Raw genomic sequence first — 246869 nt, 5'->3', positions numbered from 1 at the left:
CTTTTCTCATGAAGCCACCAAACTCACAGGATGCTGGGAGTCCTTCCTCCAGCTTCTTCCCTCCCCTTCTCCTCCTCTCAGGCTTTGGATATTTTCTGTGAGTCAAATATTTATTTGTTTATCTTAGAGTGCTTTAGACATCCTGGCTCAGAGGCTTCATCTGCCAAGTGTCTGTGGCACACTTCTAACCTCCAACCAAGGCCTTGCTTTCTTAAAATGTAATGTAAGATGTGGACCCTGGCCAATGTTCCTCACATGGAACATAATTAATGCTGCCGTGCCAATCAGAGAGATTCAAGAGATATCCATGTTATGTCTTGAATAAGGGATGGCACGTGTGAGTTGTGGGTCAGTGTGCCTTGCCTGCCAGTCCAGCCTGCCACCTTGCTGGACACAGGTCTCTGTTGCTTTCCTCCTCTTGTATCACAGTGTCTGGCCCTCCAGCTTCTGGGGACTCTCACATCGTCCCTCTTGTGGTGATTTCAGATGTGTGCCCCTGCGCCTGCATTTACACAGGTTCTGAGGACCTGAGCCCATGATCTCACGTTTGAGCAGTAACTGTCTCACTCACTGATCCATCTCCCAAGTCCAGTGAAAACAATGAAAAAATCCATTTGTTCTTCTAAGTCTTGGTTCAAAGGCCACATCTTCCAAAAAGCCTTTACCCATCCCACTCAGGGTCCCAACAGACCCGGTACCTTCCTGTCTCACTCAATTGAACCAGCAAAGACATTTTGTGGGTTTCATTTTTTCTTTTATAGGGAAAAAACCCTAAATAACCATTCATTAATTCTTTGTTCCTGTTTGTATATGAACTGCCACCCCAAATCCAACACTCGTGTACTGAGGGCCTGGTCCCCGCTGGTGCAGCCAGTCTGACAAGTGACTGGATCACAAAGGTTCTGACTTAATCAGTGGATTAGCACCCTCTTTCCCGGTCATAACACAATGGCGTTCTTGGGAGGTGGTGGAAAGGAAGAGGAGGGGCCTCCTTGGAGGAAATGGGTCCAAGGGCACTGATATACACACCTTGTCCTGGTCTCCTTCCTTGTCTCTCTCTGCTTCACAGGTGCAACAAGGTCAGTGGCTCTACCCCAGCCACCCTTCAGCTCTGACACTTCACTGACACAATGGAGCCAGCCACATGGACTGTCATCCCCAAAACCACGAGTCAAAGAAGTCTTTCCTCCTTTTAATTGTTTCCTTGGGTGTTTGTCAAACTAGCATTTTCATCCAATAGTGTGATTGGAGTATGTGCTGGGAGCCATGTTAAACACAGTGGCTGGGGGTGGGGAGGGGTGGGAGGGAGTGGCCCAGAGAGATGCCTCAGCGCTTAAAAGTGCCTGCTGCTCCTGCAGACCCCCAGCACTGTGCCAGGGGGCTCACAACAGCCTGTAACTCCAGCTTCAGGGGATCTGAGCCCTTCCTCTGGCCTCCAGTGGACATGAACACACATAAACACATAAATAAAAGGGTAAAATAGTTTTTTAAAATGTGGGAGGGTGTACAGTAAGCAGGGTCAGCCTTCTTGAAAGGACCATAGAGGAGGACGGGGCTGAGCAGAGAGTGAGCACAGAGACGCAGGGACTCCTCAGAAAGGGGGGGATTTTAAATGTTTCATTTTAATCCTTTTAAGTTATGTGTACGGTTGCTTTGCCTACATGTATATCTGTGCACCATGTGCATGCAGTGTCTGCAGAAGCCAGAAGAGGGTGTCAGATCCCCTACAGTTGGAGTTACAGAGGCTTGTGAGCTGCCATGTGGGTACTGGGAATTGAACCTGGCACTCTGAAGGGGCAGTTAGGGCTCTGAATTGCTGAGCCATCTCTCGAGCCCCAAGAGGGGTGGCTTTCTGAGCTGCTGCAAAAGGAGGAGTAGAGATGAAGTGAAGAACAAGGACAGTGACAAGTCGTGGCTGTGACGCAGCCTCTGACCGCGGCAAGTTACTGACATCTACACGAAAACAGAGAGGAAGGAATGTGTGCCTCTGGGGTTTTTGTGCACATACCGAGGATAAGGTTTATAAAGCAATACCTTCCACTGGACACATCCTCCTGGGTCCCTCAGCTGGAGAAGCCCCTCTGTGGTTTGAAAAAATTACTCTTAGCTGTGTATGGTGGTATAGCACTTGAGAGGCAAAGGCAAAAGGATCAGGAGTTAAGGCTATCCTTGGCTACATGGTAAGTACAAGGCCAGCCTGGTTCCCTGAGACTCTGTCTCAAACACAAGATAACAACACATCTCTGCTGCTAATATGGCTTAGGACGTACCACAGTACTCCCTCACTTGTGGTCTCGTTTCTAACAGTTTTATTTTTCTCCTGTCCATTGGGATCTAAAAATGGTACATGAATAATTCTAGAAATATATAATTCACAGTTTTGAAACATCAGGCCTTTCTGAGTAGTATGATGAATTCTTGTGGTGAGACTGTCCCATTCAGCACCTGAATTGATTTTCTTTTCTTTTCCTAGTGTGTCCATGGAGAATATGCTACCCTCTACAGCTGGCTTGGTTAGCACACAGAATACCAGTAGTGCTTGATATAGGGTGCAGGCTGATCTTGGTTTCAGGTGTCTGACAGAAACTCACTGACTTTCCCTTTGTGGAAGTGCCAAGGGTGGAGATTAAACTGTGCCCAGGCGAGCACAAGGAGGAACTGCCTGAAATTCCTGCTGCTGATTCCTGCCTTTTCAGTTTTGTTCTGGAACACGGTTGTGAATTACAGTTTTAGTTCAACTTGAACTACATTTCCAACTCTCTCTCTCTCTCTCTCTCTCTCTCTCTCTCTCTCTCTCTCTCTGTGTGTGTGTGTGTGTGTGTGTGTGTGTGTGTGTGTGTGTGTGTATATGCAGAATTAGGGGAAGAAATAACCAGTTTAGAGATGAGCTGGGGTTAAGAATGAGGAAGCTTTGCTGTCCTGGAAATGGGAACCATGCTTTCTTGAAAGGCAGAAAGAGACAGTATCAGGATTTACTGGGGACAACACTGTCCAGTTGATGTCACAGGAAAGCCTGAACTAAAGAGAATGAGGAGAACGAGATTTGGAATCAGGAAACGTGGGTTTTGCTTGGTTTGTGTCTTAGGTCTGAAGGACTCTGGGCAAGTCTCCTCACTTCTTCCTGCTCTCATTTGTAGAGAGGAGACCCTTTAACCCTAGGGATATCAGCCCACGCCAGATCTTCGTCACCCTCCCATGAGGAGGTTAGTTTAATAGGCCCTGCCATTGAGTCTGGACCTGCTCACCTGATTTCAGCAGGCAGGTCAGAGGTTTGGCCAAAAGTGACCAGTGACCACAGACTTGAGGCTTCAAAGAAAACCCAGGGCTCCCCTGAGAATGGTCTCCAGCCACTATAGAAAAGAGGGTGTGTGGCATGCTGGGCCGTTTGCAAGTGTGAGAAAAGGAAGGAGGATAATACCAAGGGCCAGGACACCCTCCGCTTGACCCTGTTCAAGGCCCACTGTGCAGGCCAGCTGAACACCATTTCCTGCCCAGATTCCCTGGGACACCACCATTCTTACTACCAACTCCGTGTGTGTGTGTGTGTGTGTGTGTGTGTGTGTGTGTGTGTGTGTGTGTGTGTTCGTGTGCATGTGGCATGTGTAGATCTTGGACCTACACACATAAAACTTGGAAGTAGGCAGCCCTGGCGTTCCTCCCTTTGTAGCACTTTTCAAGCCTCAAGTCGTGTGACTTCGGGCTAGCACTCCACCCCCACCCCACCTCCTTAAAACTTGTTTCTTCTCCTACTGGAGGGAGACAGTGACCTGTTATCACAGGGTGAGTGGGCAAACTGAAAGGCTGAGGCTTTGCAGCCATGAGCAAGGCTCCAGGCTGGCGAGGTGGGCTCTGCCCACGTGAGCTGCCGCTATAACTGAGACAAGTTATTTGTGCAGATGGCTGGGACAAGCAGTCTGCCGCTCCAAGGAAGCATGAAGTCCCTCAGAAAACAACAACAACCCTTCCCCCGAGTGTTTCTTCCAGGAAGTTGGGGAATTTGTCAAAAAAACCAAGCATCCGGCACGTTGCACGTTTTAAAAAACGAAAACCTAAACGTTTAAAGGAGAGCATAGATCTTTTGGGAGGATTTAGGAGTGTGGAAGGACTGGAGAACGGAAATGGCTCCTTGGTGAAGGCGATGCAGAGCCGAGAATCAGACTCATGTACCTCAGGACAGGTGCCATCTTTTCAGGAAGTCCAAGCTTGTTGAGGAGGCTCCAAACACTCTTGTCCTCCCCAGGAAAGCTTCGGCTACAGGCGTCCCCAAACCTGGGAACAAGGAGCAAGCGCGATCCACAGGTGCCAGGCCAGGAGTACCGAGATCAGGCGCCGGTGAGGGCTCCGCTTCTGTGCTCAAGTGGCGCGTCCTGGAGGGAGCGGGACGTGAACGCACTGGCTGAGCGGTCAAGCAGGAGGCGCTCTACGTCCGTCTCCACCTCCTCGCTGGCCCTCAGTCTCCTCCTCCCAGCATTGGGTTCGCAGTCCCGGCACTTGAGAAAACAGATCTCGTTGGAGACCTACCGGAGCTCTCAGCTCCCAGAGCCTCCTCCAAGTTTTGAGGACGTCCCAGTCTCTCTCCTTGGCGCCACCGCCCTCAGGCCAACTTGGAGGAAGTGATCTGCGGCCGGGGCGGGGAGCCCAGTGCCGGGTGCGCGAGGACGCGAGCGCCAACTGTCCAGACCGGCTGCGGAGACCCCTGGCGCGGTCGAGTAGGGGGACGCGCCCGGGTGGAGACCCGATCGGAGGGCTGGGGGCGCGGCGGCCACTCCAGGAGGTCGGGCGGCGAGCGTGACCTCACTGGGAGGGGCCAGCGCGCAGCCGGGGCTGGGAACCCAGCGCCGAGAGCGCCGCGCGGAGCCGATCGTCGCACAGAGAGCGCACGCCCTGGCAGGGATGGAGCGCTACAAAGGTGAGGGCGCCGGGCGGGCGCACCTACTTGTTGCGGGGAAAGAGGGCGGGGGCTTGTCGCCTGGATTCAGGTGACCAGAATGGGCTGTCTACGCCGAAAGGACCGCAGCCCAAGAGGGGGTGACCGAGGCTACATGGGCCGGGCGGTGGGCTCCTAGGCTTAGAACGCGGCCCTTTGATCTTCCTGGGCGCCTGGGGTCTCTACTTGGAGATCAAGGTGAGGCTTCTCACCTGTTGGAGAATCGAGGGTGTGTCCGGAGTCATCCCGTCACCCCCCTAGTTTGCCTCGAGGGAAAGATGTCTACAGTCGAGGGGGCCCAAATAAGGTCTCTACAGTGAGGAGCTGCTGGGGGCAGAAGGGCGAGTTGTGGGGTCCTTTCGATGGTACTACCTTGCTGAGGGGGCTTCTTGCAGATTCCTGGATAAGCCTTGTCGGGTGGTAAAGAAGGCTCCTGATGCGGTGGGGTGGCCTGCTATTCTGTTCTTGGCTAGGTCCGACTCTCCACCACTTCGGTAACCGTGCCTCTCCGAGCCCCTTGCGGACCCCTCACCCCCAAGCTGCATGAGGTGTGGGTTAGGAGCCCAGGGGGCTGCCCAGCAGGTGGAGCGCCTGTAGGCGTCCTGGCAGCTGAGCGGGCTTGGATTTGGCTGTGGCCAGGGATCTTGGCCAAACCCGAGTGGGCGGGCCGGCCCGGATATGCCCGAAGGGTTTTGGAGCCCCAGGGCTGGAGTCCAGAACCCTTGGACAGTCCTTTGAAAAGGGGGCTCAAGGTGCTGTCCCTGAAGCGGATATTTCGGTGCGCCCCCACATGCCTTCCTCTGGGAAAAGTTTCTTGCAATGACCCCCCCCCGGGGGGGGGCGGTGGTTGTTAAAGCTAAACCTGTGAAAGGAAATTCGGCTTCTATATTTGTTTTCCCCTTGGAGGGTAATAAGGCGAACGCTCAGATTTCCAAGGAATCTCGCCCTTTATCGTTTATTTATGGAAATTACATTAGGGGACCTACTCGGACTGGACGTTTTCCTAAACAAGTAACGTCTTTTGACTTTTCTTTGCGTTTTCTCATCAGAATCATTAGTGACGAGTGATATCCGCCAGACTCACCTGTAAATAGGGCGGGGGAGGGGCGCCACAGGAAATCACTTAGCAAACTTCAGTTTCTTTCTGTGACCTCTTCACTGGAACCTCTCTCCCATGTCTAACTCGGTGGTCTTATCTAAGTTCTGATGGAATCTAGTCAGTTTTGTTCGGGAAGGGTTGAGATTGCCCTCATGCAGTCTCAAACACTGGCAGCAACAGCCCCTCTCCTGGTAAAAATGCTGTTCCTGCCTCCGCCCTGGGCCTCCGCCCTTAAGGAGGGAACCTTGTGGGGGAATTGAGGCCTTGGGTGTCTTCCTTCAGCTCCCCGGGGGATTATGAAGCTGACGCGGATGTTGGCCCCAAAAGGAGGATCCAAGTTGCAAGCTACTTTGCCCAATCTTCAAACTGGTTCAAGTTAGTTAACAGGCAATAGGTGGGCGTCTGTTGGCCTAGGGTTCATCTGCAGGGTTTTGTGTAAATAGTTTCTGAATAGGCAAGGCCTTGGCAGGATAAAATCTGCTTAGTTTATCTTTCCCTCCTGGGGGCTGAAAAATCATATCCTCCACTAGGCTTAGTTAGGGGCTTCCTGCTAACTGAAGAGAACTTGGTTTCAGGTCAGTGTTTATGTTTTGGAAACAGATGTATGCACTAGAGATCGATAAGTTGATAGACTTGAGGATTACCTGGGTTGCAAAGGAGAAGCCAACCACCCGGCTTTGGTTGACTCTCCGGAGAAATGATTTCAGATCTCACTGATGTCATGCTGCTAATATCTGCTAATTTTCTGGGAAGAATGTGGGGATCTTCTAACCCCAGGCGTGTTACATTCTCTGTTCTCAGGAGAGGCAGATGAGTCCTACTCTGGGAACTCAATGAATGCAAATTCTTGTCTGCAAAGTTTATGCTAAGTGCCATGGCTGGTAAACCAGGAACCTGGCTGGAACCAGGTTACTCTTGCTTGTCAGGTACTGGGTACGCGCGCGCGCGCACACACACACACACACACACACACACACACACACACACCCACCCATATTTTTAAGGAAAGACTGAATAGTCACAGAATAAATAGGTATAATGGTTTGAATGATAAAGTTAAATAGGAAAGACAAGATTTATCTGGGCTCTTGGAACTTTTGTAAAATTGTTCAAAATATTCTGATGGTATCTGACTTTTTTTAATTTAAATGCTTTCATATTTCAAAACTTCCAATTTTGAGCTCTTTTCCACACAGGTAGAATTGCTCATTATTGTCTTCAGAATCCAAAAGTGTTTTCTCCAATTTGAAAGGCTTAGAAAGCCGTCGTGGTAGGAGGAATGCGTTTTCCGTGTCCACAGCCTTACTGTCATCCATTGCAAACCTCCCAAAGTAGCTTGTACTTTTAGGCTCTGGGCTACCTTTCAATTGTCTTGAGGGAGCTTAAGGATGGCTGAAATATCTCCCAGTATTTAATACTATAAAAAGTTTCAGACCTTTCTCCCAGTTCTTTCCAACCCCTTCTACTAGATCTCCATGGCTTTCTTGAGCAAAGACAAAGGGGTGTGGAGTAAGTATGGGTCCCCTCCCAGAGGAATAAAGCTTTTCTGAAAATTGCTATAAAGTGTTGGTAAAGCTGCTGTGCCTTGCATGGGAATCTCTTTGGCACTGTATAAGCAGTAAGACCCCTACAAGTGTCCAAGATTCAGTGCCAAGTCTGACAGGGTGCCTTGAAAAGGCTCCCATCCTTGAGTGTTTATATATTTATGACTCTCCTAAGAGCATCCTGTATCACTGTGTGTGAGCCCATTGGCTGACCTCACCCCATGCAGTCAAGGATCCTGGTTCCTATTGCTCTCCCAGCTGGTGAGTGGGTTCAGGGCCAAATGTGACTGACCTACTATCTGTGGATTGGAACATCATGCAGAAGCTTCCTGAAGTTGCATCACACTTGGATCCTAACTGGCCTGGCTGAGATGTACAGGCTTCCTTCATTTTAGATGGGAGTGATCCCATCTAAAAACGGTTGTGGCCATGAATCTTCCTGCCTTTGGTTTTTCAGTCTGACTACTGCTTCCTTAGGTGACTTTATGGCACAGGAGTTAGGAGAGAGCTGTGAACTATTGTTCAGAAAACATGTTTAGAGCTTGCTGGGAAATCTTGAGAGCTGTGGTCAGGGAAGGTCTTAAAAGAAAAAAATAAATAAATAAGGGAAATAAAGCAGACTGATAATTTATAGTTCCCTTTCAGGAGTTATCTTTCCTCTGTGCTTAAGAACTCTGCTTTTTCCTTGTCGATGTCTGACCTAGACGCAGGTTCTTAGCCTCAGCTGTATATGGAACCATGTATTTGTAGGGCATGGGAAGGTAGGGCTGTAAAGGCCCCAATAGACAGTTGGATTTCAATGTCTAGAGTGTGGTTTGGGCACTGCAGTTTTCAAAGATCTTCAGGTGATTCTAATGTGACCTGAAGTTAAGAATCATATTTACTTAAGAAAAAAAGGAAACACCAAATAGGAAAACGGAGCAGTAGGTTGGGGAGATGGTTTCCATGCAAGCATGAGGACCTGTGTTCATAACCCTAGCACCCATATAAAAAGCCAGATATCGTGGTGTGTGCTGGCAAGCCAGGGTAGCTGAATTGGCAAGCTCAAAGTCCCCATGAGACTAATTTCTAATTTCCAAAAAACAAGGTGGAGAGCAATTGAGAAAGATAACCTGACAGCCCTTAGTGTGTGCGCAACACACAGACACACACACACAGACACACACACACACACACACACACACACACACACACACACACACACAGTCTGTTTGCTCCTCAGAACTGCTTTTAGGGGTACCCAGATCTGATGATGCTTAAGTCCTTGAAGTGGTGTAGGACTTGCACATGAGGCACCATACCCTCTCAACTGCTTTACTTCATCTCTCGGTTACAGTGTATGTAGTTGCTATATTGTAGCATTTAGGAAAGGATGACAAGGAAATCAATACACATTTAATATAGTTGCAACTGTTGTAGGCTGAAATACACAGTACACATCATCAACAGTAGTGTTTCCCTACCCTACCCCAGTGTGGTGGATCTTGGGTTGGCTGACTCTAAGGCCACAGAACCTATAGCTGTGGAGGGCCCACTAGAATTCAGTACACACCCTCCACCTGAAAAATGAAAGCAAGCATGGAGCGGATAGTGTAGATGTGCCCTGGTGTATCTTCTCATGTCTGCAGAAATGTGGTTCACTTTCAGCCTGTGTCAGCTTTGAACAGAGGTATGTGATCACTGTTTAAAAACAATGTCCAAGTCTCCATGCTTTGCAGGCCTCAGCTCCGAGTCTGCTCACTGTACTCGACCCTGGGCACTCCTGACTTTGAAGCTCTTTGTGTGGGAGCCTGGCAGCAAAATGGTCTAAAACAGAAAGTGGGAGAGGTCATGTTGGTGCTGAAGAGCCAGGAGCCAGGAATTCAGCTTTGGGCCCTTCCCCTCTCCTGATGGGGTAGAAGCCCTGGGAACTGGGCTGCTTCCAGCACAATTAAAGGGCCAAAATGGGCCAGGGAGCTTCAAAGCTGAGAAAGCTGTGCGGGTTTCCCTCCAGACCCCTTTAACGACAGGAAATGCTCCTCTAAAGGCATCCCTCCTTCGGGGGAGGGAGACTCCTCCTAAGCTAGGGAGAAGGGCACTGAGGCTGCCACCAGAGGGGCCGGCATGGTGACAGAGTGGAGAGCATAGCAGCCCAGAGACCCAGTGACCTACATGCTGTATTCTTCCTTGGGCCAGGCACTGATCTTTCCACGCCTCAGTTTCCCCATCTGGAGAGCAGCTGTCATGTGTCCCTTATGTGGCTTTTCAAGCACTGGTCCAGGCTCACTGCTCTGTGGCCAGCGAGGACCCAGAGGGAGAATGTGAGAAGTCAGGGAAGTGAGGGAGGAAGGGAATGGAGCTGCCAGCAAAGGTCAGTTTAGGATTGTGCTTCTTATAAATAAAACTGATTTCCTGTTGAGAGACGGGGAGTCGCAGACTTAGTGGGAAAGAGAACGCTGTCAAGTATGGAAGGAATTCATTTTTGAAGGACTTGCATGTCACTGTGTCTCCAAAGATAGTTAAGGCCAGTGCTAGGGTTTGAAACAGGAGATGAGTCAGTCCCATTTGAGAGGCAGGGCTACTGAGTCCATAGAGGGTAAGCAACAGTTCATAGGGTCAGTGACAGGCTACGGACAGTTGAGTTTGTAAAAGGAGAATTCCTGCTGAAGAATTTATCTACCAGAAAGTTCTGGAAGCAATGTCACAATCTCGTCAGTGTCTTCATGCCAGGAAGGGGTTAGCTGCTGAGTTAAACTCCCTCCATCTTTAGGACCCAGTCCCATGTCTGTCTTCCACAAAGCCATCATGGCTTTCCAGGTCTCCTTGCCAATTTAGGTAGGGCCTCAGTAATATATGACATGTGCTAGACATGCAACAAGTGTCCGAAATTGATGTTACTTGGTCTTATAATTATATACAGATCTATTTTCCCTGATAAGCTGAACTCTGTCAAGATAGGGACTTGATTTCTGGCCCCTCATCAGGCAAATAGTAAGGATAAATGGGTGGATACATGAGTGTCATGTACAGAGCACATACTGTCTAGTGTCTTGCTTCTCAAGAGCAGACCTGGTTCAGAAAAAGAAATGAAGCAGAATCTTTGAGCCAAATTCTGGAAGTGGGGAAGGAAGTGCCTGGGCTGCCCTCAGCACAGCAACTTGAGTCTTCTCTCTGTCTGTTCCAGCACAGGGGTGTTGCTGTCTGATGGTGCAGAGAAGGATCCTGCAGGTCTCTGCTTGTGAGTATGAGCCTGTCTGTGCCCTCTGCAGTCGCTCATCTGCAGCCGCTCAGCTGGCCTCCAGGCTTCTGTGGGTGTAGACCTGGCTCCACCCATGCTGTGGATGGAGGGCTGGGGGACCCCATGGAGCCAGGCTCTGGTCCAGGGACACAGGGGCTGGAGCTTCTAATCTGCCTTCTGCCACTAACATACTGTGCAACCTTGGGCAAGTCAATTAATCTTTCTGGGCCTCATTTCTGTATGAGTAAGCTACTGATCCCTAACCCACTTCCAGGCAGCATGGAGGAATAACCCAAGAACCATTTGGTAAATACTTTGCCGAGGATGATGTTGTGTTCAGTCAGAAGAATAGATAGTGGTATCTGTGGGAACTTCTGTGATGTGGTTCTGCCCTTGAGGTGTGTGCTGATCCTCAGTAAATTTAGACTCCAGCTGTGTGTATTCTTGGTAAAGTTTGGTGGAGCTTAGAGTTAGGAGTATCGGGCAAAGCATCCTTGTTTTCCAAAGGCACCATCTGCTCCTTTCTATGTAGGCCAGCTGGAAAGACAGACAGGACTTGCTATCTCCTGAGCCTTGCATCCTGGTCCTGCCTGATTTGCTCTGATTACTTGGTGAGTTTATGTAGGGAGACCTCTAAATTCCAGTAGGAGCCATGAGCTCTTTGCTAATGTTCTCTCAATTGATTCTCATTTTCTCTCTACTTAATCTCCAAGTAAACTAAGCTCAAACTTGGCCAAGTGGAGGGTATGGAGAATAATGCTCAGATATGTGGGTGGAGCCAGCATAGCTCTGGCCTGGGGTGGATGGATAGAGGCAGGGCACTGACGTCAGGGGTCTCGCTGGGACCTAAGTGAGGGCAAGATGACAGAAGCTCAGTTCCTCTTACCTCCTAAGGCCTCCTGGGGACTCCAGGCCAGCTGTGGGCCTGGTGGAGGGCCTTGCGCTTGCTTGAAATTTCAGCACTAGCAGACTGCAAAGGAACCTTCTGCTTAGTGTTAAACCAAGGAAATAGAGCCAGCTGCTAGCGGGAGAGAGTAGTCAGCTGTGCACCAAAAGGATTCCCATGGAGCCGTGGAGCAGTCTACCCTTGGAGGTGGCTTCCCCAAGTCAAGTGACCAGCTATTCTGGTTTGCCTGGGATTTCTTGGTCTTGCCCCCTGGAACCCACCCCCTAGGAAACTCCTAAGCCCCGGAGAAACTGAGGTGGGGGCTAACCCTATTCCCAAACCTCAGCTGTTGAATCTCTCTGAATCTCCACAGCAAAGACAAGCCAGAGCCCAGAGTTTCATCTCTCTAATAAGAAAGTGAAAGTCTGAAACTAAAAGTGGGTGTAACATTCTCTGATGGTTTGCAGGATGCTAAGTGAAAGGAGGCAGGATCTGGAGCCTGCACGATTCAGTTTGCTTATACAGCTTTCTAGAAAAAGCCAGACTACCTATCGAGAATGTGAATCAGTTCTGTAGGTACCAGGGCTGCCCTGGGGGATGGGGTAGTCCACAACAGGACTTAACCCAATAAGTACTATGAATGATAGAAACGTCCAACCTCCTTATTGTGGTGGACAGCTATGTGTACTGTCCAGCTAATAGGGCAGGTTTGTTTGCCTCTGCGTGTAAACTATACCTTGGTCAAACTGCCTCTTACAAACGCATGCAGGCTCTTGGCCTGGCCTGCTCACTCGTGGCCCGCTGTCCATCTCAACAGTGTGCCCTCTTTGATGTTTTCTATCACTTTGCTCCATATCAAGTTGCTGCTTTTGTAAACAAAATCACACACAGCCCATGATGCTGCCTACCTTGTGAGATGGAGGATGGGCTCAATACACTGAGTCGTTACAGGAATTCAGGAGAAACTGAGTCTTGGTGCTGATGGTGGTGTTGGAGGTAGTGCAGATTTCTAGTTTGATGCATAGACTCAGCTTTGACTGAATCCTGAGCAGTGGAGACTTCTAGAGAACATAATGATGGAAGCATTCCTTTCATTACAAATCAGTTCTCTACATGCCAGAGAGCAGGTGAGCCCAAGAGGACCCTGGGTAAGGAAGCCCTGGACAGCAACCTGGATGTTCTGCTGCTAGCTACATGTGGCTCCACCACAGTGACTGTGGCAATATTTTTTGGTCTTTTCACCAAGAAGGCTACTGAGCTGGAATGGAGTGTCCAGACTGCACCACCGTCCATTCTCTGTTGACTTTCTGGCACTGGCCATTCTACTAGCAAGTATTAGGTCAGGGCTTATTTGGAGGGGAAGAAGCCAGGGTGCAGCAAGATAACACAACTTAGTCCCAGGTGATGGAAGGATGTCTCCAGGCAGGGCTGAGCCTTGTGACACAGGGGATACATTATTAGGCTTCACCACACTGGAGGTTTCCTTTTCTAAACCAAGCATTGAATTGGTCTGTTCTTTGGGTGAATTTCATTGGTTCTGTGCCCATGCTGTCTGGGGCCAGTCTTTGCATCTTTATTAAGTATAATGTGTTGGATATCCATGGAACATGTAGCCACGAGGATCATGTGGACGAGATCATGTTCAAATGTGAATTACACTGGAGAATTTCACACAGACATTTCTTTTTAAACACTGATGTGTTCAAACCACTAAGTCATCCCTAACAGCAGCTCTGTTCCACCTCCTGGGCATCCCAGCAGAATGAACAGGCAATAGCTGGTGAGTCCTGCTTTAGTTCGTTGGCAGGCTGGGTGGTGCAGTGACAGAGCAACACTTTTGAACCTCTTCCTGGAGACACAGCCCTTGACATGGGTCAGGTCTGGCTGTGGCTGGTTCCCCCGAGAAAGACCAAGTCTGGGGAAGCCCTGGGTCTGCTTCTGGTTTGAGCACAAAACCTGGAGGGCTAGCTTATCTAACAGGGTGTCTGGGATACACGGAGGCTACAGGTGCTGCTTCCCTGTCAGCAGGTTAGAACCGCCCTCTCAGGGTCAGCCGTCACACGGCATCCCTTGGGTTTGGGGAACTGTCTGCCATCCTGTTAGACTTGCAAGCTGGAAGTTTGCCATTTCCTCCCCTCTTCCTCCCTCTTTTGCCCCACCCCACCCCCATCCCCAGTTCTTATACAACAGGATTTATTCATGTTAACTGTATTCAAGTCCCAGATGGGGGCAGAAAAAGAGATTGTGTTGAATGAGCTTATTGTTCGAAGGTTTCACTGGCTTCTTTTATTTGATACCCACAGTGCTAGAACATATTGAGCTGATTTACTGAATTTCAAATGTGGTCTTTTGGAAGGGACTCTGCTAGGGTGCTTGGTGTCCCTGGCTGCAGGGCCAGGAACTGTTGGGTGGCAAGCTTGCCTGGGGCATCTCAGCTTCATCTTTATAGTCTGGGTTCTCCTGTGGTAAATATTCTGTCCTAATCCCAGACTCATCTATGCACTGGAGACAGTGCTACCCTACCCTGTGGTTCTTTGCATTGTGAATACTTCTGTGGCATTCCCAAATGGCATGTTTTTGAAAAACTAGAGGCGATGTAGTGAATAGTGCCTTCTGCAAATGTGGCTTACAATACCTTCTGCTTGGCTGTTGTACTGGTAGGTTTTTATTGACAATGTGACATCATCTAGAGTCACCTGGGAAGAGGGAGCCTCAGTTGAGTGTTGTGGGATGTTCAGGTATGTCAAATGTGTTGCTCTGATTGGTTAAAATAAAACACTGATTGGCATTAGCTCAGGCCTACCATTGTCTAGCTCTTACTCTTATATTTAGCCCATTTCTATTAATCTATACTTTGCCATGTGGCTCGTGGCTTACTGGTACCTTATGTCTCCCTTGTCATGGTGGCAGCTGGCAAGTCTCTCCTTCTCCGCCTTCCACTTCGCAGAATTCTCTTCTCTGCTTGTCCCACCTATACTTTCTGCCCGGCTACTGACCAGTCCGTGTTTTATTTTAACCAATCAGAGCAACACATTTGACATACTTGAACATTTCTGACTGACCTGCGGCCATGTCTGTGTCTTTGTTGATGATTGATGTGCAAGGGCCCAGCCAATGGTGGATGGTACCATCCCTAGGCTGGTGAGCCTGGGCTGTGTAAGAAATGTAGCTGAGGAGGGACAGGTGAGGGAGACAGTAATTAGTGTTCCTCCATGGCTCCTGCCCTGACATCCCTCAATGATGAGCTATGACCTGGAAATGTAAGATGAAATAAACCCTTTCCTTTCCAAGTTGTTTTTGGTCAGTATTTTTTTTAAATTTTATTTATTTATATATATTTTTAGGTATGAATATTAGATATGCCTACATGCCAGAAGAGGGCATCAGACCCCATTACAGATGGCTGTGAGTCACTGTGTGGTTGCTGGGAATTGAACTCAGGACCGCTGGAAGAGTAGCCAGTGCTCTTAACTGCTGAGCCATCTCTCCAGCTCTTGGTCAGTGTTTTATCTTAGCAACAAAAAGTAACTAATACAGTTACTTATATTTTGCACAAGTGGAAGGAATTAAGGAGATGGAGTGGAAGGTATCTCACAGAAGCACTAAATATCAGACAGCAGCTCATGCCTTCTGCTTGGATGCCCGATGTAGGGCCTCTGGTCCTTGAGACATGGCAGGGTGGTCATTAGCAACTTCACTCTGTGCCCTACCATACTAGGCTCTGTGTAGCTGCTGACCTCAGGCTCTGCAAGTTCTGATCCACTCTGGACTGCCTGGAAAGCTTATTTGACACCTTGACCTGGACATGTTTAAAGATAAGGCCTTCTATCATGGTCATTATTGGACTTGTGGCTGAAGGTCATGGTAGATAAGGCAGTTAAGTGCAGTTGCAGCATAGACCTATGACAGTCCCAGATTTCTAGAGCTCTTGGTGGCCTTCTGAGGGAATCACCATAGGCACTTCAGCTGGGTAAGACTTGTGTCTCTCTGGAGTCCATGGAAATCTGTCTGTGGTTCACATGACTACCACCCTAGATGTCTTGAGACCTGGTGCTGGGGATGCAGGAAGGACACATCCTAAAACAATCTGCACATGTATGGCTGTGGGTTCGAGGGTCCTATTAGGAGAATGTAAGCCCGTATCTTCTTTGACAGTCACCCCTCCCCCTCTCTTCCTCTCAACTTACATTTTCTCATTCTTCCCTCTTTATTTGACACACAGAGAGAAATACAGAGGGAGGGAAGGAGGGAGGGGGAGGGGAGAGAGAGAGAGAGAGAGAGAGAGAGAGAGAGAGAGAGAGAGAGAAAGAGAGAGAGAGAGAGAAAGATACATGGGGGGACGGGGTGCACACACAGCATGATGCACATATGGGGGTCAGAGGACAACTTCTTGGATTTGGGTCTCTGCTCCCACCTCCATGTGTGTTCTAGGGACACTTGCCTGGGCCCCACCCACTCTCCTTCATGCCAGCTTTGTTCAGAGATGGAGCCTGAGTTCAGAAAGGGCATTTCCCTCTGAGCAACTGGGCTTACCTCAGCATTCCCTCTGGGGAAAGAGAGGACCAGTATAAACAATGCCAACCTCTCTCTTTCTCAGAAATTTGTACTTACTAACCTGAAACCCCATCTAGTTTAATGCAGGCTAGTGCATCATGACTAGAAGTGTCCTCTCCCTGTCCCTTCCTGTCTTTAGCAGCAGTGTGACCTGCAGGCCGTAGGGGAGGGTGGGATTGCAGTCTCAGCCTGTGCTCAGCCCCTCCTACCACCATCCAGAGGAGGGAATGGGCACGGTGTGGGGGGGGAGAGCATGGGAACTCTGCATTGTTTGGATAAAAGTTCCAAACATGAAGGCTCAACACAGACTAAAATAATTTTTCCCATTGACCTTCTGACTTCCCAGTGGGCAAGCACCCATCTCTATCACATGATGCTGATTTGGTGTGTGTAACTGTAAACACTTCCGACCAGGATCAGCTCTCTTAGAGTTATGGGATCCAGGTGTCGCCTGGCTACTGTCTAGCTGCTTCCCTCAAGGGAGGGGAGGCGCTTTGTTCTCAGAGGGAGAATTTCAGTGGCTGTCTTTGAGATGGGGCCCTCCAGAAGCACCTCCTCTCTCCGCAGTGCCTGTCCTTACTTGCTGCTTTCACTGACACAGGAAAGGGAACTAATACTAAGTCCTGAGCACGTGGGCTTTGCTCTGATGTCAGGCAGGGCTGTGGAATGCTTGGACTCCAAGTGTGGAGGGAGACAGAAGAGGAAAGCAGAAGCCCACTTTCTCTGCTGGAGCACATGGGGCCACCTAACCAGAGAAAGGGGTGGGTCAGTCCTGGTCACCCTGACGTGGACTTTGGTATTATATCAGTGTGAGCCTTTTGTCCCCAATGTAGGCAGCCTTGGAGACAGGCGATGACTTTTTTGTCCTTGGCACTAGGGACTGGGAGTCATCTCAGAGGGAAATGATGTAGGGATAATGCTGAGAATAGCTTTGGTAGGATAGAAAGACATGGGGAGTCTGTCTTGGGGAGGTCTAGCTGCCCTCTTCTCTCTCTGCGGACCTAAGCATTTCCAGATATCAGGTATGATGTGTGTATGTGGGGAGATGACTGATGGCAGCCTGGACTTGAGCATCTGTCTAATACCCTGAAAGCATAAGATGCTGACCAGAAGAAGATGATTTTCCTGGGGAGGGCAAGGCTGAAGCAGAATGAAGGGGAGAGCGAGGGAGAGACTGCCAGGAGGTCTGGCTCCGATGGGTTGGAAGGACTTCACTTCTCCCACAGCCTCTTGTGTGTCTTTGTGACTGCTGCTGGATGTCTACCTATGCATTTCCTCCCTAGTTGGAGAACAAAAGCAAGGGCAGTCAATAGCTTAGAGCAAACATTCTCTACAAATGGCTTCTAAAAAATATTGCCATTATAGAGTATGAAAATAATTAAGATTGAGGAGGGAAGAGCTGGCTGGCCAGGGTCCTGGTCGGGACTTGCGTGAGATTCCAGTGTGTCACTGATGACTGTACTCCATACATTTTCAACACAGGTACACTCGGCAGTGGGGAGTGTTGTGGCCGGGAACCGACGTGCAAAGGGAATTCACAGTTTCTTTCTGGGTGGTGTGGACTGTTCAGTGAATGTCTCTTCCCTCACTGATACTCTGAACTTTGATGCACAGGAACCCCTGTCTTTCTCGTATTTTCTGTCTGTGGGTTTCGCATAGAGGTGAACATATTGTTACCATAACTAGACCAGTCCAGATTCTTCAGGCCCCTTACCAGGCCTTCTTCCTGTGTATACAGAGTGCCAACAGTAATTTTCCAGTGGAAAGCAAGGGGATAGATTGGCTTCTGGTCTGTACTGAGGACAAACATGGCCCACTTCCTGGATGCCCGGCTTCTGCAATGATCCTGGATCCACCCTTTTTGGTGGACATACTAGACTCCTTGTAGACATCCGTGGTAGACTTCTGCAGGTGCTTGACCATGGGCTAGAATGCCCTACCCTCAGTACTGCCTGGCAAGCGTATTTGTTAAAGTTTACTCAGTCTGGATGTCTTGACCATCATTCTTCCTAACACACGTGTGCACACGCATGGCTTTTAGCCCTCCTTAGTGTAACTTGCTCAATTCTCAATGGCCATAGCCATTGTGTCGATGCTATAATTAATGGGCAATCTATATATAACTCATTGAGGGTTACATAGCACCTAAGTCTGTGTGTGATGTATTTTGAGTGCTTACAAACAGAACTTGGATGATTGAGAAACTCTTGATGACCTAGTTTTCCTTCAAGTTGAATTTTTCAAAGTTAAAGTCTCCATTCACCTGTGGATACATACCCTGAGATGTTTAATAGGCAGCTGGCAGAATGGAGGAGCATGGTTATAACATCTAAAAACTTCAAGGGATTGCCATTTTGGATTTACAAGGGGTTCCCACAAGTCAACTGATAATAAGCAGAATTCTCAAAATGAGACAAAGTATATTAATAGGAATTTATAGGTAAAGAGGCCACCAAAAACCTAATGAAGTATCTAAGAGATGTCCCAGTTCTTGTAGTCATTGCTGACAAGCCAGCTGACTGCTCAGAAGCCTAGCAGGCATGCACAATGCCAAGTATTCACAGGGAATGTTGCTCCTCGGCCCTGGGACCGGACCGAAGAAGCACTAGCCGTGCGGTAAGACAGAGCACTCCAGCGTGTCTTAGCTGCATTGACTATAATACACATTTATTACATGACCTGGAAATGACCAAAGATAACCTCCCAGGGGCAGAATTGAGAGTGATCTGGGCACCATTATTTGTTGTGGTCAGGAGTGGGAAAGAGCCTGCTATCACTAGGGTGGATCTTTAAGACTAGGTTCTGACTGTGGGCACAGATGTTTACAGTAGCATTTCTAGCCATTAAAAATACATGAATTGGTCCACGTTTAGCAGAACATATATCAAAAGTGCCTGCTTGAAAGTTCATGAGGGTGAGAGGAAGTGAAATTATATATTCTATTCTACCCATGTGAGCAGAAGCCGACATATAGTTCTAATTCAAAGCAGAATTAGGCTGAGGAGGGCAACAGGAGACATTGTAGTGTGCTATGAGGTAAGTAGGGAAGGGGATCCTCTGTCCTGTGCCTGCCCGTGAATTTTTGGCCTGACCAAGGCCTTTTTCCCAGGAGGCTTTGATAAGAGATCATTCTTATGCTAGACCCTAAAGTTCACATATAGCTGTCAGAGCTTTAGTGGGGGCCGGGTCGGGGAGTAGCCATCCCACTTTATTACAGAGGGAGGTCAGTCCTGACCACTTTCTCTTATGCCTGGCATGGTCAGGCTGGCCTTTAATAGTTGTGTATCTTTCAGTTGCTATCAGCCACAATGAGCACCTTGGTACTTAGTCTTGGGTCTGAGTTACTGAGTATGGGTCATGGCTGATAGCCAGCATCCAAATGTTTGAATAGAAAGCTGTAGATTTTGGTGTTTCCAGTATCTGACTGACTGAACATAAGGTACTGTAACCCAGGGGCCCATTCTGCTCCCTCCCACCTAGCATATGTGAAATAGTCGTATACAATCAGTATATTTAAATACTATGCTGGGCCTGTCTGACTTGGACAAAGTTGACCACTGATCTTTTATGTCCCATAATCTCTATTCCCACTTGAATTCAAAGTTGTTTTCCTGGTTTTTTTTTGTTTGTTTGTTTTTGTTTTTTTAGCCTCTTTTGAGATTCAAAGGTATGTATGGTGAAGAGCCATTTGGACCAGGATATATGATGCCCCATTCATTGCACCCAATGCTGTGCTCTCCTGAGGCACAGGAGGCAGAGCCTGGGGCTGCTGAGGATGTTAAGTGTGAGCAAGAAACCAGCTCACCCTCCTGGGTGTGAGTGAGTGAGTGGACAGCAAAATGGACTGTGTTTCAAGTCAAGGACTAAAGCTCAATGTTTTCAGGAGACAGAAGCTACCCTGAGGTTGGCTTTGGTGGTCTGTTTCCCACTGTTCATTCTCTGAGCTAGGGATGGTTTATGTATAGCTCGCTCTTCTAGCTGTCCTGCCTTTGACTTGGCTGACAGTGCTCACTTTCTGCTTTACATCTCTGGACCTGGACGCCATACTTATGACTCCATTTTCTGAGTCTTCAATAATGTAACAGTAAAGATCTTTGGCCATCAGTTGTCACTAGGCCTGGAGAACATGGTGCCTCCTGGCAGCAGCGGGGGCAGGCTCAATATTAGCTCCTCCTACATAGAGCTGGCTTACAGAGAACACACTCACCTAACTGCTCCCCACTGTGCAGCAGTGTCTCTGCCACAGGGAGAACCCCTCAACCATTAGCCTTGACTCTCCTTCTTTCTGCTCTGCAATGTTGTAGCCTTCTGATCGCCAGCAAAGATCAAGATCTTGAGAAATGATTTAAAAGTATTAGTATGTCTTATTTCAAAGTACATTCCCTCACACTCCTTCATTAACATCCGGGGGAGTCATGTCAGAGGTCTGTGACTGGCCTTTTCTCTGTGGGGTCACCAGGACCAGAGGCTTTAATGTCGCTATCCCACAGCTATTGCATAGGAAGCGTGTGATACTGGGAAGCTGTGTGTGAGCCTCACCGCACACATTCTGTGGTCGCCATGCTCACTGACTCTTCATTGATACCCTCCTCTGGACATTTTCTGCCCATTATCATGATTAATCCCTGGAGACCTGAAAGGTGGTGGGAAGATCTTGAACTACCCAGTAACACTCCCGCTGCCCCCATTTTATGAAATTTCTGTACCTTCTGGGTTGGCTAGGCAGGGTTCCCACTGGAAAAGTGTATTGGAAGTTTTCGTTGGCGTTCTTGGCATCCTGTTGCTCAGGGCGAAGCCTCCTGGAATGCAGGGACTTGCTGTCTGAACTCGGCTGAGCTAAGAATGTTAATAAAAGGTTTCCCCAAGCTTTTCTATCAGGTGCTTTCATCTTATTCCAGACCAGCAAAATCAGAACTGGGAGTGGAGGTGGGGACGGCAAGGGTCCAGCAGTAAACATTACTGTCTTTTCTGTGAGGACAAAGAGAAGGGAGGCCTGAGACAACATGAGCAAACAGCTCACAGCCAGCCCAGAAGTGTCCTAACTCTAGAGCAGTCTGCTCAGCCTGGGCTAACCTGATAACCTTGGCATGAGCATTCTCCTCAGATAACTTCAAATCTGGCCTGCAGCTAGGGTTAGATTTGCCATTGTTGGGGTATCAAGTTATGACCACGGTACAGCCATCTGGGTATATCCTTTAGGATGAGGGAAGGTAACCTTGTGTTGCCCAGCTGAAGCTGAGACTCTGAAAAGAGCCTGGCCAGATGAGATAACACTACTCAGAGGAGGCTCCATGGTGTGCCTGGATTTCAGGTGTCCTGTCATCTGCTGGTCTCACCAGGCTTGTTCTGGCTCTCATGATAGGGAGCATGCTCCCCATTACCTACCACACCACACCTTCCTCCCAGAAGCCTTTCTAAGTAAAATCTGGTCCTGGGTGCTGTACTCCACAAGGCACCTCTAGGAGCACTACACGGCAGTGGGTGGGTTTCTAACCCAGTGTCCCTGTCTAATCTCCATGGCTAGTTTTACAGCTTTTAAGATGTTCGTCAACAGAGTGCTTGACGAACAGGTAGGCATTCACTTTGTTCTTAATGGCATCTAGGCATGTCTGTCAAGTTCTCTTTCAGCCAGACTTAGAGTTTGTGGGTTCCTTCTGAGCATGGAGACCCGCCCCAAGTGGGCACATGAAGGGAGACACAAGGTAAGTCATAGTCCTTGGCTGTGGTGGCATGGCTCACAGGTGCCAGTGGATGGGGTTGTCACCTGGGGACCTCTCTTTGGGACTAGAGGGAGGTATGAAACTGGGGTCTGGCATGTCCCTGTGACATCTCATGCAATACATGATTAGTGAGTGATTGTGAACTCTTGCTTGACTGGAGAAGGTTGAACATTTTTCCCATTTCTTAGCATCTGGGAGAATTGATGTTCCCACTTGGAAAATAAGCCTCACCAAAGGCAATGGGCAGCCACATGCCATTTGAGCCCAACAGCTGGCTCTCATTTGTTGGCAAATGTCTCGGGTAATGAATGTCCCTCGTCCACGCTCACAGCTGGCCTAAATGGAGGAACAATGGCCCTTCTCAGAGAGCCCTTAGCAGACATTCCCAATGAAGTTGGTTCATCACTTGGAGCAGGGTTGAGATCACAGACACAGGGCCATTGATTGAACAAGAAGACTCAAGCTACCACAGTAGGGCCAAGGCGAGACCAGGGTTGGTGGCTGATGAAGAGGGTTCTAAATGATGAAAACAAATTGCTCCACCTCTCAGATGCTGTCCTCCAGAACCTGGCTGACCCACAGAGTGAAGGCTCACCCTCTGTCGTCACCTGGGTCTTCTCGGAGGGTCTGTTCTTCCAGAGCAGCCCATGTTGCCTGCAGCCACCACCGTGGTTGTGTGAATGAGCATATTGGAACTGACAGACGGAAGGTCAGGCCAGCACCAGGCCTCAAGGCCCTTGTTCCCAGCCTGTCTACTTTATTCTTCATCCACCAGGTGGGAGGGAAGGGGTTATAACGAAGGCCAGAGCGGGGATTCCGGGCAGAGCCAGGCGGTCTCCAGCCTTGTAACTGTCCACAGCTGAAAGTAGGTACCTCAGGCTTTGAAGCCCCCAGGTGAGGAGTCACAGCCTCATTTCATGGGTTCTGTTTCCATCACCTTCTGGAAGGAGGCATCTCTCCCGAGGAATGGTCTGATTTCCAAGCTGTTTGGGCCCTACTGGGAAAATTCCATTTTTTGCTTCTCCTTTTCTTTCTGTTATTTCTTTTTCTTTTTCTTCAGTTGGAGTTATTTCAAATGGATTTAAAATAGTATTTTATTTTATTAAAAATATATCAGAAAGCCATACCATCCTATAAAGAATTCAGGGTAGTAACTTCACGTCTGTGTTTTTATGTAAACATACCTTTGCACTGTTTTTTAAGCACGTCTCATGCTTGTCAGAGATTATGTGTGAGCATCAGGAGCTCCAGCAGGCGTTTGCAGGCTGGAATGCAAAATCCCCCATGTTCTACCCTCAGTGATGATGTGTCAGGGATACTCTTAACCCTCCACATATTTTCTGGTCCTCTAATAATCCTGATGCTTGCTTCCTCCAGCTTGTCCCCTCCCCCTTCCCCCTCCCCCTTCCCTCTCGTTCCTGTCCACTTTCTTTGGTTTAAGGTTTTAGAAAGCCAGAGTCCAGTAGAGATGAAGCCCCCAGGGACCCCTGCTTATTCATGTCCCTTGCCCCAGTCCTAAGAACAGCCACCTAAGAACAGCCCCCTGTAACATGAAGGTCTCCCATTTCCTCACGATGGAGCCACCACAGCTGCCTGTATTAAAGCTGACGATGTATCCCGGCATGTATCCCCCAGGGAGCTGCTGCCCTCCTTGAATGGTTTCAATGCTTGATTTGTTTTATTAAGATTTATTTTTATTAGTGTGTGTTTTGAATTTGTACAGATTTGTCTAAATTGTTCCATAGGTGGTAGGGGGTGTGCTGTCTTTTTGTGGGTATGGGGGTGTCTCACTATGTGGCTCAAGCACTCCTCTTGCCTCAGCCTCCTGAGTAGCTTGGACTACAAGTGTGTTTTGCCACATCTGGTCTGGCTGCGTCTCCTTTCTCAGCAGGGTATCAGACATGCCCTCCCCATGCCCAGGACATCTGTGCAGGGCCTTCTGCGGGTTAAGCTTGGGTTTCTGTCATTCTGAGTGATATTGAACATCCTTTCCTGTGTTTGAGTGTATCTGTGTTTTCTCTGCTCGTGTGCATTTATTCATTTTTTTTTTTGCCAGACAATCTTTTATTTTGTTTACAGAATTAATTTTGTAGAAACTAAAGAAACCAACCCTTTGGATTTCCTCTGCACTCTTGACTTTAGTCTTGCTTTTATATTTATTTTTGTAAAGTCAATTTTTTTCCTGTATTTTTTTGTAATTAAACTTAGTTCCTTTTATGCCTTTGAGATTTCATTACACTTAGAAAGTCTTCCTCTAAAGTTATACATTTAAAATAATCCATATTTTCCTTTTCTTTAAAGAGTAGTTTTTTGTTTTTTGTTGTTGTTGTTGGTTGTTTTTTTTGTTTTTGTTTGTTTTTGTTTTTGTCCCCCCCCCCCCCCCAGACAGGGTTTCTCTGTAGCTTTGGAGCCTGTCCTGGACTAGCTCTGTAGACCAGGCTGGCCTCGAACTCACAGAGATCCACCTGGCTCTGCTTCCCAAGTGCTGGGATTACAGGTGTGCACCACCACCACCCAGACAAAGAGTAGTTTTATTGATGTCATTCACATTTCATCATTTAAAGTAAAGAGCTCAGGGGCTGGAGGGATGACTTGGGTGGTAAAGCATTTCCTGCTGTTGGAAAGAACCTGAGTTCTGTTCCCAGCACCTGTGTCAGGCAGTTCACAACTACCTGAACTCCAGTTTCAAGGGATCTGACACCCTCTTCTGGACTTAGAGGGTACCTTCACACACATGTGCACAAACTAACACACAGACTCACACAATATATACAATTTTTTTTAAAAAGGTACAATGTTTTCTATTAGTTTATACACATCTATGCTAACCTATCACTCCAGCCAAATCTATAACATTCTTATCACCTCAGAAAAAAACTCAAAACCTTTTAGCAATCACCTTGTATCAACCAACCCCACCCTCTAAGCACCAATTACATTTCCATGGTCTGAAGTTGAATGGAACCACACATGCAGGCACATAGGCACTTGGCAATTAAGAGTAATGTTTTCAAGGTTCAATCCAACTCGAATAATGCATGAGTACTGCATCCATTTTTATGAGCAAACAGTATTCCACCTGATGTGCATGCATAGAGATAACACAGCTGTTTATTTTATTTAGGTAGAAATACTGGTTGTTTATGATTTTGGTTCTTATGAATATTGCTGCTACAACAGTTCATACCATTTTTTTTTCTGGTATGTCCTCATTTCTCTCAGGTGAATCTATGTATATTCCTACTATCTACCTATCTACTGAATTGCCTGGTCCCATGCTCACATGGCCTATCTACTATCTACTGAATTGCCTGGTCCCGTGCTCACACTGTTTTACCATTTGAGTAACCATGAGATTAATTCCCAAAGTCTTTGGATCCTATTTCACTCCCACCACCTCTACTTTCCCACACTTTTGTGTTTGCATTTGTTCTAAATGTTTGAACATCTGAAAGTCTTCATAACACATGACAGAGGGTCCAATTAAATACTTTTCCATGTGGCTGTCACCATTGTATCAATGGTGCTTTTCGATAATCTTTCTTTTCAGCACCTTTTTGTAAAATCAATCACTGGATATGTATATTATGGCCTATGTGGTACGGTCTCAACTTTTCCATTGTCTGTCCATTCATATACCTGTTGCACTGTCTTAATTAGTATGATTTTGTGACAAGTTCCCTCAGCTTGCTTTACAGCCCTACTCGTGAGCATTTGTAGACTTATATTTGTTAGTGCAGTTACAAATTGTAAAGAACAGCATTTCTGCTACCCAGAAGCCTTTGATTCATGGTGGCTAGATCTTTTCCCACATGCTAACATGTGCATTATGTTGTCTTATCTAATACTTTCAAGCCTGGAGGTAGAACGTGAAGGATGACAGTGGTGAGTGGTGAAACTGTTCGGGCCACCGTCGTGCAAAGTTCCATCGGGTGGCTTCTCCAGAGAGGATGTCTGCTCCCAGGTAGAAGCAGAGCTAATGGGGAGTCATGTGAGGAAAGTCACCTACTTTGGCACAGAAGCTTTTTGGACCTAAATGTGGTCATCACTCAGCACTAAATTGCCATCGAGAACCTAGCTGATAGGGAAGGAGGGGGACTTTGGTTACATTCTTTTCCTAGATTGTGTGAGTCAAGAACCATGGAAATGGTGAAATTTTGTCTTAAAGGGATAGTGAAAGTATTTGCTATCTAAAACATAACCCCCCCCCCCCCATCAAATCTCAACCAATGAAGTAATCATCCCTTCCCAGGCAGACTCAGCCTGTGAGCTGGGATGTTCTCTACTCTCTGGGGAGATGGAAGGCACACCTAATACCACAAAAAAATCTACTTATCTTTAACATTCTCCAACATTATCCAACACTTGGAGCTGAGGGTTATGGGATTAGGGCATCACATGACTACCCTGCAAGTGTTTGCTTCTAGGAATATGGGATAGGCCCATGTGGAACAAGAGACCTCTAAAGGGTTTTGCTTGGAAATAGCAATACAAATGCAATCCAATTTGCCCCAGTATTCAGAACTTCTTCTAAAGGAGAACAAGTCTGTTGGCCTGTCTGTCTCTTCAGCCCCATCCTTTTCATCCTTGGAGCCCATTTGTAGAATGGGACAGATTTGCCCAGCATTTTAACTATCCCCTGGGTGGTAAGTGACTCTATTATATATCATGGGTGAATGGTTGAGATAAGAATTCTGGGCAGTGTGGGGTGGGTTTTGATGACTGTATGCAGAGGACCTCATGTAGATAATCATCCCTCAGGTGCAGGGCCTAAGCCATGGCCAAGTGCTTCCTCTTGGTTGGTGGGGCTGGGACTCTGTGGCTCACACTCCCTCAGTAGTAGTGACTAGTGACTAGGGGCACACCTGCAGCTGGAGACCAACCTTCTCTTGAAGGTTTCTATGCCAGCTTTAGTTTCTGGCACTATCATAGGCATGTAAGTTTCTGATAATTTAGAAGTGGCATGTTTTCAGGAAGAACGAGGGAACATTGCTATTGGGAGGTCTGTTATTTACCGTGTAGAATTTGTGGTCCATTGCCTTAAAGAGTCTTAGTGTACATTCACAATCTCCTGGACACTGAGGACACATTTAAGAGGATGAAGAAATCCTATTGGGGTGAACTGATAAGGTTGTCCAGTGGATAAAGACTGTTGTCACCAAGCCTGATGACCCGAGTTCAAGCCCCAGGTCCCACATGGTAGAAGGAGAGGACTGACTCCCACAAATTGTCCTCTGACTTCCACATGTGCACATGTACATGAGCGTGCAAGCGCATGCTCACACACACACACACACACACACACACACACACACACACACAAACACACACATCAATCAATCAATCAATCAATGCAACTGAAAAAGGAAATCTGCAGCATGTCCTAGAAATGGCTGTGATTTTAGTATGTTTGTGCCATCTCCAACATGGCTCCAGGGATGGACCTGCCTTGGGAGGCAAGGGAATGAAGGAAAGAAAGACACACAGAACGCTAGGATGGAGTGAACTAGGCTTTCTGATGGAGAAACCACAGCATCCCAGAAGCTCAGCATGTTTATTAAGAGTTGAACAGAAAGGTGGGGGTATTGCCCATAGCTAAATGAGGAGGTGGGCTTATTACATTCAGATAAGCAAGGAGGCAGGGTTATTACATGCACATGAACAAGAAGGCGGGGTTTATTATGTATAGCTGAATAAGGGGGCAGGTTTAGCTAGTCTTGGTAGGAGCAGTGTCTTAGGGTTTCTATTGCAATGAAGAGACATGATCATAGCAACTCTTATAAAGGAAAACATTTAATTTGGGTGGCTCACAGACAGTTCGGAGGTTCAGTCCATTATCATCATGAGTAGAAACAAGACGGCATGCATGCAGACAAGGTGCTGGAGAAGGAGCTGAGAGTTCATGTATCTTGACCTACAGGCAACAGGAAGTGGTCTGCCTCATTGGGTGTGGCTTAAGCATATATGAAGCCTCAAAGCCCACCTCCATAGTGAGACACTTCCTCCAACAAGGCCACACCTCCTAATAGTGCTGCTCCCTATGAGCTTATGTGAGCCAATGACATTAAAACCACCACAAGCAGTCTCTATAGGGGAGCAGTCTTCAGGTCATAAATATTGGGGGAGCAGAAAGCTATGGTGGATATTTTGTGTACGTACTATCAGCATCCACACATAGACCATCCCTCTTAGCCTCACCCCCAGAAATTTTTCCCTTTCCCATGGGTCTGAGGCTATGGCCCTTGATATGCCAGTGCCCCATCAGGAGCACACATTCACTCAGGACTTCATTGACTCGGGGTTTTTTCCACTCCTCCACTTGTTTTCGACTTTTTCTGGATTCTATCCAGGTGCCTACATAGGCGTCAACAGGAGAAGGTAAGCAGAGTTTGAGGCATAATCTTCAGCAGCTGAGACAGAGAACTGAGTCCATTTCCTGTGTCTACACCGGGCAAATGCTTATTTTAGAAACATACTTAGCATTGAAGCAAGAAAGAGCTGTCAGTGTCTTTCTTGTGAGTTCTATGAATAATGCAAAGGACACATCTCCAGGTCCATTGTGAGCAGACAAGCCGTGTGCAGGAGGCTGTGGGCACCCTTATTCTGCAGGCTTTCCCCACTTGACTTGGGCTTTTTTCTATATTATCCTCCTTGCTGGGCTCCCTGGCAGATGGGGGCCCAGCACATATGTGAAGACTCAGAAAAAAAACATGTTTCTATTTCTTGAAAACATGAAGAAATGTAGACAAAAAACATACCGGAGCCCTCTACAGAGCCCCTTAGACACACAGAATACCTGTGAGACATAGCACCATCAATCTCATGCTCCCTTCTTAAGCCTCTCTGGCCACTAGGCCTTCTTTCTTTAAGTTGCCGTGACTCATCCCTGTCTTACTGAATTAAAATAGCAATGCATCTTAATCAGTCCGTATGCAGACGACGGAGCTCAGTGCATCACTGCTGAGCAAACTTTTTCCACAATGAGGAAGGGTACCCATTCCATACCATGGGTGCTGCTCTGCTAAGAACTTGGTTTTGTCAACAATATTGTTCACTGGTGTGAATGTTGCACTTCCTTGATTAAATACGAGTGTAATATGACCCTGTGTCTATGGGTATTGTATCCCTGCCACCCACTGCCCTACCACACTCCCAGTGGATACAGTGATAACTATTTTTCACATAAAGCACATCTGTTTGTTTGGACTCGTCCAGAGCTATCCAGTCTCCAGATCATGCTTGACGTCTCCTTTACTCTGTTTTGGGAAGACCTTTGTAGAGTTTCAGGAGAAACCTCCCTGATAGACTTTTCAGACAATCTAATTGAGATTTGCCTTCCTCCACACTCCTGGGATGACTCTTCACTTGCTAGTCAGGATATAGTTTATAGCAGGTCACAGTTGGCAGTCAGAGGACATGGTAGTTGTGTTCACACCACTGTGATAAAATCCCCAATGAGAAGCAATTAGAATAGGAAGAGTTTACTCTAGACTAACATTTGAATGGCACTTCCCATCAGGGAGTGCAGGCATGGGGGCCGGAGCAGGAGGAGGTCGGCTGTTGTATCTGCAGTCTGGACTAGAATGACCAGGAACTGGAGAAGGGTTAGGAAACATCAAGGGCCCCCACCAGGACCAGCTGCCTCCAGCTAGGCTCTGCCTGCTAAGAGTTCTCCACTCCTTCCAGACATCGCCACCAGCTGAGATCCAAGTGTTCAAACACATGAGCCTATGGGGCAACATTTCACATTCATATCATAACCGGGATTCTTTGATTTGGGAAGGGGCAGGGTAAGTATGAATTAGTAAACTGTGCACGAGAAGAGATGATTTGTATATGATGTGTGGTATGACCCGAATAATACCCGCTAGTGATATATTGAAAACACCATTTAAGTGCCCTTCCATTCTGCACTGTGTTGGGTATGCAGGCGAAGCATCAGCACATCCTATCCGCTTGGACTATCCCTTCTGGCCCCTTGCTCTGTGGGTGGTGACTTCTAGGGAGGCCTGAAGCACCAATGGTTTCTTGATCTCTAGCTGATTCTGCCTGGGTGGTCCATTATTCTTCCTTGCTTCTCTGGTCTTGAGTCTTAAGCATTTCTATTCCTTGGCTGGTGTGAACACTCTGGTGTGTGTTTTTAATTGAGTGTTGACAGTTCTGGATCTGACCAGTGTGGCTGCTGCACTGTCAGGGTCTTGATCTGTGGAGTCATTTCAGACCCTGGGACTGTGTAGACAGAATACCCTTCCTTGTGGTTTTTGAGTTAGGTGATCACTGAGGTCTAATTTCAGGGGAAGCAAGGATCGCAGGGGTTCTTTACTTCTGAGGAACATGACTGAATGCTCTCTACCTCAGGTTAAAAAAGAAAAATTACATTGTGGGATCCAATGAAGACAAATGCTGGTTCGATGCTACCCAATACCACTTGCTTTTATATATATATATATTCTATATATCTAGTTCTATTTATTCCCTTTCTCCTCTTCTAAGCCTTTACCTTAGACAGGGCTTCCTCCTTTGTATTATACCTGACAGCCCTGCCCTTTCCCCACCGGTGCTCAGCACAGGGTCTGTGGCATCCTTAATGCCCCTTGTGTAAGGGCTTGGTGCATCAGCCAGTACTGAGGAAGCAGGGAACAGACATGCCCTTCCCTGGAGAGCTCAGGGTCTCTTCAATAGGGTAGGTGTGCAGGTGGCTTTCAGGTAGACAGGAGAAAACTATACAACTGTATATCTGAAATTTTACATTTTAAATACTTCTTAATAGTTACACTGGCAGGGAACTGAAATATGAGGTTGTAAAATCACAGTCGACTCCCTCCTTGTCTCACAGGAAGAGTTGGCAGCCTACAGCCCATTGGCTAAGGACTTTCAAGCTAACAATTATTTATTTATTTATTTTTACAAATAAACATTTGCAATTGATTTGTTGAAAGGGACACTAACTTTGAATTCCAAATTGGCAAAATGTTATGCCATTAAAAAAAAATTCTCTGTTTTTCACACTTGGGGAGGAGAGGCAAGAAGATTGTATGTTCAAGATCAGACCCAGCTATCTGGTGAATTCCGGGCCAGCCTGGGCTACATGGTGAAATAGTGAGACTGTTTCAATAACGTTTCTTTTGTCAGTAGTAGGCCTGTCATGCAAAACATAATACTGAATCATTGTTACACTTTTAATTTTGTTAACAAAAAATTTGTAGACCTTCATCTTACTCTGTTGCGGTCACTAGGTTTTGCCTGTTAACCTGCTCTAGAATAGGGGCCACAGACTTCTCTGTAAAGGACAGACCAGATGGCAACTATTTTAGGATTTGTGACCATCTGGTCTGAATGACAATGACTCAACCCTGGCCTTGCAGTGTGTAAACAGCCATAGGTACTATGTAAACAAACAGGCATGGCTGTGTTCCAATAAAACTTTATTTAGAGACACATATTTTAGTTCCATATCATTTTCATGATGAAAATGATTCCTGATGCATGATTCTCTTTATTTTCTTTCCACCATCCAAAACTGTAAACACAATTTGTGTGACTGGAGGACTGCAGAGAAATGGGTGATGGGCTTGATTTGTGCTGGAGGGCCAGATGGAATATCTCTCCCACCCTACCCTCAGTAACTGCCTTCCATGACCAGGTTAGCTCAGATACTCCGGTGAACCTGGAGGAATGTGCAGGTAGTACCTGGGCTAGTGACAAGGCTTAAGCTCAGCACTAGGGCCCCAGCCCTGCCCCCCCCCCTCCACAGTCACCTGCCCCCCCCCCCCTCCACAGGCACAGTGCTCTCCATCTGTCTAGGAAAGAGTTTCTCCAGGGTGCGACATCAGCCTGGGCTCCTTCCAGCTCCTAGTCAGAAGCTCTTTCCAAGGATGGAGACAGTCAAACAGCTGCATTCCCCACCCCCAATCCCTTCTAGAATCATCCAACTCTCGGGTGAGTTCAGGACTCTGAGCTCCTGTGTAAATGCCAAGCAGTTAAAGACAGAATAAATCTAGAGCAAACACTGATGCTCCCAAAGCAGAGAGGATGGCTCCCCTGATCCAGGTCGGGGGCAGAGAGACTTGGAGACGCAGTAGGCATTTTCCTTATTCAGCTGGATGTCCAGGAAGACCCTCCCCAGAGGACAGTCCATTAGGTATCACTGTTGTCCCGCTGGGCCTGCTGCCTCTGCCCTGATGTTCTGTACCAGAGGGTGAGCCAGCTGTGCTGTTTGTCTCTTGGAGAAAGCTTCCAGAGACACATTTCCTTTTCTGCTTGAATGACCATGTTCCAGAAACATCCAAAGATAATGCACATGCATTTCCAATCTGCAACTTCAGCTGGGATGTTTGGGGTCCTGTTGCCAGGGAGATGTGTGGGGTGAGCAGAATAACACAGAGGCCTCTCAAGTCCAGACCACTGGAGCAACAGATGAGTGAGACTGGATTAGGCCAGTAGGATCTGTGTGGGGCAGTTCTAATGGATGGGACCATCCTGTGTTTTTCCTGGACACTGTACTCCATGAGGACAGGCCCCTACTAGTGCTAGGCAGGGTGTGGTCTTGGGAACTTGACTGCAGTCAACATTCTGTCACTGTGGACCAGGCCTCAGGGGCAAGACTACACTGAAGCTTGGAATTGATGCGGTCAGAGACAATATTTAGCAGGTAACCATGACTTGTAAGGTCTGGAGATGGCCAAGATAGGAACAGGAACAAAGAAATAATCTGCTAATGAGCAAGGAGGTACCCCAGGGTAATCATTCAGAAGACTAAGTTAAGTGCTGGAATAAAAGGTTTTTTGTTTTGTTTTGGTTTGGTTTGGTTTTTCGAGACAGGGTTTCTCTGTGTAGTTTTGGTGCCTGTCCTGGATCTCACTCTGTAGACCAGGCTAGCCTCGAACTCACAGAGATCCTCCTGACTCAGCCTCCCATGTGCTGGGATTAAAGACTTGTGCCACCACCACCTGGCTAAAAGTTTTTTAAAAGGATTTGGACATGGGTCAGTGGGTAAAGTACTTGCTGCACAAATCTGAAAATCTGAGTTCAGATCCTCAATACCCAGGCAAAGGTGGGTATAGCAGTGTACACCTATAACCCTGAAGCTGGGGTCTCTCATGCCAGCCAGCCCAGGTTCTGTGATGAGACCTCATCTCAGAAAAATAAGTAAAAATAAGGTGGAGAGAATAGACTAAGATACCAGAAGTCTATCTGGCTTCCATACTCTAGATGCACACACATGGGTGAGCACATAGGTACAGAGAAAAGGGCATTTTCCTCATTAACCTGCATTTCTTGTAATGTAAATTTTGCAAAATGATAATCATTTAGAATTCTTTAAACAAAAAGATGTATTTCAAAACACACATTACATTCATTTAGTGAAATACCACATAGCTATACAAAAGAAGGCATGTTTGCTGCTTCCAAAGGATTTAGCAAGTAAAAATAGCAGGTACAGAGTGCTATATATAATGTGTGCTTATTTGTAGCAAAGACTTTATCTGTATTTGTCTATGGTTATATATAGGATATCATGCATTAAAAATTCCTGGAAGTATATACAATCCATTGATAGTAGATGCCAAGAAAGGGGTTGAGGAGTTGGCGTGAGGTCTGAGACAGAAGGGAGACTTTCCTTTGTATTTATACCACTGCTTCATATATATAATACGTCTGTATGTATGTGTATTTCCACCATGTGCACACCTTCCATTTTCCCCACAAGACTTTAAATTCATAAACACAGAAGAAAACATACAAAAGAAGTCATTGAGAAAGTATTTGGCATCATAAAAACTTCCGGAGCTGGCCACCGTGAGCCTCTCTGGACATTGAGATATGGAGAATAAAGCAAAAGAAAATACCAGATTCTTTTACTCATGGCAACCCTCACCCCTCCCACCCCACCCAGCCCTTTGCCACTTCCCTTGACCAAACCATAAATTCTGATTCAAACAATGGCGAGTCAGCCCAGGGCTGGGCTTCTATTGACAGAGGAGAACCTGGGGGCCCACTGGAATGTAGTGTGGGGGCTCCCAGGACAACCCCAGGGCCTGCCAGAGTGACTGTGTGGAGACTAAGGGGTATATACAATTATGCTGGTCATCTAGAGATTCTCTACAAAAACAATTCTTACAGCATCAACCCGTGACCCTAGAGAGAAACTGATTTGGGACAAACTGGTGGAGAATCCTGCTGTTTCATCTAGGTGAAGGAGAATTGAGGTCTTTGTTGCCTGGTTTCCACACACTGTGACTTGCTGGGGATAGGGTTCTGTGGTGGCTTCTGTGGAGAGAGGCATTTGGTTGTGTGTTCGCTGATAAAATATGGCTGGGCTCATCCATATTGCCCACATACTAGGATCCTCCATAATTCACTAGGTTTATGAGCTATGAAGACACACACACACACACACACACACACACACACACACACACACACACCACACCGCACCGCACCACACCACACCTCTCTTTCCCTGCTATTTTTTTTAATTTTGTTTTGTTTTTGTTTTTTTGGTTTTTTGAGACAAGGTTTCCCTGTGTAGCTTTGCGCCTTTCCTGGAACTCACTCTGTAGCCCAGGCTGGCCTCGAACTCACAGAGATCCGCCTGGCTCTGCCTCCTGAGAGCTGGGGTTAAAGGCGTGCGCCACCACTGCCTGGCTATTGCACTGTTAAAAATGCAGTAAACAGAGAAGTTTCCATGACCTAGATTCTGACCTTGGCACATCACCTTTCCCTGCTCTAGGCTGATGAGGGCATTTGACCTTTTGATCTGCTGGTTCTTCAGAATCAACCTTTGCAACCACCCACACCAGATGCCTGTATCCTGAGGCTTGCTGTTCCTGCTGAACTGTATTTTTTTTTTCAGAGTTGACTGCCAAATCTTGTCCTTCTCAGTCCACCCGCTTTCTCTGCACAAACCCACCTGACTCCTGCTCTGCAGACTGAGCATGCCCACAACCAGACAGAAAAGCTCACAGCCCTTCTCAGCTGCTTGGTCCCCGCCTCTAGGAAGACACAGGGAAGAGGTACAATCCCAGCTTGTCCCTTGCCAGCCAGTGGCTGGACATTTGTAAGAATCCTCTCCTTGGGTGGTGCAGAAGCCACAACAGATGCCAGCTTGTCACAAGGAGGCATACATAGCATTCTTGTAGACCTCAAATGTTTTACGGCCATGGGAAATGCCCAGTTGAGTTCCACATCTCCTTCCTGCTTCCTAAGTCCTGATGGCTGGAGGAAGCATTTGGAGGAAGCATTTGGAGGAATCAGGGTTGAACTGGGATTTCAAATATAGATTTATAGAGCAGGGGAAATGGGGACCACTCTAGATGAAGGAGATAACTGTTCTAAGGCTGCGTCTGCCTTACCTGGGTGACCCCATAATAGTAAGATATGCAAGGGGTGCATTCAGTTTTCCTTCCTACAATTTCCCTCCCAACTGTTGTTAAAATGAAAGCAAGCTCAAACATAGCCATACCCCAAATATCTGTTAGCAAACAGGGTCAAAAAGGGTAATCTTAGTTCATTCTCCAGACCCAGGGGAGGCCCAGCTCTTTGTCATTTAGCTGTTCTGTCCCACAAGTATTTCCCTTAAGGTGGGTATCAGAAAGGGCTGGTGATATTGTTTAAACCCAAGTGGATCATGCAAGAGACTCTTCTAGTCTGAGTTGGCATTTGTGAGTTACAGCCAATGTAAACATGTAGAGATTTATTGAAGTATTTGTAAGTTATTGTAGCACTTGTATGTACTATATTTTAAATGCTTCAGCAAAGAAAGAGGGGATGAGGTGAAACCTGAATGATAGGTAAGGGTTTGCACCCTGAAGGGTAAGAGTTTGCACCCACAGAGGCTCACAGATGGGTGGCTCACAAGTGGGCTCCCCTGGGTTCATTTCACTATTCTGCTTTGCATGTGTGGATGGTCTCCTAGTCAGGTCTTTTTATGCATCAGATAGTTTTCATACCCAGGCAAGGAAACTGTTGTCATGGGGACATCTACGGTCATACTTTAGCATCTCATAATCATTTTTCTTGAATGGTAAGATTTTATCCTTCACTGTATGTGTTACAGTTATTAACATCCATTGGTTATGAAGAGGCCAACTCCTTAGGAGATGGAGCTGTCCTTTTCTCCCTTGATCTTTCTTGAGGCATAAATGACAAAGATTGTCACATTTAGATGTTCAGCACAATGACTTGATGCACATTTATGTTAGGATTATTATAGTCAAGCGGGTCAACATATTATCATCTTACATAGTTGTGAGTGATGAATACATCGGAGTGTGTGTGTGTGTGTGTGTGTGTGTGTGTGTGTGTGTGTGTGTGGTGAGAGCATCTGTGTCTTAGCAAACTTCACGTATACAATGTATGATGACTGTCATTCCTTGGATTCCCTAGAGATGCAACTGCAGGTTGTTGTGAGCCACCCAGCATGGGTGCTGGGAACTGAACTCGGGTCTTCTGCAAAAGTGGTACAGGCTCTTAAGCACCAATCTCTCCCATCCCAATGACCTATTTTCTAACTAAAAGTTTGTAGCTGTGACTGCAATCTGTCTCCCAACTCCGGCCTGTGGTAGATAGACACCATTGACCTCTTCTCCTGTGAGTTCAGCTAAAAATCTTGCAGTATTTGTCATTTAGTGCCAGGCTTATGTCACTGACATTTGTCTTCTGGGTCCAGCAATGAGGTATCCTTTTCCATGGCTGATGGATCTCCCACTGTGTGTATATGTGACATGTATTTATGTATTTGCCTGCCCTATGTTTCTGTATCTGCTCTGCTGAGTAGGAAGTATCATTTGTGGATTCTCACCCCTGGTGATTGCCACGGCTGTCTCTGCTCCCTGTCTGTGCACCGTGTTAATTATTCCACAGGCCCCACCACAGCCTAGCCTGTGAGGCTGGGAAGGAGAAGCAGGGTTCTGTTTGCATTCAGTCTGTGTGCAATTCCCACAGCCATCAGCGGCTGCTGTTGATGTTGCAACACACTATCCCACAGTTAGAAAGGGGTGGAGGGCGGCCTTTCCTCCCACTCCCTTTGCCCGCCACTGCCTCCTTGCCAAGGAGCCTGGGGAGCCTTTGGGATAACCTGAAATAAACTTGCAAGTTCAAGCAAAGCCTTCATTGCTCTCTCACGGCAGTTAGCTATGATTTGCTGGGGGCTGTGCTCTAACCTGGCCTCTGGCCTCTAGTTATCAGCTCCAGCTTCAGGGCCTGGGCTCCTGATTGGTCAGTTGGTGTTGCTTCACAAAAACACTTCACCCATGTAGCTCTTGCCCACAACCACATCCTGTCTCTTCGGTGCTGGGGTGTTAGGCTGTTCCACATGGAAGAAGGGGAAGGATGTGTCATGGACAACCCCTTGGAAACACTGGATAGAGCCCCCACCCCTGGAGTTTTAGGGGTGGGATGCAACCTGTATTTGCTCTCTGCTGCAAGGTCTCCAAGAACGCGAGACTGGCCTGATGAGCATGTAAATCCCTGCATGTCCATCTGCATGAGGCTGGCCTGACGCGCATGACGATTCCTGCATGTTCATTTGTACACAGCTGACGAGTTTTGCCCTGGCATAGACAGGGTGTTCCCAGAGAGCCCTTTGTCTTCCCTCCTTTTGTTAGGAAGGCTCCTGCTACACGGGGAGACAGAGATGGGATGTTGCCCAGAGCTCTGCTTTCCTTTTGGCTCAGCCAGTAAGTGATGTGTGGGCTGTCACCTCCCACGCATTGGGGCCTTATTCATGGGTGTGGTGTGGCCTGGCCATCCTGACGGAGCAGCTTTGTCTTAACTAGTTGTTAATATGGGAAAGCATTGGGGAGCCCTGGTCTGTCTAATGAGGGGAATTCCTCTTGCCACTCAGTATCAGGCAAAACAAACTTTCACTCCCCCAAAATTGGCAGGCAGCTTTTTTCTTCTATCAAAAAAAAAAAAAAAAAAATTCTCTCCCCTTTTTTACTTTGCCGCTTTGACTCCCTTCTAACATGGAGCTCAGTTTCTTTCTGTCTTTTCTTATTTTGGTTTTTTTTTTTTTTTTTTTTTGAGACGGGTTTTCTCTGTGCTGTTTTGGTGCCTGTCCTGGAGCTCACTCTGTAGTCCAGGCTGGCCTTGAACTCACAGAGATCTGCCTGGCTCTGCCTCCTGAGTGCTGGGATTAAAGGTGTGTACAACCAGTGCCTGGCCAGTTTCATATTCTTTATCCTTCTCTTGGCTTTGGCTTTGGTTGTCTGTCCTGTTTTTAAAGCAGTCCTTCAGGAAGTCTGCACACTGGGTATCAATCAGTGGCCTGATCAATGAGTGGGTGGGACGTCCTCCTCCATGGGTCTTCCCTGCCCTTCGGCTTTGAGGGCTTGTGTGGCTCTACGTCTTTGGATCTGTTGTTGATGTCCTCTTGACAGAATCTCCACCAGGTTTGCCTGGATACAATCCGGGCCCACTTTGGTGTCTATTGCATAAGCATTCAAGAATCTTCCCTTTTTGCTGAGAATTAACACGCATGGCATTTCCCTATAATGAATGGATCTTCCCCTTAAAAATTCTTCCTCCTGTATCTCAATCCTGAAGATGTAGTAACAAACTTATGATGGAAATCTAGACAATCAAGGATGGTCAAGGATGGCCTGTCCTTAGACTGCTTGGCAATGGGTTTGAACAGACTTGGGTGGAGAAGGTATGCTGGAAGACTGTGAGTCTTGAGGGGCTCACAGTTGAGAACAGCTTCGGTTCATCAGTGGCTGCTGAAGACAGTTTCAAAAACCATACAGGATAAGAGTAAGTTTCTCAAATGGAGCCCTGCGTGTTATTTGTTTCTGTATTAGATCTCTATGCAGATTTTACATGTTCGAGTCTCATGAGTGTTTCTAAGTTAACTTCTGATGGATTGTGGGTCACCTAGATGGTCACATCATGGGTGAGGACTTGATGCGTACAGTTTACCACTGGAGTGGTGCTGCTCCATAGGTTAACACGTTAACAGTACTGGATTTCCAGGAGTGGCCCCAAAGCTCGGGACTTCCTGGTCATATGCCGGCTTGAGACTGGAAGGGGACAAGCTCCATCCCAAACACTCCTGTGTGTTTTGTTTGTCCAGCACCAAATGGAGCAGTGCTTGGAGAACTTGACTGCTTTCTCTGCCAGAATGACCATGATTTAATGGGTGTGTGTGCTGATAGGGAGAGAAGGGATTCCCTCCTATTGAAAACCCAATGTGTAGAAACCCAGATTCAGGCTGCTGGCCCCGTAAAATATGTTCCACTAAGGCTTCTGGACAGCGTTTGGGGCTCACCCGACAGCCTCCATGCACAGCCTTTGTCAAAGAGCTGTGAGCTTGGATTGTGGCTGAGCAGAAACAGAGAGGCTTCAGGTTGCTGGCTAGCTTCCATCCATTACATGTCGCCACACACACATCACAGCCGCTAACTCTAAACTCCAGAATTTTCACGGCCAATCCTCTGCTCTAAGCCATCACGACTTCACACGGCCAGCTAGGTGACTTGAACCTGGGAGGGAACCCAGGTTCTCGCCAAGTACTTGGTGATCTCTGCTTGGCTCATTGTTGCTGGTATTCACGTTTCACTGTTTATCAGTTTGAAATACATGCTCAGCCACCCTTCACCCTCCGCTCTTCTCCTTCTATCTCATGGTACTCTCTCTCTCTGGCCATCTTCATTTGTTCAGTCATTCGGACAACATTCTTCATTTTCCCATAACCCCAATCCTTCACCACATTCTCTTCTAGTCCTGTGATGTAACAGGTTCATCTGTGGAGTGGTGATTCAGTTCTTCCTTCTGGGTTATAGATTCTTCCATGGCAGGACTCAGTTTACCCTACTGAATTTGCCTTCTTACAAAATGCCCTTCAAAATACCTACATCTCTTCGTTCATGCATGCATGCATCCATCCATCCATTATCCATCCATCCATCAAATTGGCATTGGGTCACAGCAGTGTGCCACCCTGTACCCTTGGCACTATGAGTTTATTCAAGATAGACACAAAGCATGACTGACTCCCCAGGAAACTGAAGTGACGGGGTGGAGAGGGCAAGTAGGAGAGGCAGTGCTAACCTCTACCAAACTTGACTTGGGGGTCATGACAGATTGCAGTGGGGGTTCCTGATCACATGTTGCAGCAGCCAACAGTCACTGATTGCTCTGGACTTGACACTTCTCTGGGACCAGTGGCTCAGTGAACCACTGTCCTGCCCTGTCACTTGGGCCACCTGTGTCGCCCAGACTCTGAGGACACCGTCTGACTTAGTTGTCTAGGAGGAAGCAGAAGGAAGGGTCTGGATTGACCCCTCCTGAGACCCAGTGTGACCAGCCTGCTGCATCAGCTCAGCTCTTGTAGCTGAGGAAGGGCCTTGCCCTGAGCTAGAGGTATAGGTGAGTGGCTCTGAGACATGTTTGGGTTTTCATGTGCCTTGTTGTGGATTGAATTGCAACAACACAAAAAATACTTTCAAGTCCCACTTTGAAAACAGTCTTTGCAGATGTAATCAAGTTAAGGCTGTGTCATACTGGATGAGGGTAGGCCCTTATCCAGGGGCTGCTATCTTTAGAAGAAAAGAACAGTGTAGACACAGAGACATACAAGGAAAACATCCCACGACAACAGGCAGTGTGATGGGGCTACAAGCCAAGGCATGCTAGGAAGAGGAGAGGCAGGGAAGGATCCTTCCCTAGAGGCGTCTGAGAGGACATGGCCCTGCTGACTGTGTTTTTGAACTTGTAACCTGCAGCAGTGGAAGAGAATAGGTTTCTGTTGTGTTAGCCTCACACCTGTGCCTTGCTGTGGAGGCCTCAGGCAAGACCCCAGTTTACCAAGAGTGACTGCCAGGCCCCTCCCCTGAGCCAACCAGCAACAGGAGCCTAGGACAACAGCTCCTCAGCTGTCACAGCTGTCCTGTGCTGAGCTGGGAATGAAACAGTAGCCTGCACTGGAGAAAGTCTGCCTGGGAAAGGGGGCCCAGACAGTGATTGTAAGTGACAGCTTGGCTGTCCTCTCTGTGACTTTGAGTTAGCCCACAGTGGCAGCTGCTTCTGAGGATGTCTTCATGATGAGTTGTCAACACTGCCACAGCCTGTGGGGACAGGGCTGTGGTGTCCTGGCCCAGAGTCTGGTCTGTGTCATCTCAGCACTGCACCCTTGCACAAGGCCTTTACTTTTTCCGCACCTCAGTTTCCACATCTGTAACATAGGTGTATCACCGTCTTTCTCGTGAGGGGTTGTTTTGATGGTGAAGGAAATATGTTAGAATAGTGCCTGGCCCTAGCAGGCTGTCCCATGATACCCCTATCCCTTCTGTGGTATGAACGGAACCAAGTAAATTCTGGGAAACACTGGCAGGTGGATGTTCAGGGACAGGCTCTGAGGTGGGCAGGGATGTGAGCAGTGAACCTGGTCAGAGATCTGGGGTTTGATTTTAGCTCATTTGTAAGCTCTGTGCTCTAAGATTGGATGATGAATGTGCCCTAAAGTTGCCAAAGCTGGACCGGGGAATTGGTGTAGTTGGTAAAGTGTTTGCAAATATGAAGACCAGAACCCACATGAAAAACCACACACCCAAATGCATGTGGGAGGTAGCACATGTCTGGAATCCCAGTGCTGGAAGGTGAGAATTCTGGGGCTCTCTAGTCAGCTAGTCCAGCTCAATCAGTGAATTCCAAATTCAGGGGGAGACATCTCAAACAATGAAGTAGTAAGCGGTTGAAGAAGCCATACTTATGTGGTGTCTGGCATCCACGTGTACATGCATATGTGGACATGCATGCACACACATACGTGTGCACACACCCACTTGTGCACTTACAGACCTAACTACTCAGAAGGCTGAAGCAAGATATCTGCTTTGAACTCAGGAGTTTGAAACAGACAGACTCTACCTTAGAAAACAAAAGTAGTCTGTAGAGGGCTACAGGTCACCGGCGGGCTCGGTGGAGCTAGAGTCCTCACCAGAGAGCAGGGTTCACTTGCCTCCCTGTGGGCCCAGAAGACTGGCCTTGTATAATAGTGGCACATGTGGCTATCACCCGGGCTACACTAACCATGTATAAGGGGCCAGCAAGCTTAAGAACCTTGAAGAAGAAGGAGGAGGAGGAGGAGGAGGAGGAGGAGGAGGAGGAGGAGGAGGAGGAGGAGGAGGAGAAGAAGAAGAAGAAGAAGAAGAAGAAGAAGAAGAAGAAGAAGAAGAAGAAGAAGAAGAAGAAGAAGAAGAAGAAGAAGAAATAAAATAAATTGGAGTTTCTTATTTTGCTTTTTGAGACATGGTCTCTATATAGCCCAGGCTGGCCTCAAACTCACAACCTCCCTACCTTCGCTCCCTGAATGGTATGATATTAAGCATGCTTCCTCAGGCCCGGTTCATACCTGCCTGCCTCTGCATGCCTTCCAAGCTTTGCTTCTCCCCAGCTCCCACAAAGCCAGTGTCCCTAGCTTGCTGCTCTGGGTCCAGAGCTGACTTCTGGATGATGGCCTGAATGTGTGACAGGATCAGTTCCTGCTTCCACCACTTGAGACACAAAAGCCTGTCTGAGCAAGGTCCTCTGACACCTGCTACTCAGTTTTTTATGAAAGCTGGTAACGATTATGGCAAAATGGAGTACTGAGCTTCTCCAGGATGGACATTTGGCGGTCCTGACTGATCTCATACACAGTTAGATTGTTATAATCAGATGAAAAGACCCTTCCCAAGCAGGCCTGACTTAGGAAAGCCTGGTTGGTCTTCTAAGGCTCTTTGTTTTGTCCTAAAACCACATGCTGATGATCTGTCCTTGTCCCAGAAGTCAGCGGGAGTGAAGGCCAAGGTTGGTTTCCTGGGGCTGCATAACCAAGCACCACAATGATTTAAACAAAAATGTGTTTTTGCACAGCACTGGAGACCAGAAGTGGAAGTGTGGGTGTCAGCAAGGCCAGGCTCTGAGGACATTTTCCTCACCTCTCCTGGCTTTTGTGAGGGAGTGTTGCTATTTCCTGCTGTTTCTAGGCTCCATTCTCTATCCTAAGCTTCCTCCTCTCTGTTTTCTGAAGAACCTAGGTTTTGGATTTAGGACCTTACCATTCACCTGCAAAGACTCAATTCCAAATACTACCCATTCACAGTATCCCAGGACTTGGATGTACCACTTGAGTGGCGCAGCTGAACTGACTATAGTAAGTTGAGTACTAAATAACAATTACAGAATAATGTTTTAGGTGTGGTGTTTTCCATGGCTTATCTCATTTCATCCTTTTGCACGCCTTGTGAAGTAAATATGGTCTTCCCACTTTCCTTTTTGTGGGAAAACTAAGGTTCAAGGAAGTTGTAAAACCCTGTGCACAGAGATTCCCCAGCACCCCTGTCTATTACACTAGGGTCACCCTTTGCCATCAGAAAGAAAAAAACGTGTCTGGGGAAATGGCTCAGTTAGTAAAATATTAGAGGACCTGAGTTCAGTTCCTAAAACTCACATTTTTTTTTTAAAAAAAGGAGAGGTTTTTTTTAAAAAAAAAAAAAAGTTGGGTATGGTAATGCACATTTGCAGCTCCATTGCTGAGGAGGTGGAGACAGACAGATCCCTGGGGCTTGCTGGCCAGCCAGCCTAGCCTACTTGGCTTGTGCTAAGCAAAGTATGAGGCCCTGTTTAAAAAACACAAGGTGGATGGTATCTACAGTTATGTTGGCTTTTTCCATAGCAAGAGAACTGGCAGAGTATGTAGATGTGAACTTCAGGAGGACTGCATTGATTGTCCCTCATGACTGGATCTGAGTTTCTTGCTTGGAGTAAGCAATCATAAATACTTCATGGAGATGTGGGTGAATGAAGAAACACAGTATGAGAAACAGTGTCAGGGTTAACCGAGACAGCAGCATACTCCTTACAGCCCAACTCCTTAGTTGTCAAAGGGGAGTTGAGATAGTTCCATTGCTCACAGAATTGGTATTAGAGTTGTCTCAGCCGCTCTGTCCCAACTTCTTGTCATGTTGTCTTGAGCAAGTGCTGTCCCTAGACTTACAGTTTAATGTTTGACTGGAGTTGTCCTCTAGACTAGGAAGGAGCCTGTCCTGAGGATCAGGTGTTGAGGGTCTGGGCATACTCTCCTCCAATTATTGCATTGATATTTCTAGACCAAAATCATCGGTTAAGATGTTACAGTGGCAGGAAAGAGCTCCACACCTCCCCAGATGAGTCTTGCCATTATCTGTCCACATTCACATCCTGGTCCTTTGATTTTACCAGAAGCAAATACCTATAAGTGAGGGAGCTCATTGTACCAGTCCATGCACTGTGCTTGGAAAAAACAAAGCCAGAACCAGAAACAACATACCCATATTTGTGCGAACTTCTGAGCCTCAGTGTGCGAGACTGTCTGGGTCTGTGAGGATGTGAGTTGTGCTTGTTTCTTTGGGAAAATAAAGTACTGTCTTAGTCAGCATTTATTTCTGTGAAAAGACAGCAGGATAGAGCTATTGAATTGGGGCTGGCTTATAGTTCAAAGGTTTAGTCCATTATCATCACGGCAGAGAGCATGGCAGCACACAGGCAAACGTGGTGCTGGAGAATTAGCTGAGAGTTCTACATCTAGATCTGCAGGCAGCAGGAAGAGAGACTCTGGGCTTAGAATGGGATTTTTTGAAACCTCAAAGCCCACCCCCAGTGACACACTTCCTCTAACAAGGCTACACCTCCTAATCCTTTCAAATAGTGACACTCCCTAGTGACCAAGTATTCAAATCTATGAGCCTATAGAGACCATTCTCTTAGGTTTCAGGGAGTGGTTTTAGCCATGTAGATGTTTTTACATTTGTCTAAGTATATTTTATTTTGAGCAGTGCATCCCCCTTATTAGCAAAAGCTTTTGTAGCAGGAATCTTAAAAGTTCTTGTTAATAAAATAAAACCTGAGGCCAGTTATTGGGGTGAATGATGGAAGATCAGAGAAGCCACATCTACCTCACCTTGCCAGTTCCTCAGCTGGTCCTGTTTCCTCAGACTGAAAGCCTCTGAGTCCTCATCCAGAATGAATCTCAGCTGAACTGTGCTGCTCCAAAGCCTGAATGCTTAACCAGCCTAAATGCTGAACCAGCCAAATGCTTAACTAGCTCTGGTTCCTGGTTTTCACGTATTATATATCTTTCTCTTTCTGGGATTAAAGGCATGAGTCACCATACCTGGCTGTTTCCAATGTGGCCTTGAACTCACAGAGATCCATCTGTCTCTGCCTCCCAAGTACTGGGATTAAAGGTGTGTGCTATCACTTCCTATCCTCATGTTTAATATTGTGGCTGTTCTGTCTCTGACCCCAGATAAGTTTATTAGGGTACACAATATTTGGGGGAACACAATACCACAAGCTTTTGTCTTCCTCAAAATTCCCCAGAGAACAGAACTAGTAGGACTCCTATCTAGAGAGAGCTCCATCTCTAAGCTCTCACTGTATGAGGAAGGAAAGTATAAGAAATCTGCTTATGTCATTACGGAAGCTCAGAAGTGTCAAAATCTACAGCTGGCAAGTCGGAGACTCGGGTGGGTCAATGACACAGTCCTGTTTGGGGTTCGAAGGCTGGAGAACCAGGAGAGTTGCTGCTCAAACTTCCAGAACAAACAAACAAACAAACAAACAAACAAACAAAACCAACTTGTCACTCAAGACTCACAAAGAGCCAAGTTTTCACTTCAAGCCCAAGACAGGAAAAGACAAACATCTCAACCAGGAGAGCCAAGCAGGAGAACTTCCTCTTAGTCTTTTCAGGTCAGGTTTTCAGTAGGTTAGAGGGTCATTCCCACCAGGAGGATCATCCCCTTTACAAGTCTATTGATTCCAACATTCATCTTATCCAGAAATGGTCACACAACCCACCTAGAGTAACACCTGACCCAGTGTGTGGGTACCCCATAGCTCCATCAAGTTGACACATACTATCAGGTACTGTACTTTGTCCGTGGCAAGCATTCTTTGTTCTTAGCTCTGGTGAGACTGAAGTGTCAAGGATGTGATCTTGGTGTCCTTGCTTGGTGTCATACCCAGTTGAACGGAGTTAGAGAGACCAAGACAGAAATCCAAAAGAGAGCTTTAGCAATGGATGTTTTCTTCTGAGGTATGATCAGCTTCCTTTGCCTCTGGCACTGACCATGTTGGTATAATTTTTTAATAGGTGGTGGTAGTTATCATGCAGTGAAAGCTGCCCGGGGTCCTTTCATCTTGCTTACACTAAGTAAGCCAAGATAGTACTTGTCTGAAACCCATTCCTGATAGCCAGAGCAAGGCTCCCATTAAAACACTGTGCCCTTGCCAACCTTTACCTGTCCATTAGAGGTTGTAACTTGCTGAACACTCTATACTAAGAACAGCTGGGCATGGGTGGGAAAAGTGGGTTCATTTCCAGATGTTTGATGAGGCACCAGTGGTGCCAGTCTGTGGAGTTGCTCAGCCTCCTCCCTGCCCACTGTCCTTCCCCAGCTGCTGTGTAAAAAGCACAAGCTGTGCTTATACATGGGACCCACAGAATACATTTGAATGGTGAATTATTTTATTAACGAACTTTTAAAAAGTCATTTAGTCTTTGTAATATCCAAAGTCATCTTAAACCCTGTAGGAAACGAGTTACATTTTGTAATTTGGCCATCCATGCTTAACAAAGTAATTACCACGCAAGATTTGTTAACCAATTTGTCAGGTATCTTGACAATTCAATGCCACACACCAGAAGCCTTAGCGACAGTCTGAGGATCATACCGAGCTGCATGTTCCACCTTCCACTGCTGCCTTTATTGTTTTTACTGTTCCCAGAGGCTCGATCTCATCACAGGCAGTTAGGAGTTGATGGACATGGACTAGCAGAATTTTTATTACAGATCTGAGCAAATAGTAACCCTTAGATAGACCTGCACACCTGTGTTCATTTCAAATCACAATGGATTGCTGTATTTCCCATCTTAGCCTTTGTACACCGAGGAAGAGATGGCAGGGAAGACAGCTGGAGCCATGGGGAGGAGTCAGGGTGATTTGAATTCAGGTCTGCTTTACCAGCTATATGACTTTGGGAGAGTTACCTAACCTGGACCCGTTTTTTCATTGAAGGGATGAATATTCATACGTACATGAATGCATGCATACGTATGTACATACACATGTACAGACATGTACATACATGCATATGTAATAAATAATAAAAAGTACATATAGGTGTCTTATACCATAAGTGAGGTAACCTTTGTCATCATTTGGCTGATTATTATTGTTACTGCTCTGATTTTTTTTTTTAGATAGGTTTTTGCTATACAGTCCAGGATGGCCTTGAGTTCTTCTTCCTGTCTCTACCTCCAGAGCGATGGTACCATAGGGTATGTGGCCACACCCTGCCTGGCTGTTAGTGATTGAAGCAGTTTTCTCTTGTGAGTTTCTCCTTCTCTTTCTTCACCTGTCTCCCTATTATTGAGTTATTCACTTGTAACTGCATCTTCAACACTTAGCAGAAAATTGCTCAATATAAATGTGCTGTGCGCGTTTGCATTATTATGACAGGGCACATTCCAAAAGGTGGGCACAGAGGGGCTCCTTTGTTTTTAGGTTTTGTGCGTCTGTGTTTTTGGTGATTCAGCTTTGGGCCAGTGAGATGGTTCAGAGGGTGAAGGTGCTTGCCCTGAGTGCCTAGCAGACACGAGTGTCATACCCAGAACCCTTGTGAAGGAGACAATGACACCACAATTGTCATCTGATCCCACACAGTCTCCATGGCACACGGATGTGTACATGTGCACATGAGCACACACACCCAGACATGAACACACACACCCAGACATGAACACACACACCCAGACATGAACACACACACCCAGACATGAACACACACACCCAGACATGAACACACACACCCAGACATGAACACACACACACACACAGACAGACACACAGACATATACAGACACATACACTCCAGTAATACTTTTGAAAAGTGAAACTCAGCTTCGTTCCTAAGAAAGCAATTCCTCAACAAAGCTGAGATTCAGACCTGGGATTGTCTTGGGGACACCTGCTCCAAAATTTGATACTCAGACTGCCGAAATCTACTTTGGGGTTTAAGGTAGAAATTTTAAAAAACAAATAGAAGGTCACCACTGTCAAAGAAGCTTAGAAACATGCTGTGTCCCTCACAAGGAAACAGAATATCACTGTAGCTGGATGGGCAGGAGAGCTGAAGAAAGGGCCTCAGACCTCTGTCCTCACTTTCAAACACCTTATTGGAAAGGCAAGAGTAAAGGCAGCATTACCATAATACTACTGTGTGGTTACCAAATACTATCGTGTGATTACCGTATACTGTGTGATTACCGAATACTATTGTGTGATGCACAACAGCTTGCTTATCTAGGACATTGGGAAGCAATTGTTTTGGTTACTTCTCTCATCCCTCTGATCAAATACCCAACATAAGCAATTTAAGAAAGGAAAGGTTTATCTTGGCTCATGGGTTAGCAGGTCCATCATGGTTGGGGAGGTATGGTTGTTCGACATCCATCCCTGGTGGCAGGAGGTTATGGCATGCTTGCTCATCTCAGAAGATGAGGAAACAGAGCTGAGGCTGGAGCCAGAAGCCATGTCCCCTTCAGTGTCCACCCTGCAGATTTGTGCTGGCTTGGTGGCATTCCCAAGGTCCCACAACCTCCCCAAACAGTGTTGCCTGCTAAAGACAATCACATTTTACATTTACAGAAGGGAGCCTACAGAGGGGGTCACCAATTTGTCCTTGCTTTTTCATTGTTTAGCATGGCTCTGGCTGACAGTAGATGGTCCACACATCTTTGGAAGGACCACTGGATATCCATCTATAACCTGAGAAACACCTGTGGAACAACTTGTTAGGAAATGTGTTGAACAGGAAAGGGCTCAGTCTAGAGATACATTCAGGAGCTAAGAGCATGCTTCTGCACAAGACCCAAGCTCAGTTCCCAGTGCTCACCTGTAACTCCAGCTTGGGAGAAATAGGACGCCTGTGGTCTCGGTGGGCACCTGCACTCATGTGCACATAGCCACACACAGAAGTAGACACAGACACATAATTAAAAGTGAGATAATTCATTTATCTAATTAATCTTAGAGAGGGCTACAGTGAGATTTGGGAGACTCCAGAAGGGAATAGTGACAGCTGAAATGCTGATCACACTTTGGGACACTAGTACATCAAGGTCAACGGGACAATCAGATTGGAACGCCTGCAGGAGTCACATTAGGCAGTGTGGTTACAGCATAGGAAAGGTGGCTGCAGACCATTTCAGGGTGTTTGGGGGTTTGAGGGCACAGATTTGTGGAAACTAGAGCAGGAGAGAGGCCAGGCAGAGAGATAAGGAGCACAGGATCCCCTTAAGATTGGCCAGGGATGGAAAAGGAGATTTGAATAGGAGCCAAGTACAAATGTAGAGTGTTGGAGTATCTGAAGTTGTACATCAGCAGTTTCTTTTTGACAGTTTGGTTGAAACACAAAACAAAAATAATGACCCAGCTCAGAACTCAGATACCTCTAGATTGTCTGTAAACTGGGCTTCAAAGGTTTCGTTGAGAACGATTCTGGGAAGAACACTGGTCCCTGTGCAGATAAACAAAGTGCAGTCTAAGCTGCATGTTCTGAGGCTCCTGTCTACCTTGGTTAATCTCCCCCAGCACTTTGAAAAGTTCCTCAGGCTTCCTCACTGCCCCTGGGGAGCTCTTACTAAAACATGACCCTCTGTGAGGCAGGGGACTTAAGATTATTAGCTTTAGAAAGCATGTGGGCAGGGGCAATTTCAGGATAGCAAATGTGGATTTTCTACAAACTCACTCTGCGACTAGGTATATCTTGTGCACTTTTGTGCACATAGACTTATTTTCAAAAGATAACTTCCCCCAATGTTGTTCTTTCTAAGATAGGAGTGTTAAACATGTACAAAGCCCTGGGTTTAATGCCCAGCATGAAATAACAACCATAAAATGTTCCATCTATAGTGAAGTTTTTTATACCAGTGCTCTCCTATAAAATATAAAATTCCAAACCATACATATGTACACATACACATGCATATACAATTTCAAATTATATATAAGAATTTAAACATATAAAAGAGACATAGTTAGCTGTAAAAATATATTTTAATCAGAGATTCCCAAATATCTTTATTTCAAAATGTTATTAAAATTCCATCTTTCTTCAAAATTCTATCTTTCTTTTACAAGTACAGGACATTCAGTTCAGGACAGCCACATCCCATGTATTTAATCATTACATGTGGCAAGACATGTCTCCACATGAGTCTGAGGTAGGAACAAAGTTTACTTGAGGGCAGTTGTTGACTGGCCTCTGCCCATAGCCCAGTAAATTCCCTAATCATAGCTTCACACAATCTGCTGAAAACCTGGTAAGGAGCCAGGCCTGATAGCACATGCCAGCTAGTCCATAGGCTGAGGCAGGAGGATTGCAAGTTTAAGGACAGCTTGGGACACTTAGTGAGACTTTGTCTCAAAAGGTGAGATGGCTCAGTAGATAAAGATGCTTGCCGCCAAGGCTGGGCATCTGGGATCTATTCCAGTACCTAGCCAGTGGACAGGAAGAAGAGCTCCTCAGGGTTGACCTTTGCACACATACACACATGCACAGTATTTAAGTAGAAAGGGCTGGGATATAGCTAGGTGGTAGAGTACACAGTCATTCACTAGGACTCAACAGTGGGAAGGTGGAAACCTTAAAGGCAGTTTTCCCGATGGAAGGAAAGAAACCCAGGAAACCCTTGTGTTCTGTTTGAATGGTTAATGTCGCCCACAGGCTCGTGGTCGGGCACTGGGCCCGGAGTAGTTACTCCTCCTTTGGGGAAGTTGTGGACCTCTGAGGAGGGGGAGCTTCACCAAAGGAAGCATGTGAGTGGAGAGTGGAGCTGAGGGTTTTATACCCAGCTCCACTTCATGTACATGCTCTGTCCTGTTTCTTCAAGCTGTGAGCAAAGAGCTTTCCCAGCTGCACATTCTCACCGCCGCCATGCAGCTGCTGGCCATCACGCTTCCCCTGCAGTGGGCTATATCCCCACAAACTGTGAACTGAATGACCCTTCTGGCCTGGAGCTGCTTCTTGTCAGCTAACTAACACCCTCTCTCCAGCCTCATTGAAGTTCCCAGAGCCCCAGACTGAACAAAGGTTTTTTGTTTGTTTTCTTTTGGTTAGGTGAAGACTGATATGGAGACAAATTCTTCCATGAAACAACGAGGCAATTTTATCATTTGTTTATTTCACTCAGTACAAATATGTGTATATTTTTCTGTAGGAATATTAACAAATTCAATTCATGAACATTTCTCAGACCCTGCTGGGGAAATCTGTACCATCGGATATTTCTAAAATCTGCAATCTTTGAGGGTTTCAAATGGTGTTTTTCGAGCTTTTTAATGGTAATTATGGTCAGAAATTCATATTGTATCCTAGGCTACACACACACACACACACACACACACACACACACACACACACACTCCTTTCCAGGAGTCTTATGCCTTGTGGACTATGGAATTTCTTCTTTCCATTCCTTACTTCTAAGACCACTGGAAGCTTTAGTATTATCTGTGCTCATCCTCAGGTCTTCTCCCCACCCCAGGTCACAGTAGCATTGTAGCCCCAGTTCTCAAAGTGGGTTTTTGTTTTGTTTTGCTTTTCTGGCCCTTTTCCCCAAATGGCCTTCATTAGATTGGTTTTGGAGTGCCCTCGCCTCATAGCCTCTTGTTTTGTTGGGGAATGCTGGGACTTGAACCCAGGGCCCCACACACCACTAAGCTCCACACTTGGCCCCAGTGTAGTCTGTTTAAAAAGCAAATATTCCCCAGAGTACAGCAGGCTCAGATGAGTGAAACAGAGCCAGAAGGACCTGTTGATCTGAGCTGGGTGACCCTGGAAGAACTGGGGAGCTTCCTTTGGTTTCCGATCTGTGCTTGATAATGCCTATCTCACAGGATAAAGTGGGATTTCATATGAAGACTGCCTGGCCCAGATTCCAAGGTCAGAAATGTGCTGTGGTAGTTAGTTTGTTATTGAAACCCAGTCTGGCTGAAACAAACAAACAAACAAGATGCCTAACTGCAGGCAGTGGCAAAACAGAAAAACCAGTTTGAGGAGTAGCTGAATCTAAGCACCAGAAGATGGTGTCTGGACTCTGCGGGGTCTGCCTTCCTTTTAGGTAGGTTTTTCCTGGAGATGGCCATGATGGCCTGAAGCTGACCACAAATGAGGAGCTGTCCACTTTCTAGTAGCTGTGAAACTGATGCTCATTGCCCTGGCTTTGATCATGTTTCCATCCCCAAACCAATCACTGGCTACTGGAATGGGATGCTCTGATTGGTTAGATCCAAAGTTATGTGACTGCCCATGGCATCTGTGGTGAAGATTCTGTATCTACTCAAACCATAAGTGCTGATAGTGGGTGTGATAGCTAATTCTTTTGTCACCATGAGGGGATTTCAAACCACATGGGAGCACAGTGCTGGCTAGGAAGTGGAGATGGGAAGACCCATCCTGAATGTGAGCATCATCACCCCATGGGTAGGTCTGTGGACTGGAAGAAAGTGAACTGAGCACCAACATTGACAACTCTCTGCTCCTGGACTGTGGATGTAATGTGACCTACATTCCTCACATGGCCTCACATTCCTAGTGCCATGATGGACTGTTCCCTATAATGTGAGCCAAAATAAAGCTTTGGTCACAGCCACAAAAGGAGTAACCAATACAGTGTGGGAGGGGCTTCCCAGAGCATAACTTATGACTGTTGTATTTTGGTTTGTTCTGTGGTCGTGCTAGGGATTGAACCCAGGGCCTTGTGCATCGTTCCCTTCCTTTCCTTTTTAACTTTCTTTCTTCTTTCTGTCCTTCCTCCTCCCAAACTCATCTTTTGTTTGTGGACCTAGAATCAAACCCAGATTCTTGCTCCTGCTGGGAAAGACTGCACCAATGAGCACCATCCTTTTCCTGAAACTTAGGGAGACCTAGTGCGGATGGGCGCTGGAGAAAGGAGATGGACGCACGTACCCACTGCACACACTGTTCTTCTCAGAGCAGTGCTGAGTGTAGCATGTGCTTGCTCGTTAATCAGGGAAGCGCTGCTGGAGACAGAGAGAGAGTGGGAGCAGAGGTGGACAGGGAGATGTGAGGAGAAGACCGACAGCCACCTCAGTCCCAGCCTGGTGCCAACTCTGATTCTCTGGTTTCAGTGTGTTTCTGGTGTCAGTTGAGATTTAAAGATTTATTCATATTTATTTTATTTGTGTGAGTGTTTGCCCATGTGTGTGGGTGTGTGTGTGCGCACGCGCGTGCACCACATGCATGCTTGGCACTCACAGAAGTCAGAAGAACACGTTGGATCTCCTGAACTAGTTATAGACTCCAGTTGTGAACTGTCATGTGCGTGCTGAGAACCCAAACCAAGTCCTCTGAAAAAGCAGTAGGAGCTCTTAAGCACTGGGCCATCTCTCCACCCCACCTCCCACCCCCACTTTTAACCTGCTGAAACCAGTCCTAAGCCACAAGAAGCTTTGAAAATGTTCCTGTGTCTGTTGTCAGTACTGTGAGTTTCTGGGAAGGCGATTTTCTGGGAGAGCTTAACCCGAATTCTCCCTACACTTTCCTCACTGTCCTCTGCCAGGACAGTTTGGCAGTTCTGCAATATCAAGTTGGGACATCTCCAGTGACCCTCTTGGAAGTTGTTTTATTGAAATTATAATGCACATGCGTGTGTTTACAGTAGTGTAGGGGTGGGGCTAGAGGATTGGATGGCTCAGTGGAGGACCAGGGTTCAGCTCCCAGCACCCGTGTTTGGCAGCTCACAAGCTTCTGTAACTCCAGTTCTAGGAGCTCGAACACCTTTTACTATGGGCGTGCGCACGCGCACACATGCATACACACACACACACACACACACACACACACACACACACACACACCGTACATCCACACAAACAGACACATAAAAATGATAAAGTAGTGTAGGAGTTCTTGTATCTAGTTACAGATAGAGCTAGGATTCTTACGTAACAGCTGGCGTGCACCCTTTAATGTAGCTCTTGTGGGGCTGTTTCTGCTCTTCATGCCAGTCACATGATAGGCACCCTCACCAATGCTACCTTACAAAGACAGAAACAAAGTACTGCGAGATTGATTAAGTCCCCCAAGACCAGGAGCTCAGAGGGAGAGGAGCTGTTTCTCTCCAGTACCTTGGGGGAGCGAGAGCGATGCTCCAGGTTCCAGAGGCCACTAGGGTTCAGACCAGACCAGTGTGTGAGCCCAGGAAGCCTGCCTCTAGCCTGGCTTCCTCAGCACCTGAGGGAAGGGCTCTTGCCCACGGGTCATTTGGACATTGAATGGAGTGCTGGGAAGGCCAGTGCCTCCTGGCTGGCTAACTCCAAGGTCCCGCAGTTGATTGCTGGGGCTGATCTTGACACCTTGGTGGCAGAGTCCCATGTGGTATGTAGTTTGGTGGCTTCATGTTACTTTGGCCAGATTCTGGGGAGGAACAGTAAATTAGGACAGTGCAGACATCTTTTTCTGCCGCTCTCTGGTGTCTGCCTTTTTCTCTAACTCGAGTATCGAGTAAACTGGGACAAGCTGGAGTTTACAGATCAAACAGAAAATGTACTGGGCAACTGCGTTTAGCCCTTCTCTCTGTGCGCTGGCTGTGTTGAGGAGCAGGGGAGGACAGGAGGAAGGAAGGGCAGATCACCCATAACTCTTCCACCCAGAGATAATAACCTTTCTGATCATTTTCCAGATTTCCTTCAACACAATACTCCCCAGACTCCACTGATGCCCCCTCCCCCAGCCCTGCTCTGAGACCGAGGTGGGCTGTGCCTGCTTTGTGTTTTGCCATGTGGAGAGACACTGAGCCAAACCTTTGTGCCTCCCACCCACATCCCCCCTCCCCCCCCCCCCCCTGACTCTGAATGACGCTGCTTGTCTGGCAGAGTGCATCTCAGGAATGTCCTCAGTGGGGTGGGGAACAAAGCCTTCTAGTCCCAAAGCCTCTTTGTCTGGGAGGCCACAGAGACCTGGAGTGTCTTGGGTTTGCTCTCATGTGCCCTTGAGTGGCTACAGAGCTGGGGAGAGAGTGTGGAGCTGCTTTTCCTGGTTTCTCTATAACTTTAGAAGGACCTCTCAGAGCGCCATGTTAGGAGCAAGTGTCCCCCCACCCCCACTCTCCCTACCCCACCCCTGGCCATCAGCTACCAGGGCAGGCCCCTGCCTGCTCATTCCAGGTGGGGACTGGCAGGTCCTTTGCCCAGGCTACTTAAAAGATCCATCTAACTTCTTTTATTAGGAGGAGGTGTGTGTGTGTGTGTGTGTGTGTGTGTGTGTGTGTGTGTGTGTCCATCCATCTGTCCACTTGCTGGCCTGCCTGTTGGCCTGTCAGCATGGTGTTCAGCAGGTGTTTTCTGACTTTGCACAAAGACCTGTTTGGGCATGGTGGTGGAAGCCAACCCTGAACATATGTGGCCCTTGCCCATACAGAGCTTTCTGGGCCCCTAGTCGTGGGACAAATGGAAAAACAGTGTGAGTGACCAGCTAGCCTGTGCTGAATGAGCTGGGTAGATGGGAACGGAGCAAGGCTCTGCAGTGGCAGCTCCTTAGCAGGCCAAGAGGCCTTCTTGCCTTTATGGCTTGGTACAGTGTCTTCAATTATTAGCACGTGAGTTGCTGCAGAGCCCAGTCTATGGGCTTGGGGGTTCCAGCTGGCTCCTTGGCTGGGATTGGGACTCTGCTCCCAAGGGAGGTCTGTTTCAGTTGAGAGGCCAGCCATGAGCAACTCCAGTTGTTCCCCAGTACTGTGAGGCACAGCAAAGCATCTGTCCCATGTCCTCCTCCCCTTGCTCGCTCAGCTAATCTGGGAACGCAGAGGGTGAGCCATAAGGAAAGCATTTCAAGGGATGAGACCCAAAAGATAGGTGAGAAAAAACAGATCTTGCAAAAATGATGGTCAGATGACCCTGGAAGGTCAAACCCAATGGGGAACAGAGCATTCACTGCTAGTAAAATGCTTCTCCCACTCAGCCTCTTCTTGGAGCTGGAGATAAAGAATGACTTCTGGAGTATTTATATTGGAGAAAGCTATTTACATTACTGGCCCAGTCCCTAAGGGTTGAAGTCCACTGAGGGGCCTCCTGTGAACCTTGGGAGTGCTCATCAGTAGAATTAAGCTTTCTCTTATCCAGCAGGATAGAGAACTGAGCTGGGTGGTATGTAAATACAGAAACATCTTTATTCCTTGTCTTCTACATCCTCCTGTCCAGAATGAAAAAGAAAAACATTTCCAAGTGCATCTGAGTTCATGAGACAGGTGCAGGTCTCCAAAGTTCTGCATGTAAATCAGAGCTAAGTTGTGCAGTTTGAAGGAACCATGTGGAAATATTTTCATGGAGTTTGAAGGAACCATGTGGAAATATTTTCATGGAGTAAAAAGACTGATCACAAAGCAGATCTTTGTGTTTTGATGAACTGATTTACTCCATCGTCTGGCCCAGTGGAAACCATAGCTGTACTTTAGACTCACCTGGGAAACTTTAAAAGTTCTGGAAGCCCCAAACCAGCACTGGAGCAATGAGAGTGACCTCTCAGGGTGGGCCTGGCATAAGGATGATTCAAAGTCTGCAGGTAGCTACTTGTCTTTGGTGTGCATGTGCTTAAGGCACAGAAGTCACTGGAGGTCAGCAGTGAGGGGTCTTTGTAGCAGGAATCTTAAAGAGTCTTGTTAATAAAATCAAACCTGAGGCCAGGTATTGGGGTGAATGCTGGAAGATCAGAGAAGCAGAACAAGCCACAGCTTCCTCGCCTTGACAGTTCCTCAGCTGATCCTGTTTCCTCAGACTAGAAGCCTCTGAGTCCTCATCCAAATGAATCTCAGCTGAACTGTGTTGTTCCAAAGCCTGAAAGCTTCACCAGCCAAAAGCTTCTAGTTCCTGGTTTTCATGCCTTATATATCTTTCTGCTTTCTGCCGTCACTCCCTGGGATTAAAGGCTCACTTCTTGGGATTAAAGGTGTGTGTCACAATGCCTGTCTGTTTCCAATGTGGCCTTGAACTCACAGAGATCCAGAGGTATTTCTGTCTCTGGAATGCTAGGATTAAAGGTGTGAGTGGCACCACCTAACCTCTATGCTTAATATTGTGGCTTTTCTGTTCTCTGACCCCAGATAAGTTTATTAGGGTGCACAATATTTTGGGGAACACAATACCACCACAGGTCTTTGCTTAAACTCACTGGTATGAAGATGCAGGAATCTCCTGGATGTGTAGAAGGGCCCCATGGAAGAGCGCAAACCTGCCTGACATCCGAACAATGGAGCCCCATCCAGCAAGGAAAAGGGACAGGCTTCTTGGCTACCCTGGACCCAAGAGCTGCCTTCCTCTTTGGGGGAAATCATGCTCTTCAGCTGAGTATGGGGCTCTGGGTGGGATGCACATAGAGCCAACGGCCGTATCTCCCTCATAGCCCTGTGCACCATGGATGCCTCTTGTTAAGGTAAAGGAGTTGAGCTCTGAAGGTCAAGCAGTCCCAATGCTCTGGGCATGGGGAAAGGTTTGCCTCTTAAGCATCATTTTTGAGTGGTGGGTATGTGCTACATTTTGATTGTGGTAGTGGCCAATTGCAGCTAAATATGTTTACCAAGCATGAGACAGTAAAATGGAGTGTGGTTATAGCATGTGAGTTTTATCTCCATTAGAAAATGACACCCCCTCACCACAATGTAATTAATCCATAGGATGGGGTTACATTTCCCAGGGGAAGAAAGTATTCACACCTGTGGCAACATGGAACCTTGAAACCATAGTGCTAAGTGAAAGAAGGCAGACCCAAGGCCACATATCCCCTGATCCTGTTCACAGGATAGATCCAGAACAGGCCAAACACAGAGATGGGAGCAGATTAGTGTTAGGGACTGTGGGGAGAAGGGAGCGGGAAAATGACTCAGGGTGGGATTCTGCTGCAGTGATAAGACAAAAGCCTGGAATTAGATATCAGTGACAGTTACACAGCATTGTACGTTTTCACACCACAGGACTGTAAACTGTGAAAGAGTAAGATAGTAAGATGTGTGTGCATGCACGTGCATGTGTACACCTCTGTTTGGAAGAAAGAAAGGAATCTACTTCCTATTAAGAGGCATGCACTGTAGGTTCATTCTTGGCACTTTTGAAGAAACGTGTCATTTGGACTTGGATCGCTCTTCTCAAGTGGGGTGAAGGGTATTTTTTCCAGGTGCTGACCCTGCAAAGCTGAGGGTCCTTTGCCCATCGGGAACCCATGCATTATTTTCAGCCTCACTGCCACCTCTGTGTGATGCTGTTGCTTCTCATGGAGTCCTTCCCAACATTCCTAACCCCTGGCCCCCAGCAATTGCGTTCTTGAGGGTGCTGTGATGGGGGCTCAATCTTGGGAAACTTGTGAGGGGGAGGGACGCATGCATACGCATCTTCCTGGAGTATGGTTTTATAAAAAGCAGGTCTGCTGAGGCTGGTGTTCAAAGGGAAAATCAGGCTGAATCATGGCTCTTCAGCAAATGTAGCTGTATAAATAGAAGTGTGCCTGAGACTGTGAGGGACCCATGAAGCTCAGCCTGCTTGGTGTGCTGGGCAGACAGCTACCACTAGGAACCTAGTGACTGCCCAGGGTGAGGAAAGCTAGAGGGGGAGGTCCTGAGGAGGAGGGCGATGAATCGGGCCGTTGCACAGTCTAGCTCTGCGTGGGCCTTGGAAGTCCCAAACAAGAATCTTATTCATGATTTGTCACCCCAAGCAGACAACCCTGAACTTTAACAGAGCCAAGATGGAAAGCCCGCACAAGGGCCTACAGTTTCTAGAATGAACTACATTCTTATTTCCCCTCCATCCACTGAAGGACAAGGAAGAAACCGAAATGAAAGCGTGGGGCATGGTGGGGGTGAAGGGAAATGTGATGAGCAGGGTCCCTGAACCTCGATGGAACAGCCACATTCCTCTGAGGGCTGGCCTGCCCTTCTGAGCCCTGGGGGTTGAAGAATGTCACAGGGCTTGGTGCAAACTGGCACAGTGCCTCTGTTGATTGTTATTCGCAAGAGTCTGTAGCCAGAGCCCTGAAAGATGCCTGGCGAGGACTGCTGTCTCTTGGGTCCTTGGCACCTTGCTAGATGTGTGTTATTGTTCACCTTCCTTGTGAACTTAATGAGACTTGGAATCACCATTGAACCAGTCCTCTGGGTGACTCCCAGGGTGTCTCCAGAATGGTTTAATTGGGTAAAGAAGACCCACCCTAAATGCCAAGCAGCACCTTTCAAGGGGCTAGGGTCCCAGTCTGAATGAAAGGGAAGGTGGCCTGAGCCCAGTGTTCATCTCTCTGCTTCCCGACCATGGATGCAGTGTGCCGGCTGCCTCACGCTCTTGCCATCCATGCTTTCCTGCCCCAGCTGTCCCCTCACACGGGGAGTCCAAACACACCCTTCCTCCTTACCTTGTATTTCTCAGACATCTTTTCACAATAGCGGGAAAAGTAACTAATGCAGTACCCAAACTCACAAAGCCTGACTCTTGACCACACGGGGCTTATGTCTACGCTGACATGACCCAGGACATGTGGCTTGCCTAGAAAGTAACTAGGAGAGATGGAGCTGGCAAGGGAGCTGAGTGGAGCTGGTCACCTGTGGCTTCATGGAGAGAGCACTTGAGCGGAATGTAAGTGATATGGATCCAGAAGAGAAAGGAAAAGGCACGTGCTCGTCCCCAGAGTCTCGCACGGGCCTTTGGGCCTGTGTTTCTTCGAGCTATGTCTCTCTTAATGCTTGCCTTTCCCCTAAATGTTCTAGAAAAAAGGGAAGATGTCAGTCTGTTCTCAGAGCAAAGCAAACCAGGTGCTGCTGTGTCCACCCCACCCACTGTCTGCCAGGTCAGGAAGCACAGCCCCAGCCCCGCTGTCCATGAGACGCTTGTCTGGTGGCATTATGTGCCTCTTAGGCATCCGAGCGTCTTCCCTTATAGACCCTGCATCTAACAGAGTGATCTTCAAGGGCGCTTGGCTCCACCTGTCTCCTGCCTCCTCTAGCCTTCCTGTTCTGGTCTCTGTGAACTGCCTATTGATTATGATGGACCAGGAAGCAAAATTAGTGGCTCTGATCACCCTCAACAGCTTGCTGGAAGTGACTCCAGCTGACAGATTGCAGACAGCAGTTCTTTGAACTTGAACATTCTTGGGTTTGAACCCCACTGTTACTATCCCTGGGGTTGCAGTTGTGTTGGGTTTTAATCCAGCCTCAGTACTCCATTCCCACAGCTGTGCTTGCAAAATGGCTGTGGGAACTGGAGACGGTGGGGGACAGCCGATGGCACAGTGCCAGCCGTCCTGGTTAGGCCAACCTCTCGTTATTGCCATCTCTACTTGAGCTATTATCTCAGTGATCCCCTGTCTGTCCACTCCTCTCCACTTCATTTACAGTTTCTCACCTCCACTTGCTGGACGAACACTCTGGGGTGGCTCTGCTCACTATCTTTTTAGTCTCCGGATTCACGTTCTTCTTTTGAAGCCAATTCCCCACCAATCCCCGTGCCTTGTGGGCCTGTGATCCAGAGTCCCTCGCCCAGTAAGCTCTGTGAAAGCTTCAATGATCAATTGTACGCCCTTTTCCCAACCAACCCCAGACCTTGCCCAGTCCTCTGCACTCTTAGAACCTTGGAGACATTCCTATATTAATCTGATTTCACCTGTATATTCAGCACCTGTGGGTGTTGAGGGCCCTTCTGAGCCACTTTTGTCTCCTGGGGGCCAGGCACACACTTTGTACCCTTTGGCTTAGTTTGCATTTGCTTGTGTGAAACATAAACAAAGACTGTTTTCCAGAAATCAGTAGCTTTTGGGAAAGGATGAGGAAGTGAGGAGGCGTTTGGCATATCCAGTGTCATCCTTTTCCTCTTTGGGTCGTTCTGAAGTGGTAGCCGAGGCCTGGCCTCTTCAAGAGGTCCAGAAGTTCAGGGAAAACACAACCTAGACCCCAGCTTCCTAGCAAGGCCCTTTCACTTTCTTGTCCACCAGAGCTAAGTGCAAGGCTGTGAGTCTCTGCGCTCACAGCACCCTTGGTTTGCATGGCTCCTTCTCTGAACTCATTGTAGTCTCAGCAGATAGGAAGCTTGTGAACAGCTGTTCAAAATACAACAGACCCCACCAATTAAGGCCTGAGATTTTAAGAATCTGAGTCTTGTCTTTTCAAGATCTCTGGGACCAGCATACATCAACCCTGATTAAGTACTTGTTAGCTTTATAGCAGGCCAGGTTTGTTTGCTGACTGCAAGTATTCCAGGTTATGAGGTGGTGTTAGAGACACTCCTCTGTCACTTTATGTCACGTAAGAGCTGTCATCTCCCACCCCACCCCCCATTTAATTCCATCCTAGCCATTGCCAGTGCTGTTCCACCTCTGCCCATCTGCCTAGGTCCTGCAGCATCTCACCTTGCGTGAGAACATGACTTCCAACCTTAGTAACCCTGGGGCCAAGCTGGGGCTCCGGCAGAGAGGCCCCTCTGGCTCTGAGGGTAGAGCCTCACCCAGTGATGGTGCTGCCAGGATGCTGGGTTCACCCTCTCGTGATGCTTCCCATCCCTTGTGATGTGTCTCCTCTCTATCTAATCAGAAAGACTGTGTCCCAACTTCTTGGGTAGACATTTGACTACCTGAAAGCTCCAGTCTTTGCTCTGTCTTCTGGCATGCCCAGTGCACTCTGCTTTTCTCTTTCTCTGGTCACTTATAACTTGCTTGGTGTGGCTCTGGGTCTGATCAGCAATGCCAGGAAGACAGGGGAGTCAGGGTGGGGGTAAAGAGGCACAGTCTTCCAGCAACCACTCACTGGCCAGAGCCCAGTCATGGTTGACACAAGCCTGTACAGTCCCAGATCCTACTCCAGAGGCTAGGTTAGGAGGATTTCAAGTCTGAGCCAGCCTGGACAACACAGTGAGTTTAAGGCCACCCAGGATATTTTACTCAAAAAGTAAAAAAAAAAAAAAAAGGCAGGGATAGAGTTTAGTTGGTAGAATGAGTGCTAGCATGTGTGAAGCTCTGGGTTCAATCCTTATATTGAAAAATTGATAATAATGGTGGTGATGGTGGTGATGATGATGGTGGTGGTGGTGGTGATGATGGTGGCAGTGGTGATGGTGGTGGTGGTGGTGGTGGTGGTGGTGGTGGTGGTGATGGTGGTGGTGGTGGTAATGATGGTGGTGGTGGTAATGATGGTGGTGGTGGTGGTGATGGTGGTGATGGTGGTGATGATGGTGGCAGTGGTGATGGTGGTGGTGGTGATGGCAGTGGCGGTGGCGGTGACGGTGGTGGTGGTGATGGTGGTGATGGTGGTGATGGTGGTGATGGTGGTGATGGTGATGATGGTGGTGATGGTGATGATGGTGGTGATGGTGGTGGTGATGGTGGTGGTGGTAGTGATGGTGATGATGGTGGTGGTAGTGGTGATGGTGATGGTGGTGGTGGTGGTGATGGTGGTGGTGGTGGTGGTGGTGTGGTGGTGGTGGTAGTGATGGTGGTGGTAGTGATGGTGGTGGTGGTGGTGGTGGTGTGGTGGTGGTGGTAGTGATGGTGGTGGTAGTGATGGTGGTGGTGGTGGTGGTGGTGGTGTGGTGGGTGGTGGTGGTGGTGGTGGTGATGGTGGTGGTGGTAGTGATGGTGGTGGTGGTGGTGGTGGTGGTGTGGTGGTGGTGGTAGTGATGGTGGTGGTAGTGATGGTGGTGGTGGTGGTGGTGGTGGTGTGGTGGTGGTGGTGGTGGTGGTGGTGATGGTGGTGGTGGTAGTGATGGTGGTGGTGGTGGTGGTGGTGTGGTGGTGGTGGTGGTGGTGGTGGTGATGGTGGTGGTGGTAGTGATGGTGGTGGTAGTGATGGTGGTGGTGGTGGTGGTGGTGGTGGTGGTGGTGGTGGTGGTGGTGGTGGTGGTGGTGGTGGTGGTGGTGGTGGTGATGATAAAGTGGTCCACAAAGACAGGACGATCAGGCTGCACACAAGGAAAGCAACAGGGGCTCCCAGTGGTGGGTAAGCTGTTAGGGTTCAAGTTATACAACAGCAGCCCATGCAGTTGAACTCTGTAAGCTGGCTCCAGGCAGACCAATTGAGAGCAGAATTATAAATGAGAACAGGCATGGGGACATAGCTCAGTGGTGCAGCATATGTGAGGCCTGGGTCCCAGGTGGGGTGTCTGCAGGTATGTATGTTTGTACGCACGTGTGAAAAAACAAACTGGAAAGGCGGAACAGATCCTCTGGGAAAGCCGTCTGCTCCAGTGTTTTAGTGAGGGGTTATTCCAGGTCCTTCGGTTTTCAGCAGCTTCTCTTCAGGTCTGACCCAGGCAGGAGCTGATTGATTGATTGACTGATTGATTGATTGATTGATTTTGCACTCTGGCCACGGAGTGCTGTGTGCACAGGAAGTGAGTGGATTTGTTTCCATTTCATTCTCTCACTCAGTCAATAAATACTGGACATGTTGTGGGTACTCTGGAAATGGAGGCCAAATGCAGCGCCCTTTGTTGGAGGGTGCACACACACTGCCTCAGACAGCTACGGTATGACACAGACAGCATTATGAGAGGGCGTTGTGAGCTTCTGATGGCTGCTGTGACAAGTTACCAAGCTCAGTGACTCACAGCAATACAAATTCATTAACTTACTGTTCTAGAGGAGCAAAACACCCACTGGACTCTGGTCCTCCCATCCCCTCACCTTTTCTGTCTCTTGCATTCCTGGGCGGATAGCCTCTTCTTCTGGCCTCAGCATTTGGCAACTTCACTCCTTTCTGGCTCCTGCCCCAGCCTGTGTCTTCTCTCCTTGACTCTCCTTCTCTTTCTTTCCTCTTTTCAGGGCACGTGTGAGGACTGGGACTCACCTGGATTGCCCAGGAGCTTCCCTTCCTCCAGCCATATCTGTGAAGTCCCTTTTACTATGCAACGTAGCAGAGCTGTCTTCTGGACCATGATTTAGCCTTGCTAGAAGTGAAAGCTGGTAGCATAGGGTTATCTTCCCAAGGAGCTTTGCTGTCTTAAAGGCTAGCCAGGATGCCTCAGGAGGGATGCTATGGAGGGCAAGGCCTGGGGAAGGACAGCATTTAGACAGAAGGGCACTCCCTGTAATGTGTGGATCCCCAAGATGGTCGAGTGGGGTGCATAGGCTTGGCCGTAGAATATGGCAACAAATGTGGTAAGTGGTACTGTGAGACTCTGGAGAGAGATAAATCAGGAAAAGCTCTTTGTCATAGGCATCCATGAACAGGTATGTATTTTAGAGAGCTGTGTATCCAAACTAGTTCAGCCTTGGAGTTATAGCATTTCAGTGATGGAAAGACATTTTTTCTCTCTCTCTTTTTTTTTTAAATTGAAAATGGTTTTCATACAATATTTTCTGCTCATGGTTCCCTCCATCTCCTCCTGGGTCCTCCCAGCTCCCCACACATCCGACTCCATGCCTTCTTTTTCTCTCTTGAGCAAACAGACAAAAACAAAACTAGAATTAAAAACAAAAACAAATAAAAAGCACAAGACACTCCCTACACACATACTCAGACACACACACACCCACACCCCCCACACACAAAAAAAAACAACAACAAAAACAAAAACCATAAAAACACAAAATCAAAGTCAGAAACCATAAGAGACCAGTAAGATAAAATATGTCCAAACAAAACAATATGAGTAAAAAAAAAAATCTGCAGAAACACCATTAAGTTCTTTTTGAGTTGGCCATCTACTGCTGAGCATGGGGCCTGCCTCTAAGTGTGGTTAATATACCCTGTGAGACTCCATTAGAGAAAACTGATTTTTCGTTTGAAAGCAGTTGTCAACTGGAGATAGCTTCTTGGTTAGGGATGGGAGCTCATGTTTACTTCCCCCTCTGAGCACTGGGACTCTGTCTGTCTTGGACCTGTGCAGACCCTATGAACGCTGCCACAGTCTCTGTGAGTTCATGTGTGCATCAGTCCTGTTGTGTCTGGAAGACACTACTTCCTAGAAGTCCTCTTCTTCAGCATAGATCCCTGAGCCCAAAGGGGAGGGGTTTAAAGAACATTTAGGACTGCATATTCCAAAGTATCTCACTCTCTGTACACTGTCCAGTTGTGGGTCTCTGTATTACCTCTCATCTACTGCAGGAGGAAGCTTCTCTGATGATGGCTGAACAGGGCACTGATCTATGGGTAAAGTGGAATATCATTAGGAGTCATTTTACTACTGTGTTCCTTTAGCAGAACAATAGTATTTGGTTTGATGGAAGGACTTTGAAAAAAAAAATGTATATCTAAATAACTTGAGAAGGTGAAGTTGTAAGACCAATGTTCCTTGGAGAGAAAGATGAGACTGATAAGCGCACCGGGGCCATAGCTCAGCTGCCAGCAAGGCCTTTGGAGGGTGTTTTCTTCTTGTTAACTGTGAAGGCAGGCATTGGTAATGGAGGAGCTACCCTCTGAATATTGGGCCAGCCAGGCCACCGCCACTTCTCCAGCAAGTGGTAAGCCCATGGCTCCCTTTGAGGTTGTCTGTCTCAAATTCAAGGGCCTCTTTTCCTCCCACCAAGACCTTAAAGCCGAGAATGCCCTTCCCAAGCCGGTGTTTCTCCCAAGCCCCACAGGAGTCCCTTCCTGCTGAGACCACGGGTCCTTGGTGGGGTGTTGCTGGGTCTGCAGAAAAGCAGTCACTGAACACACTTTCTTGTGTTTTTCTATAGCCCTGGAGCAACTTCTGACAGAGCTGGATGACTTCCTCAAGGTTCTAGACCAGGAGAACCTCAGCAGTGCAGCCGTGGTGAGAAAGAGTGGCCTGGCGGAGCTTCTGAGGCTTTACACCAAGAGCAGCAGTAAGTAGAGGCCTGGGGCCGCAGGTGCCTGCAGAGTGCTTACCTGATCAGGCTCATATAGCATAATGTCATGGGCCTTTCATAACACACCTTTATTTTCCTCATGTCTCTGGAGGCCAGCTACCTGAGAGCAAGGAGTCAGCAGGGCTGGCTCTTTCTAAGGGCTTTCTCCCTCTGTCCTCACACAGCTGCCTCTGCATGTGTCTCCTAATCTCATTTTGTGAGGACTCCATCCACATGGAATTAAGATCACAATGAGAGCTCAATTTTAGTCTCTATGTCCAAATTAAAGTTCTGAAAGCCTGGGAGACTAGGGTTTAATATATGAAGGGGCACAGTTGAGCTCATAACTGTGGTAGCCTGACTTGGCTGGGAACCCTCCACATACTCCACATAGCAGCTGGTAAGTGAGATTTTAAGTGCAGTGTGGTCAAACCCTCTCCCTGCTGGCTGACAGAGAAGAGACAGGAAGTTTAGAGTGCTTCTGTTTGTAACAGGAAGTTGTTACAAATGCCTAGGGTTCCCTTGTATACTACCCAAAGGGGACGGCACGTGTATGAACTAGTTTCTTCAAGACTACCCCATGTGGTTGGTGCTGTTCCCACACAGGGAACTCAGACTGTGGAGTTTAAATCCTTGACTAGTGTTATGTAGCCTGAGGGGAGAAGAAAATATGGCTTTAAGATTGTAAATTGCAGAATCACGAGTTCATAATTTTCCATCATTTTTTTGTGGTAGAATTCACATACAATAAAGTACACAGGCCTTAAGTATGCAATCAGTGACCTTTGATAATTGTATATACCAGAGTAACCCCTATCTAAAACAAAACAGGATATTCCTATCATCCAGAAAATCCTATCATGGGCTGGGAAGATGTCTGTAAAGTCCCTGCAGTGCAAGCTTCTCCAGACCTGAGTTTGATCCCCACCACCCACAAAGCCAGACACTGCAGTGTGCACCTGTGTTCCCATGGGGAGGTGGAGATGGGAAGGTCTCCTTTGGGTGCTGGCCAGGAAGTGTAGGTGGAGAAGCAATTAAGAAAGATCCCCAGTGTCAACCTCTGACCTCCATATGTACCTGCACAGGTGAGCCCACTCACATGCAAACACACCCACACTTGTGCACATGCACATCTAAATAAAAGAGGGCCCACACACGGCCACATGGACACACGCAACACAAGGCAGAGTGACTAAGGACCGACATTCCTAGCTGACCTCTGACCCCCACATGCATATGCACATACAATTATTTATCTTAACTCCAACCTTGCTCTATTTTCTCTAATCTCCTTCCTATCTCCACTCCAAGGTATTGCTCTAATTTCTCTTGCCTTAAGAAGGTTTTTGCTCTGGAATCATGTGTAAATGCCATCATACTATGTCCTACTGTGGATCCCTTGGAGCCTCACTGGGGCTGGGGATGTGCCTGTAGTTTTTTCCTTTCATCTCTGGAGTATTGAACCCTTGGCTGCCTTTTCAGACTCTTCGGAGCTGTGTGTATAATTTGTTTCTTTCACTGCTGGAGTATTCTACCCTTATTTACTCATTGGTGTCTGTCTGGGATGTTCATGTTTTTTAGCTGTATAGCTTGAAGGCTGCTGTGGATGCTCCTTATAATTTCTTTGGATGGATGGTTTCATTTCTAGCAAATTCAGAATTGCTTTTAGAAGAAAAGCTTTGTGAAGTCCCGACAGCTGAGTGCAGTTGATTTTTATTTCAGGTGTCTGTGACTAGATGTTCTATGTGGGGACAGTAAGGACCATCAGAGGGCATCTAATCCATCTGCCTTTCTACAAGAGTGGCTATCATCCCTGCCAGGGGAGGGAAGTATTCACCTGCTCCAGTTGTCACAGTTCAGAACACTCCCTGAATCTAGCCTGAATCTTGCAGGCTGCTCTTTGGGGCTCCCTTCCCTTTGTTCCTGGCAGAAAGTGTCTTTTCCCTGTAGGGCAGTAATGTGGAAAGTTGAAGTGTGTTTCTAGATTCCTGTGGCCATTCCCTTCTGGAGGAATCATCCTGGCTACCCACTCCCCAGCATTGAGGGCTTGCCTTTCCTCTCTCCAGGTCACTGCACAGTTCCCAGGCTCCCAGCTTTGTAGCAGCGTCTGCCAGGCTGCACATCAAAGCAGCCCTGGTGGGAAAAGGAAGGGAATCCACACTACAAAGAGGGAAGGTTAGAAGAAGGATGAGTCACCTCACAGAGGACTCATTGATGGAACCTTTTAGACAGCAGAATCCCAGACCTTTAAAGATGTAACACTGTAACACTGTCATAAAGATGTAACATTGTTATAAAGCTGTAAGTTTGTAACAATGTTATAAAGCCCATCCCTGTGAGGAAGTTGGCTGGCTGTCATCTGGAGCCAGTGTACAGGCAGTGCCTTCCGGATCCCTTTTGGCGTAGTGTGCGGCATGGTTCTCTGTAGGGTGGTCTTTATCTTTCTGACTTCCCCAACTCTTGGCTCCTGCTACAGAAGGATGGTGGGGATCTGATCAGGTGTCTCCAGTGTGAACAACTCCAGAGATCCCCAAGTCCACTGATGAATGTGTTCAACCATGTTGAGACTTGTGATTACTGCTTGAGATTCTCAGGGGTGACACCCATGTGTTAGTTCTGAGAACTTTGCCTTCTGACATTCTTTGCACTGCTTAGACTATATAGAATTAACACAGATGGTACCAACCGTGTTCTGGGACAGCGTGTAATGTGTACAGTGACTCATAGTATGTCATCTAATCCTTCCCTCATATTTGTGAGGGAATTGGTGTTATGGCATTTACCAGTGAAGTGACCTAGGCTTGGCAAATCGCTTGCCCAGAGGCCTGCAGTTGTGACCAGTGAGCCAGGGCAGGCAGACCTAACCATAGTCTTTTCTTCCCAGTTCTGTCACCTGGATTAAATGTGCCATCCAAGACTGAATCCTAAAATACTCCCACCCTCTTATAGCATTTGTCTTCCTCTTGACACCCCACCCCCCCCCACCCCCCCCCCCCCCCACCCCACCCCACCCCCACTGTGTCCACAGACTCAGCTCACTCTCTGGCCTTGGAGGGGAGACACTCTGCTCACTTGAAGAAAGACTGTCTTCACATGTATGGTGGAATTGGGGGGTGTGGGGTGCATGTGTGTATGTCCATGTCCATGTGAGCATACATGTGTATGCATGTGTATACCTATGTGAGTGCTTTCATACTTTTTAAATGGGATCATCTATCTGGATTTTCTGAGCTTTTACATTTTAGCTTGGTAGGTCCCTCTGTTTTTGGCTGATGACAGGGAATAGATTGAATGCTCTTCTATCAGGGACTTGGCAGCCTATGGTATGCCTTGCCTTTGTCAGCAAGAAACATGTCCCCTGCTTCCCATGCTTAAGACTGCAGCATGTTCCAATGGTTGGCCCTCTACAGAAGGCACTGCACATGCTCTGTCCATCCAGCTATGGCCAAGAGGTTCAGCCTTCCCTCCCTCCCTTGCCCCAGTTCTGTGAGAAGTGCCACGCTCTGCAGATGACAGGCCCCCTTGCCTCCTCTTGGTAGGCATCTCAGTCATGGTGCTTTCAAACAAAGCCAAAGACTTTAGATAATATTGCAATGAATAACTTAAAGTAAAACTCTGTTTATGTGCTGGAACTTATCTGTAAGACAGTTTTCTGGCTGTGGAAATGCTAGATTAAAGGATGTGATGGTGTAAAATTGTCCTCCAGAATCAAGTCCATGTGATTGTCAGTTTACAGTCTCTGGGGATCCATTTGATTTTGCAGAATGGTGGCAAAGCATGCTGAATTTGAGGTGTTGCGATTTCCCCTGCCGTTTCCTTATTGTGAGCCTTTAAGTTACTTGCCTCTGATCTTTGTCAGCTATAAACTCATCTTACTTTTTCATAGTCCCTAAATTTGAGTTTTGTTTGGTCCACAGGCAGGCTTTCATCTTGATGGCCTTCCATGGGGCAGAGAAGACCATCGAGGCTTAGAGATTAGGGGTACTTTCCAGAAGTAACCACTCATAGCAGAGCTGGGCAAAGCCCTGTCTCTCACCTCTCCCCACCCTCTATCATACCAGTGGAGATATCCAGGCCGGGCCGATGCTGCTTACTGATCCTGGCAAGGCTGGACACTGAGATGGTGTGGCTGTGACTGACAGCCAGAGCCCATCTAGCCTCCTCCTGACCCTCTGGGTTCTCGAGCTCTTTTGCAGGCCCTTGGCTGGAGTCAGCAGTCTATGGCCATGGAGGAGACTGACATTGAACTGGATCCTCTGGCAAAGGTTTGCATTGAGTCTATTGGCTCAGGAATATGGTCCAACTGCAGGAATTTGCCAGCTATGTGTTGCTAGGAAATGCAAATTAAGGGCCACAGAGGACCATCAAGAGGGTTCAAAAGAGGAGAAATCATGAAGGGCTTCCTCAGCAGCCTCCAAGAATGGGTGCATAGGGGCTAAGAACCAGGCATGTGGCAGGAGGCTGGCTCCCCTCTACCATTAGGCACCAACCAGAATGGTGGCCTGACCTATACATCAGTAATTTAAAGGAGGGCGTGGGTTGTATTACTACAAGTTTCAATCCACAGCACAGCAAAGGACTGGTGCTCTCCACTCCCTATGTCCAGCCTTTTTGCCCTGAGTGTTTTGTTCACTCACCTGCTCCTCCTCCCCAGCCTAGGCTGACTCTGCCTCCACCCTGGGCTTTGGGAGCTAAATGTCTAGACCCTAAGTGTGGTTTACTTTAATCTAGACACTTCTCATTTTAGTCCGTTATGATGATTCATGACAAAGGCAGATGGGAAATATTTTACAATGCCACAGGGGTCTAGAGTCATCTTTAGTTTGTGGAATGTGCTGAGCTCTTTGAGGGATGAATGAATGTCCTTTCATTTACCCATTCTGGTCCTGCGGCTATCCTCTGTGGCCTTCCCATCTCTGTCCTCCACCCCCAGGCTAGAAAGCCAGCAGCCAGCATCTAGTCATCTCTACATTGGAAGTCTTCCACCTGTCTCTGTGACTAGCTCTTTTATTCAGCCTTTTCATAATTAATTACCTGACTTTATTTCACATGTATGGGTGTTTTTCCCTCCATGTGTCCATGTATCACGTGTACGCCTGGTGCCTACAGAGGCCAGAGGAGTGAGGTGCAGCCCCTGGAAATGCAGTTGCAGGCAGTTGAGAGCCACTGCGTGGGTGCTGAGGACTGAAGCCTGGTCCTCTGCAAGTGTAGCAAGCTCTCCTGATCACCGAGCCATCACACCAACCCTGTGCCTGGTGCTCTGCCTGGTGCTCTGCCTGGGCCCCGAGGATGTGAAGATACCTTGGTGGACACTGTCTCTTTCTGGAAGCCAAACAAAGTTGCATGAAGCCACATCTTCTGTTTTTCCCTCTGCAGGTTCTGATGAGGAATATATTTACATGAACAAAGTGTCAGTCAACAGGGAGCAGAACTCAGCATCTCCACATGAAGGTACAAGGCTGCTGGGCTGCCTGGCTTCAGGCAGAGGATCCACAAGCCTCACCCATCCTCCTCACCTCCCTCCCGGCCAGCTGAGACCAGACCCAGGGGTTTATTTTTGGAATGCACATTTTGGTTAATGGTATTTTGGGCTCATATATTTTTGGATGTTTCGATGGGGCCACCACCTTCTTGCCTATTGGACAAGGAACATGTCCCTAAAATCTCTTGGCTTTTCCCAGCATCATTGCAGGAAGAGGAAGTCATAATTCAGACATTCTAGGAGAGCAGCCGTATGTGGCGCTGATCCCACGGTTCCAGCCCTGCCTCTTTGGGTAACAGCTTGCTTGGGAGGAGGGAGGAGAATTGGTGGTATCAGCCACTGTGATGTTAAAAGATGAAGCTCACAGCACACTCCTGGGCAGCATGGGTTCTCTCCTGGAAGGGATTGGGGCCTTGCCCCTGGCACCTTGCTCCTCTGCCCAAAGCACTTTCGTTTAGAACCTCTGGTGTGTGTCTGGCCCAGAACATTCTAGAATATTCAGCAGCAAGGCCATAAGAAGGTTTTCTCTAAGTCCCAAACAGAAAGACTTAGAGAGAGGTGGGAAGTCCCCCAGAGACTCTGCCATGTCCTGATAAGGGCTTGCCTTTGAGCCCTCAGCCAGCCTGTGCTGTCTTGCTGGGCTGGTTGAGCTGGAGAGACCTGGAAACCTAACTTCACTGGTGTGGTGTGCATGCCTTTTCCCCACCTCCCCCACCACAAGTCAGGGGCTGAGAAGCTCATGCAGTGCCAATGCCCCCTCCACCTTCTGGGTAAATGGTGGGAGGAAAGAGCCATAATCACCAGGTTGGTGCTTTGTGTGGCTCAATATAGTGACTGGCTAACAGCTGCCTGCTCACTGAAGCTCTGTGGCTGGGCCATTTTTGAAAATGGGACAGGTAGGAGAGGGCTGCAGAGCCTTCCAGAAGCCCCACGCTGGCTACTTCTGGGGGATCTGTGTCGGGATGGTCATTGCTATGTCCTATTCTTGGAGGAAAAAAACCCAGCTTTGGTTCTTGGGATTGCCTGCCTGGGTAATTAACACCTGCTCAAATAGAATACAGGCCAGGGACAGGGCAAGTGAGCAGACATCCCTGGGTAATGAGACCCTTCCACCCCTCACTGAAGCCTTCCCCTCTTGCTGCCCACAGTGGCCAAGGAACAGGATCCACTGGCCAATGGGGAGGCCAGCCAGCACTCCTCAGCCCCGCAGAAGAGTCTTCCAGATCTTCCTCCACCCAAGATGGTGAGTGTCGGGCCAGGACACCTGATCCACCTCCCTGACTCGGGTTCTCAGAGCTTGTGTTTGTCCTCATGAGTGTCTGACCAGTCCTCCCAGTCTCTGACACATTCTGAGCACATTCTATGTGCAGGACACAGCCCGGGGAAGTCAGAACACAGGAAGCCTGACCAGGACACTCCAGGTGATAGGAGCAATGTGCCTGGGGAGGCTTTGTCAAGTGTCACCTTGTACCTGACACTGCAGGGCCATAAACTGTTCTGGTCACCAGTGCATGAATCTGTGACCTTCCAAAAGGTAATTCTTAGCCAGGTGTGGTGGCTCTTGCCTATAATCCCAGTATTCAGGAGGCTGAGGCAGGAGGATCTCCATGAGTTCAAGGCTGGCCTAGGCTACAGGTGAGTTCCAGGTCAGCATGGCCTAAAGGTGAGACTTTGTCTCAAATATACAGAACAGAGAAAGGGTTTGTACCACATTGCACCTTGTACTTGAAACCCACCAGTCTTGTGAAGCTGGGAAAGAGACTTCCTGTTGCTAACATGGTCTTCTACTTGCACCTCCTGCCTGACAGCAGCTGAGCAGCCTCTTTGTTGACTTTTCATTCACTGCCCTCTGCCCCTGGGGCTGGTTCTGCCTCAGGGACTTCGTACTTTCTGGACTACTGGCTTGTTGGTGACCTCCGCCTCCTCTTCTCTCAGAAGCTCTCACACTTTCCTGGCCTGGATAAAGGAGCCACTGTATTCCTGATCTGCCTCAGTTATAGTATGTCCAAGCATGGCCCCTGTCATTACTGATGTAGTTGTCTTATTATTTATCTCCTCTATGAGATATGAGCTCTACAGGACAAGGATGGTATCTTTCATCCACTACCTCATATCTAGTGTCTATATTAAGTAGGCCATATAGTAGTGGTTGCACACTTGGATGGGTGGATGGATGGGTGGATAGGCAGGTAGGTTGATGGTGATTGGGTGGATAGTAGGTAGGTTGATGGTGATTGGGTGGATAGGTAGGTAGGTTGATGGTGATTGGTTGGATAGGAAGGTAGGTTGATGGCGATTGGGTGGACAGGTAGGTAGGTTGATAGTGATTGGGTGGATAGGTAGGTAGGTTGATGGCGATTGGGTGGATAGGTAGGTAGGTTGATAGTGATTGGGTGGATAGGTAGGTAGGTTGATGGTGATTGGGTGGATAGTAGGTAGGTTGATGGTGATTGGGTGGATTAATTGGTGGGTAAGAATAGGTAGGGGTGTAGAAGGGTGGATACATGATGGGAAGATGGATGAATAGGTAGTTATGTGGATGGCTGGATAGATGGATGGGTGGCGGGTAGGTGGATGGATATTTGGACGGAGAGAGTGTGTGTGTTCAGATCTCGGTTTGGCTAGCACTCGTTCTTTGACCATGAGCAAGCTGTTTCAAGACTCCAACCCTTTGTCCGTGGTGTTTAGATGAAAGCAACGCTGGCATCGGTCTGACAGATGGTCCGGCTCACTAGGCTAACTGTAAGTCACACAGTACTGTGGGCACCACATTAAGCCAGAATTCAGAGGGAGGAGTCACAGTGCTTACATGTTGAGCTACATTAAGTTTCTGTGCTGTGATAAACACTGTGGTCACGAGTGACTTGGAGAGGGAAAGGTTCATTGCAGCTCCAGTGCAGGCCCGTCACTGCGGAAAGTCAAGGCAGCAACTTAAGCAGGAAGCTCGAGGCAGGGACTGAAGCAGAAGCCACGGAAAGTGTTGCTTCCTGGCTTTCTTCTTAATTTGTCCAGTGTGCTTTCCTACATCATCCAGGACCACCTGCCCAGGGTGGCACTGCCCAGGATGGCCTGGGCGCTCCTGCATCAATCACTAATCAAGAAAATATGCATGACTATGGGCCAATCTTATAAATGCGTTTTCTCAATTGTGGCTCCCTCTTTTCAGATAACTCTAGCTTGTGTCAAGTTGACTTTTAAAACATGCAGAAGAAGCTCATTATCTCATAGTCTAGAAGTGACAGAGTCAGGATTTGATCCCAGATTCTTTTCCCAAGAAGGAGGCTTTGTAGAAAAGACCCAAGGCCACATCTAGAGGGTTGTCTAGGAAGCAGGGGTCCTGGATCAGGACTCCATGGTCACTAAGCTCTGAGCAAGTAGGCCATCACCTGATCTGTGAGGCTCCAGTAGTCCCAGGCCCAGAATGGCTCTGAATCAGCCTCTAATTCAAGGCTTTCTAAGGACAGCAGGGTCCTTCAAACTGGGATACACAGCTCCACCATATGGAGCATAGAGGTGGTTCTTGAGACCTGAGTCAATGTCCCATGCTTGAAATCCCCTGAGCTGAGTGACAGCTGGTAGAACTCTCCATGTCAGGGAGAATGACTATTGGAGGGCCAATCTTTACCTCTGGGGTCCCTGTGATGCTGTGGATGGTCTCTTCCTGAACTTCCACCCCTCTCCATGCAAATCTGTTCCCTCACTGCCCATCAAGGACTGGTGACTCTGTCACCATCTCAGAGTGTTGAGAGTCCTGGCCCAGGCCGACATCAGGGAAGCAGAGGAAGGATCTGAACATAGGCTTTCTTGCTAGCACAGAGTAAGGGGCTGTGTTCCTTCCAGCTTCCCCCCACTCCACTCTCAACCCAGTGCTGTGGGGGTCTGGGAGAGACACCTTCTGAAGCTCTCCTATCCAGTTGTGAGTGGGTCTGATATTCTGGAGTCAGGAGAGGGAAGAGGAATCTCTGACTGAGGAGGTTCTCCAGGCTCAGGCCCTGGGGTGGAACTGCCATGTATTCTGCCTGGGAGGCCTGGGGGGTAATGACTCCTGTCTCCTCCTCCTGACTCACCTGACTCTGCTCCTCTGGAAACACTGGACTAAGATTTTCACTGCTTCAGGCAGAGTGAGCAGGAAGGCTTGGGGCACAAGTATGATCATCACATGTATGTGGGCAAGAAAGAGAGGGCCTGGGTAGTAGAGACTAACTGGTAAGTTTTCTGGGGCTCCCAGGCATCGCACACCATGACTTAGCTGATCAGAAATGCCACCTGCCATTCCAGGTACTTCTGGGTCAACACCTGGAGGGAAGGTGTATTCACCAGGCAGAGTATTCTGTAAATCTGTGTTTTACAAACACAGTGTAGAGAGCCTGGGTTTGGCCTTTGGTCATAGTTCTAAAGAACCCAGACAGAGTGAACCTGGAAGCCCCTGGATCAATGCCATTCTCCAGTGTAAAGACCTGAAGGGTCTTCATATGAGTAAAAGGGTGGAGAAAGGACAGGTAGACACTGTCCTCTCCAGAGACACTTCCTGTGTTGTCTGTGATGGAACTTCAGTGTGGGAAGAGGGCCACATCTGAGAGAACGCTGGTGCTGGAGTTGAAGCAAACGTCACTACCCAGGAATAGCTCCGTCTCAAAGGCTCTTCTGAGGTGTGGTGATAGTCCTGTGGACAGACTCCAGGCCTGCAGAAAGTTCTAGCAACACCCGCTGACCTTACAGTGCAAGCCCCTCCCCCTACCAGATGGACATTCTTTGATGGAAGGGTATGGTGTGTTCAAGGCCTTCCAAATTTTGTCCTAGACACCCTCCAGTGCTTCCAGATGTGGCATGAGGAAGGGGTGGTCTCTACTACCCAGGCCCTCTCTTTCCTGCCCACATACATGTGATGATCATACTTGTGCCCCAAGCCTTCCTGCTCACTCTGCCTGAAGCAGTGAAAATCTTAGTCCAGTGTTTCCAGAGGAGCAGAGTCAGGTGAGTCAGGAGGAGGAGACAGAAGTCATTACCACCCAGGCCTCCCAGGCAGAATACATGGCAGTTCCACCCCAGGGCCTGAGCCTGGAGAACCTCCTCAGTCAGAGATTTCCTCTTCCCTCTCCTGACTCCAGAATATCACAGTGCTACAGGAAAGCTTCACCCAAATGCTGGGTCCACAGTACCTGTCTGGACCAGGATGGTGGTCTCTGTCCTGAGCTTGGGATGCTTGTCAACCCTGACCCCTGAATCCCTAGTGGCTAGGTCCTCACTTCAGTCCCTACAGAGTCAGAGGAGACTGGGTCCTGCCAGCAGTGACGGGCAGCCAGGGGTCTGGAGCAAACTTGTGGGTGTGGACGTGACTCAGCTGAAGTCTTTCCAGGCTGCAGTCTGCACAGCCAGGTGCTGTGGTCATTGCAAGAGAAACGGATGTCTGCTGGTCACAAGGTACCATCTTGGCAAGCTCACCATCCCCATCCCACCCCCTCTTAACCATGACATCAGCACTGATCTCAAGGGAACTTCCTGATGGGAAAGAAGCTGACACCCTAATGGCATTTCCATGGCCAGTGTGAGAAGGGGTCTACCCACTTACCATGGCCCCAGAACTTTCCATAGTGTGCACCCCAGGGAAGGATGCACGGATACCCCAGGTCATCTGGGTTACCCTTCATCTTTGGAGCTTATGTTCCATCTTAGGGACTGGTACACAAGCGACCTCAGCCCTTTCGTCCACCCACCAGCTACCTGCTTTGTTTAGTACCGTTTTCTTGCACTGACTACACTTCCTTAGCATGCACAGTCTGGATTCCTCCATGCTGCAACCAGCTGAGATGAAAGTCCCCAAAAGGCAACAGTTCCCTAAAATATGTGCTAGTTGGCTCTTTAGAGAACAAGCAGAAATGTGGACGTTGGTAAAGTCTGCAGCTCAGGGAGGGTTCTTCCTTGTCTTTTCTGATGACTGATTATTTCAGCATTGAAATCAAATCCTTCTGCATCCTCAGTTAATGACCACTCCCTTCATTAGGGTTTCTATTGCTGTGAAGAAACACCATGACCAAAAAGCAAGTTAGGGTCAAGAAAGGGTTTATTTGGCTTACATTTCCATATCACTACTCATCACTGAAGGAAGTCAGGGCAGGAACTCAAACAGGGCAGGAACCTGGACACAGGATCTGATGCTGCCTACATGGGCTTGCTTCCCTTGGCTTGCTCAGCCTGCTTTCTTACAGAACCCAGGACCACCAGCCCAGACACAGAACCACCCACAATGGGCTGGGCCCTCCCCCATCAATCACTAATTAAGAAAATACCCTACAGCTAGATCTTATGGAGGCATTTTCTCAGTTGAGCCTCCCTCCTCTGAGATAACACTTGTTTGTTTCTATTAAGTTGATAATATAAAACTATCTACCACATCTAGTCACAATCTTTACATCTTATTGATGGTACTTAACACAGTGGTCTTTTCTCCTTAGCCCCGGAATATGAGGCCCTCTGTCCTTTGATCTCTGATGATAAGTCACTGTCTCATGGGACATTGATGTTTTTCTATTTTGGGAGGAGGGCTAGTAAAAACAAACACTTACTGGACACTTAATATTGCCCAGCACAGTTTAATCCTCCGTGACTCCAGGTGACAGACATTTGTGCTTCTTATTATACAACAGCCCAGACAAACCAATATCCACTGTTGGGGTTCACCACACAGTCCTACGCCATCTCTAATGATCCATCTACAGTAGATTTTACTTTGGGGAGAATCTCAAGAAAACTGCCTGGCATGCTACCCTAAACAAGATGGCCTCCCCTAGTCACAGACCCTGTGTTGATGAGTGTAAACCATGACAGAGGTTCTGTTCTCCCATTTGTTCAGTTCTGGCAAGTCCCTCCCTGACCCAGGGCCAAATTTTGGGTGCCTGGAGTGTCCCTCCAGACAGGACCTTCTTCCTCACAGGAAGGCAGCCAATTTAAGATGTTCAAGTCCCAAGACTGTCCAGGGAGAGAACTCTTCCCCTCAGACCCTGGGAGGCAGCACTTGGAGTCATAGTTGGTCTCACAGGCTGCGCTTCCTCAGGCTGCTGGCTGAGCAGATGACAGCTCAAAGCAGAGATTTTGTACCAGGTGCTGGCAGCAAGCCAAGGATCAGCTCTGGCAGCTTCTGAGTGCCTACCTACTGCATGCAAGGCCTCAGGAGGGAGACAGCCCAGGGGCAGGTCACTTCTCAGAAGCCACCTCTGCCAGTGGACACAGTATCTGCTGTCACTAGGATATGACATCATGACCCTGCTCCTTCCTGTGTGGCTGTAGAAGGAGAAGGTAGAGAAGAGGCTGCCCATGCTTGCTCTAGCACCACTGATACGAAGCCAAGCACAGTGGGGTGGGGGCAGGTATTAGACCCAGGACTATGTAGGCCTGCCTTCGCTGACATCATGATAGTGATGGGGAACGGCTGCTTTGGTCAGACCCATTGCCCTTTCTACACAGACTGCAGACGCTGGGGTTGTAGAGGCCCCTCAACAATTATAGTTACCTCCTTGTGTTTCATGTGGGCCGGGCCCTGTGAAAACATTCTCTCATATTTAATTACCTGCCCCGTGTGTGTGTGTGTGTGTGTGTGTGTGTGTGTGTGTGTGTGTGTGAGAGAGAGAGAGAGAGAGAGAGAGAGAGAGAGAGAGAGAGAGAGAGAGAATGCACACATGCAGAGGCCAGAAAAGGGTGTCAGATTTCTTAAAGCAGGAGTTGCAGGACACCCAACTTGTCATATGGGTCCTAGGATCCCAGCCCTGCTTCCCATGACTATGTAGCAAACACTCCTGACCTCCGAGCCATCTTTCCAGCCCAAGTCTCTCACACCTTGCCTCGTGTACCCCCAAAATGGCCCGGCTAGGATTCTTTCTTAGAGAGGAGGCAAACAAGGCTTAGAGGCCATCCCATTCCACAAGGCAGAGGTCATACTCTGCTGACAACTTGCTGAGAGTCTAGCCAGGCATATCTTACTTCCCTCTTCCCTCATGAAAGCTTCGCCGTGGTTGCTCCCAGTGTGCCCCATCTGAAGCTGCTGGTTTTGTCTGTTTGTGCTACAGATTCCAGAGAGGAAGCAGCTCACTGTTCCAAAGATTGAGTCTCCTGAGGGTTACTATGAAGAGGCTGAGCCATATGACACCTCCGTCAATGGTATGTCCCAGGGGCTGGGGCCCAGAGGGGTTTAACTGCTGTAACCCACAGGCTTGTGCTGATTCATCATCTGGTGACAGGCAGGCTCACCTTGGGCTCTTAGCAGAGGCAGACCAAGTGACACAACACAGGAAATGGCCTCCGTTGAGGACTGGCCATACAAGGTTCAGTCTTTAATCTGTGTGAAGTGTCTAGCCCTCACCTGCCTGTGAGGAGAGACCGGGGATGCTCGCAGAAGCAGCTTCTTGTATCTACAGGGTTCCAGACTCCTACCTGCCTATTAACTCAGCACCGAGATGTGGTGTAGGAGAGGTGTGCTGGCCAAGGGGCCCGTGGCCCTGGGCAGTGATAGATGTGGAGGTCAGGCTGAGTCTGAGGGAAGCACTCATGTTCTTTCTCTAGATTCAGTTACTATGCTCCCACTAGCAGGGCAAGAACAAGCGTGTTCAATGGAGAGCACAGGCCACAAGTAAATCAGATTTTGTAACATGAATTGCTAACTAGTCTTATTAATAAAAAAAAAGCAAAACAAAAACAAAAACAAAAAAGCCTGGAACCAGATATTGGGGTGAAAGCTGAAGGATCAGAGAAACGGAACAAGCCACAGCCAACATCACCTCGCCAACTCCTCAGCCAATTCCAGTTTCCACCAATCTTCAGATTGAAAGCCTCTGAGTCCTCACCTGTGATGGTCTCAGCTGAACTGCTGCTTGGTTCCTGTCTCCTCATGCCTTATATACCATTCTCCACCCAGCCATGTCACTTCCTGGGATTAAAGGCATGTGTGCTTTCCAAACAAAGATGTGAGATCTCAAGTGCTGGGATTAAAGGTGTGTGCCACCACTGCCTGATGCTGTTCTCAATGTGGCCTTGAACTCACAGAGATCCAGATGTATCTCTGCCTCCCAAGTGATAGCATTAAGGGTGTGTGCCACCATTGCCTGGCCTCTATGTCTAATCTAGTGGCTGGCTCTGTCCTCTGATCCCCATGTAAGTTTATTAGGGTACACAATACATTGGGGTACACAATATATCCCCACAAGATTTTGTTTGAGGATGGCTGTTAGCGCAGAAAGTGGCGGTGCCTGCTGCAGAAACACAGTGAACCCGACGCTATGACCTCAGGCAAGTGTCTGAGCTGTGGTGGCAGACGCGTAGCTGCAGAGAGAGAATTCTGGGCAGAGAGAAAAGGCTTCAGTCAGGGAATGCCTCGGTGTGTTTGGCGAACAAGGAAGTCACTGTGGCAGGGCCGGGGGAGTCAGGGGAGAGTAATGAGGGGCATATAGGGGGGCTGCTGGCCACGGTGGAGACTTCGCTTTTTCCTTGAATGGGACGGCAAGCCTTTCTTTGCAGGTCAGTTCATGACCTGCCTAACTTAGGATTTGGACACTGCTGTGCAAGCTGAGCTGAATGCTAGAATCCTGCTCTTCTTGGCCAGGGTCCTCGGTTTGCAATTGTCCTTTTCATCACTATCATGAGACCTGAGAGAATTAACCTAAAAGGGGAAAAGGTTTGATTAGGACCAAAGGTTTAGAGACTCTACTTCAAGATGGAGCAGACACACTGCTCTCGGCTGCTTTGAGACCTGTCAGGGGACAGTGATGGGGGACACGTGCAACTTGCTCACCTCAAAGCCAGCAAGCAAAAGCAGAGTGGGGAGGGTGGGGTCCTGTGACCCCTTTGAGGATACTCCAATAGCTAGGACCTCTCATGAAGCTGCTTCTCCTCTATTTGAGCTTTCTCATTAAGAGAATAATTTATTTTTATCTGTAGGGGTATTTTTGCATATATATATATATATATATATATATATGTATATATATGCCATGTTTGTGCCTAGTGCCTAAGCAGGCCAGAAGAGGGCATCAGATCCTCTGGAAGTGGAGTTAAAGTGATTGTGAGGAACCATGTGGGTGATTAGAACCAAACCTGCCCCTCTGTAAAAACAATGCACTTAACTGCTGAGCCATCTCTCCACCCTCAAAGACTCTGAAGAGTGTTTCTCAGTAACACCACACTGGGGACAAGTCTTTGACAAGTGGCCTCTAGGGGCAGCAACATCAAGATTAGCATCTTCTCAAGTCCTCCTTCCTCTGTGACAATGTTTTGTAGTCTTAGCAGCACTTTGCAAAGGTCAAAGGTGAGTGTGGGTGCCTGGTGGTAGGAATGATCTTGGGTGAAGTAGAGCCTTGTACATTTCAACAAAGGACTAAAGTGAGATAGGGCCCAGAACACTTGGTCTTTTCTCTCTCTTCTCACTCACCTGTGGCCCCCAGTCCCAGGAACTGTGTGGGAGGTGAAGGCTTGCTGGGACTGGGGATATTACAAGAGGTTGGCATTGTGGGCAGATGAGCTTCACTTCAGCCCACTGAGCTAGTGAAGTCCTGGCGAGTCACAGCCAGGCTGTGATTTCAGACCCAAGCCAACCAAGGGTGTGGCGATGCTGTCTGGGTGCACCCTGAAGGTAGAAACAGTGACTCACCTAGTGAGCACCTCCATGTATCCTGAGCCCATCTCCTCTCCTGGGTGTGTCCCCTGCCAGCCAGGACCTGTCTTCTAAACACACAGGAGCAGACACTTCACCTCCGCACAAACAAGTGGTCAGAAACACCCAGCTTGCTGGTGTTTGTCTCACACCTGTGCATCCCTGCTGGCTACCACCTGGCCTGGGGCTTCTCACTGTGAGCTTGAACTCTCCAGGTGGAATGGGCCAGGGAAGCAGGTGGAAGCAGGAAGATTGCCTGTCTCTCCTACCACCAGGGGGCAAGAGCTCTGGGGACAGTTTGGGAAGCTGAACATCCTTGTGACAGAGAACTTTACCTATGTGGCAGACAGCCCCCACTCCCTGCCTGCTGTCCCACATCTGCTCCAGCATGGTGACTGGTCGCAGCAACAGGAAGGAGCACTGGCATGGGTGTTTCTCTAGCTGGCTGGCCAACAGGACTGTGCTGGCTTCCCTGACAAGGCCAGATGTTAGGACTCCTGTCCTGCTTTATCACCAGTGTCCTAATGCTGCTCCACTGAGCCAGGATCTGCTCTCTGAGCAGGTGCTAACTGAGTGCTCTGGGGGCTTGTGCTTGAGACACTAAGGGCCATCTCTGCCCAAGATATCAGGGTCTTCAGCCTGATGTGTCAAGCCGGGCAAATGCCAGGTGCTGTAACTTGTAACTCTTCATCATTGGTTTCTACTCTGAGCAGTGTGACATTTCTGATCCTGTGTAATTAGGGTACTCAGGTGCCTCTCATGCTTGGCTCAGTCACCCTCCAGGGCCAGAGCATCCTCTGTAAAGAGAGAGTGGGAAATGCCTGTCTGTGTCTTAAAAGTACCACCCAGACATGACATATGTCACTGGTGAGGACTAGTGGTCACCTCTAGATGTGAACAAAGCTAGTAAATGACATCCCTTACCTCACCTGCTGAGTCCACATCCCAGAGCGGACAGCAGTGAGTAAACCTGTGCAGTGTTCTCAGCCTTCCTAACACTGCCACCCTTTAATACAGTTCCTCATGGTGTAGTGACCCCCAACCATAAAATTATTTTTGTTGCTGCTTCATAACTGCAGTTTTGCTACTGTTATGAATCATAATGTAAATATCTGAGCTGCAGATGGTCTTATGCAATCCCTGTGAAAAGGTTTAAACCACAGGTTGAGAACTAATGATAGACAGCCACATGCTACATCTGTGTCTCTGTGCTTGACTGTGCCTCTCTATCCTCTCTCCCTCTCCCTCCTCCTCCTTTCCCTTCCTGCTCTCCCTCTATCTTCTCCATCTGTTCTGTTGAACATCAATCATGCAGGTCACTGTGGAGCATGTCTTCCCACTGGAGTCCCCAAATGGGCACAGTTGCCTGAAGGAGTCATTTATGCCACGATCACCTTGGGTACTGCTTGTCCTCAGAGTTGGAATGCCAACAGTTTCTTGCTTGTAATCTTCTCTGAAATGAGTGCATGCCCCAGAAGGCCACTGCCTTCTTCCTGTCCCCTGGGCTGGGTCCTGCATGTACATAGCCATACACTTTTCCTGCCCAATGAGTGTATTACCGTGTTGACACTCTGCCTTCCATGAAGGCCTGCCTGTGGAACATTCTGCCTTCCATAAAGCTGCACCTGTGGAACCAGGAAATATGGACACAAGACTTGTAGCTTTCATGGTGATTGGTCCTTGCCTCCTGAGGACTCTCACAGGACAGAGAGATACATCCTGGTCAGGATTATCTGCTGCCTTTCATTCCTCCTTACTTCACATCCCTGCAAGCCAGGGATCTGTTTGGTTTTGTTTGTTTGTTTGTTTGTTTGTTTGTTTTTTAGTATTTATTTTTATGTACATTGGTGTTTTTGCCTGGGTAAGGGTGTCCAGTCCCCTGGAACTGTAGTTACAGACAGTTGTGAGCTGCCATGTGGGTGCAGGGAATTGAACCTGGGTCCTCTGGAAGAACAGTCAGTATTCTTAACCGCTGAGCCAAGTCTCCAACCCCACCAGGGATCTGTTTTAAGAAAATTCAATATTAATGAGGGCCTGTTGTCCTTCCTAAGGATAAACACAATAGTAATACATTTGCCCTCACAATTCCCAAGCTAGGCCTGATACTAGGATTAGCTGCTGTGTCTTAGCTAGCTTCTGGGGACTGCATACCATCAGAACTCCCCACAAAGCATGCAGTACCATCTCAGAAGCCCACACTGGGTGCCTGGGACAGAGCCAGAGCATTCACACCTAGCTTTTACAGCCTCTCTTGGCTGGTTCTTGTTCTGGAAGGAAGAACCACAGTGACACAGGTCGTTCTTCTCATTCCCTGAGTGCTACAGTACTGACAACTCAGGAAACTTACCCTAAGCACCCTGGTCCCACCATCTCCCTCTCAAATCAACTCCCATGAGTTGTCTGTTGCTTGGTGGTCTATCTGCATGTACACCTGCAGTTCTGCCTCCCGCCTGCCCTCTTAGGGAGTTCACTGAGTTGCAGATTAGTTCTCAGGGCTTTAATTGATTGGGCGTCCATGAATGCTGCCAAGTAGATTAAATCATACTGACTTAGGCAGCCCTCTGCTGCTCGCTACTAAGTAACACTCCAATGGATATGTTAATGCATGTAATGTTCCTTCTCTAGTTACTTATTTTGGTGCTGGGATTTAGCTGAGGGTCTGGTGCAGGTTAGGCAAGAGCTCAATCTCAACCTTGCTCTTCTTTTAATTTTTACATTTATTCATTAAAGTATAGGAGGTGGGGAGCATATGCATAGGACAGTACATGCCGGGAGGTCAGATGTCAGGCTTGGCCTCAAGCACCCTTGCCCAGTGAGCCATCTTGCTGGCTCCTCCTCTTCTTTTTTTGAAAGTTAGTCTCCCAGGATAAACTCTGGGATTACTGGATCAGAAAGTACGCATGTTTTATGGCTCTTGAAACAACAGGTGGCCAGGCTACTTTCTGTGAGGCTGGTGTGAGCTTACAGTACCACAGAAACACAAAGGCTTAGGGTCCTCCTCTGGGAAAGTGTCTTGATTTTCCATCTTTGAACATTTAATGGATATAACGGGTATGGATTATGAACTTGGTATCCTTTTGTTTTATATGTATATTTATATGTATCTTCCTGGTAAGCCAGGAAGATGAGCAGTACCATACTGCTTTTAAAGAAAACTGGTATGAAAATATTTAAAGTGTTACTTTTAGAAATATTGAAACAAAGTAAATATGTTTCTTTGGTACCATGACTAGAATAACCACACAGTAGCCCCATCCCTCTTTCCTATATTCCAATTCAATTGTAACTCTGTTTAACTAATATTCAGGAACCCAGCTAAAAAGATAAAACTGGGCTCCCCCAGCTTGTCTCTTGAAATGAGTCATGGGATGGAGGGGTTGTTCAGTTTGCCTTGGAGAAAGACCAGGAACTGTTGTGTGGAGGGCACAGGGAAGCAGCAGTGGGGCTGCTTTTCTGAGTAGAGGGGAGTGTCTAGTGAAGGGAGAATATCAAGCTCCTTGTCCATTGGGGATTCAGGCTGAGTATCAAGATCACACATTAGGGGTTGTCATGGGAACCCAGAGTCCCCTTTTCTTTCCCATAATACTTTTTAAGGATGGCTAGATGAATGTACTGATATATAGATGGGCAGGTGATGCATGGAATGATAGATGCATGGATGGTTGGATACATTAATGCATGGATGGATGCATGCATGTATAACACGCACGCATGGATGGATGCATGGAGGAGGTAGACTGATTATTTCCACATGGTTTCATTGGCCTCAAACACAGTGATGAGGCTGGAGAGAACCATGCTTGCAGGACAGTAGGGGTATGAACTAGACTTGGAAGAAGGTGAAGTGTGCACCAAATCATGCAGTTTGTACTGTGCTGTGCTGAAGGATTCTTTAAGGTAGAACGTAAAAAGGCCTCTGGCCAGCAGTGGAAGAAGCTGTAAGATAGAGCCCAGGTAAGGAGCTGGGGGCTGTTCCGGGGAGAGGGGATATGGCCTGGGGAAGTGGCAGATTTGTTAAGGGCTCTGACTAGGCCCCAGCACATTATTCTTGTTCTTGTTGTTTTTCCTTTGGAGATGAGGTCTTACTGTGTAGATCAAGATGGCCTGGAACTCACAGAGATCCACCTGTCTCTGCTTCCCCAGCACTGAAATTAAAGGTGTGCGCCACGACACCCCCAACAAGGAAAACAGCCACTTACCTTAAACAAGGGAAAAAGCCACTTCTGAGAAAGTCAGTTCCTGCTATGTTTTATGTGGCCTCTTTTACTTTTGTTTTTTCCCCTTGAAGAGACAGGCCCCTCCCAGACCTGAGGCAGAGCTAGACCCAGCCTGGAACCTGGAACCCCCGCTGACTGAGGAGCCAGAGGCCCATAGGGCAAGCATGCAGTTCATCTGCAGGGGAGCTGTATCTCATCAGGGTTGTCTATGGATTCCTGAAGAAAGAGTTTGGGCAGGGAAATGTGCTGTGTTCTGAGTCGGCATCTGAGAAGTTTCTTCAAGAGGGTGGGGATGGAAAGCCATTGAGTTTTTTCAAGGATGGGAGGGCCAGGTGGGTAGGAGCCTGGGGTCTCCAGCTGCTCCTGCCTGCTACCCTCTGCAGTGTTGCTTATGTGCGGACTCTCTTGCCCAGCTGGCCCTGACTGACTGGCTCTTCCTTACAGAGGATGGAGAGGCTGTGAGCAGCTCCTATGAGTCCTATGATGAAGAGGAGAACAGTAAGGGCAAGGCAGCCCCCTACCAGTGGCCCTCGCCCGAGGCCAGCATTGAGCTGATGCGCGACGCCCGCATCTGTGCCTTCCTGTGGCGCAAGAAGTGGCTGGGCCAGTGGGCCAAGCAGCTCTGTGTGATCAGGGACACCAGGCTCTTGGTCAGTCCTCATCTTCTTTACTGGGATTGGAGAAGGGTGGAAGAGGGGGTGCTCCCTGATATGACATTGGGGGCAGAGCCTTTGACATCAGGAGGTTTAACCTTTCCCTCACTTAAGATAATGTGCAGAGTTTTGCAGGTGCAGACACATGTATTTTGTCTGCATTCGGAAGATCTAGCAGTTTTAGATTAAGATGTTGAAGCAGGAAAGTTGCTCATCCTATCCCTTGCACCTTATTTTTAGGAGGTGGGGGTTGAGGCAGGGTAACCCAGGAAGGCCTTGAACTCATTGTTCTCCTAGATTACAGACATCTGCCACCACAGTGGTCCCCTTGCTTCTTTCTTTTCTTTTTTTTTTTCCTGACCCTTGGTCCTTCTACTATGATGGTGTGCAAGCCCAGCGCCCCCCTCAGCCCAGCTCCAGCTCCAGTTCTGGCTACTGTTTTGGTCTGAGCAACCTGAGGGCTGTTGGAATCCTCCCAAGAATTACACGACATAGTGCCACCTATTCTAAGTCAAAACCCACAGAGGAACCAGAGACTCAACTCGACAATAGCTCCATTTCCTGATATTTTAAATAAAAAATTCACGGCTTTGAATTAGGTGTGGTTGGTCAGCTGCCCCAGAGTATAGGGCAAGATTATTTGAGTTTCTGAACTCAAGGCCAGCCTGGGCATCATAGCAGGACTTTGCCTCAAAAAGAGAACAAAACTGACAGCTTTGTGTCCTGACCTAAAGTTTCACAAGGTCTTTATAAACACCTTCCCTCTGGTCACAGTAGGTCCGTCTCACTCCAGATGTTTTTTGGGGTGGTCTTGCTAGCTAGCCTGTGAGGACCTTCATTTTACAGTGAGATACTGCAGGGCAACCTGTCTTCTCTGGTAAAGGGAGATAGATAGTCCCTTCCTTTGAGTTCCACTATCTGGCAAGATGGACCATAAGCTTGATTTTTCATGCCCAATGGGTCTTTTGCTGGGGAAGCTAAGACATGCAGAAAGGCAGAGGAAGAGCAGCTTGTCCCACTGTGGTGAAGTGAGGTCTGTCTACAGGGGACAGAGACTCCTATGCCACTTAGTGGGGTGACACATTCTGAGAAGTGTGTCCTCAGATGCTGTCATTACTGTGTGAGGACCATAGGTTCTTACACAAGCTAAGACAACTGTGTCATTAAGGGAAGTGACTTTATGAAGCCATTGTGTATTGTTGTGACCCACCAGTGAGCAGCACATTACTAAGTAGCATGTACTGTATTTGAGGAGCCCCCTTCTCTGAGGCCAGAACAATGTAGAACTATTTGGGTGATTCAGGTCCTAGAACATCCCTAGTCAAAGTCAGGGAGAAGGAGGCTTGAAGAAGAGAAAGAGAGTAAGAGGAAGGTAAGGCCTGCCTTCGGGTATCCAGCCCTATGGCTTGGGGATATGGTCAGGGTCATATAGGAGAGGGGGGCAATTCAGTGTTCAAGGGCCCCTCCTTTGCAGAATCCACCCCTCTACCCCAGCAAAGCAGCCTCTTCTTTTTCTTCCAGTGTTACAAATCATCCAAAGATCACAGCCCTCAGCTGGATGTGAGCTTGCTGGGCAGCAGCGTTGTGCACAAGGAGAAACAGGTGCGGAAGAAAGAGCACAAGCTGAAGATCACGCCAATGAACGCTGACGTGATTGTGCTGGGGCTGCAGAGCAAGGACCAAGCTGAGCAGTGGCTTCGGGTGAGCCGAGTGCACCAGACCTCCAGATGTTTTCGTTTCGTTTTGTTTTGTCTTTTTTTAGACAGGGTTTCTTTGTATAGCCTTGGTTGTCCTAGAACTAGCTCTGTAGACCAAGTTGGTCTCAAACTCACAGAGATCCACCTGCCTCTACCTTCCAGAGTGCTGGGATTAAAGCCATGTGCCAGCACAGCCCAGTTGACAAGCTGTTTTGGGAAACCACTAAATGTTTTGAGATGTCTGGCCAAGCCAGTATCCTAGGAGGGACTGACAGGTACTTCAGTCCCTTCTGAAGAATTTTCAGATGGTTATAGACTGTCATATAGAATAGAGGGGCCACTATACAGACATATGTGCAGTTTGGAGGATCTGGAGGATTCCTGAGCCATTATTTGACTCTGGAAAGTAAAGTCTGGCGTGTGTGTGTGTGTGTGTGTGTGTGTGTGTGTGTGTGTGTGAGAGAGAGAGAGAGAGAGAGAGAGAGAGAGAGAGAGAGAGAGAGAGAGAAAGTGATCTTAAGTTGTTTTTTTAACACATACAGAATGCTCAGCACTGGGCCCAGTGTACACCAAGTACAAGACCCTTGGCCAGCTGAGGCGCAGAGAATCAAGGGGCTGGTCTGGGTCTGCAGTGTTCCTGGGACCCTGGGCTGAGTTGCTGTTGAACTTCTTTCTCTTGCCCAGCTCTCCCTTGTGGTTTCTGACAGTCCTGTCCATCGTCATAAGTTCACTCACACATGTGCGTCCATGCACACTGGCATGCACGGACACTGCACACACGCACACATATTTATGAGCATGTGCTTATTATATAGGGATATGCATGTGCACACTGTTCCTATGTCTAGTTCCCAGGACTGTTCCTCTGTCTGCTCAGACCTGCCTATCCTTCCCCAGACCCTCACCCTCTCTCCCTGGTCCCACAGCTCTTGCTGGAAACTTCAAAGACAAGAGCGCTGTGCAGAAGACACCAGCTCTGTGTCCTCCATGCAGATGAGTGCAGAGGTGGCCTGGCTCCGGGAAGCTGCCCATGCCTGCAACATGGCAAGATGGTCAACTCCCTCCCAGGCAGGACCTCTGTGTGCTCTGGTCTAAGCTAATAAGAACAGGAATGAAGGTCCCTGTCCTGTACTCAGTGCGTCACACTGAGTCCTCACAGCTACAGTGTCTAATGTTATGGATGCAGTGACTGAGACTAGACTGGGGTCACATGGCTGGGGTGCTGGTTCCAGGCCCTGCCTTCCTCCTAGGAAATGTTGCATAGTCTTCATGGTTCTGTGCTCCTAGCTAGGGCAGGCTGGGAAGGAAGAGACACCTTGCCGCCTCTTCCCCAGGGCTGTGCTTCCTGTGGTCCTTTGCCTCCTGTGGGCCTTTACCACCTCTAATTTCAAACTCACTTCTACAAACAATGGTAGGCAGAGACCAAAAAACAGAGGGCGCTTGAAACTGCTCTTACTACTTCCAAAGGGTTTCTGGAAGGGGTGTGTGGGTGTGAATGTGTCTGTGCACACCTATACACACACACACACACACACACACACACACACACACACACACACACACACCCCTGTCTTCCCTCACACTTTTACCCCAGGTGGTCCAGGGCTCAGAAGGGGGATGCAGAACTAATTAGTGAGGTCAGAGCCACCTCTGACCTGTGTATTCACAGGCAAGGCACCAAATACCAGTTAAACAGGTCCTTTCTAGAAGAGGTGAGGTGGCCCATGGCTGGTGGCCCATGGCCAGCACATGTGCAGAGTTTACATCAGATCAAAGTAGTACACAAGCCTGCTTCCAAATGGTGTGGAGACCACAGTCCTGGAAAGTCAGGGAAACATCAGCAAGTGTACACTCACCATTCATGACACTCACAACAGGACAGAACCCGTGTGCTCATGGGGGCAGAAAGGAGGCTCATGATGTGCAGGGATGCAGAGGCCCCTGGCACACCCTCAGATTAGGGGTTCTTGCAGGGAGTGTGTGAATGGGCAGCTGTGTCCCCAGAACACTTGTGGGCTGCGACAGGGCACAGGTGCGTCTGTTCTTGGAAGGTCTGTGTTCCCTGCACAAGGGTAGGGCAGCAGGGCCATACAAGGATGGTGGCTTCTGTTCACAGTGCTTCTTCAATCCAGGTCATCCAGGAGGTGAGTGGCCTGCCGTACGAAGGAGCCTCAGAGGGAAACCAGTACACACCAGATGTCCAGCGTGTGAACTGTCAGAAAGTAAGGCTCCACCCTGCCCAGAGGGGAGGTCCAACTCTCTGTCTACTTAGTGCAAATCCAGAGTGTCAATGGAAAGTCTCATTTTTCACTCTTGTCTTGCAGCCCAATTAATAAGAAACACACATTGTTTGTTGGATAAGGGCAGGAAGCGAGCTTGGCAGGAAAATGGATGAAACGCTTATAGACCTTGTCCTGCTTAAGAAGGAAACATTGAAACAAAAATCACTTTGCCCTGTGTTCTTCTTGTATATAAAACTTTAGTGGGCTAAGTTCATGGCACATAGTGATGGGTTTCAAAGGACATTTTCATACAAGTGTGTCACACATCTCCATCTGCTGGTCCCCCTGGATCCCCTCCCCCACCGTAATGACGGCATTTGTATGTCATATATAAATTATTTCATGTGTCTGTATAGAACTGAGGGGCCCAGGTAGCGTTTGACTTTTTGAGTCTGACCTATTTTCTTCCACATGACAATCTCCAGTTGCGTTCATTTTTTTTCTGTAAGTGATGCGATTTCATTCTTCATGGTTGAATAAAACTCCATTGTATTTATAGGATGCACTTTCTTTTATCATCTGTTGATGGAGTCTAGGCAGATCTTGCAACCCTGTATTCTTAAGCTGAAGATTTATTTTGCAAGGCTAAGGCTCATCCCCCACCCCCACCCCTAGTCCCTAGCCTCCAGGTGCAGGCTCCAGCCAATGGCTCCAGGGCTGCCTTGCACAGTGCTCTGGGGAGCTTTGATTTTAAAGATCAAGGAAGTTGGACTACGTGTGTCACCTGCAGGTCACCCTTCCTAGTCCCAAGTATCAACAGGCAGGAAGCACACAGCAGTCACAGGGGAATGGCTGTCTCAGCTTGAGTCTCTAGCACTGACAGAGCAGAAAGCAAGAGGTCACATGGAGTGCTTAAGTGAGGAGAAGGGGGAGGAGGAGGAGGAGGAAAAGGAGGAGGAGGAAGAGGAGGGAGGCCCTTTATTCTCTGGAAGGCTGAAGGCCACATGGAAAGCCCCTCCAGCTCAGCAAGAGGTGTCTTCAGGGTCTCACTCCTTGATTGGCTGCCAACAGGAATGAGTCTGGGCTCCCATCCCACGGGGTGAGGACGAGGGTCCTCCCTTCAGGCACAGTTTCCCACTGGCCATTGGGCCACTGTCAAGTCAGGTCCAACAGCCATTTGGAACATTTGCAAACAGGATGGCAGGGGAGGTACTCTGAGGATGGTGGAATGTGGATCTTAGGAAGGAAGGTGATGGTAGGGTGCCCTAGAGAGCCCCAAAAGGAAGCTGGGCCAGTGACCTCAATACCGGCTGGTAGAGATTTGGTTGGGTGGTCTCTAGCATACTCACAAGAGCCATAATCCCCTTTACATTTCAGTTCTCAGGGTACCTATTCCTAGCAGTGATCCCTGTCTGTTTCTTTGCTGTCCACAGCCAGATGTAGCTGAGAAGTACCTGTCAGCTTCAGAATACGGGAGCTCCATTGATAGCCACCCTGAGGTCCCAGAGATCAAAGACGGTAACCAGGCTATGGCCCTCTACCTCCTGGGTGAGAGGGCCACAGTAGTTAGGGTTTGAGACCTGGCTGGCTGGCTCAACCCTAATTGTTTTGGGAGTGGCTGATTCTAACATAGCCCCCAGCAGAACAGAAGGGGAGAGGACCACACCAAAGTTAAAGTTTCGCCACAGGCTGGGGGAGAGAACACCCTTTCAGCTTTTCTTTTCTGGTCCCGTTTCAAATCTCCGTGAGGCTACACTGTCTATAAAGATTCCCAGTGTTCATCTGCATCAGATGCCCGTGTATCTCCACGAGTGCATGACTTTGGGAATAGCTGACTTGGCCTGCCGATCCTCGTGTGGGGAAGATGTATACGTGCATGTGTGTGCACATGAGTGTGTGTGGGCTGGGAGGGATGAGCAGGGAGTAGGGGTGGGTTTGCATATGGGCACTGACAGCTTTCTCCCTCATCTTCACAGTCAAGAAGAAATGTTCTGCCGGCCTCAAACTGAGCAACCTAATGAACCTGGGCAGGAAGAAATCTACCTCACTGGAGCCCCCAGAAAGATCTCTCGAGACATCTAGTAAGACCCACGGTGACCACCAAGGCCCTGGGCTTCTTCACTGTGTAGCACCTGTCCTAAAAGGTCTTAGAAGGCCCAGGAGCTGGGGTTTGCATTTGTCTCCCCTGGGTGGTTCTTTATGCTTTTCCAGGTTCTGCCCTGCTGCAGTGTTGGGTCCTTTGAGGAAATGAAGCGTAAGTGGTTGGTACCATCTCAGTGTTCTCTTAAGCACACAAGTTTTTTTTGCTCTGTGGGGTGGCTATGGCAGGCAGTGTCAGAGCAAGTGGGTGGGAGGCACAGCCCTTCACCATCTTCATAGTCACCAGGATTTGGGGCATGAAGAACCTTTCTTGCCCTGTGACCAGAGATGGCCTCATAGACCTGACCTTGGAGGGGAGGTGGGAGCTAAGTAGGTTTAACTGCCTGAGAACTGGAGAAGTACCTCTGAGGAAGGGACAGGTATGGCCTGTTGGGGAAGCCAAGTGGCAGGTGCAGAGGGCAGGTGTGGGTGCTGGTGGGTTTTCATGGGTTATCTTTCCTGCTCTCACTCATACTTGAAGAAACCAAGGTCAAGAGGGAGACATGCCGGGCCTAAAAAATATCCTGGTGTGAAATATCTTAATTTCCCAGCGGAGGCTTCTGGCTGTAGCCCTCTCTGGGGCTTGGAGGCCTTGCTGCTCACCTGTGGCTCTTTTTCTCTGTCCCACTCCTGGGTTCTTTTGTGAGACCCCAGTTCTCTTGTCGCTTGAGGCCTAAGACAAGGCTTTCCCTCTGGAGCATTCTGCTTCCCATGTTGGGGAGTAGCCTGGTCCTGCCCGTCACTGCAGCCTTAGGAAACAGTATACAGCCTGGGAGCCTGGTCCCAGTGTATCACTGTCTGTGATGTGACCAGATTATCTCTGGAACTGTTTTGTTCACACATACTCTTCTCCCTCTGGCTGGGGACAAGGTGGTGAGGACACAGGGGCTCAGGGACTCACCTTTCATTCACTTGATCTAAATTTCTTACTGTTTAGAGGGCCACAATGGCCGCAGTAGTATCAGTTTAGAGCTCAGGTTCTAGCCTGTCTTCCATGTTGTGGTATAGAGATACACATGATCCCTGCTACCCGCCATGTGACCAACTGTGGGTGGGGCTGGAGGCTGGCTGTCCACTCTCATCTCCTGCCTACTCACCTGGCTAGGGCCCAAAGCAGCTGCCAGTCATTTAGAATGGAGAAGAAGACCTATTTCATAAGACTGTGTATTTGAGGTGAGGCTTGGAGAGAAGATAACCTGTCTGTCACACATGGGTGTGGAGAAGGCCTAGAAGCCAGGTTCTCCTCCTCTTGGTTGCCTCAGGGACAAGGGTACATTGGTGTGTGATGGCAGCTCAATAGCCTTCATCAGAAGGGTTTGGGGGAAGGGCTGCTCTCTCCTTGAGAAGCTGAACACATCCATGCAGGCATCCTGGGTGCACCCTGCTTCTGGTAGTTTCTGTGTGCTATAGGGGAGTGGGGTCCCAGGTCAAAAGGCTAAAGGCTGCAGACCTGGGTTCTGCAGAGGAGCTGGTGCAGTTCCTATGGAGGCACGTGTGTCCAGTGGAGGAGGTCAGCATTGAAGCCAAGTTTGCTGCACTAGACCCTAGACTGTCTAACTGAAGGTAGACTGAGTCAGGGCTAGAGAGGGCATGGGCACACCTGCTCAGGAGAAAAGAGGAGGGTTGGGCACTGTGGGTTGAGTCTGGACAATGTATCGGGGAGCTGAGGGGCCTGAGGCTTCAGAGGCAGCATCAGCCTCTGCGGCCAGGAGATTTGGCCTGAGGACTAGAAGAAAGGGTTGCCTGTTGGAGCACAGGGAGGCCTGGGGAGGAGGTCTGGTCAGGGAGCCTGCAACCTCCGCATGGACTCCCCAGTCCTAAAATGAAGGACAAATCCCACATTCCTCTGGTCAGAATTTTGCCAAGAACAGGACAGCTGTACTGCCCTGTCTCGGTGGGACTATTTACCCAAAGGGAGGAAATAACGTAATCTGAGACTCACAGCTTCAGTGATGACACCACAGGTTCTGAAACAGGTGGTCCTCAAAGAGGCCCGATGATGCGGCCTTCCCTAGACACTGGTTTTCTAGGCCCCCTGCAGCCACAGTGTCCCTTGCTAGAGGAGTTGTCCTCTTTAGATGCATCCTCTCCAGTGGTCTCTTCCTCCTGTCTGCGCGCCCTTCTGCAGGCTACCTGAATGTGCTGGTGAACAGCCAGTGGAAGTCACGTTGGTGTTTCGTTAGAGACAGCCACCTGCACTTCTACCAGGACCGGAACCGGAACAAGGCGGCCCAGCAGCCCCTCAGCTTGCTGGGCTGTGAAGTAGTTCCAGACCCCAGCCCAGACCACCTGTATTCCTTCCGCATCCTCCACAATGGCGAGGAGCTGGCTAAGCTTGAGGTAGGCTGGCTGTGAGGCAGGCAGGAAGGACAGCCAAGGGCGGGCAGTCTCAGCTGTCGACTGAGATACTGAGGCCCGTGATCCCACTGAGGCAGACTCAGTGTGGCTCCATGTTATATTTGCCTCTAGTTTCTGCAATTGTTTGCAGTTTTTGAAAATGTCCATTCTTATCCAGACCTCCGGGTGGGTGGCTTCCTGCACTTAGGGCAGTCGGGGAGTACTTTCAGTGCCCACAGTTGCCAGAGAGGCCTCTGAAACTCAAAGGAATGCTATTTACTTTGTATGCCACCAGCCAGGAGAACCCAGAGGCCCAGTACACAGAAATGAGGGCTGTCAGGATTTCTCTGGGATCAGGACTTGCTCTGTGATACAATTGCATTCTGGCCTCTCCCTGCCCTTGGCTTCATGCACTGTTACAGTTACAAAACAAAAGATGACATAATGCAAGCTTGCCAGGAGCCCCACTGGCGGGAAGACTTCCTTGCACACAAGTAAGCACTTGCCCATTAACTCCTGTCCACACGGAGCCCTTGAGCCGGTGGCCTTCCAAAGTCGGCTTCAATGCTGCCCTCTGGTGGCTGAACCGTCTACAGCGACAATGGCTGCATGGAGACATGCTCATTTGCCCACTAGCCCACAGCCACTCATTAGATGACAGAGAAAACGGGTCTCTGTCCGCAGAACTTATTTTCTAGTTTGGTAGTGTGGTGATAGTTGGCTAATTACACGATTAGTTGTTTAGTTACAGTGTCAAGGAAGGAGAAGGGCACCATGAATGTTGGCTGGGTGTAGGACGAGGCTGGGAAAGGGGGCAGAGCTTGGATCCTAAGACCTTGGGAGCGCCTGGTGGGTTCAGGAGAGATGACATGATTGAAATGGGATGTTAAGATGCTACTATTTGGGGGAAGTGTAGATGGAAAAGAGACAAGAAGGGACAAAAATAAGACCACCAGGATGCCACTGCACCTGTCCAGTGTGGGGACAGTGACCTAGACCATCAGGAAGCCCCTGAACCTGCCCAATGTGGGGACAGTGACCTAGGAGATGCCTTTGAAAAGCAGTATTGAGAATTCCAACAGAAATAAATGGGGAAAAGACATGAACTGTCTTCCTTTCCTGGTGGCTGTGAATAATGCCTGACAGAAAACCCAGAGAAGGAAATACTGATTTGACTCACTCCGTGCTAGAGGGAAGAGGTGTGAGGCAGCTAGTTATGTGGTATCCACAGCCAGGAACCAGGCAAATGCTGGCACTCAGCTTGTATTCTCCTTTTTATTCAGTGCAGGACCCCAGTCCATTCCATATTCAGTGCGTTTCCCCCTCTTCATTCCCCCTCACAGATATGCCCCAAGGTGTGCCTCATACAGACTTCCACATCCACTCAAGCAGACATTGAGGATGAATGTCACACCAACCCAAATTCTAGTTTGGTTTCTAACTGCAGCTTTAGAAGTGGGGCAGGACTGTGAGGCATAATGCCAGAAAGATAGCTAGTTTTGCTCATGAAAATAAGCCTGTGGCTTTTACAAAAATAATATTGACATTTGAGTAGAAATGTCCACTGCCTGCAGTTGATTAGGATGCATTGTCCCCTAAAAGGAAACACACCAACCAGACTGGCTGGGATTGAGTTGGAAAATTAACATGGCTTCTTGCTTTTGTATTAGGTTTTTCAGATTCCTTGACATTATTGATGTCATAAACAAAAATAAAACTGAACACTGTTGTTTCTTAGGAAGTGTCTCAGTGGTCTTGTGTGCATGGGTTAAGATGATGAAAGGGACAGTGACTGTCCATGAAATAAAGAGTCAATCTACAATGTATACAGTCATTCAGTAATCAGCAATTTTAGCAACTACCAACAGTTTATAACTCTTGATCATCTTTCATGGTTTTACCTTGAGAATGTAGTTATCAGCTTCTACAAACACATGTATGTAAATTGCATGTGATGCTCCCTACTGATGTCTGGGGTGTCACTGAGTAGAACCATGGTTTCACTGCCAGGAAATGCTATTTGGGTTCACTAGGGGATACAGTGTGCTGGGGTGCCTTGCACAGGCTGTCTCATGCTTGATGGGAGGGATGGGAGTGAGCTGTTCTGGCCTAGACTGACAAGGATAGCATTCATGACTCTCTCTCTCCTTCTAGGCCAAGTCCTCAGAGGAGATGGGCCACTGGCTGGGGCTCCTGCTTTCAGAGTCAGGCTCCAAGACAGACCCGGAAGAGTTTACCTATGACTATGTGGATGCTGAAAGGGTTTCCTGTATTGTGAGTGCGGCCAAAACCTCTCTCTTGTGAGTAAGAAGAGGCCTTTCCTTGCATGTCTTCCCATCCAGCCTTGCTTTCAGACCTGGTGGGTAGCTAGGGCAGCTTGGCCACCAACAGCATGGGGTCAGTTGAGTCCTGCTTGGTCCTGTGTTAAGGAGGTGTGAAGGAGGAAGCTGGGGGCTGCTTAGCACAGAGACCCAGATGAGAGCTAGCCCCAGGGAGCTGCATGGCACAGCCCAGGGAGACCCAGACCCAAAGGAACTGCATGGCACAGCCCAGGAAGACTCAGATGAGAGCTAGCCCCAGGGAGCTGCATGGCACAGAGACCCAGATGAGAGCTAGCCTTGGGGTCTGTCTGCTACAGCACTGGTTACTCTCCAGCTCCCAAGGACAGACTAGGTGACTTCCCTGACTGCCCTTGCCCTTTGGACTCCTGAGTCTCCAGTACATTCTGGGATGCAGGGTGGGGTAGGCACTTCTGCTTTACACACAGACAGACAGGCTTGGGCAGGGGTATCTCAGACAAGGAGGTGCTGCCAGTTTTGACAGAAGCCAGCTTGGCTACTGAAATGGACCTGTTTCCTAACATATGAAATGGGGATGCATCTTGTCTGAGCTGCCCCGGGTGCACTGTGGTCGTGAAATGTGCTGTGATCTTGGGGCTGGTGCTAGGTTGGATGTATAACAGCGAAGAGCCTGCAGAAGACGACCATAGGAGTCTGAGGGACTTGGTGTAGGGCAGTTCGTTTCCTCTGGAGGGGAAATCTAGACCCAAGAGTTCTAGAACAAAGAAAAGGAGATGGCTCTAGCTGCAGGGAGGTAGGCATTTATTTATCTCAGATCTCTGTGTAGCCAAGGGCCTTTATTCTGCATTCTTTGAGGCTGGTGGGATTCTACAGGGTCCTGGAAGCTTCATGCACCCATGTATGTCTTCCAGACTGATGCAGAGAAAGTTCTCAGAGCCCAACACATACATTGATGGCCTGCCTAGCCGGGACTACCCTGAAGAGCTGTATGATGACGTGGAGATGTCGGAGCTGACGGCAGTGGTAAGCACTTGGCAGCGGCATGGACAGTTAGGTCCTTCGGCCAAACCTTTGTCACAGGAGGTCAGACTGTTCCCAAGATGAGCAGCTCCCAGGTCACCTACAGGGCCAACAATGCAGGCCACTCATCTTTTGTTCAAGGGGTTGCATGGTCTAACTTGGATACCTATCTAGAAGAAACACCTGGTTATTTGCTCTGGTTAGGGCTAGGGGTAGAGAGTAGGTGGTGGATAGTGTCGTGTGGGTGCAGTGACGCCATCAGCCTCCAAGGGCCTTATCAGTAGCTGAGGTGGGCTGAGTATGCTGGTGGCAAGGTCCTGGTTCCAGAACCAAGTGGTTGTTGCATGGTTGGTGGCTTTGCTCCCTCAATCTTAACGCCCCCACCCCTCACCTATACCCCACACCTCACCAATCCCCAATCTCCCCATTGCCCCACTTCCCAACCCCGCCAATAGAAAGACCTTTATACTTTCCTCTTTACAAAGTGCTGTGTCCTGGGTCTTCTGCCTTTGGACTCTGCCATCCTACCCAGGACTCCACAGAGGGTTCCTCTGGAAGGGAGGGGGCTACTCCTTCAGCATGGGCAGGGACAGGAGCCCTGAGGCCAGGTCCCTTACAGCCAAGGGAACAAGGCGATAAAACACCCCCTGACTTTTTCCTGTAGGTAGGGCCTACCGAGGAAGCCACCCCTGCTGTAGATGCTAACAGTGAGAGTGAGCTTGACCGAGTGTACCTGGACCTCACGCCTGTCAAGTCCTTCCTGCACAGCCCCAGTGGGGGACAGGCACTGGCCTCTCTTCCAGCATTGCCACAACTGGATGACCTAACTGAGACCCTCACAGCAGGCCCAGGCCCAGGCCCAGGCCCCACCCCAGATGAGCCACACACGGGGTTTCCAGAAAGCCTGGAGGAACAGCAGGTACAAGCCATCCCATCTACAGGTGCCCAGCCACCCTGCCATGCCCTGTAGTCATGGAGTGTGACTTCTCTTGGCACAGAGGCAGCTAGAGAGTCAGGAGTCCTTGGAGCCCACAGAGCCTACCTTGAGAATCACCACAGTTAAACTGCAGGCTGAGCAGCAGAGAATCTCCTTCCCAGCCAACTGCCCGGACACCATGGCTTCTGTCCCCACCAGTGCCAGCCCACCTGTGAAGGACAAGCTGAGGGTGACCAGTGCAGGTACGTGGACTAGACACAGGCTTAACATTTTAGACATGGTGTGGTGATGTTAGCTTGAGTTCCTCCCTTTCATTTGAGGAGACAGGTTAAAAGAGGCAAAGGAGGTGAAGGAACCTGTCCCAGGACATAGCCAAAAGGAAAGTGAGGGACCAACTTTCTTCCCCATCTCTGCTGGGCTAGCATCAGCATGGGTGTTTTGTCACGCCCTGGGTCCTAAGTCTAAGAAGTGGGCTTAGGTCCAGCCCTCATCATCCATCCCTGCTGATACAAGCTTTTCCCTGTCTGGGTCTGTAGAGATCAAGCTTGGAAAGAACCGGACAGAGGCTGAGGTGAAGCGGTACACGGAGGAGAAAGAAAGGCTGGAGAGGAAGAAGGAGGAAATCCGGGGGCACCTGGCTCAGCTCCGCAAAGAGAAGAGGGAACTCAAAGAGGCGCTGCTAAGATGCACAGGTAGGGGCTCCTGGTTGAGGGCCAGGGTGGAACCTTGGCCCAAGACACATGGGCTTTGAGAGGGAAGGATGGGGATTTGTCAATCTGCCTTCTAGATCTTTCAACCTGAGCCCCCTCACCCTTTGGTCCAGATCCACAGATCCTCAGGCTGGTGTCAACAGCAACAGCAGGTAGTTAGGTTGTTCCCAGGTTGAGATCTGGGTCAGCTGACAGATGTCCCAAGTCATCCTTGCGCTAACCACACCTGAAGTACACTGTAATTTCCAGGCTGTTGTTTTAAGTGCATAAAATCAAGATACTTCTAAAGAACCCTGAGGCCTTCTAGGTGATTTTCCGAGGTCTCATATCATTCAGGGGAGGTTTCCTAGCAACCTCTGAGGCCCTTCTGAGTTACTTGACCTGGATCCCACTGGATATTTGAATCACAGAGTCATGCCAGCAAGTACAACTGGCTTAGCAGGTTTGGGGACAAATACAGCAAGCAGGTTCCTGGGAAGCTTACAGCATGTCAATTGAGGAAGGCCTGGGGATGGAGTGGCTCCACTTTTTAGTTGTCAGGACAGAGTCCATTTGTCCAGCAGTGGGCCCATTTAAAGTGCACAAGAGAGTGTTTCATCATGTATTCAGTTAGCTGTACGGGTGATTTTTCCATTGCTACGGCAAAATGCTATCACGTGCTGGGACAGAACCACAGGGAAGAGAGAGAGCACTAACTGGGAATGGCGTGGGCTTTTGAAACATCAACGCTCCTTTCTAGTGACACACCCTTTCAGCAAGCCACAGCTCCTCATCCTTCCTGCTAGTTCCACCTACCGGGGGCCAAGCACTCAAACATATGAGCCAATGGGAGCCATGCTCATTCAGACCACCACAGCAGCTGTCACCACTAATTTTTTTTTAAAGATTTATTTTATGTATGAATGCTCTAGTTGCATTTCTACCTTTACACCAGAAGAGGGCACCAGATCTCATTACAGATGGTTGTAAGCCACCATGTGGTTGCTGGGAACTGAACTCAGGACCGCTGGAAGAACAGCCAGTCCTCTTAACCTCTGAGCCATCTCTCCAGCCCCACAATTTATTTCTTGAACCCTAAAGAGAGTCTGTTTCTGTAGACAGACACTTCCTGTTTCCTTCCATCTCTGTAAGTGGGATTCCTCATGTTTTTAGGGATGGCACTCTTAGATGTAGTATGTCAGGTTTTTATTGCTATGATGTAATATCTGAAATAAACAACGAAGAGGTGGAGGGAGGCTGTTTAGTCCATGTTTCTTTGGCTGTTTCTGAGTATGGTAGAACAGGTCCAAAATACACCTTTCAAAGGCGCGTCCTGAGAACCCACTGTTCCCAACAAGGCTTTACACCCCACAGTTCTTCCATCCCCCAATCACCCAGTGAACCTTGAATCTGTCAATAGATTCAACCATTGCTTAGTTAAAAGTCCGCAGGAGCTCATCTCAGGAATGACCTCAGACACACCACAGACATGCTTTCCTGATCTTCTAGGTGTCACTCAGTCTGGTCAAATTGGTAATCAAGATTAAGCATCATGTAGATCATCAGTTCACAACAGCATAAGGCTGGGACATAAGGTGACAGGGGCTCACCCATAGCAATCCTTGAAACCCCCTAAATACACGGAGCTGGGCTGTGAGGAAGGGGTCTAGGCTTCCCCGGCTCTCTGACATAGATATTCCAGATAGGGAAAAAGAAACATCTAACTATGGTTTATTCTCTTGGCAAATAGATTCTTTGGTCTTATAGTCACAGATAAGAAAGTGGTTTAAAAGCATTGATATTGGATAGAAATATGATGGATCTCTCTCTCTGTCTCTCTCTCCACTAATTTCAGAATCCCAAACATCACTACACTAGTTAACTTTTCCTCTGTGTGTTTTTCTGAAACAGTGGCTCTATTACTACCTGTCACCCATCCAGGTATGTTGGTTATCTCTCATAAAGCTTAGGAATAGCACCCCAGGTTTCCTGTGCCTCTTAAGTGGAGCTGGGGACTCTGTGTTAAATAAAGGTGATGCTATACTTGCTCGAGCAGGTAATCATTTCTTAACTCCGGGCCAAGGAGATCCAAGGCTGAAGACCACATGGAGGCCTTGGGAAGCTGGAAGCACCAGGGAATAGAGGCAATAGTGTGTATGGGTCAGGGTCACAACATCCCAGTCATCCTCCAAGGACATTGGTGAAGTTGCTTTCAGGCTTGAATTGAGTAGTTAGAACCTCCCAGAAGGGACTTGGGCTCAGACTCAGGTCTGCCTGTGGGAGCAGAGCTTCCCTCTGGATTCCTTCAGCCTGTAAGAACAGAGTAACTCAGATTTGCTTATTAAGGCTGTCTATTACACGTTGAAAGGCCCATTTCCACATTTCTATGTTAGATCCAGGCCTGTGGTCCACATGTAGGGGTGCTTGTAAACCCTGACTCTATGCAGCATGGTTCCCTGACCTTGGAAAGTTTAATTCTTCTACAGATAAGGAAGTCCTGGCCAACCTGGAGCAGAAGCTGAAGAAAGTGGAGGAGGAGTGTCGGATCGAGGAGAGCAGGCGTGTGGACCTTGAGCTCAGTATCATGGAGGTGAAGGACAACCTGAAGAAGGCTGAGGCTGGGCCTGTGACATTGGGCACCACTGTGGATACCACCCACCTGGACAACATGAGCCCTCGTGTGAGTGCTGAGCACTGTGGCTCCTCTGAGCTGTATGTCAGGCTTCCTGGACACATGTTGGGAGGGGTGGGTTTTCTATGTACAAACCTCTTGACCCAGCCCTTGTTCTCCTCCTTAGCCACAGCCCAAAGCTGCCACCCCTACCCCCACTCCAGACTCCACCCCAGTCAACTCTGCATCCGTGCTCAAGAACAGGCCTCTTTCAGTCATGGTCACAGGCAAAGGCACTGTCCTGCAGAAAGCCAAGGTAAGCGGCCAGCCCTGGCCCCTGGGGCCAGTGGAAGTGCTGTAAGGTGACTGCAGATGGAACACTGTGGCTTTTGGCACTAGCTCTGAGTGAGAGGTGTGCTCTCAGGAGAAAACTGCCATGGCTCAATCTTCATCACTGATTAACAGGTACTTAATTCAAGTGGTCTTCCCAGTGAGCTTGAGGGCTTCCCTGCCACTCAGTAGATTCCAGGGGTGGGCTGTGGCTGAAATGGTTTCAATCCAAAGGGTTTCTACCATCAAAACCAAAGAAGCCAGCGACAAAAGGCTCACTAAAGTGGAAACAGGGACTACTCCCATGGCATGGTTTCTTGCCCAAGGACTCAAAAAGAAGCCTCATTAATCCTTAACTTGTGTGTATAATAAATCTGCCTAGAGCTGCCTTGGCTTTGACAAATACAGGATGCTCTTTGTTCCTGTCCCATGTACTTGATGAGATTGTCAAACATCCATGCCAATGGTGAACTATTAAATCCATTTCATTGCATGAGCCTCTACTCCTTTACCACTGCAGACATCACTAATCAATCACCACACTTGGCTGAACCACAGCCTCAAAAATCTCTCCATAGGTGCTCCACACAGAGATGAGGCTAGCTGTACTTACAACTGCTTTTGAGCTTATAGTTTTTCTTACTTTTTCTACATATATAAAGGTGGCTACAGAGAGATAACTTTCTTTTTCGGGTGCTTATGTTTGGTACTGTAGGAATGGGAGAAGAAAGGAGCCAGTTAGGAAATAAGAATCAATCACCAAAGACTCTGTGTCAGTGTGGACCTTGGTGACAATCCTGCTTTGGTCAAGTCTTCGATAAACAGCAGCTCTGAGGAAGGGTGAGTCTGTGCAGAAGAAAAAGCGAAGAATGAGATGTCATGAATGGAGCTTCGGTTAGAGGAAGGCGTAGTCTCCTCTTCAAGCCAAAGGGAATACAGCAACAGCAGCGGCTTCTCTGGAGACCTAAGTCTACTGGCTGTCAATGAGACATTGTACTTTTTCTTTTTTAAGATTTCATCCATCAGTCGTTTTATCAAGATTTTTAAGTAGTGAAAAAATAGCCACATGGCCTTGAGTGACAAGAAAATCTAGCCTTCTGACCCCTTATCTTTTATCCTGTATCTGGCAACGTTAAGGGTTAAATCATTCTTGACTCTACACTGGTGGGCCCTTACATGGTCTTTGATGATCTTAAAGAGTGTTATCCACCAATGGCATGAACTCTGGAGACCAGTAGCAGGGACATATTTGGAACCAAGCTGAGGCACTGACTGCATTAAGGACTTTCCCCCTAGTCCATGGCAGTTGATTCAACCGCCTTTAACAGACAAACTCTTAAACAAATGCTGTATTGTAGAGGGGAAACTCCCTGTGTTTACAGACTCTGTCCTGTGGCCAGGCCACTTTTAAGAAAAGAGTTAATGTCCTCTTCATTCCCATTTTAAAGATGTTTTTAATTTCTGGTCCTCTTGCAAGAAAAACAGTGGTGAGTTAGAGTCCTGGCAGCCAGTGCTGTCCTTTTGTGGTCTGTCTCTCTGTGATGGCATTAACCCAGGTTGAAACATTTCATCTATCACCCACTCATTTCTGGGCATTCAGAGTCAGTTATCAAACACTGGTCCCTGAAGGCTAAATGTTTTGATGCATATTGTCTTTCTAATCCCAGGGCATTTATTTTCTGTGCATTAAACACTTGGTGACCTTTACCAAGTGGTGAGTTAGATTTTTTAAATAAAATGTTCATTGTATTTTGGGTTTCCCTTGTATTTCATGGCATGACACTGGGCAAAGGTCTTGAGTTATGAACTTAAATGTATACTGGAAGGACTGGCAGAGCCACATGGGCAGCCTAGCAGGACACTGTAAGGATCCTTAATCAAGCTGAAAGAGTTCACTGCTATATAACTAATGAGGTACCAAGCACACAGGAAACGCCTCCAGAAGCTGATTTCGTGCAAACAATTGAGAGCCAAACCCCTGGAGGTTAAACAGGCTCCAGCCAACTCTTGGAAAAAGAAACACACCAGTATGCAGAAGGCTGCCTATGCAATGATTAAGGAAATTCGGCACATAAATGTATTTATTTTATATTTAAATATCAACAAGATCAAATTCTGACCCCTTGAACATGCTACTGCAACTTAAGAAATAAATTTTCCTAAGGAAATGGAATAGCAAAATTGACTAGGAAGCCTTAAATACAGACACTGGCAAGATTTTACAAGAAAACACTATGACTATAACAGTGTAAACGTTTGGGAAATCCAGACATTCCATGATAAAAATAGCACTGTTCCGATATGAAAATGTCCACATATCACATAACAAATCTTATCCAGGGAGTCAAAAAATTGATTCACTGGTTGAAACCTAACAATACGTAACTGTTTATATCCACAGTCTAAATGTGAAGGAAAAGCATACTGCAAACCTGGAGAGTAGTGTCTCAGCCAGCCAGACTGACCATAGAACACCGGAATGGTGAGGAAGTCTCATACTGGGAGCACACATCACACAGGTTGCATGTCACATCATGTCATGACTAGTGCTTCTCACATGCCTCCAGAGCTCTGCAACACTTCTCCTGAAAACCCAGCTCCAAACAGACAAGCAAGGGGAAACCATGAGAGTGCCGCAGTCAGGTGCCTAGTTTGCCCAAGAATCCTCTTTGCCACACAGATATAGATGCTCTGGGTGCAAGAAGGACGAATCTCTCTTGAAAAGTCCCGCAACTGGGTGGGAGAAACGTGTAAGACGAAGCTGGTGAGCGTTGAAAGCTAATCTCCTAGTCACCCCTCACCCTCGATGGCTAAGGTTGTGAAGTTCGCTATTCATTGCCACCGCCAAAAACGAGGACAGCCAATGCACTACCACTCATTTCTCCTAAATAAACTCTGAAAGGATGCCCCCTGAAGGTCTTACTGCGCAGCACCCAGACCAGCCACACGGGAGAACCCTTTGCACAATAAGCCCCTTCCCTATACACAAACTGGCTAATTGGTCAAACTGCTGTATGAGACCTTCCCAGGTCTTTCCCACACACAGATCTGGTTACCAGAAAACCTCACAAATGGCACATAATCCCTTTTCAAACTAAATCCATATTATTTTTTGGGAAATGGAGAAGCCCACCTTCTGTGTCAAAACCATCACTCCAGCAGATGCCTTCCTCTAGGCATTACCACCTTTCAACACTCTCTTTAGCGTTTGTGACAGTCAAAATGGCCCTCCAGCAGGCCATCAAGCTCTGGGCATCTTTCTCATCCTCAGGAAAAGTGACAAACGGCACAGGAGGTAAAGACTGACACATTCGCAGTTTCCAGCATCGCCATAGTGACTCACAGCTGCAGCTGCTGCTGTCCCAAGCAACACGGTCCTCTGTGGCAGAGGCTTGTGGGCAGGACAGCTCTGCTTAGAGCTGAAGCAGATGCTCCAGAACCCCCAGGAGGTGCACTGGGTCACACACAGTGCTTTTCAGATTCTGAGATGCCCAGGAGCTTGCTGGGGGGTTGGATGCCGTCCTCCTGTGGGCTCTTGAAGGAAGCTATGTGCCATGGGGGCATCTCCTCTCAAGACACCTAGGAAAGAAAGGGTGTTAGAGTCTTTCCCTAAGCCAGTGAAAGGCACTAGATCAGATCCCCATCCCACTGCCCTCACCTCCTCCTCCTCAGCTGCCACTAGAAGGCAGTGTGCACCAAGGGCTGAAAACCCATAACCCAGGGTTGTCTTGATTTCTGCCTGGTCTAAGAAGAGGAGGCTTGGGTGCTGCTGTCCCCCGGGTCAGTCTCCCAGCTCTCCTCAAAGCTCCTTTCCTCTCAAAGCTCCAGTACCTTACTCACAGCCAATAGGCTGTTCTCATGTCACCAAACAAATGGAGATATTCAAGAATGGACACCAGCTACCACACTGTGTCTACCCACCTACATGTCTCTGGTCCCACATCCCATGACACTATCCCCATGCTCCTAACCAATGCCCACTTCCCTGATGTTATGCTTGTTTCCAGTGCACCTGACTCTAAGGACACATTCCAATACTACCAATGCACTGGCTCTGTCTCCTCATTAGAATGGAGGTTTCATAAGGGCAGATCTGTCTTAGCTATCAGCCTAGATCTCCTACACTTAAAAAAAAAATGCCTGAGATACATAAGACCCTTCCAAATGTTTCATAGGGAAGGGACAAATGACTGAATGGCACAACTTGCCTTCTGCCAAGTTTGGCAGAATGGAGGAGACCAACCCCATCCATGCTTGAACAGCAGGGACCCACTCACGGTTCTCACAGTGGGGGCCTTCCCAGCCACCCCGGCACTCGCAGTGGTAACTGCCATTCTTTAGGACACAGGTGCCTTCATTCATGCATGGGCTGGGTTTGCAGAGGTTGACTGGCCGCTTGGCTTCTGCAAAGAAGAATGTGCCCAAGCCGGGGTCAGACCCAAAGGCCCCCTATTCTAAGCAATCCTAGTTCAATCTTAAAGGCCGTGCAACTGAATTAACACCAGAGCGTCTCCCTTGGTCCTGAAGCAACAGCTTATCACGTGATTGATGAGATTGGATCCTTGGACCCTTAAATGTATAATATAGTTACACCTGGGACTTTGGGGGACTGTCGGAGTTAGCACAGAAGCTGACACATGGCAAATGAGGACTAGGAAGCTGTCTTCCTCATAACGACATGTAACTCTAAGGGTGTGTGCTCCCTCCCACTCACCTCTACATATCCACTCAATGAGCATGTCCTGGTGGTACCGTAGGTCCGAGTAAGCTGCCACATGGATCAGGGAGTCCCGGGGACCAGCGAGCCTCCGCACTGCCTCCCTGAGGACAGCCCCCACGCTCACAACCAAGACTGAGATGCCATTGTCTCTCAGCCTCTGGACAGGGACAGTTGCATCTTCTACCCCACTCCCACCTGTGAGCATGACCACAGCTTTGGGGACACCAGGGCGGGCACCCCTCTGGACACTCATCACCTTGTCATCAATGTGCAGCAAGGCTGTGCCAGTAGAGCCCACACCCCCTAGGTAGGGAGCCTGGCTCATGGCTCGCGACACGGCAGCATGGGTGAGATGGGTGTCCAGCCCGAAGACTGTCTGCACCTGGCTGCCGTACACCACCAGGCCGACCTGTGTCACGTCAGGGTTCACGTCAAAGCGGAGAGTGCATTTCCTGATGAAGGTCTGCATCTGAGCGAAGTTCTCAGGTCCCACTGAGGCAGAGGCATCCAGCAGGAACACTAGGTCCAGTGACTGTGCTTGGCAGCCTGGAGGAGCAAACAGAAGAGGTCCCTGGTCTGGACCTGGCTGGTATGCAGGGACTGTTCTGGACTGGGTGAGGTCAGCCAGTGTGCTGACTGCCATGTAGCACCTCCTCTCCTCATAACCATAGCTCACTTCTAAAATACACCTTCTGAATGCAAGTGGCCACTTTGGTGCCATTTCCCAGGCTCCTTGGCCACCAGATATGGCCGTGCAGTAGTCTCCATCTAGTGGAATGTGCTTTCCAAGTCTGAAACTATAAATTCTAACATGTGCGAGTGGAAGCCGCTTGTCTTGCGACCCCCACCCCCACCTTTTCCTTCCCGCTGGTTGACAAATGGTGGTCTTGGACCTCAACACAGAAGCCAGGAGCTGGCAAAGCCAAACCACCTGCTGGCTCAGGCCATTCACCTCTGGTCTGAAAGGGGCCTCCAGCATATGGAGTCCTTTTGGAGACCCTGATGACCACTCCTGCAGTTCTTTCCTGTCCTCTTACACCATGTGCTGCCTCTGGGACACAGGACACTAATATTATGATACCCACCCTCTGCAGACTGGTGATCTATGACATGTGGATGGGAAACGAACATGCATGTGCAACAGAGTCAGCACACATGGTGGGGAAAGTGGGAAAGGGCTGAGGGGACAGCAGGACAAGCTGCAGTTTGGGGGTGTCTGGGGAGGTGACACTTCTGCTAGCTCTGGAGGAGAAAGCTGAAGCTCACAGGTGGGGTGTCTCTAAGTGGGAAGGCATCTTCCTCATCTTCCAGAGGAGGGAACTGTGGAGATTGCAACAGCCAGACAGGAGGTTCTCAGAAGCCAGCAGAAGGGGCTCAGGTTGCTTCCAGATGCACAGAGAGCCACTGGGGAGGCTTAAATACAGAGTCAGAGGATCTGGTAGCCAGATTTACTGGCTTTTAAAAACCACACTGGACATAAGGAAAATATAGAAACTGCCACACAGAAGCCTGAAGAGACAGGCCCACTAACTGTCCCGGGCAAAGGGCACTACTGGCATTCAGGGACAAGACGATTTCAGGTAAAAGCTGAGACATCTGAGCAAAGGTGCACTGTACCAAGTAATACCACTGTACCATCAGTCTTGGTCTGTTCACGGTAACAACGATCCATTCTAATGTGAAGGAACAAACACAGGAACCCTCTGCAACTGGCACATCTCTTCTGTATATCTGCAACTATACTTAAGACCCAAATCATTTTGCCATAGGAGACTGGCCTAAAGGGACAGGATGGGACTGGGCATGGCAGTCCTCATCACTGTTATAGAAGTGAGGAATTTCACCACTGGGGATGGTAACACGGTCTGAGATTCGAAGTGACATGTGCAATTCCCTCCATTCAGCTCCTCAGGGGAGCACTGAAGTGCCCTCTCAAGGATGTTCGAGCTCTGGTGTCTCTGGTACTAGCCCCGCCCCTGCATGCACATGCCTACTCCCAGGGCTGCCACCCTCCCTCTGACCAATACTCACAAAACCAGCCCTAGAACAGAAGAGTGCCATAGCACATGCCAGGTAGACAGGGTAGGTACTGTCTTAGAAAATGTTCACTTTGTGTGTGCATGTGTACACATGCATATGTCCCAAGATTGCATTTCTCTTTATTGAGCTACCATCAGAGAGGCCAGGAAGAAGCCACTATTCGCAAGCAGGCTTGGTAGACTCAGAACTCCTTAAGACTAATAACAATGATCAAGCGTAATTAGCGGCACTGATGGGCAGAGTGCTTGGACATGCGAGGGTATGTGTGGCTTGTCTTATCTAGTCCTCACAGGAAGTCCCCACAGAGTGCTAAACTCAGTCCCTGCTGGCCATGTGACTATGATTCTAGTCCCCAAGCACTAGAGGAAAGAATGGTTAGTGGTGCGCAGAAGAAAGATGAGCCCTAGGTTAGGCTGCACAACTTTACCTGGCCGTGGCTGGCTGCACAGCCTCCTCTGTAGCTCCGGGATCTGGCTGAATAGGTCCTGAGCGTCTGTGTAGACCATCACATGCTTCAGGCTGCCTGTGATGATCTCTAGCTCCGCCTGCACGATCTCACTGCCCACGCCCAGGAGGAGTAGCTCCCGAGCCCTTGCGTGATCTGCTGGCCCAGTCACATCATCCTGTGAGTGTGATTCAGTGAGCAGAACCACTACTCTGCGTGGCCTGTCCTGGCCTGTCCTGCTGGCAGTTCCAAAGCCATGCTCTGTCACCTGTAGCAAGGCACTGCCAGTGAGGGTTGGGCCACCGCGGAAAGGAACACTGTCAAGACTCCTGATTAGGTCTGGAACATCCTGGTACTCCCCGACAGGCACAGCCACCATCAGATCCCTGCTGTAACTGGCCACCCCAACACGGGCCCGAGAGTCCTCACTCAGCGCGGCCTGCACAAAGCGCTTCACAAAGGCCTTGGCCCGCCGGAAGCCCTCCAGAGTGGTGCCTGCAGAGCTATCCAGCAGGAAGAAGACATCGATCCTGCATTCCAGGCTCAGCTTTGGGGCTGTCAGAATCACAGTGATACAGACTGTCATCTAGGGTTATGCAGTATGCAGACCAGCCCCACTGGAGATGCCGCCACACCACTTCCAGCACAAGGAACCTCCCAGGAAGACACAGGAGAGACTGGCGCCCTAGGAGTAAGCGTCCCGTGCTCACAACAGAGACAGAAGAGACAGAGGTAGACTGCCTCTGCTGAGGGACACAGTACAACTGCTTTCCATAAAGCAAAATGCATCTACCCTCTGACTTTATCCCCCATTGTGGTTAGTGCCCTTCGAGCACTGAGACAGCTTTGTCAGCTTTTAAGATCATGAAAATACATTCCTACATTTCTTCTAGAAGCTTCCCTGTTCTGCTTTTGAGATGTACAGCTATCATCCTGGACTGATTTTGAGTAGAGTTGAGGCACGAGATTTACTCGTTCCATATGGATTGCTGACAGCGGCGGCAGCACACTTGAGAGGAATTTAACAGCTCTCACTGTGTGCTGGGCACCGTGCTGGGCACCGTGCTGGGCACCTCACAGAAAGCTTGTCTAAACTCTGCCCCTCCCCATGAGCTGCGGCTTATAGAACCTTTCACTTCATGGCTTTAAAGCCAAAAGAAGTCAGAGCTGCTTACTCCTCTTTGGTAGAAGATATGAAATGAGCCGCAGACATGCTCAGACATTAGGCAGTGGCTACTCAACGGCTCTGCCAGCCATGCCACCGTCTGGACTAATCATGGAGTATCTGAGGCTGTGCTATATGACAGATCAGTGGGCTACGGGGAAAGAAGGTAGCTTGAAAGGGCTGCTTTCTACCCAGTAGCTAGCAGGGGACAAGAAGGGCGAACCCAGGACCTACCTGTCCCCAGGTAGTCAATCTTGGGAATCCCAGGTATACATACCACAGTTGACCTCCCCTCCAAATGCCAGTGGGCAGAGGCAGTGGTACCTATCCACACCCTCTGGGATGCATGTGCCTCCATTTTGGCAGGGCTGGGAGTCACAGGGGCCTATCAGAGAAATACTCATTAAAGCCAAGAACACAGACACAGAGTGGAGAGTACTGACTGAAGGGAGGTCCCTGCCCACACCATCCATGGGAGAGCAGCCAAGAAAGAATCAAATACCCAGAAGAGGGGCTGGGTACAGTTAGAAGACCTTGGCAAGGCCCAAGACAATTAGAGGCTACTCAAGGATGAGTCTATGGAGCTGTGCTCCCACTGCGGTATTAGGATATTGGCCATCATTATCTAAAGGCTATTGAAAGGGCCTAGAGGGACCATAATGACTAACTTGTGTTTCACTTGAGTTTACTAAGGACAGTGATCTCAGTAGCATCAAGGCAGAAACTGCATGGCTGTGGGCTGATGGGCCCCTTTCTTTGTTAAAGAACTACTTATGGTTGTCAAAGGCTTCTGCCTCCCGGCACAGAAGAGCAGTGAGTTTTCATCACATTACAATCAGCCACCCAGTGATGAATGCAGCTGCCTCTACTTCTATGGGGCACCTTGATTCACTCCCACAAGCTTCACTGCCCTCATACTTTTCCTACAATGTTATTAGTGGACATAAAGCACACTAACCCATGGGATGTCCTGGTGTAGCAATTTGCTTTGGAATGCCAAGTACAGATCAGGAGGGATGCCTCCTCAGGGCTGGTGTGGAGCACAGGAAAGCACAGTGTAATCAAAGTTGGGCCATTTCTAAAGTGTCTGATCAACAGTACTCTGAGGTCACTAATTCCCCAAATTCATTGCTCCTTATCAGTTATTGAAAAGCAGTTTAAACCCCCATGACCTTCCTCCCAATGTCAGAGAGAACAGGAAGGATCTTCACACATTAGTGTGAGCTTAGGGACTAGCTGAGTGTATTGCCATTGAAGCTGGCAAATTTTTTTCCTTAAAAACATTAGTATATTATCATTTGCTGGTTACATCACTATGATTAAAGGCTAGACTTTTCAATGATAGAAACTGCTGAGGCAAATTCTGTGCACTCTCCTTGGCCTGCTGTCCTAGCAGCCTGGGCATCATGGTGAATTCTCGGGGGCTCAGAACTATAGCAACAGAGACTTTTAATTGAACATCTGTCATGGGAACAAGACCTGGGCTAACCACAACCCAAGCAAGGCCTCATTCCATCCTCACAGCCACCTTAAGACAAGAAAACTCCTATTTAACCTTCATTTGCAGACAGGAAGCTGCAGCTCCTGAGCAGAAGTCTCTCACTGAAAGTCAGGTGACTGTGCAGGGCAGAACAGATACTCAAGCTCAGGTCACTCGGGGTCCATGACTTCTCCACAGCCATGGCCTCAGTGTCAGTTTCTCCTCCATAACAGAGATCTGTGACGTTGGGGCTTCAACACTTTGAAAGGATGTGCCAAGGGGCTTGCCTGACCCAGGCTGGGAACCTCCCCTCTCTGCCTGAAAACTGCTGTCCATGTTCCTTATCTCACTGGGTGAGGCAAGCCCATAAAAAGACACACAACACCCAGGGACAATGTTTGCTTGTAGGACACCTCTTCATGGTGAGCACACTGGGGACCATGGTGAATGATGCTTAATGGTTCTTCCTGTTTGGGACTTTACAGTGATAAAGGCCTTCTTCAAGCAATACCTAGTGGATCTCAGTAGGATCCAGGAATGAGGCACATAGTGAGAAAGCGATACTGTAAACCTCACCTCCACTTGACAGAGGTGAAAATCACTCAGGTATCTAGCCCCAAGTTTAATTCTAGATAATGCTAAACAAATGTGAGGCCATTTGTCTTTTTGATACTCAGGATGTTTCTCATTGATGAAAAGTGCATTGGCTAAGGGGAATAATTCCAAAGCCGTCAATCAGTCAATTCTCAGTGAAAATATTCCATCAAGCAGATGAAGATTAAGTACAGCAGTACATACTCCATGGCCACTAAACATCCATCCCTCTTGCCCTGGAACTCATCCCAACCCCACCTCTGCTCAGGACTGTCAGTGTTGCTTTATAAACCGGCCTTATGGAGAGCTGGTGGGTCCAAGAGTCACATCATACCTGGACAGATGGTCCTATAGCAGGTGGCAGGGTGTGTTTGGAACACTCTCTTCCAGCTACAATTCAAGGAAACACAGTGGTAGAATGGCCAAAGGTGTCAGAGATCATAGCAGTAAACGCTCATTTCCTTTTTGGTACATTAAGTAGGGAATGTTTCAAACTACCCAGAGCCTTCCCCTCCGCCCTAAAAATAAAAGGTATTAACTAGGTGTCATATCAAAAGTTAGAAATGCAGCTGGGCATGGTGGTGCACACCTTTAGTCCCAGCACTCAGAAGACCTCTGAGATTGAGGCCAGCCTTTACAGAGTGAGTTCCAGGACAGCTAGGGCTATGAAGAGAAACCCTGTCTGAAACATGAGCAAACAAGTCAGAAATGTATGTGAGCACCCCCCACACACAGATTGATCACACTCACCCCCCATCATTACAAGAGGCTCACAGTGCAGGGGGCGATTCTGGGAATCTGGCTCTGGATTCGGCTACGTGACCAGGATTTCCTTCTGGTCTTCCGTCCCCTCTTCTGTATCAGAACACTATCTGTAGTTCTCAACTGAGTTTTGTGGAGCTCTGATAATGAGGCCACCCACCCCCAGCATGCCAGCCCTGGCCCTTTACCCTACTGCTTCCATACATCTAGACCAGTGTCCACAAAAGACCCCAAAGCTCAAAGAGGATTTGAAAAACACCATACTTGATGTTTTCCTGAGGCCTCTTGAAAACCAGCACTCTGTTGTAACACTAAACCACCATTCTTGGGTGTCCCCTCCTACTGCAGTCAAGCAGCATGAGCGGGGACAGGAACACTGGCCATCTGACTCCAAAGCCATCATCCAGCCCCCACTGAGGGCTCTGCCATGGCAGAAAGTGTTCCTTACTGCTGGGTAGAATGCCTCCTCTTGGCAGGCCACAGCCTCTGACATGGCCTCACCTCAGGAGGCTTAGGGCCTTGGCCACTCCACTCTCTGAACAGGACTTGAAGGCCCTGTGAAGGCTGTCTACCTGGAGACAGGCTCACGGACGGCCTCTGCACAGGACTTCTGGGGGAGTGGGCAGAGGAGGGAATAGGACCCAAAGGACACTGATAGAACATGTCAAGGGAGATCTTGGGAAGTTGCTGGAATAGTGAGTTCATTAAACTGCCAGCTGCTCAAAGAAAATACTCCCCGGACCCAGTCTGTTCTTGTCGGCCTCATGGAGGTCCAAATCTCTACTTAAAAAACTCTGAAGGCTTAGAAAGCATGTGGGTGCATGCATGTGCGTACGTGCGTGCGTGCGTGCGAGAGAGAGAGAGAGAGAGAGAGAGAGAGAGAGCGAGCGCATCCCCCAGGTTTTGTTATGTGCACAGAACTTGCATGTGGATTGTCCCTATGCACCCCCAGGTCCAGATACAAACACTATCTCCCGCTCCAGGCTCTCCCTGGCTTCTATTTCCAATGCCCCCAAGGCAGGCCACGCTAAGTGTTCAGGAGACTGACAGACCTACGGCAAGTAGCTGTGCCTTCCCTGTCCCTCAGAGTCCTTCCCTGGTCTCCTACTTTTCTGTTACAATCTGTCCAGCCATATCCAGCATCAGGACCCAGAGTGCTGATCTCCCTGCAGCTTTAGAGCACTCAGACTTAGGGGGATAGCCCCTGTGCCGTGTCTCTGCCCCAGACCACGTGGACAAACCTGTAGAAGGGACAGCGCACAGCCAATACAGCATCCGCCTGTCTCGATCCCCTCCAGCACAGGGCATGGCCAGCGAGTTCCCTGACGGTCTCCAGGGTCTTGCGCTCACAGGGGTGAGCTTCCACCCTGCAATCTGTGTCAGAAGACAGTGCCCTCCCAGTAAGATAAGGGATGTTGCTTGCCTCTGCCCCTGCTCTCTAGATTGGCTGCTGTGAGATCCTACTCTACCCCTCACTGTGGAACCTGTGGCCTCTCTTGAGGCAGAGCACCAAAGTGAGGCAGTTTCAGGATTCCTTCTGGCCAGGGCTCCACATGGAGCATGCACACAAGTACCTTCTAATGTGTGTTCCTCTAGTTCTGGGGTGGACCCCGACAGGAGTCCTAAGCTCAAAACCTCTCTGAATTCCTCCATGCAGCCAAGGAGCGGGTGTGGACTCGGTTCTTTCTCCCCAACAGGAGAGAGAGTTCTCCCAAGACTGACCCTAAACCCAGGTTCCTCTTATCCCATAGATACAAGTTCAGAACTCCAGCTTGGAAAGCCACAAGGCCAGCCACAGGGAGACAGAACAGAGTGCCCAGGACAGGGCCTGCCTGCCTCTTTTACCAACCTTCCTGGGAGGCCCCTGCTTCAGGAGCCCCGAGTTTGTTAGGGTCAAGGCCATTTCTATGCAGGCTGCCCAGTCCTACCTGCATCAGCAGAGGTGCAGAGCGCTGAGCTGCTCAGGGTGCTGAGGAGGCCATTGGTGGCATCCTCCACTTGCTCAGCCAACAGCACATGCTGCTCCTTTGGCTCACTGGCCAGCGTGAGCAGCTCGTCCCACCTGGGGGAGAAATTCCAACAGCTGATATCATGCCCTCTCTCTTCCTGCCTGCCTAACTCGTGGACCACAGAACCATCCCACCAACCCAGAAGTCACTTCGGCATAGCAACCTCATCTGTCCAGGTGAGGCTGAGAAGCAAACTCAGGAAGTTCTCAAGGAAACCCAGTTGTGGGCCACCCTGTGCTCAAATCCTCATCCTCAGACCCAGCAGCTGGTTTTCAAGACAGAAAGCTGAGGGATTCAACTGGCTTTCCTGAAAGTCATGGTTGATAAGAAAAACAAAACTCTGTAACTACGGGAATTCTTTACATAGTTGCACACACAAATGGATACATACATTTCTAATGTACCTTCTTTTGTCACACATTCCTTTCTATTTGTTAAGTTTAATATTAACTTCTTAAAAACAACCAGTTAGCAAAGGAGAGACAGCTGTCTGAAGTAAGGAAGAGAAAAGCACATAAGGAAGTCCAGTGGCAGCAGAACACTGAGATGGGACACAAGAGCCCTAAGGCCAGCGGTACATGGCTGTGGAGGGGATGCAGCCAGAATCCCTCAGTGTCCAGAGGGTGTCACCACTAGTGCCCAGCACAAAATGGTATTCGGGACGACCCTGGTCATGAAGAAGAGAAAACAATGAGAATCTTCTTGGAATACAGGGAACAAATGTTAATTTCTTTGTTTGTTTGTTGAAGAGCCAGTGAGAGGCTGAGTGGGTAAGGGCACTCATGTGACCTGAGTTTGGTCCCTGGGACCCATGGTGGAAAGGGAGAACTGACTTCTGCAAGTAGTCCTCTGACCTCCACAAGTACGCCATGGCATGTGTGCCCAGCCCCCGACACAAAGGAACAGACATCTTAAAAATAATGAAGATGAAGTAGTCTGTGATGTGAAGAGAAGAAACCCACTGCTGAAATTCAGCCAAACAGAACCAGAAAGTCATCACCCTCCAAACTTCACTAGTGCCAAACTCTCCCTCTTCTTAAACCCATGGAGGCCAAACTTCTCACCCAGTTACCCTTGGCATACACAAGGGGGCCACAGATGCGGCCTTCCTGTCCCCCTCCACTGTTCTGGCCCAACAACAGTCATTCTCAGAAGCTGCTTGAGGAATGCAGGGGCTCGCCAGAGTGGAGAAGCATCAGCAAACAGGTTCAGTTAGCAGGAAAGGGGGCAGAGATGGAATCAGCATTCTTTGAAGTGTCTTGTCTTCATTGCTGCTGTGTTAGGACATGGCACCACCATTCACTCTAGGGTTCAGGCCAAAATCCTCATTCTCCACTCCCAATCCAACCTGACTCAGCAGCCATTCTACTGCTCCGCCCCCCCCACGCCCCAGCGTGCCCCCACACGCCCCAGCGTGCCCCCACACGCCCCAGCGTGCCCCCACACGCCCCAGCGTGCCCCCACACGCCCCAGCGTGCCCCCCCACGCCCCAGCGTGCCCCCACACGCCCCAGCGTGCCCTAGCATGCCGTCACGCCCCAGCGTGGCCGAGCACACCCCAGCAGGTTAATCCTTTGAACAGAACTGTCTCTGGTCTAGCTGGGCACTAGCCCCCACCCTAGTGCCCCAGCCAGTGTGACTATCTGAAAATGCCATTTCTGTCCCCACACCCCAAAGAGCTTTCCATTCTGCTCACAATAAACTCCAAGGTCTTCAGCAATACCCACAACAGAGTTTCAAATAGAATCTGTATGTTTGTGTGTGTGTGTAGGGGTGGTGAGTGTGTGGTGTGGGTATGGGTGTATGTGTATGTATGGTGTATGAGTGATGTGTGTGTGGTATATGTATAGTGTGTGTGTGTGTGGTGTATGTATGGTATATATAAGTATAGCATGCAGGTGGTGGTGGTGGGGTATGTGTGGGGTGTATGGGGGTGTGTGTATGTGCACGTGTATGTACAGTGTGGTGTGATGTGTATGTGTGCATATGATGGGCTGGTGCAAGGCTGATGGCCAGCAACTCCTACAGATTCTTCTGTCACTGTCCCTATAGCTCTGGGGTTACAGGTCTGTGTAGCTGCACCCTTTTTTCTTTTATTAAGCATGGGTGCTGAGAATCCAAACTCAGGTCCTCACCCTTGCATGCACTCTTACCCAGTGAGCCATTGTCCAGCACCCACAGCAGAGTACTCATGGCCTCCCTTGCCCACTCCATGTTGTGTGATATTTTGTGTTCTGACAAATAAAGCTTGCCTGGAGATCAGAGGGCAAGAGTTAACCACTAGTTAACCATAGAGGCCAGGCAGTGGTGGCATACACCTTTAATCCCAGCACTTGGGAGGAGGAAGCAGGAAGATCAGCAGTTCAAGGCCACCCTGGGCTACACGAGATAGAACCAGTTTAAAAGAGAAACAGAGCCAGGCAGTGGTGGTGCACACCTTTAATCCCAGCACATGGGAGGCTCACGCCTTTATTCCCACCACTAGGGAGGTAGAGACAAGATCTCAGGGGGCCCCGCATTTGGTCTAAGGATTCGTAGAGGTAAGAAGTTTCTAGTGGTCACTGCTCTGCTCTGATCTTTCAGCTTTCACCCTCGATATCTGACTCCGGGTTTTTATTGTTAAGACTAATTAGGATCACGCTTCAGCTCTGTATTTCTTGCAATTCAGAAGCTTACTTGCTTGGGCTCCTACCCACAGCTACTGCCTAGGTTTTTGCTACCACCTACCTTGCCTGTTTAAACAAAACTTCCTCAAAGCAGCCTCTGCAGCTTCCCTTCTAACAAAGCCAGCACCCTGTCCCCACCATCCCTTACCCTTTTCCCTTTTCCACCGTTTCACCTGAAGTCACATGTCTTACTGTCCAGTTCTTTCCAATGAGATGGGCATCTGTACAGTCTCTATTCTAAGATCCCATACTAGTGTCAACATGAGGAGGAAACCCATTTGATCTGAGAGAAAAGATCAAATGTCTAAATGTAAGCATGGTGCCCAGCTCAAGGTCACCTCACCTAAAACCTACAATTAGAGACCCGAGGACTAGGTACATGTCCACTTTTAAGGTTGAGATCATGTTGAGGGGAGAGGAGATGTGTCCCTCTCTTCCAGGAATGCAGATTTGCCACCCTGGATGAGGGTGGATGGAGGAGGATAGACCTCTCATAGACTCCCTGCCCATTGCTAGCACCTGGTGTCCACGTGACTCAGGCTGCTCAGAACTGGGCCAGCAGAAGCTGGAGATGGTCCTTCCCCCTTCCCTCTCCTCTGGCCCTCCACCCAATGTTGAGATGTGAAGTTGTGGGTTGGCATGCTGTCCATGACCTCAGCTCCTAACCCTAACCTTCCCAGGCTGAAAGACGTGTGACGGACAGGGTGGAGCTGAGCAGCAATGAAGCCCATGGCTCTGACCCACATGGGCATATGAGGTGGTGATTCCATTGATTTCTATTTTTGTCAAATAAGTTTGAGTTGATTTCTGATGCTTACAACCAAATGTTCAGCTAAAAGCCGAGGGAAGCATGAAAACCCAGTGCTTTCAAAGGCTGGCATGTGTTGTGCACTGTAGCCAGAACCAGCAAAACAAGTTAGAGATACAAAGACCAATCGGTTCTCCTAGCCCCCCAATCTTGCAGTGGCTATGAAGTCATGTTGGCCCCATTGTGTGAGGGCTGATGCAGACTGACTGAAGTACTTACCTGGGAAACCGGACCCCTACAGCAAACACAACGATGCCTCTTTCTCTCAGCTGCTTAGCTGGCAGAGCCACGGGCCCCTGGGACTTGCCATCTGTGATAATGATAAGGAGCTGGGGCACAGCACCGGTTCTGCCTCCAGGGAACCCTCTGCGCAGGCGTTTCAGAGCAAGGCCTGTCTCTGTGCGCCCGCCTCTGAAGACAGGAGGAAAACAAGGAAGAAGTGAGTGGGGGACGTTTGGAAGAGAGCTCAGAGGCAAATGGGTTCCTGTGGGTAGGCAAGAGCAGTGACTCCTAGCAAAGGCTCAAAGGGACATTTCCACCATCCAAACCAAAAATAGACTCACCAGGCCACCAGCTGGCTTTGGTTGTCAGCCAGCCAGAACTGTTAACTCATCGCAATGGATCTAAAGTTAGTGAACGGTCAGCTTACTGAGGCCAAACCTTTTAGCTGAGGAGAGTCTCTCCAACATGGGCAACTGTGAAGGGGATGGAATCACTACAGTGGTTAACCACGTGAAAAGCATGGTTGAGGCATCATTCATCACCACGTGATGCTGATGGATGGAGGGCATGTACATACAATACACAGAATGTATATCAGATATATACACTATATTTGTAGACAATATCTGCGTTTAATTCGGTCCTCTGAGAGGGGCCTGCTGCCATTCTTATGTCCAAACATCTAACCTACTGGAAACATGGATACAGCCCTACCTGTTCTTTCACTTGCTTGCTCTCATTCTGTGTGTGTGTGTGTGTGTGTGTGTGTGTGTGTGTGTGTGTGTGTGAGAGAGAGAGAGAGAGGGGGGGAGGGAGCGAGGGAGGGAGGGGGAGAGAGAGAGAGAGCGAGTGCTAAAGATAGCTATGCCTCATGCAGATCTGCCAAGGGTCCCCTGCCTAGGCACCTCTCCTCCCAGTGGCTACTTGGAGAGCCTGCTCACTTTAGTGAAGGCCCACCCTCCTCTGAGTCGGCCAAGTCTTCCGCATTTAGCAGAGAGATGGGAAAGAGCATGCGCATTAGGCCTGGGTAGTATTTATGGGCAAAAAGAGCCAGAATAGTCTTGCTTTCATTTTCTGCAGTCTCTCAGTGGGCAGTTCTCTCTGTGGCGCTCCATCACATTAACAAAGCCTGACATGAACTAGCTCTTAGGTGAAGACTGGCAATGGACGACACAGCAGCAACACCATCAACTGAAAAGTCATCTCTTTAACTGTTCATCTGTACTGTGGACTGTCGTAAAAAGATGGTAAACTGGAGGACAGGGATCAGAGCATGAGTCCACCACAGAAATAACCCAGGCCCAGATTTTAAAAAAAGTATACGTGCAAGAAGGCATCTTAGGCGTTGAGAGGAGGAATCCGTGTGCGCGGAGCTGTCAGGAAACAGGCTGAACCAGGGAACGCGCGTCACCGAGTAGTGCTAACTAGTAAAGACAGAGTCTGACCCGGAAAGCTGAGACGGGTGTGTGTTTGGCGAAGAAGGGACAGAGCTGGGCTCCTCATGGTGGGAGCACCGGGGTCATCATCTCCCAGAGCTTGTCTTGGTTTCTAACTTACACAAGCTCTTTACAGGTAATTCTCTCTGTGCAGCTTCTGAGTTAACAAATGTCAGCAGCACTCCCAGGCCCCGTGGCTCTCACCGTACTGGATCGAAGTTAGCGGCTGAAGACACCAGCAGGACTTGGAGTGCCACGACCACTAGTTTACCAGAGCAGAGTCTTCTCCAGGCTCCTATCTCCTACATAGATGAAACTACAGTGCCGAGCTGGCATTTCTGTTTCTCAATGTAATCCCTACAGCTAACTATTTGGAATATATACACATGGATATGTATATATTCCAATATTCTTCTCATTTAACAGCACACAGACACACAACATGTGAGTTTAGTGTAGTCTCACGTACTGTCATCATAGCTTCCTGAGACTGAGGAAAAAAGATTGCCTGAAGTTAAACAGGTCATGATGGGTACAGACAAGATTTGAACCCTGAGCCCTCTGCTTCCGGAATCCAAGTTCCTTTTGTTTTGTTTGTTGTTGCTTTGTTTTTTTTAAGACAGGGTTTCTCTGTGTTGTACCTCTGGCTGTCCTGGAATTCACTCTGTAGACCAGGCTGGCCTCAAACTCAGAAATCCACCAGCTTCTGCCTCCCGGGTGCTGGGATTGAAGGTATTCACCACTACTGCCCAGCCCCAAGTTCTTACCTATCTGGTTAGTCAGTCTCCCGGCCAATCCACCTGTTTCTCACCTACCTAGTAGAGGGCCAGAATTGGAGTTTAAACCCATTTGAGCTAATTTGAGGCCAATGTTCTTTCTTTCTATGGGTCAGCAATGTTCAAAGAAACAAAGATCCTGCTGCCCATTTCATAGTTTTAGTGGAAAAGAGACATTCCCGTCATTTCTGTACATTGTACAGAGACCACATACCTGCAAGCTTTTACTGAGGATGTCTGACAACCCCTCTGTGTGTTCTGCTCATAAAACTCCCCCCAATGCCAAGGTGCCTGGTGGTCAAGGAGTGAGTGCCTTGCATCTGCCCGGGCAGCACTGAGTTCAGAGGCTCCTGGCCATAGTCTTGGTTCTGTATTTCTCAGTCAGGCTCTGCCCTCACTCCAGGACACCACTCTCCTCCCGATCCAGCACTGTTGCTCTTCCTACAGGCTTAAGAACCAAAACAAAAGGCACTTCTCATCCAGGCTGCCCCATCACCTTCAGAGTGACACTGTGTTCCTTTCTATTTACCACTTGCAGGGGAAGTCTTGGGTTCAACTCAGATGTGTTTTGTTTTGTTTTGTTTTAATGGAGAGGAAAACACACAAAATTCATTACAGGTCTAAGGCCTGGGAGTCTGAGACTGTCAACTCATATTTTATGAGTGGGTCTAGACCTGCTTCTTCCTTGTCACCAGCCTGTGGCTAGAAAGATGCTAATATTATTCAAAGATCCAACACCTTCCCCACCATGAGTCATGGTATCCATCCTCTTCATAGTCCAGCACATGGGTGACATGCTGGCTGTCCCCTTCTTTCTGTATCCCACTGACCTTGCCCAGGTTAACTTTTCTGCTGGCTTCCCACCAAGGCCAGGTGAATCTCCCAGTGACTCTGGCCTCTGAGGCATGAGAAGAAACTCTTACTACCCCATAGACCATTTCCATCTCTGCATCTGTTCTCAGCTCAGCAGCAGGCTCCACACAAGGTGGTCAGAGGCTAAGATGCCAAGATTCTCCTGACATCACCATGGCACCAAGCCAAATGGAAAGCCAAAGGTTTGCAGTAGGCTGTGGTCCCAGGCGGAGGTTAGGTTTGCTTTGTGGAGAGGCGGAGACAAGCATCCAAGCTTTTGCTATCAGTGTAGCCAAGTGATCAAGAGCAGGGCTCTTGAGTTAAAGGGGCTCAAATACCTTTATTGTGAGGGTTTAGCCAGGTGAACGCTGAAAAGTGACCTAGCCTGAGTCCAGTGGACTTCCATGCTAGAGTAGGGAGACTGGTGCGGTCTAGGGACAAAATGGATGAGTGAGTAACATCAGGGTTGGTTATCACCCGCAGGTCACTGTAAGAAAGCTGAGCTTGCAGATGAACCTCAAGTCCCAGCAGACATAAAAATCAGTTACTTAAAGATGTTCATTCTCAGACCTTAGTCTCTGTGAGTTCAGACTGACTGATATATTACTCAGGACTAGACAATATACATTCTAAACCAATTCTGCCCACTCCCATGAGTTCAAGTCTGATAGAAGCAAGCTACCACAGGGCAGACTTGGAAAGATATCACATGAGAAACCTCACTTCAAGTGAGGGGAAGTTGACCTGAGCTTTTGAAAATGATAAATAAAAATCCAAGGCTCCAACTCAAGTGTTTCCTGAGGGAATGAGAAATGATTAAACACACTGTGGTAGATGTATTATTCAGCTTATCAGAAGATCAGCATCAATACAGTTTCATGTAGAAGTGTATACCAAATCATATATAGTAAAAATAACAAAATACTTTGAAATGCCAAATACTTTTAAAGCTATGTTTAAAATTTTAATGTGAGTTACACACAGCTGAAAAGGCTTGGGGAGGAAGGAGGGATGGCTCAGTGGTTAAGAGCATGCACTGTTCTTCCAGAGGACCCAAGTTCGGTTCCCAGCATCCACATCAGGTGAATCATGACCATGTACAACTGGAGCTCCACAGGATTTGACACCTACCTCTGACCTCTGAAGCCACCCACACTCACATGCATGATTAAAAACTAGCCCTTAAAAGAGAAGGCTGGAAATGGTTTTATGCAAAGCAAACTTACTGAGGAAACAGTGTCCTAACAAAGTTATGAGAGGCACAAAGGGTTCAGTCACAGGAGTCCTGGGACTGGGCTCTTGTGAGGTGAATGAAGTGAATGGCAAGCCCATGCATGCTAGCTAGCCAGGAGCTCTGACATCCAAGAACCAGCCACCATTTACATTCTTTCTGACTTTATGTCATCGCCAGGACAATACTGGGAGGCTGGACTGGCACATCTAAAACAGCCTGTAAAACAGCGAGAATGCAGTAGTTAGGGGCTTTGTAACACACTGTGGAAGCTGCCCTTGGTCTGGAAAAGCTAGCAGACCAGGGGTGTAAGAAGTGCTTTCCTAACCAGTCGGAGAAAGAAGGGCATGGGGCAGTCACTGTTGCCTCCACTGGACCAGCACTCCTCTGCCTCAGTGCACACAAGCACAGCTTCACTTGTGATGTCCTCAGTGACCCCAAAGCTGGGGCCCACAGAGAGCTACTGCCTCCTTGCTCTGTTTGCTGTCTCACTGTCGAAGAGGATGCCAAAGCGCTCAACACGTCCCCAAAGAAGAGCTGAACCTGTTCAGACAGAGGTGCTCCTTCATTGACCCCCTGCAGACTGTTCTGGGATTTTTAAACTTTTTTCCTTACATTTATTTATTTGTTTGTTTGTTTGTTTGTTTGTTTATTGGGACGGCGGAACATGCATGCTATGGTATGTCTGTGGGGTCAGAGGGCATCTTGCAGGAGTTGGTTTTCCCCTTCTGCCACATGAGTCCCAGGAATTGGACTCAGGTCACCAGGCAGAGCAGCAAGGGCTGAGCCATCTCACTAAGCTCCACCTTGTGGCATTCTTAATGTTTGTGATGTCATGTCATGAATGATAACATCTTCAATGAAGCTAGAAAAGAGGCGTGGGCCAGAACTGTTAGGGAGTGTGTGGTAAGTGCATGTGCTGAGGGATGATGCTTCACAATCTCTTCCCACCCACCCATCCATACACTTTTTTCTATTTTTATCATCCCCAGAAGAAACCTCTTCAATAGACCATTTCTCCAGCAAAAGTACACAGATGGCCAGTAGGTACATGGAGACATTCTCATCATAGTTAGCTCTTCAAAGCACTGGGGTACTTTTTCCTTTTGTACTTTTTTTGCATATGGCTTCCACTCCTCCTGTTTGGGAGACCCAGGGCAGAGAAAAGGGCTAGATAAACAGTCTGGGGTGATAATGTCACGAATGCTTCCTAGGAGACCCTGGGGGCTTCAGAATCCACCAAGATTCTGCTGTGCCCTGTGTGGGGCCTCAGATGTTGGAGAACACAGGTGAGCTGACAGAGGCCTTTGGCTGGGAAAAGGACCTCAGGGCTCAGGGCCTTCGAAACTGAAGTTGATGGCTATGAATGGTTGGGACAGGAGACCCTGGCAGGATGTCACTGGGCTCTAGGACAGGGGTTAGAGGAGACCAGGGTAGATCCAGAGCTCAGAGTTGAATAAATCAAACTCTCTCTTCTGTGAGGACTAGTGGAAAGAGTGTGTATAATGTGTGTGTACCTAAATATACATGTGCATGTATGTATGTAGAATAGTTACATACAGATTGTGTACTTATATACATAAATAATACACACAAAATATGTCTGTATACAGATATGAATGAGGAACATTACATATGAGCTGACTTATAATCTAAGTCATGACCCAGCCATATGCATACATTCATGCACTGTGCGTGCAGATGAGCACAGGCATACATACATTCCTGCACTGTGTATGCAGATGAGCACAGGCATACATACATTCCTGCACTGTGCATGCCGATGAGCACAGGCATACATACATTCCTGCACTGTGCATACAGATGAGCACAGGCATACATACATTCCTGCACTGTGCATGCCGATGAGCACAGGCATACATACATTCCTGCACTGTGCATGCAGATGAGCACAGGCATACATACATTCCTGCACTGTGCATGCAGATGAGCACAGGCATACATACATTCCTGCACTGTGCATGCAGATGAGCACAGGCATACATATATTCCTGCACTGCGCGTGCAGATGAGCACAGGCATACATACATTCCTGCACTGTGCATGCCGATGAGCACAGGCATACATACATTCCTGCACTGTGCATGCCGATGAGCACAGGCATACATACATTCCTGCACTGTGTATGCCGATGAGCACAGGCATACATACATTCCTGCACTGTGCATGCAGATGAGCACAGGCATACATACATTCCTGCACTGTGTATGCAGATGAGCACAGGCATACATACATTCCTGCACTGTGCATACAGATGAGCACAGGCATACATACATTCCTGCACTGTGTATGCAGATGAGCACAGGCATACATACATTCCTGCACTGTGTATGCAGATGAGCACAGGCATACATACATTCCTGCACTGTGTATGCCGATGAGCACAGGCATACATACATTCCTGCACTGCGCGTGCAGATGAGCACAGGCATACATACATTCCTGCACTGTGTATGCAGATGAGCACAGGCATACATACATTCCTGCACTGTGCATGCCGATGAGCACAGGCATACATACATTCCTGCACTGTGCATGCAGATGAGCACAGGCATACATACATTCCTGCACTGTGTATGCAGATGAGCACAGGCATACATACATTCCTGCACTGCGCGTGCAGATGAGCACAGGCATACATACATTCCTGCACTGTGTATGCAGATGAGCACAGGCATACATACATTCCTGCACTGCGCGTGCAGATGAGCACAGGCATACATACATTCCTGCACTGTGTATGCAGATGAGCACAGGCATACATACATTCCTGCACTGTGTATGCAGATGAGCACAGGCATACATACATTCCTGCACTGCGCGTGCAGATGAGCACAGGCATACATACATTCCTGCACTGTGCATGCAGATGAGCACAGGCATACATACATTCCTGCACTGTGTATGCAGATGAGCACAGGCATACATACATTCCTGCACTGTGCATACAGATGAGCACAGGCATACATACATTCCTGCACTGTGTATGCAGATGAGCACAGGCATACATACATTCCTGCACTGTGTATGCAGATGAGCACAGGCATACATACATTCCTGCACTGCGCGTGCAGATGAGCACAGGCATACATACATTCCTGCACTGTGTATGCAGATGAGCACAGGCATACATACATTCCTGCACTGCGCGTGCAGATGAGCACAGGCATACATACATTCCTGCACTGTGTATGCAGATGAGCACAGGCATACATACATTCCTGCACTGTGTATGCAGATGAGCACAGGCATACATACATTCCTGCACTGCGCGTGCAGATGAGCACAGGCATACATACATTCCTGCACTGCGCGTGCAGATGAAGCACAGGCATACATACATTCCTGCACTGCGCGTGCAGATGAGCACAGGCATACATACATTCCTGCACTGCGCGTGCAGATGAGCACAGGCATACATACATTCCTGCACTGCGCGTGCAGATGAGCACAGGCATACATACATTCCTGCACTGCGCGTGCAGATGAGCACAGGCATACATACATTCCTGCACTGTGTATGCAGATGAGCACAGGCATACATACATTCCTGCACTGTGTGTGCAGATGAGCACAGGCATACATACATTCCTGCACTGCGCGTGCAGATGAGCACAGGCATACATACATTCCTGCACTGTGTATGCAGATGAGCACAGGCATACATACATTCCTGCACTGTGCATGCCGATGAGCACAGGCATACATACATTCCTGCACTGTGTATGCAGATGAGCACAGGCATACATACATTCCTGCACTGCGCGTGCAGATGAGCACAGGCATACATACATTCCTGCACTGTGTATGCAGATGAGCACAGGCATACATACATTCCTGCACTGTGTATGCAGATGAGCACAGGCATACATACATTCCTGCACTGTGTATGCAGATGAGCACAGGCATACATACATTCCTGCACTGTGCATGCAGATGAGCACAGGCATACATACATTCCTGCACTGTGCATACAGATGAGCACAGGCATACATACATTCCTGCACTGTGCATGCCGATGAGCACAGGCATACATACATTCCTGCACTGCGCGTGCAGATGAGCACAGGCATACATACATTCCTGCACTGTGTATGCAGATGAGCACAGGCATACATACATTCCTGCACTGTGTATGCAGATGAGCACAGGCATACATACATTCCTGCACTGTGTATGCAGATGAGCACAGGCATACATACATTCCTGCACTGCGCGTGCAGATGAGCACAGGCATACATACATTCCTGCACTGTGTATGCAGATGAGCACAGGCATACATACATTCCTGCACTGTGTATGCAGATGAGCACAGGCATACATACATTCCTGCACTGCGCGTGCAGATGAGCACAGGCATACATACATTCCTGCACTGTGTATGCAGATGAGCACAGGCATACATACATTCCTGCACTGCGCGTGCAGATGAGCACAGGCATACATACATTCCTGCACTGCGCGTGCCGATGAGCACAGGCATACATACATTCCTGCACTGTGTATGCAGATGAGCACAGGCATACATACATTCCTGCACTGTGTATGCAGATGAGCACAGGCATACATACATTCCTGCACTGTGTATGCAGATGAGCACAGGCATACATACATTCCTGCACTGCGCGTGCAGATGAGCACAGGCATACATACATTCCTGCACTGCGCGTGCAGATGAGCACAGGCATACATACATTCCTGCACTGTGTATGCAGATGAGCACAGGCATACATACATTCCTGCACTGCGCGTGCAGATGAGCACAGGCATACATACATTCCTGCACTGTGTATGCAGATGAGCACAGGCATACATACATTCCTGCACTGCGCGTGCAGATGAGCACAGGCATACATACATTCCTGCACTGTGTATGCAGATGAGCACAGGCATACATACATTCCTGCACTGCGCGTGCAGATGAGCACAGGCATACATACATTCCTGCACTGCGCGTGCAGATGAGCACAGGCATACATACATTCCTGCACTGCGCGTGCAGATGAGCACAGGCATACATACATTCCTGCACTGCGCGTGCAGATGAGCACAGGCATACATACATTCCTGCACTGCGCGTGCAGATGAGCACAGGCATACATACATTCCTGCACTGCGCGTGCAGATGAGCACAGGCATACATACATTCCTGCACTGCGCGTGCAGATGAGCACAGGCATACATACATTCCTGCACTGCGCGTGCAGATGAGCACAGGCATACATACATTCCTGCACTGCGCGTGCAGATGAGCACAGGCATACATACATTCCTGCACTGCGCGTGCAGATGAGCTCAGGCATACATACATTCCTGCACTGCGCGTGCAGATGAGCACAGGCATACATACATTCCTGCACTGCGCGTGCAGATGAGCACAGGCATACATACATTCCTGCACTGCGCGTGCAGATGAGCACAGGCATACATACATTCCTGCACTGCGCGTGCAGATGAGCACAGGCATACATACATTCCTGCACTGCGCGTGCAGATGAGCACAGGCATACATACATTCCTGCACTGTGTATGCAGATGAGCACAGGCATACATACATTCCTGCACTGTGCATGCCGATGAGCACAGGCATACATACATTCCTGCACTGTGTATGCAGATGAGCACAGGCATACATACATTCCTGCACTGCGCGTGCAGATGAGCACAGGCATACATACATTCCTGCACTGCGCGTGCAGATGAGCACAGGCATACATACATTCCTGCACTGTGTATGCAGATGAGCACAGGCATACATACATTCCTGCACTGCACGTGCAGATGAGCACAGGCATACATACATTCCTGCACTGTGTATGCAGATGAGCACAGGCATACATACATTCCTGCACTGCACGTGCAGATGAGCACAGGCATACATACATTCCTGCACTGCGCGTGCAGATGAGCACAGGCATACATACATTCCTGCACTGTGTATGCAGATGAGCACAGGCATACATACATTCCTGCACTGTGTATGCAGATGAGCACAGGCATACATACATTCCTGCACTGTGTATGCAGATGAGCACAGGCATACATACATTCCTGCACTGCGCGTGCAGATGAGCACAGGCATACATACATTCCTGCACTGCGCGTGCAGATGAGCACAGGCATACATACATTCCTGCACTGTGTATGCAGATGAGCACAGGCATACATACATTCCTGCACTGTGCATACAGATGAGCACAGGCATACATACATTCCTGCACTGTGTATGCAGATGAGCACAGGCATACATACATTCCTGCACTGCGCGTGCAGATGAGCACAGGCGTACATTCCTGCATTTTCATACATTTATGATTGTGTATGCAGATGAGCACATGAACAGCTCTCCACAATCTTAAAGCACCTTCAGGAACAGAAGGAAACTTACTTTTCAGGGTGTAAAAAGTGAGGTTTGGAGATGTGTGTTGAACGTCCAAAGCTGAGAGGTCTCCAGGGATAGCTGAGGCTGATACCCCGTGTTTTCCCTAACCTTACATGCTTCACCCTAACAGGACCTTCATTAACTCTCTCCTCTAGGTAACTGACCAACTACATATAATAGTAGCAATTTTTTAACTGGTGTTTTAAATTTCCACCTGTATGTCATCATGTAATAATAAGGGGCAGGCTTGAGAATTACCCAGCATGCACAGCTGAGGTGGGAAGTGAGTAGGACTAAACCCTTCAAGGCAGCAGTTCTAAGTCCAGCTAGCTTCACCAGGTGTGGTGACGCACGCCTTTAATCCCAGCACTCAGGGAAGCAGAGGCAGGAGGATCTCTGTGGGTTCAGAGGGAGTTCTGGGCCAGCCTAGACTACACAATGAGACCCTGTTTCAAAAAGAGGGAGGGGGAAGAGAGAGAGAGAGAGAGAGAGAGAGAGAGAGAGAGAGAGAGAGAAAGAGGAAGCAGCAGCAAGCAGGCAGTGAGCGTTAGTGTTATCATGGCACCATCCCATAATACTTACTTGAAAACTATCCTCTTGATGTTTGCTTTCACTTCCTGTCGTGTAGAAAAGGAGTCCAAGGGGAATTCCAGATGAGGAGTGGAACCGAACTGCAAGGCCCCCACTCGGACCTGTAGGAGGGGACAGGGCCAGAGGCCCCAGGGACTTCAGTCAAATCATTATCATTCCAGAGAAGACAGATCCATGTGTCTCCTGTGCGGGATCTCTGGACAGCCTCCCTTGAACCATGGTTCTACAGACCAGCTGGAGAATCTGGAAGGACTTGGTCAGACACATCTGTGTCCTGCTATGGCAGTTCACTATCTGCTACCCATCTAGCAGCTATCCCGGCCAAGCTGCAAGCAGCTTTAGGCATCTGCTGAATGCTTCCTGGCTTGGGTGCTGCTGTGTGCAAACTCATGCATTATCTCAGTTGATCCACAGGGGCCCAGTTAATGCCTCATGACTGAAGACCACAGTAACATATACAGATGACACTGTGCAAGGCTCACTTGGACTAGCAAGCAAAGGCAGCCTGGGCCACTGGATTTCCAGTATCTGGACTTCTCTAAAGCCCTGTCATACCACTTGCCTCCTCAGGAACAGACACAGACTGGCAGCAAAATGCTTTCAAATCTAGCCAAAGTTTCCAGAGGCCACTGCCTAACCTAACCATAGCCATCAACCCCCTGATGACCTGCTCCTGCCAAGTCTCTAGACCAGAGAGTCAGAGGGGGACAATTGGCTCCCAAAATGGGGACACACAGTAGTGAAGAGGCAAGGGAGTGTGAGAGGTGGAGAATGAACAGAGTCTGCTTCCTAAACAAGGCCATAGGAGAAAACTGGACACGTGTGTCTCACAAGACAGAAGCTGGGGCACTGAGCATCTGGAGTCATGAGCACTGTAACATCTGTATTTCCTCTTCAGGGCCCAAACAGCTCCTAATCCTAAACTCACCAAATCCCGGAGTTGCCACATTCTCAGTCAAGAGTCTCTGAACTAAGGTCAACTGTGGCCAAGATTTCAAATGAGCAAAGACACTTCTTGAGTCCCCAATGCAGGCCCTCAGCAGGCCCAGTACTTGGGAGACAACGACTTAATGCCCTTGGTTCACCTAGCTGGCCTCCCACAGTCAGGAAGCTATTGGCAGCTAAAAGCAGAAAGACATTAGGTCTTGGGTGGCCATGAGAGGGGATGGCACAGGGAATCAGTGGAAGAACCTGAAAAGTCTAGCATCAGGAAGCCTGCTGCAGTTTCTTGGAACATAACAAGGAATCAACATCTCAAACTGGTGGAGAAGACTGTCTGCTCAGCACATGGCACCTCGGCAGCTCTAAAGACACCCCACCCCACCACCAACACAAGGAGTGCAAATGCATGCAAGCTGCAAGGCTGTGTCTTACCCAGGAACATTCTAGAAGAACTCTTGGGAGAAGACCCTTGTTTGCTAGGAACTAAAATCCAGTCTTGAATTTTTAAATGCTGTAAAGTCTGATAAATCCCAGTGCTTGGAATAAACTTCTGGGTAAAACAGACTTTCACATAGTCAGAGGTAAAGACAAAACAGAAAGGAATCATGGCTCATGGAGGCAAGGGTTAGTTTCCTCATGTGCAAAAGAACAACAGATCAGCAGCAAACTGGCCAAAGACATGAACAAAGATCAGAGAAGGGAAAAACAAATGGTTCTTTCATGGCAGGACATTTGGCCTTAGGAAAACAATACTGTTTTCCTATCAGCTCAGTAAAAAACAACAACAACAACAACAAACAAGGACAACGAAAACCAGATGCAGTGTCTGCAAAGGGAATCGTTCTCCGCCACTGTGGGTAGGAATGCAAACTGGTACCAGACTTATGGAGGGCAACACTAACAGCTAAGAATGCCTATGGCTGCTGGAGATTATCTTGGAGATATTCTTCTACACAAGTGAAAGGAGGCATTTACGAGATCACAGTGTATTTGTGACAGCAACAGTCCATCAATGGAGCTGGCTAATTAGTCCTGGCACATCCTCATGATGGCTAGTTATCGGCAATACCTATACATCCACATAGAGAGAGATGATGAGATTGCCCAGATAATATGCTATAAAAAGACAAGAGACAGAGAGTAGTGTGTAGACTACGCTAACTTTTATAGACAAGGAGAAAATGGAACCGTGTCTTCATGTGCCCGTGCCTGCACCAAGTGGGTCTGCAATGCTGCTCAGAACAGGTCGGAAGATGTAGGGGTCCAACAGATAGTGGGGTCTGGTGATCAGAGCAGGTGGTGTGGTCTGTGAGTGGGGAGTGTGTGGGTGCAGATTTTCTTCCACTGTCCTCCTTCTACTCACCATGGGAAGGAGTTTATTTGGTTGAAGGAGTGGGAGGGATTCTCTGGAGACCAGCAGCTGGAGCCACTTGCTTGGATTAAGCAGGAAGAACTCAGCTTCAAATCAAAGCACACAGGAAATAGGATAGCTAAGGCATTTCATTTAATTGGTGGTTTGGCTGCCTTTTATCTTCAGTTTACTGTACACAGAAGCAAACCACCCAGGTCTCTGTGTGCACCCCAGTCACAGGGCCATTAAAGCAGGAAGTGAGTGTCTGAGTTTGTGTTAAGAGGAAGACTTCAAACACTTCAACTCTACCTGAACAACAGGCCATCCACAAAGCTACTTGGAAACATCCCTAAAACTAAAGGAATCAAAATAAATGGCAAACCAAATACCGTGAACAGAAAGGACAGAAACCCTGAATCCACACAAGCACCTCCCAGCAATGCCTTTCTGCAGAGTGCCTGTCACTGGCTCACCCAGGCAGACACCATTTTCTGTTCCTCAAGGCTTTTGTGCATGTGCTTGTGTCTTTGCATCTGAGAGAGCATGAAGAAGCCAGAGGCCAACCTTGGGTGGTGTCTCTCCGTGTTTTGAAACGGGGTCTCTAACTGGGGCCTGGGGACTAGTCAGGTTAGAGTGGCTACACACTTGTCACCTCCTCAGTACTGGGTTGACAATTGTGTAGCACCATGTCTGGCTTTTATGTGGGTGTGGGGAATACTCAAGTCCTCATGCTTGTGGAGCAAGCCCTTCTTCTACCTGTTCTTCTGTCCGAGCTCCCTCCCTCAGCCCCTGCTTCTCAGGCCTGCTGAGACAAAGTCTTTCCTAGGTTAAACCCACTTTGATCTCCCCAAGCATCCAGGATGGAGCCATTCTGCATTCCTTCACAGAGTGGGTCACTCCTGTACGCAAGCTCCCAGGTCCCTCACTACCTGGCTCTGTTACAGGCCCTGCCCGAGGATTCCATTCCGCATTTCTACACTATGGTTTGAACCCGAAGTACGCAGTTCAGGTTCCCGTTTTGAGCACTCTGTCCTCAGTGTGTTATTTTGAAGGTTCTGGCAGGTGGGAGTGGGTCATACAGGCAGGCCTGGTTTCAGCTGCTTTTTCTTCTCCCTGGTCTGTACCATGTGCCAGAGATGCAGCCACCTTCATGGCCCAGCTTCACCACCATGATGGGCTAAAGTCTCCCCAAATCCATGGGCACAATAAACCTTTTCCTTCCTTTTGGTCACCATGACACAAAAATAATCTACATGCACAAAGATGCTTAAATCCTGAGCTGTAGAGATATGCTCCTGGCAGCATCAGCCCAAGGTCTGTTGGCCTGTTTTCTTTCTGTGTTCTACCCCATTCCACGCCCCCATCCCCTCCACTACCACAGACTGCCACACTGCTGGCTATCAATTGGCTGTGGATGATAGGAGATGGCATTTTTGTGTCATTACACCATTCTAACCCAGAGGCTGCCCACAGGGACAGACAGATGGACAATCTGGGCAAATCCTGGACTAAGAGTCCAGCACCCCAGTTCTTCTACATGTAACCAAGTCTGAGCATGCTCTATGACCCTCAGCCATCATTTAATGTCTCTGAGCCTGTTTCCCTTTCTGCAGAGCATGGGATAAAGAATGTACATATCAGCCGGGCAGTGGTGGTGCACGCCTTTAATCCCAGCACTCGGGAGGCAGAGGCAGGCGGATCTCTATGAGTTTGAGGCCAGCCTGCTCTACAGAGTGAGTTCCAGGAAAGGAACAAAGCTACACAGAGAAACCCTGTCTCGAAAAAACTACAAAAACAAAAAAAACAAAAAACAAAAACAAAAACAAAAAAAACCTAAAAAAAAAAAAAAAAAAGAATGTACATATCAAGCCAGCTGGTGGTAGTGCACACCTTTAATCCCAGCACTTGGGAGGCAGAGGTAGGCCTATCTCTGAGTTTGAGGCCAGCCTGGTCCAAGGAGCAAGTTCCAGAACAGCCAGGACTACACAGAGAAGAAACCCTGTCTTGAAAAACCAAGAGAAAAAAATGAAAAAAAAGAAAAAGAAAGGAATGTACAGGTCAGGACCAGTGAGCTGGCTCAGGGGTAAAGGTGCTTGTCATGGAGTATGATGACCTGAGTGTGATCCTCAGGAACCACAAGGTAGAAGAAAATTAACTCCAGTAGCTGTCTTCTGACCCCACATTGGTGTGTACACACACCTACATACAGTAAATGTAAAAAAAAAAAAATTAAAGAATACGCATGTCATATTTCTCTTCTCTCCCAACTTGCCACCCTCAGTGTCTCTAGGACACTCATTCAGGACACGTTATGCTAATGCAGGGTCACTGGCCTTATGCCACTTCCTCCAGGAGTAACTGGTGGGGGTGGGGATCATTTTTAAAGTAGGGCCTTGTCTGGAGGAAGGTGGAAACCCAGCAGGTCTCTCCTCTGGCCACATTAGGTAGCCGATACTACTTTGATACCACGTTCAGAACCTCTGGGCTGCTCCTGTGTAAATGACATCTCTAGTGTCAGAGACCCTGACTGCTGTACTTGCAAATGACACCCCATCTCCAGACAGCCTGGCCCCCATTACAAGCCTTGCTTGTTCCCAAAGCCTTTGCAGGATTAAGCCAGGAATGTTGCCTTGGAAAACCACTTCCTTTCTTCCCATGTGACTAGTCTCTAATTCAAATAATTATGGGCTTTCCAAACTAATCTACCCTTCTTTTTATTTCATTTTTGGGTGGGTTTACATAGTTGAAAATTCAGAAAGTGTATATATTAGCTCCAGTCTGTCTTTCTAGCCTTGAATCCTACATCATTTGTAATTAAGGATGAACAAGAAACTTGTGAGTTCTTACCTGTCCCCTACCAATGCACGCTCAGATTGCCTGAAATCTTGTTTTTGTTTGTTTTTTGAGACAGGGTTTCTCTGTGTAGCTTTGGAGCCTTTCCTGGATCTCACTCTGTAGCCCAGGCTGGCCTCAAACTCACAGAGATCCCCCTATCTCTGCCTTCCGAGTGCTGGAATTAAAGGTGTGTGCCACTACTGCCTGGAGCCTGAATTCTTTTATGGTGACAAGTAACACTGTAATCAATAACTGCATGGGTGGGAGTACTTAGGCATGGACTATCAGGTTGGAGGGCCCAAGCCCCTGTCACAGAAGTGGAAGCGTTGGACATTCCTATGCTTCTGGAGCATGGGGATTCCTTTAATAAAGGTTTGCCCATGGAGCATGTCACCAAGTCGCCAGTTGCTTCCGTTTAGCTGCAGAGTGAAAACAGGTACAGTGTTGGAGATCTGCTACTGAGTCAGGGAAGCTGGGCAACTCTGCACACAGCCAAGGGCCGTTTGTGTCTCTCTGAGGGTTGTGTTCATTATTCATTGTGCTGTTGGGTTGTTCAAAATTGTTCCTTTTAGAAGCAAGCGTCACAGTGACCCCACTCTGTATTTGTGGCACTGGAAGCCAGGAAGGACAAGGCATGAAGGTGCTCTCTGGACTTGATCAGACAGGAGCAGATCTTTCCAAGTGACAAGAGAGGATAAGGCTGTGCCTCACACTAAGATTCTAGTCTGCTCAGTGTGTATTCCCTCTTCTGAGGAGCCAGGGATGAAATTTTAATTGTTGAGAGGGAAGACTTCATTGCCTTAAACCCAGCTCAACAACAGACCACCCACAGAGCATCCACAAAGACTTAATTAAACCATTTTAAACTCCAGTCTCTCTAGAGTTGGAAGCTGGATCCATGTTCTTCCCTCTCTAGCCCCAAACCTGTATGAGGCCCTCTTCTCCAGTGCTGAGACTGGGCCCGGGATTATCACGTGGCTTAAGTCATTTGGTGCCCCCTATGAGCTCTGCCTGATCCACGAGGATCTAAGGGGTGCAATCTCAAAGCCTTTCCCCGACCTGTGAAGGAACCAGCTGGAAGGACAATACAGAACAACTTTGCTGTGTGCTGCAAAGAAACTAAGCAAGCAAAGCTGAGGAAGGAGAAGGGGTCACTTAACTGCCTTGGCTGATCCCCAAGTTCCCAGCATCAATCCTGCCACATTTCCATTTGCCCCTTAGACCTCTACATCCCACAGACAATTGATTCTTTCTTCTGCTTCAAGCTGAGTTTTGGTCACTTGAAACCAAAGACACTAGACAAGACGCATTTGCACTCACCCTCTCCGGGCTGATGTCCAGAGCATCACAGACAGTGATGGCAAAGTGCTTGGATCTCTCGAAACCGCCTTTCCCAATGCTGTGAGAGCCATCGAATAGAAACAGGATGTCAACTGCCGCTGAGCACCACATCACTGGAGACAGGAGCAGAGGGGGGAAATTATACTAGATACTTCCATGTTATAGACAGGTAAGGGCCTGCTTGCGAGCACTTCTTCAGCTGTATGACAGGAGTCCTGTGAAGAGGGTCTTCTGGATGATCATGGGCCCAGCCTTGAGAGTCATGATCTTAGCTGGGTACTCTGACATGTGAGACTGAGTGACCCAAGAGTTCAAGTAACTGAAGTGACCTTGCCTTTCTTTCTTCGACCTCAGCACAGCTTGAGTTACGTCTTAGTCAAGGTTTCACTGCTGTAAAAAACCACCAGAACCAAAAGCAACATGGGGATGAATGGGCTTTTTTGACTTGTACCTCCATATCACAGTTTATCATGGAAGGCAGTCAGGGCAGGAACTCAAGCAGGGCAGGAGCTGGACACAGGAGCTGATGCAGAGGCCAGGAAGGGGTGCTGCTTACTGGCTTGCTCAGCCTGTTTTCTTATATAACCCAGGACCACCAGCCCAAGGGTGGCAACACCTCCAATGGGCTGGGTGGGCCCTCTCAAATTACTAATTATGAAAACGCCCTACAGGCTTGCCTCTAGCCCGATCTTAGGGAGGCATCTTCTCAGCTGAGCCCCTCCTCTACCCAGATGACTCCAGCTTGTGTTGAGCTGACATGGAACTAGCCAGCACAGATGTATCTGATGTGTCCACTTACCTAACCCTTCAGCTCCCCAACTATTTTATTCCTTTGAATGTCTTCTTGAGACTTCCTATACCATACAATTCACCATTTAAGGCCCATAGTTAACGTTTTTAGTGCATGCACTGATGCCTCCCACCAACCATCATCACACTTGATGGAGGAACTTTTTCTACCACCTAGCAGGGCAGTCTATACTTTTAGCTGTCATCTAGATCTCAATTCTACTCCTAAAGAGTACTTTTGTGTGTGTGATATGTGTGTATGTGTGTATACATGTGTGTGCATGCAGGTGTGCATACCTGTGCATGTCTGTGCAGTACAGAGCTGATAACCTGTATGTTCTTCTATTGCATTCAATTTTACTTGTTGACACAGTGTCTCTCACTGAATTTGGAGCTCATGGGTTGACCAGTGAGCCTGTCATCACTACCCAGTGCTGGGATCACAGCACCCTGCCACATCCAGCTTCCTATGTGGGCACTGAGGATCCAAATAAGCACTTAACCCACTGAGCCACCCCTCAGCCTGAGATTTGTGTTTTCACTCCCACTGGACAGATGAGGGAAGCAGAAACTTCCCAGTAACAAAGTACCAGGAAGTAGTGGAGCTGGAAATGAAACCCTAAGTCCCCCACCCCTGCCCCCAACTAGGAGGGTGGAAGGGAGGAGGAGCCAGGCAGGGCCTCCTACTTGGCTTCAGCAGGTAGAAGGAGAAATACAGCAGGAAATATGGGTGGCTTGGTAGATAGCAGTCACGTGACAGAAAACCCCGAGACAAGCTAAGAAAATCAGCAACAAAGGGAGCTGCTGTGACAGCTCAGAGGTAAAGTCACTTATCACCAGGCTTGCTGACTAAGGTCGATCCCCAGGACCCACGAGGTAGAAAGAGAACCAGTTCCTCCAAGTGTCCACTGAGTGCCACATGCACGTCACACCAGTGCATTCGTGCACCTAAGTGTGCACACACAAAATAAATAAATAAATGAAATGAAAATTTAACTTAAAATTCAATAGCAAAGGGGTTGCTTTTGTTGTTGCTGCTTGTAATTATTACTATTTTAACCAAGGAAAGTCACTCAGTAGGAGTTATAAAAATGTCTGAATGTGGAAATGACTGGCCACCTCAGTAGAGGAAGCCAGGATGGCAGTGAAAACTCTCAGGAGGAGCATGGCTGGGTCCACCGCACAGAGGTCTGAACAACCATTTCTGGAGTAGTAGGTAAACTGAACTTACATTTGCTGGCCACTGCAATCTTCCCAATGGTCTCCCTGCTCACATGGACTTCCTGAAGAGAGATGGATGGGGACACTGGGAGAGAAAACAGCAGAAAGCAGTCATGACATGGAAGAATGGGAGATATCATTGTCTCTACATCATATGACCTAAACGAACAAAGCAGAGGGTAGATGTGGAGAAGTCCAACTGTCCTCTCTCAAAAATCACCAGAGAGCTGTGGCTGTGGCTGACAGGGCTGGGGTGTGGCTCAGTGGTAGCACATGTGACCATACATGTTTAGCACTCAGTTCCTACCCCCAAGCCCCAAGCATCCTGGATACTTGGATACATGTATAGATAGCATTTAAAAACCTCCCCACTTCTATGAAGTAACTTTGTTATTTATATTTGAGTAGCTTGTGGGAGAAATCTTTTATCATTGTCTGTTTTTAACAACAGATGGCTATGGAAAGACTATGAGTCTGAGGATTTCTGTCCATGATCATAACTGTGTCCCCTCTGGGTACAGCTCTTGGCTGAGTATCCAGGCACCTTCTTGCAAGGTTATCAATCTATTGCTGGGTAAAAAAGATATCACTGCCACAAAGCTTAAAATTAGTAGAAGAGACAAATTCACAGAAAAGAACCAGGGCAAGCGTTCAAAAGGGGTTCCTGAATGTTCATCCATGCAAACTTATATGGCTAAATTTGGATTTTAAATATAATTGAGAAAGGATTCAATTGGGAATCTTCCTCACAATGGTGATACTATAAATAAATAAAAAGCTTTCTAGAAAACACCTGGGCCACACGAATTAGGCATCATGAAAATCCTTTGACCCTGTGGTATTGTAACTGAAAATAAATCAGGGGGAAAACAGTTGTCCTGAGAGGGAAATGTGGGCTAAGGCTCTCCTTCAATGTTCTTTGTGCCAGAGAAGGGCCAAAGAGAGATGACAAACAGACAGAAACAGTGAAAAATGTTGATATATTTACAATCCAGTTATTATGACTGTAGAGAGCCGCGTGTAGCCGCACCCTAAAGATGGCTCTGGCTTCTACCCTCTGCCTTCCCGATGGCAAACACTCCTTATGGTAAACAGCTCCTTATTTGGCTATGGCTGGATTCGTGTGTTGCTGGCATATGCGTGAACCTGTGGACAGTGCCCACGTGGCTGCTTGGGGTTGGCAGCCCAGCCCTACTTAGGTGCTGGGAGAGGCTTGCCCCAGCGAGAGAGACACAATGTAACTAATCAAAGGTCTGAATAAACTGTGATGAGAAGGATCCAGGTGTCGCGTCTTCCTTGCTGGTCGAGGCGGGCGCGACATATGACCAAGAGCCAAAATGTTTGAGAGGAGCATGTTCACTGTTAAGTTTTTTATGCTTTTTCACACTCAGTGGAATTATAACAGATTAGGAGAAGTTAGGGATAATTTATAAAGACTCTGGGGCTGAGGGTGTAGCCAAGTGATAGAAAGCTTGTGTGGCAGCCACAAGGCTGTGGGGTCAATTTCTGGTACCCCAAATTTAAAGAAAATTAAGGAATGAACTCTGGAGGTGGGATAACACACTAAAGGATCTTGGGACTGTCTTAGGATGACTTAACCTGAAAGCAGTGAGGAGGACACCCAGGGAACTCTTCTGAAAACCAGCTCTCTCTGCAGTGTCAGAGCTTGGGTATCTAGTTGAAGAGTGTGTATGGAGCAGCTGGACCAGTGGCAGCATGGACAGAGGGAAGGAGCCAGGGAGGCAGAGCCTGGAGCAAGTGAACACAAAGGCAGATGAACCGTGACAGGGAGGAGCTGCTGAGACAGGGCAGAGGGAAGGAGCCGGGTGGGAAAGAGGAGTCCCATGGTGCAGCAGCCCGGAGCCACAGGGTTTGCAACTGCCAGGAAACTGACCACAGACAGACAGACAGACACTCAAACAGCACAGTGGGCTTGGGAACGACGACACCAACACCGGTGTCACTGGTCAGCCTGTTCACTCTGCACCGGCCAGGCTGGGTCCCTCTACTTTCCTGGCTGCTCTCTATACACTGGGCTCCAGTGAACACCGCTCTGGTCTCTGTTTTGTCGCCTCCTCTACATTTCAGCAAACAGTCCCTGCTTCCCATCACTAAACTGACCCAGCACTGAGCTCCATAGTCCCAAGCTATGGGGAACTGAGTCTAGGACACTGCACTGGAGACCATTAAGGGCTGTCAACTCATGCAGACTGCTGTGGCTTATCCCATCATCCCCTGGGACTTCAGCTCCCTGGAAATTCCCGAGCGTAGGAACGTGCCCCATCTTCCATGCTCACAGAGCTCTACTCTCCACCTGAACTCCAGACACTAAAGTTCCCTGAAATAAATCTATGAGTTATTGACAAAGAGCCCATTAGCTAAAGACTCTTCATAACCACATAACAAACACAGAAGTACTCGGCACTTTTAAAGACTTTGCAGGAACCCCAAACCCACCTCCCCAAGACAGGAACGGGTGAGATCCATGACCAGTGCCCACCTGTTAAGCACGCCACTCTGCCGCTCTGCATCACGTGATGAAGACTCAGAGCAAGTAGCAGGATTTGGGTGAGCCTATCTTCAGTCTGAGTGGCACTCTCGGTGCCTTCTGCAAACCATGTTGTGATGCCACAGAATAAGAATAGGGTGATTTGCTATAGCCGCTTTTAACCAAGTCAGCAGCCTCTTCTAAAAACCTCCTGCTAAGGTCCCAGAACTTGACTCTCCTGGTGGATGGGTGGTGCTAACACATAGACAATACTGAGAGCCACAGAAGAAATCACTCGCTCACTCACTCACAGAGTCCAGGCTTAGACAGAGGGCTCCTCCACAGTCCTGTCTCCTGAGAGGACCCACAGTGATGGAGCTAGGTCAGGAGTCAGGAGGCCTGGCTGTCACTTCCAGCCATACCACCAATATCTGTGTCCCCTTGGTCAGTGACATGGCCTCTCCCATGGAATGCTGGACAGGTCAAGCATGTGAAAGGTGGGACAGGGTCTCAGGAGGGAAGCACCATCACAAGACAGAGCAGAACTGAGGCCGGGGAAGCTGACCAGAAACCTTGTTCAGGCCTTGCTCCTCAAGAAGGCTCAGTATACACCAGCCCCTAGGCCATGAAAACAAGTGAGACAGAATGCCTCCCTGGCTTGGAGATGGGACGGAGTGGGTTGAGCAGCCTGTATCTTTAGCCTTGTTTGTGGGAGACAGGAAGGAGGTGACTGAAGTCGACTCTAGGCAGCAAATGTCTGCTCTCTGAAATGCAGGCTCGGGAGGACCACGGTCTTAGAGGCTGCAGTCGCACACTTCAGCTTTGCAGAAGAGCACCCAGGATGGCCTTGCACAAGTGAACCGTCAGTGCGCTTGTTCCGGGGTGATTATCTGCAGACACACGAGGTTCTCCCCACTATGTCAGTTCATCCCTCAGAGAGGCTGGAACTCAGGGGCAACTCGGGAAGCTAAGGAAGGACTCTCTGGTCTGTCAGTCTACTTCCGGAGCACGAGGTCCTCTCTGAGGCATAGAGGTTATCCAGTGATGAGGATGCCAGCAGCTACAGAGGCCTTCCCTGTGGAAGCCATGCACTGTCCAAGTCACAGAAGTAAACTCTGTGTCAGGTACTACAGTGCACAGCAGGCTCTGGGTGAACTGACACAGTCTGGGAGCCCAGAGGAGCTGTGCAGGGTAAGAGATGGATAGGAGTTTACTCGGGTGACAGTGACAGACAGGATGGGGTGGAGATGTGATCTGGGCAGAGTGGCCACCAGGAATCAGAACTTCTGTGAAAAGGAGAAAGTAAGGATGCAGAAGGAGGAGGCTTGCCACAGAGGACTCACAAAGTAGAAAGTCACTTAGAAGCCCTTGGTGGGACCAGATGTGATCGGATTTGTACATGAGAAGGCTGCTGTTGGAGAATGGCATGGAAGGGCCAGGTGGACCCAAGCAGATCACCAGGAGGCAACTGTAGAAGTCCAAGCTGAAGATGATGGGGTCCAGGCTAGGGAGGCTGCCACGCAGTGGAGATGTAGATTTAACTGACTACAAAAAGCTAAAATCAGGGCTGGGAGGCAGCTCTGTGGGTGAGGTGCTTGCTGTTCAGGCATGAGCACCTGAGTTCGGATCCCCGGCCCCCACATACAAGCTGGGAGCAGTGGTGTGTGTCTGTAACTCCGGCACTGGTGGTGGACACGGGACAACCCCAGGGGCTCACTGGGCAGCCCGCCCAGGTGAAAGGGTGAGCTGTGGGTGCAGCGGAAGGCCTCAATAACGGAACTGGAGAGTGACAGGAAGACACCAGGCATCGACCCCTGGCTTCGGCATTTGCTCGCAGGCAAGCATACCCCTTCTCCTCTCCACACGCACAAGTATCTTTTCCAAAAATGAAGTTAAAGTCAGTGGAATAGAAACAAATCAAACCCTCAAAATTCACAGCCCACCACAAAACACCTTACCCGTGGAGAAGAGGAGAATGCAGACAGCTGGCAGAGGCAGAAACGGAGGCATGCTGTCAGACCTAGAGGGCCAGGAACAGAAGGATATCAGCCCTGAGTTCTGTGACCGGCTCCAGAATGTCTCTACGGAAGCACCCAGGAACAGGGGACTGGAGGCCTCAGTGTGATCACCACAGCCTGGAGAAGGCAAGTGTCCCCAAACCATGAATGCTTTCCCCAAACACTCTACCCTTAAACAGCCGTCTGATGTATTTCCAGATATCATTCCTGCCTCAAACCCAGTCAAGGTCTCCACAGCTTTCGGGAGAGATTTTCTGTCTAGAGTCCCCATTCTCTGCCCTGCAGGGTCCCAACAGGCCATGTGATCCTTTTTAAAGTGATTCCTCCTTCAGTTCTCCAGAAGTGAGCAAGGTGGTGACTGGAATTGAACACTCTTATTTTCTGAGTTCTCTAGCAGGTCAGGAAACCTCTCTGCAGTTACTGAGACTGCGTGCAGAGAAAAGCTGCATGTCCTTGTTCCTCTTCTGTTGCTATGACGAAACACCATGACCAAGAGCAACCTGAGAGAAGCCAGCAGGAATCTAGAGGCAGGAACTGACACAGGGACCAAGATGCTTCCTGGCTTGCTCAGCTTCCTTTTTTATATAATTCAGGAAGGACCACCTGCCTAGGGATGGTACCACCCAGAGTGGGCTAGACTCTCCTACATCAATCATTAATCAAGAAGGTGCCCCCACGTACTTGCTCACAGGCCAACCTGATGGAGACATGTTCTCAGTTGGGGATCCCTCTTCCCAGACGACTCTAGCTGTCAAACAAACAAACACCCCACCACCACCACCATCACACACTCAGTGTTACCAGAACAGAGGTACCAGGAGAGTCCCAGGTACCATCAAGGGGGAAAGGCAGCTGTTGGCCAGCTGAGAGGGCCTCACATGATTCCAGATCCTGGGTCTGCCAGCACGACAGTGTGGGACTTTCTCTCAGCATGTATTTCCCCTTATGCCCTACACTGGATGTGGACTGGCCCCCAGTGCCAGTGGGGGAATGGGGCAGGTGGAGGAGGCAGTGGGATGGAGGCAATGTGGGACTCAGGAGAAACTTCCCACGCTGTCCTATTCCTTAGCTTCAACATGGTTTTCTGGGTTTGCAGCGTCTGATCCCGAGCATGAGCAGAAGCCAGGGGTGCAAGCCCATGCAGGATGTAATGATGTTTCTGGAAACACATTCCCAGCTTGCTGGGAGGTTATGGGAGGTTCCTGCTTACTGGGGCACCAGGAAACACAGGGCCCTCATTCTACAGCACAGGACTAACCTAAGCAACTTCACTGTGCCCTACTAATGTGCCTCTGCTTGCCCAGCTGGGCGTTTTCAGTATCCTACCTTTCTGCTCATTAAGACAAAATTTATGTTGGCACTCTGCAAATGGGAACTGCATGGAAAACAGTTTCCCTGCAAATGGTGGTCACATGGCATCTCTCTCACCTGTCCCCTCTTATCATACAGCCCATACAAAAACTATCCTGTGATCTGATTGTCTTGATTGCCAGGTGCCACTAGGGATGGTGTCTCGGTCTCTGGAGAAGCCCCAGCACTGAACTGCCCGGTCCATAGAAGGGAAGTCACATGCTTGGGTCACAGAGTACCTTAGGGCCATCTGCCGAGGGCTGGAGGGAACTTAAAGGGTATCTCTGTGTTCATATGCTCACGGACATTCCTTAGACTAAGAGAATGGGAAGGCTTGCTTTTGCCAGACCAGTGAGCTGTCCTCCGGCATTCTGCAAAGTCCCATCAGCACCCAGACTCTTCCCTCCCAATCATCACAAATATTCGGCTTATTCTCATCTCAGTACATATCAAAACATTCTTAAAATAGTAGCTAAACAGTCAAACCACAGCTCTATGTCAATGGGATCTATCCGTATTGCCCTGGCTGCCCTTGAACTCTTGGGCTCAAGTGTGCCTCAGCCTCTTGAGCAGCTGTGACTGCAGGGGTATACCATGTATAGCTTAGAGAAGTTTTAAGTGAGGATGAGCTCTGCAGTAAAAATCAACAACCACTATTACCCAGGAAACCATCACAGGCTGCCATCAGGCTCCACATATTTGGGTCTTCTCTCCTAACCCTCCTAGCCAGCCAGTGAGGGTCTATCATCCCCATCACAGATGCCACATTACAGGACTGGTCAATGAATTAGAGTCCATTCTAGCCTCCCAGTGAGCTGCTCAACCCACCAGCTTCGGGATTCTGGGGAAGACTCTAAGAGGATGTTGAGCAAGGAGGAGCTCCTGGGCAGCAGGCCCAACAGGGCCACTGGGGCAGAAATCTGGGATCCAGACAAAAGCTATGAACTATGGGGTGGAACAGAGGAAGAGAATCCTAATTACACACTTGACACCCTGAATCCATTCCTTTGGCAGTTTGTACCAGCTGGTACCTGCCTTCAATTCAATAGTACTGGAGCACATGGTGAGATTTCCAGGGCCTTGTGCATTCCTGTTGACGATCTGCAAGCCAGAGGCAGGAGCTGACCGTGGGTGCAGATCCACCTTGCCAAGCCTTTTTCATTACAGAACGGCTCACTGTCTCCTCCTGTTCCATTACCTATGCTGGCCACATGCGTTATTCCTGGCTTCCAGGCAGCTCACAGATAGACTCAGAGGCTGCACCCCATCATCCCATCTGATTGCTACACCTTTGCAGCACCTGCCCCAGGTGAGTGAAATCTGTTGCTAAATCATTCCATTGTACACACACTAAGAATTGCATTTCTCAGACACAGCAAGGAACAAAAGCCAAAGCAAGGCTGCTTTTTAAAGACCATCGCTGAGGGCAGCTTTGCAGGCGGTGCCCATCTTTCTCCATCATCAGATATGAAGAGTGCAGGAAAAGGAAGAGCACTTCTACCTCGTTAGAAAATAAAACTTCTTCACAAATATCACAGTGTTCCCTGTAAGCCTTCCCCAATCTGCAGGAAGGAAACCTGAGTTCTTTCTAACAGCCAATGCCGGAACCGGGAGACTGAAATCAGAGGCCGGCTCCAGGGTGCGCAGGAAGCCCTTGCTGTTTTTTGTTTCTAACAATCATCTTCCTTGTCTTTCACATAAAATATCTTTCTCAGGCCCAGAGACCCAAGACAAGAGGACAGCTTTTTTTTTTTTTTTCCTAGTATGATATGCTAGAGAGAGCTCCTCCTGCCCTCCCTTCCCCTCCCCCCTCCCTGCTAACCCCTCTGTCTGTCTGTTTTAGACAGGGTATTGCTATGTTCTTAAGCTGGGCAGGAACTGCTAAACTCAAACAATCCTCCTGCTTCAGCCTCCCGGGCAGCTGGGACCACAAACATGTATCACCATGCCCGGCTAGGGAAAACATTCTAAGGCTTCCTAGGAAAGGTTGTGCCCTCCTTAAAGAGAGCCCGCAAACCTTCAGAAGCCAGGAGTCTCACAGGCAGCGACCAGCAGGACAGGATGAACAATGGTGGTGTCACCATGGAGTCCCTGGAAGACTGGACATATCACAGAGGCTCCCATTCTCTCCACATCTGCTAAGATGTTTGTAGATCAGAGCTCGAGGCTCACTTGGCCATTCTACATCGTTCAGGACTCATGCTCTGTAGAGCTGTAAAGCCAGGGGAACATGGAGGTGGGGGACGACACACAGGCTATTATGTCTGGAGACTGGATTCCAGTCCAGCTCTGCTTCCGGCAGGTAGGGCTTGGCAAGCACCAACCCCATCTCAGTTTTTACATCTGTAGAATGGTTAGGACCTTGCTGTTATAACAGTGAGACAACATGAGAAAAACCTTGTTGAGAGGAAGTTCACTTTCTACCTGATGTTAAGAGATCCTGACACTCAACTCACCAATTTAACTCAACAATATTCAGTCCTATAGGGTTCACGTGAGCACATCCATTTCCACAGAGGAGGAAACAGCCTGGGAGAAGGTAGAACCTAAGGTCACAGAACTAGCAAACTGCATACCTAGGGTCAGCCCAGGTCCATCCGGCCATGTCAGTACAGGTACAATATCTAGGTGGAGTAGAATAATAAGCCCACAAGAGACCTGAGCATGAGCTGTTCTGGTAAATTCTTTCACTTCTGCCTCTCAGCTCGCTTCTCTCTATAACAGAGGTGACACTATCCACCTCTTCACCTGAGAAGGTTGGCAGGATGCCACAGAACCCTGGTTCAAAGGCCCCTCAGACGAAGGCTACCCTTCCTAATTACAGATGAGAGGGGCCCCGGTAAAGAGCAGCAACTACTAACACAGATGCGCAGACCGCAACTGTAACTTACAGTCAGGCGGGAGGACGGGGAGGGAAAGCAGGAGGTGAAAAAGGTCTCATCTAGGCTGGACTGAAGAAGAGAAGGCAAACTGAGGCACAGACTTCAGTTATTCGAGGAGCAGGGTCCCAGGTGCCAGACATCCAAATGCAGACATGGCAAATCCTCTATATGTCCCTTTGGTGGCCTTGTGCGGATGACACAATGGGCATTCTAAAACAGTCTCACTGGGGGAAAATGTTTTTGATTGGCAGTTCTATCACAGTCCTGTTGCAGAACACTGGCTTTCCACACATGCCCTCTTCGTCAATAGCTGTGATTTCCTACAACACACCCTCAAGATCGAGCCTGTTGGTGCTCTCCATAGGTGGGTCACGGGTCACCACACCTTCACTTGGGCTCTCAGCCTGTCCCTCCCGCAGCTTCCTGCCTGTTGTGTGTAATTCCACTCCAGATATGAGTGACTCCATCTACCCTGCTACTCGAGTCCGATAGACTCCTTGGTCTGCCTGGACTTTGGAGGAATCAGGCTTTGGTATGTCGCCGTTGCACTATCTGGGATGAGTCGACTTTTTTTATCACTCCCCAGGAACAGCTCATATAGCACCTCCCGATTATAGGGTTTTTTTTTAAATTTTTGTTTTTTTAAATTTACCATGGTGCACAGTGCACAAGTTTGTAGCCCACTGTTCCGAAGTCCTTCATTCTCTTGTTGTCACTCCCACTAACACGAAGACAGGAAACGTCATTTGTCCAAAAGGAATTATTAAGCACCTGCCCTGGCCCAGGGCTTCCAGGTGTTAGACGACGAAAATACTTTGTAACTGTAGGGGACACACACCGTAAGGGTACAGTTAACAAAGGCATTTTCTTTTTAACCAGGCACCCAGCCCCAGCGTCATCACTGCCCACCAATTATGGCCTTCTCATGTATGGTGGTATTGTGTTCCCCAAAATATTGTGCACCCTAATAAATTTATCTGGGGCCAGAGAACAGAACAGCCACTAGACAGACATAGAGGCCAGAAAATGGTGGCACTCACACCTTTAGTCCTAGCATTCCAGAGGCAGAAATCCCTCTGGATCTCTGAGTTCAAAGCCACATTAGAAACAGCCAGGCATGGTGACTCATGTCTTTAATCCCAAGAAGTGAACCTTTAATCCCAGGGAGTGATGGCAGAAAGAGGAAGATATTTAAGGCGTGAAGACCAGGAACTAGCAGCATTTGGCTGGTTAATCTTTTAGGGTTTGAGCAGCACACTTCAGCTGAGATTCATTCTGGATGAGGACTCAGAGGCTTCCAGTCTGAGGAAACAGGATCAGCTGAGGAATCGGCGAGGTGAGGAAGCTGTGGCTTGATCTGCTTCTCTGATCTTCCAGCATTCACCCCAATAACTAGCCTCAGGCTTGATTTTATTAATAAGACTTTTTAAGATTCCTGCTACACTCATGAAGTTCCTTTAAAAAGCCAGGAGTGGAGACCTCAGTGGGAAAGGATAAACCATGAAGATACCTAAAAACATCAATAATTACCATGGGGCTTGGGGAGGGAGGGATGGATAGGCAAAGCGTGGGCAGTTTTTTAGGCAATAGTGAACATTTGTCCAAATATCTAGAATGTACTACAGCGAGTCCTGAGCGAGGGAGTCTGGAGGCTCCGCTGTGGTGGGGAATGGTAGTAACAGGGCAGGCTGGGAGGTGGAGAGGCAGGAAGCATACCAAAGTCTGTACCTCTGCTCAGTTTGCCGGAAACCTAAAGACGAGCCATCACGTTTTCCATATGTCCAGCCATAGAAACATGGACCGCTGCTTGGCTTGTTCCACAGCCTGCTGAAGGCAGGGTTGGGGTGGAGCAGCTTGGCCTTAAGCTCTGGCTGGTAGACCCAAACCAGATTTGATGAGAAATACTTCCTTGATGGATTTTCAGGCATTCTGGGATGACGAGGAATCCCTCGTGTCCCTGGGATTTGCCTGAGAACCAAGTCTGGGAAGTTCTACATCCCCAGAAGGTGGCTTTCAGCTAATGTCTACAAAGAAGGAGCAGGGCCTGAGGAGCTGGGTGACATGAGGAGTTGAGTCTGGCTGTCCCACCTCCTGGCTGTTGCCAACAGCAGTCTCCTCTTTGACCTGTCCTATTTTTTTTCTCAATAAGGACATTTCTGAGCAAAACAGACCTTGAGGTTTTGGGACTGAATCTATAAGCATCCAGAGAAGTCTCAGGTTTATTTAATCAAGGGAGCTTATAGTAGAAGTCACACCACTGATAATTACTCACTCTCCATAGCGGGGTCCCCCTAAGAAGTCTAGGCTAAAGTAGGCAATGCTGTGAGCAAAGGCAGCGAGGTGCCATTGTCTCTTTTCCTCTATTTAGTGCCCAGATTTTTAAACTTCAGGTTTTCAATGTGCCGAAACCCTCCCACTTTGTCTCAGTAGGCCACCGAGGGCCTGGTCCAGGGCAGGCTGGAGAAGGGGCAGGGGCAGAGCTGAGCCATCTGTTTGCTGCAGGGAGCTGGAAGGTGGACAAGTCCCCCGCATGTGCATTCTGCGAAAAGCCTTCCTAACCCTTGCCCTTTCTCTGAGGGCAGTGAACCTCCCTGAGTTCTTCCTGCAGCTGTTTCTTTGGGAGGACGAGGTTGCCTGGTTTGGAAAAGCTCCAGGAAATGCTGTAGCATGCGTGCTTATAGAGGGGCCACACGTTCCCAAAGCTTTTATTCAAACTACAGCCCGTTCCACGGCCGCCAGGGAAGGGGTCCCCGCGACGGCTCCAGGCAACTCGGGTTTTTCCACCCACAGCACCCGCGAGCCAGCACCCCTTACCTGGTGCGGCGCGGGGTACGCTCTCCAGGATGGCGACCTTCCCGGCAGGCCGCTCAGGTGCGCGCAGACAAAGCGAACAAAGCCGGCAGCGCTCGGCTCTGCGCGGCAGGTAGGGGCTCCACTCTCAGGGTGCGCCCCGTCCGCCCCACCCCGCCCCGCCCCGCCTGCTTGGAGGCGTGGGGCTCCCATCAGCGGAGCGTACAGCTGTTCTGCCAGCGGCGCTGGCTGGGTTCAGGCCAGGGGGTCGCTGCAGCCACGTGGGACACCTGGGGCTTTCCCTGCTGAGGCGGGGCTAGCTGCCTCGGAGCAGCCGGTGGGCATCCCTGGCATCCGGCGAAGGCGTAACCGCTGCTCTCGGGAACCGCTCCCGCCTCGTAGTTCGCTCTAACCAGCGACCCGCAACCACAGCACCGTAAACACAGTAAACACATCCATAAGACCGTGGTCACAGCGCGCGCTGGCTACGCCGCAGGTTTTATCGATCCCACTCCTAAGGAAATGTTGACTTTGGCATCGTTTCTATTTGTCATGGCTTCTGTCTTTTGCCAACCTGCCTGTTAGTTATTGCAGTTGGGTAATTGTCAGACTGTTTGACCAGCATTGACTTAGAAGGTGCCTGGTATTTAATTCAAATGTCACAGAATAAAACGATGTGCCTTCTGGCGGGTACTCTGAGCACATAAACTCTCCATCATTTTCATACATCATCAAAATTACATAGTGTGTGCTCGTTGGGAAAATTAAGAAATAGAAAACGAGAAAGCAAATTTAAAAGTTACTGCTATTCAGCTGCAGGCCACTGGAAAAGACTGTCATTTCCTCTTACAAGACTCGGTTCATTCTGTTGATATGTGATTGTCCATACCCACATTGTTTTGTTTTTCAAGACAAGGTTTCTCTGTGTAGCCCTGGCTGTCTTGTACACTTTGTAGACCAGATTAGCCTCGAATTCACAGAAATCTGTCTGCCTCTGCCTCCTAAGTGTTGGGATTAAAGGCTTGCTTAAGTCTCAAGATCAACACTGCAATTAGATATCTTTGTAGGGCCACCCAATTACACCTGGAAACTAAGTAAATTCCTAGAGTACAATTTATATACAATTCAAGGATTACATTTGAAACAGCTGTGTTTGTATGTATGCAGGTGCCTCACGCAAAGTCACAGGACAACCTAGGGGAGCTTTATCCTTCTACCACATGGGTTCTGAAGATTGAAATCACATTGGCATGCTTGAAAGTGTCTTTACCCACTAGGCCTTGATCAAAGATCTTTATATATATTTTTTAACATGTTAAAAAATTGCCTTCCAGAAAGATGGCCTATTTTCTGCACCCTTCCCCACGATTCCTGTAAATATCAACCTGGCAGGTAAATACCAAATTTTATATTTTTACCCTCCTCTGGGGGTTTGGGAGGGGGCAGTCGAGACAGGGTTTCTCTGTGTAACAGCTCTGGCTGTCCTGGACTAGCTCTATAGACCAGGTAGCTTCAAATTCTCAGAGGTCCACCTGCCTCTGCCCCTCAAGTGGTGTGATTAAGGATGTGAGCCACCACACCTGGCTTTATCCTCCTTTATAACATTTGTTGCATTTCCTTCTGTAGTTGTAGGTTTCCAACTCTTCCGGCCACACAGCTTTCAGGGATGTTGCAAACTTGGCTTTTTGATTTTGTTTTTTCCCTTCACTCAATCCATCCCTTCCATTAGCAGTTACTTGAGCACACAGGTAAAAACAGCATCGCTCCTAAGTAGTGCCGAGACCACCACTGCCACGGTCAAGGTGTGGACTTGCTGCTGAGTACACCATAGGCGGAGTGTGAAGGTGAGAGGCGGTCTCTGCCTCTTGCCGGTATTCTTTCAGAGAAATGCAAGGCACACGTAGACTTTTCAATGTTTTAGTGACGATAGAAAGATGAACTCCATCTTAATATTAACCCCCAAGTCCCAAGATCTCAACATGTAATCAGTGCACACTGTACTGAGCCTACATGTGGCAAGCAGCCTGTGCTGCTCCAGATAGTAGCCTGGAGGAAGTCACCGCTGACGTCCCCCATCTCTCTGAACTTCTGTCTAGTCATGCTTACCATGGAAAAGCCCTATTTTAACTCTGAGGATCCCCTCCCTCCCCCCCCTTTTTTTTTACCTAATTGGGGTCACTTCACATTCCACCTCATGATTAAAACGTCAACACAGGTTGAGAATACAGCACTTGCCTGTGTGTGTTCTATCTACCACACCAACCACACACACTCAGGGAAGGGGCCAGTGCTAGCCTGGCTCAGAAGCAACAGTTGCTGCAGACTTTTCACCAGTCTTGCCCAAAGGCTTTTAGGACTAATTGAGAGGTTCAGTGGAGAAGTCACTAGCCCAGGCACAGCTGCTTGACACAATAGTAGTCCTTCCTTCCTGAAGATTTGTGAGTTATTCTGCAGGGCATTATCCAAAGTCCCTGAGCTCTGCTCCAGGCTTTCTTTGCCTTTTAATTTTTTTGGCCCCGATGCTTAGTTATTTACACAGAGTAACTGCTCCTTTTTTGAGACAGGGTTTCTGTGTAGCACTGGCTGTGCTGGAACTCACTCTGTAGACCAGGCTGGCCTTGAACTCAGAGACCCACCTGCCTCTGGAGTGCTATGATTAAAAGTGTGCACACCACCACCACCCAGCTGCTCTTTTCATGTATGATTTCACAAATTGCCCTGTAGTGTTTCAGTTACACACACACACACACACACACACACACACACACACACACACACACACACACAGCTGTGACTTCTAAGCAGAGATGAGTGAGAACTTCACCACTCTTGAGACTGGAGTGTGGTGGAAGGACCATGGCTTTGGGATAGCATTTCAGTGCTCCCCAACCATCCTTGCAGCCTGTTGGTTTTCTAACATGGAAACGATGCTTCACCTTTGATCTCCTGATGGTAGAGGGGTGTCGTTCTTCCTGACTCTGTAGCACCCCATTCTAATTTTTCACCTCCATGATGAAAGCACACTTGATGAATGGGAAGAGGCAAACTCAGGCCTACTGAGCAGCCCATCTGGAGGGCTTTAGAGCAGTGAACAACAGTCTGGCCACGTCCCCCAGGACCCTATGGGAGCTGGTGCAGTGCACCTGAGGGCTGCAGGTCAAGCAGTGAGGTGAGGCTACGAACAGGAACAGGAACAGGACTGTGGTGGGAACTCTAGGGGCGGAAATGGCATCATCTCAAAGCCCCCTTGAGTGAAGTCACGCATCTCAACTTAAGGTGGGGCGAGGAGCTGTGCTGTACACACAGGTGCCTTTGGGAAGGTGACTTTTAGTTCAGTCAAGTAAAGTTCCTACAAAGGCAAAGGTCTGAGTCTGCCAACACCCCATCCACACTCAACAGCTAGCTCTCCCCCACACTGGCAGTACTTCCCGCGGTGGCCATCTCTTCACATCACCTGGATCATCCACTCAGTTCTCACAAGTGTCTCAAGGGCAGACAGCTGGCACCTTGGCGAGGAATACACTTGACTTATAACAAGCTCTAGAGGCTCTCATGCCCTGGCAGGTTCTCACCAGAGGGGTGAGCACTGTGACCACCACAAAGTTTTAACACCTTTGGCATCACCTGAAGATCAGAGTTAAAAGCAAGTTCTGGGAAACAACTCAGGTTGGCCTGCTACTATCCTACTACCCTGCCTGGAGCCAGTTTTAGGATGTATGAAAGCCGTGGCTTCCCTGGGGAAGATGACTGGAAAGTCTACATGGTAACTTCAGCCATGTGAAGAAAAACTATGAGCTAACGCCTGCCTCAGAGCCTCTGCCCAGGTCAGGCAGTGTGCTGGTGATGAGCCCTTAAATACAGAGCAAGATGCTTCCAGTGGGCAGGCTCACAAGGACTTCAGTCCTGTCAGGAATTTGGTAGTAGACTCTAGATCAGTCGTACTCAACCTTCCTAATACTGTGACCCCGTAATATAATTCTTCTCCTGTTGTGGTGACCCTCAACCATAAAATTATTTTTGTTGCTACTTCCTAATTATAATTTTGCTACTGCTATGAATCAAAAATGTTTTCTCAGGCAACCCATTGAGAGGGTCATTTAGCCCCTTCAAAGGGGTCTTGACCCACAGGTTGAGAACTGCTGCTCTAGCTGAATCTAGATAGGATTCATTGTATATAGTAAAGCAAAATTTCAAGAGTATTAATTACTTCCACTCCCAATTTTGAGCCTTTTGACAATTCTAAGCAGCTGCAGAAAAAGAATCCTGAGAAAACAAAGTATGTGTGAATAACTCTCCTACATCAGATAGTCCTTTAATCCACCAAACAGGCCTCTTCCCTGAAATCTTGACACTTGTCAGACCTCTGTGTCCAGAAGGTCACCTGTTGATGGAGACATGGTCTCTGTTTTAGTACCCTCAGCAACGTTTGTACATGAAGGTAAGTTCTAGTTGACAGAGGAGCTGACACACATTGCCAGTAAATAAAGAAAAAAGGAAAAAATAACAAGCCCACTCACACCAGTTCTTACCAGTCGACTCTGAGCTGGCAATGTCTTCTTAGTAGCCACAGTCTGATAGGAAATCATGGACAATTGCAACAGAAACTATGGGGCCGTCAGGAAGGTGTTGGCTCATAATGGGTGAGTTTAGGAAAAATCTCATCATGTGCCATGAGAAAATAAATGTGCTGTCAGTTTTTAAATTTAAATTGACAAGTGAATTTGTGTCTCAGAAGTCCAAATGGCTACAAACTAGTCAGAAAATCACAGAAGGGCATATGGAGGGCAGGAACAGTGGCTGGAGCTGGTGAGCACACTCCACAGCCAAGACGAGAAGGGCGTATGTCCTTGGAACAAGCTGCAAGCCACGAGCCACAAAATGGGAGCACACCACTCAGAAGCAAAGGAACCAAACAACATTTATTAGGAAGAGGCAGAGGATGACAGGGAGTCTCATTAGCAAATGTCTGAAGGTGCAGACAATGCTGAAGCCCATCTATCCACCAACTAGACCTATCCAATGCTGCCACTGACTGACTTTCTTCAACACTTTCACGTAGCAGGACGCTAGAGCTGGGATTGTAGCTCACAGGCAGAGCGCTTGCCTAGCACTTGCAAGGTTCTAGCTTCCATACTCAGTGGAGCGAACACACACAGACTCACAAGACGACGCCTCACACCCTAGTCTCCTCATGAACTGAGAAAGCATCAAACTGTGCAGCCCATGCTGGCCGTGAACTTAATTTAAGGTCTTCTTGCCTCATTCCCTCAAGGCTGGGATTACAGGTATGCACCATCACGCCTGGCCATTCTATGAATCGCTCATGTGAGATTCATGTATTTCGTGGAAAGAACTGGGGGGGGGGCACCAACCCAACAGAACAAGTGAAGCAAGTACAGGTGGAGAGAGCAGAGGTCACTAAAGGGAGAGGAGGAAACAGTCCAGAAAACAAAACAGAAGACGGTTTTCTCTCAAGTCCAGCTTTTGCTGTTTCTTCCTCCCAGAGACGCTGCTTCTGAAAGAGAAGAGTCCACCATCATTCTGGTTTACATAAAAAGCACTGTGGTTCACAAGTTTTAAGTACAAGCACACCAAGTACCTTAACTGACATTACATAAATTTAGCGTATACCTGTCAGATAAAACACTAACCACCACAACGGTGTTTAACTTTTACAGATATTGGCACTAACCAGAGAAAACTATATTCCTTCACAAACATACAATGCAGCCATTGGGGCTCTCTCAAAATATAACACATGTTATATTACTTACCTCTTTAAAAACATTAGAGCCGGGTGGTGGCGGTGGTGCACGCCTTTAATCCCAGCACTAGTGAGTTTGAGGCCAGCCTGGGCTACAGAGTGAGTTTCAGGAAAGGTGCAAAGCTACACAGAGAAATCCTGTCTCGAAAAACCCCCCCAAAAAAAGCTTTGGGTTGGGGATTTAACTCAGTGGTAGAGCACCTGGGTTCTATCTTCAGCTCAAAAGGGAAAAAACAAAAACAAACAAACAAACAAAAACATTAGCACTCCTATTTAGGAAGTTTGAAATTGAGTAACACCTTTTTATGTAATTATATGTAGACAGGGTCTTGTTAGACCAAGTTGCCCTAACACTCACAATCACCTTGCCTCAAGCCCCCATGCCTGGCATTATAGGCATACCATACTGACTCATAATTATTAAAAACAACAAAAACAACAAAACAAGTTATTAGAGTCTCAATTTATTTTTTGAGACAGGGTTTCTCTCTGTAGCTTTGCTCCTTTCCTGGAACTCGCTTTGGAGACCAATCTGGCCTCAAACTCACAGAGATCCACCCGCCTCTACTTCCCCGGTGCTGGGATTAAAGGTGTTTACCACCACTGCCCGGCAGTGTCTCAAAATTTTAAACACATTTCTCTACTTGTAGGAAGATTAATTAGGGTGAGAATAAATATTCAACTGTATTTTCCATCAAAATGGGAACAAAATGTTGCCTCCTAACTCCATGCTCTGTAGACCTGGACTAACCCAGGAAGAGGCTGTAGCCCAGCACACACATCAGCCACAGATAACTCCTCACCTGAAGCTCTAAGACCCAGTTTGCAGTGTGTGTGCAAACACGTCATGAACCTCTGCTTCCTCATCTAACAGTAAGCCTGGCTCTACTGTTGTGTGTGTGTGTGTGGGGGGGGGGGTTAATACAAGTGTGTGCAGGTGTGTGTGGGGCAGGGTCCGTGCATGTTGTACCCACAGGTATAGAGTTTAGTGGACGCCTCTCGTGTCATCCCCCAGGTGCTGGGGGATGTCCTTCTGTATGCTATGAATATGTATTGCTCCCATTGCTTAATAAATAAGCTGCTGTGGCCTGTGGCAAGGCAGCTTAGACGCAGGCAGGAAATCCGAGGAGAGAGACATGAATGCAAGAAACAAGAGGCCAGCAGACCGGTAAGCCATGGAACACGTGGCAAAACATAGATTTTATAAATGGGTTAATTTAAGATAGAAGAGCTAGTTAGCAAGAGGCCTGCCATAGACTATACACTTTATCAATAATATTAATTCTCTGAGTAATTATTTTATAAGCATCTGTGGGACTACAGGGCTGGGCAGGACCAGAGAAACCTTCTGACTACATCCTGGCTCTTGTCCACCTGTTTTACTCTGAAGCCAGAGGCTCTTCTCATTGGCCTGGTACTGACCAAGTAGGTGAGGCCTCCTCCCCAGTGCCGGGACTCTAACAGCACACACCACCTGCTTGTTCTCTGCACTTGTGCTTCCCGTAAGGTGACCTGAGGACAGTGTGTGTGTGTGTGATGTAAACTAGGTGCAGCAGCCCAGTATAAAGTGCTATGCTGTGTACGAGGGGACTGGGGAGGGGACGGGACAGGGGACTAGTGTACGTTCTAAAGCAAGCTTTTAAGGTACTCAGCCCTCTCTCTAATTTCCTAGACACAATTAAAAAATACTAGTTTTATCTGAAATTGTGTAAGAGCATTCTCAGTATCTTTCTAAAGAAAGCTCACTGCACAGACCAATAGACAAAAAGTGCAAATGAGTTTAATGGTGATTCAGTGGGTGTGCTTGGTGCTGGGCCAACTCCAGAAGCCTGTGTCACTCATAGCAGGTTCTTGTCTATCTGCTTAAAATCACCACTAAACTCAAGATTTTAATTTCAAACACACAAACCAGAAATCAAGTTTATGAAGACATTAGATCACGACGGTGGGAACTGTTGCTCTTGGCACCTGGCTTAGAGCTCAACTGTGCTGCCTCAAGAATAAACACAACAAAGTGGGGCCACATCAAAGTCCTACCAGCACAGCTGCTCCAGAGGAGCCCAGAGAGCCACTGCAGTGGCCTCCGCGGGCTCAGCCAACACCGCTCTTTGGCCAATAAAAGCCCAGGATAATAAGAAGAGCAGTCTTTTTTTGACCACAAGTTCCGAAAGGCTGCTGGCTATAGAGTACTTCCTAGTGGCCCTGTTACAATGGGATCCAGGCAGCAGAAAAGGGTGTGTAGGGCAGGGGTGCTGGGAAGGAGCCAGAGCACATTCCTTCAGCAGCGCGGTGGGCATGGCCTGCTCCATGAGTACACAGGCTGGAGAGGGCACCTGCTTCCCGTTCTTCTCCATTCCTACCCAAGGTAAGTGCTACCGTACTGCAGCAGAGTCCCAGTGAGGCTGGACACAGTCTGAGTCTGAGCTTCAACCCATGGCTATCTTTACATACTGACAACGTGAGCAACTTCAAAGTCACACACTAAGAAGAGGCTTCCACACATGGAGCCCAAGTCGGGGAGTGCGTTAGGAGCGTTGAGGAAAATCGTCAGAGCAAGAACACTGAAGCAGACTAGGTCAGGGCACCCCCAAGGAAGCACGGCCTCACAGGGTGCCCAGCTCTACGCTGGCAGGATGGCGGCAGGCATTCTGTGGGCGGTCACGGGGGCAGGACACAGAACTTACTCAGTGTTTCAGCAGATTCCTCATCTCCATGAATTTATTTTGGTTGGTCGGATTGTTTAAGAGGAAGAGAAGAATCTGTTCATGTTTTTCAATCTACAGATGAAAAAGAAGCAGTTAACTGACTTTCTCACAACGTTAGGAGTGCAGCTCCACGGGAGGGGACTGTACCCACCTGTTTCTGTAACTCCGTGCAGCAACACTCTGTGCTGTGTGTCGTTTCTAAAAGCAAACAAGCAAAGGCAGCCACTGGGTCACGTCAACAAGGAAACAGCAGTCCCAGACCTGAGCCAGCCTGCGCCTGTCTGTGTCCGTGACTGACTATCAACTCCACACAGCACCCTCCCACTCTACAGCCCACACCCCACTCTGAGGAGGAGGCCTTCTGTGGTATGGGACTCTTTAGGGTGAGGGTGGGTCTGCCAAATGCACATCTCATGGGATACCCAGAAGATTCGATCTCAAAAGCACAAGGAATTCTCCTGTTGGTGGGAATCAGGGGGACTGGAACGAAGTACAGGCACAGTGTGTGACCACTCCAAAGCTCTGGGTCCTGACTCCTGCAGCAATGCTCTCCCTGACCTCAGGTCAGGCTGAACTGCCGCAGGAGTGCAGAGCAGGAGTGGGTGGAGGGGACTGAACCAATGAGGAGTGAGAAGATCAGGACAACTCAAGCCAACCATGTCGGCCATGCACGGATCTGCATTTGAGAAGGTACCTAGAGTTGAGGCATATTTCCTTTTAGACGTGAGGTTTTCTGCCATGCTACACATCAGCAGCTTCTCAGCTATGTTGATCACACCATTCTCAGAACACTTTTCAACTGACACTCTATGGACATTCTGTGAAATTCCCTTCACAGAAAGAACCACGCTCTGATTCAGGATGGTGTTTTTCAGCAGTTCCATCACTAACTGTGAACAGCTTCCATTCAATTCCATCAGCCCTGGGAAGAGTAAACATTGTACTTATAAGCCAAATCATCTTTCTTACAGATTGATTTTATGGGTATGAATGTTTTGCCTGCACTCATGTGTACTATATGTGCCTGGTGCCCATGAAGTCAGAAGGTGGTGTTGGCTCCTGGAACTGGGGTTACAAATGGTTGTCAGCCACCATGTACATGCAGGAAATTAACTCAAGTCCTTTGCAAGAACAACCAGTGATATTAACCACTAAACCATGTCTTCAGCCCACACATGTCTTTTTCAAAGACAATATTTAGGTGAGTTATCTAATAATAAGATAACAAGCAGCATGGTTGCTGGCTTCAGTTGGTGTTAAGCGTGCTGTAAGGCACCAAGCACACAAACCAGACACAATCTTGCTCCATGTTTCACTGGGAAAGGACATAACATGGTATAGAAACCAAGTATGCTCCGAGCAGTCAGTGGTCACTGTCTGTGAGGAAAGCTTTGTGAAGGGCACAGTCATAGGACAGCGCCTCCTTAAGCATTCTCATTTGCTCTACACAAGTTCCAACTCAACAGCAGAGCACAGGCTGCTTTAGGAGCACAGTGAGGCGGCTAGAATGCTACCAGTGAACATCCCTGGCTCCTACAGGGAGCTGTGACAAGGTATCAAAACCTCTGGTGAGCCACAGACTCCCTGGGTTCACATGTGGCCATTCGAGCTTCACAATAGGGGACAAACAACCCCAAACCTTGACACTCTGGAGAAAAGCCCCCCTCAAACACAAAGACAAGCAGAACATGGTTTTCACTAGAATAAAGGATACAAAATGTCTTTAAACACTGCTGCTGAGGAGTTACTTAGCGTCTGGCAGGCTTAAGATAACTCAGCTGGGCCCCACTTGAGCATGCACCCCTCTTGAGGTACTGTACTTTGCAATCCAGTTCTTTCACCTGTGTGCACTGTGTGCACACATCCTCAGTAGCCAATTCTCCCTTCTCTTCAACCCCCACAATGACCAGAGCCCTGGGGGTCTCACTCATGTGGTCCACTCTTGGTCTTGACAATGCTTCCCTCCATAACCTGCACTTTTGGTTGCTCCAACTAATGTCCCGAGTGTTCCGCAGATCGGTGTGCGACCTGAATTCCCAGTCCAGACCCTGACCACCGGTAACAATCGATATAAACCATCTGATTCAGACTTAAGAGTTATAAAATATAAAGATCAAAAGTTCCACAGACACAAATCTGGAAAGCAGCACAACTGTGTACCTTCAAGTGAGCATCTAATGATCTGGAAGGGGAGTTCCAGGTGGCTGGGGAGGATTGGCTGAACTCTGGAGAGAGGCAGGGTTTCAATGTTTCCATAATCTGCGTAGAGTACTTTCACATCAGAGTCTGACATTTCCAGAACAATGGCCCGGTACCAGAGGTCATCACCTGAAAACACAGGAATCTCAGCCCAGCAGTCACAGTCCAGAGCCCTTCCCCTTCCTATCTGTGACACTTACAAGCTGACACCAAGGCATCTAAACAAGAGTCCAGAGTTTTTCTATTTTCCTTCCAAACCCCTCGATGGAGACTCAGAAAGTTCGGGTTTTGTTTTTTACTACAAGAACAAGGAACATGAGAGAGACAATGCCATTCTTCAGGGCTGGAAAACATGCACAAAAGCAAGAAGGTCACAGCCCAGGGAGTTCACGCAAAGCTGGCTGTGAGGAAGCCAAGCTGTGTCACATGTGTGCTTCAGGTCCAGCCTCCAGGGCCCAGGCAGGTGAGGAGGAGGAGGAAGAATGAGGACAGGGCTTAGGAGCAGCTGTTCAAGACCTCTGAACAGACTTTTACATAGAGCACCTAATTTCAAATTCACCGAAGAGAATGGTTTAACTTCACACTTACAAGTTCCTTCTCCAAGGACTACAGACTGGGGAGTGTGAGTGAGGCTGAGGAGAGGAGGAAGTCTCCCAAAGACACAGTCCAAAGTACATTCCATGCCACACAAGGGAGCACTTCCAGATGTGCAGCCAGATCAAGCCTGCACTTGAAGGCCACAAGTGGGTAAGTTCTGCTGTGTATAAACTTCCAAATAACTCTTGGGTACCCCACATTAGCCGTGTGGAAAAATGGTTTAAGAAAGCCTCTCGTGTGACAGAGAAGGCCAAAGAAAACAAAAGAGGACCTGGGGTAAGTAGAGGTCAAGGAGGAAGGAGATAGTCACATTGGAAGGATGGCACAGTGGTGGGAGACAGGACATTCCATCCTCAAAGACACAAACACACACACCCAAGAAAACAAAAGAGCTAGTGAAGCTAAAATGTGACATCAAAACCTCAGTAGGGAAAGCGAGGGATAGAGAACTCTTGAAAAAGAGAACAGACAGAAGTGAACATTCAGCAGAGTCCATGTCAGGCAGTGGAAGACTTGGCAGGTCCTCAACAGAAGAGAAAAGCAAAGAATGAATAAAAAGCACGAGTTCGGGGGGGGGGGGGGAAATGCCCAAACTAAGCATTTCCAGACCTAGAGCCCACTCATAAGAGGAAAGAAAGCCACTCTGTGAACTCACAGTCCAATCTGCAAACCACAGGACCAAGAGGACAGGCAAGGTCCTGACCACAAAAGGTTATGCTCAAATTTTGGAGAACCCGTCTATCTTGTGATCAGAAATATCAATAGCTAACACACACAAAATGTTCAGGGAAAATGGCTTTGTTGTGGGATATTTGTACACTGTATGAAGATGTACTGCTATGACTGATGTAATAAAAAGGTGAACAGCCAACAGCCAGGCAGTAGGTGTAAGTGGGACTTCCGGGCAGAGAAAGAACTCTGAGAAGAAGAAAGGCAAAGTTCCCACCAGACTCAAAGGAAGCAGGATGGGCAGTGCCGAGATGAAGTAATGCCATGTGGCAGAATGTGGATTAGTATACGATGGCTAAGAGCTAGCTGAGAACAAGCCTAGGCCAAAGCCGAGCTTTCAGTCCTGATGAAAAAGTACTAGATGGCTTCTAACCCAGATTCTATATCCAGGCAAGTTATCAACACCAGGACGGGCTCTTTCCAACTCAGAAATTTTACCTCACACGCAGCACCTTTCCGAAGGATAGATACAGCTGACACTGGAGTAGATTCAAAGACAGGCAAGGTCAAGTGAAGAAAGGAGGGGAGGAAGGAGGGGTCAGCTATCTAGGTGGAATGGAAGAAATCCAGCTGACACAGCCAACAACAGGGCAGGGAGAGACAGAGGCTGTGCTCAAACAGTGCTCAACGTGAGGGTGAAGGACGAACCCCGGGCCAGCCCAGGTTTGGAGGACAAGCAGTCTAGACTAAGATTATGGTAAGACTTGACAACATCCACGCAGCAGTCACTGAGGGGTCTTAACACCAATATGGAGGAGTGGGGCAGTAAAAGCACACAAGGATATCAACAGCAACAACCTGGAGCCACAGCACACTGCAGGGGAACGGTCTCCAGTGCCTATGAGGCCTCAGAGTCATGAAGGAGTCCTATACCCCAAGCCACACCTTAACTTCCACTGGGGTGAAGATGAGGGCAAGTTCAGCTCCAGATTCCATACAACAGTCAGACAAGACAGAAGTGACGCCACTGAGATGGCAAAGGAGGGTCCCAGCATGTGACCATCATTCCCATGCTCCATTAATAGTCTGCTGGCATCTATAGACAAGGGACCTTTATTTCACCTCTGAGTCCCATGAAAGACTCCCTTACCTTGGTCTTGGCTATGATTAGAAACAACCTAGTCTCCCTGGGTACTCTGTTGTAGACCTGCTTGGCTGACATCCTGCCAACAGCCCCACCTGCCCAGGGAGCAGTGGGAACTATGCCCACCCACACCCTCATGGCACCTCTGTGTTCTAGCTCTACTTCCAGAAACAAATCCAAACATTCACAGCACATGTTATTTATATTAGCAATGCAATGTGTTGTCATGAAATGTTACACAAGCCTATCCCTTGAGGTAGTCTAATTCTCTTTCTCACCCATTCACATGCAGAGCTCCACACATATGGAAGTGTGTGCATTAGTGACCCACCATAATACAGCATTAGTACTTGGAGCTGGTTAACTGAGTATACCTATGGAATTGAAAAGCAGATGACCCCAGCATATAATAAATTAAGTCACAATTTTGCCTTTAATTTGTCTAAACAAATGAAATATGTATTAAAGGTACAAAATCTATTTCATCTCACATAAAGGTTAACAACTAATATCTTCCTACAGTATTTCACTTAGAGGAATGTTACTTGTATATCTGGCACAGCATGCTTCTCCTGTCCGTGGTCTGTAGGATGGCTGGCCTTTCTGAGCATTACAGTGTTCTAACAATTCTGCCGTTAACACACACAGCTTTTCTTGATTTTCTGAAATACAAGCAAATTTCAGTGTGAGACAATTTCCAGTGTTAAACAGTAGAACAGTATTCTGTTAAACAGTTAGAAACAGTATTCAAAGAATCCCAAGCCTAGTCATCCAAGAACTCTGAGTATTAAATATACACTGTTTTAAAAACAAATACTATTGGTTGCCTGATGCAGGAAGGTATGTGAGTGTCTGCCTATTTCCTAACGAGGGTGATTCTGCTAGTATGCTCACTTCTATGAAAATTTACTAACTATATTTGATTATTTTCATTTTACATTTGTTTACAATGGGGGCACCTCTGTGGAGATGGGTCTAGGGACAGAGCTTGGATTGTGAGGACTGCCACCAAGAGCTGGGCTCTCATCAGCTTGAAATAGTTCTACTGTTCAGAGACAAATGTTTCACACTAGAGCCCAATCATGAACAAAGCAGGGTAGAAGACTGGTTTGCCATTTCTCTTCCTGTTTAATGGAAGCTTATAATCAAGTACTCTTTGAAATGTATGTGACCATCCTTGCAGCATTAGAGAGCCAGTGGGGTACAGTGGGCAGTGTCTCCTCATGTCTACTTTGGGTATTTTAACAATGAAAGAAATGAAGTTTGCTTCAAATTGTCAACCCAGGAATTGTGGCAATAGAAATTATTGCTCTTAAACTTTGTCCCAAAATCACAAACTATTACCTTTGGTCTGTGATAAAGCAGGTGCACAGGGTTGTTTGCGACAATCTATGGTTCAGATGAACTGGAGTAATACTTAACATCACTTTATTTTGTATAACATATTGAAAAGTATACAGTCATAAAATTGCTGCTTGACTTGAGTATTGAGAATTGAGAAGTTTTCTTAAGTCAATCTACCTAAAAGTAATCTATATAGAAGAAAAAGCTGATGAAATCAGCATATGGATTAAGTCACAACTTTGACTTTCTCAATTTTTCTAATCAAATGAAATACACATTGAAGATACCAAAATCTGTATCATCTCACATAAAAGATAACACACTAATATTTCCCTATATTTCACTTAGAACAACTTTAGCCATATATTTAGCACACCATGCTTCTCCAACCTGTGGTCTGTAGGATACACACATGCAAATAATAATTTTGAGTTAAGAACTATGATTATTAACTGATTAAGCTTTTTAATATGCTAGAAATAGTTCTGGTTGAAGCTCACTAATATGACTGAAGGTTAGCTTAGAAAGCAACTCAACATGGACAATGTACATTTTAAAGTTAGGTAGAAATTAGGGACTTTGTTGTTGTTGTTGTTGTTCTAGGAAGCTATAGATTATACAAAACCCAGGCTGCTGAGTAGGTGGCTGAATACAGGGCATATCCTTTGTGCTGTTAAAACTAGGCTTCAGGGTTATAATTCTTTAGAAGCCTCTCTCCTCTTTACCGCCTCACTTCCTAGGGAATTCAGCAAGGACTCACTCTACACAGCTCAAAAGCAGAGGCACAAGTCAGTGAGTGTGGCTTCTCACCTGGCATTTCACTGGGGATGGCATAAAACAAGTTTGGGTTTATGATTTCTAGTACGTTTGCTGGTACAGTCTTGTTAAGTGGTAATTCTATTGTCTTCCACTGCTCTGCTGAAGGAACGGCTGAAAACATATGAGGCACAGGTCTTGCAATTAAACATATGCAGTTTACTCTTTTCCCCATTTATTCATTCAATAAATTTGTTCATCAAAAGCTGATTATCAAATCTCAAGAGTTCCCAAGAGGAGACATCCATTTCACAAGTGGATTTACTCAACTCTGAGAGTGTGTGCACATTACAAAGTTACTCAATAACAAGGATCTGAGTTAGTACACTCCTGCAGAACATTTCTAAATTATAACTTAATGAAATTCTAAAATGATTCAAATTTTAAGTGATACCTTAAAATACCTTCTATATGATGTTTATCTAACAACTAAATTTAAAACGAATGTTTGTTCCAAAAGAATCCTGCTATTCTCGAGAGGTTCAACTAAAGCGAAAAGACCCACCATGAGTGGAGGTGGTACCATCCAACTGACTGAATACAAAACTACAGCAGACAGTGAACTGAGCACCAGCCTTCTTCTTTGCTTCCTGACTCTGGTCACCAAGTGGCTGGTCACCAAGTGGCTAGCCACCTCACACTCCTGCTGGGCTCCTTCCCCACCAGGCTAAGATGGCACCTCCTCAAATGAGAGCCTTTTTGTCAGGTGTGCAGCTGCAGTGATAAAACATTAAACAGCAAAGAGGAGAACTGAAGCCCTCACCGCTCATGGGTCAGCAGAACAAATACTGTGAACTGACCGTTTATTCAAAGCATCCTGCAGTTTCAATGCAACCCTATCAAACTCCAGATGCATCTTCACAGAGCTAGAACCAACAATCTAGTACATATATGGACACACACAAGACTCCAAAATAGAGGGAGCACTGCTAAAAGTATCTCAATTACCTCACTACCTGATGCTAAATCACCCACACAACCATGGCAATATGCCAGCTCAGTCCTGGTACAAAACAGACTGCAGACCAATGGAAGAGGATCCCAAACAAAACCACGGCACAGCCAACCAGTCTTTGACAAAGGTGTTGAAAAAACACAATGGAGAAAAGACAAAAGGGAAAGCTGGAGACCACAGCAGAAAGACCAAGCTAGATCCCTTATCCTGCATTAACTAAACTCAAGAGGGACAGATCTTGAGATCCCAAAGTCTGGAACAGCCAGGGAAAAACAGGACAAACCTTTACAGCCCTAGGCTAGGACTCAGGTGGCACAGTGGGTAATCCCCACCTCTCTCTGTGTGTGTGTGTGTGTGTGTGTGTGTATGGGGGGGGGGGCTTAACTCTTCATCTGACAGGGATTAATATTTAGAAGCCATGAAGAATTCCAAAAATTAAATGCTGAAATACCCAAATCATCCAATCAACATACAGCCAGTGACCTGAACAGATGGTTCTCAAAGAAGTTCATATGGTCAACAACTGTTTTTTATAATTTCTAGCTAACTTTATTATAAAAAAAAAACCTAGAAATTAAACACACACACACACACACACACACACACACACACACACACACACGCACACACACACACACACACTCACACACGCACACTCACACACGCACACTCACACTCACACATGCACACTCACACACGCACACTCACACACGCACACTCACACACGCACACACACACTCACACACGCACACTCACACACGCACACACACACACGCACACTCACACGCACACGCACACTCACACACGCACACGCGCACACACACGCACACGCGCACACACACACACCAGACTCGAAGTCTCTGCATCTCAGTGAATCTCTGTACTTCAGCATGGCCGATCTGCTGCAGGGTTACAAAAAAAGTTCTAGTAAGTGTAAAGCCAATTTTCCCAGTTCCAGTTCTATCATGGAGTTCTCATTTTTTATGGCAAGCACATAAAAATATATTCTATAGTAAAAGTGTAAAGTTCAACATAAAACTTTTTTTAAATGACCTTAGAAGTCGAGGGAATGCAAATTCAAACTGTTTTAAGGAGACATCTTGACCAGTCAGAACACCACCACCAACCACCACCACCAACCACCACCACCACCCACCACCACCCACCACCACCACCAACCACCACCAACCACCACCAACCACCACCCACCACCACCAACCACCACCACCACCCACCACCACCAACCACCACCAACCACCACCCACCACCACCACCACCACCACCACCCACCACCACCAACCACCACCACCAACCACCACCACCAACCACCACCACCAACCACCACCACCAACCACCACCACCAACCACCACCACCAACCACCACCAACCACCACCACCACCAACCAACCACCACCAACCAACCACCACCAACCAACCACCACCAACCACCACCACCAACCACCACCAACCACCACCAACAACCACCACCAACAACCACCACCACCACCAACCACCACCAAACCAACCACCACCACCACCAACCACCACCACCAACCACCACCACCACCAACCACCACCACCAACCACCACCACCAACCACAACCACCACCAACAACCACCACCACCACCAACCACCACCACCAACCACCACCACCAACCAACCACCACCACCACCAACCACCACCACCAACCACCACCACCACCAAACCACCACCACCACCACCAACCACCACCCACCACCACCAACCACCACCACCAACAACAACAACCACCAACAACCACCAACAACCACCAACAACCACCACCAGATTGTGAATTTAGGTGGAGAAGAGAGGTAGAAATGATGTAAATATGGTACTCATGCATGAAATCTTAAAAAAATAATAAAATTAAGTAAAAAACCAAATTTAAGATTATTTCAAGATCTTCAAGAAAACAAAGAATAAATAATGGTGACATGGGGAAAGGAACACTTATTCACTGCTGGAGAAACAAAAACAGCCACTGTGGAAATCCCATGGAGGTGCTTCAAAAGCTAACAACAGAATTTCCACCTCAGCACAGGACACTGGGTGCTACCCAGGGACACAGCTGGCAAAGCACAAGATGCCTGCCCACTGGACACTGTCAGACCAACCCAGGTACTCAGGACAGACATGGGCCCAGCCTAGATGGCCACTAACAGTTGGATGACACATAAAATTTGGTACATACACAATGGGATTTTATTTAGCTATAGAGAAAAGTGAAATCATATCATATGCATGTGGATGTACATATGTGTACACATATGAAACAGGGGCTGTGAGTGAGGAGGAACAGGTCTAAGGAGGGGGAACAACAGAAGGTTCTAGGGAAGAGTGCCACTGCCACACTTTGTCTCATATGCAGAGTTGAGACTTAACACACACACACACACACACACACACACACACACACACACACACACACACACACGACAGGCCAGGTATGGTGGTACACACCTTTAATCCCAGCACTTAGGAAGCAAAGGCAGTCGGATCTCTGTGAGTTCAAGGTCAGCCTGGTCTACATAGTGAATTCTGGGGCAGTTTGGGCTAGTGAAAGTATGTTTAGAGCTCATAACTGTCTGTAACTCATTCCAGGGCTTCTGACTCTGTCACACAGACATACATGAAGGCAAAACACCAATGAACATAAAAATAAATTATATATTAAAGAAAAAAGAGAAAGCAGAAGAGGAACAAATTGTGGAGAGAGTGAGGAGGGATGGGAGACAGCAGGAGTGGGCAAGTGAGAACAAGATACAATGTGACATATGAAAACCTCAGTGACAAACATTAACATGAATTTAAATCCAGACAGTTTAAAGGTTTCTTCACCTTGCAACCCCTGGGTATCCATCTGGTTATGCTCATTAGCAAGTCTGCAAATAGAAGAGTCCTTCTGTGGTGAACCACACTTGGAAACCAAATGTTCTGCGATGAGAACGTCACTAATTATCCTGGGGTAGGGAGTGGAAAGGTCAGTGAGTTCAACCCCCACCCCCTTCTCGGTGATTTCCACAACTCTGGCTTGGAGTCTGAGCCCCACAACACAGGCTTGAAATCTTGCTGTAGCTTCTTTTGTCCAATGCTTGTTTTTGGGCTGTATATCTGGGAATTAAGAACAAGAACATTACAGAAAATCCTATGAATGAGGTGAGCTTATGGCAGGCGAGATTGAGTTCTTACATTCAATCAGAATGTAAGATTCTCAAAATGTATGCAGATGTGGCTAAACAAATTACATCTTTCAAACCCAAGTCACAGATGCTATAACTAACACAGAGTCAGGATGCTCAGGTCAACTCCCCAACGAGGTCTGGGGCTGCCATTACTGCCTTAGATGACAGCACAATAATGTGACCAATGAGAAGATGCCAACTGGTGACAGAACCTGTGGAGTCTCCAATGGCTTGTTCACTTTTATTGAGACAGGGCCTCCCGGCCTTGCCAGGCTCATCTTGAACTCTCGGGTCCAGGTAGTCCTCTCACTCAGGCCTGCATCAGCTGAGCCTGGAGGTGCCAGTGATGGTGCCACTGGCTTTTCATTCTCATCCTTTTTCCTTAGGCATGATTTCCAGCCTTGAATGTGCATCTCACATTACTCACAGCACTTGTTAAAACACAGATTTGAGGGCTCACTCCGGAATTTCTCATTTAAGTCTGGGCTGAGGATTATATCAGAATTTTTAAAACAAGTTCCCTTGTTTGATGCTGCTGGTCTGGGGGCTACATTTTAAAAGATACAGTGGCAGGAAACATGGTGATTAAGAATAATCTGAGATCTATATGATGGCTCCACATGTAAAAGTGCTTGCCACGGAAGCCTGAGCATTTGAAGTTGATTCTCAAAATGGGAAGGAGTGAACAGAATTGCAAAAGTCATCCTCTTATCTCCACATGTATGCCCATGGCACATACCTGCCTGTACGAACACATCATATGTACATGCATATACACATGTTAACAACAAGAGCAACCTAAAGCATACCCACTGCACAGGATTAACAGATAGGAGACACATAACATCACACTCACAGTAGAACAGTCGGTAAGGCAGACGGACAAAAGAAAGACCTAAAAACATCTGTGCTTCCCAACATGGTCACAAATGTTTGTTAAGAGTTTGGCATCACCTTGGCATCACCTTCCACAGAAAAGCCAGTGGTGGTGCACACCTATAATCCCAGCACTCAGGAGGCAGAGGCAGGCGGATGTCTGTGAGTTCAAGGCCAGCCTGGTCTACAGAGCCAGATCTAGGACAGGGCTTCAGAGCTAGAGTCTGGGCTTACAATTCCTGGGCTGCAGCAGGTCTCCCAAGTGCAGAGCAGCTGACACTGCGGCAGGCTCTGTGCCAGGTTGCCCCCTGACTGGGACTGAGAGCGGAAAACATAGCTGCAAACACATACACACTCCCTTGAAATGTTTGCATGCATGGTGACACATGCTTGTCATCCCAGCAGCGGGGAGGGGGAGGTGAGAAGAGTCACTAGTCGTCCCAGGCTCTGACTACACAGAGACCATGTCACAACAAGACAGACAGCAACTGAACGCACTCAAGAGGAAACATTCGTATGACAATTATTATAGGCACATTGCTGAGCCTGGCTAGAGTCTTTACATTTTTTCTCTGTTCTTAGAGACTATTTTTCCCAGATAGGAAAACAGATGGGCAGCTTTAATAATTTGCCTGGCCTTCTCAGCAGAGCTGGGTCCAGAGTGCCTCTCTGCACTATGAAGCTGCCATGTCTCTCACACTCTTCCTTCATGTGCTCTGCAGACACTGGTCTTCCTGTCCCACGTGTCTATCCACATCTTAACAGCAGCAGGGCGACACTGTCCCAGTGCTCATCCACACAGTCACCGTTTAAGAGGTCCACTCACCATCCTGACATGGGTCATGTGACCACCCCTCCTCTACTGTTGGCTCTGTAAGTGATGGGACATCAGTCAGCCCTGGGATGAGTTTCCTTGCAGCTGGACCAGGTTGCTTTATACTAAATTATCAGAAGTAAATGTCAAAATGTCTGAGTACCTGAGGTTCTCAGAGTCCTACAAAACCCTTCAAGACAGTCCCGCCAGCTTTCACTCCCTGAACTAGGGAAAGTTTCTCCACATCAAACTGAGTGTTTTGGCCCAAACACTAAGTTTCTACATTTTGTAGCATGAGGTGGGATTTTCTAGCTCATGTGAAAGGCCAGAGTGGCCTTAGTAACTGAGGGTTATACAAAGTTGGTTTGCCAAGGAGTTGACACCTACCTACTAGCCAGCACCGCATCCCTTGAAACGGAAGTAGTAAGAACTGCGGCAATATGGCCTGGAGTTGGTCTGTGGTAACTTCCTCAATGTTGCCATAGTCCACAAAGCATACTTTGACATTGCCACTCGGTAAGATCTCCTTGACGAGAGCCCGGTACCAGTTGCCATCACCTGGAAGCAGCACACGGTCTCTGACGTTCTCTTTGACACTCAAAGTTTCCTCTTAGAGAAAATGCTCTGTATGACACAGCTGGTAAGTCTGTTTGCTTCTACAGATTACAGCTTTAGTGTTTCTTCAAAAGTTCCCAGACTGAGAATTCCCAAGATTCATTTTTAGACTATCTGCCAATCCTTTTTACAGCACTGAGACCTGACTTGACATTTGACAAAAACCAAAGACTTCATCCATACTCTATCCAATAAACACACAAGTGGGGATGATCCTGATGTTCTTACTGGCTGTTATTTGGTAAAACAACAAATGGTAAAAGCCTCGTCATTGCCGGGCATTGGTGGTGCACACCTTTAATCCCAGCACTCGGGAGGCAGAGGCAGGCGGATCTCTGTGAGTTCAAGGCCAGCCTGGGCTACCAAGTGAGTTCCAGGAAAGATGCAAAGCTACACAGAGAAACCCTGTCTCGAAAAACAAAACAAAAACAAAAAAGTCTCGTCATGTGATAAATGGCTTTTTACACCTGACAACTCAAGTGTGGACGAATGCAGCACTAAGGCAAGACTTCATCACTGAGGACTCCTTACAATAAGGCATCTTAAGAAATCCTTTAATTGTGATGATGAAAACGTGTGCATAAATACAGGAAGGAAGCATGCACCAGAACAAGGTCTAAATGGTAAGACCCAAAAGGTCTGCAGTCACTGACACCAACTCTTAAACTTACCTGCAAAAAATGCACAGCAAGGCCGTCCTACCTCTGCCTTAAAGCCATTTGGCAGCTTCTGTGCACAGTATTCAGCTAATGATTTATTCAAATCATCAAGTTTCTTTAAAGCTGAAAACAATACGCAGAATGCATAATGTTAAAAAGATTTTTTTTTAATGTCAGAGAACATTTTCACCATGAAAATCTCAAGTATATCCCCAAACAACTGATAACTACAACAAATGTTGTTCCTTTCACAAAAAATTCTAAGCCAATTCAACAATATTCAGTTAAATCCTTAATAAACTGGAAACCAATGACTTCTTGGGCACAATGGCACAAGCTCAGAGGCACCATCAGTGTGCCACTCCACAAGCTTTGAGCATAGAGAGACCTTATACAAACCCATACAGTTAATATTGTCCTAAAAATGTAATCATAATAACTAAACACACGGTACAGTTAGTGGGCACCCACAGAGGTCTGATGGAAGTTCTGTAGGGAAATACGCAGTGCACCATACCGAGAGGAAGGTCAGAGCCTCTCAAATACAGCACCATAGAGAACCACAAGCAGCTGACAATCCCCTAGTGGGGAGCAGATGGCAAAGCTAGAATCAGGCAGGAGGTGAGCCACTAAGGAGAAACAGTGAAGACACAGAGCATCTAAAGGAAGGGACCCAAGCCGCTATAGAAGCCTGAGACAAGCAAATCCTCTGAATTCTAGCAAAGGCTGTCACAGAAGGAGACATTCTAATCAGGGAGAATCTTCCACTTCCAAGTGAGTAAGGATGCGCTGTGGAGATGGCTGGAGCAGTACTCAGGGGCACTGGAGTCCGACTACCTTCCTGAAGGGCATGAGGAATCTCAAAAAGCACACACATCCACTACTCTATCCCTGTGGTTGTAATTTATCCCAAGAATATGCTTTCGGGGCTGGAGAGATGGATCAGTGGTAAGAGTACCAGCTGTGCTTCCAGAGGACCCAAGTTTAGTTCATAGCACCCACACTGTAGCTCATAACCATCTGTAACTCCAGTTCCTTCTTGTGGTACATACTGGCATTGCATGCATGTGGTACACACACATGTATGCAAACACCCACAAATGTTTTAAAAAGAGCAGTCTCAAGTAAAATCAGAATATAAGGACTGTAACCTCTATTTACCAACACCTGTTAAGCAAGAATAAAACCACACAAATGGAAACAATGTAGCTACATAAAATAATAGAGCCAAGACAGAAAGAAGCATTATCCTGGACCATATCATATCTTAGGACAAGGAAAGGTTACCTGCTGGAAACCTGACACAACCAGGGCTGCTCTCCCAGATTCACCACACAGAAGCTCAGTGAGGGACGTATAGAACTTTCCACACCATCTATGCAAAATACCAAGTCTGTAACTTAAAAACCTATTAAGAAAGAAATATAAGGCTGGGCAGCGGTGGCACACGCCATTAATCCCAGCAATCAGGAGGTAGAGGTAGGCGGATCTCTGTGAGTTCGAGGCCAGCCTGGTCTACAGAGTGAGTTCCAAGACAGGCACCAAAACCACACGGAAAAACCCCCGTCTTGTAAAAAAAAAAAAAAAAAAAAAAAAAAAAAAAAAAAAACACAAATAAACAAAAGAAATATGTGAACTGGTATCTAAGATATTGAGAAAGATAAAGAGTACAAAGTTATGTACATAGAAGGAACACACATCTACATACACATCAGGCTGCTTCTGCAAAAGAACTGCAGCCCATGAGAAGAGAGATGGGATGTTGTTTTCCATTCTACACTGTTACTCCTAAATTTTGTACTATATACTTGGAAGTCCACCTATGAAAATAAATAAAAAGGAATTTTTTTTCACTAATAATTTTTAGTTCTACTTATTCTTATTTTAAATGTATGAGTGTTCTGCCTGCATGTATGTATACCATGTGACTGCCTAGTGCCAATGGAGGTCAGGAGAGGGCATCAGATTCCCTGGAACTGGAGGTTCAGATGGTTGAAAATGGCTATATGGCTGCTAAGAACTGACCCTGGGTCCTCTGCAGAACCAGTCGGTATCTTAACCACCAACCCATCTCTCTAGCACCCAGGGTTTTGTCCTATATGAAATAGTAGCCCATCTTCCAGGTGATTCTAAATGAAGAAATTATGTATCTCAGAACTTGAGTTAGACAAAGACTTAGATATCAAGTCTAATGTATTAATTTGGCAGAAAAAAAACCCAATGAGATTTAGAAAAGTAAACTCCACGATGCTCATTCATCAGAACAGCTCAAATGAAACAGAAAATGCAATGTATGGGGATGTGGGGGTGAATAGAAACCTTCAAGCGGACAGCTGTCAGAATTATGGGAAACTAATTCAAGATGAAAAGATGGCTAGCACTGATGACTCAACAGAAATTCATGATGACTCAACAGAAAGGCATTCCTATCTTAATAAAACTCGTTAGTGGATTCTGTTGTGTTTCAGGACGTTTCCTCACAGGGTAAGAGCACAGCAAATAACTAACATTCTGGTGGATGACTCGGATAGGGTGCCTCCAGGCGCCCTGCGCCTGGAAACCCAGGAACCGGGGACTCTGCTCTGTATGCGACAGACCACTGTCCATTCACCTGGCCGCACACATTCACATCCAACATCGCTGCTCTGATTGGTGAGGCCCCAACCTTTCAGCCAGCATAAACAGTTTCTTGAATCCATGAGAATGACCGTTGAGCGTCCAGCGCCTCGCTGAGTATTCTTGAGACTGGGGGAACCTCTGGCCACGGTTTTTATTGGCTATGGTTGGCCCCTATTGCAGGCCTAAATTTCTAGCCATCTCCCATGTCTGTAGCTTGAGATATTCCTCGTGGTTGGACCACCACCGCTGGGTGCATCCTGGGGCTGTGTGAGGGTGGCACATTTTTCCAGCTTGACGAAGCAGTAGACGCTGTTCCGGATTCCCACAGAATCCTTGCTTCACGCAGCGGGGCCCCTGCTTTTCAGCTGACAAGCCGTCTAGCAGCCTGTGCCCGGTATCCATCCTTGCTTGGCCTTAGGGACGCCTAGGGCCTTGGCTCCAGATCATGTTTGTTTTTTATTTTTTTATTTTTCTGCCTCTCTGCTGGAGACATGGGAAATAAGACGTCCAAACCTATCAGTCTTTCCTCTCCCTTAGGCTATCTTCTTGAAGCTTTGAAACCTCTGAGCTTAATGCCTCACTTAAAGATTCCTAAGCTTATCTGTCTCTGTACTAAGAGATGCCCCAAATATGCTTTAGAAAATAAGAAAAAATGGCTGCCAAGCGGCTCCTTAGATCCCAATATTTCCTGGGAGTTATCCAATTTCTGCCAGCGAACAGGCAAATGGAAAGAGTTGCCCTGTATTATAGCTTTCTTGTTTCTGAGTACTAAACCATCTCTTCTGGATTCCTTCTCTCCTGCTCACATGCTCCTAGCTATGCCTAAACTGGAGGATTCTCTGACTCCGGAGTCTCTGACTGTAGATTCTGCTAATGAACCTTCACCTATCCGACCTCCGGCTCCCACCCCTACTCCTAGGGTGACTGTTCCTTCAGCTCCTCTTCCAATTCTTCCTCGGCAGCAGCTGTTTCTTCCTCAGCAGTGACCGTTTCCAGAGGCCCTGCCCTGGCTCCAACCTTCACTCCTCCTACTACCCATCCTCAAACTGCTAACGTGCCTGATTCCAGCCATCCAAACCTGTCCACTGTTCTCCTTTTGTGAGAGGTGGCTGGTGTGGATGGACTGATTAAGGTTCATGTTCCATTCTCTCTCACAGAACTCTCCCAGATAGAAACTAAGCTGGGTTCTTATACTTCTAATTCTGCTTCCTTTATTAAACAGTTTCAATATATAACTCAATCTTATAGTCTCACCTTTCATGATATATACATGATACTTTCTAATAGTTTACTTCCTGAGGAGTGCAGGCGAGTATGGGAACAGGCTAGAAATCATGCAGATGAGGTTCACCAGACTAACCCCTCACATCCTCCAGGAGCCGAGATGGTTCCTGACCAAGAACCACACTGGGACTATAACACCCACTGTGGCTCTCTAGCCAGAGATAAGTTTATTGCCTGTCTCCTGACAGGCCTCTGTAAGGCTGCCCTAAAACCAGTAAACTATGAAAAACTAAAAATGGTAACTCAGGATAAGGACAAAATCCATCTTACTTCTTAGAGTGGCTCACCAAGGCTCTACTTCAGTTCACTAGCTTAGACCCGGAGAGCCCTGAGGGCAGGCAGCTCCTCAGGACCCACTTTGTCTCACAGAGCTCCCCCAACATTAGGGATAAGCTGACCCCACAGGCAGATGTGCTGGTGCTAGCATTTAAGGTGTACCATGGGAGAGATGAGGAAGCCCAAAAAAGGAACTGCCAGATACTGGCAAACACTATCCGACTGGCTCCCCAAAAGCCATCTGGTCCCTGTTTCAAGTGCAGGAAAGAAGGCCATTGGGCCCGGGCTTGCACCACCGCCCCATGAAGGGCACCAACAAGGCCTTGTCCAAAATGTTGCCAAAAGGGTCACTGGTCAGCTGACTGTCCTAATGTCCCAAGCGACATAGGAATGCCAGACGAAGACCACCCTCTGACTGATTTTCTAGGCTTGGCCTACAGTGAAGACTGACACCGCCTTGATTCCGCCCCGGCCACTCCCATCTCACACAGGGAACCTAGGGTAGTTATAAAAGTAAATGGGCACCCCATCTTGTTCCTTTTGGACACCGGAGCTACCTACTCTGCCCTGAGAGAGTTTGGGGGGCCTACCTCTCCTTCTCGTCTCCCTGTTGTCGGGGTTTGTAGATGTAACCGTCTTGTTAAATAAGAAACACAGAACAATTGCAGAGTTAAAAGCCACGAGGTCAGAGTGAGAGCTGAAAACCTTACCCTTCACTGCTGCTCTGTCTTTCCTCTCTGCAAGAGACCTACTTCTGTGTGTGTTTTCTTTTTATAGACTTTCTGTTCTGCTTTCTCATTGGTTGTAAACCCAGCCACATGACCTCCTCGTCACTGCCTGTCTGTACAGACCTCCAGGTCTTCTATGGTTGGTATTGAGATTAAAGGCATGTGTCGACATGCTGGCTGTGTCCTTGAACACACAGAGATCCGCCTAGCTCTGCCTCCCAAGTGCTGGGATTAAAGGTGTGCACCACTACTGTCCAGCTTATGCTATGGCTTGCTCTGACACCAAGGCAACTTTATTGATATACAAATAAAATCACATTTTACAAATATAGTATCACCACAGGGGTTGGGGGACAACTTTACTTACCTCACCAGACACCACCACTCAACTGCATTTTCAGAGGCATCCCTCTCACACACACACATTCTTAGTGGTGCCAAGCTGCCCTGTACCTTTAATGGGAAGGGATCTTCTAGCTAAGGTAGGAGTGTCCATTTTTTTTTGCTCCACACATTCGCCTTGTCCCAGAAGCACCAGCAGCTCCTCTTCTTCTCCTAGCCACTCACTCTACTGACTCTAACAATTCTTTTCCCTTGCCAGCCTCTCAGGTAGACCCTAAGGTCTGGGACACCCAGAACCCTTCTATCACTAGACACCATCAGCCTATTACTATCCAGCTACAAAACCCTACCAGATATATCACCCAAGCTCAGTACCCTCTCTCGCTCCAGAGCCTAAAGGACTTAAGCCTATCATTTCTGACCTTCTCAGGAAAAAACTGCTCTGCCCAACCTCTTCACCTTTTAACACTCCCATACTTGCAGTTAAAAAGTCTAAAAAAAAAAAAAAAAAAAAAAAAAAAAAAAGTCTAATGGAACCTACCGCCTGGTTCAAGACCTCTGGCTCATTAACTCTGCAGTGGTCCCCCTCCATCCTGTAGTGCCTAACCCTTATACTCTCCTGTCTACCATCCCTTCAGGAACCTCTCACTTCTCTGTTCTAGATCTCTCAAAGATGCCTTCTTTTCTATCCCTCTCAGCATTCAGTCTCAGAATATCTTTGCTTTCACCTGGACTGACCCTGACACTCACCTGTCCACACAGCTGACCTGGACTGTTCTGCCACAGGGATTCAGAGACAGCCCACACCTATTTGGTCAGGCTCTGGCCTCTGACCTGCTTTCTCTGTCTCTCCATGGCTCTAAACTAATACAATATGTACATGATATTTTACTCTGTAGCCCATCCTTGCAGGTTAGCCAAACTAACACCTCTGCTTTCCTAAATTTCTTATCCAGCTGAGGTTACAGGGTATCTCCTTCTAAAGTTCAGTTGACAACTCCCCAGGTCACCTATTGGGTCTAACTATTACTCCAACCTGCAAGGTTATTACTGTACACAGGAAGCATCTAATCCAGTCTCTTACAGTCCCTTCTACTAAACAGGAGATTCTGTATTTCCTAGGAATAGCTGGCTTCCTACCGTCTTGGGTTCTATCTTTTTCTTTCCTTGCTTGCCCCTTATACAAGGCAGCTAAGGGCTCACCACATAAGCCCCTCCTCCATCCTGTCACTAAACCTTTTCAGAAGCTCCAACAGGCTCTTCTTCAGGCCCCAGCGCTTCATCTTCCAGACTTAACCCGTCCCTTCTCCCTCTATGTAACAGAGAAAGAGGGATTTGCCCTGGGAACTCTAGGGCATCAGCTGGGACCCTCCTTTGCACCTGTAGCTATCTGTCAAAGAAGTTAGACCTTCCCAGTCAGGGCTGGGCACCTTACATCTGTGCCCTAGCAGCTGCAGAGCTCCTTATTCGGGAGTCAAAGAAGCTAAGCTTTGGGTCACCCATTACTGTCTTCTCTCACCATAATCTGTCCCATCTCTTAACTTATAAAGGCTTACAAACTTTACCTCCTTCCTGGGTTCTTTCTATCCAGTGGCATTACTAGAGGATGCCACACTTACTTCACGGACTTGTTCACCTCTTAGTATTTCAAGCCTCCTCCCTCAACCTAATGCTGACTATTCTCCTTCTCATTCCTGCACTGAAACCTTGGAGGAACTGTTACCTCACCCTTCACACATACAGGAGGGCACATTGCCTCAGGCCACTTATACCTGGTACACAGATGGCAGCTCCTTTTTATATGAAGGGACCTGTAAAGTGGGATATGCCACAGTGTCAGATACCGAGATAATAGAGGCACAGGCATTACCCACACACACCACTAACCAATAGGCTGAGCTGATAGCTCTCACCCGTGCCTTCCAATTGGCACAGGGACAATCTCTAAATGTTTACACAGACTCCAAATATGCTTTTCATATCCTCCTGTCCCACGCTGCTATTTGGAGGGAGCGTGGCCTTCTCACAGCAAGAGGGGGATCCATATCTAACTCAGGCCAAATAATGGCCATGCTGGAGGCCTCCCACCTCCCCAAGGCTATAGGAATTGTCCACTGCCGGTCTCATCAGACCGATAGCTCTATCATCTCTAGGGGAAACAACCGGGCTGACCAGGCAGCCAGGACAGCGGCCCTCCAGGGCCAAGTCTCACCTCACCCACCACCACAGGGAATCCATACAGTACAGCTTACACCCTCACAGGGAACTCCTGACACTAGGCAAATTCTTTCCTATCTACACTAGCTCTTTCATCCTAATAATCTTGATCTGTCTCAGTTCATAAAGGCTCACTTGCAGCCCACCTCTGAGGACTTACAGTTTTTAAAAACTATTACTGCCTCTTGTGAGATCTGCCATAAAACAGATCCCAATACCAACTACAGGATTCAGCCTTTTCCCACCCACCTGGCTAGAGGTTCCCTTCCAGGGACTGACTGGCAGCTCAATTTTACCCATATGCCGACCGTCAGGAAAGTTAAATATCTCCTCGTGATGGTGGACTCATTTTCAAATTGGGTGGAGGCATATCCAGTTTCTAATAAGCGAGCTCAGACAGTTGCAGACCTCCTTCTCAGAGAAATTATTCCTCGGTTTGGGGTTCCTACTTCTCTTCAGTCTGACAATGGCCCGGAGTTCACCTCTCAGATTTCTCAGACACTAGCTAAGGCTCTTAACATCCCTTGGCGTTTTCATATCCCATACCACCTCAATCCTCAGGAAAGGTGGAACATACCAACCGGTCTTTAAGAACCATTCTTACTAAGATGTCACAGGAGCTTCACCTCGACTGGGTAAGATTATTGTCTCTAGCTCTTCTCAGGCTCAGGGCTCTTCCTAAAAAGCCTCTTTCAATTTCTCCATTTGAACTAATGTATGGAAGGCCAGTTCTAACACCAGGTCTTTTATCTAACCCTCCAACTGTTCCAGACAGCCTGTTAACTCCTCTCTTATGTCACCTAAGGTCTATCCTATGGAGCTACGCAGACTGGTCATTACCCCAGCCGTGTGACAATCATTGTCCACCTCCAAACCACATCGGGGATCAGGTTCTTCTCTTTCCTCCAGGCCAGCGCCCTTCACCCCTTTCCCCTAAGTGGCAGGGACACTTCAAGGTAATTCTTGTGACTCCTACAGCTGCTAAACTCGAGGGCTTTCCTCACTGGGTCCACCTGTCTCATCTAAAACCTTTTATCTCACCTCCGTCCCTAAAAAATCTCTCTTCATACACAGTAAAACAAACAGGGCCTTGTACTCTCAAGCTCCACAAGACATCAGGATCCACTGCCTTGTCACCAATTCTAGAGGAATAAGGTATCACCCCTTCCTTTCTCAACTAGGGCCACACAGAGCCAGAGGCAAAAGGACCATCAAAATATCCAGGCGGTGAGGATATAACAGTCTATCACTGTTCAATACTCAGCAACTGATCGCCTGTGTTTCCTAAATGCTAAACTAATAAAACAAACAGGTGCCTTAAATACACTACCTCTAATAAGGCCTGTCTCCGGTAAAAATTAAGCCGAGTACTAAAACACCATAATAATCATTAATTCTATCACAGCCACCTTTTTAACATGTCTCCATCTGGACAGGCCAGATCTACCTCAGATAAATGTCAACTCCAAAAATAAAATAATAATGATTCTTTTTCTCTAAGCTTTTTTATGTCACCAGTATCTTGTCAGACAGAAGGTTCCCAGCCACACCACAAAGGATGGACAGCTGCAGGACAAGGGACCAAAGAACTTCATCCCAGGACTTCAGGAGCCAGCCTCCCCATTTCCCCCAAGAGCCAACTGACACCCACCATTTAGCCTGAAGCTGTCTTTGAGAGAAATGGCATCCCATACCCACTCATCCACATTTTTTCTTTCTTTCTTTCTTTTCTTTTTCTTTTCTTTTTTTTTTTTTTTTAAGAAAAAACAAGTCAGGGATGATATGAATTCACAACATGCTCCCACGGTTGGGCATGCCCGGCAGACCTAGACACTTCCACCTAGCCATTTCCGGGTAAAAATAGCCATTTCTGGGTCAAAACGTCTCTCTTGACCAGGACCCCGTGGCTTGGCATGGCTGCATAAAGTGTGCAGCGCAACCATGTGATCTACAGGCATGCTTAGAGTAGCCACATGAGCCTGTGTACGCAGGCGGGGCCCAGCCTTTATAAGCTGGCGCCATATTCCCCGGCTCCACTTTCTCTTGATCACGTGTGTTTTCCACAGTCATGTTCACATCTGTCTCTCCTATCTTAATAAAACTCTTGTTAGTGGATTCTGTCATGTTTCATGACATTTCCTCTTAGGGTAAGAGCACCGCAAAATTAATTAACAATGATGACTCAACAGAAAGGCATGATGAGTCAACAGAAACACAGTGACTCAACAGAAACAGAGTGACTCAACAGAAAGGCATGATGAGTCAACAGAAACACAGTGACTCAACAGAAAGGCATGATGAGTCAACAGAAATGCACTGATGAGCAGAGCTAATTTCAAAGGTGGCCAAGTACCACAAAACAGAATTAGAGACTGTTGTACACTCATACAAATGGAATATTATGCAACAACAAAAGAACAAGTTCATTACTTGTAACAACATGTGAAGAAATAGTAACCAAGGCAAAGCTAAAAATACATATTACATGGTTTTGTTTCATGTTGAGGTTCAAAAACCAGGAAAAATCAATCTATGCAGGATCCTACTTCCCTCTGAAGGAGAAAGAATGTATAAGGAAAAGAAAAGGAGTGCAGGAAACTTCTGGGATATTGGGTAACATTTTCTTTCTTGGTTGATAAGCCTTCTACCAGGCTGACCTGTGACCTTTACACCGCACTCCTATTATAGCATTTGGTCTCTATGAATGATGGGATCAACAAATACATTTAACTTAATTACATTTAAAAGCAAATTAAGTGCAATCAAGTCTTTCGTGGAAACAAATTAGATCCCTGCTTGGCTGCTTAGAGTGATTTTATCGTGCAATAATACACTCTTCACAACTTACCTACTAATGCACTATAGAAAAAATAAAGACAAGAGCCAACTTACCGTCATCTTTAAGGAAGTGGCAGTAGAACTCCCCAGGACTGTACATCATGCAGACAATCACATCCACCGTTTCATCAACGCTAAACTCAACCCACGTCCACTCCAATGGCTCAACTCTTTCTTCGATGGCCAAGGGAACTGTGAAAACAACTGAATATTTTGCAAAAGAAGGAGACAGTTGGGATGGGGGAGCTGTCACTGGCAGAGCTGTGGAGGAATCTGGAAAAGCTGATATTTTGGTGAATTTATAGGAAAGTGAATCCCAAAATTCAGGATTTCAATTAACCTTGTCACTTGAGTGATTGTCACATTTCTGATGAATCAAACTTCTGACACAAATCTCTGATTACACACCTGGAATGAATTTATGTGACTGCTCAACTGAAAAGGTACTTAGACATCAGTTCTCCTGATATCCCGGCCCACACTCTCTGAGAGCTGTGGGATCCAGCCTGGTGCTGTTTGCTGGACAGCCTACTTACCGTTGGCTGTGTGCATGCTGCCGCTTTTGTCTGCCATGGTCTCCGTTTCCTCAACAGCAAAGCCTGAGTCTATGAGAGCTTTAGAAGCACTGACGTGAGGTATCACCGACTTGTCCACAAGCTCCACCAGGGACCTGGTCCCCAGCATGTCCACCACTCTCACTGTGACCATTTTGTTCTGCACAATCTTTTTCATGAGACAAATGGCTTCTGGAGTCCAAATTCCTAATGATGGCTTTACTCCTAACAAGTAATGTTAAAAGGATGTTAAAATAATCCCTACACCAAGCATTTTCACACTTAGCTTCATTTCTTCTAAGTTAAATCTATGTCAAATATTGGAACCAAAATGCCCCATCTGAGCAAGATTTTATATACATGAAAAATAGCAGAATTCAAAATGCTTCTGTACCTCAATGTAAAAAACAAAAACAAAAAACAAACCTTAATTCCATCCATAGAAAATGTCCCAAAAGTCAAATCTACAGAGAAAGAAAGATTAGCCATGCCTGGTAACAGGCTGTCCTGTAAAACATGAGATCTCAGATCTCAGGGTATGATGGAAATGCCCTCAGACGGATTAGCAGTATACAACTCACTTAAGTTTACAAAGAAACAAACCAGTGAATTTTATACCTAAAACAAGGATTCCTACAGAGTCTAAATTACAGCCCAGTAAAGCAATTAAGGTAATTATAAAGATATAAAACACCCCAGGAAAAAATACTGGCTTTTACACATTCACATGTGAGGGGTTTTCTGTTTTTGAGTTTCAATACAAATCAATACTGGAAGATATTCATAAACTAATAATTCAAAGGTATGGCTGGAGTCAGTACAAAAACTAAAGCTGAGTAAGTGCCTCCCCTACCCCCGCTCCAGCCTCCGCTAATGAAATGAACTGAACAGATTTAGAAAATTACCCAGGCTGAAGTGCTGCAGAGGTGTCTCTGGAGCACAAATGTGGGGCAGGATCTACTCCCCCTGGCTTTTCTGAAGGGTGCACAAGCAAACTCAACCCTTTCCATGGAACTGGAGACAGTATGTCCCACAGTCCTCATGGACACTTCATCATCATCGGGGGAGCACACCCTTTGGAGGTATCTTTTCAGTATGGTCTTGCAACATTTCCAGGGGCAGTGATATTGAAAACGATGCAGCAGCCAAAATAATTAAAAGAGCATCACTGCTCCAGACTCAGGAGTGTCTCATAGGAGACACAATTGAGACAATGTTTGCTGTGATGTTTGTGAGGAAGCCCTGGATCCTATGGACAAGTACCTACCCAGCTAAGCCTGTGATCTCAGTTCTCACTATCCCACCAAGCAGGTCTCCCCGCCACAAGTGTCTTTTTACACTTTCATTTTCAATTTTAAGTTTTAATATTTGAAGAACATTTCATACCTGCCAGCACACAATTTAGAGCTTGCATTGGCAAGTCCAACAACTTTGGAATTATGGGACAAAGTCTTTTCAAGCTAAGAATTTCAAAGTTTCCATAATCAACATATCCAACCAGGACAGATTCTTCAGAAGCATAGGCCAGAACTGAGGCACGGTACCACTGGTCATCCTCTGAAACAAGGAGAGAGTCATCTCAGATACCCCACAGGCAGCACAAGTGCTCCCCAACTAGAGATGGTCACATAGACATTCTGCTGTGATAGCAAGGGCTTAGCATACATGCTCACTAAACACTACAGTTCTGCTTACCAGAACCCTCACATCCCCAAAGCTGGACCACTGCGGCCAGCTTACTAATTGCATTGCTTTTTTCCTGCAATCAAATACCTGGTAAACAACCCATGGGAAGACAGACTGATTTTGCTCATGGTATCAGAGGTGTCAGTCCCATCATGGCTGGGGCATCGAGGGGCAGACCATCTCACACCTTGGTGTGAAATCCAGTCAAGTTGACAATGAAGATTAACCATCATGCTATGATATACAATATCATTATGAATTTATAGGATTTGTTTCTCCAATAGCTTTTTAGTATATAGCTCAGCAGGAGAGAGAGAACACATTCCAATCATATCAATTATTTGCTAAGGCTCCAAATAAGGCCATTCCTAGAACATCTGCAGCAGAATGAGTTAAATGGATTCCAGTCGATGAATGACCGGTGGTTTCCCCTCTGTTGACTATCAGTGAGCTAGCTGGGCTGCCCTTAATACAAGAGTAACAGAACTGGCCTTCCACAAAGTAAAACTTATGTAGCTACAAAGGTCACAGCAGTGCTAGGCCTCCAGGCCCTCTTGCTGTTTCACACAAAACAAAGCTCATGAAGAAGAGAGTAGAAGGTTCTATGTCCCATATTCATGTAAGCTGGACTATTGGTGCTCATGTCCAAATAGTAAGGAACTAGTTAAAAAAATAGTTTAAAAAAAAAAAAGTCACCTTACTGATATCTCCAGGTTCTTGATGTAAACTCTCTGCCCTTACACGTACCATACCAGACTGCTTTGATCTAGTTGGACTGGGCATGTTTAGGAAAGCAATCGGTGCATGTTAATACTCGAGCTCAAGTGTGGTCATTTGGTGTGTGAACCAAAGATTTTGATTTTGCTCAACCGTACGTAAAACATGTCCTCACCTGAGAACCGAGCACAACACACATCCCCGATTGTTGGGTAGAAGTCAGAGCGTGGAGTCACTTGGCCACAGTATTCACTGAGGGATTCCTGAAGCTCCGCAAGCTTGTCTGTAGACACAAATCACATCTTAGACACAGGAACGGAGTTCCTTGCCTTCCAGAAGGTGACGGAACAAAGAAAACTGACTCACGGCCGCTCTGTAGCTGCTGACAGAAGAAGTCCTCTGGTGTCTGGATGTGGGCAACCACTCCACAGAACTCGTCGCCCACCTTCAAAGTCAGCATTTTGGGGATCAAGGCATTTCTGTCTATAACGATCTTGTTCTCAGGGGTCACTCTTTCCACGTCCTCCGGAGGGCCTTGTCAGAAAGCAGAAAGATGCATCTTGGCATCATGGGGGGAAACAAAACAGTAACAAAGTAACAAGGAAACCACAAACACTTGAATCTCTTTAGAAGAAAGATTGGGTATGGTGCCAAGATTGAGTGGCCACAGCCCTGGGTGAGGAGGCAAGCCCTCCATGGTGGACTGACCATCAGAAAGGGAGTTCCTGTATCACCAAAAGCTGGAAGAGTCTGAAGGAAGACCATGGCATAAAAACATCAGCTCTAACTAAGATGTTCTCTAATATTCAGTCTCTACGAAGCTCAGGGAAATACAATTTAGAATTTTAGTTGTACCACAAGGTCTCTAGGAGACAGAGCAAACACACTTTACAGTGAAATGGAACCCCATAGAAAACCATCTGCTATGATAAATATACTGATTTTAATTACAATTACACTTAGAAATGCATTAGTCAGTTCAAATGAGGAAGGAGTGACATAAATACCATGTGGCAGGGCTCAGACTGACATCAGAGACTCAAGTAGCAGGGGTTTGGCCACCATAAAAAACAACTCAGGACACAAAAGAACTCTGAGGACTAAAAACAAAACAGATGGCCTACACATCTCCCAGCTTCTCCAGGCTGGGCACTTAGAGAGTCAAGACAAAGACATCATGACATCAACATCTCAGAAGTCTGCAAGGCAAACCAACAGGACGACGACACTGTCCAGATAAAACCCGAGGTCAGTTTCACTGTGTTAACTCAGATGTGCAAGTCAGCAGGTAAACAGTTTACAGAATTAATGTCACCACAGGCCTGTCAGGTCTCACTCCAAGACCATGGGAACGCTGTGACAGCACCCAAAGCAGAGGGAGTCTGCTTTCTAGGACTAACTTCCCACAATGCAGTGCAAGAGATTCTTGAAATTAGGTCAAAATTTCTCTGAAATGGATAGTTGGCCCCAAACCTTAGCTCAGTAAATGCCAATGATCTCAAATGTTACAAAGTAAACATCAAAATATTTTTATGTATTTCAGAAAAATCAAAATATAAATGAAGACTTGGACAAAAGAAAAACTTAACAGCAAGAAAAATAAACCACCTGTTGTTGCACAGGATGAGCTGAAGATCTGCCAGTTTTCAGGGAGTTCAAAGCCCTGTCAGCATCTGCTGCCCACATCTAAGCAGGCAGAGTGAACTGTCATGGTGCTCTCCTTCAGCTACGCAAACTCTGGGGGTATCTCCTAGGGCTCCTGTGACCTCACAAAGCACACGCTGAAAGGCTATTGTATGGCATCCGGTGTGAAAGCAACTTGGAAGGAGCTGATTAAAGAACCCGTGCTCTTATGAGACTCCTGTCCTGGGGGCAGGTGAGCCCATCAAGAGGCTGCCCAGAAGTGCAATGGCATGTGCCTCTGGGCGGATAACAAGAGACAGTGTCTTAGGGTTTCTACTGCTGTGAGGAAACGCCATGACCAAGGCAACTCTTCTAAAGGATTTGACTGGGGGCTTGCTTACAGTTTCAGAGGGTTAATCCATTATCATTACAGGAAGGGGATGGGGGCGCGCGCACACACACATACACACACACACACACACACACACACAGTTAATAAGTAAAAAACTAAAATCTTAAATGCTATCCTACTAGAACAGAATTCAGAGATCTCCTGATTATTGGTAAAAACCCAGGCCAGGAATCAAATCAAACTAAGGCAATATGAGCTAAGAAGCCTCCAACCTACAGTGTCACTGTATAACCTCTAATGATCATATTGGGACTAATCTGGAAACAGACTCAGGAGGGACAAGGGAAGACCAAGATTAGACAATGTGTTTCTAAATGAAAACTGCCCTTGGTGTGAGTTTTTTGGAATAGTCCTGACAATGCGACCCCAAGCCTTGTGGGGGTGAGGACACTGCTGGAGACACTGCTCAGCTTGAGCCTGGATACTCACTTTGGTCCACACTCTGCTTCTCAGTGTTCTGCTCATCTGGTCTCACACCATACCCCATTTCCACAAGCACATGGTCCAGCTGTTTTCCTAAAAGGTGATTAAGAAAATGTATCTCCACTGAGACACTGTCTAAAGCATCATAGGCAGAGGAAAAGTAAGACAAGTCAACCATGGGTCTCAGACATTCTAACTCTCACACAGGCTTTGCTTCACCAGGTCAGTTATTACAGGCAAAATGACACTGAGAAAAAAACTGAAACAAAAATTCCCAATTACTTGACCGAAATTTCATGAAAAGATTCATCTTCAAAATTCTGAATAATAAAGTCAGTTACTGCTCGGAAGCACGTTTAAATTAACCATGTGTATAAGAAGAAATTAAAGGCACAAGACTCTATGCCCAAGCAGATCGGCCAACACCAACACAAACTCACACCCCAAAGCTTTAGTCCCAACATGAAATACACAAGTTAAAGAAACAAAAGCGGATTTTATGCTCAAGTTCAGCAGGCAAGCTCCTGCCCTACTAAGTCCCACATGCTGTCTATCCCTTCTCGGGAGCACAGAGAACAGGGCCTGGGAAACTGAGGCCGTGAGCACTGAAAGAGGAGGAGTCACTTTTCAAACAGATACAAACCGCAAAGGAAGGGCAGGATTCCAGAGTGCATCCACTCTGCAACTTAAACACTAAGTACTAATGCCAGGTATGTCTGAGAGGGTGCTTCAAGAAAATGCAAAGGGGATGAGAAGACTCAGAGCCCCTCATTATATATAAAGGACAGTAATACAGGTACCTCATGCTAGCCCAAATCTGGCCCTCTAAACCTTCTAACTCCATAGAGTTCTGATAAACTGCTAAAGCAAGGCACCTTTTTCATCACGATGGAAATGACTCGGCCTCACATCCATGGTTCTGTTGCTTCTGAGAAATGCATGAGAACTAAATAACACGAAAGACAGACTCCGATCTTACCTGAACTTTCTATCACAACATCGACGGCACAGGTGAGCATTCCCTCCTCTAAGACATCTGTGATCGTGACCGAGCAGTACTGCTCCAAGAGCAGAGCCTTGACAGATGCCACACAGGCTTCGCTCCACTCTCCCTCAGCTGGGACGACACCCGCCACAAAGCACTTTATGGCCTGAAAGATTTTGTGCAAGTTACTCACAAGAATCAGTATTTTAAAATGAAATTTTCTAATTAATTATTTAAAGAGTTGTTAAAAGAATTTATTTCATGCTAAAAAGAATTATCAAAAGCCTTCAATACTAATCAGGTAAAACATATATTGACCTCTTTGATGCTTCTACTGGCAATGGTAACTGAAGCTTCAGAAATATAAGGATAAAATATTTTACCTTTATTATGTATCAATTCTGGCTTCTTTCCAATAATATATAGATACATAAATGACGGATTTTATAGAGCTGGGAAGATGTGCCTGAAAGAGTCACTTACAAGAGCTGCTACTTAGAGAGGGACAGCAGGAAGAATGCAGCTACAGGGTATTCATCCACCCGTCAGAGAGGACAGTGGGCACAGAGACAAGAAACAGCAGCACATACTGCATCCACAGAGCACAGGACTGCTCCTGGGGACAAGGGCAGGGATTTACAAAGAAGACACTCACAGAAGGAGGAAACAAGTCAATGCTCTTGTTTAGCGGGTGGATTCTGTCTATGGGAATTACTTCTTCATTTCCGTAATCAATGTACAAGACTTGAGCCTTCTTCTGTAACACATCAATGCCTTGTATTATCACTCTGTTCCAGGTCTGCAAGGGAAATAGGTGATATTCTGCTTTAAAATAGAATTTCACAATCCTAGTCTAAGAATCCATCAACTAGCCTAGAGTGCAGACAAATGAAAGGTTCCTATTTCCTCTGTAGGCACTCAAAAAGTCAATATCCTTTTGATGAGAAATCCCTAAAATGGTCTAATTAGGACAACTCAAGAGCTACTCTAGCCCAGATGACTGTCTCACACTGCCTCAGCTACACACAAGCATGACTTTGAAGGCTAGCAAGAGCGTGTACATGTCGCTTGGGAAGGAAGCAGAAGCCTGGTGGGCCAGTGCAGGGAGGAGTGTGACTAGGGTGACCCCAGTTTGCCCCAAGCCGGCCCCAACAAGGTAAGCTGAAGCATCGTCAGTGGTTACCTGATCAACCGTGTACTTGGCAACACAAACTTCCCCCTTAACAGGAAGATAACCATCTTCAGGCACCATATTTGCATATGTCTCTTTCAAGCTTGTCGAGAGCTGGTTCATGTATTCTAAAACCTCCGAAGAATACAACTGGACATAGAAGTTACTTGGGTGCTTGAATTCAGTAACTGTGCCCTTTCAAAGACAGAAAACAAAACAAGTTCCTTAAAGTTTATACCTAAGGTAGAGAAAAGTAGTGCACACTTCTCATAATTTTCATTGATTTCATCAGGCATGCTTATCACACTGTAAACTCAGTGTAAGTAACAAACAAGGAATAAAACCCAGCAGTTCGCTAGCTCTCTCTCCATGTAAAGCAAAACAAATACCTTTATTTCCATGGTTTTCTTGAGTTGGAGACTTCTCAAGTCAGAAAGCATCACTCTCTCAGCACCAGTAGTCATGTCTTTAGTAATCCCAAGGGGACACTCACTCTGCTTGGAAAAAAGCACACAAAGCTGTGACATACAAGCATGAATTTCGATGGTATGGTGGCCACAAAGTCTCCCACTTTAAGCATAAATAAGAAAGCACAGGAGCTGGGAAGGCCTCCAAGAACAACTATGAGCCACTTTCCACAGGCAGGGAACACAAAACAGGAGTGAGTGAATGAAAGGAAAGGTATCCTTCAGGGCAGTTACACAGATTAATCCACCTAACATTTAAGAATGTTTATTTTGGTTTTTGAAATAGACTCTCACTCTGAAATGCAGACTGGCTTGAAATTATATAGCCTTAGCTAGCCTAGAACTCAAAGCTACCCTCCTGCCTCAGCCTCTTAAATGCTGTGTTTGCAGGTACAGGCCACTATACCTGACAATATTTAAAAGTTTAAATGTCTACCTGTTAGTGTTTTATAAATACTGTAGCGTTTTTTTCAGTAGAAGATGAGATGAGATCTTCTCTATGAATATGAATTGGACACAATGGTATCATGGTCCATATTGTTACCTAAATGGGGAAGAGCTAACATAAAACAGAAGAAGAGAATAGGCCGAGAATGGGAGACCCACAGATGGAGAACCTGTACTTGCGGGGCTATAAAGCAAAGGCTTGGTACTCGTCCACATTATGTTATACAGAAACATGGCTGTCTCAACATTTTGAGGAAAGACTGGCAATAAGCAATTCTCAAAAGCCCCAAGCAGCACCCCACCCACCCATACTGGAAATTATTAAGGTTGTGCTTAGAGACAAACACAGGCATGCTGTATAAGTTCAAACATCTTAGCTTGCTTGAGTCCTCTTCATAAAGGAGTTGTCTGAAATGCTTACAGCACACCCTACCTCATTTTTCACTTCCGTGCTCTTCGTTTCAAACGGTGATTTATTATCTTCAAGCTTGTGCAAACTGAAATAAGACAACTGATTATAACATTTACAGTACAAAGAAACCCTGTAAGAAAGAAATCTCAATTCTGTTAAAATTCTCAATCAACAGAATTTAGGAGTGCAAAAACTTGCAGAGAGTGATGCTGATAGCAGAGAACAGTAGCCTGAGACGACACGGACACTCCACCATGAATGTGTGCAGTATGTCCTCTAAAGCCCCCAATGAGAAGGCCTAGAGTAGCCCAGGCTTTGGTCTCCTAGTCTATAAACTACAGACAGTCCTTGCATCCCATAGACAACTGTTGTATAGACTGGACTACACCTCATGAGTAGGGTGCAACACTAACACCCAGGAACACACACAGGACAACAAACAGGCACCGTGAAATTCTAGCCATTAGAAAATTCAGTTGAGGGCGGGGAGCTGGCTTAGCAGTTAAGAGCATTTGTTCTTGCAAAGGACCCAGGTTCAATTCCCAGCACCCACAGAAACTCACTACTTCCTCAGGCATCAGACACACATGTGGTGTACATACACAGACACACACACACACACACACAAAATAATAAAATAATCTAAAATAAAAATTCACTTGAGGTTCTAAATCTTGCTAAGCACTAGCCAATGCTTCAGACTTGCAATCAGGCAAAATAACACCATGCACATGGCTTGGGTTTACTTCATTCATGAAAGCCTCATTTATCAGAGCATGTGTTCACTGTTCCCAGAGTGGAACCAACAGTGCTTACCTTTGCTGTACAGGTCTGCAGATGGTGCTGTGGGAAGACCAGTCCCTCCTCTGGCATGCCGTGGAGCAGTAGTATGTCTGCTTGCACTGGGAACACCTCAGTGATCCTGTGGAGCACAGCCAGTCTCAGTCTGAGGCACTGAAGAGGGGCCTGGAGTGATACCTCAGTGGTTATGAGCAATGACTGCTCTTCCAAAGGACCCAGGTTCAATTCCCATCACCCACATGGTGGCTTACAACCCTCTAAATATCTTCAGTTCCAGGGGATTGACTGCCCTCTTCTGGTTTCCTCAAGCAATGTATCAGGTACATGGAAAGCAGACACATATGGGCAAAATACCCACACATAAAATAAAAAAAAAAAATGATCATTTTAAAAATAAATATATATACACAAAACACTTGAGAGCTGAGGTTGGCCAGACATCACTGTGCTAACATTGAGGAAGACTGAGCAGACACCAGGCTGCTCAGGGTCAGGCCCTGGGAAGAATTTTCAGGCTCTCCCAAATGCAGAAAAAACAAGACCGAGAGTGAGCTCAAGCTCAGGCTGGAGATGCAGATTTCCAGAGGACAGCCTGGAACACACATTGCAAAATGAGGAACAGAGGCACAGGGGTGCCAGGGTGGAAAGAAAAGGCAGGCACAAGAAACGATTCTCGTGTGTCATTAAAAACAAAATAGTGAAGCATTACACCTAGGAAAACAGAGACACTTTTGAAATAAAATCCTATCAGCTTCCAGGGGGAAGGAAAACAATCTAAAACTAAGAAACAAAAAGATCTTAAATGCTTCAACTTTAAAAACGTGCATTTCCAAGTAGCCAGTAAGCTTATGGAAAAGTTGGTACAGATAGCAGGTCCTGAGGAGCCAACAAACCAGAACAATGAGCCACATTGTCCACCACAGGGAAGGCTTTCATCACAGACACCCCCACAAACACTGACAAGATACTGGACAAGCAGAACTCATGACCATGGGAAGTGACGTGGGAAATGTTTTGTGGTTCCTTATGACCTTTGACTCACATGTTCTACTCCTAGGTGGACACCCAGAGGCCTACACAGCCTGGGGCAAAGGTGCCAAGAGCTCTACTCACCAGAGCCAAAAGCTAGACATGAGCACATCATCTCTTACTAAGAACAGACAACCTACTAAAGTACCACATTCTACATGGCCACATAGGTGTACAACCACCTGTTGCTCATTTTAGCAAATAAACTGTAAAACACTATGATATAATCATACAATTACTACTTCTCAACAAGCATAAATAATTGATAAATACATTGATAGATTAATCTGATAACCACTCTAAATGAAATAAAATGTAAACAAATGGGCCCATGGCTGTGTAAGTCTATGTGACAGTGTACAACACGATTGGGGTGGGGGTAGAATGATAGAGAAGGGACAAGAAAGCAGGCTCTAAGGCTACAGAAATATTTTCTATCTTGAGTAAGATGTGTGTCTGTGCATTTCATGTGTAGTCTTTGTTTAAACATCATCAGAGTAATAACTCAGTGAGAAAGCAGGAACAGGAAGGTATGAAGAGCAGCAGGCCATTGGAGACAACATTACTTACACCATTTATAATCATGTGTTTAATTCTCATCATAATAAAACATCCCTAAATGCACAGAAAGCTCATCCTGTGGGCATCAAAAGTAAACTTGCTTACCAAACAGGCCACAGCGGTGGCAGGTTGTTGACCGAAGGGGCGGTCCTAAAGAGTTGAAGAGTGCTGGATTATTTACAGACAAGGCATTCTCAAACAACTTGTGGGATTTTTTTGATTTTTCAGGAGACACGTTATTGTTGGGCTTCTATGAAGAACAAAGAACAGCAATATTAGAATGTCTCTTTAGCTCTGTACGTGGGACTGCCTCGCTGGTATCAGTGTGGGTAAGATTTTTACATACAACTGAAACCCTAAACTTAGCATACACAGCAAGTATAATGTCAACTCTGAAAGGGAGCAAAGAAGGCACTAACTATGCTCAAATGGTAAAATGATGACCCCCCGCCCCCCAAGCTATATGCATAATGTCACATTTACAGTAACCACTAGGAAACCTATTTGGAGATATGTACCAATCAAAACCAATTTATAAAGTGTTCAATTAACTCACAAGAATGCAGGGGAGACATGGGTGGCAGAAGATAAACTTTCAATATGGGTAAATGGATTAATGAGAGGTCACTGAACTATATCTTGTGTGAGAAATTCAAGTAGTAAAAAGATGAAACATTACCTCATGACCGTGAACTAACAGAGACCAGGGGACAGTGTATTACTATCAGATAAAAGATTACAAAGGAGAGACAATTTCCATAGAGGATGGAATATGACCAAACAGTCAATCCTCAAGATGACCTCACAGCCCTAGGCTTGCAAGGGTCAACAGCAAAGCTCCATGATATGAAGTATAACTGAGAAGAGCAAGAGTCAGTGAGTACAGCTGCAGATGGAAATGTTCGCTGCCTACAAAGATGGACTAGACCAAAGAACAAGAATCCGAACTCAGCATCGCCATCAGTCAACAGGCCCTGGTAGGGATGCACATTTAGCCATAGTAACCTACAAGGGCAGAACACGCATTCTCTTCAAGTGCTAACAGAATACTAACAGCAAGCCTGTAGCCTAACTTTAAAGACTTGAGGGATGGGGCACAGCTCAGAGACGTTTATCTCCTGTACCATGCAGAAGAGCCAGGTTCCATCTCTAGCACAAGAGAAGGAGCATGGAGCTAAGAGAGGATGGTTGAAATAGAAATCACACAGATTTCTCCAACCACAATAAACTCTAGTTGGAAATGAACACTCAGGAGGTAGTAAGTTCATTATGCCAAACTCAAAAACAGTCTTCTAAATAATGTGTGGGTCTCAGAGGATGAGTTAAGCCAACTGGACAGGAAAAAAAAAAAACAAGTTATCAAAACTTATGGGACACTGTCAAAGCTCCATTGAGAGAAAAATCAAGAGCACCACATGAATGAAAGTACCAAGTCAATGACTTGATATCTCCAAGTAAAATAAATAAAATGGAATACAACTGGACAACATACTCTACAAACATAACTAATCCAGAACAGACTGAACTCAGCATTCACAAACATTGACTACATAAGTAATACAGACCAGTTTCTAAAATTTATAAACAAACACAACATGAAATACTTTGAACAGTTATAAATATTATGGAAATTCTATCACTGTTTAAGGCCCCCCTCAAAAAATGACAAAATTTTCACTAGAGAATTATACCAAATATTTCAGTAACAAAAATAATATACTGTGTCTTTTTGAGGAAACAGAAGAGAGTACTTTTTTTGAGGTCAATATTTCATTGATATCAATCACAAACAGTAAAAAGTTAATATCCCGTGACCACATGGTATTTATTTCAGAGGTACAATTAAGGTATTAATGTAGCCCACAAAAATAACAGACTAAACTATTGGTCACTATATTAATCACTATAGTAAATATATTTGATTTCTAGACTTCAAAGACACAAGATTAAGTAGAAAGCCCTATCATTTCTGCTTCTTAGCAATAAACTCAAGAACACATGAATGTAATCACTCAAAAAGCATTCTTCAGCACAAATCGAACACAGATTTAACACACAGAAGCTGAAAAACGCAGAGTGAAAGAAATCAGGCTACATAAATGGAGACACGTGTGTCTCCGCCAGAAGACTGAGTATAAAAAAGGTGTCTAACTCTCCATCAGATGACAGGTTTAATGATGTTCTAGCCAAAATCAGAACAGTATTACTTTGTAGATATGGGAACAAGATTATTCTAACCAATCGTGTGAAGGCAAAGAAACTTTATAAAGTTGAATGACCAGTGCAATTTTAGGACTTCTCTGGCTAGGTGACCGCAGTGTTGGCTGGAGGACAGAAAATGAAGGGAAAGCCATGAGGAGCAGAGATGTTCTGTGGTGTTTAGAACTTCAGACTATCCTCCAATGACTCGACTCACTCTCAATCAAGAAAAGCTAACCTTCCCACAAACAGCACCCAGGACAACAGGATACCTACAAACAAGACTAACCACAACCCAAGCTCCTTAAACAAAATTAGCTCAAAAGAGATCAAAATACAAACCATGAAACATTCTCAAGAGGAACATGCCTGAGTGATCTAGAGTAGCAAAGAGTTTGCAGTCAGAACACCCAAGGTCCAACACTCACAGAAGAATCTAATCACCAGACATCTTCTAAATGAAGCCCTTTGTTCTGAAAAAGGCTTCCACAGGAGATGAAAAGACAAGGCTGGAGGCAGGAGCAAGGCCAGACAAACCATGCTTCATTAAAAAGAATTTTCAAAATTTAAGTTAAAAACTTAAACGACCCTATTAGAAAATAGACAAAAGCCAAACATTTCTCCAATGGATATTGTATATCAAGGAGGGGCAGAGCCTGTGGAGGCAGCCACAGAAAGGCATGGAAGGGACCCTGTGACGATAGCAATGTTCTCTATTAGTGCAGGCTACAATCCTGAAGGTCCCTGGATAAAGGTTACACAGGACCTCACTCTAACCCTAACACCTGTGCCTGCATGTGAACCTACAGTTAATCAAAAGGACTTTTCCCTAAGAAAGGTTCTAGAGAGAAGTAAACTTGACCTTGAACCCTAACAAAAAGAAAAATGCCTCTTTAGTAGCACAGTCCAAAAAATGTCAGGCTGGAAAAAAGAAACTTACAGTTTTTACTTGGTTGGGTGGTGAACTGTGTTCAAGGCTTAATGGTGACACTGGGTTTCCTAGGAGAGGAAAACACAATTCCTATCAAATGCCAAATACTACTTTTCACTTCTGATAATGTAAAATAGCAACTCCATGAGGCTCAAACCGTAGCTCTCCCCCTAACAACCTCCCAGCTACACTACAAAAAAGCAAACGACATTTTTTTTTCCTGGCAGAAAATAAGAATTTGCTAGTGTTACAGATATGCATATCATTTCTTGACTCAATCAACAGTCAAGCTTCTCCCACTGTGAACCTTTCTCCAGTCAGAATGTAGACACTCTCACACCTTTTGACCTCTACTATTTTGCAGTTTTTAAATGAATAACCTAACAAGTTGGATTCCTGCATGCTTTCTCCTCTACACACAGTCACCCATGAGGTACTGCTTCTAAGTATATCAAAAGAATATGGCCTCACAGACAGAAAAGGAGCATCAAATGATCTTCTCAGATAACTGTTAATGCTTTTCCTCAAATCACACACATCAGCACTCAAACGAAGCTTAAGAATCAGTGCTAATAGACAGGAGGATTAAACAGGGAGGGGAAGAGGGGTTAAGGAGTGAGAGGAGAGGAACAACTCACACTAAGGGCCATTTGAGGGGTTGTACGGAAACCTACTACTGTAACAGCTTCTTAAAATATATACATGTATAAAAGAAATCAAAATGGAGTCACCAAAAATAACGGGGGGGGGGGGGGTAATGCCCCAACTTTCACCACCAAGTGTAATCTCCAGTGCCAGGGATGGAATCCATGAGTCGTTGGCCAAAGGGACCCCATGGAAAATTTCCAAACATCTTGGGGTATTGCCAAGACTACTGGTTACTCTCCACAAATGGATGGTAAAACCCTATTACTTAAGACAACACTTACATATCATTGAACACAGAGAAGTCAAGCTGGTGCCTAACTACAGCCTTCACCCGCTACTGACTAGTGTTCATGGCTAGGAAGTACTATGCACATTACCAGAGGGGAAAGGTAAACCACCAGCCCAGCTACAAACCCTGAAGTCTATGACAGCTGACCTGCCTTCATGACACACTGAAGTGATAGTGACACAAATGTATTGTGAAAATAACCAACTAACTACCCTTTGATTGGATTTAAGGCCCACTCCATGAAATGGGACCCATGCTTGGCATTGCCCAGGTGGCCAAGAAGTTAGGAAGGCCATGGACCTAGGGGGAAAACAAATACTATTGTTATTGTTCTGCCAGAGAGGCATAGCAATAAAATGACTCTTAACATTCTTCTATATCCAGAGATCAGTGCCTTGGACAGCCCCCATCAGAGAAGCCCCACACAGCAGAAGGAACTAATACAGCGTCCCACTTTGAGACACTGGGTCCTAAAGGGAATGTCTTTACCAAACTCCTCTCCTCAGGGCTCAGAGATCTGTAAGGAGGAGGAAGTGGAAAGATTCTAAGAGCCAGAGGGGATGGAAGACACCAAGGAAACAGGCACCTGCTGACACACATATGAACTCAGAGGTGGTAGTAACATTCACAGGGCCTGCTCAGGACCAAACCTGATGGAGTCTTGTAATTGAAGATAGTTTGGTCCTGCCTGGCTCAGTCAGGACAAATCTCTCACCCACTAGTCCTGTAGCAGCTCAGACCCAACCAAGTAAACACACAGAGACATATTATTTACAAACTGTATGGCCGTGGCAGGCTTATTGCTAATTGTTCTTATATCTTAAATCAACTCATTTCTATTAATCTCTAAGTTGCCACGTGGCTTGTGGTTTACCAGTATCTTAACATCTGCTTCTCATCATGGCGGCTGGCAGCATCTCCTGACTCAGCCTTCCTGTTTCCAGAATTCTTTTTGCTTGTCCCGCCTATACTTCTTGCCTGGCTACTGGCCAATCAGCATTTTATTTATACAAAGCGATATCCACAACAAAGTCTCAGCCCTGAGAGGGGGAAGTGGACAGGATTTTCCATTCCTAACCAAGAAGCTATCTGCAACTGACATCTGTCTACGTACAAAGGAATCTGACTGGATAATTAACCACATAGGAGGACAGCACCAAGCCCAGCAGTTGATATCAACACAATGTGGGTTCCGTGGTATGCCTGTACATGTTTTCTCATGTTGCTTTGTGTGTGTATGTCTTACTAATCTTTTGCTTATATATTATGGTTTCTGGTTTTGTGTTTATGAGTTTTGTGAGTTTCTTGTGCTTTTTTTTTTTTTAAAAAAAAGCTGGTTTGACTGTTTTCTAGAGATAAGAGAAAGTGTGTGGCTGAGTGGGTAGATCTGGAAGGAGTTGTAAGAGGGGATGAGATAAAACCATATTCAGAATATGTGAGATGAAAAAAGTTATTTTCAATAATATACATACACACACACACACACACACACACACACACATATACACACACATACATACATGTATATCTTAAAAATGTTATGCTAACACAGTGTGGAGCCCCAGACCACGTCAGTAACTTCTACGTCGCATTAGAACCAGTGGCCTCAGTTCACACTTCAGTGGAGAACACCGGTTTACTGAGTTTCCAAGAGTTGTCCGATGTTGGTATGTCAACATGTCAGATGTTGATGTCCAATGTCAGCATTACCATGCATGAGGCTCTTAAATGCAGGCACATGTACCTGAGATTCTAATTTACCTTAACATTGTTTTCACTTAGTGCAAAATATCTTCTGTTGCCCTTACAACAACAAACTCTGTTAAGTTTTGAGAAAACATTTGGCAAACAGCTAAGTCTGACAGAGGCCTGGCATCCTTTTTAGGTCACAGTCCTATGCTCTCAATAAATTGAGAGCATACCTTTCTTCCTTGTACAAAATACAAAAAAGATGTTTCTACACAAAACATTAAGGTTTAACATGGTAATTTTCATTATTCCATAGAAGGCATCTTTTTATTATTATTTTTTGTTTTTGTTTTTCGAGACAGGGTTTCTCTGTGTAGCTTTGCGCCTTTCCTGGATCTCACGCTGTAGCCCAGGCTGGCCTCGAACTCACAGAGATCCGCTTGCCTCTGCCTCCTGAGTGCTGGGATTAAAGGTGTGCGCCAGCACATCTTTTTTAAACAAAAAATTTCTGTATTTGTTTACTAGTTTATGGTAATGAAAATATTCAAGGACCACTAGCCCAGTGCTAGACCTAAACTGAGCTGTGAGGTAAATACAGTTCGTACATCCTTAGTTTTGACTTAAGGGCTTCCTAGAGTCCAAGGGTCACACTTTGCACTGGATTAACACAGCATTACAAGAGCACATCTCACATACCCAGAAATTAAATCCCACTAGGCCCTCCTCTCCTTAAAAGAGTAAGCTTTCAGAATCAGGAAAAAAATAAATTATTTTAAAAGCAATCACATGAAACCATTGTAACTACATGTCTATGGGCTACTATGTGCAAGACAGCTTTAACTCAGTTTCACAATTCCCATTACAAACCACCACAAGCCATCCTTTCCACATCCCTGAGGAAGGTCATCTGTAGTCATTCCCTTCTGTGGAATCTCTTCTGTGATTAATGAAGCCAAGGACACTCCTTGGTAGTTGCTTGCCCATCTAAATAATAATTAGATGCAAAAACTCTTCTGTAGTCATTTGGCACTGTTACCCAATGACATTCAGTCTTAAATGGAGTCAAAGAATCCATCAGAATCGAGTAGGAAGGGCGCAGTTCTCACTCACCTGTTGGTAATGTCTTCCTGTCTCCTTTGGTCCCACATACTTCTCCATTGATACAAGCAGGGTTTGAAGAGATCACCGAATTGTCTTCCTGACTAGTTAAATACGGTTTGCTTTGCTCACAAAGCAAGAAACTGTTCTTTTTATTTCCATTCTCTGGGCTTTTCAGTCTGAAATTGGGATGGTTATGCTGTGCTACAGGGCTTCTTAGTGAGTCCTGTGGTGGAAGCTTGCTTTCCTTTCTCTCAAAATTAAATGGCTCTGCCATTTTACAAGTAGAGGCTTCCAAATTATTTCGTGGCATCATATTAGGTGGCAAGTTAACATTCATTGAAGTCTGAGGAAAGAAACATATTTGAGAGGTGAACTGTCAAAGTAGAGCTATTAGCCCAGGGGACTGTTTTCAAACATCAGATAATTCCTATAAACAATTCCATGCAGACTTAACCTTGCTATAAAAATCTGGAATATAGTACACAAATATTTATTTATGAGAAGTGTCATCTCAGAGCTCCATACCATTCTTTACTCTGAAGTACCAGGAACAGAAAAGCCCTTTCACAACTGAAAATACTATTTCCTGTGTAAAGACTACTTCTTCCTAGTGGAATATGATACAGTCTATCACTTAAATCAAGCCGTCACTCACTCTGCTTCCTATCTTATGCCATGCCAACTCTAACATCATGAACACCACTTACCCAGAAGGCCCTGGCTCTCCCATCTGCCTGCCTGATCAGGGCCATTTCTCAACTCCTCTCAGCTGACCCTATTCTGATTTCCTCAAGCATTCTGCTTTGACAATCTCCAGCTGTGCTTCACAAACTGAAAAAAAAGTTTTTCTTTTTCCTTTTGGACCTATGTGTGTAGCTTCCTCTGACAATGAGTGACCTGCTGCAAGTTTCCCATGCTGCAGTGGCTGCAAGAGCCTGGGAGGCACACCTGCCCGAACACTGCTGGCTCGAGGTCTTCCTGTCACCCTCTCTGGAGGGAAGCCCTGCAGCAGAACCACAACTCTTCTCCTTGGCAGTGACATGAACCACGCACGTGAAACTGCCTATTTTTCCAAAACCTCCAAAGGGAGCAGAAGCCGGAGACAAATGTCACTTAAAGTGGCTTTGAACAAACAAACAGCAGAAAAATGCTTTTGTATCCTAAAACTTTGATTTCTTGTTTTAAATTACATATAGTTTAATACAATCCTGACAATAAGAAGAGATAACGTATTTGGGGGCCATAAAAACAACGTGTCTGCAGAAAAGGTTTTCTGAACTTGGAACATCCAAAAACACTAATTCAGATTCAAATATGCAGAAATCCAAGGTATTTCTGGTACTTTCCAGTGCTTCAGTGTCCTCATCTTAACATACACATGTATAATCTATGCTGTGAATGCCCTTGGTCTGGCGTGCCATCAAACACTGCCCCAAACACCCCAGCCCAGACTTGAGACCGTTTTCCTCCTCCAAGATGGCTCTTGCCTCCTTGGTGGCCTTGTGCACTTCAGAAGACATTCTATGCAAAAAGAAAGGCCGTGTTAGAGCTGCAAAACTCAGTGGTTCAGAAGAGCAAGAGCTCTGAAATCACATCCAAGCCCCACCTTCCTCATTCAGCGATGCTATTTTGCTCCAACCATTTCTTCTTTCTAGGATTCGGTGACTAAAAAAAACGCAGACAGATGCAGTAACTTCCTCAACACTAATCATGAGGATTGGACAAGTGACTGGATGTAAACCACCCAGGGCAATGGAGGCTGCTCGACAATACCTTCCTCCCTGCAAAAAGCAGCAAACAACTCACTCAGGGGACACGCGCGCGCGGCGCACACACGCACACACACACACACACACACACACACACACACACACACACACGGGGCAATCACTCCATCACAGATAAACACTCCAACTTTTGTGTCATGAGGAAGGAGTTTGCAAGATTTTGTTTGCTGGCCTTTAACTTGCCATCTTTCTGCCTCGACCTCAGTGCCAGGATTTCAGTGGTAAACTATTATACCCAGGGGAATGCACATGTTTAAAATAGAAGTAATCTCGGGGTTTAAGTATATTTCTTTAATTCTAAACGTAAGTGACTGGTAAATTGAACCAACTTGTCACCCCTCCACCCACCATACCCGACTAAGGCCGAGCACCCACTTTAGAATCTTAGTCTGATACCTAATTCTGCAATTCCCGCGATATCAGGGGAACAAAGACATCTGACTGCTTTAATTCTGGAGGCCCAACAGGGGAAACTTATTTACAGCTGGGGCCCTGGAAAAGCCAAGTGCCAAGAAGAGCGATTGTCACACAGCGGATGCATTAACAAGTGCTCTCTGGCTTATACCCTGGTGACCCTGCAGATGCTATAGGAGGCAAGAGGATTTAGGGAAAGAGCTAAGGAGTACAGGCAAACAACGCTGCAGTGCGACTTCACAGCACCGCATCCACACGTCTCTGGGTGAAAAGAAAGCCAACCAAACAAAACAAACAGCTTTGGACACTGTTTCCAAACCGAGCCCTGGGCCGCTGCTTGCCCACGCCCCAGTTCCTGGGCACTGGGTCCCTCTAACCCAGTCAGGATCCAACCACACCCAAACCTCCCGGCAAAGCTCTCCCGTGTGCGGGTCCTGTGCCCGCTCAACGCCCGACTTAACGCCCGACCTCAACGTCTAGCTCACAACTTCCGGCTCCCAACGCCCCAAGCCCGAGGCCACCTTGACGCCGCGCTCCTGCGCCCTGGTGCCCCGGCTCCTGACCTGGAGGGAGCGGAAAGGGCCGCCGACCCCGACTTGTCTGGGAAGCCTGGCCGTGCTGGCATTTGCCATACCCCGAGAGCCAGGAGCTCCACCCGCGCTCACCTCGCCTCGGCCACCCAAGGCCGCTCTCGAGGCTGCGGCCGGTCCCGCGCCTGCGCAGTCGGCGCCCACGTGCGCCCGCCCCGCCCACGCGCCCAGGGCTGCAGGTGCTGCCAGGCTGCCCGGATTGGAAGCAGGTGTTTGCGGCGGTGCAGGGTCACGAATGAGGGGCTTTTCTAGCTTTCTCCAGAAAGGTGTCCCGGGAGCACCAGAGGCAAATTTCGGGAGACCCTCCCAACTAAGGGCTCGCTTTTTGGGGGTGGGGGTGGTGAAACCTTACTAACAAATTCAAAAGAACTGCATCTCCCCGCGTCTGTCGTCCACTTTCAAGAGGACTCATTGTCAAGCTTGTCTACTTTTTTTTTTTTTTTTTGGTCTTTCAAGACAGGTTTTCTCTGTGTAGTTTTGGTGCCTGTCCTGGAACTCGGTCTGTAGCCCAGGCTGACTTCGAACTCACAGAGTTCCACCTGCCTCTGCCTCCGGAACGCTGGGATTAAAGGCATATGCCACCACTGCCTAGCTTGTCTATGTTTTCATCCCAGTCACTTCTGGAGTGTTTAAAAGTATTGGCCAGATTTATGTCTATATACTTTTTACATTTTCATTTAATTTGTGCCATGGCACATATGTGGAAGTCAGGGGACAACTTTTGCAATCAGTTCCCTTGTTTTGTTTTGTTTTGTTTTGTTTTTAGACTGTGTTTCACTATGTAAGCCCTGGCTGGCCTGTTGTTTGCTGTGTTGATGGAGCCATCACTGAACTCACCACAGATCCACCTGCCTCTGGCCCTTACTATGTTGACCAGCTGGCCATGAACTCAGAGATATCTCCCTGATTCTGTCTCTGGAATGCTGGGGTTAAGGGCATGGGCTACTGTTAGGTCTCCAATCCAGAACAAATGGCTGATATACCTATTTAACATACCAAATTGGACCCGGCCTCCAGGTTTTCCCAGCATCCCTTAGTCCCTACCTGTTAAAGGGTATGGCTGGCATACCACGCCCCCTACCCTAACTTCTCCAGCCCAGGGGTTGAGCTGTCTTTCCCTATATAATCCAACCATTTTAGCTACCCAGTCTTTTGTCTACTCTACTCTCCTGGTCTCCTGGCTTTCCCCTCCCCCAGGGTCATGTTCTGTCTGGACTCTCCTAGATGTCTCTGCCTCTGCCGATGCTCTCCCTCAAATCTCTTAAAAAAAAAAAAAAAAAAAAAAAATCTTATCCACTATACCTAGGAGCAGTCATGCCTTTCCTTTTTTATTTGTTTTTCATTCAGCTCCCAAGGCTGACATTGCCTTTTTCATTTTTAATAGATTGCTTTTAGACTAGTTTTACCTTTACAGAATGAAGAAAAGGAAGAGTTCTCACGATGAATTTACAGTTTCTCCTACTCTGACCATGTTAGTGGAATAAGGTCTTCACCTTTAAGGAACTATTGTCATTAACTAAAGTCCATTTATTTATTTAAATTCCTGACCACTACTATCCATTTTCTGAGCCAGACTCCAACATTACACTTCCTTATCTTTCCATGGCTGCGGCAGTTTCTCCTCATTGGGAGTACTGATCAGCCTTTTGGAGCATGCCCCATGATCATGAAGGTTGTCTGATGCGTTCTCATGATAGCAACAGAGTGTGAGTTGTTCTGAATGACATTTTTATCGTAAGACATCTGTGGAACACGGTGAACAATGCCTTGGGGGACTGTGAGAGGGGCTGAAACTGTGCTCACCACTCCTTTTTTTTAATAACATACCTTACTAGCAATGTTTGCCCAATTTGTTTTTAAAGTCAGACCCTTCTTTTCCTATGTATGCATGCATACATGCATGCATGCATGTAGTTAGAGACAGGGGTCTCTTGGAGGTAAAGCTCAAAGTGTTTCCATCCTGCACCTTCCAAGGGTCTGGATAACAGGTGTAAGCCACTACTCTCCATTCAACCCATCATCTGTCATAGGCATCTTAATTGCAAAATGTGCTGTAATACATTACCATCATTTAAGGAGGGAGGTGACCTTTTCTTATTGAAAAGACTTTAGCATTGCATTTTTTTCCTCCCCAGCAATTATGAAAGTATTTTAATAGGAGTAAGTTTTGCTTTTTAAATTGCCATTGAAGACGAGTCTTAATTATTTTCACCCACGATTTAAGTCTACACAGCCCTAAACTTTAAAACATCTTTTTACTGGATAGAGGCGGTTTCCAGAACCTCCAGACTGAAACTGCTCACCTTCCTTCCCTCCCCCAAACTGGGCCTAGTCACTATAATTAACACCCTTCTTGCAGCCATGGAACCTGCTGGGATACCTAACCTAGGAGCCTAGGTCTTCTGCAAGGAGACAGACAGCTTATTGGTAAACGATGGCATCGAGTGTCACTGAAGAATGCAAATCAAGGGTGTTACGGAAACGCTTCCGAGATCTCTCCCAAGAATGAATGCTCGCCTGCACAGGTAGGCTGCTCCTACTGACTTGGCCCACCCAGGTCCAGTGCAAAGTTTACAGAACCGGGAAGCCACATCTCGAATTCTCTTTTATTACTTTTATGCCACTGACTCATTAGATGATCGGCCAAAGGGTGAGGAGGGAAGATAGCAAGTGAGTACTTCCTTTGACAGAAAGCACCGGCTTGGGGAGGAAAGGATGCGAGCAGACCAGCCAGACAAGGGCACGAAAGCCAGCCTGCCACAGCCCCCTTTGGGGGTAGGTGAGGGTGAAGACGAGTTGCTGGGCAAGGTCTCTAGGAGCCGCGGGGCAGTGCTTCGAAAACCACGCCCACCTCCAGGTGCTCAGCGTCACGCGGTCCGCGCCGCGCTGATTGGCTCTTCCGGGGAGCCCCGCCCCCTCAGCTGTAGCCGCGCCGGCTTCGGCGTCGCCGCCATCTTTGTTGATGTGTCAGGTCCTCGGGGGTTTTGAGGGGGTGCCTCGGTTGAGAGTCAGGGATCGGCCGTGGTCTCCACGCGGGACTTCCTCGTCCACTCCGTGTCGGCTGGACCCGGTCATGGCGACGCTGGCCCGGGAGCCGGAGCTCCATCGGCCTCGTTAGGGTGCGGCCCGGGGCTGGACGACGGACGGTGAGTGGCCGAGGGGCGTCGGGGCGGGCGGGCGGGCGGGCGACTGTCCGCGCGCTGTCGGGCCGCGTGGTTCCAGCCGCGGTGGGCCGCGCGTGGAGGGGCCGGCGGGGCCCGGGGGCTCCCCCGCCTCGCCTGCGCGGGATCCCGGGTGGACTGCGATCTTGCGGGACTTGGAAGTGGTTCTTTCGGGTGGTGAGGAACGGGTTTGTGAGGCTGCGTTCCTCCGAGCTGGCGGTGCACTTCGTGAACCTTGGTAGGGAATCACGGCACATGCATTTCTCCGCTTCTACGTAGTCCCAAAGTAGCAACCCCTGGGAAACAATGCAGGCAGAACGGTGGCTCAGCTGCTGGCAATTGGTAACTTGTTCAATCGTCACATCTTGATTTTCCTTGAGCGAAGAGACCCGGGTTTGTATCCAGAACACCTGGGTTCGAATCCTGCGCTTCCGTGGGTGAGCGTCAGAGAAGACTATAGTAAAACCACGGCAGCTGCCCAGATTTTTCAGACGCTGTGTTACGTCCCTTTGATGGCTAGGCTTTTTGTTTCTTCTGAAGCGATAGGCAGGATGCTTGTCCGAGGAAACTGTGCAGCAAGTCAGTGTGATAGTGTTTCAAAGGGACACTTGTAGCCACCCAAAGAAACGTCAGTCTGTTAGGTTGCTTAGGTTTTTTAGTGTGGAACCGTAACTTCACCTGTCTGTCTGTAGTGTTGATCTTGTGGAGGGGATTGAGGACCCAGACACCGTGAGTGATACTGAAGTGTCTGTGTATAAAGTGCTCGGTGTCTGTGCAGCTACTTTCCAGCTCTTGGCTTATTAATGAGCACACAAGTAAAGCAGTAGTGTTGATTGGCCTACGTCTTTCTTTGTACCTTTTTGGTCTTTTTATGTTTTAAATTCAGTGAAGATTTTGGGTAGGCCATAAATCTTGTAGTATTACATCAATGATTCCTCCTTTGTACAGTGGAATAGGGAAGTAGAACTTTGAAAGACTTCCAGAAGATGCGTGGACTTTTTTTTTTAAGGCCTGTTCTAGTTCAGAATAATAGAAGCTTAAGTTTTTGTTTTTGTTTTTTTAAACCGAGGTTCCATGATATATGGTTGGCATTTCATTCTTATCTTTTGCTAACTGAAAGGCTGTGTGGTGGTGCAGTGACCTCTCATAAACATTTAGTTCCTTCACCCACGAGCTAAAGAATTCTCCTTTGATGCTACCCAGTGAGGCAGGCCGAGCGATGATTGCTTAGCATGTCCTGAAAGTCGTTATGGCCGTGGTGACCATAGTAACAGCAGGCTCTGCTCAGCTCTTCAAGGAAGCTGTGGTGGCTGGAAGCACAAAGAGCCAAGTTTAGAAAACTGTCTCCGGTTGAAGGAGAGTAAGTAGCACTCTACCCTAGTTTACCAAAGCTACCTGACTCACGTAAGAAAGAATACTTAACCCCAAATTCTGGTCTGTTTCCCTTTTAGTTAAAAACTAAGATTTTCTTCTACTTCTTGTCTTAAATGACTAAGGCCAAGTTTTGAGTTTCTCATAAACTCACAAACATCACTTGGCTTACAATGTTTAGTTGTTCTATTTAGAATTTATTTTAGAGACAGCAACAGGAGAGATAATTTAGACCTACAAATGATACTGTAATCTCACACCATTTCAGCCTTACTTGAACTTTGTTAACAGAGGTTTTCTTTGCTCCAAGAAGTAAAATATGGGGGTAGAGGGGCATTAGACACCAAGAGCTGAAGCAACCCAGCACACTACTGACTGTGTTAAGAGTGCATTTCTTAATGCTTTTCTGGTGAGGTGGGTGAGCTGAGCCTTCACTGTAAGATTGGGTAGTAAGTGCTAATAAGTAGTTGTTGTCTTTAATAAACTACATCTTGACAAATTAAATTTAGGCATCAGTCCAACTCTTTAAAGAAAACTTACAAATCCCTGTTTTAATTGAGGTCAATTTTTTTATATTCAGTTTTCAGATTTTTAAGAACAATGAGATAAAAATACTTATGTTTTCTTAGACTTTATTGCAGTTGGTGGGTTTTATACAAATAGCTTCAAATTAAGAATTCTAAGTCAATTTTCTGCCTTAATATTTTAAAAACCATTTTAGAGTCATGTAAAAATGTGTAGATATAAAGTTCCAAAACTATGATTGCCTGTTAAAAGACAGGAGGTGTTAGTACTGCAGGATGTATAAACTACCCAATATCTCACTAAAGATTAAGTATGAAAAGATCAAAAAGAAGCAAACCTGTCAGCATTGTTTCATTTGTATAATGGATAAAGAACTGAAGTTGAAACTCTCTATACATTAAAACTCTAATCCATATTTGATCGCTGTATCTGAAAAGTCTTCCTTCTTGCTGAACCATTTCTAGAATTCTTTGAAATAATTGCCTCAGCTTTCATCTCTTAGAAGTAAAAATTAATCTGCATAAATTTACCTTCTATGAAACCTCAATGTCAGCTGTTTTCATCGGGGAAGCATGACTTCATGTTTCCTCCACAGGTTCTGTTCTGTTCTATTCTGTTGTTAGTTTAATTTAAAAGATTAATCTAGGAAAGTGTGTCAAAGTTAATGCATATTAAAATTTACTATTTAGGGATTATGAGGAGATGATGATTGGATGCTTTTAAATTTGATTTTTACTTTGGACTTGAGTTGCCATACCAGAATCTTATTAGAACTAGTCAGAAAGGTTTTTTATTTATGCTTCTTTCAAAATGTATATGGGAAATGTGCAAAAATTTCTTGAAATATTTACACTTTTTTACAAAGGACAGGAAACTGTTTTATTGAAGAATGGAAATGAGCTCACAGGCCTAGTTTGTATATATTAATGCATAGTAACTTGAGAAGTATACAGCTAGTATTCTTGAGGAGTGGAGTTGCGCATAATTTAAAAATTGTAAAAGGTATGCTGAACTAAGATTTTCAACTGGATTTAAAACATACATACATATATATATATATATATGATCTTGTGAAATGCCGGTAGACTTTAAAATACTATGATACTGTGAATGCTGATCTGTAGTGTTTCAGCATTTTACAGTAGCAAAACAAATGAGATTTAACAGTCTCTGTATTAGTTCATTATACCTCAGGTGAGTGTGCCTGTTTTATTCTGCATTGTGTTCCAACACCTAGAACAATGTCCATATGGAAAAACTGCACCGTGTGTTTTTTGCAGATGAGCTCTTTGGAAATTATTTTTGACCTAGTACCTTTGCATGAGGCTTGTTTGCTGTTACCAATGATCTATAAATGGAATTCATTTCTATTTACAGTTTAGTGAACTAGCCTGTGTTTTTTTGTTCAAAAAGTACTAACTAGTGGGAAACTGGAAAAAGAACTGAAAGCTATTAGTGTTTTCACTTATATAGTTTTGTGTGGAATAACTTTCTAGAAATACGAGTGTGCTCCCTAAGGTACGAGAGAGGAGTTGGAGCAGCGCTTGGCATTGAGCCTTGTGATAGGTTGCCTACAGCTGATGTGCTCCACTCAGAGGGAAGCCAGTTCCCACTGCAGCAGGCTTAAGTGTGAGCTGGCCCCATCCTACTGCTTCAGAAACAGGATGAGCTGTGGGGACAGCAAGAGAATTAAGAGGGATTTTGTGATTGTGTTATACTTTCCTTCATGAGTAACTGTTACTACAGAGTCAAAGTAGCTTCTTTTTTACTTCAGAATAGCAATGCACATTGTAGTCATTAACCATACTTACTCTATGTATTTGTGAATGTGAATTTAGTTTGCCCAGCACTTAAGAGTCTTGTAATCAATCTAGTTTTGCCATCTTCCCCTTTTGTAGCCTACTGGTAGACTATTCAATCTTTGATAATTTTGATGACAGCATTTCTTCTAAAAGAAAAAACTTGGACAACATCCAAATAATTCTACATCAGCATTGCTAATTAGGGACTCCTGTAGGGGAACTCAGCTGACTCTCCCTGCCCCCTAGTTAATGGTAGACCTATATCAGCTTATCATAGGGTTGGTTGGTTTCTGTCTTCAGCAGTTCTTATGTACTCCTCAGCTTGACATTGTTATGTGTAAAGCATAGATCCTCTTTAACATATCTTTGTCCTCTGGTCACCAATCAGCATTCACTGGGGTATCAGCAAACTAAATCTGCATAGTTTTAACGGGTATCAGATGCCAATTTGTATAATCACTTTTTCACAGGTCAAGACAAATTGAGAAACAGTATGTAAATTACTTGTCTTTAAGTTTAGTTAAGTAAGTTTAGTTTAATTGATAGACTATGTGAGCAAATTATAAGCTTGAGTAAACAGGTTAACTTTTTTTTCCTGTTACCTAGATGAAGCTCCTGTAGAGTATGCGATACATTTCCCATTGTTCTGCATTGTATTGCACACAAGAAGTCTCCTTACTAAAGCCCAACTAAAGACTGTTCCACCCCGTCATTCACAAAGCCAGTGGGTCCTGAAACCACTGAGAAGAAGTGAACAGAATTTGCAAAAATGGCAGTAAATGTCATACAGAGTGTATTTGTTAGGTTTATCTGTTTATTGTTGTTATTGTTTGATATTACAGAAGTCTCAGTTTAGAGTAAATTTCCTTGTTGCAAGAACTGCGCTCATTTAAAAGGGTTGAGAAAGGCAGCGTTTGCTCGATGAGTGTAGATGAAGTGTGGTTTCAGTTTACAGGAGACTGTTCTTGTGTTTGTTGTCAGAGGAAACTTTCAGAGAAAGGTATGACATTAGAGTCAGTCCTTAAGCATAATCAGTCTCTAGGAAAGGAAGGGCAGATCCATGGAAATGTCAGTGTACAAGATGGGGCCATGAGTGTCTTGGTAGAGTATACATCCTACAGTAGAACACCAGGGTTTTCTGAATGTGGCCGGAGAGCATGTTTGGAAACTAATATGACCGCTTTACTGAGGACTCTCAGTGATTTCTTTAAAAAACAAAGTAACAGTTAAAAAAAAAAAAAATCACAAATGTATTCTCCCTGAAGAAAAATTGAAGCTATCAGTCCATAACTGTTCAACTTAATGGTGTCTGTCTAATCCTACTCCAAGAGAGACAAGATTTCTGTGTTTTCTTTTGCTAGCCTCTTTAGGGTGGAAACAGAACTTCATTAGCTGAAACTGTAAAGAGGGAAGAGGAAGGTCCAGGTATATCTCTTCAGCTGGCTGTATGTGATTACCATCTGAAGAAGTGCTGAGTGTAGAATGGATAGCAAGAGTGTTACAGATCCTTTTTAATCATGGAAGGCTCACTTCACAAGTAGTTCCTGGTCCTTTTTAACAGTCAGTGTACTACATACATCATCCCTCTCTGAATTTGATGATTCGTCACTTCCCTTAGTAACCCTGTCTCCACCCCTCATGACTGTCCCAAATAATCTGCCCTTCTATTAACTACTTTGCTCTTTGACTTGAAGTTACAGGAAGAGAGAATTGAAGGAGGTTGAGAAAGCAAATGTTCCAGGTGTGAGATGAAGCCTGGGCTGGTTTGCATGGAGGGGGCAGAGACAGAAAAGCAGGAGAACAGATTGTTAAAGAGACGATGAAAGCAAAGGAGAAAAGGATGATTACGTATGTGAAGCCATGGCAGGAAGGTGCTCAAGTACAGGTACCATAGTTAAAATTTCGGTTTGGCCATTTTGTGTAAGACTTTGGAGAAAGCTCCAGTAGGAATGACTGTTTGCAGGTAGACCTTAACATACACAGGCATAGCATGAAGAAGAGGGGTAACTCCGTGTCTGTGACTCAAGGTGCAGAGCTGGAAACTCATCTAGGCATCAGCTGTGGGCTACTGCTTCAACTTAGCTAACTGAGTAAGTGCTAAGAAGGGAGAAAGAGTTGAATGAGCCCTGGAGACCAAGGACGCTACATGAAGGAATGTGTTTTTCAGTTGACAAATCATGACAGACAAATAAGAGCCTTAAACTTGATCAGATCTGTTCTTAACGGAATGCTGGGGAGTCACAATGCCTTTATCATCTGTTCTCTCTTAAAGGGATTCCTTGTCTGCTGTGAATTCAGCTTCTATTGGTAGAGCGCTAACTAGTTATGGTTTAAAACCACTACAGTTTTACAGTGTAAGGTTTTAAAGTCAGCAGCAGCGAATTATATCTTCCATTTATTGTATATCATATCGCATGTTATATCTTTAAAGAAAGTTACTTTGAGTGAGCTAGTTTGTAAGGTGCTTTGAGGCTGGTATAAATGTCTGAGATTCATTTTTTTATTCTAAGATTTTTAGAATAAGTTACCAAGATTCTTATGTGTTCACCGTATTTATTTGTCCAGTATAGGCTTGGGCTTGCTTATGAAGCATCTATAGCACGATCGTGTTCATTTCCGTCATTGGGAGGTAGGTGAACAGTGAGGTGATTGGGAGCCTGAGATCAGTGGCTGTAGTAATTGTTGTCTCCACAGGTGAGCCAAAGGGGCAGAATTGGACAGACAAGGTGGCCTTTCTTACTGCAGTGACTCCTTTCTACATTTAGAATAATGTTCTTCAAGCACTAGCTTTATTTTTTGCAGGTCTTAGGTCAGCAAGTATTTAAGAGTTCACTGGGTGAGGAAATCATACAGTAAAATCAAATGTTGTACAAGTCTTAGAATTTATTATAATTCATCCTTAACAAAATTCACTCCTGCTTAGTGTTCTAAGGGGTCTATGCGGCGGCTAGTCTTCTCTTCCTGGTTCCAGTGTCCTCTAATCATGACCTTCTCAAAGTCTGATATGAGCACACATTTTTCTGTTCTACAATTTAATCTTTGCTTTATTTTCCACATGCACACTTCATATTGGAATTACTTCATTGTAGTTTCTCATCTGCCCAGTTGCAGTGCAGTCTAGTCTTTGGTAACTTATCTGTCAGTCTGTGCACTGTTGGAACATACCAGAGACACTGACAATTCTTTTTCATCAAGACCAGTAGGATTTTTTTTTTTAATTAAAAGTTTTTATATTTGCCAGGCGGTGGTGGCGCACACCTTTAATCCCAGCACTCGGGAGGCAGAGGCAGGCGAATCTGTGAGTTTGAGGCCAGCCTGATCTACATGAGCAAGATCAGGACAGGCACCAAAACTACACCGAGAAACCCTGTCTTGAAACCCCCTCCCCTCCAAAAAAAAGTTTTATTTTTAACTATGTGTATATGTGTGTTGGGGTTAAGGGTTGTGCGTATGAGTACAGTGCCAGAGGATGTCAAGCTAGGGTATTGGATCCCCTGGAGCCATAGGTACGGGCAGTTGTGAGCTGCCCAACATGGGTGCTGGGAACTGAAATTGAGTCCTTTGCAAGATCAGTATGTACTCTTAACTGTGTACCATCTCTCCAGCCCCCGGTAAAAGATTTTATATTCTATATTTCAGGATAATTTTTGAGTTGACTAATTTTCCATAAAGAAGATAGAGAAGAAACCTTTGTAAATAATATAAAAAGGTATTCTCACCTAGTCAAATAAAGTGTTGCTCCTGCTGACCTAGACAATAGATAATATAAGCTCTGTTTATTTGCACTAAGGGGGATGCTTTGAAATCAACAGTGGAACTGGGTTCCCAGGTCTCTACTGAGGAGAAAAGCTGCTTCCTGTCAAGGGTCAGTTCCCAGCTAGGTCTCTGAATTGAAGCTGTGTCTTGTTATTTTTACATCTCCTTGGTGATTTTGTGTCATCTTCACTCATGTGCACCGTGTGCTATCTCGCTCTAGGATTGCTCTTAGTGCCTCCATTGCTGTCCTTCTGCCTGCACCCTTCCACGGCTCCAGTAGCAGCTTCTGACCACAACACTAAAGAGCGCTCCTCCTTACTGATCTTCCGGTTACTCTGTACTCCTGCAGCTGCAAACCAGAACTAACTAGTAACGCTGGCTGAACTGAGAGAGGAAATACTGAGAGACTGCAACTGGCCTACTGGTTGTGTTCACTTGGGTTGGCTGTCCTCTTTTTTCCTCTAGAGGAGGCCCTTATTAAAGGAATTATGAGTGGTACACTTTATGATCATAGAGTGTGTAAAGATGTAAAGGCTCTTAGTTTAATTTTCTAAATTCATTTGATTTCTTAGATGTAAATGAAGATCAGGAGCCGATTTGAAGAAATGCAAAGTGAATTGGTACCAGTCAGCATGTCAGAGACAGAGCACATGGCCTCCATTTCTTCTGATCCAAATACTGGGAAAACACCTGAGTTAAAAGAAGACTCGTGCAACCCATTTTCTGGTGATGAAAACAACAAATTAGAAACCGAATCTGAACTATTGTCATTGAACTCTGACAAAATTTTATGTCAACCTAATGAACACAGTTGTCAAATTGAACAAGAAAACCTTATTCCAGACTGTGGTGGTGGTGAGAATTCTTGTGTTAAAACAGACACATGCTCAGAAAACTCTGAACAAGTAGATGACTTTCCTGCTGGGGACTTTGTAAAACAAGTGTCAAAAACAAGTGACCCAGGACAGACGGTGACACAGATACTGGCAGAGTTGAGGTCCTCTGCATCTACAGAAGCCAGTGATCCAAAGACGTCCTCAGCAAGCCTCTACGATACAGACTGCACCAGGAAACTCATTTCTCAGATAAAGACTGTTTCAGCATCAGATGATTTGTTGGGAGAAATTGAATCTGAGCTCTTGTCTGCAGAGTTTGCAGAGGAACACCAAGTACCGAATGGAGTGAATAAAGGCGAGCATGCCTTAGCCCTGTTTGAAAAGTGTATGCATGGCAAGTACTTGCAGCAAGAGCTCACGATTAAGAAGTAAGTCTAGTCTGTGGGAGGAAACAAGGGCAGAACTGCAGTTTGTCTAAGGAAAGTAGTCTCTTGTCCACATCTCATTTCAGAATGCACTGAGTGTCTACTCCCTTAATATCTGAGCAACTCGAGTTTGCTGCTTCTGGTGGCTATTGTAAGTCCAAGGAAATAAAGAGTAAACAGTGTAAGCGCATTAGGGAGTGAGAACCTCGTATTCAAGTTATGTCAGAATAATTCAAAAGGAAATTGAAAGTCATGAAATTTAAGTTTGGAAGCTTAAAATTTGGAGAACAGAAGAATTTGATTGAGCATATTGTGATTTTAGACTTCTATTTGTATAGTGTTTTAATGATAGTTTGATTTTCGTCAGCTTGTTTTTTTGTTTGTTGGTTGGTTTTTTTGTTTTTCAAGACGGGGTTTCTCTGTGTAACAATCCTGGCTGTCCTGAGACTTGCTTTGTAGACCAGATTGGCCTGCCTCTGCCCGGTCCCCCTCCTCCTGAGTCCTGAAATTAAAGGTGTGCACCGTCACCTCCCAGCTTAATTTTTCCATTTTTAATTAAAATTTAAAAATTTTTTAAATTTAAGTTTTCTAATTTTTTAATTAAAAAATGAGTGTATTAAGATGTGAGGGGGTGTGCACACATGAAAGAGAACAACCTTTTTGAGTTATTTCTCCCCTCTGCCTTAACATAGTTTCTGGGGATCAAATCCCTTTTTCTCAAGAATGCCTCTGCTCACTAGCTCTAACTTGGAACACTGCTGACTTGTGATAACACTCTGCTTTCCCACTGAACCCTCTGTGCTTCTGTCATTTGGGCTTAGGGCTCCTTCCCCACAGCCCTGCAGTCTGCACTACTCCATAGCCCCATCCCCAGGGGTTCTTCCTGATACCCTTCCCTAATTTTCTTAGATGTTGAATCCTAACAGTTTATACAGCACTTATAAATTTAAAGATGTGTCCATCTACTAGTATCATATGCTTTTATGTGATTGGCACACATCTTGACTCATGGGATCTTACAGATACACAGTATGTACTGCTGTCATCCTGAGGTGTGTAAGGTACCTGAGACACAAACTAAGAAACTGCTTCAGGGTAAGATGCAAATATATACAGGCGCACACCTTTAATCCCAGCACTTGGGAGGCAGAGGCAGGTGGATCTCTGTGAGTTCGAGGCCAGCCTGGTCTACAGAGCAAGATCCAGGAAAGGCACAAAGCTACACAGAGAAACCCTGTCTCAAAAAACAAAAATAAAACAACAACAAAAAAAAACAAAAAAAAAAACAAAAAAAAAGCAAATATATACAGGCTTAAGAGCCAAACTTTATGAGTTTGGCTTTAGAAGTTTTATCAGTTATGACTGAAAGTCATCAGGTTACAGATTGTTGGATGTCTAAAAAGTATTAGGAGTACAGTGAAAAACAATAAATAACTCTTCTCTTCTAGCCTGTCAGGACAAGAGCAGTGTGGTAGAGTGGGGTTAGGGCGTTAATGAGAAGTCTGAAATTGGAAGAGTCCCATTGGCTGAGTCAGATTGTTCATTCCTATGAGAGAGACAGTACTTACCTAGTGTTACTCTTGTGGCTATTACGGTGTCATAGAAGTGTCAAATATTATTGGAAGCTTTATTGATTTTGTTTGTTTGTTTTATATGTAATATTTTTACTTCCAAATAAAATACTTGTTGGTTCAGGTAAGCAACTAGATGTTTTTCTTAACTTTTACCTCCATTTAATATTCTGTGAAGAACACTACATTTGAGTTCCTTTGATTGAAATTTTCATAAATGCATCCTTTCCCAAATGTCTGAGTTGGTGAGGTTTTGTTTTTTTGTTTTTGTTTTTTTTTGGGGGGGGGGTTGGATGGCAAAATTGTATGTTTTGAAAATGTAGAGTGCAATGAATGATTTAAAAGTCATTATGATTCTGCAATCAAGCTAGTAAACATATGTGTCCTCTCTCGTAGTTATGCGTGTGGTGTGAACCCTTAAGATTTACTCTCTTTGCAAATGTCCTCTCTTTCTTCTCTGGGTCTGTCTGTATGTCCCCACCCCCTTTCTTCCCTTCCCTTTCCTTTATTCTCCTCCCTTTCCTTTTTTTTCATCCTCTCCTCTGTGCATTGTTCTAAAGGACCTTAAAAATGATAGACATGTCTTCACCTGGAAGTTTGTACTCTTTGGATCTCATCTCCTGTATCCTCTGCTTTCTGGTTCCAGGAAAATACCACTCCACTCTGTATTCTGTTATCCCATCCATCAGTAATATTGTTCAATGACCCAACTTCCGTTCTTGAGAATAGTTGTCTGTGTGGAGTGTGTACATGACATCTAAGAATAACAAATAACAAATTTAGGCTGTGGGTGTGGCCAGGGGTAAGGTGCTTGCCTAGTAGGGCTGATTGGCCAGAGGGTTTTTTTAATATCTGATGTATGAGTCAACAGAGTGAGTCTTTAGGCTTGCTAACAAAACTAGGCGCTCTTACCTTTCTCATCTTCCTACTTTCTCTTATACAGACAGGATTGGAAATAGTTTATCCTTAATCACAAAATCACTTGATGGCAAAGACATGCTCTGAGAAGGCATCATTAGGTGTGGGGTTTGTTCTTATATGAATATGGTATTTTATTATAAAACAATTGCTTGAGAGTATTGACTTACATACTCTTAGGTGTCTACATCTAATCTGTAGATAAATAACATTCCATATCTTATTTCCCTTTTTGCTTTATTCCCCTTTTATGTTTAGGTTAATTAAAGAAAATAAGAATCATCAGGAACTCATCTTAAATATTTGCTCAGAAAAAGACAATTTAAGAGAAGAACTGAAAAAAAGAACAGAAACAGAGAAGCAGCATATGAACACAATTAAACAGGTAAAAAAATAATTCTTCCAAGACCATACTTAAATTTAGAAAGTAAACTCCTGAAGAAAACAAAACAAAACAAAACAAAAACATATAATAGGTTAAAAACATTTTAAATGCAGGAAGCTGTGGTTGATACATTGTGCACCCCAATAAACTTTATCTGGGGGTCAGAAAACAGAACAACCACTATATTAAATATAGGTTTAGGCAGTGGTAGCATACGCCTTTAATCATAGCATTCAGGAGGCAGAGATCTGTCTGGATCTGTGTGAGTTCAAAACCCCACTGGAAATGGCCAGGCATGGTGACACACACCTTTAATCCCAGGAAGTGATGGAAGGGAGCAGAAAGGTATATAAGGCATGAGGACCAGGAACTAGAGGTCTTTTTAAGCTTTTAGGCTTTTAGCAGCAGTTCAGCTGAGATTCATTTGGATAAGGAAGGACACAGAGGCTTCCAGTTTGAGGAAACAAGATCAACTGAGAAATTGGCAAGGTGAGGTTGGCTGTGGCTTGTTCTGTCTCTCTGATCTTTTAGCGTTCATTTTAGTGTTCACCCCAATACCTGGCTCCTGGGTTTGTTTTTATTAATAAGACCTTTTAAGATTTGTGCTACAGGAGACTACTTCGTATTTAAAGCATTAGAATGAGCCTGAATTATTTTATATAAATAATTATTCATTCAACTGTTCCAAATATGACACACTTTCTTCCCAAACCATGAAAAAGACTTGATTTAACTTCTTACCAATTAAGAGAAGATGTAGTTAATAGTAGTGACACCTAGACATTTCTGTCTGGCTTAAGGATCTTTTTCTCACTGTTGTTCTAGTTCTCACAGTGTTTTGTGAGCTCTACTGTGAAGGTCATGTCAGGCTAACTGGTGTCCATAGCTGGAATTTTTCTTTCTCTCTTTTCAATGGGTGTGTTTGCTGCATGGATGGATGGGTGAGTGCTTAGGTTGATAACAGAGCAAAAGCTGCTCTTAGTTTTTCTGAGCTGTTTTTTCTTCTGTGGACAGGGTGTGAGTATCCTGTGCTGAGGTGGTGGACTTTGCACTGGCGTGTTCTGAGAAATGGATCTTGTGGTCTTCTTCCTTGTGTGGGCATCATAAGGCACACTTCAACTAAAAGTGCTAGGAGACAGTGGGGATGCAGTCTTGGAGTATACCTCTGGTCCATCATTTACACAAGCATTGTTGTGCTGCTCATGACTATTTCCTGTTCTTTCCTAGAAAGCTGTCTAATGAAAGCAGCAGCAAACAGCTGTATAATAAAAAATTAAACCAAGTTTTCATTTACTTGTGTTTTGATATGTATTTGTTGCACTTTTACATACTTGAAAAGAGATTGTAAGCTGTTGTATGCAGTAGTTAATTGTAATTTTTTTTTTTTTTTAATGTGCTCCAGGTCTACCACATGTAAGCCAAACTTAAAGGCTAAAGCCTGTAATGGAACCTGAGGAATAGTCAGGATCCATATTTTGCATTCTTCATTTGCATTGTATGTATTAATTGTATCATTGGACTGTTTGGTACAGCTATACAATATGACCTGGAATCATTCTTTTTACAGTTAGAATTAAGAATAGAGGAACTGAATAAAGAAGTTAAAGCTTCTCAAGATCAGCTAGTAGCACAAGATGTCACAGCTAAAAATGCAATTCAGCAAATCCACAAAGAGATGACCCAGAGGATGGACCAGGTATTTCATATCACTATTAATTTGATAGTTTGGTACTTGTTTATTAGAATATAACAGGTATTGTGACTCCATTGGCACTCATAGAAAGAGCTTTGAAAGGAAGCAAAGTACTGGAGAGGTGACTCAGCTGGGAAGACTGCTGGCTGATCTTGCAGAAGTCAGGAGTTTGTGTTCTAGCATCCAGTCAGGTGGCTCCCAACCACCTATCACTCCAGTGCCAGGGTTCCCATGCCCTCTTGTATCCTCCAAGGGCATTCACATGCTTGTGCTCACACACACACATACATATAAATACAAATAAAAAGATAAATCTTAAACAGTGCTAAGGCAATCATAAATGCATGCTAATTTTAAAAAAATTAATAAATTAAGGAATATATAGGACAAAATAAGAGTTACCTCTTCACCTGTGTCTCCAGTCCCTTCCTATCTTTCCTTCTTCCATAGCTAATTATTGACATTTTGTTACATCACATATACATGAACTTGAGACACCTGCTTGTGTATACATGTTTTCACTAGCCCCTTTTGTGGTACTACAACAAAATACTTGAGTCTAGATACTCTATTACAAAAACAGGTACATATTTATGTTATAGTTCTAGCAGTTCAAGAGCAGGACAACCCAGAGAGAGTAGTTGTATTAGATGACTTCTGGTGACCGGAAGCTGGATTTTTACTCTTTCTTTCCAAGTGTCTGCCTGCTGATCTTGCTAGCCAAACCCCATACAAGTGTGAGGTTACAGGAACTTGTTAATGTGGAGTGCAAAGAATGGTCCTCTCCCTGGGGCCCAGAGTGGCACAGAGGCCAGCAAGGAAGCAGATGTGGAGAAGGGAGATACATACACTAAAACCACACCAACCAAAGTAAAGGGAGTAGGAAAGGGCTGGGAGCTTAGTACAAAGTATATACCAGCACTGCAGGAAATAGTTTTTATCTGTAGACATTTTTATGTGAAAATATTTTTATTAATGCTAGGTACTGTTTTCTTCCTAAGGCCAATAAGAAATGTGAAGAGGCCCGTCAAGAGAAGGAAGCGATGGTAATGAAGTATGTGAGAGGTGAGAAGGAATCTCTAGACCTTCGCAAAGAAAAAGAAACACTTGAGAGAAAACTTAGAGATGCAAATAAGGAGTTGGAGAAAAACACTAACAAAATTAAGCAGCTCTCTCAGGAGAAAGGGCGGCTACAGCAACTCTATGAATCGAAGGTATAACTTGTGCCTCTTTCCCTAGTCACACAGTGTAGGGCTGAAGCAGTCAGACAGTGTCTTTCTTAGCTTGCTTTCATACGTGTTTTAGGTGCCTCATTCCTTGCTGGTAGAAAGGTTTTTCTTAATCATTTTTAAAACTTTCTTTTAGAAGCTATTGGAAAAATTAGTTTGTATCTCAAAAAAAAAAAATACTTTGCTAAAAGATGTACATAATAATGTCAGTTGTGAATAGCTTTTGAATTAGAAGTATCATTTGGCCAGAGTCTTCCTTGTTTTTTCATTTAATACCTTTTCCCCCTGTGGTGCCAGGGACTGGGTCTGGGGCTTCATACAGGCCGGGCAGGGTCCCCACTGCTGAGCGCATCTCCAGCATGGCCAGAATCTTAGTGCAATACTTAGTTTACTAGAGGCTAGAATTCATATTTTCTTACTGACAGATGTATTTATTCTAGAGCTGTCCTAGAAGGTTGAATGGCTAAAGTGTAGCTATTCAGAGCTCTTGCTATTGTCTTTTAGTTTGGAAATGTTACTGTCCTCCAGGATTCTAGCAGAACCAGCTCAATCAGGTTTACTTTACTGCCAGATAGTTAAGAATCTGAGTATGTTTGTCTTCCACTGCATCCAAACTAGGTAATAATTATCCTCATGTCTGTTAATTTGATTTAGAGTTTTATTACTCTCTTATCATTTGAACCTTAAATCAGTTTTATGGCCTGTGGGCCACAGTGTACCTACTCTTGAATTATTGTGTTACTGCAGAGGGGTATAAAAGACCACAGTTGATTGTTTAAGTGAAAAATGACCTGATGTCCTTTTAGGAAGGTGAGACGTCTAGACTCGTCAGAGAAACTGACAAATTAAAGGAGGAGATCAGCTCATACGTCATTAAAGTAAAGTGGGCACAAAACAAGCTAAAGGCTGAGATGGATTCACACAAGGTGAGTGCGGGTGCAGTGGGGCAGTCTTGAGGGCTCAGGGAAAGTTCAGTGACAGCTAAGGAGGCGTGGGTCATCATCGTAAGAAAGGGATTTAAATTTTATAATTCAGCGTTTATAACACCTAAGTTTGCCAAGTTATTTAATCATTTTTTTTATCCTCAATTTGAGGGGAGGGAAACTTCAATATATGTTATTGGAATTAAAATGAAAAAATTTAAAGTATCTTAAGATTCTCATAATTAAGAATACATGTTCATCTTTAAATATAATTTAATAAAAATAGCTCATCTGTTTTCATAAATATCCTATTGCTACTAGGCTAATTACCCTGTCCCTGAACTGCTTGCTGCAAATACCATTTTATTTAAAAATTAATATAATAAAATGTAGTTACAAAGTCTGCTAACTGATGGCATAGTTTAAACACAAATAGAGATAGTCTTTGGTGAAATAAAAATATGCAGATGATAAAATGGACAGTAAAAATTCAACTCTGAAATGTAGCTTAAACAGAGGGGTGGTGTTAGAGAAATAGTGTGTTATTTTCCAAGTTTTTAAAAGTAGGCTTAATGATGCTGTCTAAAACATAATTCCAGGTTGCCTTATTATTATTATTGTTTTGGTTTTTCGAGATGGGGTTTCTCTGTGTTGTAGCTCTGGCAGTCCTAGAACTCACAATGTAGACCAGACTGGCCTCAAAACTCAGATCCCCCTGCCTCTGCCTCCCAAATGCTGGGATTAAAGGCATGTGCCACTACCGCCTGGCCACATTGCCTTATTAAGGATTACCAAGTCAATACAGTTGTTAACCACCTTTGGATATTTGTATGTTAGGATCAGAAAACTGTAGGTAGTCTGTATTGCGAGTGGTCAAAGGTAGGTTAGCAGTGTACTCCGTTTCTGTCACTCACAATCCATGGGTGTGTAGGAAACTACAAAGAACTCCCAGAAAGCAGTGGGGCAACCTGACTCACTTAGCTACTCAAGATTTTCCCTGTACTCTGGGTTATGTGGTAAGAAATTAAAATTTGAAATTCATAAAAAATAATTTCTAACTGCCTGAGTTACTCTAAGTTCTGAGCCCCTGCTCAGTCATTTCTAATGTTTCTGGCACTTTCTTTCCCTCTATCTCTGTTTCTAAGAAAAAGAATTTTAAGGTCTACTGGAATATTGGCATTTAGCTTGCACATCTGTGAGTCTTGAGTGTTTAAAGATAGGATGGTGAGAAACTTGTAATGGCAGCATTGAGAGGTGAAACCAGGCTGTTTAGAGAAGTGGCTGAAGGCTGATTCCTGTGAGGTGACATGATGTAGATGAACCCGTCAGGACGTAAAAATAGTACGCATACTGACCTGCTGTGTGGAGACTGGGTATTTACTAGTTCTTTTTAAGTGAGGCCTCGGGTTTGCCATCGAGCGTTAGCCCTGTGTACAGCACTGTTAGGAATGCAGCTATGTGAGAGTGAGAAGACAGGCCTGGCCTTCAGAGTGTCTGAACCAGGGCCCTGGCTTAACCTCTTCTGTGCATCTGCCTGCTGCCTGGAGAAGGGAACTGGGCCAAGATTTAGAGGAGATCTGGCGGCGTGGAAAACCACTCAGATGAATGAGAGACTTTGTAAACTTTCCTAGGCCCCACTGCAGTCTTCGATGCTAACACTGGGGCACTGTGGGTCCTGGGTCCATTGTGAGCAGTGGCCCTGGTCAGCCCTCCAGAGTACGTTGTCAGAATTGAAGTCTATACTGTATGTGTATCTGATGTCCAGGCCAAGGGCAGACTACAGAAATTAATCATTTTCTCCCCCAAGCTCCCCCAAGCTCCTTTGTGGGTTTAACTAAAATTATTTCTCCAATGTTTAGCCTTTAAGAACAGAAGTTTTGTTGAATGTAGTGAATAATGAAGAAAGACTTCCCACATTGTACCTCATGTACTTGCTTATCTGTCTGGTGGCCATGGTCTCACTTGCCTGACCTCAGAATAAGAAGATCTCACTGGAGCATAGGTATGGCTAGCAGCAGATATGATCATGGTCCTTTGGCAGCATGGTTGGCTGTGCTGGGTGCTTGCCAGGCAGTTCTGCCCCCCCAGAGCTAGCCTTCTGTTGTCTCCCAAATCAAGGCAGCATCTGTAGAGACGGGCAGGATGCAAGAGAACTTACTGGGCCTGTGTGACTAGCATTGCTGTTGTGTTCTGTCTGCTCAATTGCCTAAAGCCAGGGCCTGTGCTTCCCGCAGCTCTGCAGTCGTCGTTGTCTGTGGCCAGTGCTGCCTCATTCTCATGGCTCGGCAGAGGCTCACTAGCCAGAGTTTAGAACTTTCTGAAAGTTGTGTTGCTGCTTTACCTCCCTTAGTAAGCCACTATCTGTTTGTTCTATATCTGTTCTTTGCTCTCTTGCACTGTGGGATAGCAAGATCCAGACATACCCTTCCACCTTAAACTAAAAATCCTCTCAAAATACAGAAACTGAAAGGTTAAAAAAACAAAACTATAGGTACACACAAAGTAAGGTTTTCAGACTTGAGACAAAAGACAGCATAGGCTAGTGATCCCTAAGTGAAGTGACACAGATGAGGCTATTGCTGGGCTTCTGCAGCACGGGGAGAAGAATTGAAGCCAAACCCAGTACCTTTCTGGATTGATGATGTAGAGTATCCTCATATACATGCAAAGTGTGGAGAACAGGAGAGCGGGGTTCAGAAATGCAAAAGGAGTGGGGCCCACAAGGCCTGGAGCTCACAAGGGCTAGGAAGTCAGTGTTACTGTGGACACCAGCCAAAGTGCAGGACTCTTAGCACACAGGGCATCTAGTAGCCCTCAGCAAAATATTGCTTTAGTTGTGAGGGCCATTTTACACAGCTTTAAAAGCAAGTGTATTGCAAGTGATTTAGCTATGCACTAAAACACGTTACATAAACTTTTTCGAATGATTGTAAAGACATTGCCTAAAAGTACACAATTCACTATGTTTGGCACCTAATGAAAAATGACCAGCATGCAAAAGCAGCAGAAAAATGCAGTCCATAGAACAAAAGAATCAGCTGGGCAGTGGTGGTGCATGCCTTTAATCCCAGCACTCGGGAGGCAGAGGCAGGTGGATCTCTGTGAGTTCAAGGCCAGCCTGGGCTACAGAGTGAGTTCCAGGAAAAGCACAAAGCTACACAGAGATACGCTGTCTTGAACCCCCCCCCCCAAAAAAAAAAAAAAAAAAAAACCAAAGGAATCAGTCAATAGGAACAGATCCAAAATGACTCATAGTATAGAATTGTACACAAGGATGTTACATTTGAAATTATAAGCATCCTCTATATCTCCAAGGAGATAAACAAAGGCTTGAGTCAGATAAGAGGCAACATGGATGGTATTTAAAATTAATATTGATATAGCATTCATAATGAAAAACATTATGTAGAATTAATAGATGAAGTACTGCAGAAGACCAGATCATTGAATTAAATAGCAGTAGAGAGGCTGGGAGTGTAGTTCAATTGATAGAGTATATTCATGAAGCCCTGGATTCAGTCCCCATAAAACTGAGCCTAGTGGCGCATGCCTGTAATCCCAGCACTTAGGCAGTGTTTAAGGTTATCCTGAGCTAGCTCTCAAGTTTGAGGCTAGCCTAGGCTGTATGAAACTTTCTCAAAACATATAACACCAATGCCTATGTTCAACTGCATTCTTTATACCTGACATCTTCAATAATTTACAGTGTCTTCCTTCCCTCTGTCACCTCCCTATCTGAATAAATGACAAGCCATTCTTTTAGTTGCTCAGGTCAAAAGGCTTTCAACCATGATTTCTCTCAGCATATCCAGCCCCTCATCTTACACCTTTCAAGCCTGTATTTACCCAACACCTCATTGAAACTGCCTAGCCAGTCTATGTAAGCTCTGAACCCCTCTCCTAAACTTTATTGTTGTTTTATTTTTATTCCTAAGCACCTGTCTCTAATATTGAAATACCCTTTACTTAAGAATTTTATTTTTTTATTTAACTCCTCAATAGACTGTCAGCTTCGTAGGGGTAGAGATATTTGTTTGCTTATAAAGCCATTTCCCAGAACAGTCTGTAAAAGCTGGGGAGATGGCTGGGTAGATCAAGGTATTTGCTGTGCAAATGAGAACTGAGTTCAGATCCCCAAAAACCCAGGGCACTTCTGTGGTGAGATGGGGGCTGAGATAGGGGCGTCTCCAGAAGCTTGTAGGCTAGCAAGCCTGGTGCATGCAGCTGCAGCATGGGGGGAGGGTGTGTGTGGGCTGACAGCTAAGGTTGTCCTCTGACCTCTGCTCACATGTATATACACACACACACACACACACACACACACACACACATACACACACACACATACACACACACACACACACACACACACACACGATTTAACCAAAAGGAACAGTGCCTGGAAGTGCTCATTTATTAGGTAGATCAAACACAGTGAACATCCTTAACTTAAACACAATGTGAATTTTTTTCAAATGTTCGTTTAACTAGTAACATTTATTTGGTACACAGGAATCTCACTTGCGGCTTTTAGGTATTGAAATGGGCCAGAACTAAATATCAGCTGTGTCTTGGTTCTGAGAGTGAAGATGCAGAATCACAGTTGTTACCTAGTCTGAGATTCTTAATATCTAGATTATTAAATTATTTCTATTTTAAGTGATACTGGGTTCTAACATATGGTCATTTACTATCAATGACCAGTAGCTCAGAAAGAAAGTAAATACTTAATTATTACACTTGTTGTTAAAATGATACATGGAGTAGTATGTGGAGCTAGGTGCAGTATGGATGTTTAGGAGAGAAAGGCAAACCTGTTCCAAGCATAAGAACAAAAGGGGCCGGATGCCGACCTGCCTAGAGCAGAGGCTGCTGCCTGGCATTCCTCCATAGAAGCAGAAGGTTTTAGTCATTTCTTTTGTTTCTCTTCGCTGTGTCAGAACTCCTGATAAAGAGCAAGGAAGGTCTTTTTGGCTATTTGGTTTTGCATTATAGCAGGAAAGGCATGACCAGCAGTTTGAGAGGCCTGGTCACATGGCATCTGCAGTCAGGAAGCTGGGAGAAATCACCCTCTGGTGAGCAGAAAGCAAACAATGAAGACACACAAAAGAGAGCATATATGTATTCAGTGGGAACTGGGCAAGGAGTGAAGAGCCAGGGTGGTCGGGACTGGAACAGGTGAGTAATGAGGAAGAGTGAGAAAAAAACAACTGGATCTGATGAGAATAACCTTAAAATCCTGTGTGAAGAATTGCCATTTTAGTAGAGAAGGTCGAAACGGAGACCGTGTTTAGTAGCATTGTTCAGTCAAAGGGAGCTTCTTGTGGATGTCACAGCTATACCCAGAGGATCTCTGGGATGTGCAAAGAACCATTGAACAGTCTACTTCTCTTACCACATTAGTCATTTTGAGGAATTTGGTGAAAACTGTCCATTTTAACTTAATATCCATCAGTTAACTGTGCTGACCATTTTCACTTTGTCAGTCACAAAAACTACTGCTAGACTCTTGCTTAGTCCCCAGTCTAGTACTACAGCATTGTCTTAGTCAGTGCTGTTCTGTTGCTGTGAAGAGACACCATGATCACACAACTATTTTAAAGGAGAACATTTAATTGGGGCTGGCTCACAGTTTCAGAGGTTTAGTCCATTATCATCATGGCAGGAAACACGGTGGCATACAGGCAGACATGGTGCTGGAGAGGGGCTGAGAGTTCTGTATCTATATTTGGATCCTCAGGCAGCAGGAAGAAAGAGTATGCCACTGGGTCTGGCTTGAACTTCTGAAACCTCAAAGCCCACCCACCCTGTGTGACATACTTCCTGCAACAAGGCCACACCTCCAATAATACCACTCCCCAAATCTATTGGGACCATTTTCATGCAAACCATCACAAGCAGAACTACCTTTGTTCTTACTGTTCTTCATATCACCATGGCTAATTTTGTCTTTGTCACTTTGTCACTGTAGGAAACCAAAGATAAACTCAAAGAAACAACGTCAAAATTAACACAGGCAAAGGAAGAAGCTGATCAGATCCGGCAAAACTGTCAAGATATGATAAAAACATATCAGGTATGTTTCCTTTTTGAAATAGACTAATTATTAGAACTCTGTTTTCACAGTCTTTCCATCTCTGCCAAATTTGAAGTGTGTATGGATTTCTTAGGACAGTTAAAAATGCTTGCTATGCATCTATAGTCTTGGCTTTGACGGAGTGAAGTGAGATGGGGTAGGCTGATCTGTGGAGCTCACTGGCCAGTCAGTTTGAGGTTGCATGTTATCCTGTCCCAAAAAAAAGGTGGAGTGGAGAGCAATTGAGGAAGAAACCTGCTGTCACCTCTGGCCTTCATGGGCACACAGGCACACAATTGCACCACATATGCAGCTCAGACTCATTAGAGGTCCTTTCATCAAGAAAAAAAAAAAAAAAAATCCTAGAAGATGTCAAGATAATGAAGAGAGCAAAGAAATGCACAACTTAAGACACTCTTCTGTAATATGTTGTGAACCCAAAGTGCACTATTCTTGGTTCTGCAAAGTTAACATTTAAAAATCATTCAATGCATTCTTTAATTTTAGCTGCATAATCTACTGCACAATTAGTAAACTTGATTTCAAAGCTTTGTTCATTTTCAAAGTATAAATACTTTTCATTGTTTTATATTAGGAATCAGAAGAAATTAAGTCAAATGAGCTTGATGCAAAGCTCAGAGTCACGAAAGGAGAACTTGAAAAACAAATGCAAGAAAAATCTGACCAGCTAGAGGTGAGAAGTTCAGTTCTGTGTTGTCTAATGAATATATGACAGGCTAGATTATGTCATGCAAAAGGAATGGGGTACTCAGTACTGTCTGCATCTAAAGCCTTTTTAGAAGAAGCAGGTGAAAAACTGCTAGTGCTCGTGTGTTGCATTAGGATATGTGTCTCTTTTCCAGATGCATCATGCCAAAATAAAGGAACTGGAAGATCTGAAGAGGACATTTAAGGAGGGTATGGATGAGCTCCGGACATTGAGAACAAAGGTAATCAAATCTTCAGGCCTAACTCAGAGTTGGGGTAAATATCTTTCACTTAGAATTAACTCTGATTTGTAAAGTGTTAGGGAAGGAATACTTAGAAGTTCTTTAAAAGAACTCGGAAAAAATAGCATTTTTTTAGCAGTGCAACTGACTCTTACTGAGTTGAGTGCATGTTAGTGACTGGAAGTGCTTGCCACGTCTGTACCTTACGCATGGGCTTTGGAGCAAAGGACCGTAAAGCAGTTGGCAGGAAGGGCAGAGCTTATGGTGGTGTCAGCACAAAACACTCTTTAAGACTGAGAATACTCTGGCAGTATTCACAGTAGGATGGATATCATTTTAGTTCCTGACATCAGTGAATCCCATGTGTATAGTCTCTGTCAGAGTGACCGCCCTGTTAGTGTTTGTGTTACTGCTAGTGCTGTCTCCACACGTTAGAACAGGCCTGCGCCATGTGTGCCCTGTCCTTCCCCAAGAGTCAGCTGGGACGGGAGGGAAGGGGATGGAGCCAGGAGAAGCAAAGCGACTTGACACGTCTTTTCCCCAGCCCTGTAGTTTGTGTCTCTCCTGTCTGAGGTGCTTCACCTTGACTGTGATCATTTTATAGGCCAAATGTCTAGAAGATGAACGCTTAAGAACTGAAGACGAATTATCAAAATACAGGGAAATTATTAATCGTCAAAAAGCTGAAATTCAAAATTTACTGGACAAAGTGAAAATGACAGATCAGATCCAGGAGGAGCTTCAGAGGTATGAAGTGAGCAGCAAGCTTTTCATTCTGTCTTAAGTACACCCACCCTCAGCTCTCAGAGGGGCACAGGTTGAACTCCTCTGGTATTTCAGAGTATAGTGTAATCAGCTTTAGTTCTTTTAGGAATATCTGGTCATTTTAAATTTTGTAAAAATATATTTGTTTTCCTGTCTAATGAATATAAATCCTATAGTAAAATTTTTCTAAAATGATGAAGAATATTAGTTTTGAAAATAAGGAAACCACGACTTCTGTCATTACTAACTGGAGTCTCCACTTTTTTAGGGCATGCATTTATTTTAGTAGTTTAGCATGGTACAGTATTCCTGAGTAATAAAAGTGCTGTGTAGTTGCTCATAAAAATAATTTGAGCCAAGTGGTGGTGCACACCTTTAATTCCAGCACTCTGAAGGCAGAGTTGACAGTTGTTCAGTTTGTCTTTGACTTTCTGTATTATCTTTGACTCCTACAAGCCAAATCAATGTTTCTAGTTCAGGAGCCGTCAGAGGTGGGGCGAATCAGTTCATCTGTATTCAGCTTCACAGCTAGCTGTCACTCTTCTGAGGGAAACGTGAATCTGTACCGAGATCTTTAACTTTGCATGTGTGTAGCTTGAGCTCAGAAACTGACACCATTCCTTGACATCTCAAAATCACTTAAACTTGTAGCTAGAGTTCTTTTGGCCCTGCCTGGCCCACAGTCAGGACAAATCTCTCTCACCTACCAGTTCCATAGCCACTCAGACCCAACCAAGTAAACACATAGAGACTTACATTATTTATTTATAAACTGTATGGCCATGGCAGGCTTTTTGTTAACTGTTTTTATATCTTAATTTAACCCATTTTTATTAATCTATAAGTTGTTAACATAGCTCATGGCTTACTGGTATCTTAACATCTGTTTATCATGGCAGCTGGCAGCATCTCTCTGCCTCAGCCTTTTACTTTTTAAAATTTTTCTCTCTCCTTGTCCCGCCTATATTTTTTGTCTGGCTACTGTCCAATCAGCTTTACTTATCAGTCAGTCATCCACAACATAAACTTGATTCATGATATCATCTAGCAGAGCCTGGGTCAGGTTAAATCTGTGTTGTCTGTGCTGCCCATCTCCATGAAGAAGTGCTGCTCCCCCCCCCCCCCCCGGTTGCCTTCCTCACTAGGGTAGTGTGCCTGTGACCAGCCCTGCCCCTCTCAGGCCTCCTCCTCTTGAGTTGTTCTGCTTTCTCCCTCCTAGCCTGTGGTCAGTTACAGGAAGCAGGAGTTGTTGGTGCCTCTTCTTTCAGCTCCTGTGCTCAGTTCTGAGCTGCTGGCATTCACAGCCATTCTCCCTTTTGTGCAGGGGATATTCCTCCTCTGATACTCCTTCCACTTCTGCTGTGGGCCTTTTATCTCTGGTCTGTCTACTGACTTTCTTTTATACATTGACAGGATTTTAAAAACTGTGTATATGCATGTTTACCTGCCTATGTGTGTGTGCATTACATGCATGCCTGGTACCTTTGGAAGCCAGAAGAGAAAGTGAGGTCTCTGGAACTCAACCTGGGTCTTCTGCAAGACCCAGTGCTCTGAACTTCTGCTCCATCTCTCCAGCCCCTGAAAACAGAAGGCCTTTTAGAGCATAGCCACAGTGCTCCAGTGAGTCTTGTCTGTGACTGTTTTCATGGTGCAGTGACAAAATACAGTGCGGCAGGTAACCAGAACAACGAAGCGTGGCTCAGAAGCCTGCCTGCCCGTTCACAGGCTGGCGGCCACACCCAGAGAGCTCAGGCAGCCTGCTGAGTGTGTCACCACACTCCTGCCGTTAGCCTGCTCACTAGAAAAGCTCTTTGAAGCCTTGCTCACTTACCTTCTTCACAGCTCTTCTCTTAACATAGGAGACTGCCGTGTTTGAATGGACGCATGACCACAAGTACCTCTGTAAAGCATTAAGTGAAAATTTCCACACCATTAATTTAATGTTTTTAATAGCTTGCTTTAATTTTTCTTCAATATAAACTTTGTTTTTTAGTGGTAAACAAGAAATTGAACATTTGAAGGAAGAAATGGAAAGCCTTAATTCTTTGATTAATGACCTACAGAAAGACATCGAAGGCAGCAGGAAAAGGGAGTCTGAGCTCCTGCTGTTCACGGAGAAGCTCACTAGTAAGAATGCACAGCTGCAGTCTGAGTCCTGCTCTCTGCAGTCACAAGTGGACAGTCTCTCCTGCAGTGAAAGTCAGCTGCAAAGCCAGTATGAGCACGTGACACAGACCAACGCTCACTTGGTGAGTATAAGTGCTCCTTTCCTTCTTTGCCTCTTAATGGGGGTGTGCTGCATGTGTCTGTGCATCATGCAGTGCAGTGCGGAGGCCAGCAGAGGGCGGTGTTCTGCGTCCACTGGAAGAGCAGCAGTGCTTCTAACTACTGAGTCATTCCTCTCCAGCCCCTAGCCTCCGTTCTTAAAACTGCAGCGACAAGCACAGGTTGAATTTCTCTAGTATTTCAGAGTATAGTGTAATCAGCTTTAGTTCTTTTAGGAATATCTGGTCATTTTAAATTTTGTAAAAATATATTTGTTTTCCTGTCTAATGAATATAAATCCTATAGTAAAATTTTTCTAAAATGATGAAGAATATTAGTTTTGAAAATAAGGAAACCACGACTTCTGTCATTACTAACTGGAGTCTCCACTTTTTTAGGGCATGCATTTATTTTAGTAGTTTAGCATGGTACAGTATTCCTGAGTAATAAAAGTGCTGTGTAGTTGCTCATAAAAATAATTTGAGCCAAGTGGTGGTGCACACCTTTAATTCCAGCACTCTGAAGGCAGAGGCAGGTAGATCTCTGAGTTCAGGGACAGCCTTGTTTACACAGTCAGTGCTCAGGCCAGCTAGGAATAGTGAGACCTTGTCTCAAAAGAAACAAGGAAATTTGAGTCTTTTAAACATTCAGAGACTTAACACTGAAGCTGTGTCCCACACAGGGTGTCACCCCCACCCTGTTGGTGTTCCCTGAGTTGCTGGGTGAAGATGAGGAGGAGCCGTCACAGGAGAGTCTATTCTCCTTATAATTTTAAGGTTTTAAATTGAGCGATAATTGGAAAAGAAAAATCAGTGCTTTTTAACCACATTGTACTTATTGTTCAGGAGAGCAGATTGCTCAGAGAGGAGGAGCTGCGGAAAGAGGAGGTCCAGAGCCTGCAGGCTGAGCTCTCTGCTAGGCAGACAGAAGTTAAAGCCCTGAGCACCCAAGTGGAAGAACTGAAAGATGAGCTAGTAACACAGAGGCGCAAACACGCCTCCAATGTCAAGGATCTTAGCAAACAGCTTCAGCAAGGTACTCATGTCTTGCATGTTGAGCCCCAGAATGTGCCTATGTGTGTTAGAGATCTGGTGCAGGAGGTGCACTGGCCCTGTGAGCTCCTGCATGCATTGAGCTGTGTGTGGGGTTGGTTTTCTGAGGCTCAGGTCTTGTTGTCATCCTTGTGGCAGTCTTTTTGACCTTACATACCTAGTCTTCTGCCTCACCCTCCTCGGTGTTAGGAATAAAGGGATGTGCCACTATGCCCAGCCTATATATTCTTCTTCACAGTGTTAACATCCACAGACAAAATTACAAATACTCAGATGGCTAAACTTTCAATTCTGTGAGTAGTCTGTTTTCATGCTAAAGGCTGTTTTTTCACGTAGCCACAGGAGGTGAAAATCAGAAAAGTCCCTGTGGCCAGTTGTGAGAATCTCAACTTTTTTACTTTGCATTCTGCTACCTGCAAAAGTTGTTTAAATGTGTGTCCTCCCTTCCCCCCAATTCATGTATGCTAATGCATGCCTGTAATCCAGCAGGATCAAGTTCATCCTCATCTACATAGTTTAAGGCCAGCTGAATTCAGTTTTTTTGTTTTTAAGATTTATCTGTTTTTATGCCTGTGGGCATTTGGCCTGCGCATTGTGCACCACATGCTTATCTGTTCCTCATAGACACCAGAAAGGGCATCAGATCCTCTGGGACTGGAGTTATGGAGGTCGTGTATAAGGTGAATCCTAATTGGACTCAATAATAAAATCCCAGAGTCCGATATAGGGGTAAATGCTGAAAGATCAGAGAGACAAAAGAGCAAGCCACGGCCACCACTTTTTACCTCGCCAGCTCCTCAGCATGAAAGGGGCTGTGCTCCTGTCTCCTCCTGCCTTATATTCCTCTCTCTGCCCAGCCTTATCACTTCCTGTCTCCATCTCCCTAGTGCTGGGGGCATAAGATCCCAAATGCTGGGATCAAAGATGTGTGCCTCTATGGCTGACCTAGTGGCTGAGCTCCACACTCTGATCTTCAAGCAAGCTTTATTTGTTAGATCACAAACAAAATATCACCACATTCATGAGCCACCATGTGGGTGCTGGGGATTGCACCTGGTCTTCTGAAGAGCAGTCAGTTCTCTTAATCTCTGGTCCATGCCTCTCCCGACATGTTTTTTGCACATGTAACTGAAGGCAACTTTGGGAGAGATTTCTGATACTGAGAAGGATCTGAAAGTTCAAGTCATTGTAAGCAAAAGTGCTGCTCTCAGATGTTATTGTTTTTCATTTAACCTGTACATTTCCAGAAGTCATTTTATGTGAATGGCATCCCCAGTGTTCTAAGATATATATCAAGGACCATTGTCTTGTGGGCTAGGCCATTTTTGCCCCAGTGACTTTAGCAGTTAATGTCAGATGGCATGAGCAAATGACCATTAAAACTGTCACAAGTAATCCATTTATTTTTCTAACAGCACGGAGAAAATTAGAACAAACTGAGAATGGGAGCTACGATAAAGAAGTTAGCAGCATGGGAAGCCGTTCTAGTTCATCAGGTAAGAATGAGCTTAGTTGGTAGCAGTTGTTTAAAAAACAGTCTTATGCTGGGCAGTAGTGGTGCACGCCTTTAATCCCAGCACTCAGGAGGCATAAACAGGCAGATCTCTGTGAGTTGGAGGCCAGCCTGGTCTGCAGAGTGAGATCCAGGACAGGCACCAAAACTACACAGCAAAACCGTGTCTTGAAAAAAAAAACAATAAATAAATGAATGAATGAATAATAGTCTTTTAAGAAGTATTTATAGGCTTTGTTTCATTTTGAAACTTAAAAATAGAAGTTATGTATAATTATAATATGGAAAATGTACCTTATTAAATATTCACATCCTGCTCTTTGCCAAGGTTTTCCGGGTTTGTCTTGGGCTCTATCTGAGCCCCATTTTCTGTACCTGCCACGTTTGTATTCTGTGCAGCACTTCTTTAACTTCTGAAATTTAGATTTGTATCTAGCCATATCTGGTATGTGGACTCTCTTACTTCCAAATTGTAACACCTAAGAAGAGACAAAATGGCCATCCTTACGTAACATCAGGTTTATACCGATAATTCTCCTTTGGTGTTCACAGGGGATGGTTCCAGAGCATGCAGTGGATACTAAAAACTTTTATAAGATGGTGCAGTCTCTGTATAATCTATGCCATCATCTCACAGACTTTAAATCATTTCGACATCACGTATCTAGAGTGTGTAGGTAATATCTAGTGTCTAACACAGTGTGAATGCTGAGGACATAATCTGTACATGTTTAGTGTAGACACTTTTTAAAAAGTATTTCCAGTTTGGGGTTTGTTGAACCTATAGATGGGTATCTCCCACATGTGAAGGAGACAGTTGTGTGTCTGTTTTCATTCTCTTTTCTCTGTCTCTGCCTCTCTCCCTCTTAATCCTTCATTTTCTTTCTGTTGGAGTCTAAGAAGTGTGTGTTAGGGTCAAAGCCTCAGCAGCAGTTACCATAGTAACAGAAAGTACCTGGTTCAAAATCACCACTGTATCTTAAGTCCCAGCTGACCTCATTTTATTTGGTTATGTAATGGGGCTAGGGTATCATTGCCTCAAGTCTGTAATATTGAAGAGGCCATTTGTGTTGGAGGAAGAGGCTCAGACATTGATCTCCCATGGTCTGCTGGGATGCTGACATTTACAAAGTCTAGGTGTGGGGAGCACAGACATTTTGTGCGTTGTAGTAATGGCATCTAAATGGGGGTGACAATCCTGTGAGGTAAGTTACTATTTTTAACAGAAATAACCTAGGCCACTGAGGGTTAAATAACGTGTCCAAAACACACTAGTAATGTGCCTGTTGAGTGGATTGGAACAGTGGCACCTTCTCCCTCCCTTCCCCTCCCACACACGCCCCTTTGCCTCTCCTACCCCCCTTTCCCCCCCTCAATGTTCTCATCATTTACTTTTTGCTGTTCTTTATTTTTGAAGACTGTTCTCTGTTCTCCATCTCGTTTCTGTGTGATGTGACAGTCTCTGGTGACCACTGCTTTCATCTGTGCTTTCACAGAAGGATGGCTACCACAAGGAGCCCTCTATGTGCTATTCGCCCAACATTGGACAGTGCTCCTAGAGTGGAGGAGGTGAGGGGCCTCGGTCATGCACTCGGGCTGAGCTTGCTTTTCTGTCTTCAGGGTCACTTAATGCTCGCAGCGGTGCTGAAGACCGATCTCCAGAGAATACCAGCTCCTCGGTGGCTGTGGACAACTTCCCGGAAGTGGACAAGGCCATGCTGATTGAGAGGATAGTGCGGCTGCAGAAAGCGCATGCCCGGAAGAATGAGAAGATAGAGTTCATGGAGGACCACATCAAACAGCTGGTAGAAGAGATAAGAAAGAAAACCAAGTATGTATTACTATGGTAGCATAACCTGTGTTAGAGGACTGCCATTCGAGTGGCCTCAGAAATTGGTGAGACGCTGATCTTTTCCATGAGGTTCACCATGTTATCCAGGCTGGCATTGCGTTCCTGGGCTCATGTGATCCTTCCGCATCAGCTCCTTGAGTAGCTAGAACTGTAGGCAAGCAGCTCTGTGCCTAGCTTAGTAATTCCTGCACATCTCAGGCTCCATCTCTTTTGATCACCTGTTGTAGTCTAGGTTTAGGGGACACAAAGGTGAAAGATAGCCAAGTGTCTTCTTAAAGGGGACGTCGGGAGAGAGGGGTGGAGAGTAGGGGTTTTGCTTTTTAACATACTAAAATAACTTGGGACTTAAATGTATTTAGCTTTTAAAAGTGAATGATTCTAAAAGATATATGGAGTTTTGAGAGTTGTTTCCTACTGGTCAAAACCTAGTAGGGCAATAATTGAGCTCCTCTTGGTGTAAGACACTGTACTTGGGACTAGTTAATCAGTTCTTTAGATCCACTCATGCCCACTCAGCAGCAGAGTGGGTTCTCTGGATCTGTAAGACCAGCCCTTACCTGTGAGGGACAGACCCCCAGCTACGCTCCAAACAGCTTGACTGAGCCACAGTCTGTGTGGCATCACATTCCTTTCACAAACATCACACTTAAGTAAGAGTTGTCTTCATATGCAAGTCTGCTCCTAAACCTTTTAAAGTTATTTTGAAATAATTTTAGACCTATAGAAAATGTTGCTTGTAGATTTTAAAAGAAAGGGCAAAATAGAGTTTAATAGAAACTGTTAACAGAAATCAAACCAATAAAGTAGTGACTAAAATATTTACATACATGTAAGGAAAGAAACAGACAAGCTGTGTTTATATTTCCTTAAATACCGTGATACAACAAAAAAGGGACAGGTTAAGAGACCATCTAGTAAGGAAAATTACTAGGTTATTAGTTAGGTTATTGGCCTGACAGATGTATATTTTATGCTGATCATCTTTATGCTTGTGATTCATTGATTCCTACAATCCCAGTGTGTTTATTCTGCAAGCACACAAAGTATCATTTTGTTTTGCAGAATAATTCAGAGTTACATTTTACGAGAAGAATCAGGCACACTTTCTTCAGAAGCATCTGATTTTAACAAAGTGCATTTGAGTAGACGCGGTGGCATCATGGCATCCTTATACACATCCCATCCCGCTGACAGTGGGCTAACACTGGAGCTCTCTTTGGAAATCAACCGAAAATTACAGGCTGTTTTGGAAGATACATTGCTAAAAAATATTACTTTGAAGGTATTTGTGTTTCTTATTCGTTTACCACTCAGTAAGTGTGGCAGAATGATGCCTCGTCATAGTATCCTCTAGCACTGGGCTCTTGCCTAATGTAAGATACCATGTTACCCGGAGGAAAAGTCAGCGTCAGACTCTGAGGTGCATTGTTAACTTCATCATGGATGGCTTTTGCTATATGACTATAATTACAATTTTTTTAGTATTATAGCATTTGAAGTGTATTTTGTGGCTTTTTTTTAAGCTGTTGTGTGACCCAACCTTTCTGTCTTTGCTATGCATGGACCTTGATAGTAATAGATTTTTAAAAATAGTTTTAAATCTAAGTAATCATTATGCATTAGAACTTGTTTTAGCTGCAGTGAAAAGATTATAACTTTGGGCCAGGCATGGTGTCACATGCCTTTACCCAGCATTTGGGAAGCAGAGGCAGGAGGAGATCTGTGAGTTTGAGACCGGCCTGGTCTGTCTATGTAGCGAGTTCCAGGACAGCCAGGACTATACAGAAAAACCTTGTCTCCAAAATAAATAAATAAATAAATAAAAAGACAGGCCTATTTCACTAAAACATGTGTGTCCAGTCTAATTTATCTCAGTACCAAGAACTAATCACTCAGTTCCACTGTTTAGGCAAAGGCAGTTCCCAGGGTACTTGTATTATACTCAGTACTTCTGTTTTCTCTTCCCCACTTATTAAAGGAAAACCTGCAAACACTTGGAACAGAAATAGAACGCCTTATTAAACACCAGCACGAACTGGAGCAGAGGATGAAGAAAACCTAACAAAAAGCTCTTGCCCAGTAGACAAACAAGAGCCACAGAACAGCAGGTGCCACTGTCCAGTGTCCTGAAACAGCCCTTGCCTTGTGCCAACTAATCAAAAGTTCATTTTACTTCCCTGTGCAGAAGTGCCCTTTCATGAATGCATTGGTGTGTGTGCCGTAACTGTGAGCTCAATGACGTCCATTTCTGTGTGGTGCAGTTCAGCCACCTTGTCACTGACTCAACATCTAATTTGCTTATTGCCCTAAAATGCTAAACATTAGTACAAGGGTTTAAAAACAAAACAAAAACAACTTTGCCGTAGTTCTTCCGTTAGTGAGTTCAGCCTTTGAAAAGTATTTATGAAAAGACAGGTGTTCTCCATCCATTATTTCTGCAACACACAAAGACACCTAGAGAAATCATGAAGTTTTCAGTTTTCATCTGGGCACAGTGATCACCCTATAGTTCTAGCTACTTCGAAGGCTAAGGAGGATCTGGAGCTCATGAGTTCAAAGCCAGCCAGGGCAACATCTCACAACCCCATCACAATTAGCCCGAATCACAGAGTAGTCTTGCGTTGTGCTGTAAGGATGTATATGAATACTTAATTTAATGACAACTAGACAGGAAAACTGGCTGTTGGTAACTAGCAGTGACCAGGCACTATTTCCTTATTTGTCATAGCTACGTTTTCAGATTTGAGTTTGAGTTACTAGTTGAGTTTTTACATCTTCAGTACTTAAACTAAGATTTTAAACAATGTGTGTACTTAAAATTTTCCTGTGAACTTATTGTATTTTAAAATGTGAAATGAATCTAATCATTAGAACAGATAAATGAAGACTTTGAAACTGACATGTTTTAGTTTTACTGACATTGTATAGAAGTAAATGTAATGGGGTCTTAAAGCAGTGATTCTTAACCTGTGGGTCACAACCCTTTCACAGGGGTCACACATCAGATATTTACATTACAATTCTTATCAGTAGCAAAATTACAGTTATGAAGTAGCAACAAAATATAATTTTATGGTTGGGGTCACCACAACATGAGGAACTTTATTAAAGTGTTGCAGCATTAGGAAGGGTAAGAACCACTGGGTTAAGGTGTTTCTGAAGACCGCATTCCCAAGAGAAGCCAGCACTTAGCACTGTTAATTTTTCATGTATGTACTCATTCTTCATTCTTGATTGTTAATTATGTAGCATAACGAAACACCGTTTCACCAAATGTGATGTTTCACTATATTATTTAAAGCACAGTTATACCTTCATAGCCAAAGGAACTTTGAGCCAAATTGTTGTATCTTGTTGGATATCTACAGTGTTTAAGATGTATACTTAAATGTTACCAATTGTTAGTACCAATGTTTTTGTCATTGAAATTTTTTCTCACCTACCAGAGCCTAAACACTGCATTATGTTCAGACCATCTGTATCCTGGGAGACCTTGGAGCATATTTGGCAAGCCTCTGTTTTGAATTTGGGCATTTTTTTTTCCTCCTAAGGAACTTGAGCTTCGGAGATAGATACCTTTAAAGAATTGTATGGGCTCTAGCTGGGCATAGTAATACCTCCCCAAAATGCTAGCACCTAGGAAGTACAGGAAGATTAAAGACCAGCCTCAAGGACAAAGTGAGTTGGAGGCCAGCCTGGGCTACATGAAGCCCGGTTTTATAAATAGAATTGTGTGGGCTCTAAAAATTTAGATCATGTCAATGCCCTTTTAATGTGTTTTAACATTTCCTTAAATCAACATTGATTATAAATGTAATTTACTAAATACTAAATGTCAATATAGTGTCTTTTTGTGATATCTGTTGTTATCCAAACAATATCTCTTAGCTTCAGAGTGAAAATGCATTCAAAGTTGTTTTATTTTTAAATAGCTGTAAAAAGTATTAGTATTAATGTCTTGCTCTTTTTATTATTAATAATTTATTAGAATAAAAAATAAGAGGGTAAGTGCAATAAATTCTGAATTATTTGCCCATTTATTCCTAGACATACTGGAAGACTCCAAAGGTCTACATAGCATAGGCAGTATAGCTACACTTCCCTGGTTCCTCAGGTGATATTGATTCATGAGTTACGGTGATTGGGTTTTTTCATTCCAAGATACAGACATGCATAGCAGAGACCAAATAGTGATAATATCCACAGTGCCCACCTGTCCTGTGTGCTTTCAAATGTATACACAGTCGGTACCAAACGGAATAAGTAGTGTTAATATTTATGCCACCATGTACTTGTAAAACTTAATGAAATAATTGAAATATATCATTACTAAAAGCCATATTTGGATCATACTACTTTCTTTTTCCTATTTACGAGGGTTAAAAAGCTGAAAAGCCTTGTTTTCTTTTTTGTTTGGCATCTCCTGTGTCCTTTCATACATTGTCAGGACTGAGCAAAGTAATGTATAAAAATGTGTGCATCTGAGAGACCTCCACTGATTTATAAACAAACAGCTCCTCCTACTGTGGATTTCTGAGGTCCTTCTGCTGATTGACTATGTGGAGGAAAGAACCTGAGGACCCGGGGTATTGTTGCATTTGATCATTGTTAGTTCCAAATGTAAGTGACTGTTTTAGTTATTTAATAATACTTTGGTGTCATTGGGCAAGAAATTGTGTGTGTCTGTGTCCGTACACTTCCCTTGTTTTCATTTGAAAGTAAGTACCTGTCACTCCTTTTTTCCCCCATACTACTTGAGATTTTGAGTCTGTTAAAACAGTCTCAAGGATTGAACATGGTGAGTTTGGACAGAATGAGCAATTGGTGGTGGTTTGGTTTTGTTCGACATAACCATTTAAAATGACTCAATCAGGCTCCACGTTATTTATTCATTTAAGAAGTAGATTTGCCTAGTAGACACCTTGTCGGGCACCCTGCAGGTATGGTGGTCATTGCTTTCCAGTCCCTTGGGACATGCGGTTTCATGACAGCAGCAGCAGCACGGGTCTTCAGACCTTGCTCTTGCCAGCTCTTTTTTACTAGGCTGAGGAGAGAGTTAATCTGCTTACACAGGTAGATGGCCTGAAAGTCCCAGCCTGACCTGGAGCACTGCCTGGGGAGCATTTTGAGCACATTGCTGTTTTCATGGTGCTTCTGCACATCTCCTAATGTGGTAAGGGGAAACCCGAAGACCATATATGATGTTAGACCTTTACCGTTTAGTAAATGCCTGACTGGTGCCCGCTCAATGTCCTGAAATGAACCCAGTCGTGTCATACACCCTTCCAAATTCTCTTTTACACCAGATGCTGATTATTTCTTAAATATTTTTACAAGAAAATTTAGGCAAAAGTCTGAAAAAAAAAAAAAAAGAAAAACCTCAGAAACTATTAATAATGTAAATGTGATATTATGTTGCCCTGGTAAGGATATTTTTTATAATGTCATTCATGCCTTGGGACTATTGATTCTACTAATCTTTTTTTTTTTTTTTTTTCAAATGAGCAGTTCATTTTCACACTAATATTGTTAATCTTCAACAGTAGTTGGTGGCACTAGTGAGCTGAAAATTGTCAAAGGTGAACAAGAGAAATAATTGAACAACTAACTAAATGAGAACTTAGTTGCATATTGAAATGTATGTTTCTTCTTGAATGGACTCTTGAACGGCACAGGGCTGTCCTTTGTTACTTTACTGTCTTCCCTTCCCGAGTGTATGGGCATCTGCATTGTATAGATAGCCCTGGATTACACTGTGCATTCTGTAAATACTCTGTATAGAGCGAAGCTCTTCAGGGGTCTGTGTACAGTCTGTACTTATTAAATAAGAAATGCCTGTTTACCAAGCTGCATCTCAGTGGCATCTGTAGTGACTTACACATTTCACATGGCTAAACAAGTTCTCCACCATTAACAAGACTCTTCCAAAACAGCTTGAATTCGGTTTTTAAACTAGACTGATTATTCTTCCTTCCCATATGTATCTTTATCCTCTCAAATATGATTGAAGTAAGGTTAAGTTGATTGCCAGATTGCACTTTAAACTTAGATAACAAAGCTGAGCATTTTATAGATGTTAATCCCACAGGCTAGAAAGTTTCCTACTGGGCCGGTAACCTTGTGGTACATTCTGAAATTTCACAAAGCTATGGACCTTCTGTGTCCATGGTTTCTGGCTTCTTTAACAATAAACAACCAATTTTGTGCTAAAATGGGGTTAACATGCAATGAGTATTTCACATCACTTGGTGTTACTTTGCATCTCTCTAGGGTTCTGGTGCCTCCTTTATGCCACGTCACATAAACTGCATTTTTGGGAAGGTCCCCTGAAATTCAGATCTATAGAATACAGGTAATTGACAGTGATGGAAGCTTCCACAGTGTCCTTTATAATTGCCTTCCAGGAACCAGTGGATATGTGCTCAATATATACTGCCTCTACCGGCTAGTCATCAGCTAACATTTAAGAAACAATTTGTATAAAACAAAACACCTCAATGGAAGGAAGTATGGGGGATTTCCAGTCACCTTTCACTACCCAGGGGCCATGCTTTTTTACTGGACTGCCTCTCCTTTGGCATGCCAGTTTTTGATACAATAAACCAGGAACTACATTTGCTTCTGGAGAGACCGCACATCATATCTTTTTGTAGTTTTTTTCTTTAGTTCTAATGAAAGCCATAAGGGCAAGGGTGGAAGGTGGGTTTGTGTATTCAGCACCCTCCCACATGTCTTGTTTCAAGCACTGTCTGTTAAACTTGCTGACCAGTGATTTCTGTAGACCCTGTGTTGTGAGCACCCCTTCAATGCACAGCTCTGCTGCCCTTGCCATACATCTGTAGCTTTGTTGGCTAGTCACCTGGGTAGGATAAACTCAGTGCCCAGCTCCATGTCACCCCATAAGTCCTTTCTCTCACCCAGATGCCCATGCCAAAGCAGGTGTTTCTTTGAATTGCAACTAGCTTGTTCCTCAGTTTGGGGGTTGTTATGAATGTGAGCATAGTAAAGGATTGCATGGGAGAGCTTGTGAATAGAGCAGGCTGGGAAAGGTCTGCTTCCAGCATCTCTAACTGGGATTCAGAAGCCACATAAGCCATACTTGGCAGAGTGAGCACCTAAGAGCTAATTGCAACATAATAGATTTTTTTTAAGGTGTGCACTTGCCTGAAAAATATTACCTTTTTTAAAAATGCATGGGGAAATAAATGCCTGCCAGGTTCCATGGCACCAACTTCAAAACAGCATGAGTTCCCTGTGCCTTCTGAGATCTGGATGATCCAATTGAAAACTGTAATGCAAAAGGCTAGTCTTCAATTTAAGTGTTCACCCCATGCAGCTGCAGAGCATGTCCTGGAGCCCTGGCCTAAGGTTCCCCTTTGGAAAAATTCTTTAAAGCCACTTTAGGAAACCAGGTTACATTGCATCTGATTTCCCCAGGCTAGCCCCATTTTTCAGGGATTCATTAACAGAAAAGGCTAAGTCTTAGAATATTAATATGGCTTCTGAATACAAGAATGGTACTGGTTTGGAGGTGCACGGGGTAGAGTTGTGTAGTAAATGCCAGGCTCAAGTGTAAATGAGGTCTGTAGGGCCAGGACTCTGAGTTCAGGTGCAGCTGTCTGTATGAAGCATGGTCCCCAAAAGTCACAAGTCACCCTGGGTAATTCTGGGTATTCTCAACATAAAAATAGCTACATATATGGACAGCTTGTCATCAAAGTTTCTATTATGTGTTTCACAGTTTACTCATAGAAAGCAAAAGAGCATGCAGGGCTATGCTGGTCCAAGATTAAATACAGCAGGCTGTACTGCCTTTGTGTTTTCCCTTTGTGGTAATAAGGGACACAATTAAATTTAAAAGACAAACATACCAAGAGGGACAGGGACGTCCTAATGAACTGCTCTGAATGAGGCTCGGACCACTCTGTGAGATGAAAAGGACACTCGGGCCTCTCTCCCTGGAGTTCAGTCAGGGATGCTTTTTACGAATCTGCTTTCTCCCCAAGTTAAAAGTTCTAACACCCCAACAAGTCATATTTAGATTGCTCCCCGCAACTGCAGCCAGGAAACCAACCATTTTGTTGCCTGTTGAACTTGGTAGAGCCCAGAAGTGAGCAGAGATGGAAGCTGCGGGGCTCAGTGTAAGTTTCCTGGCAGTCTGGACTGTGGGAGGGCAGGTACCATTTCAGCTTTGCTGTGGATTCACTGATGCCTTGCTGCGATCCTGACTGTAACACACACTCTTTTACCTGCCCCCATCTCCAGCCAAGGCCATCAGAGAACACAGAGCTACGAAGTGGCCTAGATGTGGAAGGCCCTACCCTGCCACTACTGTGACCCCCTAGACAAGTCTCTGATCTGAGTTTCCATTTTCTCTTTGCAGATAGAGGATGATAAAGTTTGCCTGGCAGAGCAGTTCTGTGGTCTAAATAGGAGAATGTGTGGGAAAGAACTCAACTGTAATGTGGGTTTCTGATTAAGCTGAATCTCTGAAAACCAAAGATGATTTGTTAAGATTAAAAATGTTTAAGGGTGATATGCATGTGTCCTCTAAAACTTGTTTTGATAACATACCCTTTATAAAACAACAAACCACTGTGTGAGTGCCTCCATGTAGGTATACAGCAAAAAGGTGGTGGGTGAGGCTTACCAAGCCTGCGGAGCTTTCCCCTGAGGACTGAGGGGCTTTCTTTTACTTTATAATCGGTTTGCGAAACTATTCAAAGGGTACTGACACTCAATTACATTTTCACTCTTAAGGGTCATGTAGCACTCATGGCACAGTCCAAGCACATGATGAAAGGGAGAGTATACATTTACTGTCTGAAAAGATCCTGTTCAAATTTCGGATTCCTCTGGAAGAGACTACTAAGGCTGGGAAGGAGTGTGAGAAGATGTTGCTGGGAGGGAGTAGCCTCCTTTCAGACCTATAGTCCAGCTCTCTTCTTGGA

General features: G+C 46.5%; 4 protein-coding genes across 9 annotated transcripts; 2 read left to right on the top strand and 2 right to left on the bottom strand.

The window, feature by feature from the left end:
• The first annotated feature begins 4520 nt into the window (after positions 1–4520).
• On the top strand, positions 4521–104791 carry Afap1l2 (actin filament associated protein 1 like 2). 3 transcript variants are annotated; one of them, XM_036173612.1, is made up of 21 exons: positions 4521–4909; positions 10734–10787; positions 65641–65769; positions 71149–71223; positions 72403–72497; positions 79315–79405; positions 83206–83289; positions 86552–86757; positions 88282–88461; positions 90590–90679; positions 92113–92197; positions 92656–92760; positions 94947–95158; positions 97310–97455; positions 98367–98478; positions 99140–99394; positions 99474–99654; positions 99949–100104; positions 102588–102781; positions 102900–103028; positions 103758–104791. In XM_036173612.1, the coding sequence occupies exons 1-21, from the start codon at positions 4894–4896 to the stop codon at positions 103782–103784; spliced, it is 2622 nt and encodes an 873-aa protein (XP_036029505.1). In that variant the 5' UTR covers positions 4521–4893; the 3' UTR covers positions 103785–104791. The 3 variants fall into 3 exon arrangements, with proteins under 3 accessions (XP_036029505.1, XP_036029484.1, XP_036029494.1); XM_036173591.1 differs by lacking the exon at positions 83206–83289; XM_036173601.1 differs by lacking the exons at positions 10734–10787; positions 83206–83289.
• Positions 104792–105169: 378 nt separating this feature from the next.
• Positions 105170–151391, bottom strand: Vwa2 (von Willebrand factor A domain containing 2). Its single transcript, XM_036167602.1, has 14 exons — positions 151273–151391; positions 144167–144228; positions 139731–139805; positions 137690–137823; positions 131233–131342; positions 119950–120141; positions 116177–116310; positions 115490–115622; positions 113821–113876; positions 111690–111797; positions 110230–110802; positions 107757–108308; positions 107320–107445; positions 105170–106621 (listed from the first exon to the last, which is right to left on the bottom strand). Exons 2-14 carry the CDS (start codon positions 144216–144218, stop codon positions 106518–106520), a joined length of 2349 nt encoding a protein of 782 aa, XP_036023495.1. The 5' UTR covers positions 144219–144228; positions 151273–151391; the 3' UTR covers positions 105170–106517.
• Positions 151392–156141: 4750 nt separating this feature from the next.
• On the bottom strand, positions 156142–204980 carry Tdrd1 (tudor domain containing 1). 4 transcript variants are annotated; one of them, XM_036173554.1, is made up of 26 exons: positions 204926–204980; positions 202069–202402; positions 198342–198400; positions 195308–195452; positions 193628–193733; positions 192833–192896; positions 191875–191982; positions 191498–191680; positions 190970–191113; positions 190309–190480; positions 189336–189422; positions 187238–187405; positions 187047–187154; positions 185855–186025; positions 184451–184693; positions 183969–184106; positions 173623–173733; positions 172724–172894; positions 170303–170575; positions 166481–166600; positions 164872–164988; positions 161878–162045; positions 160412–160639; positions 159869–159915; positions 159697–159789; positions 156142–156763 (listed from the first exon to the last, which is right to left on the bottom strand). In XM_036173554.1, exons 2-25 carry the CDS (start codon positions 202394–202396, stop codon positions 159697–159699), a joined length of 3552 nt encoding a protein of 1183 aa, XP_036029447.1. In that variant the 5' UTR covers positions 202397–202402; positions 204926–204980; the 3' UTR covers positions 156142–156763. The 4 variants fall into 4 exon arrangements, with proteins under 4 accessions (XP_036029447.1, XP_036029422.1, XP_036029432.1 ...); XM_036173529.1 differs by lacking the exon at positions 204926–204980 and adding an exon at positions 204824–204919; XM_036173539.1 differs by lacking the exon at positions 204926–204980 and adding an exon at positions 204824–204919 and having other exon boundaries at positions 156142–156760.
• A 2787-nt stretch (positions 204981–207767) lies between these two features.
• Positions 207768–240928, top strand: Ccdc186 (coiled-coil domain containing 186). Its single transcript, XM_036173566.1, has 16 exons — positions 207768–207996; positions 216038–216729; positions 219474–219600; positions 221168–221296; positions 222295–222507; positions 223329–223448; positions 229417–229521; positions 230117–230215; positions 230385–230471; positions 231076–231218; positions 233230–233485; positions 234347–234536; positions 235969–236049; positions 237687–237897; positions 238981–239200; positions 239897–240928. Exons 2-16 carry the CDS (start codon positions 216044–216046, stop codon positions 239978–239980), a joined length of 2751 nt encoding a protein of 916 aa, XP_036029459.1. The 5' UTR covers positions 207768–207996; positions 216038–216043; the 3' UTR covers positions 239981–240928.
• The last annotated feature ends 5941 nt before the right edge of the window (positions 240929–246869 follow it).

Source organism: Onychomys torridus, chromosome 1 (assembly GCF_903995425.1).
Source record: "Onychomys torridus chromosome 1, mOncTor1.1, whole genome shotgun sequence".
Classification (NCBI taxonomy): Eukaryota; Metazoa; Chordata; class Mammalia; order Rodentia; family Cricetidae; genus Onychomys; species Onychomys torridus.
This window is presented reverse-complemented; position numbering and strand designations above follow the sequence as displayed.

What these genes read in the sequence shown, in the direction of transcription:
- Afap1l2 (XM_036173612.1), top strand. An exon ending in AGCGTGTGAACTGTCAGAAA is followed by an intron (nt 90,680 to 92,112) that starts GTAAGGCTCCAC and finishes TGCTGTCCACAG; the next exon opens with CCAGATGTAGCTGAGAAGTA. An exon ending in GGTCCCAGAGATCAAAGACG is followed by an intron (nt 92,198 to 92,655) that starts GTAACCAGGCTA and finishes TCATCTTCACAG; the next exon opens with TCAAGAAGAAATGTTCTGCC.
- Ccdc186 (XM_036173566.1), top strand. Translation starts at nt 216,044, where the DNA reads ATGAAGATCAGGAGCCGATTTGAAGAAATGCAAAGTGAATTGGTACCA. An exon ending in AGCAACTCTATGAATCGAAG is followed by an intron (nt 222,508 to 223,328) that starts GTATAACTTGTG and finishes ATGTCCTTTTAG; the next exon opens with GAAGGTGAGACGTCTAGACT. An exon ending in TAGCAAACAGCTTCAGCAAG is followed by an intron (nt 234,537 to 235,968) that starts GTACTCATGTCT and finishes TTTTTCTAACAG; the next exon opens with CACGGAGAAAATTAGAACAA.
- Tdrd1 (XM_036173529.1), bottom strand. Translation starts at nt 204,892, where the DNA reads ATGGCAAATGCCAGCACGGCCAGGCTTCCCAGACAAGTCGGGGTCGGC. An exon ending in CACCCAACCAAGTAAAAACT is followed by an intron (nt 195,453 to 198,341) that starts GTAAGTTTCTTT and finishes TGTTCTTCATAG; the next exon opens with AAGCCCAACAATAACGTGTC. An exon ending in TGTTGTGATAGAAAGTTCAG is followed by an intron (nt 189,423 to 190,308) that starts GTAAGATCGGAG and finishes ATCACCTTTTAG; the next exon opens with GAAAACAGCTGGACCATGTG.
- Vwa2 (XM_036167602.1), bottom strand. Translation starts at nt 144,218, where the DNA reads ATGCCTCCGTTTCTGCCTCTGCCAGCTGTCTGCATTCTCCTCTTCTCC. An exon ending in CTATAGGACCATCTGTCCAG is followed by an intron (nt 111,798 to 113,820) that starts GTATGATGTGAC and finishes TTTCTCTGATAG; the next exon opens with GCCCCTGTGACTCCCAGCCC. An exon ending in GTGCAGCCAGCCACGGCCAG is followed by an intron (nt 108,309 to 110,229) that starts GTAAAGTTGTGC and finishes TTGCTCCTCCAG; the next exon opens with GCTGCCAAGCACAGTCACTG.